The sequence below is a fragment of the Podarcis melisellensis genome (genome assembly GCF_964234715.1).
Source record: "Podarcis melisellensis genome assembly, chromosome: 17".
Taxonomy (NCBI): domain Eukaryota; kingdom Metazoa; phylum Chordata; class Lepidosauria; order Squamata; family Lacertidae; genus Podarcis; species Podarcis melisellensis.
The window spans coordinates 1,174,407-1,459,222 of NC_138534.1; the positions used below are offsets into that span (position 1 = coordinate 1,174,407).

At 46.1% G+C, this 284,816-nt stretch overlaps 8 protein-coding genes across 20 annotated transcripts in view; 3 read left to right on the plus strand and 5 right to left on the minus strand.

The window, feature by feature from the left end:
* The first annotated feature begins 25,180 nt into the window (after window positions 1-25,180).
* CFP (complement factor properdin) lies at window positions 25,181-47,147 on the plus strand. The gene is made up of 10 exons (XM_081895268.1): window positions 25,181-25,312; window positions 30,913-31,063; window positions 32,502-32,674; window positions 34,062-34,232; window positions 35,384-35,581; window positions 36,220-36,393; window positions 41,753-41,947; window positions 45,508-45,619; window positions 46,616-46,755; window positions 46,863-47,147. The coding sequence occupies exons 1-10, from the start codon at window positions 25,240-25,242 to the stop codon at window positions 46,865-46,867; spliced, it is 1,392 nt and encodes a 463-aa protein (XP_081751394.1). The 5' UTR covers window positions 25,181-25,239; the 3' UTR covers window positions 46,868-47,147.
* Window positions 47,148-48,943: 1,796 nt separating this feature from the next.
* Window positions 48,944-60,095, minus strand: LOC309360627 (uncharacterized protein). Its single transcript, XM_081895309.1, has 5 exons — window positions 59,779-60,095; window positions 55,063-55,231; window positions 50,719-50,896; window positions 50,562-50,633; window positions 48,944-49,179 (listed from the first exon to the last, which is right to left on the minus strand). Exons 1-5 carry the CDS (start codon window positions 59,843-59,845, stop codon window positions 49,015-49,017), a joined length of 651 nt encoding a protein of 216 aa, XP_081751435.1. The 5' UTR covers window positions 59,846-60,095; the 3' UTR covers window positions 48,944-49,014.
* Window positions 60,096-76,309: 16,214 nt separating this feature from the next.
* SYN1 (synapsin I) lies at window positions 76,310-185,643 on the plus strand. Of its 3 annotated transcripts, none has more exons than XM_081895222.1 (13): window positions 76,310-77,283; window positions 100,836-100,893; window positions 103,297-103,388; window positions 118,390-118,546; window positions 119,741-119,830; window positions 172,751-172,813; window positions 174,675-174,817; window positions 175,162-175,236; window positions 176,039-176,141; window positions 177,824-177,973; window positions 180,251-180,314; window positions 180,622-181,279; window positions 183,050-185,643. In XM_081895222.1, exons 1-13 carry the CDS (start codon window positions 76,934-76,936, stop codon window positions 183,183-183,185), a joined length of 2,139 nt encoding a protein of 712 aa, XP_081751348.1. In that variant the 5' UTR covers window positions 76,310-76,933; the 3' UTR covers window positions 183,186-185,643. The 3 variants fall into 3 exon arrangements, with proteins under 3 accessions (XP_081751348.1, XP_081751349.1, XP_081751350.1); XM_081895223.1 differs by having other exon boundaries at window positions 76,314-77,283; window positions 183,088-185,643; XM_081895224.1 differs by lacking the exon at window positions 76,310-77,283 and adding an exon at window positions 96,879-96,996.
* TIMP1 (TIMP metallopeptidase inhibitor 1) lies at window positions 122,107-132,651 on the minus strand. The gene is made up of 6 exons (XM_081895308.1): window positions 132,518-132,651; window positions 131,803-131,967; window positions 127,437-127,534; window positions 126,455-126,572; window positions 123,574-123,695; window positions 122,107-122,383 (listed from the first exon to the last, which is right to left on the minus strand). The coding sequence occupies exons 2-6, from the start codon at window positions 131,930-131,932 to the stop codon at window positions 122,177-122,179; spliced, it is 675 nt and encodes a 224-aa protein (XP_081751434.1). The 5' UTR covers window positions 131,933-131,967; window positions 132,518-132,651; the 3' UTR covers window positions 122,107-122,176.
* A 2,299-nt stretch (window positions 185,644-187,942) lies between the features above and the next one.
* Window positions 187,943-204,353, minus strand: ARAF (A-Raf proto-oncogene, serine/threonine kinase). Of its 2 annotated transcripts, XM_081895226.1 has the most exons (16): window positions 204,289-204,353; window positions 200,191-200,426; window positions 198,219-198,325; window positions 196,364-196,466; window positions 195,662-195,816; window positions 195,449-195,553; window positions 194,598-194,748; window positions 193,484-193,511; window positions 192,589-192,743; window positions 191,495-191,697; window positions 191,235-191,411; window positions 190,661-190,707; window positions 190,251-190,369; window positions 189,963-190,094; window positions 189,589-189,723; window positions 187,943-188,522 (listed from the first exon to the last, which is right to left on the minus strand). In XM_081895226.1, exons 2-16 carry the CDS (start codon window positions 200,416-200,418, stop codon window positions 188,382-188,384), a joined length of 1,986 nt encoding a protein of 661 aa, XP_081751352.1. In that variant the 5' UTR covers window positions 200,419-200,426; window positions 204,289-204,353; the 3' UTR covers window positions 187,943-188,381. The 2 variants fall into 2 exon arrangements, with proteins under 2 accessions (XP_081751352.1, XP_081751351.1); XM_081895225.1 differs by lacking the exon at window positions 204,289-204,353 and having other exon boundaries at window positions 200,191-201,453.
* A 3,510-nt stretch (window positions 204,354-207,863) lies between these two features.
* LOC309360619 (uncharacterized protein) lies at window positions 207,864-213,486 on the plus strand. 3 transcript variants are annotated; one of them, XM_081895286.1, is made up of 3 exons: window positions 207,864-208,126; window positions 208,952-209,386; window positions 212,365-213,486. In XM_081895286.1, exons 2-3 carry the CDS (start codon window positions 209,384-209,386, stop codon window positions 213,355-213,357), a joined length of 996 nt encoding a protein of 331 aa, XP_081751412.1. In that variant the 5' UTR covers window positions 207,864-208,126; window positions 208,952-209,383; the 3' UTR covers window positions 213,358-213,486. The 3 variants fall into 3 exon arrangements, with proteins under 3 accessions (XP_081751412.1, XP_081751413.1, XP_081751414.1); XM_081895287.1 differs by lacking the exon at window positions 207,864-208,126 and adding an exon at window positions 208,161-208,217; XM_081895288.1 differs by lacking the exons at window positions 207,864-208,126; window positions 208,952-209,386 and having other exon boundaries at window positions 212,405-212,428; window positions 212,905-213,486.
* Window positions 213,487-221,547: 8,061 nt separating this feature from the next.
* LOC309360634 (lysozyme C-like) lies at window positions 221,548-226,638 on the minus strand. The gene is made up of 4 exons (XM_081895319.1): window positions 226,471-226,638; window positions 223,910-224,071; window positions 223,149-223,230; window positions 221,548-221,736 (listed from the first exon to the last, which is right to left on the minus strand). The coding sequence occupies exons 1-4, from the start codon at window positions 226,607-226,609 to the stop codon at window positions 221,670-221,672; spliced, it is 450 nt and encodes a 149-aa protein (XP_081751445.1). The 5' UTR covers window positions 226,610-226,638; the 3' UTR covers window positions 221,548-221,669.
* A 26,832-nt stretch (window positions 226,639-253,470) lies between these two features.
* KIF17 (kinesin family member 17) overlaps window positions 253,471-284,816 on the minus strand; it is a 50,317-nt gene continuing 18,971 nt past the window's right edge. For 3 of the 8 annotated variants that reach the window (XM_081895212.1, XM_081895211.1, XM_081895210.1), the window contains exons 7-15: window positions 270,567-270,676; window positions 269,653-269,800; window positions 266,424-266,518; window positions 264,300-264,433; window positions 261,966-262,197; window positions 259,317-259,575; window positions 258,214-258,287; window positions 257,110-257,230; window positions 253,471-255,104 (exon numbers count right to left, since the gene is read on the minus strand). In XM_081895212.1, the coding sequence (XP_081751338.1) occupies window positions 254,905-255,104; window positions 257,110-257,230; window positions 258,214-258,287; window positions 259,317-259,575; window positions 261,966-262,197; window positions 264,300-264,433; window positions 266,424-266,518; window positions 269,653-269,800; window positions 270,567-270,676 (1,373 nt within the window). In that variant the 3' untranslated portion in view covers window positions 253,471-254,904. The remainder of the gene's footprint in view (window positions 255,105-257,109; window positions 257,231-258,213; window positions 258,288-259,316; window positions 259,576-261,965; window positions 262,198-264,299; window positions 264,434-266,423; window positions 266,519-269,652; window positions 269,801-270,566; window positions 270,677-284,816) is intronic. The other 5 variants (XM_081895214.1, XM_081895217.1, XM_081895215.1 and 2 more) reach the window with 5 other exon arrangements.

A 284,816-nucleotide genomic window follows, 5' to 3' on the forward strand; every position in this document is an offset into this window, starting at 1 on the left:
TATAAAAATACAATCAGCTCTGATACCTGAGGAATAAGTGGCAGTTGGAGGGCTGGAGGTGATTTCATACAGATGACATCACCAAAGGCTGACATTCCTCTCCCCTCTGTGTACCCTTTTGATAAGGGCATGATGGAAATGCTGGATGGAACAAGCTCTTAGATGGTGAGTCGATATGGCTGGGACCCGGCCACTTTAAAGTGTATTACACAATAACACTTTAATCATAGAATCATAGAATCATAGAGTTGGAAGAGACCACAAGGACCATCGAGTCTGACCCACTGCCAAGCAGGAAACACCATCAGAGCACTCCTGACATATGGTTGTCAAGCCTCTGCTTAAAGACCTCCAAAGAAGGAGACTCCACCACACTCCTTGGCAGCAAATTCCACTGTCAAACAGCTCCTACTGTCAGGAAGTTCTTCCTAATGTTTAGGTGGAATCTTCTTTCTTGTAGTTTGGATCCATTGCTCTGTGTCCGCTTCTCTAGAGCAGCAGAAAACAAGCTTTCTCCCTCCTCTATGTGACATCCTTTTATATATTTGAACATGGCTATCATATCACCCCTTAACCTCCTCTTCTCCAGGCTAAACATGCCCAGCTCCCTTAGCCGTTCCTCATAAGGCGTCGTTTCCAGGCCTTTGACCAGTTTGTCAGTGTCCTTCTTGAACTGTGGTGCCCAGAACTGGACACAGTACTCCAGGTGAGGTCTGACCAGAGCAGAATACAGTGGCACTATTACTTCCCTTGATCTAGATGCTATACTCCTATTGATGCAGCCCAGAATTGCATTGGCTTTTTTAGCTGCCGCGTCACACTGTTGGCTCATTTCAAGTTTGTGGTCAACCAAGACTCCTAGATCCTTTTCACATATACTGTTCTCAAGCCAGGTGTCACCCATCTTGTATTTGTGCCTCTCATTTTTTTTGCCCAAGTGCAATACTTTACATTTCTCCCTGTTAAAATTCATCTTGTTTGTTTTGGCCCAGTTCTCTAATCTGTCAAGGTCGTTTTGAAGTGTGATCCTATCCTCTGGGGTGTTAGCCACCCCTCCCAGTTTGGTGTCATCTGCAAATTTGATCAGGATGCCCTTGAAGGCATGTGTCCTGGTAGTGAAGAACTTTCTTAGAATCATAGAATCATAGAGTTGAAAGAGACCACAAGGGCCATTGAGTCCAACCCCCTGCCAAGCAGGAAACACCATCAGAGCACTCCTGACATATGGCTGTCAAGCCTCTGCTTCAAGACCTCCAAAGAAGGAGACTCCACCACACTCTTGGGAGCAAATTCCACTGTCAAACAGCTCTTACTGTCAGGAAGTTCTTCCTAATGTTTAGGTGGAATCTTCTTTCTTGTAGTTTGGATCCATTGCTCCGTGTCCGCTTCTCTGGAGCAGCAGAAAACAACCTTTCTCCCTCCTCTATGTGACATCCTTTTATATATTTGAACATGGCTATCAAATCACCCCTTAACCTCCTCTTCTCCAGGCTAAACATGCCCAGCTCCCTTAGCTGTTCCTCATAAGGCATCGTTTCCAGGCCTTTGACCATTTTGGTTGCCCTCCTCTGGACACGTTCCAGTTTGTCAGTGTCCTTCTTGGCAACAATAAGGCCAGAAACTATGCAGAACTTGTCAACAACATGCTGACTGCTTTCAGAAACTTGGGCTGCAACATGAGCGTCAACATGACTATTTTCACATATGGACCGGTTTCCTGAGAACCTGGGTTCAATGAGTGACGAGCAGGGGAAGAGATTCCATCAGGACATGAAAGAGATGGAGACCAGGTATCAGGGTCACTGGCACACAGTCATGATGGCTGACTACTGTTGGACTCTGAAGAGAGACCTCCCTGCCGCTGAGCATTCCAGGACTTCCAAGAAATGGAAGTTCAAGCCCTGAAGTTTGAAAAATGGTGAAGCAACATGCAATTTACGTGTACTTACCTTTATCAATGCCCACCATTCAGTTTACAGTAAACCTGACCTGATGGAGAGAAACGGATGCCATTTCCTGATTCAGCAGTGCAAAAATACCCTAAATCAGTTGTAGAAATCTAGACAACATTCAAAAAGTAAAAAAAATTGTTGCCCAGTGCTATTAAAAGTTTGGGAACCCTGTCCACCAACAGAATTTTCCACTTTATTGCTCATGGGGTCAACCTTGGAGATTGGATGGTTAGGATATTGAGGCCTCTAAGACACTCTTCAGCTTAGCTTCTTGGCCCCAGCATCAAATAACTGTGGCTCCCCCTCATTCTGCAATGGAGATGTTGTGCCAGTGGATGATTTCCTAGAGATCATGGCATCAGCTTTGGTGCTAACATCAGAAGAGGGGCCTTAGAAATGTGCCCAGGTTTTTTGAAGGGTAACCTTGCATGATGTTTGAAAAGCACTACATTGCCATGGATTCAGACTATAGGAAGATGTCTTATAGTGATTAAATGGATTACCCAATCTGCTTCACCATTGCCCACCTTGACTGGCAGTAGCTCTCCAGGGTTTCAGACAGGAGACATTCTCAGCATCGCCTGGAAATGTTTAAACCTGGGACCTTCTGCATGCTAAGCATGTGCTCTGAGCCTCTGATATTGAACTATGGCTTCTCAAAGAGACAAGAGATCCTGGTGGAAGAGCTGCTTTGAAATGCTTCTCAGCCACTACAGCTGGGCTTCTGCAGTAATGTGCAGCTGTGGACAAGTGTTGAGTATCTTCTAGATCAGGGATGTCCAACTTCCTGGGGACTGTGATCTACTCACACAATTAAAATCTGGCAGTGACCTACCCCTTGGGGGGTTCAGGTAAAAGTTGTTGAGCTTTTAGGGAGGAATTGTTTGTGAATTTAGGGGCTTAGGTCTATTAAATAAAATAAGGCACTCACAAAGAGATCACTAATGAGACAGTCAGCCTTGCTGCGATAACTCCAACTTCCGCTCTAGCAATCTAGAGGATAGGGCGAGGGGGCGGGGCAGGATGGAGGAGCCAGTGATCTATTGTGATCTACCGAAACCTCCTGGGGATCGACCAGTTGATCCCAATCAACCTGTTGGACATCCCTGTTCTAGATCACATGTGATGATGCCCCAGAAGTTGCTCTGGAAATTTTTGTCTGCTCAGTTTCCAAGGTTGTGAAAACTGCTATCTTAGGCTCTACCCCTCCCAGGCAGATCTGGGAAACCTGAGGTTCTTGGAATGTTTCTGGACTACAGCTCCCATCACCCCTGACCTTTGACCATGGGTGACCTGCTCTTGAAAGAAATGCAATGGTCTTATTCATGGGAGCAAGCAGCCAGGCAGGCAGGCAGGCAGGCAAGTGTCACACCAAGGCAGCATCAGAACCCTGGGATTCTGCCTTCCTGACTCTCACTCCGCGAGATCTCAGAGGAGCACTACCAGAGCAAGCAAAAATTTGTTTCAGCATTCACTGTGGCAGGTGGACATGACTTGCATCCCAGGTGCTTAGAACAGTTCTCTGTCCATTACTGTCCACTATCTAGTTTCCACCTGTGACAGAGATACATGAAAGACTATGGGATGGTGCGTTTTCCCATTTTGCACAGCACAGCATCACAGCAGCATGACTCAAGATGCTGTCATGGGGTGGAAAGCATGTTTAGCCTGAGGCAGGGGTCTCTTCTGGCAGATCCTCCAGTAATGGGAAGGTCCTGCTGTCCTGCTTTCTGATTTGATCCCAAAATATCCCACTTTTCCTTAGGACATCCTTATTTTCACTTGAAAAATGTTGGGGGGTATGGAGTCATGTGACGCCTGAGCCAAAGATTTAAGTAACTATACAACCTTTAGAAGACATATAAAGGCAGCCCTGTATAGGGAAGAGTTTTAATGTTTAATTGTGGTTTTATATATGTTGGAAGCCATCCAGAGTAGCTGGGGCAACCCTGTCAGAAATGCAGGTGTCAGAGCCACCCGAGGTCCCAGCTCACGAGAGACCCAAGTCCAATCCAGTTTATATACAAAAGTCTTTATTGAAGAACATTGTTGGCTTTACATCCGAGCCCCGTGGCTCTACATCTGTTACGCTTAGACCGCTGAAGTACCCTCTGAATCAGTACCGCCCCTGCACCAGTTTAAGAGGCTTGTGCTGGACCACCTCTTCCTCTCCTTCCTTTTCCGCAGGGTCTTTCTGCCCCCCTGGGTTCCCTCCCGCCGGGACTCCCCAGAGGCTGAATCCTCTGACGCCTGTTCCCCCCTCCTTCGCGCTTTGGGACCAGGCTCCTCCCCAGGGCTTCCCTCACTTCCGCGTGCCTCCACATTTGAACTTGGCGCGCGTACGTTGCTTCTGACCTTCCTCTCGACCGCTACACTGCTCCCGGTGCTACTCTCCGCCCCTTCCGGCAGGACGTCTTGCCCCGATCTCCTTCCCCTCTCTGCTTCCTGTTCTGCTCCCTCTGACACACTGGTAACTCCACCCCCTTCACTCCGTTCCGGCGGAGAAGCCGGCCCCGATCTCCAACTCCCACTGGGGGTTCTCCCTTCGCTCCCCTGCTCCTGACTGCTTCCCCCTTTGGCTCCCCTTGGCCTGACCAGGGGGGCTTCCTTTTGGGAATCCTCCGACTCACTGGACAGACTCATGGACGACCTTTGGTCATTGTCATCCTCTTCCTCGTCGTTCTGGGATTCTTCCCCCTCGCTTACTGTCTCCTCCCTCATCTGCTCTTCTCTCCCTGAACCCCTGACAGCAGGGTATAAACATAAACATAAATATAAATGAAGAATAGATGTCCTTATTTTATCAGAGAAATTTTTGAGGGCATGTTATTTGCCTCTGACAGAGATCTATCCCTTCCACTTTTCAATAAAAATTGTTCATGGAAGCTAACAATAAGGTCTGCAACAGAAAATAAACAATTTGCAAACTGTATTATGCAGTAACACAATGTAAACATCAGAGCATATGGGAAAGTTTTTTTTTTTAATGTAAGGCAGTTAAAAACGTATTTAAATTGCAAACATGGCAGCAGAGGCGAACAAGCAGCCTAGAGCAGCCCAGACAGACCTCGGTGGTCAAACACCTGTTTTATTTCAAAGTGTTTGCCTGCCAGCCGGAGTTGCCGAGTTCCCACACTTGGGATATTCCAGATCCCGACTCTGCCATTGCTCTGGAAGGAAGCCCCGCCCTGCGCACCAAACCCCTCGCTGGGAGCCCCCCCCCCAGCATCTCATTGATTGCTGCACATGGTGTGTTGTTGTGGTTTGGTACCTCCCTCGTGTGGCCAGACATGGCTATTACACATCCATCAATTCTTGCTTTTCTTTTTTTGTTTAAGTGAAGCCAACAGAGAGGGAGAACATGGGGGTGGGGACAAGCAAGCTCCTTTAGTAACTATCTTAATAATTAATAATTCATTTTTGGAAAACTATTTTGAAAAGTGCAATATAATAAAACAACAACAAAACAAATGGTTACTGTATGTATGTGATTTGAAAGAGGTGCAAAGCATTAAAAGAGCCCCTCCCTAATACTCTCAAGAGAAGCGTTTATGAAAGGGGAGAATGGAGTTCATACAGAGTCAAATGGATGAGACGCAGTTTGGCCCTTTCTCTTGACTTTCCACATATCTTGCTGATCTTTGAGATCCTTGAGGGGCAAAGAGGGTGGAGAGAAGCAGCTGAGTCAAGGTGTGCCCAGAATGCCCACCTTTGCACTGGCCCTGTTGCTGTGCCCTTTCCAGCAGCCGAGCCCATGTGGTTTAGCAGGTGAAGCCAAGATGGGGCAGCTGCAGGTGGCCCCTCCTTCCTGAGCCCGGCCATGTCTGCGGGAGTGGGGGAGTCAGAGATCAGTCACATTCGGGAGGCCAAGGCATCTCCACTCCTCTGTTAACGGCAGGGGAGCAGGGCCAATGGAACGGTGGCAATGTCAAGAGGGCCAACACCCTGTCAGCACCTTTGGGAGAAAGCAGAAGCTAGGGAAGGGACTATGGCAGAAGGAAGCTGTGTTCTCAAGCTCGCCTGTGTGTTTACGGGCAGAACTTTAATCTGGAGATGAATTGTGTGCCCTGGGGGATATTGAATTCTGCCTTATGTTCTTGGGGGGAAATTGGTGAGAACCATCGAGACCAAATCGGAGTTTGAATAAAACAATTTATTTATGTACCTATAAACATGCCAGTCTGGGGTGTAAAATGGCTTTGTGGCTTGCAGGGCCAAATGTAGTGTGGCCAAATGGCCAAACGGTTCATCACAGCAAGGTCACACACAACTTACCTTCCAAGCCCACATTGCCTGGACCAATAGCATAATTTGCCTATGAAACTGATAGAAGCAGGCAGAAGCAGAGAGCCTCATGGTTGCTGTATGGTAAACTGGGAGGGGTACAAGAAGCTGGTGACTTGAACTGGAGTCCTAGATGCATCAGGGGGCAGGGAAATACTTGAATGCATGATTCACATTTCAGGCACATGGGGAGCAAAAAAGACAGCCCTTTTTTTGGAAATGGAAACGACAGAGAGAAAGGGAAATAATAAATCATGACTTGGAATAAACTGTTCCAAGGAAAGGGGAAGAAGATGAAGCAATTTCCTGAATGTCACTGTGACCTGCGGGCATTGCAGTTGTATACTGGAGTTCTGGCAAGTGCCAGGCAACAAGCCTCATGAATGTATGACAGTCTGCAAATAATAACAAGGAGACTGTGTATTGTTCAGAACATTGGCTGTGATGGAGTGGCTGAACACATAAGGCAGGCTTTCTAGGTTACCCTTAAGCCCTGGTTTCTGCACTGTCCTAGCAAGAAAACTGAGCTCCTTAAAGGTAAAGGTAAAGGGACCCCTGACCATTAGGTCCAGTCGTGACCGACTCTGGGGTTGCAGCGCTCATCTCACTTTATTGGCTGAGGGAGCCAGCGTACAGTTTCCAGGTCATGTGGCCAGCATGACTAAACCGCTTCTGGCGAACCAGAGCAGCACACGGAAACACTGTTTACGTTCCCACTGCAGTGGTACCTATTTATCTACTTGCACTTTGACATGCTTTCGAACTGCTAGGTTGGCAGGAGCAGGGACCGAGCAACGGGAGCTCACCCCATCGTGGGGATTCAAACCACCGGTCTTCTGATAGGCAAGTCCTAGGCTCTGTGGTTTAGACCACAGCGCCACCCATGTCCCTAGCTCCTTAAAGGTAAAGGTAAAGGGACCCCTGACCATTAGGTCCAGTCGTGACCCACTCTGGGGTTGTGGCGCTCATCTCGCTTTATTGGCCAAGGTCATGTGGTCATGTGGTCATGTGGCCAGCATGACTAGAGCTCCTTAGGACCTCCCAATAATAATAATAATAATAAACTATTTAATGGTGAGCATGAGGCTTCTGTTGTGTTCCTTTCAGGGTCCTAATTAGCCCAAAGAAAGCAATAAAAACAGAGAAGTGGCAAGGGAAGTGATCTAGCTAGAGCAGGAGCAGTCTGCTCTCATGAGGTCAACCAAAGCCCAGAGCAGCACAGAGAGATAGAGAGAGATCTAGGATCCCTAAGGCAAAAGATGAGCTCTTTCAATTGCTCATTAAAAAATTGCTTCATGATGCCACAAATCAGCAATATCCTTGCCATATTAGGTTCCATTGGTTTCCAATTTAGCAGTCTCTGCCTTCAAAATCTGCACCTGTCTCTTTAAGAAAGATGTGATTTCCCCATGCTAAGGAACGTAGTTTCAGTTCTGCAGCCAGCGCTCACAGAAAAGACGGAGAGTTAAAAGTAATATAAAATAACGATTCTTAATAACCCGAGCATCCTTACCTATTTATAATCTTTCTTAATGTCAGATAATTACAGTGGTACCTCTGAATGCGAACAGGATCCGTTCTGGAGCCCCGTTCCCATCCTGAGCAGAACGCAACCCGTGTCTGCGCATGCGCATGACATCATTTTGAGCATCTGCGCATGTGCGAGTGCAAAAGCTGGAAGTAACCCATTCCGTTACTTCTGAGTTGCCGTGGAACGCAACCTGAAAACACTCAACCTGAATCAACCTGAGGTATGACTGTGGATGCAATTTTTATATTATTTTTCAGCCTGTTAGTTAATGTTAGTTAATGTATCTTCTTATGCCAGCATACAATTTGTGTTCTAGGTGAAAATTAATTGACAGACAGGTCACCCAAATCATAACCTGATGCCCTGAGGCCTAACCTTCAAGGCTGGACATGATGGTGGTTCCTCACTCCAAGATGCTCCCTTCATCCCAAAACCTATCTTAGCTCTTTGTGATTTCCAATTCATGCTTTCCTTCTGTGTTGATTTCTGAATTTCCCTATTTTGGATTAATGCAGATACACACAGGAAGGTGATAGACAGGAGAGGAGGGGCCTTGCCTGACGGATAGGGCAGAGAGGATCTCCCTGGGTGGGAGGCTGGGGGAAGAGTGGGGAGCTCCCAGGGGTGACCTGGGAGGTGATACGGAAAGGGGGGGCATGCCTTCTTCACCTTCTTCTTTGCTACAATATACCCATTTTTCCCCGAGTCCAATTGTCAATGTCAAAAGGGACTAAAATCTATAAAATTCATAGAAAATCAACGTGCCAATTTGCTCAATTTCTCTAGGACTCCATGACACCTCCCCTGTCCTCCATAATCCCTCAAGCGAGGTGTCACATACTCTCAGGAAGACCCTAATCCTGTCAAATCACTCTGCCAAGCCTTTCCTCCGGGCAATGCCAGGTGGCAGACTATGCATACATGGACCATTGTCTTTTCATCACCGGTACTCAGGATGTGCTTATCTGCGCATATCTCCAGCTCTGCATATTCCCCACCCTCCTCCATATGTTAATCCTGTGTAACCCAACCCCTTCTTAATGTATTCATGATGTAATCGGTGTAACCCAACCTCTTCTTAATGTATTCATGATGTAACTGTGATGTATTTTGCACTGTATTCTGGGACATGGAGGGAAGTTTTAAAAGTTCATGTCACCCCTTTCTTGCTGTTCAATCTCGCCTTGAACCTGTTGCGCAATAAACTTGGATCTGCTGCATCTTGCTCCTGTCTCCAGCTGAGCTCATTTTCAGGAGTGCTCTGATGGTGTTTCCTGCTTGGAAGGGGGTTGGACTCGATGGCCCTTGTGGTCTCTTCCAACTCTATGATTCTATGATTCCTCCGCAGGGACCCGCGGACTTAGTCCGACGAGCTGGGTGGCAGAGCAGCCTCGCACCCAGATTTTACTGTAACAGAGGGTTCACTCTTTTGTGTGTGGAATAAACGCTAATATATAATGATGCTAGAGGGCTTTGTATGTACTTTTACTTTTACTCTTTATTTTCTTCCTTTTCTTTCTTTTTTAAATAAATCGTTTCACATTAGATTAGCTTGGCTTTTATTGCATTTTGTGTGGGAAACTTTCAATAAAAATTGATTTTTTTAAAAACCCTTCAACCTTCTGATTGACAACTGCACAGTAGGCCTCTGACTTACATTGTGTGGATTTGTGCACAAAGGCAAAATCTCAGAAGGTAGAGTCAGGAAGACCCCTAGAACTGCCCCACCTTGTGACTATCCCCACATTGCCAGGCTGCTGTGAGAAAACCAGCACAGAAGGAGCTCCTAAAGCTGACTGGGACAACCCCTTTTGACTGCCCCCCCCTCTCCATTTATCCGTTCCCCTACTACCCGTGCAAAGCTGTGCTATAGAAGAAATTGGGGTGGCTTTTACAGTTTGACTCTCCATCAAGGGACTCTGTGTCCGCTAGAATTCAGTGAAAGCAAAGTAGAGCTTTATTTTTCCATGGCAACAGTTTCCCCACTGCATTGCAAGGAGGTGAAGACCCAGAGCAAAGGTGTAAAAGAACCTTTAAAGACTTTGGAAATTGCCTAGCCCCTTAGCCAAAGACCACCCAAAAAGCATCATACACAGAAAGAGGTGGTCTGCAGCAGAAATTTGAGAGTGTGGCTTGTTTCCTGTCTGTCAAGATAATACTTGCCGGTTGTCTGGCCATTCCTCTGAGATGGCAAATACTTTAGTTCTTGAATCCAGGTCACAGGATTCATACTGTATTCATACGCAAAATATTCCCTTAAGGATTTGTAGGTGAAATAACTATTGGGAAAGGTTTCTCCAAGATATAGTCATACCTCGGGTTGAAGTAGCTTCGGGAGGAATATTTTCGGGTTGCGCCCTGCGGTGACCCAGAAGTAACGGAGCGCGTTACTTCCGGGTTTCGCCGCTCGTGCATGTGCAGATGCTCAAAATGCTTTGTTTGTTTTAAATTAACAATGGGGCAATCCCCTGTGTGTCCTCATGAGTTCAGGGGGCTTAGTTTCATGGAAGTGTGGATAGGATTTGCAGCCCGAATCAACACATTTACAATGCAGGAACAGCACACCAGTATCCCCAGGAGACCTGCATCCCACGTGCAGGAAATGTTGCTGATCAAATTATGGAGCCCTTTATTGTGTGAAAACAACTGAAGTTCCTAGGTTCACCAGGATAACTGTGTGTTTTCTCCAGAACTTATATCAACCCATGTTTCAGGTTCCATTTCAGGGTTTCCGGAGAAATCGTGTCATGTTATTGTCAGGAAATACCGTAAGCTTCATTACGCTATTTCCCATCATGCATATAAGGTCTCTTATTTATTTATGACATTTCCGGCCCACCTTTCCTCCAAGGAGCTGAAGGAGCATCTATGGTTCTTCCCCTCTCCATTGCTGTTCCCACAACAACCCTGTGAGGTGGGTTAGGGTGCAAGATTGTGACTGGCCCAAGGTCACCCAGTGAGCTTCATGGCTGAGTTCAGAGCTGAATGCTGGTCTCCCAGCTCTTAGTGTGACATGCCAGCCACTACAGATAAGCTGAGTGGGGATTTTCACCCTGTTCCCTAGTCCCACACTCTTAACCCCTGCACTGCCATACTTCTTTCTCTCGGAAGAGAACCCTATTTTGAATGATATCTCAGTAGCAGATTTCCACATGTGTGCTAGCAAAGCACTATTATCCACCTGACTTGCTCTTCAGCCTAGTTGTGTCCCTTTTCCTATTTACATTTTCAGAGCCAGTGTTACGTGTTTCTTTTAAAGTTTGTTTTTGTGCTGAATGTAGCACAAGGGATCAAAAATGGGAACAAAAAAGTGGTTGAAATGGTTTCTTTGGTGCCTCCAGTGCAATCCTGAGCTGGTGGGAGAGAAGGGTTGGGGTCTGCAGCTTCGCAAGTTTGTCTGAGTGGAGCTCACACTCCGCTCCAGGTGATTCCCCCTTCGCTTCTCTCAGCTGCAGAAAAGGGATTCATCTAGGGCTGCCAGATGTCCAAATTTCCCAGACATCACTGGGATTTCAAAGGCAAAATTGACTTCAGGGGAGGGGGGCAGGATTTCCACAAGGTGGTGTTTTGTCCTGGATCTTAGGCAAGTCAATCAAAAAAATCGCGTTTTTGGTGTTTTTGTAAAAAACACAACAAAGCTCAACAATTTAACAATTTTTGAGTGACCTGCTTTTTCCTATTTCAAATATGGCAGCCCTAGATTTGCCAGAATTAAAGTGTACTTGCCAGTGGAGTGGAACAATGCACTTGCATAATTTAAGCATAGCCTCAGAGTCATAGTCACTTCCCTAAATACATTTAATGAATGTGTGTGTGTATTTGTTCACTACCTTATACTGAATTCAACCTCTTGCTTCCAGGCTTCCAGAGTGACTGTTTACTGAGCATTCATCCTGATTTGTTTGCAGGGAGATTAGAAAGCAGTTGGCTGTTTAAAGAGCATTCACTCCGATCTGTTTGCAGGGAGATTAGATGACACTTGCGTCAAAGCAACTATTACCCCACTGTTATGTACTGAGCTTGGATCCTAGAACAATAGGCAGGTAGGATCCTAGAATGCAACAACCTGATTGGCCTGCAGGAGCAGACCATCAGGCCTCTGGAGGAAGTTAATCAGTCTATTAGGCTGGTAGGATCCTAGAATGCAACAACTGGAGGCTCCAGGAGGGAAGCAAAATCAGTCAGTCAGACAGGACTCATTGTGTAAATAATGTATATAAAGCCAGAGGTTTTACGAGCTGCAATAAAGAGCATGAAATCACTATGCGACTCCGAGTATATTTCACACACACTTGCAGGTGCCTTTTCCTGGTGCTTTCCTTCTTGTGACAATATCTGCCCTCCCTTCCCCACAGGTGGGCGGGGTTTGCGGACCAAGCGAGGCTCACCTGGGTGGGTGCCACCCACCTGCCTGAGCTGGCCTTTGACCCGCCCCTGGCCAGGGAGGACAATGGACGGCCAGCCGGGGGTGGGCCTAAGGCCAAAGGAAAAGAGGCTGACTCCTGGGCTCAAGCCACTTTTGCTGCTCTTCCTTCTGGGATCTTCCTTTTGGGATTCCTTCTGCCTTTTCCTGGTGCTTTCCTTCTTGCGACAAGTCTGATTACTTTGGTGAAGTGGCTTTCTTGCACCAGAACTGCCAATTAACAACTGCACACCTTGATTTTTTCAGTATGAGATTGGGATCCCCCCCCCCCCAATAATAACAGTCTGGAGGTGCCCCTACAATGGAACTGTGTTCACAAAAAGATCTGCAAACAGATTGGAGTGAATGCTCTTTAAACAGCCAAAGTAACAAAAGCTGACAAGCAGCCTCTTCCTGTCAGGATGAGCACTGCAGGATTTTAATTGGAATATAATGCCCTTCAGAACCACAGCTATGATTCTGCTTCTCAGCAATTGCAGAACAGTAATGATTCAGCACAGGGAAGGGCTGTAGTATAAAACAAAGCAAAACGCACACAGGTTGGGAAAATGGAATGAAACACGGTCCCATTCTTTGAGTGGCTCTGATGTTCTTTATATCTGGGTCACCCTTTTGCCAGACTTCTGCAGCCACAAAAGCCAGGATGACTCATAAAACAGACAGGGTTATGAGATGGTAACTGGACTGTACCATGTCAGGAGGTACAGTAGGTGGGGTAAATCACCTTTTATTAATTATTCCCTTCATCACAAAGCCACATCAACTCTCTGCAAGCCAGCCACCCAGCTTGGCACACCAAGGTGAAAAGCTCTTTCCTGCACTTCTTTTCAACTTGCATGGAGCATTCAAAATATCAGTTAAGACTGAAGCAATATGCTCTACTCTACCATTTCAGAAATCAACTGGCGTCACTTTCAGGTGAACTGGTTATCAAGCATTAATCCTGATTTGTTTGCACAAAAATTTCCTGGAGCTTAGATTACGTGGAGCATTTACTGAGCACTCATTTCCCTATCATGTTCTTTATTACAAAAAGAAAAAAATAATAAAGGGGGGAGGGGGAGCAAGTTTGTTGTGCACGATCTCCAAATCTGCTGTAATTGCACAACCTGAATTAGCTAGTATGTGCTTGAATCCCACCTGAAAATAATGGGAGTCTGGAAACGGCCTGCCTCATTCACAGACTTGCTTCACAGCTGTCTGACTTTACAGAGGACACGGTGTGGAAAAATGGATGGTGGGAAGACTAGAACCCAGAGTTTACCCAATGGAACTGGAATGCTGGTATATTTAAGGCAGGTGTAAGGAAGTGCTTCAAACATAGTGTGTGGATGTGATCATTATCCCAAGGAAGGGGGAAAGGAGCGCACTGGGATTTCATGGTTTGCAGTGGCTCAGGTAGGATCGTCAACTTCTTGTCCTGCCCTTGCTGCTATGTCATTAAACAGCAGCTTGATTTGCAGCAATCAGCAGAATAAGCCTTTCAGGGTCTTCTACGCCATACAGGCCTGTTTTTGCACACACCTGGGAATGCTCACTAATGGCACTGTGCATGCACACCATTTGAATAGCTATGCTCATCAACTCTGTGGGGGCCTGGACCCCTCAAATATTTTATTGCAGGGGACAAAGCACCTGTTGCCCCTAGGAGTGGGCTCCTATGCATGGTGCGATTTACTGCCTGCTTGCTGCTGAAAACCACCATGTCAGGAGCATGCTGCATGGTTTTGAATGCCATCTCCCATCATCCCTGACCAGGCCGGCTGGGGCTGATGAAAGTTGTGAGTCCAACAGCCTGGCCTTAGAAGTGTGCTCTCCAGGTAGGAGCGGCCAACAAATAAATATGTTGTAATTGGTCCCCACATCTTTGGCAGCAGCTTGAGCTGCAGACATTAGCAAGGAACAGCACTCATCTCCTTGGTGTGAAAAGCATCTCTTTGCTGCTGCAGTTCTGTGGGGGTATCAGCCCCCAAAGCTGCTTTTTACCATTCACTGCTTTGTTTGAGCTATGAAGAGGTCCCGTCTATTTCTTTTTGCAGAGCAGAGATTTATCTGCCAAGGAGATTTTTCTCCCCACCCCCCTCTCTTTTGGTCTTTGCTAGCTTCCTCATTCTTCCAATAATGTGTCTTATTTCCTTGACTTGAATAGCTCTTCCAATCCCCTTTCAGTTCTTAAGAAGAAGTTAAATTTCCAGCTGCAGTTTCAGCCTCAGCTCTTGCCTCTTAATTTAGATCATTATCAAGGTTGTTCCCAGAAGCCATTGTGCAAGACAGAAAAGAAAAACCTCTTTTCCAAATGCCGTGTGGTGACATTTTAACCCCTTTTTTGCCCAAATATTAATAAACAGCGCTCGTTGTTATCAGCTCTTAAGAATAAATGAATGAATGAAGACTAATTACTAATACTATTATCAATAAAACAAACAACAGCAATTAAAATATTTGAACATTTCCTCAATGTTCCTGGAGCATCTAACAAACCACAGACCACAAAATGCCCAATAAACTATAACACAGCAATAACAATTAAAAACAACCCATTACACATGCTGTTTAAACTTAAAGACATTTGCTAAAATGTACTAAAATGTAACCACCAGAACAAAGTAGGTACCAGCCATGCCTCCCTGGGGAGAGCATTCAATAAACTGGGCAACACCACTGAGAAAGGTGCCTTTGAGGAAGATCTCAATGTACATGGGCTGGTTATTAGAGAAACCGAGCCTTGAAGACTGGTTTGGCAATATAACAGGCCACATACAATTTTGCTTACAATTTTGAAAATCTCTCAGTGTTGTACACTATTGGAGGGGAAGGGACTCATTAAAATACAGTAATGTAAAAACCTATAAAATCATTACAACAGGGATTTGGGGAATTGAAATGCATAAGATACGATCTGAAATTATGGGTCAAAGCCTGGGCTAAAAGATACCAGTAAGTCTTTACAAGATGTATGAAGCAGCTGATGGTTGCAGCATCATGTAAGGCAGAAACGAGGCCATTCTGTAATACAGGGACAATGGCAGGGAATGGTACAGGGCTCTGTGCCAGGAGTAGAATTTCCCCATATGATTGTTCCATCAGGGCTTGCATTTCGGCTTGCTGGACTGAACAACCCCCTCTCCTAACTTGTGTGCTGACACCCCCCCCCCAAAGAAGCCAAAAGGGGGGGAGGAGATGGGGAAAGTCTCTATGTGCAAGCAAGAAGTCTTTACACAAGGATGGTGTTGGTTAGCTGAGTCCCACCCAATGAAATCTCACAGGTCTGTACAAGGGGAGGTGGTATTTCAGGGAACCTGGTCCTCGTGTTCCCAGAGTTAACAATAAGACTTTGAACCCGGCCTGGTAGCTGATTGGCAGCCCAGGTGATGGAGTGGGGAGGGCCAAGTGGATAAGCTGTCTTCTCCCCATGTTGCTTAAACTGCAGCTTTGCCTTTTCTCTCTGCACTCCCATCTGTGAATAGAAATGACATTTTCTGTCTTTGGACCCTTTGCTTTGTTATCACTTGGCACACAACAGCGGGGATGAGCTGACCTTCAGAGGAAGACCAGGAGGCTTCAAATAAAGAGAAACAGTAACTCAAAGGCAGTATTAAATCAAAGTAGAAGTTCATACCTAGCTGGTATGGACAGTAGACCAAGCTAAAAAATGCAGCTTTGATTGAAGTTGCCTGTTGCCATGGTAATGCTTATGCAGATAGGAGCATGTTTTTATTAACCAATGAAAATGTGCACATGTGCTGATCACACCTCAAGCAGCCAATGTGTATTCATAATAGGTTGTGTTCACATGAAACGTGGTAGAACAATCACATAAATATGAACTTCATGCCTCTTTATGGTGCGCAGAATTTTGGTGTATGCTAGCACATCTGTGCCTTTCTCACATAAACCTGAAATAATCTTTCCATCCCTGGCAGTGATTCTTGGCTCTTGGGTCACCCCAGGAACAGGAGCTTTTGCCCCTTTGGCTGCTTATTCTGCACCTGGTGCTCTCCCACTACGGGTGACAATATTGGCCACAATCCACAGCTATCCTGGTTTCTTTGGAAATACTGCATTTTGATGTATTTCCCCCCTGACAAGCTTCAATCCAATTTGAAAATGTAAGTGATATGGTGAACAGACAATAGGCGACTTGGAAAGTCATTCAATCATACTGATGCGCACAACGATGTGCATTTGCAATTTGAAATGCAACGGGGAAATGACCTCATTGTCTTCAGTCAGGGTACACAGCCGTAGAATGGTCACTGTTCCAAGGGGTCGCTCCACTGCAGCTCTGCATTTACGACCAGCTTGATTTGCAGATATCAGCCGGGATTAATGTTCATGCACATCCTGCAGACAGCCTCACTTGCTGATATTTGCACATGGAGTGGATGTGGAAGGCCCAAGAGCAGGCCAACTCACTTTGTCCTCCTCAGCTGCCAGTGTCCTGAGGCCCAGCTCTTCCACTGCAACAAGAATGTAATAGCAAATTGCAATTGCTTTCCTGGATCAGACAAGCAAGCTGTTTCCAACAGCAGTCGGCCAGTGGCTTTTGGGATGTGTCACAACCAGAGCATAAAGGAACGGGGGTCCCAAAGGTCATCTAGTGCAACCTCTTGCCAGAAATAACTATTTGCTGCATATTTATCCCCAGCACTTGGGGCTGGTTGAGTCTTTGTACTCTGGAGATCATGAATTTGCAAAAAGGAATCATTTATTTCAATTGTAATCTTATCTTCGTTGGTCGAACAATCCCATAGCAAGGAACAGCAGACCAGGCAGAATCAGCAGGGTGGAAGCATAAGGGTGCGATGGCAGAAGCTTCTGCAATAAAGAGAGTCAGCACAAAACCTCCTGGTTAAGTAACAAAGAAGGCAGAAGACTTCCTATAAAGGTTTCCTAATATTTTCAAGAATCTTAGGTGGAGGCACAATGAATATTAATGCTGCCACCTCAGGCCAAGTGCCTTTGAGGACATGCAAAATGCATTTTGCCAAAGTGGGATTTTAAAGAAGAGTTTAAAGACAAAATGTTTCTCAGCATGTACAGTGTGTCTTTCTATTCCAACACAGTCACTTAAAATAATAATAATAATAATAATAATAATAATAATAATAATAATAATAATAATTACCACAGATAGTTTTTGAGAATATAAATAGTGCCTGCCCCACTCCCTGCTAAATACACATAATGATCACTTTTTTTTTGTCCTGGATTTATTTTCTCTTGATCTGGTAACTGGTGCCAGGAGCTTGAAATCTGGTCTGGACTGTTTGGCAAAAGTTTGCCCAAGCTAGATATGCAAATACTCTAATGGCGGTACACGATTTTGCCTTAAAAACAAAACAGCCTTGAGACTGAAGTGCAGTGACCAAGAATGCAGGTTGATTTCATTTCCCCGCTTATACAAACATCAGTGATGTCAGAGTAGGGAAACAGCAACAGAGCCTTGGGGCTATGCACCCCCCCCCCAGTGCTGTGGCACTTATGAGGAGCACCTTCCACAATCCCCTCTTTTACATAGTTATCTGTTCCCCTGAATATTTTACTTCTCAAGGAAAAAGGCAGCTGGAAACAGAGAGGTGATCTTGAGCAAAATGAAACTGGAAAGGAAATAGTTATCGCCACCACTTCAGACTGTGGGCAATTTAACAGCTGCTGTTCTGCAAGCTGAAAGTGAAATAACAACTCTGCTTCCAGACTTCGTAATTCAAATACAGTAACATTCTGTAGCCAAGTGAGCAACACCCCCCTGCACAAAATATGGAGAGAGGTGGTTTTAATTGAGGCTGCTGTGGGGGTCAGAGGGATCTACATTGGGATCTGCTGCCCAAGGTGGTCACCTCACCATGCCTCATGGGTGGGCTGGCTCTGTTTAAAGCATATTCAAAGCATGGTTCCTCCCTCAAAGGATTCTGGGCACTGTAGTTTACCACCCCAAGCTACAATTCCCAGAAACCCTTAACAAACTACAGTGCCCAGACTCCTTTGAGGGGGGAAATGGGCTTCAAATGGGCTTTAGAGGTAGAATGTGGACGCAGCCTCAAAATGGTTAGAAGACTCCCTTGATGGCCACCAGTCATGGTGCCTCTGTCTCCACCCTTGGGGCAGCCGTGCTTCTGGTTTTTTTTTAAAAAAATAATATTTATTGCTTTTAAAGGTTACAAAAAAAGAAGAAGAAAGAAAAAGAAAGAAAGAAAAAAAGAGAAAAAAACCAAAAACAATACAATACAATATATAAACAATACAAAACCCAACCTGAACCCATTAAACTAGACACATAAATAAAGCAAAACAAAAACAATTTAAAAACATCCCTCCTTTTCCATACTCTATCCTTCATTCCCTTGTTTCCTCGACCTCCTCACACCTCCCTTTTTGTATCCCACTTCTACTGATTGTTTCAGCAAATCCTTTCCATCTTTCTCTATTTTCTATCATATTATAAATAACATATTTTTAACCTTATTTCCCATTAAGACAAAATTACTTATATATACTTAACTTCTTATAGCATTTCTGCTAAATCCACAAAATATCATTTCACCATTTTTCTAACAGTCATTACTTTTACAATATTTCTAAATATAAACTTTAAATTTTCCAATCTTCTTCCACCATCTCCTCTCCCTGGTTTAGGATTCTGCCTGTCCTTTCCGTCAGTTCCATATAGTCCATCAACCTGGAGATCTTATGTCCGAGGCTCTTAACTCTTTTCCAAGTCCCTTCTGCAGATCTTCTTCATATTCTTTAATGCTCAGGAGCAAATCTCGGGAAAACTCCAACCTAACAGTACTTTTATTCCTTCTGAACAGTTCAGCCAAATTTCCATGGTTAAAACTAAAGTCCATAAAGTGTTTCAGGACATAATTCGGAATTCCTTCAAGTCTAAGGCCCCCAAAACTTCAGGCTCCTCCAGGGACGCGGACTTATAAAAAATATTGGGGGGGCCCGGGAAAGCTCATGAATAATAAATAAGCTCATGAATATGCAAATAAAGTGGCGCCGCCTCCTCGTGAGCGAATAGGGGAGAGCGTGCTGCGCCTATTAATCAGCTCCAAAGGAAATTGGGTGGAGCTTTTGCTCGGGAGGGAGGGCAGGAGGCATGCAGCCCGCCCCTCCCTGTGCATTTTGGGCTGGGGGAGGGGCGGCGATGGCGCTCTGCTGGAGGGGCGCCGGAGATTATTGGGGGGGCGGAGCCCCCCAAACGAATTTTTGAGGGGGCTCGGGCCCCCTCAAGCCCCATGGAGTCGGCGCCTATGGGCTCCTCCAAACCCAAGCCCATGTCCCCAAAGTCAGTCAATCCCTGGATAGAGGGATCTTTCCAACTTTCCTTCTTTGGTCCAAGCCGTGCTTCTGTGCTGGGGTGAGAACAGGATGCTGGGCTGGAAGGGCCATTGGCCTGGGCCAGCAGGCTCTCCTTGTGTACTTATGTAGCCTTATGAGGCTTTGCCCTCGGGTGGGAAAAGTATTGGACCCGGGAAAGGGAGAATGGGAGTCAACAGACACTCAAGGAAAAGTTTCAGAGAAAAAGCTTTATTTCTACCATCCATGAACTGGTAGAAGGAGCAAGTGTGATAGATTCACAAAACAAGCATGAGTTCACAGCCATTTGCACAGAGCATATATTCCCCTTCTAGTTCCCTCCCCTTTCTCCTCCTCCTCCGGAGTCCTGCCCCATGTTGAGTTTCCTGAGCATGAACAGAAAGCTCCTGTCTTGGGACTCTTTTGGACTCTTCCCAGGAAAGGAAAGAAGCCAAGGGGGTCGAGGAGCCTTGTGGTTCAGCATGTCCAAGATGTTGCAACTGAATGAGATAAAAGTCAGTTCTCAGGCTTGCTCTGACAGAGCCTGTTCATTAGCTTTTTGAAGCCTTCTCATACTGATAAAAGTAACGGTTTGCCTTTGCAACAGCATCTTGTGAGAAAACAGAGGAAAACTAAGCCCAGTCTGTGTGTGTTGGTGACACCAGATGACTTGGGATCTGGCCCATTGTTACTTTTATTTGCTTTTGTGTTTACCTTTGAATGTGAATATATATAGTTTTTGGGCTCCCATCAGCCTCATTAAGCACCACCAATGGTCCAGAATGGTAGTACCTGTAACAGCCTCTGTAGTCCAACCTAAAGACATCTGAAGGCAGCCCTGTTTAGGGAAGCTTTTAATGTTTGTTACGGAAATTACCGGGGGGGGGCACATCTTTAAAGTTAAATATTACAAATATTATGCCTGAATGTATCCTTTCAACTGGACAGCTCAGGGAAGTTACCTAGCTTTAAAAATAATATAAAATCATCTCCTTTCCCAGTTCCCCCCATTCCAAAGCTATTTTCCCCTGGCAAAAGGACTCCAGGAAGTTCCCAGAGGTGACAATTGCTGGGCTCATTGTTAGCCAAAGGAAACCAAATCTCATCACCTGACTTGCCTCAGGCTCCAGACATGCAAAGCAACTTCTATTGTACTTTTGGGTGCTGGGGACTTAAGACATATTTGTCTATGCTCATCTTATACCCGAGTCTTGCCCTCCCATGTCTGCTTAGGCTATTCTTGTACCAAGGACTTGTCTGGACATGTTTGCCAAGGTTAACCCCTCCCCTTTTGTGACATGTCAGTGATGTAGCAATGATGTAGCAATGATGCTGTACAAACTGTATTCTGGGATATGGTGAGAAAGTTTTAAAAGTCTTTGTCACCCCATCCTCGGGGTTCAAATTTGCTCTTTGAACCTATTGCGCAATAAACTTTTAAAAAAATTATTTATAAAATTTTCAAATATAACAATAAAAGAAAAACATTCCATTTGAATTATACATCCAATTCTAATCTTTCCACTTTCAGACTTCCTTCAGTCTACAGTATCTGGGAATTTTCATGTTTTCACAGTTATTCACATTTCTTGCATCTGTATTGGTGTTTTTTTAACCAAATTAATCTTAACAATTATTATAAAACAATATTTCTTTCCATTATTATCACAGAGCTTCTTGAAAACCTACAAACCTTAATTGACCTTCACATATATTTTTAATATACTCTGTAAATTTATTCCAGTCCTCGGTAAATCTCTGGTCTCGCCGGTTCCGAATTCTCCCCGTTAGCTTGTCTAATTCTGCGTATTCCATCAACTTCATTCTCCATTCTTCTTTCGTCAGGATTTCTTCCTGTTTCCATTTTTGTGCCACCAAAATTCTTGCTGCTGTTACTGCATATAGAAACAACTTCTCATCCTTCTTTTTTATGTCATTTTTTAGTATTCCTAACAGAAAAGTTTCTGGTTTTTTTAACAAAGGTATATTTCAACATTTTTTTCAATTCATTATAAATCATTTCCCAGAAACCTTTCATTTTTTTACATTCCCACTACATATGATAGAATGTTCCTTCTTTCTCCTGACATTTCCAACATTTATTACTCATTTTATACATCTTTCCACGTTTTACTGGTGTAACATACCATCTATATAACATTTTCATAACATTTTCTTTTATTGTAGTACATGCAGTAAATTTCATTCCTTCTTTCCACAATCTTATCCAATCATCAAATTGAATATTATAACCAAAGTCTTTGGCCCACTGAATTATTGCAACTTTAACCTCTTCATCCTTAGTATGCCACTCAAGTAATAATTTATACATTTTTGATAAAATTTTAACATCATTATTCACAATTTATTTTTGAAATCTCGATTTTTCATCATGAAAACCTCTTTCCAGCATCTCTTTTTTAAACATCGCATTCAGTTGGAAGTAGTGTAATCAATCAAACACATATTCTTTAACTTCATCATATGGCTTCAGTTTCCATTTATTTCCTTCTTTTATAATTAAATTCTCATATGTAATCCAACTCCCCGTCATATTGATCTTCTTAACACTCATTACCTCCAATGGTGACAGCCAGAATGGAGTTTTAAACTCTAATAAATTTTTGTACCTATTCCATACTTCTATCAGCGGACCTCGGAAAATGTGATTTTCAAAACCTTTATGCACTCTTTTTTTCTCATACCATAAATATGTGTGCCAACCAAATCTATTATCATATCCTTCTAAATCAAAAAGTTCTGAATTTTCCAACTTTATCCATTCTTTCAACCAGCAAAGACATGCAGCCTCGAAATATAACTTTAGGTCTGGCAGGGCAAAGCCTCCTCTATCTTTTGCATCCGTTAAAATCTTAAATTTTATTCTAGGCTTCTTGCCCTGCCAGACATATCTTGATAATGCTCTTTGCCATTCTTTAAATATCGTAACACCTTTAATTAATGGTATTGATTGAAATAAAAACAACATTTTTGGTAGCACATTCATTTTTACCATTGCAATTCTTCCCCAAAATGACAACTTCATTCTTCCCCACACTTCCAGGTCCTTCCTAATCTTGTTCCAGACTGGTACATAATTATTTTGAAAAAGATCAATACACTTGGGAGTTAATATAATCCCAATATATTTAACTTTCTTAACCACTTCCATATATGTTTGTTGCTGAATTCTTTCTATTATCTCTTGGTCCATATTTTTAACCATTATTTTTTGTTTTACTCTTATTTAATTTGAATCCGACAACTTGTCCGAATTGCTCTATCTCTTCTAATACTTCCTTAAGACTTTTAATAGGGTCTTCTATTGTTATAACCAAATCATCAGCAAAGGCTTTTACCTTATATTCCTTACAACCAACTGTCACACCTTTTATCAAATCATTACTTCCAGGACTGATATGAATAACCATGGTGATAAGGGACACCCTTGTCTTGTACCCTTGGTTATAGCAATATCATCTGTCAGTACATTATTAACAATTAATTTTGCTCTTTGTTCAGAATATATTGCCTTTACACCATTCACAAATGAATGACCCATCTCCATAAATTCCAGATTCTTTAACATAAATTCCCAAGAAATATTATCAAATGCCTTTTCCGCATCAACAAATAAATAAACTTTGGTCTACAGCTGTTTGCTCCGGTTGGCTGGACTCCTTCCTTTATTCTGCAGGGACCCGCGGGCTCTGCCCGATGAGCTGGGTGACTGAGCAGCCTCACACCTAGATTTTTTCCTTAACATGTTTAATAGGTTATTGTATTTTAGTGTTTTGTTGGAAGCCGCCCAGAGTGGCTGGGGAAACCCAGCCAGATGGGCGGGGTATAAATTATTATTATTATTATTATTATTATTATTATTATTATTATTATTATTATTACCTGGCAAAGGTTCCCTACTCCTGACTTCGGGTGTTGTGTGACAGGGTGTCTTTAATGTATCGCCAGGTGCACCCCCTTCTCTTCTTGAAACCCTTTCTGCCTAACCTGCACCCCTGCCTTTCAGAGCCCTGGTGCACCCCAATCAAAGAGGGGTGAGAAACTTAGGGGGTGCCTGGGTCTACTCACGGTTTTATATTGTTTTATTTACACACCCTGTATATACAGTCTGAGCACAGGATGGAGGGGCTCAAGGCATTAACATTCTAAGAGATATTGACTCCCCATGAGGTTTCCAGGAAAGCCCCAAGCTCAGCTTTGGGTCCAGCATAGTGCAAGTCATGTCTCTGTCTCCAACTTCCAGCATCAGCCAAAAACTCACAGTAAGTAACTCTGGCTAGTGTTCTTCTACCTTACAAGGTGACTTGCTTCCAGCTAGATGGGTGGTGATGGTGGTAGCTACCCCGTTTGTCTCCATGGCAACAGGGCAACATCTCTCTAATGTAAATGGAAGGCTAAGGCCAACTGGTTTGACTGGTTTCCTCTTATAGAGTCAGACTGCACCTAGACAGGTTTGGAAGGGACCCCCAGATTGACTCTCACCCAAACCTTTAACAATACCCAGCTTTGATGTTACAGACTCCTGCCATCTCCCCAACAGACTATGCTCTACATCAGCAGTGAGGAACCTGTGGCCATTCTTGACCATTCCTCATGTTGGTTTGGGCTTTCGGGGTTTATAGTGGCTTGGGGGCCACAGTTTCCTCCTTCATACTTGAGATTTTGTGCACTGATCCACAGCTCTGCCTACAGATAACAAAGAGTCTTGCAACCCCTTAAAGACTAATGAATTCATTAAGGCATGATGAATCTCAGGGTCCATAATGAATGGACAGATGATGCAGGAAATGGTGTCCTTGGCTAGTCGGTGTACATATGCCTATATCAGAGGTTTCCAACCTTTTTGAGTCCATGGCTCCCTTGACCAACTACACTCTTTCTGTGGCACCCCTGTGGGCCTCAGGAGTTCAGTTATGTCACCCCTTGCCCTCAGAGCCAGCAGCCCCTCATCCCTTTTTGAACACCCTCGCGTGCAGAATGTTCCCTCAGCCTCCTCTCCCCTCTCCTTGGGAGTCCTCTGGGCCACTCCCCCCCCACCCCAAAGAGAGGTGCCTCCTCCCACTGCCCCACAGGGGCCTGGGAAGCACCCCCTGACCAGCCCCAGAGGCACCCTTCGCCTGGGGAGCTTGTAGCCAGGGCTGCTGCAACAAACAGCTGTGCAAGCTTTTGGGAAAAAGAGATGCAAGAGGACATCAGAGGGGAGGAAAGAGGGCCAGTGTTGCCCGCAGCACCCCTGACTATCATTCAAGGCACCCCAGGGAACACTGGTTGAAAACCACTGGTCTATATGTTCTCACCTTACTTATATTGGTGCAAACCTGAGATCTCCGGGGGGGGGGGGGTCTTTGCTTCATGGAATCACAGACTCACAGATTTGAAAGGGACCCCAAGGATCATCTAGCCTAACCCCCTGCAATACAGGAATATGCAGCTCTCTCACATGGGGTTTGAACTTGCCACCTTGGTGTTATCAGCACCACACTCTAACACATGGAGCTATCCAGGCACCTCCTTCTGAGTGCTTTGTTGCTCTCCTTGGACTCCGTCCTCTTCGGCTGCAGGTATCTGATCAGGGTGCTGCCCCACCTATCGGGGCTGAGTCACTCCAAGGGACTATTGCAGGAGGGGCTGACCAGGGACTTCCCCTGCTCCAAACTTCCCCAATAGCTGGCCATGTCATCTTCTCTCTCTCTCTCGGTTCCTTTCACTCTGCTCCAGAGGCAGCCATGGCTGGGGGGAAAGAGTTCCGGCTCCTGGTGGTGGTGTCTTGGTGGTTTGGGGTCCTGGAGGCTCCTGCAGGTAAAGGGGACAGGGATGTTTTGGTAATGAGTATCAGTTGCCGGCGGTGTGTGTGTGTGTGTGTGTGTGTGTGTGTCTTGCTTCACTTTGCATTTAAAGGCTGACCTGCCTAATCTGCACTCTCGAAACAAGATGTGAATTGAAATGTAACTATCCTTTGAAATCTGGGATTCTCCAAATTTTGCAGGGCAGTTCTCCTGCCAAGTTATGTGTACAATGCTGCATATAACAGGGTGAACTGTGCACAAAAATGCATATATTTGTGAAAATAACATGCATCAGTGTATTTGGGGAAATTGTTTTGCAAGAATGTGTACCTTAGGCAAAACTGCATACTGCTTGGAGGTTTTTGAAGTGTTAACTGGTTTATAAATGCTTCAGAATAAAAATAAAATATTAGGAGAAATATGCACCAACATGAAGATTAATTTTCATGAGGAATTAAAAAAAATCATTACAAACTGATGTGGAAATATGGAGAATGGAATTAAAGATTAGAAAACTGAGAAATTAGAGACATTGAAATTGACAAAATCCCCCACCCCTAGTAGTGAGGGAGAGTTCCCCCCATTCTCTGGCAGGGCCTGTGCCTGTGCCTGCAAAGCAAGCAGAAATTAAGCCAATAATGTCCTCATGCGCACAGACTCCTCTGAGCTACATTCTGGGGAAAGCTTGATGTCCTTAACTTTTGTGTACTGGTAGCTAAGTGACAATCCTGGACATAGGTTGTGTTTAGTTGCCACTTTTTATTTCTGCAGCAGCAGTGCCCTGCCTTTTTACCAGCTGCATATTCTGTGCACACAATCCTTTCCCCAGTATATGCGATAGGGAATACTTTGCCTATTGGATTTCTGCCTGTCATGCAGATGCTAAGCCCATGACCCTCACCACGGGAAAAGGGTAGCAGACTTAGGCGGCATCTGGGGTGCTTGGGGACGTGGGTGGCGCTGTGGGTTCAGCCATAGAGCCTAGGACTTGCCGATCAGAAGGTCGGCGGTTTGAATCCCTGCGATGAGGTGAGCTCCTGTTGCTCGGTCCCAGCTCCTGCCAACCTAGCAGTTCGAAAGCACGTCAGGTGAAGCAGATAAATAGGTACTGCTCCAGCGGGAAGGTAAACGGCGTTTCCGTGCGCTGCTCTGGTTCGCCAGAAGCAGCTTAATCATGCTGGCCACATGACCCAGAAGCTGTACACCGGCTCCCTTGGCCAATAAAGCGAGATGAGCGCCGCAACCCCAGAGTCTTCCACGACTGGACCTAATGGTCAGAGGTCCCTTTACCTTTACCTAGGGGTGCTTAGGAAGCTTTCAGGCCCCTTTAAGCCACAGATTTGGCTTAAACATTTCCATGCAACCTGAGATGTGAAAGGTACCGTAAATAGTGCGAAACCTGCCTATTATGTGGCCAAAGTATCCCACGGGTATAGAACTTACTTATCGCTTCTTGCCAAATCTTCCCTTGGAAGGGCTAGGATTCTCATGTGGTTTCAGCAGAGACCTTTTGTTGCCCAGGAGGGCTGATGCAGAACAATCCCTTTATAATTTGAGGCATTTATTTAAATAATAAATATGTTGCTATTCAGCAATATATAAACAGCAGGTCACAAAATTAGAATAAAATACCCAAACCAAAATACAATGCAATGGATCCTTTCCCTCAACCCAACAGTTAGTCTTTAATGGCAATGCAGCTCAGTCTTCATTGGGCGTTTGGGGGCGGGGCTTCCCCAGTTATTTTCCCACTAAAGCTTTTTTCATGCTTTGTCATGCATCCATCTTGTGCATGGGTAGTGCTGTTTTGGCTACATAGGCAGCACCACTCACCTCTGAACACCAATAACAGAGGCGGGTGCAGCAAAACAATATGAACCAAGGAATACTAGAACATAGGGAGCTGCCCTAATACTGAGTCAGATCCATTTAGATCCATTTCTTGATCCATTTAGATCAGCATTGTCAAGAAACAGGCTGGGCTTCAGGCACCTCCTCCTTGCAAATGCCAGGGATCAAAGCAAGGAGCTTTTGCATGCCAAGCAGCTGTTCTGCCAGCCCTTCCTATGCAAAGATTATAGCTGTTGGTTCTCAAGGGCCAATTGAAACAACAAAGGTTTTACCCATACAGTGGTACCTCTGGTTAAGAACTTAATTTGTTCTGGAGGTCCGTTCTTAACCTGAAACTGTTCTTAACCTGAGGTACCACTTTAGCTAATGGGGCCTCCCGCTGCCGCCGCTGCACAATTTCTGTTCTCATCCTGAAGCAAAGTTCTTAACCCGAGGTACTAGTTCTGGCTTAGTGGAGTCTGTAACCTGAAGTGTTTGTAACCCGAGGTACCACTGTAGTTGAAAAATTGCTGCATCCTTCATAGGGTTTCCAGGTTTCTTTCCTGGTAGAGCTTTTTTTTAAAAAAAAAAATTAGTAAGGGTTTTCTTGTTTTACAGTGTAAGTGTAATGCCTCGTATTTTTCCCCCATGTAACATTTTTACAAATCCGTTTCATTTGTTGAGGCATTAGGGGGAGAAGAAAAAAGAAAAAGAAAAAAAAGAAAGGGGGTGGAGAGAGGGAAGATGGATGGGGGTGGGGTCGGGTGGCGGTGTTTCTATTATGTTTAATGTATGTAGATTTTGGTGTCAGCTTTGCTTGTGTTGTTCACTTGTGTTCCTTTGGTGGTGAGAGAGGTTGGGGTTGGGCTAGGGTGTGATTGTTTGCTTGTGATTGGCTGTGGTGATCTTTGTCGTCATGTGTGAGTGGGGTGGGTGGGTGTTTTGGATCAGGTTAGCCATATTGATTTGTATGCTGTTGGTGGATTATTGTCATTGTCCTGTTGGGCTGTGTATGTGATAAAGGGGAGCCATACCAGGGTGAAGGTGTCTTCCTCTGTTTGTCCCCGTGTCAGTTTCAGTTTATTAGTTAATTTTTCTAGTAGGGCTGTTTCCCATACTATTTGTTACCATTGGTCCATGCTTACTCCTGACAGGTCTCTCCAGTGTCTGGTTATGGTGTTTCTGGCTGCTGAAAGTAGGTGGGTTATGAGTTCTTTGTGGTGTAAATGGGCATTGTTGTCTTGGAAGATGTTTAGTAGGGCCAATTCTGGGGTGAAGTCTAATACGTGCTTAGTTATTTTACATATTTCTTGTATGGCTGTTGTCCAGAATAGTTGGATTTTGGGACACTCCCACCACATGTGGAGGTATGTGCCTGTGGAGGTGCACCATCTCCAGCATTTTGGTGAGGTTCCTGGATGTATTAGCGCTAGTTTCCATGGTGTTAGATACCACCTGTAGGTGAGTTTCAGTGTGAGTTCTTTTCTTTTCGTTGATATGGATTTAAAGGGGGGTTTAGACCACATTCTGGTCCATTGAGTGGGGTTAATCTCATAGCCTGTCATTCTCCCATTGTTTTTTGATTGTGTCTAGGGGATTTGCGGGATTTTGGAGTAGTATTTTGTATATTGCGGATACCGTCCCTTTACCGTTTCCCTTTGTTGTTAGGAGGAGGTTTTCAAAGGTTGTCAGGGGCCTAGTTGCTGCTGATTTTACTGTTGGGTTGTTTAAGAGGGCATGTAGTTGGTGTTGTGTTAACCAGGGCATTTGGGTGTCTTCTAGTTTGTCTTGTATTTCTTGTGTTGACAAGGGTTTGTTATTTTTATAAAAGTCTATTAGGCGATATAAGCCTTTGGTTCGCCAGGTTTTTATCTGGAGGTTTTGTGCTGCATGGTGGGATAATGGGTGGTACGCCAGGGGGATTAGTGGCGATGGGGTTGGGGATAGTTTGCCTATTTGTGTTTTCCATGCTTTGAGCAGGTCTGTGTGTACCTGTTAAGTGTTGTGGGAATTTTCTTTAGTTTGTTTGGGAGGAGTGGGTATGTTGTGGTGCAGGTATTTTCAATTGTGTCCCTCTCTAGGTGTACCCATTGTTTTGTCTCATCTTCTAGTATATATGGGATTATATGGTGTATTTGGTTGGCAATGTAATATGCTTCTATGTTGGGGATTCCCCATCCTCCTTCTGAGGTGGGGAGGTGCAGGCATTTGGAGCTTATTCTTGGTTTTTTATGTGAGAAGATGAAAGAGTGTAGTTTTCTCTGCCAACTGCAGAGTTGGGTTGAGGGGATCCAGATTGGGAGGGTTTGGAATAGGTAGGTTAGTTTTGGGAGTGTGATCATTTTGATCATGGCTATTTTGTCTGAGAGAGTGAAATTCGTGTTATTCCATCTCTTTAGGTCTTTGTTTATTTGTTGCCACAGGGGCTTGTAGTTGTGGAGGTACAATTTATTGAGGTTTCTGGTTATTTGTACCCCTAGGTATCTGAACTTGGTGTGGCAGAGTTTTATTCTGGTGACCTTCGTGAGTTCTTTTTGGGTGTAAGGAGGGGTGTTGAAGCACATAGCTTCTGACTTTGTAAAATTTACCTGTAGGCACGACACCATTGCAAATGTGTTGAGTTCTCTGATTAGGGAGGTTCTGGTAGAGCTTTTGTGAAAGTAATAACAGCTTCCCGGCAGGGAGCTGTTGAGTCAGAGAAACTTTTTCTGGCCTGAAGCGATGAGAAATGACAAGTGAGTCCCGTGGCTTCCTGATGTTTACTATGGCACAAGTGGTCATGGGCAATTGGTAGTTTCGCCAGATGCATGCTAGCAAAACAGTTCACCTCATTAGGGTCTGCAGACCCGGCAGCTGCATGAAGCATTAACCTCACTTGGCAGACGTCCATAAGCAGTGTTAGAAACTCAGATTTATAAGCTAGGCACCAAATGGCTCCTTAAAGGAAGGTTACAGTCACCAAAATGCAGTAGCGGAGCTTCATGCTTCGGCACCGGAGGGGGGGAAGAGCAGGTGGGGGCGGGGCTGGTGCACGTCCTGGGGGTGTGGCATGTGTCCTGGGGGCGTAGTGCCCAGTGTGGGAAGGGGGGAGCTGTGATGGCACCCCACCGGGATGGCGCTGCCAGGGGCAGTGCACTCCCCCCGTACTCCTCTGCCAGTGCCAAAATGGAACATCTAGTTGCCATTTTGGGGCAAAACGTTTCTAAAGTCTTGTTTTCCAAATGTTGGACTGACTCTGATCGATTCTCAGTTAAACATCTGGCCAGTTCAGATGACAACCTTGAGCTAAGTTAAGAGCTTTGAGAACTTAAAGAAGAAAAGTCACTTGCTCCAGGGACTGTCCACATATATATTTGCCTGTTCTGACCTATGCCTGTTCTGAGCATGTAGTTGGTGTGTTAGCCAGGGCATTCGGGTGTCACCTCGTTTGTCTTGTATTTCTTGTGTCCATAAGGGTTTGTTATCTGGCTGACCTTTTCAAGCCTCACCTGGGACTACCTCCCAGGGGTGATGGATGGGGCCCAGATGCAGAAACAGGCACAGCACTGGATGCAAACCTTACCTGTTGTAGGGACACCCCAACTGTGTCAAAGCCAGAGATTCCTATGCACACACTTTGGAAGTCCACTCGTCTTCCAGGCAAGTGGGAGGCATCAAGGAGGGTGTGGCCTGAAGAGAGTCCCCAAGGCCACACAGGGAACTCACAGCTCCCCGTTTGTGCTTAGGAGGGGGTTCCTATCCTCATGCTTGCAGCCTGCTCTCAGCTGGGTTTTCTCATTTCAGGAGCGCAAAACGTTTTCTGCTATGGGGCATTTGATGTGACTTCAGGGAAGTGCAACGACCTGCTGGGGGAAGGGGTTGCCCAGGACGACTGCTGCCTAAACCACCAATACGGCTTCCAGCTGGACAGGAATGGGCCTTGCCAGGCCTGCCAGTGAGTGTCACACCAGAATCTTATCACTAACCACTGTACCCATCTTTCACTCAGCACCTTCTCTAGCTCACCCAGTCGCTCTTGCTGGAGATCCCCCAATACCTTCTGTGGCCACGAGCCACAATGGCATACTCTACCTCCAAAGAGCAGTTGCTCGGGATCACAAGTAGGGAGAATGCTGTTGTGCTCAGGACTCATTAACACATAGATTTCCCCCAAGGAATCACAGGAACTATAGTTTGCTAAGGGTGCTGAGAATTGCAGTTGTTGTATGAGGGGGTGAACTATATTTCCCAGGATTGTCTGGAGGAAGCCATGTGCTTTAAATGTGCACCAAATTTGCTGTCAATGGATTGTGTATAAGTGGTTACAGCATGATGCTCACTTTTTTTCTTTCTACCACCCTAGCCGAGGCACCTGGAAAATGCCAAGGCCCCTGGGCTCCGGAGGGCCAAACACTGGCCTCCCTTAAAAGTATGTTTGGATGCTCAGCTGGTTCAGCCACCAACCTCATTATCCCCAATGGGACTCCCCCCCCCCCCGACACTACGCCAGGGGTTGGGCCTTAAAGCACAGGGGATAATTACATACCATAAGTCCCTGGTGTGGCTGTAGCTGCCTTGCCTAGTACCAGGTCAACTACACACAGACAGGGGGGGGGGATCCCTGTAAAGCTATTGTCCTGCTGTTAAATTTGGAATGTTGGTTAATCAACCAGCATGACATCCTCTGCTTTTCGTACAGCTTTTGTGAGACCACACTTTGACTGTGATAGTGTGTGTGTTAAATGCAAATAAGCACTTTTCTATAGGCAAATATTTCCCCCGCAACGATATGGCTTCCTTGTGAACAGAAAATCTAAGTAGGGTGCTGCCCTCATTGCTGTCTAACTAGTGTGTTGGGAATTAGCTCACCATAATACAAATTTGCACCTAGACTTTGTGAGTGCGCAGCTAAAGGAGGAATTTAGTATAGCCTTAGGCAGATTGCTCTGTCAGCACCAGCAATCCTGCTGGCCTGAATCTCCCCTCTTCCTCCTGCTGCATGCTGTTTGGGGAGTTCTCCTGACCCTCCAGAGCCCATTTGGGGTAGCAGTGGTGGTGGGCATGTGGAGGAGAAGCTGGTGGAAGTCCTTCCAGAGTCTTTGGCCCTGGGGCTCTCTGCAGGAAGCAGAGCTTCAACTCCAGTTGCGGATATTTTTGGGTTTGGTTTGAAGAGAGAGCGGGAGAGAGGGCTTCTGAAGGGTGTTTAGAGGGTGCTCCCCACTTAACGCAGTTTCACTGAAGTGCGTGAGGGCCTACATAACCCCCATGCAAGTGGGGAGTCACTGTACTTTAATTCCGCCCTGGGTTATCTGTGGAATTTCCCTGGGGGATTTTTATGACTCCCCCTAGCAGGGAGGACTCGTAACCTCCTCCTCCTCTTTCTTTTTGCACAGGGCAGCCCACTGGAGTGACTGGTCCCCCTGGAGCCCCTGCTCTGTTTCCTGCCGGGAAGGTGTCCAGCGGCGCAACCGGACGTGTCATGGGCGCAACGGCCCGGCCGGCTTTTGTCAGGCCAGCACCCGCCAGTGGGAGATGCAGGCCTGCAGTCTGATGGCCTGTTGCCCCAGTAAGCATCTCGGCTCTGCTATTGTGGCTCTTTTCTCTCTCTCTCTTTTAAAAAAACTTTTTAATTCAACATTATAATTCAAATTTTAAAATTTTAATTCAAAATCAGACCTCACCTTGAGTACTGTGTCCAGTTCTGGGCACCACAGTTCAAGAAGGACACTGACAAACTGGAAAAACCAGGTTTTACACTTGCTGAATAATGTCACTAGAGCTATACCTTCCTTGGTGGCCAAATTTCTTTTTTTAGCTTTTAAGCGTCGCAAGACTATAATTGACTGTATTGATATGGGGCTATCTGTTTAGCCCATTTTAGTGTTGGCTAAGCTCTAAATCTTCCTGGATGTTTAACTGTGTATTGACAAATGTACTTTTTCTGACTGACGGTCGAATAAAAGGTTGATGATGATGACAAACTGGAACGTGTCCAGAGGAGGGCAACCCAAATGGTCAAAGGCCTGGAAATGATGCCTTATGAGGAACGGCTAAGGGAGCAGGGCATGTTTAGCCCGGAGAAGAGGAGGTTAAGTGGTGATATGATAGCCATGTTCAAATATATAAAAGGATGTCACATAGAGGAGGGAGAAAGGTTGTTTTCTGCTGCTCCAGAGAAGCGGACACGGAGCAATGGATCCAAACTACAAGAAAGAAGATTCCACCTAAACATTAGGAAGAACTTCCTGACAGTAAGAGCTGTTTGACAGTGGAATTTGCTGCCAAGGAGTGTGGTGGAGTCTCCTTCTTTGGAGGTCTTTAAGCAGAGGCTTGACAACCATATGTCAGGAGTGCTCTGATGGTGTTTCCTGCTTGGCAGGGGGTTGGACTCGATGGCCCTTGTGGTCTCTTCCAACTCTATGATTCTATGATTTTATGATTAAAACAAAACATATTATCCAGAAACATATCATCCTTATTCCCCCCCCATTTTTCCTCCCAAGATGGCAACCCCCCCCCCCCCGGAGCACGCTGCCGAGGGCGGTGCACTTCCCCCACCCCCATCTTCCTCCGCCAGTGGATATATGGATTGCATCCTGATCACACCTGTAGCTCACGTGTCTGTTTATATGATGATAATTTCCCATTACTGTGGATTCTTGTAGCTGCTGAATACCTCTCCCACCCCACTTTGATTTGATTTAAATATATGAGATGAATCTTCAGCTTTCAGCTTCGCTAATAGCTCCCGCTTTCTGTCTTCTGAATATATCAGCTATCTGGAGAGCGGCTGCCAGTCAGTCTGTGGACAACAGTGGGTCAGATGGGCAGGCTTGCTTGCTTCCTAAGAGCATTTCTGCAGAAAAGACTGAGCTTCATGAAGAGAATTCAGGGCATGTCAAGGAAGCTATTCACCCCACTCTTCATTGATGCCACCCCTTAATTCCTTGCAGGGGTGGGAGGCTGGTCAGCCTGGGCTGCCTGGAGTCCCTGCTCTGTGACTTGCCTCAGAGGGCTGCAGACAAGGAAGCGCACTTGCACCAATCCAGCACCAGACTGTGGAGGCAGTTGCCTAGGAGACGGTGCCGAACAACGGTCCTGTGACACCAACCTGATCTGCCCAAGTAGGTTTTTGACAGAAATATTGGAAAATAAGAACTGGGTCAAAGGATGTCAGGAAGGGAAGGAAAATGGATGCAATGAGAGGTCAGAGAGTTGAAATGGAGGAGGGAGCAATATGGATTAATCAGCTACATATATAGTTGATTATTGCCTTCCCCAGAGAGGTGCACCTGGTGTCTTTTTTGTGGTCTTTCTGGTACCTTTTTATTCACTAAGGTGAATGAAGCTTAAGTTTGTGTTTCAAAACAAACCCTAGGGCTAGGCCTTCACAGTTTTAATATTGTTTTAAATAAAGCTTATGCTCGCCATCTTTCAGGGAGAAATTCTATACACAATAAGCCAGCATAAGTTAAGCTCGTGTACAGAACACCAGATCCAAATTCTGTTCAGGAGCAGGGCTGCTGCCAGCTGAGCTGGCCTAAACCTGGCAGAGGGAAAACAAGCCTTCAAAAGAGTCTTTAGAGTTCAGAGATCCACTGGACCATACCACACTCATCCTGGTGGATATTTCTATAGGATCACTCTCTTAGTGGGGTTTTGAAATGAGCTGCAAATTATTTAATTCTGCTTCTTCTAGGATTTTTTTTGGTGTTGCTGTGTTTATTGACTTTTTGTTTTGTTTCAATTGTTGTATCTTGACTTTTAAAAAATACTGGATGCTTATTTTTATTTTGTAAGCCACACAAAATGATCAAAGAAATGGTTATAGTGGTGTTTTTTTAAAAGGCTGTTTTACTTTTGGGGGAGTTTTTTTTTATTGTGGTACAGTACAAAAAATGAAAATGGTAAAATCAATCTTTCCTTCTGTCCATGAGTGGCAGCAATTATGTATAAGTTCTTACACTTATACATAAAAGTGTAAGTTCTTACACTCCTTTGATCCATTAAAAAGGCGATGGGAATGGATGGAGGAGAGGGAATCAGGGTGGGGGGTTGGGGTGCTGAACGCATTAAAGGAAATATGGCTGGTAGAGCTTTGCTGGGACCGGATGATCTGATGGGGAAGAGAGATGGGACAGTCTGGAGCAAGGATGGAGGGGACACAGGTCTTAGGGAGGTGAGGTTTGCTTTCTTTCTTTCTGCACAGCCCATCCTGACCCACACCGCCTCCCCCTCACACCCCTCATCTTTCTGTGCTTCTCTTTTCACACAGCCCATGGAAACTGGGGCAACTGGGGCAACTGGGAACCTTGCCCTGCCACCTGCATTCCCGAGGGCTCGGGGCCACAGCCCAGGCAGCAGCGCCGGCGTCAGTGTAACAGGCCCCCACCTTCCAGAGACCCCCCTGGAAACCCCTGCCCTGGAGCTGACCAAGACTACCGCTTCTGCAGCGGACTGCCCTTCTGTCCACGTAAGGAAAGAAAGCTGCCTCATTTACCCAGCCCTCCTCCTGCAAGCAGCTTGCAGGTGATTACCCTGTTGCCTCTGAAGAGACAAGCCCCCCCCCTTATGGATTTATTTAGTGTGTACCTATTTGTGCCAGTTCTATATCACAAAGTGTATTTTAAAAATATCTCTTAGCGGTGTACAGATAACTAAAGCAACAACAATGCAAAGAGCAGAAAATATTACAAAAGTACAGCTAACATATGCAAATGTTACATTAATGCATATGTGGATGTCAGATTCTTTGCTGCCTCTGGCCAGCCAGATCATGATCCAGAAAGGAAATGGGTAAAGAGACTGGCCTGTCCCAATGCTTTCCAAAGCGACGGACCTAGTTTATAGGCTGGGGATGGATGTAGCAGTGAAGACCCCTTTAACCCTTGACCATTGTCCATGCTGACGGCTGGGGCTGCTGGGAGTCCAAGAAACTCTCAATGACCACAGTTTTCGTAGCCCTGCGGCTGGGAGTTTCCAAATGAATTTCTGTTGTGTCCTGGACAATGTAGTTCCACACTTGATGGGCCACAGCGATGCCCATTTAGAGCTTGTGCTTGTCTGAGCAAGTCCAGCTGGGGATCCAATGTTCTTTGTGTTGCCCCACAGAGGACGGCAGCTGGGGCAGCTGGAAGCCCACTGGCTCTTGCTCGGTGACCTGCGGGGTTGGCCGAACGGTGGAGAAGCGTCTCTGTGACAGCCCTGCGCCAAAGCATGGAGGGAAGTTCTGCCCTGGTCCAGACACCCACACCAACACCTGTAACACCAGGACGCCCTGCCCAGGTAATGGGGAAGGAAGGAGATATGGCAGGGGCAGCTCTTGTGGGGTGGGGATCTAGAGCCAGACCGCAAAGCCTGCCCCGCTCGCTTGCTTCTGCCTGGTGGCTTCCATTCCCTCCAGCCCCCAGTGCCCACTGCCATCTGCGGCCTTCCTGCTACCACTTTCTGGCTTTCTTCTGCTGGTGAATATTGCCCCTTCTTCAGAAGGCTTGTGTCCCTCATGTTGTGAAATTCAGGAATTGAGAGGTGAAGGGGAGACCCCACTTATTCCCAAACTAGCCAGAAGAACTAAATGGAACCTCCGTGTACAGAGGCCGTATCTCTTTGAATAAGGTGCTTTGGGATTGTTGCCAGATCCCAAAAAAACTCTGGCCACTCTGAGCTGTCACATGTTGAGGAGACTGTGGAGGTCTGTCTGTACATCTCTGGGCTGTGGCCAGGCTTCTTCTGTGAGTTTTTCAGCTTCCCTTTAAAAAGAGATCATGCAAATACTCTGCTTAGTTGCTTGCTAAGAGGTCAGCCTGCTCCTGCCTGCTGACCAATGAGGATGAGGCCTGGCCAGGTTTGAGGGGGTCTCCTTTGGCGGTGGGCCATTTCTATCTCCCTTGCCCTGCCTGTGGCTACGTCTGTAAATTTCCTACCATGCCCTGAAGTGACACTATTTGGGGGTCAGGGCAGCCAACATGGGGGTGCTGCGGATGGATGCTGCATGCTGACTCTGGGCCTGGTATATTTCGCAAACATCTGGATAGCTGGAATTCACATTTTATTTAATTAAAATCTTAATAGAATATAATAACACGGGTGATAATGAAAAGGGTCCAGCTGTTTATTCATGAAAAGTTTCATGCCATGGAATCTTCCTGCTTTGCTGGGTCTGCTTACGGGTTGTGGTCATGTGTTGTTTCTGACTTTAGGCTATATTTTTGTAACTTGATGAAATCTTTTTATAATTTGAACAATCAATGCTTTAAAAGTTAGTTTTAAAGTTCAGTTGGTAATTTGGGGTGGAGGTACACACTTAACAACTACATATATGGATGTGTGCGAAACAGCGTGCAATTTCTTTGATCCATACCTCTAGGAAAGAATTTATATTTGATTATAACCCTGGTCCCAAGGGCTGCTCCAAGTTACAATACCCCCTCAGAGCTTGCAGGGCAGCAGCTGAAGAAGGAGCAAAAAGGGTTTTCTTGTGTGTGTGTTTCTTTGTGGCTGATTAGCTGCTCTCCCTGTGCAAGGGTCAGAGGGGGCAGGGTTTCTGTTGAGGCAGGTGATTAGCTGTAGGAGGAGCTTATCAGAGCTTGCAGGGCAGCGGCAGTTTGATCCATCTTTTAGATTTAGGGGAGCTAGTCTCAAACGTTTGTTGGGGGAGACCTAGGGTTTTTTGGGGGGGAGTTATTTGTCCTGTCTTCACGCTTTTTATGATGAAGGACCGCTGTAGCCCCCCAACGAGACGTTCTCAAGATGGAGGGTGAGGGAACAGCTGCAGTCGCCTGCGGTTCCTGCGCAATGTTTGCCATCTTGCCAAAGGTTGCAGGCAGCTTTACCTGCAGCAATCACATGTTGATTGCCCTCTTAGAAGACAAAGTCCAGCAACTGGAGGAACGTGTAGCTACGCTCCAAAGAATTGGAGAGCTGGAGCTCTTCTTGGAACCAACAGAGCACACTGTCTCCACCAAGGAGGAGACAGGGGACTCCCCTGAGAAGGAGGCTAGTTCACCAACACAGGAGCCAGATAAATGGAGAAACGTGACTCAAAGAAGTAGGAGGCCCAGGGTTCGCTCTGATTGTTTAGAAATACACAGTCGCTTTGAGGTCCTCTCCCCTAGCATGGAAGACGAAGGGCAGACTCCATTTGAGGATCTCTCCCTCATTACAGTCGATCAGGTATATGAAGACGAGCAGCAAAGTCAGTCCTCAGGGAATGTGCAGGCGACCTTGGAACGGACAGCTCACAGAAGAACCCCGACCAGACCTAAGAAGAGGCGTGTAGAGGTGATAGGGGATTCCCTACTGAGGGGAACAGAAGCAGTGATCTGTGGGCCTGACAAGATGTCTCGGGAAGTGTGCTGTCTCCCCGGGGCTAAGATCCAAGATGTAACTGAACGACTGCAAGGAATCATAAAACCCACTGACAAATACCCCTTCCTCTTGGTTCATGTGGGAACCAATGACACTGCAAGCAATAGCCTCCAGAAGATCAAAAGAGACTACGAGGCTCTGGGCAGGAAATTGAAGCAATTAAATGCACAAATTGTCATCTCATCTGTCCTCCCAGTTGAACGACGGGGCCCAGGGACAGAGGGAAAAATAGTGGAAGTGAACAGCTGGCTTCGCAAATGGTGTAAACAGGAACGGTTTGGATTCTTAGATCATGGACTGCAGTTTCTTGAAGATGGACTTCTGGCAAGCGATGGGCTGCACCTCACAACGGTTGGGAGGAATGTTTTTGCCAAAAATCTCAGAAACCTCATCAGGAGGGCTTTAAACTGACTAATGTGGGGGAGGGAGACAGTGCTCCTGAAGGTAGGAGTCTATCAATTGATGAAGATGATCATCCAAATGTCATAGACCAAATGGAGCAAACAGCATGCAGACCTAGTGGTGGGAGGAAATATCCTTAAATAAGAGACATGAGGGAATGATTAATGGACTTCAATGTCTGTACACTAATGCGCAAAGCATGGGAAATAAACAAGATGAGCTTGAGCTCTTGGTACAGCAAACTAAATATGACATAATAGGCATCACTGAAACCTGGTGGGATAAGTCCCACGATTGGAATGTAATAATGGAGGGATACAATCTATTTCAGAGAAACAGACCAGACAAGAAAGGAGGAGGAGTGGCGTTGTATATCAGGGATGTGTATACCTGTGAAGAGATCCAAGATTTAGAACCTCAAAGCCAAAGTGAGAGCATTTGGGTCAAAATTAAGGGAGAGAAGAATAACAGTGACCTCATTGTGGGAGTTTACTATAGATCCCCAAGCCAAACGGAGGACATAGATGATGCCTTCCTGGAACAGATGGCCAAGCATGCAAAAGGAAGGGAGATAGTAGTAATGGGGGACTTCAATTACCCAAATATTTGTTGGATGTCAAACTCAGCCAAGAGCATAAGGTCAAACAGATTCCTCACTGGCCTTGCAGACAACTTCATTGTCCAGAAAGTGGGAGAAGCAACAAGAGGAACAGCCATTTTAGATCTGGTCCTAACCAATGTTGATGACCTGGTTAGTGGGGTAGAAGTGGAAGGATCATTAGGCGCGAGTGATCATGCTCTTCTGAAGTTTACTATATAGCGGAAAGGAGCAGCCAAGCATACTAGGACCCAATTTTTTGACTTTAAGAAAGCCGACTTCATAAAACTTAGGGAAGTGCTGGGTGAGATCCCATGGACAGTAATACTAAATGGAAAGGGAGTTCATGATGGCTGGGAGTTTGTTAAGAGGAAGATAGTAAAAGCACAACTTCAGGCAATACCAATGAGACGGAAACATGGAAGGTGCCTAAAGAAGCCAGGGTGGCTATCTAAAGAACTTTTAACTGAGTTAAGATTAAAAAAGGATGTGTACAAAAAATGGAAAAGGGGGGAAACCACCAAAGAGGAATTCAAACAAATAGCCAGCACATGTAGACACAAAGTCAGAAAAGCTAAAGCACAGAATGAACTCAGGCTTGCTAGAGAGGTTAAAAGCAACAAAAAAGGCTTTTATGGGTATGTTCGTAGCAAAAGGAAGAACAAAGAAACAGTGGGGTCACTCAGAGGAGAAGATGGTGAAATGCAAACAGGGGACACAGAAAGGGCTGAACTCCTCAATGCCTTCTTTGCCTGGAGGAGGGCAAATGTTGTCCCTATTTTCAAAAAGGGGAAAAGAAAGGACCCAAATAATTACCGCCCAGTCAGTCTGACATCAATACCAGGGAAGATTCTGGAGCAGATCATTAAGCAAACAGTCTGTGAGCACCTAGAAAGGAATGCTGTGATCACCAATAGTCAGCATGGATTTCTGAAAAATAAGTCATGTCAGACTAACCTGATCTCGTTTTTTGACAGAATTACAAGCCTGGTAGATGAAGGGAACGCAGTGGATGTAGCCTACCTTGATTTCAGCAAGGCATTTGACAAGGTGCCCCATGATATTCTTGTAAAGAAGCTGGTAAAATGCAGTCTTGACTATGCTACCACTCAGTGGATTTGTAACTGGCTGACTGACCGAACCCAAAGGGTGCTCATCAATGGTTCCTCTTCATCCTGGAGAAGAGTGACTAGTGGGGTGCCAGAGGGTTCTGTCTTGGGCCTGGTCTTATTCAACATCTTTATCAACGACTTGGATGATGGACTCAAGGGCATCCTGATCAAATTTGCAGATGACACCAAACTGGGAGAACTGGACACAGTAATCCAGGTGAGCAATAGGAGTATAGCATCTAGATCAAGGGAAGTAATAGTGCCACTGTATTCTGCTCTGGTCAGACCTCACCTGGAGTACTGTGTCCAGTTCTGGGCACCACAGTTCAAGAAGGACACTGACAAACTGGAACGTGTCCAGAGGAGGGCAACCAAAATGGTCAAAGGCCTGGAAACGATGCCTTATGAGGAACGGCTAAGGGAGCTGAGCATGTTTAAGCCTGGAGAAGAGGAGGTTAAGGGGTGATATGATAGCCATGTTCAAATATATAAAAGGATGTCACATAGAGGAGGGAGAAAGGTTGTTTTCTGCTGCTCTAGAGAAGCGGACACGGAGCAATGGATCCAAACTACAAGAAAGAAGATTCCACCTAAACATTAGGAAGAACTTCCTGACAGTAAGAGCTGTTTGACAGTGGAATTTGCTGCCAAGGAGTGTGGTGGAGTCTCCTTCTTTGGAGGTCTTGAAGCAGAGGCTTGACAACCATATGTCAGGAGTGCTCTGATGGTGTTTCCTGCTTGGCAGGGGGTTGGACCCGATGGCCCTTGTGGTCTCTTCCAACTCTATGATTCTATGGTTCTCCCCCTCCCTGTGAATCTGCTTGACATCAAGGTAGACAGCTTGAGGCCTTGGGCCAAATGTGGCCCCCCAGACTTCTCTATCTGGCCCCTGGAATGCTCCAGCTGCACCCCACATAGCTCCCGCTCTGCCCTGAACATGCCCCTTCTTTTTCTGTTCTCTCCTGTAGTGATTTTTGCCTGGCTGTGTCCTTGAACTGGGATGGTGACTCTCATTTCCCTGGATGGATGGGTGTGTGTGTCTGACTATGGTGGGGGGTGGCCCTCAAGTCCCATCCCCGGACTGTGGGGCTGGCTGCCCTTGCCCACCGTCAAAGCTGGCTGGCATTCTTCTTGACCCTCCTCCTTCTCCCGCAATGCCATACAGTGGACGGGCGCTGGAGGGAGTGGTCCGAATGGAGTGTCTGTGAGAATAAAGCCAGTAATATCAGGATCGCCTGCGATGAGCTGACTGGACTTCAGAGGAGAACCAGGACATGCATTGGACGAGCGCATGAGGGCAAGCGCTGTGTGGGGCCAACCATGGATATCAGAAGCTGCTACAATGTCCAGTTATGCTCTTGTGAGTATTGGGGATAAAAAGAGGTGGAAGGAGCTGCCCATATGAAAGGCTAAGCTTCAGAAATGCCACTTATGGGTGAGCCTGGGGGAAGGGAGGCTGCTGGGAGCCCCAGGTAATCTGAGTTTTCTTTTTGTCTTCCCCACCCACAATGTGATGGCCATTTCTTGGGTGGCTTGTTTAAAAAGAAAGGAAAGAAAGAAAGAAAGAAAGAAAGAAAGAAAGAAAGAAAGAAAGAAAGAAAGAAAGAAAGAAAGAAAGAAGAATTAGGCACTTGTTTTGAGTATAGGTCACTCTGTTAAAAACTAGCCAGGATATTTAAATGGAACCTCCATATTAAAGAAGCCGTATTTCTTTGAAGAAGCTGCCATAGGGGTGTGGCTAGATCCCTCAAAGACACACATATGCTAAAACCAGCATATGCTGATGTATAGATGTGCACAGATGTGAGCACTGAGGGAAAGTGGCCTTATATATATATATAAAGGATTTTCAATTCAGGTAGAAGGGAGGAAAGTGCCAAACCCCTGGGGCTCAGGCCTCCTGGACAATACTCCTGAGGTGCTGGGTGGAGAATAAGAGGCTGTGTCCTGCTTCTGAGAGCCCAACGGCTCCTCCACTGGAAGCAGAATGCTGGGCATAGATGGTGCAGTCTAATAAGGCCATTCATGATTCCTCTATCATGTGGATTTTTAAAAACAACAGCAACAAAGATTCTACTTTCTGATATCTCTTTCCTTTTTTAAAATATTTTTTTTATTGGATTTTACATTTTTATCACATTGCCACATATCAAAATCAACAAAGTACATTCCCTCAATTTCCCCCCTCCCCCCCGACTTCCGTCAACTTCCTTTTCTGGTCGGTCCCCCGTCTCCCCCATTAAACCCTGCCTGCTTTCAGATATTGTACATATTGTCCATATTGATAATTATTATTTCTGTTGTTAATTGTAAATGTTTACAGTACTCAAATCCTGGTAGTGAGTTTAGATCTTTACATTGTTACATTGTTTCTGTAAGTACAACATGAAAAGTTCCCATTCTTTCTTAAATTCTCTCTTGAGTCTCTGAGTCTTTCTGTTTACTTTGCCATTTCAGCATATTCCATTAATTTTTGTAGCCATTCTTCCTTAGTTGGTATTTCTTCGCTTTTCCATCTTTGGGCTAATAACCTCCTAGCTGCAGTTGTAGCATACATAAAGTGTTTCTTCTTTTCTCTTAGTAAATCTTAACCTGTAATACCTAATAAAAAAGCTTCTGGTCAATTTAAATATTTTCTTAATTTCATTACAAATCATATCCCAATACTTATTAATCAGTTTGCAATTCCACCACATGTGGAAAAGTTGCCTTCATTTTCTTTACATTTCCTTTTCTTTACATTTCCAACACTTATTCGAACCTGTTCTATACCTTTTTGCTATTCTTTTCTGGTGTGATACTCTGGTCCATGGGGTCACGAAGAGTCAGACACGACTAAACAACTAAACAACAACATCATTTTCATATAATTTCTCTTGGGAATCTTGAAATATTCAAGCTAAAACCTTTTTTAAATCTTCTTTAAATACCTCATTTAATTGACGATATTGCAGCCAATCATACACATATTCTTTAAGCTCCTCATATTCTTTCAGTATTAACTTCCCTTCCTTTTCTATTAGCAAATCTCTATATGTAGGCCATATTTTCTCCCTATTTATTTTTTTGATTGAAATTACTTCTGTAGGGGAAACCTACCATGGGGTCTTTAGTTCTTTTTTTTTTTAATAAATTTTTATTGAAATTTTCCATTAAGAACGTCAAACATATCCATTTACATATCACATAATTTATCTTATTTGGACCTCCCTCAACTTCTCTGATAATCATTCGTAGTTCAAATCCTATCTTCACATTCCTTTATTTCAATATTTCCATTAAATTTTATATTTCTATTCTTATTTGCCTTTTGGTAATATTTCCTTATATTTTCACAAAGCTTCTTTAAAACACACTAGCGTTGTGCAATCCTCACATATATTTTTCAAGTACTCCGTAAATTTCCCCCAGTCCTCAAAAAATCTTTGGTCTTTTTGGTATCTAATTTTTCCAGTTAATTTGTCCAGTTCTGCATAATCTGTTAGTTTTATCCTCCATTCTTCCAAGGTCGGAACCTCTTCTTGTTTCCATTTTTGGGCCAACAATGTCCTTGCTGCGGTGATTGCATACTGGAACAATTTACAGTCTCTCCTACTTATATCCATTCTTGTTATTCCCAACAGGAAGGTCTCTGGTTTCTTAGCAAAGCTATACTTTAGCATTTTCTTTAGTTCATTATATATCATCTCCCAGAACCCCCTTACTTTCCTACAATCCCACCACATATGCATAAATGTACCTTCTTTCTCCCTGCATCTCCAACACTTGTTACAAATTTTGTACATTTTTGCTAATTTTACTGGTGTCATATACCACCTGTAAACCATCTTCATTGCATTTTCTTTTAATGTAACACATGCAGTAAACTTCAAATTTTCATTCCATATTTTTTGCCAATCATCCATTTCTATATTTGGCCCATTTCTATCTTTGGCCCACTGAATCATAACTACTTTTACCTCCTCATCCATTGTATGCCATTCCAGCAAAATTTTGTACATTTTGTACATGGGGTCTTTAGTTCTAATAGTTCTTTATGTTTTCCCCATGCCCTCAAAAGTGATCTCCTAATTATATGATTATAAAATGCTTTATGTATTTTCCCTTTGTTGTACCACAAATACGCACGCCAACCAAATCTTTTGTCATGCCCTTTCAAATCTAATAAATCTGTGTTTTTTAATTTTATCCAGTCCCGGATCCAAGTTGTGCATCTCCAACATAAAATTTCAGTTCTCATATAGTGCAACCTTACACCTGTCCGCTCACAAGTGAGTTCTCTGTAACAGACTCCCATCTCTTAGGCCTTTTGGTTAAGATCAAGTGTAGTATCTGATATCCCTTTCCAAACAGATACAGCCCTAGTGAGCTGTAGACATGAGGCACGATGGGAGAGGGTAGGTGAGCCAACCGCCTCTCCCTGCCTGATTATTGCCCCTTGCTTTTGAATGCCTGGCCCAAAGCCACCCTGTGGGCTTCAGGTTGAGCAGGGCTGCATCTACACAACTAGAAGAAATGCTCTGAATTTTTTTTAAAAGCTCATAATGGAAAATTGTATAGTTCTGATTCCAGCTCTACAGCACCATTTGGTATCACATGTTATAATGCATTTATAACATTTTATTTTTACCATGCAGCTGAGTCCCATGTCTTTCTGGTCCCATTCTGAGGCTCTCACTGCCATGCCCCACTTGTTCTTCAGATACTCTGCTTATCATATTGACACCATATTGATACTCCTTTAACAGTTGTAATGCTTTCCTCCAGAGCATCCTGGGAGCTGTAGTTTGTTAAGGGTTCTGAGAGCTGTTGGGAGAACCCTCACAGAGCTACAGTTCCCTTCATGGTAGTTGTTGAGTAGGCAGAGGTGGAGTCAAGGGATGCCAAGCCTGTGGGTCTGATTTGTGTGGCTTCTCTCAGTGAAAGGAGCCTGGACAGAATGGAGCCCATGGGGCCTCTGCAACCCGCCCTGTGGGGAGAAGCCCATGAAATCTCGCAAGAGGGAGTGCAAAGCCATCTACCCCAATTACCCGTGAGTATGAAATGAGGGAAGGGCTGTGTGTGTGTGTGTGAGAGAGAGAGAGCGAGAGCGAGAGAGAGAGCACTGAGTTGATGAGGGAGAGAGAAATAGGGAGTTGTTTCATTTTTGAAGGGCAAGCCTGTGAGACCACTTTCTGACTTGCTTAACTGGCCAGCTGCAGCTAGTACAGAATTCATGTATTTATCTGACAAGAGTTAATAGGCAAAAACTACTTGGCAGTTTGCACAAAACAATAAAGAATGTTCACTAATAATACTGATAAAAATCACACATGAAAAACAAATGGGCATGCAATTTATCAAAATAAATAAAATCAGATTGGAAACAGATAGGCTGTTGTGAGTTTGAGCAGGGAGGGGGTAGGCTGTATGATGACGGAGTCCCTTCTAATTCCTGGGGTCCTGGATGCAGCAAGGGTTAAAATCCAATGGAGGATTCCATTGCTGGATTATCCAGGAAAGGGTCCTAGTTACCCCCTAAGTCTGGCCCTGAATATAAAGACACCTGAGCCTTTCACAGTCACATCCAAAACCAGTACAAAAGGTAGCCAGCAACAATATCTGGGGTGCTCTGAGCCCGAATCCTGTGGGGTGAAGTCATGGCTTCCTTAAAAAAAACACAACTCTTGGTAACTGAAGTGTGCTAAGCGTACTGAGAGTTGTTAGGACAGTCAATTGGTCTTCCCGGGGACTCTGGGAATTGCAGCTCTGTGAGGGGAATGGGGTAGGGTCTCCTACAAACGCTCCTTAAAAAACTGCAGCTCCCAGAATTCTTGGGGGAAACCATGACTGTATATAGTGGTGTGGCACAGCCTTAAATGTGCAGCAGTACCACACGCTGTGTTGGGAGGTGGGGGAAGACATATCCTGCTGGAGTTGTCGTGTTGTTATTGTCTCAGAGAAGCCAGTTTGGAGGAACAGGGGAGGGGAGTGTGACCTCCTAAGCCAAGCAGTCCCTTCATTGTGATCCTTTCTCTCTGGCTTGCAGAATGACAGTGGAAGGAGAGAACGGGAAGGTACTGAACGTCAGCTTCTGGGGGCGCCCAAGACCCAACTGCCAGCCGCTGGATGGACAGGGGCTGGTGGTGGAGGAGCAAGCACCATGCCAAAATGTGCCCCCCTGTGAAGGTGAGTTGGTGGCGATCTTCTGGGGGAGGAGAAAACGATGGGGGAGCCCAGCATTTCCCCTGGATTTAACCACGTCTCTCTCTCTTTCTCTCCGCCCTTCACCCCAGACTGATTTTGAAGAAACTGTGGGTTTCAGTGCTGGAGACTACCAGGAGCCAGGCTAATGTCAGCTTCCTTTCATCTTTGCAACCCCCAATAGCTGCTTCCTCTTTTTGAAATGGTGACCTTGAGAACTGAGGAATAATCAGTACAATAAGTTGCCTTATATGTCAACACACTTACATGTCAGCACACTGTGTAATGTGGATATTAATTCATATAAGCTTTCCCCCATTTCATAAGCATTTTTTTCATTTTCACATAGATATAATTCATTGTATGCTTGTTGGTTGTTATTTTTGAAATAAAAAAAATGCTTAGCATATCAGGCCAGTGTGTGTCCTAGGTGGGAGATTTTAATCACATTATGGATTCTACTGTTTTCATTTACTGTAAAAGCAACCACTACTCTGCATCTGGATGTTTTAGGCTGTTTGTTGAGAGCTCTGCTTGCAGACAGATGAATATGGTATAAAAGTATGTACCTCCTAGTTGTGCAGCAATAAAACTGCTTGCACATTTGCAAAGCTAAGCAGGGTCCAGTATGGTTTCAAATGGGATGGGAAACCGCATGTTGAGATTCCTGCATTGCAAGGGGTTGGACTTACAATTCTATTATTCTATGTGGATTTGCTGAAAAATAGTATCTTTGACAATATGCTAAAAAATTAGTAACAATGTCAGGAGCTTTGTAAAAAAGGCAATAACCTCTCTAGCTATTTGCTTGCATGCCCTGCTGTCCTGGAATGCTCTTAAAGGTTCTAAGTGTTCCAGAGTGAAAAGCATTTCCTGGGCTGGGCTGGGTGCTGAGGTTGCAGAGGTAACAGTAGGGCAATACATTCCATTGTAGTGATTAGCTGAGTAGGAAGGGATGTCCTGGTAGACAATCATCTATTTGGGTTGTTGCATCTGGACTCATATAACACACATATCCCTGACACAATAAAGTGGAGACCTCTGGGATTTGCATCAGTCTCTATTAGGCCTCTCAGTATATATAAACTAGAATTCGGGGCTTGCTTTCCCCATGGTAATGGAACAGGCTTAACAGGACTAAAACATTAGGTTTAATTTCGGGCAGAATTGGCAACAATTACTTCTACAAAGTGAATGGAGATCCAACGCTGGTTACCAAACCTGAACACTTTACCCAGAGAGTGCTTTGAGGCCAAAAAACCCAAAAGCACCACAAGCAGAAATCTTACTGCACACATAAGACACAGTTCAACGCTACTTTATTGACACTCATGAATTAGAGAAATATAAAATGATGTGTTTTTTAAAATGGCTCTCCTCCACTTTCAGGGCTGAGTCCCACGCAGGAAAGGATCCATATTTTGTCTTAGTTTGGTTCCTCTGTGAGAGGCTACTTGTGATTCTTGGATCTTCCTATGAGTGCTGGATCGGGCACTATTTCTTCTTTTCTTGTACTTTCTTGGAATTTATCTGCTTGTTTGCACTGGGGAAACCAAGGTGGGAAGTTTCTAGCCATCACCTGCTGGCTACACATCACTTGGACTCCTGGAGTGTATGAGGTTTTCAGACTTTCCGTTCTCAGTTCCAGTTCCAGTCTCTGTGCACAGCACAGAGGCTGGAATTTTAGCCTTTGTACACATCACCATTCTGGAACCCGGGTCACTACAGGGCTCCTGCCTTTGCACCTGCTCCATCTTCACTTCCCAGGAGCACTGGCCTGGCTCCTGCTGAAAGCAAAATGGGACTGGAATAGACCCTCAGTGGTATCTGATCGGGCAAGAGCAATTCTTGTGTTAAAGGAGCATGCTGACTTAGAAGTCAGTTCCATTGGAACCAGCAGGGTTTTCACATAAATGGGTTTGAGTCAGGAAAGGCAGTTCAATTTGTAGGTCTAGAAGGGGAATAAGAACACAAGGTGTAGGGACATGGTGTAGGAATATGGACAGCTACTTGGCCATAAAAAGGGGTGGGGGTTGGGCTTAAGCGTCCAAGGATAGCCAATACAGATGGGCAGAGAACCTGTGGCCCTCCAGATGTTGATGAACTGCAGCTGCCATCGTCTCTCCCTGCTGGCTCCCCTGCCTGAGGCTGATGGGAATCAGGAGTCCAGCAACATCTGGAGGATTCCTCATTGCTGGACAACAGGGACACAGGAGGGACCTGCTAGGTCAAAGCCAAAGAGCTTCAAGCACTGGGGATGGGATTCTTGTCCGCACGCTGGATTCTTTGCTTGGGAGATGCTTCTCTGCTGACTTGTGCTGAAGGCCCCACGGAGCCCGTGGTCCATGCATGGAACCTCTGTGGGGGGGCAGGATCAGAGCTCGTGCTCCTGCGGTCTGATGGGGTGATCTGTTGGGGAAAAACAGGTTTGGTCAGGAAATATGGGCTTCTGATGACACCTGCAAAAAGCCATAACCTGGCCTGCTCTCCTGCCCCTCAGCATCTGGTTCTGTGCTCATAATCCCGTATGTGAATTGAAAACCAGGCGGTGAACAGATGTATGGAAAGCAACCCTCAACCTCTCCCCCCCCCAGCTGTGAGAGCAGAAGGGTGGTTAAAGGGTGCTCTGTGGGGGAGTAACTACTCTGTGACTTCTCCTCTAGGTCCTTCTCTACCATCCCCTCTCTGCCTTCCAAATGCACAGCACACTTATCTGAGCGAATATATATGGGAATTGTGTGTGAATTAGAATCAGGACTGCATGTACTCTGCACAAACAAATATTTGACATTATGCTGTAAAAGGGGGACTCATATACAGATTTTGGGAATTCCCTGGGAAATGCAGTTATGTTGCGGGTCTGGCAAAACTAGGGGTCTCTAACAGATTTCTCAGCAGTGTGACCAAACTACAATTCCCATGATTCTTTGGGAGAAGCCATGACACTTACAGTGACATAAAAGTCACCTGAGGACATTTCCAGGCAGCTCCTGTTTTTGGGTTGGGTTCAATCACATACAGTGGTACCTCGGGTTAAGTACTTAATTCGTTCCGGAGGTCCATACTTAACCTGAAGCTGTTCTTAACCTGAAGCACCACTTTAGCTAATGGGGCCTCCCGCTGCCACTGCGCCACTGGACCACGATTTCTGTTCTCATCCTGAAGCAAAGTTCTTAACCTGAGGTAATATTTCTGGGTTAGCAGAGTCTGTAACCTGAAGTGTATGTAACCTGAGGTACCACTGTATTGACACATTCAGGTCGCACCATTATAATTGATTGGGAGGTCTTGCGCAACAAACCCACTTAAGAGATCAGATTTTTTGCAATAAGGAAAGTAGCAGGTCAGGAATTTGATGGTTTGATGCAACCATCCTCTAATCTTCCCAGAAACAAATGAGAATGGATGCTTACTAAATATCCAACATTGTATGATCTGCCTGCAAACAAATCAGGATGAATGCTCAATAAGCAGGTCATTTGGTGTTATAATTGGCATCTCTGTTTTATATACATTATAACATGAAATAATAATGTAAACCTTTACAAAAATAGAATGAAAATAAATAGAAGCACCCCCTTCTTCCTGCCTAAGAAAAGCTTAGTTCTCTGTGGCTTGGACTACAACTCCCATCAATCCTTAGTCAGCAGGTTGGGGAAGAGACTGTGAGAGAGAGAGAGAGAGAGAGAGAGAGAGAGAGAGAGAGAGAGAGAGAGAGAGAGAGAGAGAGAGAGAGAGAGAGAGGAGAGGAGAGAGAGAGAGGAGAGAGAGAAGGGGAAATGGGGACTCACTGCAGTGCTGGTGCTTTCAGGTTTCTCTGGCCGGCTCCGGCGGGGTGCGCAGGTGATAACTGAAGGCCGCATCTGAAAGATCAGGGAAAGAGGTGTTTTGAGCTGGAGATGAGGAACGACAAGGTGAAGGTGGAAGGAGCGCTTAGCCAGGACTTACCTGCTGCAACTGGGAGACAGTGAGGGCTGGCTCCAGGAGGGGCTTCCGCAGGGGGCATTTATGTGGGCAGGATGGGTGAAGCGCTTGAGAGTCTCTGCAAGGCTCAGGTCTGGATGTGGTGACACAGGGAACAGCAATCGGGATCTGTGCAGCAGGAGGAACCCTCTGTTCCAGGGAGCTGAAGAGAGAGATAGAGAGAGTCACCTATACAGTATATCGGAAGTTTCCAACCTTTCAGAGTCCATGGCTCCCTTAACCAACTACATTCTTTCTGTGGCACCCCTGTGGGGCTCAGGAGCCCAGTTATATCACCCCTTGTCCACAGAACTGGCAGACCCTCACCCTTTTTCAAACACCCTCCCTTGTGGAGTATTCCCTCAGCCTCCTCTTCTCTCCTTGGGAGTCCTCGGGGCAACTACTCCCCCCCCCCGCCCCAAAGAGAGGTGCCTCCTCACACTGCCCCACAGAGGCCTGGGAAGCACCCCCTGGCCACCCCAAGAGGCACCCTTCGCCTGGGGAGCTTGTAGCCAGGGCTGCTGCAACAAACAGCTGTGCAAGCCTTTGGGAGGCAGAGACAAGAGAGGGCCTCAGAGGGGAGGAAAGAGGGACAGAGGCCAGTGTTGCCCACAGCACCCCTGACCATCATTCAAGGCACCCCAGGGTGCCACGGCACACTGGTTGAAAACCACTTTAGTATGGAGGGTGCGTGCGCCGCTCTGTGCACCCAAGCAGCTATCCCACACCTGGGAGGCCCCCTCTGTGCCTCGCCTCCTCAGAAGTGCACCCGCCCTGGGCAGCGCGGGCATATGCTCCGCCGCTGTACAAATGATACTGGATTACAGGGCTAAATTAATCCATATGTGAAATCTGCTCCTGCACGGAGCCACAGCCTATTTGAGGGCCAGTTGCCATGCTGTGATCTATGGATGAAAGATAGCATATTTGTTGTTGTTTAGTCGTTTAGTCTTGTCCGACTCTTCGTGACCCCCTGGACCAGAGCACGCCAGGCACTCCTGTCTTCCACTGCCTCCCGCAGTTTGGTCAGACTCATGTTTGTAGCTTTGAGAACACTGTCCCACCATCTCGTCCCCTTCTCCTTGTGCCCTCCATCTTTCTCAACATCAGGGTCTTTTCCAGGGAGTCTTCTCTTCTCATGAAGTGGCCAAAGTATTGGAGCCTCAGCTTCAGGATCTGTCCTTCCAGTGAGCACTCAGGGCTGATTTCCTTAAGAATGGAGAGGTTTGATCTTCTTGCAGTCCATGGGACCCTCAAGAGTCCAGCACCATAATTCAAAAGCATCCATTCTTCGTACATTTGATTAATTAATTAATAATAATAATCTAGAGAGTCTCTCTTTGGAATCTGGGGTCTTAGCCTCACATCACAGGAAACAGCAGTGAAGAAGTGGTGCAAAGTGCCCTCCCCTCACCCACCAACCCCCCCTCACTTCAGGGATTAGGGATGGAGCCTCATGTTTCTTCCTTAAAATCTTGCACTTTGTCACTTTCCCTGTGGAAGTTAAGCCCTGTCTGCAATGCGGAAGGAGGCATGCCTGACCCCACACTAGATCTCTTGGCAATTCTCTGCCACTTGGATGCCAAGCTAAGCAGCGACCCTGTGCTAGAACTTGCTGGTCAGGAGGTGGCTAGATGAAGCTCTCTGGGAGACGTTGGACCAGTCCCATTTCTCAGCCTGATCACAGGGTTGTTGTGACAATAAACTGGGAGGAGAGCAGAAACCCATGTCCTCTGTTAGTCTTCATGCACTGGCAGAGGAGAAGGAGGCATCTGGAGAGACGAGACTTCAGAATATGGCTCAGAGCATCTTGAAGAGGCCACCCAGTAATGTGGGTGTCAGCCTGTAAGTCATTTTAACTACAGCTTTATACCCACAGACAGAACTACGGCTTGTATTCATCCCTACCCCCAGTTTTGTTTTAAATATAAGCACAACCTATACAATTAATATAAAATAGTCTATACAGCTTATTCATTCTACACTTGAGGGACTGAAGCTGAGAAATTAATGAGTTGCCCAAGGCTCTTCCTTCCCAGTTAAAATGTGCCTGGTCCCCATGGAACTGGGACCATTTTAAAATAGGAAACCATCGTTTCCAGACAATTGGCATGCCTATAAATATGTGCACCTGTAGGCTTAATTACAGAAAATATAATGCCTAATTTACAAAAGAAATTTAGTCTTCTACTCTGAATACATTTGATAAAGTTGTGTGTTTGTACATTTGTATGCCTCTGTTCCTCCAAGAAGCGCACTGTGGCAAACATGACTATCCTTCTGCGCATTTAATCTTCACAACTACTTTGTGAGGTAGGTCAGGCTGAGAGATTGGGACTGGCCTGAGGATGACTAGTTAGTGAGCTTCATGGCTGAGTGAGGATATGAACCTTGGTCTCTCGGGTCCAATACTCTAACCACTGAAGAGTGGAAATATATAAAAAAATTAATTGTCCAGTGGCACCTAAGAGACCAACGAAGTTTGTTCTTGGTATAAGCTTTTGTGCGCATACACACTTCTTCAGAAAGCTTATACCAAGAACAAACTTCGTTGGTCTCTTAGGTGCCTCTGGACAATTTTTTTTATTTTTTTATATATTTTGACTGTGTCAGACTAACACGGCGGCCTAGACTGAAGAGTGGGAATGAGCAGGGCTTTTTTCCAGCCACAACTCAGGTGGTGCCTTTGCCATACTAAGAGAACAAGGTGTGGTGAGTTCTAGCACCTCTTTTTCTAGAAAAATAGCACTGGGGATAAGGAAGGGCTTTTCACTCTCTACACTACATTTATATCTCACCCTTCCCCCAAGGGCCTCCAGACAGTGCACATGGTTTTTACAGAGTACAGTGTCCATTTTATCCTCACAACAATCCTGTGAGGTAGGTTAGTCTGAAAATAGGATGGGCCCAAGGTGACCCAGTGAGCTTCATGGCTGAGGGAGAATTTGAATCCTGGGCTCTCAAGTTCTAGTCCAGCACGCTAACCACTGTGCTGCACTGCTTCTCTCACATTTATCAGTGCATCGGGGATTCTAATGTATGCCAGCAACTGCATAGCTCTAAAAGCAGATGTTAGAGCAAATTAATTCAGAATAAAAACATTTTTTGCAAAAGTACTGGCCTTCGGTGCTTATTGAAAGATGGACTAGGTGAGGGCAAATCATGATCTCTGGACTCAAGACTCATTTTCCCCATCTATGAAATGGGAATAACAGTGAGCCACTCCACAAGAGTAGGAAAAATTGGATAAAACATTAGGAGAAATTGGATAAAACATGGTAAAGTACTTGGTCAATGAACTGAGAGAGCTGTCTTCATAATTATAATAAATTAAATCCTGTATGTTCATATATCTACGCTTTTACACCCATCTTGCTTCCTGCGTTGTCTTCTAACAACGTCTCCACTACACATAGCTCCACCGGGACTGCAGACAGTATTTTCTGGGCGCGGTTCAGAGCTTTAGCTGTTCAACTGTCAAGCTGGAAGTAGCAAGAATCTGTTTGTGACTTGGGCAGCACCCAGCCCAGAGCGCCCAGAAGGCACACAGGAAACCCTGCCCTGGGACAGATGCAGCTGGGCTGTGCAGCGTGGGCTCACTCTTCTTGCACAACGGGGAGCTGGCGGGATTAGAGGAAGTGCCACAGCACCTGTTTTGCATGCAGAGACCCCTAGTTCAGTCCCAGCATCTCCAGGTAGGGCTGGGAGAGAATAATAGCATCACAAAGTGGGGGGGGGGTGTACCCCAAGGGTCATCTAGTCCACCCCCTGCAAGGCAGGGCTCTCAACTAGATCATCATACAAGAAAAGCATCATCCAACCTCTGCTTAGAAAGCTCCAAGGAAGGAGAGTCCACCACCTCCTGAGGGAGACTGTTCCACTCTCAAACAGCTCTTAATGTTAGAAAGTTCTTTCTGGTGTTAAGTCAGAACCTCCTGTCTTACAACTTGAAGCCATTGTTTCTACCCCTACCCTGGCAAAACCAGCAGTTTTCTATGGAGAACCATTTGCTCTCATTCACTGGTAAAACGGGGGTTTTCCTAGGGGAAGTGCCAGGGCAAAAACCCAAACCCTCTTGGACATGGAGCTTTAAAGAGCGAAGCTGTGCCTGGAGATTGTGACGCAACCGGATGTCAGAACCCTATAAATCAGCAAGTCTCGTGTCACCCTTGGCTGGCCATGAGCACCATGGTGAGGGGCAGACTGACACACCTTGCAGGGCTGTTTTAAGGGTTGCCAGAGGCCGGAGCCCAAACATTTCAAAAGTTGCTTCAAAAATGCTGAGCCCTTATGCTACAACGCCCCCTGGTGGTCCTCAAGGTCACTCACGCTGCCACAGGCCCGCAGGTCGATCGCTTGACTTTCGACGCCCTCTGCCCATGCAAGCTCCGTTCAGGGCTTCTCACATCCACACTGGGCTTGCGCTTGATGGCATAAACAGGCAGCCGATGGGCTGGGAAGCGGGGGAACCTCGGCTCATTCTCAAAAGATGACTGACCTGGAAAGAGAGCGCCAATGAAACATCTTGCAGTGCAACTTGACAGCAGGGTGGATGGGAACGCTTGCGTGGGGGTGCCGTCAGGGATGGCTCACCCATGAGGCAAGGCAAGGCAACTGCCTCAGGCAGCAAGGTCCCCGGAGGCAGTGGATCCCAATGTAGATCTTTATCCCCCCCCCCATTGCTCCTGGTGTTGAGCTTCACTCCTCCCTTCTTTCCTGGTGAGAAGGGGGCACCATTTTGTGGTTCACCTCAGGTACCAAAATGTCTGGGGCTGGCCCTGGGTGTTGTGGTTTGGGACTAGGCCAGAGAGCAAAAATGGAGCTGGCACTGGCAGCAAGCAAGTTGGCTGTGTCTGCAAATGTGGATTTCCCATTATGCAATGGTGACTGGGCAGAAGGCATGGAGACCCAGAGAAGGTCAAGGATCCTGCATCAAGAACTCCCTGCCTGAGCTGCTTCAGGTTGTGATGGATGTGCTCCTGGAGACACCTAGTTTGGTTGTCCTAGGGTAAGGTTACCAGATTGTTTTCAATGAATCCGGGGACACTAGTCAACTTCAATGGATTTTGTATGGGGACTGATTTGTAAATCCAGGGACTGTCCCCAGGAAATGGGGATGCCTGGTAACCTTATCCTAGGGGATTTTAACATCCATGCCGACACGACCTTACAAGCGGCCACTCGGGACTTCGTGGAAAGCATGGCCTCCATGGGGATAAGTTTGGCCCAACTCATAGTCACACACATGCCTTAGACCTGGTGTTCACCTCTATAGACGTGGGTGATCTGACACTAAGTAAAAGCGAACCGAAAGAGGTGCCATGGTCTGATCACTTCCTGGTGCAACTGGATTTCTCTGAGACCCTTCCCCTCTACAGGGAGGTGGGACTGATTCGGATGGTCCGCCCCTGCCACTTAATGGATCCAAACGGTTTCCAGAGAGTGGTAGGGGATGCTTTATCCCATGTTGATTGCTCCGAAGCGTCTTCTCCCTCAGTTTCTCCTGGAGCTGAGGGTGATGAAACAATCGCTGAGACGGCTAGAGCGCTGGTGGCGGAAATCGGACCAGACACGGGTTAGAGCTCAATGTTGAGCCTACCAAGTGGTGACAGTGATGGCAAAGAGGACCTTCTTCATTGCCTCTATTGCATCTGCAGAAAACAGCCTTATAGCAGGGCTTCTTAAAAGATTGCTCAGCATGAGACAGCAACAGTCTTTAAGGCTGAACCCCTTTCACAGAGCCTCTAGAGCAAAGAATGCTATTGCACTCCAGCTCCCATCAACTCCCACAGGTATGGCCAACAGTCAGGGGAAATGGGAGTCCAGCAACTGTGCAATCCTACACGTTGTCTCAGCAGTAATCCCCACTGAATTCAATGGGACTTACTCCCAGGTAAGCAGGTTTAGGATTGGAGGGCCTAAGGAGTAGAGGGCTGGATACATCTTGATTCAAGTGCTTGTGCAAGTACATGCATGAGCATGAATACTAAAGTGCTGCTTCACATACTGCACTGGGGGAAGTCAATTTTGAACTGTTGATAACATCCTGTGTAATCTGCTATTTCCATAACCAAAAGGACAAACACCACCGGGGCTTTTGCCCAGAAGAGGCTCTTGTAGAACAAATGAAGGCAGCGGGCAGACTAGAGCATTCAGCAGTGTACAATAATGTCAGGCTTTGTGGCTCTGGCAGGGATCCTTATTACGAAAAGCAGCCGTGTTATAAGCGTGTATCTGTTTTCTTGAGTGTGTGCCTGCCATGATTCCACAGGAGCACAGAAAAGGCGCAGAACATGGCACTGGGCACCACATCTGGAGAATCTCTGCTTTCATCTAAAAACAGGTGTGAGCAACACATTTGGAAATGCCAGAGAAGTGGCTAACCTTGATTTCCTGTGGTTAAAAGTGGTGCCTGACATCGCTCCTTCCCATGACTAGAAACTATGCAGGAAGGGAAACACTGAAGAATAAATTATTCTAAATGAGAGTCTAAAAAAGAGCACAAGCAACATATCAGGCATCAGCATTCATTTTTTAAAATGTAGGATTCAGATTGTCTGGATGCAGAATTTTATTTTATTGTTTAGTGCGGAGGTCACAGAGCCTTGCTCTGGTGTGCATGTCTCTCTCTACATGGTGTGGACTGAATGGTAGCAGCTGTCCAGGAGGGGTCTTTCTAATCTTGCTAGCAAGAATCCTTTAATCAGAGATGGCTGGAATGAAAGCTCTGGACTTCCTTCAAGTTTCCCTTCTGCTTTTCTCCAAGACTGAAGATAAAGGGAAAAGTCCTGTGCTGACTTTGTAGCCATGAAGATTTCAGAAACAAAAGGGAAAGATACCCAGGTGTCAACAAATTCCACAAAATTACTGCCTTTCCAAGTTCTGTTTTCAGATCCTTTCCCCGCTGAGATGCAGATGTTTAACTTTTTAAAAAAACTCCTAAACTGACTTTGTCTGGCACCTGTCAGGGATTATTATTATTATTATTATTTATTAAACTTATATACCACCCTATACCCAGGGCTCTCAGGTGGTTTACAGAATATAAGCTTTACCACCCCACCCACTCCTGTATAATCACACAGGGAACATGATCTACAATTTTATGAGGCTTCTAGACAATGCCACAGGGCCAGTCTGATTTAGCAATGCACTGCTACACTCTCCTGCATGGCCACAGACCCAAAAGACCAGGGGGGTTTTGAGCAGCAGCACTTCTCCACCCCCCCTGTGGGGCTGCCTCCTGTTTGCCATGATGACGAGAGCAGCTGGCTTGTGAGGATCAGTTGCTCTGAATGAGCCTGTTGAGAATGGCAATACTCTAAGTCTTAGGGCAGATGCAGAAAAAGGACTTGTTATCACCCTCCTAGGACTGAACCGCCTCAGGGTGCAGATCCCATTCTGAATGCCCCTCATTCAAAAAAGAAAAAGAAAAAAAGGAATTAAAAACCCTATACCCATAAAAAATGAGCACATTTGGGAAAAGAGCCTAGCTGAGCCATGCTAGGTGTCTATGTGCAGGGAGACTTGGCTTTCGTTCATTCATTCATTGATTCATCCATTTATTTATTTATTTAAAACAGGGATGAGGGATGGGAAACCTGTAGCCCCCCCCCCCGAGGTTGTTGGGACTCAAGCTCCCATCTTCCCCTGCCAGCGTGACCGAAGGTCAGGGGATAATGGGAGCTGTATTCCAAAGGCATCTGGGGGGGCCACAGTTTCCCCATCCCTGATATCCCTTTTAAGGCCAACCATTCAAATACATACGCAGCTCCCTCCATCTGCATTCTATGCCACTTGCCTTTTCTGAGCGCATAAGTCTGGACCTCAAAGAAAATGTCTGGGCTGAATGCGCCTTCCTTTTTTCAAAGTGGGCGGAGCAATGGCATTGACTAATGGTTCCTGTTCAGACAGGTACTGGTGTGGCACCCGACACCACTTCTGTATGCAATGTGCCTCTAGACCTGCGTTCGTAGATTGTGGGATTAGTTAATTAGCAGTGCACCTTGTCCCATATTCATGCCAGTTCTCGCTTGTTTCAGAGCGCTTGCCCAGATTTGTGGTGGGGAAAGCTATTGGGGATGAAAGCCAACTTCACATCATATGCGTGAAACTGAGGACAATACTGCCTGGATCTGCCAAAGTGAGTTCAAGTCCATGAAAGCTACTGATGCAATACATCCGATAGGTGTCAATGTGCCAAGAGACCCTTTGTTGACCCCCTTCCCTAGCTGAACCCCACTGTTCCTGCTCTAGGCAGGTAAGACAGAACACTTCCCCCACCCAAAGGGGATTCTAACACCCCTTATTTTTGTGGGCTGCAGTCAAGATGAGCACATGGTGTCACCATAATCACTGTAAAAGACAGAAGCCTCTGCCCCAGAGAGCATACAATCCAAATTCCAACTGTGAAGACAACAGTGGGGGAAGGAGGATAGACACAGACAAGAGTAATGTGTGCAAATCTAAAAGGAACCACCAGCTGGTGGGGATAAACTGTTTTCCTTTTTCAAAAGGCAGCCTATAAACCTATAAAACAAATAAAAATAAAAGTATGCATATTGAAAAATCAGAAGGAGGTGAATGTGTGAACGAAATACTGCAAGCAGATTCAAATTAAAAATGGAAAATTTTCTCTCCCCCAATATACTTCCACTCTAATATGCACCTCTAAGGGTGAATCAGGGGTGTGGGGGGTGGGGGTGGAGCAAGGCAGTGTTAGAGCGGCCGGCCCTGTGAAGTGGGCCACCGAGGAGAATCCAAGTGGGGACACCTGGAAGAGCCGAGATAGTGGCAGGCAGGGTGCTGACTCTCCCTGGCCGAGCACAGCTGGAGCCTGCAATTGCTTTTCATGCCCTCAGGATATGGCTGATACCTGGTGTAGCAGGAACAGGGATCCGTGTGCAGCATTAGGCTCAGCACTCAGCCAGGTTAAAGGGGTTGTGCGCATTTTAAGCGCTACATCCCTCTGCCTCTGTGGCTGCAAAAGGGAGCACTGGAAGTTGCACACAAACTGCACCTCTGGCAAGGGTTTGTGGGACTCACCTTCCAAGATGTAGACCTTGAATCCACTGCTGATGCCTGTGGTGTAGTGAAGATCAGCCAAGGCCATTTCTGCTAGGAGGTCCTCACAGGGGAGTTGCCGCTTGTTCGAGAGAAATTTGCTGCAGAAATCAGGGCCACCCTGAATATAGATGTTTAATCTGCTCAAGCTGTGGGTATTTCGAGATCTTTCCCTACTCCAGCAAAGGGAGGCTCTGAATGCGCCCCCTTTTCTCCCCAGGGCTGAAGGGGACCACCAGTTCTCTGGACCCAACAGGTTGTTCTTCGAAGAGTGCAACTTTCCGTCACCACCCACAGCATCCCTTCTTGAACTTTTGGATTTCTACCTAGCAGAGGCAGAGAGGTGGGGCTAGAATTGGCCAGTTCTAACAGGCCTGACACCCTCCTCTCCCCTCTCTTGTTAGCCCCTCAGGGCAAGTGTGTGTGTGTCTGTGCACTATGACACACCCTTGTGGGGAGGGGGAAGAGAGTGCAGTGCCCCCCAAAGAGGCAGGTGTGCAGCAGATGGCAGGGGGGGGGATATTCCAAGGGGATGAGCTGTACAGAGCTTCCATTGACAAATGCTGGAAGAGCAAGGAAGCACTTTTGGGGGGGGGGTCAGGGGTTTGAGCATAAATTTGGGGAGATTCTGATCTGCTAATCTCAGTGTCTGTGGGGGTGTTACAGTTTGCATTTTATACTTTGATTGCTGCTTTGTACATCATATGGTTGATCTCAAAACAAGCAATTTACTTGTTTCACACTTTTTAAAGCCTATATCAGTTTTCATTTCTAATTTGGTATTAGTTGATCAGTCAAATACAGTGGTACCTCTGGTTACATACTTAATTCGTTCCGGAGGTCCATTCTTAACCTGAAACTGTTCTTAACCTGAAGCACCACTTTAGCTAATGGGGCCTCCTGCTGCCGCCATGCCACCAGAGCACCAGATTTATGTTCTCATCCTGAAGCAAAGTTCTTAACCCAAGGTACTATTTCTGGGTTAGCGGAGTCTGTAACCTGAAGAGTATGTAACCCAAGGTACCACTGTACATAAAGGGACGGATGGCCGGAAAGGGTCTCAGAGGTCCATCCTTTGAATGCATGAAGAATGGGGAGTGGGCATGGGCGTAGCCAGGACCTCAGTTAGCTATGTATTTTTATTGATTTTTATTGATGGGGGCAGCTGCCCCTCCCTGCCCCCTTTGGCTACCCCCATGGGAGTGGGTATGGCATTGAAGCCTGGGAGAAATGATAGAGATGTGTGCTTCTAAGAATCTAGAGGGGATCAGAGCAGGCACGAGGATTGTGTCAAACCAAATTCAACCCCCCCACTGTAATCTGCTTTGAGCTAAGGCATGTGCTATGCGTCCCCCACCCGCCACTTAGGTAGTGATGAGGTGATAGGAATGTATGTAATGAGGTGAATTCTGGGTGGAAATCTGGGGTGCTACTGCACTGGGAGAATAGTGGTGTGTGTGACAGAAAGAGAAGAGATTGGAGGAGAGAACAGAAGTTGGCTTACGCTCTGTGGGAAGCTTGTGGGGTACCTGTAGTTTGGAAACTGTTTGTTTTTACTGTACTGCAGAATGTTCAAGCGGCTTCACTTGCATTATCTGGTTGCAGCCTAAGGCAAGACTCTGCACCCACAGCAGCTGGAGGGTAGAGGCAGAGAGGGAATTCATGGCAGCGGACAGGGTCCAAGCAGGGGGAGGGGGCTCCCTGGTTCTTAGCTCAGGGAGGTTTGTGGAAACAGCCCAGGAAAGGGTGGCAGGCTCTGGCAACAGAGAGGTTAAAGGGAGGGGGCCCCACCCAGTCCTGGCGTGAGGGAAGCCACGAGCCAAGCGAGCCCAATGACTTGGGGCGCGTGTCAGGGCTGGCTGCCCCACACCCTTGGAAGCAGTCCGGCTGCATTCCATGAGCCTTCTCCACCCTGGCTTGCCTGAGGGAGGGAAGATGGCAGGCCTGTCTCCCCTGGCACGCCCCATCCTGCCCCAGAGGCAGCTGTTTTGTTAGGAAGGAGTGGAGTCTAGTGGGCGAGGGTGAGGAGTCTGGAAGTCTGGACTTCTGAGTGGACTGGGAAGGAGGTGGGGAAGGGAACCAGCAAGTTTAAAGCAGCAGGCTGCGGGGCAGGATTCCTGGGCTTGCCCGGGTTTGCCCCAGAGGCACAGATCCAGAGATTTTCTTCTTCGTCTAGCTTCGCTCCACCTGCATGGCAGTTTCCTTTTCAAGAACAAAATCTCCCTCCAGACATGCATGAGGAGGACTAGCGAAGAAGATCTGCGTGTCTGAATGCACAACCAGGGGAGGCAGAGAAAAATAGCAGTGAAATTCTCCCTCCTGGCCAGCACTTAAATGCGCTTTGTTTCTGCTACTAACCTGGAGACTTACCCTTTAAAAACAAGAAGCAAAAGTGCCCCTACCTCCCAGAGCCTTTAGCAGCAGCAAGATCTCAAGATCTTAGTTGGGGATAAAAGGCTGTCTCAAACAATCTCTCTCCCGATTTGGCCTATGATGTGTGGAGGGGAGTGAGGTTGTGCCTGCTCCACTCTTGATACCCCTGATGGCCACACAAGGATGTAACATTCACGCACAACATGTGTAGGCATATTCCAACATATTTAGGATTTCTCTCTCTTTTTGGTAGAGTGGATTTTCTGAATAAAGTATGGTAATCTAGCAATCATCTGGGCCTATTTGTTTTTGGGTTTTATGTGCATTTTGAAAATCACACACTTACATAGTCAGGAGCACTGGGCACTTTCCGTGCTAAGGCCTGAATCCCAGAAGTTTGTTGTCTGAGCCTGGGGTTCCCCTTCCATTTTGGCAAGTGCAGTGAAATAATGGGCAGGTGAGCTATGGGAAGAACTCCAAAATAAGGGACACTCAGAGAGACCATAAGAAAATGACTTTTAAAATGTGTCAGAAAACTAACAGTACTCAGGGGAAGTCTCAGGGGAAGAGACGACAACTCCCATTTTCCCAATTAACTTGAAATGAATGCTGCATTGTCACAAGGCAACGTCCGGAGAAAGAAAGAGCAACAGATAAGCCTACAAAACTACTTTGAGAGCCTCCAGACTGTCAGTGCATACCAGAACATTACCGGTAGGTTTGGAAGATTAAAGTAGATTGCAGGGCTGTGTCACCCAGGTGCAACAAATCCATTTAAAGCAAACAGATGTTTGGGGGTTGGAAAATGATGAGGAATTGCACAGAAAAGTGTGGGACTAAGGAATTACTAATGAGAACATGTGTAAACATCCTGCAAACAGATCAGGATGAACGCAGGCTGAATGCTCACCGCCATATAACAGCCCAGGAAACAAATCAGAGCAAATGCTCAATGAATATTGGATATAATGATGTAAGAACCACATAAGCTTTGTGTAAGTAAATCAGGATGCATGAATAAACAGGCCATATGTTAAAGCTCTTAGGCACACCTTCACTATTGACCAGGGCTGCCATACACCTGGGATTTCAAAGGTGGGAGGAATTTGCGAAAAAAGCTTAACAATTTTGGGGGTGTCCAGATATGCCAACCCTACTATTGACACAATGGTGCCATTTTACTAGGGCTTTTTCTTCAAGCTTTTAAAACACCTTTTGCCATTTTTTTTAAAATGAAAAATACACAGAATGGTGTTTAGGTGAAAAAGCACTGTGGTACAAATTAAAGTATTGCCCTCTTAAAGCACACTTCCTTTTCTGGTTTTAACAGCCAGTGCTGTTTTGTCACTATGTTTGCCCCTTCTCCATCCATAGAGCTCCACAAGTGTGTAACCGTTTAAGAGGGTGTTACAGTGAAATAACGAGTGAGCGAGCGAGCAGATGAGTGCACACACAGTGTGCTACCCCACGCAAAGTGTGGAAAGTCAGTTGCAAGTACAGATCTTGGAAGTACAGGTCTCGGAAGGCAAAACTGGGCTGCCTTCTGCTTGTCCTCCCCCCTCTTTAAGTGAAACTGCCTCTTCCCTTCCTTCTGCCGGAGTCTCCCTCTCCCAAGAGGAAATCCCCCTCTAACACACCTTCAACAATCCCTGCCCAGAGGCAGCTGCATTTTTGCACTCCAGCTGGTGCTGCCTGGGCCTCTGAAGGATCTGGGAGGCCTGTGGTGCATCTGGGCCAGGAGTTCATGCCGGGCTTGTTGCAACTAGCCGGGAGTGTGCCGCAGTGCTCTGCGTTCAGACCTGTCTTGCTCCTCCCTGGTGGTGCTACAGGTGGAAGCACGAAAAACAGCAAGGCGCTGAGGAGCTGAGCTGCTTTCTTATAGCTCAAGGAAAGGGTTTAGCGTCACAACAGAAGTCACCACACAGAAGGAATGCATTAGGATTGCTTTGGGTGTTCCTGCCTCTGCCAGCATCTGGAATTATGTCCCTTTAAAGACCTTTAAAGAAGGTATCCCACCACAGCACACATTCACAGGGTAGGAAAAGCTTCACTTTCTGAATTTCCACTTGTCACACCTTGCCCTTTAAGGGCTCACGAGCAAAGCCAGAAATCAACCTGGCAATCCTAAATCCTGCATCGCTCCATAACTGCATATGTCCCAGACTGTCTCAGTGTTTGGGTATTTGTTTCAGGACCCACGATGAGTGCCGGCCGGCTTTTTGTCACCCCCCCCCCCACTCAGTGGTGACACCCGGGGCAGACCACCCCTACCACTACCACACACCCTTCCTCCTCCCCTGGCTTTCAGCAGTGGTTGTGGACAAATTAACAAGATTATACCAAAGAAGCCTGAGTGAAGAAAAATGCCTTCAGCATTTGTCAAAAGCACAAATGGTAGGATCCTGGCATATTTCAAGCAGGGAGAGTTCCAAAGATCTGGTCCCACAACTCTGAAGGCCCAATTCTTTGCAGAGGTCAGCTGGGTCTCTTCAGCAACCCGTGACAGAGGGGCCACGTTGTAGCCGGAGTGTTGGTCTCTTGGGCAACCGAGTGCCTTGCATATGCATGGAATCCATGTTAACAAAGTTTGAGTCACTCAGAAAAGGACACAATGAACATGTCGAGGTAGATTTTCTTCATTGCCTTCATAGATACATGGTAGGCAGAATAATGTGCTCCAACACGTGTTTGATCGGGTTTGCAGTGACCCTTGCACCATCTGAGTTTTCATTGCACACAGCTCCATACCCTCCAACAGATGAAAATAGGGACATTTCTCACTCCCCCAACTGACCCTTCTCACCCCCCCATTCCCCCCACCTGCAGAGCATTTCCTATCAGAAGAAGGGCGAGTGCCGCCCCCACTACCCCGACGGGACATAGTATCCCTGCCCTGAGAAAACTCCTTAATCCCAATTTTATTTTATTCTTTGGTAGATTTACAAAAACACACACACACAAATAAATTTTAGAAAGGGGCAATATAGGATGTGGATGCATAAAAGACAAGACTCCTTGCGCTCTGCTCTGCTTCCCCTTTCTCCCTGCCCAAGGTGGCCTAGGGCTGGGCCCTGGCGGCTGCAGCCTCTCCCCCTCCTCACCCACAGCCGCCATGAGCTGCCCAAGCGAGGAGACTGGCAGCAGTGGCCATGGAGAGGCCAGGGGATGCTCCCTCACAACTGCCACTGCCCCCACCATGGCTTGGGCCAAGCGCCAACTCCTCCTCCTCCTCCCTGAGCTCGGTGCTGGAGGAGCTGGTGGGTGAAATAGGGGCATTCTCGGATCAAATCAGAAAGCAGGATGGCTTTCATAATTCCGGGACTATCCCTGGAAAATCGGGGCACTTGGAGCATATGCAGTTCCTAAGGCCTGAATAAAATATTGGGGGGCCAAGTGAGCCCTGCCCTGCACAATGGACCACATGATGCAATGCATGGATACCATTTGAATGGCAATGCTCATCAACTTGGGGGGAGGCCCCCTCAAATATTTTACTAGGGCGCCAAAGACCCTTTGACCCCTGGAGGTGGCTCCTATGGGGTCTATGATAAGCTGCACAGTAACACAGGACCTCAACAGGATCGCCAGTTCTCTCTACTAGAAAATACCTCAGAGCACACAAGGATCCATCATATTCTATTAGGTCACATCAACACCATACGTTTGAAGTACATGGCAGCCCCCCACCCAAGAATCCTGGGAACTTTAGTTTGGTTAAAGTTGCTGGGAATTGTAGCTCTGTGAAGGGCAAGCTACAGTTCCCAGGAATCTTTGCAGAAAATCTCTGTGTTTTAATTGTGCTTTAAATGTAAGGTGTGGAGGTGACTTTAGTCTTCAGGGTGGGATTGCAGCCTTGCTGTACACACGCACACACACAAGTCCTTCTCTTTTCAGGCCACCTTGAAATGAAAATGCATCTTGGTTTTGGTGCACACATTTTCAGAGCATGGCTTCCATTCCTCTAAAACGATGGCATTCTTTCTCTGGAGAGGTCTCTTGAGGTCCCTCTCTTCCTGTGCTTAGGCAGACACTTAAAGCACATTTACTTAATCAGGCTGTGCTGATGCTTAGCAGGTCCTCCCCATGTTTAACCTGGTTGCTTGTTGCTGTGTCTTTGTACATTATATATATATATTTTTAAAAAAAATAATATTTATTAAGGTTTTCCAAATTAAAACAAATTAAATCCAATTTATAAGCTTTTTCCAATAACCAGGACTTCCCCTCCCCACCCCCTCTTGCATTCCAAATCTTCCAAATAAACAATTAAATTCAACAAATTCTTATCCCCAAATTACACTCATCCTCAATAACCCAAATTTTTTTCCAAGTTCCCATCCCCTAAGATCGATCTACTCCCTTCCACGAGGTCCCCCTTTTCAGATATAATGTAGATAAATATAAAATAAAGATAGAAAAAAAAAATAATTTTACAACTTTTGGATTCCAAATTTCCCTCCCCCCTTTCCCTGTTGCGTTCCCCATATCCCTCCATTTCTAGTATCTTTCTGGAGTTCCCACATTTCACTAAGCCCATACCCCTCTGATTCTTTGCCAGTCATTTTTAATTTCGAGTGTCCGATCATAGAAGGAGCCTATCTCCAAAAGGGGCCCATTTCTTCTATCCAGATTTTTGTATCCAGGAGTGAAAACTCCAATTTTATTTCCATAAGCTTATCAAATCTGGATATCCCAAATGTTCCCACTTCCAGTTCGTTCTTGTTTCTTTGTTTATTTCCCTGTTCTCCTGCAGGAATGTTCTTTTTCCAAAAGCTTCTAGTTTCTCTGCAGAGGCTTGTTATTCAGGAACCAAACGTTGCGTCATGTCCCTTTCATTTTCCAACAGATAAATCCATTGTTTCTTATGGTGTGTAGACCTCTGTAGACAAAATAATGTTCCATTTCTGCAGTTTCCCAGGAGATTAAAAACTCTGTTCAACTATTCAAGTTTCCTGTCGAAAACACATGCAATATCCCTCAGCTCCTCTAGATGGACCACAGCAGCTGAGCTCCCTTCCAGATCCCATCCACCAGTCCAAATAGCTTGTTGATCCTTATTTGAAACAATTTATGTCCAATTTATAACAAATGTAACCGGCAAAGTCCTCATAACAAAGACTCCAATTTGTTCTTCCGTTTTGACAGCTCTTTGACAGCTGTCAAAACCTCCGTTGCTCTTCTCCAGGCATTTTCACGAATCGCTCCAGGGATTCCGGGGGGGGGGGTGTTACTTTTTAATACAAATTCCACCTTTCTCCTCCAGCTCAATCTTATATTTTCCCCTCACGAAGTTGCAGATTCATCAAGATAAGGTTACTCTCGATCTTAGTTGTCAAGTCCTTTGTTTTGGCTCTTCTACAATTAAGGGGGGGCTGACTTCCTTTTTCCACCTCCCCCGTTCGCTCCAAATTTTAAAAATTTATCCCTCTTTTTAGTCCATACTCCAATTACTCACGGGTTCTTCTTTTGGGTCCGAATTCTCAATAGAAGAAGCTAGCGCTCTCCACCAAATGGCATGCGGCTTCGCTCGGCAGGGGAAGCGGAGGACTCAAAGCACCACCCCTCCTCCTGGCGCCCGTTCTTTAGCCTTTAAAAAGGCTCTTTCGCGGGCCAGGGAGGGGCGCAAAGGTGCCAGCCGAGTCACCATGTCCATGGGCCCCGTGCCCATGGTTTTTGAGGGTCCCCGCGTCGCCGGCGCGGTAGGACCCAACCCCTGCCGAGCCAGCTCCCTCCGGAGCACGGAGGGAGCCCGCCATTCGGCGATGGCGCCAACCCGGAAGTCCCGTGTCTTTGTACATTATAAACCCTTTCCACTGTATACTTCTATGTTTTCATTGCAGCTTGAATGAGTTGATGTTTATACTTTTATTTTTTAGGTTTTGTAAGCCATTTTGAATATAATTATTTTGTAGAGCAAAACAGGATCTCTATCTTTATTTCTCTCGCTCTCTGTCTATGAAAAACTCCCACCCACAACTGCCATCAACTTGTCACATAACAAATACTTGGAAACTATTCTGAAAGTACAACCAGATCCACTGTGACTTGAAATGGTCTACTATATATTATTCGGCTTCAATCCTATACGCACTTATCTGGGAGGAAGAACCACGGAACTCAATTGGCTTGCTTCTGAGTAGACATATATTGGGATTATGCTTCTCTCTGAAGGGAAGAAAAATATGAGTGATTTATTGAAGCAGCCAGTGCAGAACAGGACTAAAGCAGATTTAATGAATATTAATTTATTTACATGCATTACATACCTCTCTGGGTTTCCAGAGCTGCTAACAATTAACACAATCAGTTTAAAGCAACAAATCATCACATTAAACATGCCCCCTGTGGTGAAGTGCCTTCAGCAACATTTGATGTGGGAGGGTGTCTTTGGTGTGAGTCTAGTGATGTTGCAGGCATGCACAAGTGTCCCTATTTTCATCAGTGAGAAACTGGAGGCTGCGCAACTGTATGCAGGGAGACTACAGTGGTACCTCTGGTTAAGTACCTAATTCATTCCGGAGGTCCATTCTTAACCTGAAACTGTTCTTAACCTGAAGCACCACTTTAGCTAATGAGGCCTCCCGCTGCCGCCGCGCTGCCGGAGCACGATTTCTGTTCTCATCCTGAAGCAAAATTTTTAACCCAAGGTACTATTTCTGGGTTAGCAGAGTCTGTAACCTGAGGTGCCTGTGACCTGAAGTGTCTGTAACCTGAGGTACCACTGTATATCTTTCTTTGGATGATAATCTCTATATTTGAGGAGCATTGCAGTTTGGGTGGGGAGGGAGCAGGAAGCCAGCATGGGGGGGGGAGTGCAGCAGGCTGTTTTGAGAATACCAGCAAAAGCCACAAAGGGTCTCAGCAGCAGTATGAAATATGACAGATATAGATGGCCAGGTCAGGCTTCTTTTTCCTTCCCCACTAACCACGTCAGCGAATCTTTAACCCTGGCACAACAGACTGAAACTCAGGCAGATTATTTCCCATGCTCTGGGCTGGAAATGTTGACATGGGCTTCATTTCTGTCCTTCTGTCCTTCTCTGCACCTCCCCCAACCAGGGAAGAAGGAATGAGTGAAGATCTACATTAGGAACGAGGGGGGAAGAAATATCATCATTGGGAAGAAGGGTGGGAGAAGACTAGCAGACCTCCTATGTGCCCAGAGGCCACTGCACAGGTGGCATGAGGAAGCAGATCTGGCCTCCAAGGAGTGGACCACAGCTGTTCTTGCCACTGTGGCAGCAGCAGGCTCTGCTGCCCCTGTGGATCCTGCCACCTGAGGCAGTCACCGCACCTTGCCTCTCTGGCGGAACAGCCCTACCTCTGAGGCACCTGGGGAAAGATAATAGTAATGATAATAATTTATTACTTATACCCCACCCATCTGGCCGGGGTGGGGAACCTGTGATCTTCTGGGTAGTGTTGGAATCCAGCTTCCATCAGGCCCAGTCAGAGTGGCCAGTGGTCAGGCCTGATGGGAGTCTGGAGATTAGTCTGGAGACATCTTCATGGTTACAGGCTTCCCACCCCTGGGTTAAGGGAAATATCTTGGGATATCTTGCCCCTTTCTGAGTGGAATGAAATCAAGACGGCAGCGACACCTAGTGGCACATCCTAGCTCAATTGGGCCTCAGCTGATGCTCAGGCTAATAAGGGGAAATCTACCCTCTTACCTCCTAGCTTTATCCTAGACATCCCCATAGCGACTGGAGTGGTCAAGAGCTTCTCTTTAGCTGCTGTTCTTTCTCTGTTCCCTCCATCACACACCCCGCCCCCGCTCTCAGCACTGGGAAAGGCCAGGATTGGCCTAGATGAAAGAAAGGGATTTCTAGGGTTCTTTCAGTGTGGTTGTCATGGTGATGCTAGAGCAGAAAATCCTCTAGCCCCTCTCCATCTCTCCCTCCCCCCTGCACTACTGCAGCAGCCGAAGTCCTCACAGTTTCTGAGGCTGCCTCATTTAGTCATAACCCCTCATGTGAAAATGTGAGGGGGGAAGTCAAGGGGCCACAAAAACAAGCGAGCAGGCAAGGACAGGCAGGCCATTTTGCATTGGTGCAAATTGTTGCAGAAATATACTAATATGCAGGAACACATACAGAAATGCACTTTTGATGCTGGCAAATAAGACAACTCCAGCTTTATTTGTTTGTTGAATTTAGGACCTTGTGGAATGCCCAAGGCAGCAAAACCACAAAATATACAAAAACATGCACATTAAATCATTAAAACAGAAACCATCATACCAAGTCATGCATGTTTGCAATTTCTCATATAGCCTGAAACAGGCCTGCCAAATCAAATGCTGGCATGTCCTTGCAGACTTAATACACATGAGCAATGTATATGTCACATTCAGTACTTTATCAGGGATTTCCACAAACTTCTATAGGTTTGCTTTTCCACATGCAGAAGTAGGAATTGGATGGTACACACACTTCCAATAGGTCTTTTCCTGCCCCCTCCTCTTCAAAGCAGTACAATTACGTTCAGCGAGACTGGAGCAGCATGACAAGGTGTAATTTAGAATACAGCCAGGCCCTGCAGATATGCAACCAGGCGAGTGTGTTATTAACACCTAAAGAACCCCTGGCAGGTCTGGAACTGAGACGTGCAATTACAGCACTTAGCAAAGAAAGAGGAGACAATGCCAGAACAAGAGACTATTTCCACCAGGCCTGTGGGAGATGCAGTTGAATTTACCCTCAACACTTACTTTCTTTTAGAATCAAAACCACAGCAAGTTCAGACACTTTTTGGCCTGGCTCCATGCTTCAAGAAAAAGGAAGAAGAAAAGACACACAAAATTCTGTGCCGAGAAATTCACTGCAAAGAACACCATGGGGAAAGTTTATTCTCAGCATGCGTGCACACACACACACACACACACACACGCCAAAAGGGGAGCACACATCAGTGACTATTCAGAATCTGGTGTGAACAGCATGAATTGTCCCAGATACATCCTGAAACACAAGCTAGTGGTATGCCGACACCCTGGGGGCTGAGAGGGTGGAGACCCTTTGTCACAGTTCTAGTTAGGTCTGCAGCCTACTTATTCAATAGCAAAAAGAGAAAATAAGATGTAATCCTCCCTCCCTCCGAATTATTTTGGTAGAGAATGTTTGACACCGAGGGCTTTAATTTATATTTGATGTATTTGAGCTTAGTCCAGTTTCAGCAAATGTTGAAAGGGAGATGTGAGTCATCATGGCTAGATGCACAGGCATCTTTGCTACATATTGCCATCACCAGTGTCACATTAACTGGCCTTTTTTGGGTGGGAGAGGGATGTGTTAAACATCTTCATAAAATTTATATATGGATCCTGGCCATTTCCCTGTACTTCAGATCCAATAATAATTTGAAGTGGGGGCCAAAGCAGTCAATGCCCCCCAATCCTCTCTTCTCTTTCTGTAAAGATTTACAGATCTCAAAGTTGCACAGGTGAACCTGGGATCTGGATGCTGAGAGGAAATAATTGGCTAGAACACTAATCTGCTATCTTGGCAACTCAACATTTAAACCCCCTCTGAACATGCAAAGAGCACCAACCTCACCTTGATTCATTACATTAGTCGTGAGGCTTGTATGGAGAAAAAGGATAGTATTTATTGAGTCAAAGTGTACTGGATCATCTTAGATGTGGGGGAGTTAAAAGTGTCTTTGCAGCTGCTGTTTTGAGAAGGAGCAAGGAAGTCGTTGGCATCTGTCTGTCTTAAGAGACAATGAAGAGGGCCTCCAGGGTGAAGTCAAACTGCTGTGTTAGCAGCATTGAAGTGACCTCCCCGGGGCACAAGCCTTGGCTGCCCGTATGACAAGACTCACTTCTCAGCCTTGCTGATGTGGCTCAAAGGAAAGCAGAGCAATAGGTCTGGCCCCACTCAGCTGCGGGAGTTTCCAAAAGGAGGCATACAAGGTGCCACCCAACCCTCTCAGGGACTCCGCTCTGGATTTGTGTGGCGGTTACTCCATGGAGTTTCCTTCTCTTGAAGATATACCACAAAGCATCCGGGGTTTAGGACCAGAGTTTTCCTTCTTCTAGATGGGCTCCCTTCCCAGATTGAGGAGCCCCATCTGCCCCTCACTTCCCTCCACAGCAGGAGTCAGCAAACTTTTTCAGCAGGGGGCCGGTCCACTGTCCCTCAGACCTTGTGGGGGGCCAGACTATATTTTTTTTGGGGGGAATGAACGAATTCCTATGCCCCACAAATAACCCAGAGATACATTTTAAATAAAAGGACACAGTCTACCCATGTAAAAACACGCTGATTCCCGGACCGTCCGTGGGTGGATTGAGAAGGTGATTGGGCCGGATCCAGCTCCTGGGCCTTAGTTTGCCTAGCCATGCTCCACAGCATATGCAGGGTAGAGCATAACTGTAAGGTTCAATCAGCACCATGGACAAAGGCCCAGCATTTTCAGCACTATGGATAGCACACCCATCGTGATAAATATTGCCTGGTCAAACCTAATGCCATTGTCCTGCCTCCAGTGCTGAGTGGCGGCTGGTGCCCATTGGAATTGCTAAAGTGGAAGGCTGGGAGGCCAACAGCAGGTGGAGCCAGGCTGAGTCAACTAATTCTAGTTTCTCCCCCAACCTCCTCCCTGCTGTGATCTACAAGGGCAAGACTGAGACTAAGGAGGAGGAAGCCAGCGGGAAATGTCAACCCTTAGTGAGTAGGAAGGCAGGCAGGCAGGCAGGCAGGTGGGGCAGGCTGAGGGCAGGCTGAGCTTAGTGGAGCAGTGCTCTAGTTGCCCTCTGCCCGCCCGCACTTAGGGCATTATGAGTTCCAGGGACGTGATGGGCTTGTTTAAGCCCTTTCATTCACCCCCTCCCCATTTCTGGCACTTAGGAGAGAAGGGGCAGCTTTAGTATCAAGTTGTCTCCAGTGGGAATTTTGTATAATGATACAGCCAAGCCACAGGAGAAACTTTATAAAGCATTCACCTTTTCAGCATTCTGTCCTTACAAAGATTCTAGTCATCATAGCATCAAGATGCTTTTTTCTGAAATTTGATCTACCTGGAAAGGGGTAAAATCTGGACACATTTCAGAAGCTGTTGATAAATAATGGCTGTGTTGCAGCTTCAAATATTGTTTTCTGGTGCAGCTGTCCCCTGCTTCCTACCATTTTTGGGGGCCCTCAAACTGTGGCGTCATACCAGACTTTTAAGCAGTATGATACCACTTCAAAAAGTCATGGCTCCCTCCTCCCAGTTATGAGAGCTGTCATTTGTTAAAGGCACTGAAAGTTATTCAGAGACACCTCTTCCCCTCCCAGACCTACAGTCTGCAGAATTCCCTGGAAAGGATTGATTGTTAAATCAGTTTCAGCACTGTAGCTCTGGGAGGGGAATAGGAATCGCCTAACAACTCTCAGCACCCTTAACAAACTACAGAATGCTTTTGAGGAAGGCTTGACTTTTAAAAGTGACATCATAGTGCTTTAAACATTTGGTGTGAATGTGGCCTAAATCTTTATTTTCTCCTTTAGTAGGTTGGAGTTGCCAGGTTCAAGGGTACTGCAAAGGTTCTCTTTGTGTTGGCTTGGTGAACATCTGTGTGTATTCTTAATATTATAAAGTCTCAAAGGTTTCATTTGCAATAGGTTATCTACATAAAGGCACATTTATTTATATTCTTGCTATGGTTGTTCAGCACATGATCACTGCCAGATTAAAGCTTCCCAGATGGAGCCTGATTCCCAAAAGAAAAATGGCCCTTGCCAGAGTGAGCAGGCAGCAGCTGCAGAAGACAGAAGATGTGGGAAGGGAAGTTGTTGCAGATGGATGTGTGTTTGTGAAATGCTGCTTTGTGTGTTTTTCCTGTGAATTGCTGCTGCAGGTATTCATATGTGAAGTGGTTTTGCCAATGTTTGTGTCACCATTTTTTACTTTTTTCATTAAGGCTTTTAAGCTGCAACCCTAATCCTGTTTATTTGGGAGTATACCCCTTAAATTCAATAGGATTTACTTTTGAGTAAATTGCATTATCCTGTAAAGCACTATGTGCACACACAGAGGCAAAGCTTAATGCCCTGGCTGCTACTTTAACAGGCCAGTTCTTGACATGTTTACTTAGAAGTAACCCCATCTATATTCAGTGGGGCTTACTCTCAGGTGAGGTACATAGGAGGCTGCATTTTATTTGTTATCTGCTCAGGATCATTCAGCTTCCTCAAGGAAATCCTCAGACTACAGCTGTGTGCTTGTATAGTTCCATATGAAATGATGCTGCATGTAAAGTGCTTCTGCTTGTGTGTTTTATTTATTGTTTTTTAATTTTTTTAAAATGTATACCCCAGCTCATTTTAAAATAAAAAATAACAACTGTAATAAAATCTATAACAGTTTTCCCATTCCTATCAAAATTCTCAGCAACAAATCTCAAAAGAGACCCCCAAAACTAAAACATTAGATGTAACTCAGCAGAAGCGGGGGGAACCCAGTTAGTCAAAAACCTTTTAAAACGTTTCTACTAACAATGCTGTGATGGGGCCTGAGGCTTCTCCTTCCCCTACAGAAAGAATTCTAGCCCTGTTTACTGTCTGCCATACCTTATGGCTGTGCTATGCATTCATTTTCCTTACACATTTGCTCTTTAATTTTTTTAAAAAATTATTTAAATATATGCAGTTTTAACCCTGCATACTTAACCTCTTCAGTTTGTGTTGGGAAGCCAGGGAGAGAAACCATCTGAATGCCTCATGATCATCTTCTTGCCTGAAGAGTGTGTCTGCCTCTGCTTTTGCAGCATGGGGCCATGCTGGAAAGCCCCTGCTAATCACAGGTCCCTCTTGTTATGTGAGCCTGAGATAAACTAGATACCTGTACAGTCTTTAAGGTTAAAAGCTTAATAGAAGGCACCATTATTTCTTTTTCCTAATGTTGGTCTGCAAAGCACTGATAGAGCCATGTAAGCAACATACAAACAAATAACCAAGGGCCATGAACCTTTTTTCCTTCTACCCCTGTGGACCAGGCAGAGGGCCTTCTTGGTAGTGGCGCCCACTCTGTGGAATGCCCTCCCATCAGATATCAAGGAAATAAACAACTACCTGACTTTTAGAAAACACCTGAAGGTGTTTTTAATGTTTGATGTTTTATTGTGTTTTTAATATTTTATTGGGAGCCACCCAGAGTGGCTGGGGAAACCCAGCCAGATGGGTAGGGTATAAATTATTATTATTATTATTATTATTATTATTATTGGTTTGGTTTTTTCTTTTTGCTTGGTGGTCTGCACCTTTCCCTTCTCTGCTTATTTTCATAGCTCTGTAGGTAAATTGTTATTTATTTATTTTACAGATTGATAAACTGCTTAAGAACACAAGATGAGTCTTCTGGATCAGGCCAATGGCCCAATCAGTCCATGGCATCCTGTTCTCACGGGGTCCACCGGATGCCTGTGGGAAGCCTGCCGGCTGGGCATGGATGCAGCAACAGCGCTTGGCTCACAGATGCTTCCCAGGCACTGATATTCAGGGGCAGAATGCCAGAAGCTGCTGGAGTGGCATTTGATAAGCTAAAATAGGATTAAATGCAAACAATCAAACTACCTCAAGAAACAACCAATGCCATTTCTACAATTCTACAATTAAAAGTCCACATAATGGCCGAGTCACACTTCAAGCAGGTAGGAAACAGACCTCCCATTTCTCTGCTTTCTCAGAGTCCTGGGTGGTGGTTGGCTGTCTGTCTCTGGCCCCTTCATTGAAGGATCAAAATATGGGCAAGAGGGAAGTTCCCGCCTCTCCCTGTGACTGTATCCCATTCCCTGCAGCCCTCAAGGGAGGCTTTCCACTTATTCCATTGATACATCCTACAGTGCAGTGCAACCAGTGGGAATATAAATCAGCTTTGGGATTTCTTTGCCACCAGCTTCGTGACATCATCGACACTGGCACCATGACGTCAACCTCAGCATTAAGGGCAGTGGCACCACCAGCATCAATTCCACCGGAGTGCACAGCATCATCAGCATCCTTCTGCCTCTGTCCCTGCATCTCCGCTGTTGGGTACCGGGCCGTACCATTCACACTCGCCAGGAAGGGGGGCGGAGGAGAGAGCAGCCGAGCTCCTCCCCTTCTCCCGTCGCCTAATGGTCCACCCCGGGATTCGCTTCGCAGAGGCCAGGCGCTACCACTGCAGCCGCAGAGGGGGGAAGGGAAGCATTTGGGCGAGTCCACGCGCAGGAGAGCCGCTTAACTGGGCAGGGCTGGTTGCTGAGGCTCACAGAAGGACTTGGGTGGAGCCGCGCCGGGCTGGCTGCTCCTTTCTCTCGAGCGATCTCCCGCTCCCAAAGCGCAGGGGAACAAGGGCACCCATCTTTCCCTATAGATCCTTTCCCCAGGAGGCAGGCGCGCCGAGAAAGCGCCTTGGAGGACCCTTTCCCGGCTAGAGAGAAAGAGATCATTCCTGCAAATCCCTTCAGAAGCAAAGGATCCCAGAGGGCTAAAAGGAAAAGAGCAGCCTCATCTTCCCTGCAGGAGACAGATCTGCTGCAGGGAGGGAGCCTCTCCCCGTTAGTCGCCCCCCCCCCCTGAGAAATCCCTGGCAGGCTGGTCGTTCTCTGGATCCTCCTTTAGCTGGGCAACCCCCGAGATCTCCGCAGCAGCCGTCCGGGGGTGGGGGTGGTGGGGATCCCACCTGGAAGGCTTAGCAAACCCCACCCCACCCAGAGACGCAGCGCTCGAGGGGGTCCCCTCCCTAGGAGTCCCCCTGCCCCCCCGCCGACCCCCTGCGACCCCCTCCCGGCGCCAACATGAATTACCTGCGCAGGCGTCTCTCGGACAGCAACTTCATGGCCAACCTGCCCAACGGCTACATGACGGACCTGCAGCGCCCGCAGCCCCCTCCGCCGCCCCCCAGCGCCACCTCGCCCTCGCCCGGCAGCGTCTCGCCCGCCGAAAGGCCGCCGTCGGCCCCCAGCCCGGGCGCGGGCAGCAGCGGCGGGGCCGGGGGCTTCTTCTCCTCCCTCTCCAACGCCGTGAAGCAGACGACCGCGGCGGCGGCGGCCACCTTCAGCGAGCAGGTCGGGGGGGTCGCCGGCTCCGGAGGGTCCTCGGGGCGCAGCAAAGTGCTGCTGGTGGTGGATGAGCCAGGGACAGACTGGTAAGGAGCTGGCAAGGGGAGATGGGGAAGCCGCCCCTCCCGCCCCGCTTATCCCTCCATCCATCCATCCATCCACCCTTCCTTCCTCCTTCTGCCTGAAGGAGACAAAGGATTAGCTACTCCCCCCCCCCCATCACCGCTCCCAGTTCTCCAGAGGGGGTCAACCATCTCTATTATTTCTCCCCTCCCCCAGCCTTGGCCACTTCGAGTGTCTGGGCACCAAGATGTGGCAGATGCTTCCTCCAGGCCGGCTCCCCCCCACCCCACTGTCTCCACACTGCGTGGCACCTTTGTGAGAAGCGTAGGGCAAGCTGGCAAGCTGGCAGCTGCTCTTCAGCCCAGTCCTGGCTAACCTGGTGCCCTCCAGGTGTTTCAGGCTGCGGCTTCCATTGGTCCCAGCCAGCGCTGCCCAAACATCTGGAGGGCACCAGGTGGGAAAGCTTCTTAAACCCTGCCGTTCCCCCCTGTTCTTTTGTCACGGCAGGCAGCTCCTTATCATGCATGCACTGCAGTGCCTCTCTTCATTCCCGCCAGTGTTCTCACTTTTGCAGGCTCCCACCTTCCTCTAGAGTTCACCCACCCATCCCTCTTCCACCTCTTCATCCGACCTGTCATTCCATCCCCAAATCCATTCCCCCTCAGCTATTGCATCACCCCTCACTTTCTCTTCTTATTTTCGCTTTGCACTTTTCTGTTGCCGCATGCCCCATCTGTGTCTGTGCTGAGCATGCCCCATCTGTGTCTGTGCTGAGTATCTATTGCCCGTCTGACAGGGCTGTGAGAGGTGACAAAGAAAGGGATAGAGGGACGGAGGTGTCAGACAGCAGGTGGACCTTGATGGCCACCAGGCTATGACCCCTTTGGCCTGCACCAGAGGTGAACTCAGCCCAGGATCATTGTAGACCATGTTTTCATTAAGAGGAGGAAAGGGGAGAGATTTCCAGGTGAAACAGGTTGGTGTGTGTTGAAGTTGTGGGAAAGAAATGGTGCTTAGTTTTCCTAACACAAACGGTTTACCAAAAGAAAAGAAAAGAAAAGAAAAGAAAAGAAAAGAGGGGATGGACAACCAGCATTTGTCTTGCAGCCTCAACCTGTATCAGGCTGAGAAGTCAAAAATGCCAGCTGGGTGACGAGTGCCAATTTGGCTGCCCTCCCAGTCTGCATCTTGGGTTGGCTGGCCTTGCTAAGGTATGGAGGAGGTCTGAATAATTGAACAGGAATTTCAGGGAGTTATCTGTGCAAAATGGAAGATGCTTCTTTCTGTGTCTGCCTTTCCCCCTCCCCAGGCTCATGGAAGATGAAGGGGAAGGGGAACTGTCTGGGTTCATCCTTCAGCTTTTTAGTGAAACAATTTTGCACTTCCCCAAGGAGACTCCCTTAGGGAATGATCACAACCAAAAGCCAGGATTGTTCTTAAGGCTGCATGGTCTAATTTTGTTCCAAGTCTCCAGAGAATGTGTGACTCTCTGGTTTGACACACCAGTCAGACCCAGTCCCTCCAGACTCACCTTCCTGCCCCCACCATGCCTTCACCCAGATTCTCCTCCCTTCAGAGGCTACAGCACAAGCACCAGTTGTCTCCTGGCTCTCCCAGAGCCTACACTTGTCCTCTGCCTTCTTTCCCCCCAAGCTTCCGGCTTCCTTGGCTGGGTGACCTTCTCTACCCACAGCTGTTGGGCCACTCTGTCCAGTTTTCCAGAAGCCAACATGAAGAGAAGGTTCCATTTACCTGTGGTTTCTATACAGGGACTCTGAGACCCACCAGCTAGGGCGCACAAGCCTATGAAGGCATCAGTCCCTTGAGCATTGCTTCCTGTGCCAAAATCCCAGGCTGGACAACAGCTGGGGACAGGCATGTTATATGGCATGGAGCTAAATCATGCCTAGCTTCCTGTGCTAGGCATCCCCCGAGAGCCTTCTCTCACCTGCCCCTGATTTCTCTATCAGAGCAGCATTACAGGGTGAGAATGGACTCTGTGAACTCTCCCAAGGGAATCATGATTTTTAGAGGTTATGATAACCAAGAAGGGCTAGTTGAACAAGACTGATGGGTAAGAAGATGGAGAACTCAATGCTTCCCTTATGAATGGGATCAGTCCTTGTGCATGGAATTGGATCAGATGAAATGAGCACATGCACACATAATGTAAAATAAATAGGGATTTTAAACTAGAAAATACAGCACCACTGCTGAGCTTTGGAATTGAATGCCCCAGAATATGCTAATGGTCAACTGTATAACTGGATTAGAAAATGAGCTAGACAAATTGATGGCAGGCAGGAATATTAGGACAGCACCAGTTTGTAGAATTGTGTTTTGTTTTTGTTTTAATGTGGGGAAATCAACACAAGTGGGCTGAGTCAGGACCTGCAAGCTCAGTCCATTTCAGAGAATTCAGGAGGATTGCCAGTGCGCCATAATCCCCTGGAGGGAGGAAAGGAAAAAGCCAATTCATTGTGACTTCACCATTAGTTAAACAATGGTTTTGTGAATGATGATCTAATTAACCTGTAGAATGGGTGTAAACTGAAGGAGTGTAAGCTGTTTTATATACCTCCTTTATAACACCTGATACTGTCAACTGTCCATAACAGGATACTGGCTAAAATAGATAATTGGTTGTCATGACATACTAAGCCTTAGGATACAGTACATCAGTAACTATGTTATACTAAAGCAGGGGTGCCCAAACTTTTTTCAAAGAGGGCCAGATTTGATGAAGTGAATATGTGTGAGGGCCGACCAAAGTTGCTGAGCTTTTTTTAAGGACATATACTGCCATGGGGGCTGGATTGGGCCCCCAAAACGAGCTGTACCAAAGCAAGGGGCTTGCACTAGATGAGCCAGGCTCCTTTCCACCTCTACACTTCTATGATTCTATGAATTCTACCAGTTTCTCATGCAGCATGTTTATGTCCCAGTGGCCCACAGGAAGCTGCATTTCCCAAGATTGTTCATGGTTTCCCAGCCCTTTCATGCCTTTGAGTTATACATTGGGTGTTATTCATAAACAGAGGAAGACCTTCTGGAAAAGAAATATATATATTTCTGGCAGCTGTGGGGCTACTCTGGTCTGCAACCTCAATGGTTTTCAGTCCTCCATCATCCCTGCAGTTGCCAGACAGAGCAGGTGCCGGCCTTGCTGCCTCTTCCTCATTGTTATGGACTGTTCATGTTTCAAGTGGAATTTGCTGCCAAGGAGTGTGGTGGAGTCTCCTTCTTTGGAGGTCTTTAAGCAGAGGCTTGACAACCATATGTCAGGAGTGCTCTGATGGTATTTCCTGCTTGGCAGGGGGTTGGACTCGATGGCCCTTGTGGTCTCTTCCAACTCTAGGATTCTATGATTCCATGATTCAAGAGCTCTGCCTGTAATTAATAGGCAGAGTTATGGGCAGAGTTTGCTCCTGTTCTCCGTGTGTTTGTGTGAAGGCAGCATTGGATGTGCAGATTAACTCAAAACAGTCCTTCACTTTCAAACACTTGAGGGAAAAGGGGGCATCTGTTTGTAAGCAACAAAGAGTGACTGCAAGCATGCGCCTTACCAGAAAAATAATAATGAACTGAATAAGGAAAGCTGTGTTATCAGTGTTGTTGTTGTTGTTGTTGTTGTTGTTGTTGTTGTTAACACCTCCCACTGCAAAAATAGACTCCTAAGCACTTAAAAAAACTAGCATAAAGTATAAAAAACTAGTTACACGGAAAATTAAAATGTAAAGAACCATAATTTAAAACAGTGCTTTTTTTTGTTAAAAACAAAACAAAATCATAAGGTGCTGGTACTCATATTTTGATAAACCTGCAGTGGGTGCCAACACCCAATGGTTGCCATGAACAGCAAAAGGAAAAAAGGAAAAAAGGAAAGAAAAAGAGGTGGCTGAGTACTATCACACATAAAAATAATTGATTTAAATACAAAACAAAATCTGATCCAAAACACCCACCCACCTCACTCACACACGAAAACAAAGATCACCACAGCCAACCACAAGCAAACAATCACACCCTAGGCCAACCCCAACCTCTCTCACCACCAAAGGAACACAAGTAAACAACACAAGCAACGCTGACACCAAACTCTACATACATTAAACATAATAGAAACACCGCCACCCGACCCCACCCCCATCCATCTTCCCTCTCTCCACCCCCTTTCTTTTTTCTTTCTTTTTTCTTCTCCCCCTAATGCCTCAACAAATGAAACAGATTTGTAAAAACGCTACGTGGAAGAAGAAAAAAAAAATATGAGGCACTACACTCCTGTAAAACAAGAAAATCCTTAATAAAAAATATTTAAAAAAAAAATACAAAACAAAATAATCGTGTTAAAACATCAAGCTATAGATCCATAAATTAAAATAAATTAAAATTAAAGCATACCTGTTAAAACAATTCAGCAATTGAAACAGGAAACTTGGGTTGAGACATCAAAGGAATGCCTGCGTAAACCGGTGTGTCTTCAGAGGCCAACAGAATGCCAATACAGATGGCGGTTAGCTCTAATAACTATTGACCAATGGAGACCTACCTGGGTTCCAGCTTGATCAATCTCTGCCACTTTTTAGTCACCTCACCATCATGGCTATGGCAGAGCCCCATTTCCTTCTGTGTCAGAGAAGGACACTGTGGCTTGGGCACACACACATTCCTAGGTGGTTCAGTAGGCAAGCTCCCAATCTCAGGCCATGTGGTTTCTCTGTTCAAGCTCTACATCCCAGGCACAGGCAAAGGAAGTCTTGTTAGAAAAACATTGGTGACCTTAGGGGAGTCGTGGTGCATCCCTGCAGAGCTGATTGCAGGGGGCTCCTTAATTCACACTTCTTTTTAGTGGATTGGGTTTTACCAGTATGTCTTTCTCTGGTGGGGCACCATGACACAGTCTCTGTTGATAAGATTGCTCTGGGTGCAATTCTGAAGTAACCAGGCTTACTGTTGGTGTACATTTGGTCTATATGCAGGTGCTTCTTTGACTCTTTGAATTTATACCTGCAGGCCCTGGTGGAATGACATTAAAACCATGGTTTATGTGAACCCTGCCCAGTGGCTTAATCATTTGCTGAAGCTATCCTTTTGTTATTCATAACCTTGGCTTGTTTTAACTATGGCTTGGCATTATCTGTGAACCCAACACCAACCCACCCTAGGTCCTTGCCTACAAAGGCATGAAGCAGAAGCAGTTGGAAAAGAAAAGAAATGTTGGAGATACAAGCCAAGGTTTATTTGATCATCTGTGGGACAACTTGTGGTTAAGGCAAGGCTGAAATAAACCAAGGGGAACAATTGGCAAGATTCTGTGCAAACACAATGTACAAACCATTTTAAAATCTTGGCTTCAGTGAGAGAGTTTTTAAGCATATTTTTAACCATTTGACTTCCAAGAAGGAGGATTTAGTATCCTGCTACAAGTCCCTTAAGCAAAACTGCTGATTTATATATTACCAGATCATCCTTTTATTAATAGCCTCTAGTAGCCATTTGATTTCCTGCCTGGCTCTATCTCACTTATGACTGGCCTTCACTCACCTGTGATATATCAGGTTTGGGTATCTGTGTTTTGTGATTGCCTGTGCATGGCAGAATATGCTGCTACACTCAGCTACCCCCTTTGTTCTCATGGTATAGTCTCTCCCACTCGCTCTTTCACTCCACCCCTGCTCCTTCTGTTCCCAATTGGCACAGGCCCCCCAAACCCATCACTCCAGCATTGCATGGTCCATGTGCCAGTTGCCATCCGGAGGTTTTGGGCATGAGGATGCCAGCCCTTGTGTGGTTGCAGTATGTGTGAAGGTGCATGAGATTTGAGGAATCTCACTTAGACAGAGGTCAGGATACTCAATAGGGAAGAATGTAAACATGCATGCCAGTTAAGTTTATTATGTGAATTAGCAAGATGTGATTTCTGCAGCCTGAAAGTATCAAATCCCAGGCTGCCAATGTTGAGGATAGTCACAGTAGGCCAATTGGCCATCTGCTGTGAATTTGCATCTCTCTCCCCCCCCTCCCTCTCTCTCTCTCTCTCCTATCTATATCTATCTATCTATCTATCATCTATCTATCTATCATCTATCTATCTATCTATCTATCTATCTATCTATCTATCTATCTATCTATCTATCATCTATCTATCATCTATCTATCATCTATCATCATCTATCCTGCAAGCAAATAGCATAGAAATTCCAAACTTCTGAGTAGTTAATCAGTTACCTCCTTTATACAAATGTAACCTACAGAATTCAGTGCTGCAAGATGGAGTGGATGATGGCATTTGGCTCAACAAAAGGATGAGACAGATCCATGGGGTTGGGTGGGAATATGTTTATCCACAGCAACTAGCCATGGTCAGGAAATGGAGACCCCATGTACAGAGGCAGTATACCTGTATAATATCAGATAACAGTGATCAAGAATAGGGGAAGGCTATTGCCTTTAACTCCTGCCTATGAGGTTCTCAGATACAGATTGCTGGCTGTTATTGGAAAACAAAATGCTGGCCAAAATGGGATTTTCATCTGATTTGTTCTAATATTCCTAATGACATACATGTCACATTTTCCCCCATTTGACATGATTGAATTTGGTGGACAATTGCGCAAATACTTCTTAAGGTAAGAAGCCCTCAATAAAAGGAAAGAGTCCTTAATAAAAAGCACAGAGTAGCATTCTCTCTTGTTGGAATGACTGGTTCTTGTAGAGCCTCTCTGGGTCTCTGAGGCCGGCTGGTTAACAGGGTGACTCAGAAACACCCCAATGGTATCACCAGGGTTATTATAATAGCACAGCAAGTTAAGTGCCTAGGCTTACATTCAGCTCCCAGCAGAATTGAGGCTGGCTAATGTGGCCGATGTGCATGCTGGGGAAATGAGCTACAAATATATTTCCCTTCTAGGGACCTCTTATGCAAGCAAGGAAGGGGGCTGAAGAGCGACAGTATCTGGCTGAAGCAGGGGCAATGTGGGGTGGTCTGCCCTACTCGCTCCACTTGGCTTCCTCCGCATCGTACCCCCAACCGTAATGCATGCTTTGGGCATCCTGCTTTCTCCTAGAGATTGCAGCTTCAGGATGCGTGCGCCGTAGGGAGCATGGATTGGCGATGTTTGTCGCAGGCGGCTCTGGATCCCTGCTGGGGATGATGTGTCAAGATGCAAAGGCTCTTGTTTCACGGCAGGGCAAGATAGAGGGTGTCAGTGCCTTGAAGGCTGCGGCAGACACACAGCAGCCCGAAGCAGCTGCAGCCAGAGCCCTGCTCCCCACTGGGTGTGCAGCACCATGCTGAACAGAAGATCAAAAGGCTGCCTTGTATATGCTGCCATCTCTTGCACTGAGATGGCAGCTCATTGTCCTAAGCCACAGCCTCTGAGCCTTGCTTGAATCACCCGTGTCCATGTGCTCCTGGCATCACTTTCAATGGAATGAATGGCCTGTTGGTTTGCAAGGATACTTGCCACCCAACTTGACTTTGACTGAACCACTGCATAGTTCTCCTTTCTACTTGCTTTAATTGTTAGCCAAAGAGGCAGCCATGCTAGTCTCTGGCAGCAGCCAACCAACAAACACTTTGTGTCATCTTAATGCAGAGATGGGGAAGCTACCCCCCACCCCCCGGATGCTGTTAAACTCTCATCAGCCCCAGTCAACGTGGCCAGTGCTCAGGGATGAAGGGAACTGTAGACCAGAGACATCTGGAGAGAACAAGATTCCCCAATCTTTGCACTGAAGGTTAACGCATTCATTCTAGCATCACCTATCCTTTGCCAGCATGCTGGCAGGAGCAGAGGGGAGATGTAGTCTGAAACTCCTGGAAGGTACCAGGTTGGCAAAAGTGGTTGCAAAGGGTCACTGTGTTTGCTTGCCAAACCTTTCAGCTTGAATTTTATTGTCACAAAATGCCCTTTTTGGCATTTCTTTCCCTGTAAACCCCAGCCATTATGTTCCCTCCCCACCCACTTTTATACTCACATGGATATATTTGTACCTACTGAGGATTACACTTCATCCATCCATGGACTCAGCGACCACCAAAAGGAGCTGTTAGTCTTTCAGAAGCCACAAGCCATTTCCACGCTTCTGCTACAATTGAAGGCAGGCATGAGCATGTGTGTGCTCTGATTCCACAGTGTTGTGAGTGTGCGCGCCACACATCCTGAGTGGTTGGGAGGAGGGATGGGGTACAAATCCATTTTTATTGTAAGATGCTTAAATGATTTTGAAAATTATATTAAGAGTCTTAAAAAAACATTAAAAATCATATTCCAGTTATTCCTATTTACTAGGGGCAGCTTTTATTTTCTGCTTTCCTGTCCCAGGTAAACCAATGCCCCCTATTTTTGCTTTTTTTGGGGGGGGAAGCCTTTTAATATTTTTTGTTAGTAGAAAATGCAAGAGCTATAGTTCTGCCGCAGTCTTCCCTAAGCTGTGGTGGATCAGTGGGAGTTGTAGTTCAAAAGAGCCGGCAGGCACCCGGCTGGTGTAGCCTGCTCTGCAGTGTTGAGTTCCCTCCCCAGGAGGGAAATCTCTGAGCAGAGCATATATCTTGTCTCTAGTGCACATGCGATGGCATGTGCACGCATGAACACTAAGTCACCATACACCACACAGCCTGCTGTTCCATCCACTGCACCTGCTGAAGTCTATTTTGAACTGCCAATGACTTACTACAGAACAAACATGTTTCTTTCTTTCTTTTTCTACTGTATTTGTAAAACCAAGAGAAGAAGCACCATCTTGGCTTTTAAGTCAGTGCAGAGCAAATGGATACAGCAGGCGGCAGGCAGAGAAAAGCCTTTGGCAGCGTGGAATGATGGGTGCAGGGAGGATAATGATGCATGCCATGAAAAAACAGGATGTGAGGGGAGAGGATTGCAAGCCTGGCCTTGCTTTCTTTTGTGAACTGGCGGAGAGTATACTGGCACCATTTCTGCAGGAGGCATATGGCAAAATGGCAACAGGGAGCATTGTTTCACCAAGGATGTTCAGGTAGCTGAAGGAAGACCCTGAGCTTCTTCCCTCGCAGCCATCTTGGCCACCTGCTGTCTTCTGCCAGGGCGGCTTCACAGGCAGTGCAGCAGTTTGGGTACCAAACTCCCCTGAGAGCAGGATGCCAGGCACCAGATTCCCAGCACACCCAGGCAGTTGCTGGGCAGGCAGCAGGGTATTCTGCTCATGCCAAGAGGGGCGGTGGAAGAAACTCTGTGGGGGTTCAGAAGCACTCACCCCTCCCATATGCTAAAATAGTTATAGGCAAAATGTGACAACTCTACTGCTGAGCACTGAGGCATGGGAGGGGGGCTGCCTTAGAGTAGAAGATGTTTCTGGAGGAATTTGTCTATAATTATTGATCATTCTTCCAAGGAATCCTACAGTTCCGAGAAAGACTGCTTGAAACCCGCAGAGCTAAGAGGCATCAACCTGCAGTCTAAGGGCCTATTCCTGTAACAACCATTTAGTTGTGCCACAGCTGTGTGCAAAAGTTTATTATTCCTAGTGTTTGTTCACATTCCTGCCTTGCAAGAGACATTGTCCCCACCCCCAAGCATTGCACAGGTCTTTCCCCGCTAGTTGTTCACATCAGCATGGCTTCATTAGGGTCAGATTTGCTGCTGCTGCTTGTCTAGGCTCCAGGGCACCAAGGTGTTTACACAAGGTGTTCACACCTTGGCTATCAACAAACTAGGATCAGCTAAGGACCTCAATTAGCATGAAGCTGGTTTGAGAAACAACATGTCAGACAGCAATACAGTGGTGCCCCGCAAGACGAAAGGGTTTTTCGGTTTTTGCGTCGCTTCGCTAGACGAATTTCCCTATGGGCTTGCTTCGCAAGACGTTTCGTCTTGCGAGTTCTTGCGAGTTTTTTTCCTTTTTCTTAATAGCCGCTAAGCCGCTAATAGCCGTGCTTCGCAAGATGAAAAAACTGCAAGACGAAGAGACTCGCGGAACGGATTAATTTCGTCTTGCAAAGCACCACTGTATTTTATAACTGTTTGGGATACAGATGTAGTTTGTTGTGTGAACAGGCTTAAATCTCCAGAACTGGAAGTGTAGTGAGGGCACAGTAAACAGGAGTGTGGACACAACCATGGCCTGTAAACGCACTGGCTGACATGGGCAGAATTTGCTTTCAAGCACTCATTGGGAGGTGCTTGCCTGGGAAATGAATCTTCCCAGCATGTGGTTAAGAAGACAAGTCCTGCATATGTTGGGGGATGCGCATGGGGCTGGTTTTCCATAGGCAGGAAGTCCACACTGCTGAAGTGGTAGTGAGAACTGGCCTTGGCTCTGAAGACTACAATTCCCAGGATGCTCCAGGAGAGGAAGCAGTGATGGGGGTGGGGAGAGAAAATGTAAGGTTATAAAGGCTGTGGAAAGAAAATAATAATTGGGACTAGAGCTTCTCTGTCTGGAAGACATAAAAGGCTTCTATATCCCAGCTCTGTGGTTAAGGCTGCATGCAAACCATATATATAATGTAGATGGCTCCACACTGCAAATAATAATGGGAACTGTAGTTTACCATCACAGAGCTATAAGCACCCGCAACAAACTATGGTTCCCAGGACTCTTTGAGGGAAGCCGAGACATGTAGGCAGCCCATGCTTGCCAAGCTTAGAGTGGCCATTTTTATTTTAAAAATAATGATACTTGGGTGGGGAAGCGGGGAAGCCTCATGCACAAGAGCAGAAGCAGCAAATATATTTAAATAATAATAATAATAAAACAACTCCTTTGTCTGGTGCTGGTAAATAAAGTGGACTAAGCCTCTAGGGACTTAGGAAGCTTCTTTGAACTGTGCCAGACCATTGGTCTGTCTAGCCTGGTACTGTCAGCACTGACTGGCAGCAACAAAGGACATGGGGGTGCTGGGGACTGAGGCTGGGACCCTGGACGTGCAAAGCAGCTGCTCCAGTGCTGCAGCCATTGTTGCGCTCCTGCGTAGAATTTGTTGCAGGGTGAATGAGCTGTGCAAAGAGATGGTGGTTAAAGTAACATAAAGTAAAGTAAAGTAAAGTAAAGATGCTCTGTTGCTCTGTAACCCACTCATCATACCTTGGCCTTAACAGAGCCTGTGGAGGGTTATTATTATAGGATGCTGAGGGACCACACTCATGCACCTCCATCTCTTTGGTGTAGCCAGAGGCGGCTCTACTATGAGGCAGAGTGAGGCTGCCAACTCTGGCAGCAGATGGGGAGGGAAGCAGGCAAGATGTTGACGCCAGAGCCCTGAAGAGTGAGCTTGCTTCCGCTCTAGCACAGAGGAGGATGCTGTCCCCTCGCCAGTGCTGAAGTATAATTCAGCTGCCTTTCCAGTTTAAATGTGCGTGGAGTGAAGGATCTTGTCTTCAGCCTCTGGCAGCAAAATGTCTTGGGCTGCTCTGCATGCAGCCATTTGTGAAATGGGCTGTTGGGGCTGAGCACAACCATGTGGATCAATCTTCTAAGCACACATAAGTTGTGCCTTTACTCTGACTCTGTCTTAATCTGCCCCCCCTTCTTCTTCAAAAAGTCCCATCTTCCCTGACCTTTGGCCATGCTGACTGAGGCTGATGGGATTTGGAGTCCAACAACATATCAGAGGTCACAGGTTCCCCTCTCCCTGATCTAGGCCAAATGGATGTGATGCAAGAGATCCATATTGGATCGCCTGATGTTTTTCTGTTGTTGTTTTTACTTTACTGCAGCCACAGGAGATCTCTAATTTTGATGGTGTCTTAGACTGTTAAATGCTGTACCATTTCCCTCACCAAACTCATGCCCACCTGAAGCCGTGCTATTTCTACCAAGGTGGGGGAAATATAGTGGCAGGGGGGTGGTCATCTAGGACAGGGAAACACCACTGTGGGGATGCAGGGGCTAAACAGCTCTACTCGGTGCTGCTGCACAGATTAAAATGGGAGCTTCTCTGTGGCTATTTTAAAATCCAAGCAAAAAACAATACACTGAGCCTCTGTGTCCCCTTCCCCCTTCTCTTTTGGCCCCCGCTTCTCTTTATCCATCTTGCCCCTCTCCTTTCTTAGGAAACCAATTAAATATTTTTTTAGTTGGCTAATCACCCACCTTTTAAGCAATTGAAGAATTAATTACAAAGTTCAATGTAAATAATTTCAGTGGTAAAAACTGCTATTTAAGGGCCTTTCTGAGCTATCGAGGGAAATGCAAGATCATTGAATGAATGAAGCCTCTGTTTTACTGTTTCCTTTTGGAAGGCAATATTTGTTTTTTGTCAAGCCTGATTACAGAGACATCCCAAAATCAAAACAGCCTCTTAAAAGAAATATGTTCCTTCAGCTCTCAGTCCTAACTAAATTTGAGGGCCCCCCAGTTCATAACTTGGGTATGGGGAGGGGGTGGCAACCTGTGACACTTCATATATATTGCTGGACTGTTGCTCCCATCATCCCTGACCATTGGGCATGCTGGCTGGGACTAGTGGGACTTGGAGTCCAACAGCATCTGGAGGAGACCAGGTCCCCCATTTTTACTTTAGTTGATATGCCTGCTGATTAAATTTGGAGTCCTTCTTTTTGCTTTCTCTTTCCAAAAGATGGCTGTGGTAGCACAGGAGCCTTAGGGCATGCTTTGTGACTCACCAGTAAAAACCAGCGCTCAGCTGGTATTCCAAAGGCACACTCCCATCCTACCGTAATTTTACCTAGCCTAATAATAACTAAAGCATTGCTTTGCTTTGTTTATTGCTTGCCAGTTGCACCTGTTGAATTTCTGTCTGTAAAAGAGGCAGGAAACTTGAGGGGAGGAGGGGAGGGAGCTGCAGCATATACAACAGCAGGATGCATAAGCCTTCATGACCTGATCCCTTGTGTTTGGGGGGCCTAAGATCCCATACATCTGCTTTCCACATGCAGGTAGAACCAAGTGGGGAATAAGCTCGTGGAATCCAATGGACTGTGCCTCTTCAGTCTCTGGATGGACTGAAGGCTCCCCTATGTGAAAGATTCCCTGTAATTAGAAAACTAATGTTGCAGCGGAAGTTTGGGAGTCTTCTCTATGGGTTCAGAAACCTCTCTTCTGATATCTAAAGTTTTCTGAAGGCCCAGTCAAACTTCTTCAGATTCCTCAAGGAAAGCTCTCCTTTTGTGGGGAGGCATTAGCTAGAAGGAACCCACTCCTTGATTCAAAAAATTCCCGTTGCGCAAACTGCACCTTATCTCCATCCAGCCAACTGGAACAGCAGTCTAACTAGATCGCTTCAGCCTTTCCAGAGCACCCTCCTTCCTGCCTACTTGCAGAAACAGAGGTCCTGTCTACACAGAATGCGATGATGGAGGTGATGGAGCAAATTTATGAATGGTTCCTTAACGCTCTGCGTATACAGGGATTGCCACCCTTTAGGTCTGTGGGCGCAGGTGTGTATTTGAGTGAGTGCCTAGGGTGCCACCCCCCTCTAGTTACTGCTCGCTACCCAGTGAGCCCCCCGCAGAGAGACAGAACGTGCATGCATCCTCACGTCACTTTCCCAAGGGATCTCCGTAAAACCTGGATCTAGTAGAACTAATCTGCTTGAAAAGCCCATAGAGTTGAAAGCATAAGTGGGAAAGAGCACCACTCTCCCAACTTCCTTCTTCAAGGGAGAAAAAGGTAACCACCCCACCCCACATGACCAAGGGGACAGTGAATTGGGAGGGCTCAGAGGTTCTAAGGCAGGCATTCCCAAACTCAGCCCTCCAGATGTTTTGGGACTACAATTCCCATCATCCCTGACCACTGGTCCTGTTAGTTAGGGATGATGGGAGTTGTAGTCCCAAAACGTCTGGAGGGCCAAGTTTGGGAATGCCTGTTCTAAGGGGTACTATCTTGGCACCTAAAGTAGCATCTCTGCCTTTCCCTGGAAGGGATAATCTGTCTTTAACAGGTGTGACAGGAAGAAATTCAACAGGCAAAACCTTTTCCAGTAGAGGAAAAGCTGTTCTTGTGGCAACATACCTGTTGCATTTCTGCCTATCACAGAGTTGTTAAAGGCAAATAAGCCCCCTCCCTAACCAATTTTGAAGGATAGGGAGCTTCTTGCAGTGTAATATGGGTGGATATGTGTGCTTTTTCTCAAAAAGTGAAGAGGGCATTTTCACGTTAGAGTCAGGCTTTGAATAATAGTGCATGTGGCAGCCAAACACTGACACAACACTCAATTTCTATTAAGTAAAGTGTCACATCTTACAGCATGGAATATGTTCATTCTAATTCCAAAAACAGACAATTTCGCAGATGGGTGATATTTGGTGTGGAGGGAAATGTACTCTGCACATGCTCAGAGGTACTTTTATTATTGTTCCTTATGTTTCAAGTGTGAGCTGGGGCATTTAAACAGGTGCCAGTTTTGAATCCAGGGTAAAGCTCTGATCAGCAGCACTGCTCTATGCTAGGGTTGCCAGATGCCAGGGAGGACAGAGCTCCTGCATCTTTAACACCTCCTGAAATTTCCTCTTCTGCACAATTATTATAAATTTTGGAAAGCCCTGTCCTCCCTACTGTATCTGCAGGAGAGTCTCTGCTAGTCTCCCTTCTCTGAAGACAGTAAAATGCAGCAAAATGTGGCTGTAGATGTGAACTGAAGATAATGTTACTTGTGAGGCACATTGACATAAGAGGAGGCAGCATGTGCCAATCCAGGAGGTGTTGATGTGCTGTCTTCTCCCTGAGGGTGGTGCCTAATGCTTCCATAATGTGTTAGAAGGTATAAAACTACAGGCAGTGAAGACTCTTTAGAGCAGGAGAGTGGATTGCAATTTGATAATGGAGTCTAGGTTAGAGGGTAGGATTGCCAACTGACCTGACCTGCTTCTCTGCCTTTAAAAGCAGATTGATCTGGAGGAAATGGTAGGCCTTGCAATTCATAACATGGAGCTAAACATCACTGCTGGCTAATGCCTCACGTTAAGCTGCTGTTTGATGGTGTAATTACTGTGGCAGTTTGAAAAGCTGGCAACTCCAGTTGAGATAGCATATTGAAAAAAAAATGTTATAGTGACTGTCTTGACGTCTTTGCTGCAGGGAGAAAATGTAATTAAGATGGACAAGGGTAGGCTACAACATCTTGTTTCATTGCATGGGATTGTTGCTTGCAGTTGTCACACAGATAAAGCATCACAGAACATTGTTATATTTAGAGGTGGGGCTTGGACAATTCAGAGAGGTGGTGCTCTGTATTTCAGGAGAGTTCTTCTTCAAAGGCAACCCATTCAATTAAGCAGAACTACATAATAAAAACTTTTTCTGGACTGTACCACATTACACTGCAGCTGGGTTGTGTGTGTGTATTTTGAATGCACCCCATTAAAAGAAACCTGGCTCTCTGCAGGGGTTAAACTGAACAGTTATAAGAGGGTGGTTTTCCATGTGCAGGGAGGTTCACCCAGGGAGAGATCATTCAGACATTTGACCCCATCTGAAATGCACCACTTGATTCTGCAGGTGTGAAGTGTTGTGTGGTTGGCAGCAGTGTTGCATGGAGGTTGTGCTTTGCCAATGTGTTCCACCTGGAGTCGCCAGGTGTTTTGGGGCTCAGTGGGCAGAGCCTGGAAATGAAAGGGTGGTCCTGGCAGTTCAGTGGGTTGATCCCCACAGGTTGTACCTGGAAGGTGTGGAAACTGATGGGCATAGAGCAAATAAACGAAAGCTCTCCAGCCAAGCAAAAAATGCCACGTCCCCTCAATTCTGGCCCCCCTCTCTCTGCTGCTTGCCTCCTTCCCTTGGAGATCCTGAGAAGATTTGAATCTGCAGGTTCAGATCCACCCCTGAGACCCAGCAGACAGTCACATAGCACTTGGCTTCTTCCCCACAAAATACTGAGAAATGTAATGTGCCAAGGGGAGCTGGGAATTGTAGCTCTGTGAGGGGTAAACTACACTTCCCTGCTTTGTGGGAAGCCATGTGCTCTGACTGCATGGTCTCGATGTGACACTAGTCCTGTTGATGTGGGGGGCAGTTCCTCTGCAAAAAGAAGCTACCTCAGATTTGTAAGTTTGGGTAACAGATGCTTCTCCTCAAGAGGACACCCGTCTATCTATATGTCTAAATGCACCATCTCCTTCCTGGATGGGATGGATTTCTGGCCAGGATGTGGGGAATTAGTGGAGCACCGAGATGTGCTCCTCCGTTGTGTGGGCGGCAGGCACACCAAGGTGCAGCAGAGCAGAGAGGAAATCAGTGCTAGCACGGTGGATTTGAGTACCCGTACAAGACTGCAGGGACAGTGTGGTGCATTGCAGAGGGCAATGGTTTTAGCAAGCACAAGTCAAAGGCAAAAGGCAGCTGTATTATCAGGTTTTGTGCAGTAAAACTCTATCAAGGCAGATGCTGGGGGAGTTGCTTTGCAGTCTTCTTCCTCCTCTGATTTTGCTGCAGAATTGCAAGGAGCAAGATGTGCATCCAATGACTATTTCATGATAAGCAGTGCTGCTTGTTAGCAGTGCAGAATGCAGTGCCCTGCAGTAAGAAATACATTTTCTTATCAGAGAACTAGGAGCTGCTAGCTAAAATGAATTTTACAGGCGCAACCAGAAATTCTTGCTTTGTGAACATTCATTGGAACAGGTGGATAACAAGCCAGGGAGGGAAAGAATAAAGCAGAAGGCTGGAGAAGGTGTGGTGAGCATTTTCACTGTTTTCCTATTTTCATTTGTACTATTGTGATCATCAGCATTGCCTTTTAAACAACCATCTTAAGGTGATATATGAGAAATATTTATTTATTTTTAAACCACCCTTCACCCATAGATCACAACATAAAAATGCAATATAAAGCCACAAATTACATAATAAAAACAAGAACAACCCCCCCAAACCAAAAAAAACCCTTCACCACACCCTCACAAACACATTTTTAAAAGGTATAAGATATTAATCGATGGGACGTGGGTGGCACTGTGGGTTAAACCACAGAGCCTAGGGCTTGCCGATCAGAAGGTCAGCGGTTCAAATCCCCAGGACGGGGTGAGCTCCCATTGCTCGGTCCCTGCTCCTGCCAACCTAGCAGTTCGAAGGCACGTCAAAATGCAAGTAGATAAATAGGTACCACTCCGTCAGGAAGGTAAATGGCGTTTCCGTGCGCTGCTCTGGTTCGCCAGAAGTGGCTTAGTCATGCTGGCCACATGACCCGGAAGCTGTATGCCGGCTCCCTTAGCCAGTAAAATGAGATGAGCGCCGCAACCCCAGAGTCATCCACAACTGGACCTAATGGTCAGGGGTCCCTTTACCTTTAAGATATTAATCAGCCAAAGGCCTGGTTGAAGAGGAATGTTTTCATCTGGCTCCTAAAGATACATAATGAAGACGTCAGCTGAACCTCCCTGGGGAGAACATTCCACAAATGGGGGCCACCGCAGAAAAGGCCCCTTCTCATGTTGCTCCTCTCGTGGAGGAGGCACAGGAAGAAGGGCCTCAGAGGATGATCTCAGGGTCTGGGTCGGTTCATATGGGGAGAGGCGGTCCTTGAGGTATTGCAGTCCTGAGCTGTTTAGGGCTTTATAGGTCAAAACCACCACTTTGAATTGGACCCAGAAACTACTTGGCAGCCAGTGCAGTCAGGCTAGGATTGGTGATGTATATATATGCTCTAACCAACTTCCCCCAGTGGGCAACCTGGCCACCAAATTCTGCACCAGCTGAAGTTTCTTCAAAAGGTTTTTAAAGATTATTAAAAGCAGTTAATTTTAAAGTGCCCTTACATCTTCTTCTTAAAGAAGCACACTTTGTTCCTTTCAGTGATATGTGCATGTGTGGCTACACTCTGCACATGTTCAGACAAAAAAAATTCCTTCCAGTAGCACCTTAAAGACCAACTAAGTCAGTTCTTGGTATGAGCTTTCGTGTGCATGCACACTTCTTCAGATACCTTTTCTGTACCTGTGCAAGTTTCTTGGTGAGGTTGATGGACTTTCATTTCATGCGGCTCAATGTGGTGCCTTCCATAGTTCCAGTTACAGATAGGTAGCCGTGTTGGTCTGCCATAGTCAAAACAAAAAAAATTCCTTCCAGTAGCACCTTAAAGACCAACTAAGTCAGTTCTTGGTATGAGCTTTCGTGTGCATGCACACTTCTTCAGATAACTTCGGGTTACATACGCTTCAGGTTACAGACTTCGCTACCCCAGAAATAGTACCTCGGGTTAAGAACTTTGCTTCAGGATGAGAACAGAAATCACGCAGTGGCGGCAGCAGGAGGCCCCATTAGCTAAAGTGGTGCTTCAGGTTAAGAACAGTTTCAGGTGAAGAACAGACCTCCGGAACGAATTAAGTTCTTAACCTGAGGTACCACTGTACAATCATGGAATTGTAGAATTGTAAGGTTCCCTCTGCAATGCAGGAATCTTTTTGCCCAATGTGGAGCTTGAGCACATGACCCTGAGATTAAGAATCTACCAACTGAGCTGTACACATTTTGGGGGCTTTTGAGGGTTTGAGTTGGATAATACAGAATAGGAGCCTGTAAGAAAATGTTGCAGTCATGCAGCAGAAGCTGTCCATGTTGCAATGCAGATGGTATGTGTGTTTGCAAGGTGACTGCTGCGCCGAAGATGCAGCACTGTGTAACAAAGCAGTCTGCTATGTTCTGTAAGTAAATACGGTAGCATCCTATCCAGCAGGGCGTGCATCCTGCAGCAGAAGAACAGGGTCCTGCCTCCTGGAGGGTAAACCCAAAATTTCAATGCAGGGCTTTGCATAAATCGAAGGCGTCAGCAATGCAGTGCAGGCTACCATAGGATTTTGCAGTTTTCTTGAGGAGTCAGGAAACAGGTGATTTGGAATGGTGCAGGATTTTGCAGCCTACCTGTGAAATGCTTTTTCAGAAAGCTGTTGCCATCTGCCCTCCTGAGAGGCCCATTAACTTTCTAAAAACTGCAGCGAAAACAGCTCACGTCCCCTTGCTAGCTGTTTTCGCTGCAGTTTTTAGCAAGAGACTCTCCGTCGGGCAGATTTCAGTAGCTTTCGGGGGGGGGGAGTGATTCATAAGTAGACTGAAAAATCGTGAAGGGAGACGAGGTCGCGTTTTGTACAGAAAAGTGCATCTACGGAAGAAACACGCATCCGTAGCACCGCAGGCTGCAGTCTCCCGAAGGTTCACACGTTCTCTCTCCCCAAGCGCAGTTTTCCATTGCTGCAGAGAGATCGGGGAAGGGAATGCGGATTTATTTAGCAGAGACAGCTGCACTCTTCGACACGCAGACTTTAGTTGCAATGTGTACGTGTGTGTATGCTTCCGTATGGATGAGTTTGGGGTGGTGGCGGTTGTTTTGTGATGCGGAAAAGTCTGAGTTTTAGGATGCAACCATCTTTGGCCGGGGGAGAGAAAGGGATTTTGGTGCAGAGATCGATGCTAAGAAGGGACCATTGTTGTTCCAAGGCAGTGTGCCTTGCAAATGCCCTGCCAGGCGTTCCTTTCCGCCGATTGCTGGCCTTTAGCTTGGGAGTTCTGCAGCCCTCGGGCTCCAGAATAGCTCGCGAGGGAGATGGTCTCGCACCGCGGGGGGTGGAAGGAATACGCTAGGCTGGATCTTGTGATCCGCAGAGAGGAAGCGCTCAGGCGCTCACGGCTGAAGCATCCTCGTCTCTCTCTCTCTCTCCTCCCTCTCTCATCCGACTGAGTCAGGAGGTTGCGGGGGCGCCGCAGAGATGCTCCAGCTACAGAATGGAGCGGGGGAGAGGAAAACGCTCCGGGATCGGAGACTGGAGGAGGGCACGCCGTAGCATCGCAGCCGGTCGAGAGGGGTGATCTCTCTCTGCCCCTCCAAATAGCCGCTTCATAGGATTTAAACATAATCTTTGCGCCTAGGGGATCCCGGAAGGGGACATAGTTCACTTCGCTGCCCCTCGACTCAGAGAAGCCCAGAGAACAATTGTCAGAGTTCCCTGCAAAGAGGCTGGGAAGGCACCGCGGGAGTTGTAACTCTCTGAGGGGAATAGGGTGGGGTGGTCTCCCCACTCGCGTCGCTTCTAGCACTGCCGTCGCCGGGACACTCGGGCGGAAGCCCAGGCTGCTTAGAAATGGCGGGAGCAGAGCCATATCTGGGCTCCCTTGCGCCCTTGGCGAGGAGATGTGGGGCGCACGGGCCGCTAGCCACTCCGAGCCAGAGTGGAGAGGGTTTTTATGCCCCCCCCCCAAGCCTGTGCCCTTGGTGGGGCCAGCATAGCCAACCCCTAGGTCTGCCCTGTGCGGAAGTTGGGAGTCAGGGGAGAAAGGCGCCAAGGGGGCTGTGGGCGCAGGAGTCGACTCTCTCCCGGAGTAGAGAGAAGGGCCGGGTGTTGCGGGCGGGGCGGGCACTGGAGAGTTGGCTCAGGTAGGTTTTTCCCCCCAGCAGGGCCCTGTGATCCGGAAGGGGGTGGCTCCTGGGTTGTCCCTGGCTCTAATTGCAGAGTAGGGTGTTACTGAGCCAGAAAAAGGGGCATTTATCGGGGCAGAATTCAGCCAGAAAGAGGGAGGTCAAATAGGACTGACTGGAACATGCCTCCCCCTGCAAAAAAAAGGGGGGGAGCCCAATGTGCGCCCTAGAAAGCAGCCCAGAATCATCTGTCGGGTGTCTGAGTCTAGTTGTAAAGGGAGGCAGTTTGAGAATCTCTGGTCTCATGATTGTCAGAAGGGTCATGAGATTCTCAGCCCAATTCTGACAGGAATGATGCCTGGGCGATTTGGTGGGCTACCTGTGCCCAAACTGGGAAGGCAAAGCTCGACTTGGTGAATTGAGGGAGTCAGGGACTCCTAGGTTCTCCTCTAACTGTGCTGGAAATATGGGGTTTAGGGCAGGCTTTGCCAACATGGTGCCCTCCAGCCATTTGGGGCTAAACCCCCCACCTGCCATAGCCATGGGCACGCTGACTGGCGAGCAGCTACAGTGCCAAACCACTACAAGTGGGCAAAGGTTGGTCTGCAGGGCTGGAATGAGCAGGGGGTGGGGAGACCCTTCATTCTGACCCTGCTGGGCACCAGAGCTGCACAACCCTTGCTGAGGATCCCTGGGGATGACAAGTTCCAGTAGCATTGTCAGGGAATGCTTTCAGGTGCGCTTATGCTTGGGCGATGCGCAAGCCCCTCTGCTGGGTCCTGGCCTTCCCCTTCTAAGCTGTGTGTCTGCAGCCGGGCTCCCTCGCTGCTGCTGCTGCTGCTGCTGCGTCGTCTTTCAGTTTGCGCCGTCCTGTCCCTGCTGGGCATTTGGTTGGTGAGAGGAGACTGAGCTGTAAACGGAGGGGAAAGCTTCATATTTTTAGCTGCTGTGTGTCTAGACTCCCTCAGAGCTGGAAGCAAAATTCCAAAGGTCTTGCTACCCTGCCTGCCTACCCTGCCCATTTCCCACGAACCTGAATGTTTGTGTGTGGGCACAAGGGGGCGCCATACTACAAGAACTGGATTTGCTGAAAGGGGATTAGAATGGGCTGCAAAATGGACCGCAAAGCCCTGGCCCTGACCAGCTGTGATTGTGCCTGTGGGTTAACTGCCTTTGCAGCCATTGATGGCCTCAATAGGAGGCCAGGAGAGACAAAAGGAAATATTGCTTCACAGAACATGTACTGGTAACTAGCCTGTGGAATTCATTGCCACTAGGTGTGGTGGATTTCACTACCACAAGCCTCTAGGTTAGGTGGCTGTAAAATAAGATTTAACAGAGTCCTGGTTTTAAAATATGCACACTGCAAAGTCCTGTGGTACCTTAAAGACCAACTCATTATAGCATCGGTTTTTGTGGACTAAAGGACGCCGCCAGTGGATTTAGTTACCCAAGCTGATGAGACCAGAGGAGAGAGTCCAGCACCCTCTTCTCACAGTGGCCAGCCAGTGCCTGTGCGAAGCCAGCCAGCAGGACTTGAGTTCTCTCCTGACATTCAATTCTCAGCAGCTGGTATATAGCGGTGGACTGGCTCTGACTGTGAGGCTAGAAAATAGCCTTTGTGGCTCTTCGTGATTCCATATTAAAGACATTTGTGATGGCTAACTCTGGAAACAGTGGCAATGGAAGGTCCGTCGGTGGCTGTTTGCCTTGATGGTTGCATGGACCTTCCATGTACACAGGCAGTCAATCCTTGAGTCCGGTTAGGGAATGAACCTCCATTTCATGCATTGTTTGTGAAAGTCCAGTGGCATCTCTGACTGCTTTTGGAAACAGAAGGGTTGTGTGGCTCCCGTGCGCTTCTTTGAGGCTTGTGTGAATGTCCTGTTGGATTCATGAGCCCCATGTTAATGAGTGGAAGGCGCACCACCATTTTAAAATTACTATTATTATCATTAGATTTATTATCCACCAGCAGGCCCCAGGTCGCAGCAGTATTAGAACACATTATTAGAACCAGCTTGAAACAAATTATAACCATGACTAGAGTGGGTGCTAAAAATATATGTACCTAGAGTGTCAAATTTTGATTTTCCGCTGCAGGCAACAAAATACCAAGAGTTGTGGGGAGATTGGAGACTGCCATAATTTGAACAACCACACTTAACACAGCAGTTCAATAAATAAATAAATAAATAAATAAATAAGCAAGCAACAGCAATATGGGAAGTGGGAGGAGGAAGGGAGAGTTTCATTTCCCCAGGAACAAATACTGAGCTTTGATGATGTGATGTCCCCATGCCAGGAGTGCTGCTGGGAGAAAATACGCCTGGTTCCTTGGTGACAGATGACTAAGTACTGCACATTTAGTGCACCCAACCATCTTTAGATTCTGGAAGGACTTGATGCGTTTTGGAAGAGATGGAGGCCGTGTTCCATATGTTTCTTTGGGTAGGAACCGATCTCGAAGATAGAGGGATTCTGTTTTAAATGTCAGTAATACAATAAAGCAGCGCAGAGCAGGCAGGAATGATTGTGCTCAGAAAAGATGCTGACCAAGGCTGGAATATTCTTTAACAGCAGATAGCCACACACATTCATGCTCCATCCTTGCTCAAATTCAGTTTCCAGGGTCAGGATTGTACTAAGCCGTCCTGTCAGCACAAGCATTACCACTGGGCAGCAGGATTTCCTCTTCCCTTCCAGCTGTGTGTGCCTTGAGTCCACTCCAGATCTGCTCTAGAGGGCTGGAGGGAACCCCTAGACTAGATTTAGGCTGTGTGAAGGGGGGGCTTCCATTGTGCTGCAGAAATCCTTTTGCTGACAGAACTACTGCACATTGCATATCACCCCAGGACTTCTGTTCCCTCCAGTTCAAGGTAGGGAGAAACCTGTGGTTCTGCAGAGGCTTTTGGTCCCCAGCCTCCGCCATCCCAGACCATTGGGCATGCTGACTGATGGGAGTTGGGGATCTAGCAACATCTGGAGGACCACAGGGGCCCCACCTCTGAGGAAGCGGGTCTTGTGCTTTGAATTGGATCGATACTTTTTGGCTTCATAGGCCTAGCTCGGATCCAGCCCTGTTGTGCTGTGGCTGTGGTGTGGCCATGCAGACAAGATTAGAATTGTAGAATCGTAGAGTTGGAAGGGACCATGAGGATTGTCTAGTCCAACCCGTGGGACTCAAACCCACGACCCCAAGATTAAGAGTCTCCTGCTCTACCAGCTGAGCTAAATGTGGTGTTTTGCTTACTGCCAGAGACATTAACAATGCCTTTCTTCTTCTAGGGCAAAATATTTCAAGGGGAAGAAGCTTCATGGGGAGATGGACATCAAAGTTGAGCAGGTAAGCCAGTGTCCAGTGTGGGGACTAAGAGCCAAAAGCCTTATGGGCTCAGGCTGGAGCCTAGTGAGGACTCTCCACAGTCCACACTCTCCACAGGCTCTGACAAGAATAGGGATGTGCACCATCTTGGCACCTGGGACCGGCAGGCGGAGTGGAGCGGTTGACTTGGCTTTGCTTGCTATCATTGGCCTGGGCTTGGCTAACAGGATGGTGTATTCTGTTTGCTGTGGTTGCAGCTCCTCCATCTTGAGCTGGAAAGTACATTTGTCTAGACCCAGAAGCAGCACCCACCTTTGGGTACCTATGGCAGCCCTCCACCTGCAGCCTGGTCCACTGCTGGCCCCTGCTCCACCAGCCCCACCCCAGCTGGTGCTTCAGTCAGTGATGGGTGGCTTGGTCCAGGAGCTGCCATTTTAAATCTCCACAATGTCCTCAAGGTAGCATCTTTTTGTGGCATTGTGGGAAATATAAATGGCTGCCTCTTGGTGTTGCAGCTGATCCAACGTGCCAACGTGAATAATATATGGGTGGGCCAGCTAAGCCCCACCCTGCACGTGTTCACGTGATGTGCACACACATCGTTTGAATGGCAATGCACATCAAATCTGGGCCTCCCCCAGCTCCCTATGGGGCCAACTGATCTAAGAGCATAACTCCTCAAACCTGTGGTCCTGTTTGTGACCCCTGACTGACACTAGTCACCTGCATGCACATCGCCAAAATTTGTCACTGAGGAAGCTCACATTTTAAACCCTGAAGACACCATGTATGTCTGCAGTTGGCAATAGGTGAGCACACTGCCCATTTATGAAAGAAGCTCCGGCCTCATCCTGACCCTCTCCATCCTCCCTGGGGGAGGCAAAGTTGCCGTTTATTGTTTACTCTCTCCCCCCCCCCCCGGCCTGAGGCTGAGCCCAGGGCAAGGTCCTGAGGCGGCTTTTGTGGCTGAGCCACTGGCGCAAACCTCTGCCTGACTCAGAAATAATGGATGCAACAACCACAGTGAGAGCAGGAAGTGAAACTCAGGGATGATGGTTTAGGTCAGCAGTTTCCAAGAAGTCTTACTTTCTGAGAATCCCTTTAACATCACTTTGTCTCCCCCTTTTTTATTCCAAAGGGGAAACAAACAAGCAGACTCACACATACAAAAACACACAACATGCAACGGAAAGCAGACCTATGTAAACCCCTATAAGAAAAGTGTTCAGCTCGAACAATTGTGCATCATATTCTGAATCTCTTCTGAAGATTGAGAGATGCATTGGCATTTAATTGTTGGTTTGTCGTTGGAGGAACCTCTGCGCATTATGGTGAAGTCTGTTGTGTTTTGGGTGCACACTGAGTTCATGCAGGGCGGTTGCTTCGGTCTTGGTTTACCCATGTGAACTGAGAATGAGCCTTGCAATGGGGGAGGCAGCATTCAGGCTGGTTGGAGCTGCTTTCTTCTTTTACTTGAACCCCAAAGTCTACCGACCTTGTGCAAAATGCACATATACCATTTATTCATTAATTTTATTTATTCTCAAATTTGCACACCACCCTATACCAGCACATTTCAGATCAGTTACAACATAAAATCACAATATAAAAACAATACTTAATAAAAACAAAAACAACACGATTAACCTCCCCCTCCCCAACATATTTTTAAAAGGCGTTGGATGTCAATCAGCTCAAGCCCTGGTTAAAAATGGGCTTCTTTTAACTGCTGCGATGTGAAATTGTGTTTTTCCCCCTTGGACCAGGCATGATTTTTTTTAGCTAATACCCAGGGCCGTCTTTAGCAGATGTGGCACAGGGGTGCAAATATTCCCCCAGCGCCCCCAAATTACCACAGATAGTGGGGGGATGGCGAAGCTGCAAACTGTCAGCCATCGGGAGGGCAACTCTCCCCCATGCCACTGCGGGAGAGCAATATGGCAGCTGGTGGGTGTGCAGGGAAAGCGGAGGCTGGCGGCAAAGCCGGGCAGCTCCCCCACTTGCTGGGGCGCCCCTGAGAGGCTGGTGCCCTGGCGTGACGCACCACTAATCCCTATGGGAAAGATGGCTCTGCTAATACCAGTCCAATGCCCTTGAGTGAGGGGTGTGGTAGCTTTTGGGTTCTATATATTCTGTTGTAGCTGCACTGGATGAGTGTACACAGAAAGGCAGTCTAAAAACATTTATAAATAAATAAAAATCCTGATCTTCTTACTGAAGAGATTCTTGAAAGGACCACGGGGTTTCCTGGGACTTAAGTCAGCACACGAAACCATTCCAGTTGTGTACCTGCGAACTGTCCTGCCTATGTCTTTCAGGCTTTCTGTGTATCCCTGGTCCCTCCATAGAGTCAGGAGGGGGGCCGCTGACTGTACTGTGTGTGCTGCTTGGTCCATAACTAGGTCTTGTGGGTGTCTCCTGCAGGCAGAGTTCTCCGATCTCAACCTGGTGGCTCATGCCAATGGCAACTTCTCCGTTGACATGGAGGTCATACGCAACGGTGTTAAAGTAGTCAGGTAAGTGGCAGTGCCTGTCCTTCGGTGGCTCATTCAGCTTGTTTTGACTCAGGTGCTCAAGTGTTTTCTCTGCTCATGTTTCAAGGCACTTCCACACAGTGGGTATTTTAGAGTGGGATCCAATCCCACACAGCAAATAAAGGTTGGTGGTCCTGCCATCTAATCTCCCTGCAAACAATTCAGGATGAATGCTCCTTAAATATCTAATGTCACCTAATCTCCATGTAAACAAAGCAGGATGAATGCTTAAAAATCAGGTCATCTGGAAGCACCCTTGGAAGCGCTTTCCTTTCTAAGATGAGGCAAACGTGTATCTTGAGCTTTTCTGTGCGCACACCTTGATCTACCCACACGTACTTGTTATCCCTGAGAAACGTAAATAACAGGATATATTTATCCGAAAGTCTTCAAACTTACACGACCCTTTAAAAATTAGCTGATGAAGGTGAATACATCGAAACAGGGCCCTGTCCTGGTTTCTAATCCATAATTGACTTCTGACTTCTGCTCTATGCTTGAAACTGAGTCTCCATCTGCAAGCTGATAAATTATAAGGATCAACATTATTGTCGAGTGAAAAAGAGAAAATCTTTGTAACGAATTATTGTGTTATACATATCTTTATGAGTTTGAGTTTGTAATCTCTGTTAGAGTTTGTAATCTCTATTTGAGTTTGTAATCCTTGTCAGAATACATACTTTTGAATTGATTAGTTTTTGTTACTATTGACTATTGATTGAGGGACCACTCCCACTATTGAAACTTACATTGGCCTGAGTTCTTGGTGTGCTTTTTTCTTGGTACATTTAATAACAAGAACTCCAACTTATTTAAGGTTGGGAGTTCTGCAATGACAACATTCAAAAGGTGTGCGTTCAGCTCCCTTTGTTGGCAATCTGTTCTGGAGATACACTGCAGTGCATGCTGCAGCTGCCCACAACTTATGGGGTAGGGATGCATCCTTTAACATGCACCTTGTCATCTATATGATGGACCTGAACTTTCTCTCATCTATGGAGTTCTGTTGTGGGGTATCAGGAATTGTGGTTACATGCTCAATTCCTTCCTTCGCTAGGAGAGATTGCATGTCATTTGAACAATATTCACCCCTGTTGTCAGTCATTAGCATAGCTGGAGCTCTCTGGAATTTGTTCTTCACCATCGCAAGTTAGTCCTTGAACATTTCCAGCATTTCACTCTTTTCCTTGATGAAATAACACTGCACAATACTTTGAAAAATCATCAAGAAATATTGGTATGTACCTGTTCTTCCCCATTGAGGGAACATTCTTAGGTCCACATAAGTCACTGTAGACTATGCCAAGCACTTTGTTGCTTCTCTGCTCGGTCCAAGGAGGAAATGAAAGTTTAACTTATACATTTTGTTGGTGTTGTGTTGCTCTTTGTTACCTGCAGTCCCCTTGCAAGCTCTTTTCTGTAGATCCAGAATGGTGTTGGTGTCTCTGTGTCCAAGTCTTCTGTGCCACAGCTCCAGGTCCGCCTCATGCTTATGGTTTGAGTGTGCCACCTTAGCAGACTGCTTCTCTGAAAGATCAACCTCATATATGCCATTTATTAGCTTGCCTTGAACAACACTTCACCATTCTTAGTCACATTACATTAACCATTACCAAACGTGATTTGAAAACATTTTCTGTCCAAACTGGACACACTAAGCATATTACAACTCAGTTGTGGAACATATAAAACTCTTTCCACAATAGTCTCCATTGCTTCATTGTTTATATTACATTTCAAAGTTTCAGAACCTGCACCTTGAGGTTTAACAACATTGCCACCTGCAATTTCAGTATGAGATTCAACAATATCATTAATATCAGTAAAATAGTCCTTTTTATATCCAAAATGTGAAGAAGCTCCAGAGTCAACAATCCATTTGTTTGATTTATTTTCACGTCTCTGAACAGTTAAACTCTTTTCTTGCAAAAGGAAGGTGTGTTCACATTTCCCCTTCTTTTCTTTTTCTTGTTTGGATCCTTACAGTTCCTTGCAATGTGGCCCTCTTTGTTATACTTAAAGCACACAACCTTCTTGGGTGTGTCTTTGACCTTTGTAGACTGTCTAGACGCATAATTAGTGTCTTTACTCCTCTCATTTTGGACTGGAGACTGCTCTTGCTTTGCATTCCTGTCTCAAATATGCAGTCAGATCTTTAAAAGTTAAACTTTCTTTATAATCAAGCAAATACATCAAATTTGGATCCTAATGATGCTAGGAAGAAAGAAGTCTTCATATCTTCACTGAGTGGACTTTCCGTGAGTTGAATCTTTTGTACTATAGCAGTAAACTCATTTATATGCTTTGAGAATTCTGCTTTATGGTTCATCCTCAGTTTAAAAAGCTCACGCAACAGCATCCTATGAGAGCATTTCATGGTATCTCCATACTGTGAGAATGTTCAGGGATGCGGGAGAGGATATATTGTCTGATTAGATCCTTATCCAGCTTGTGTTAACAAGTTCCACAATTTCAGCAGAGTAACATTCCCTTCTTTTAAATTTGCAATGGATGCGTTTGCTCAGGCTCGCTAAAGCCTCTATAATAACTGTTCTGGTATTTTCCCATTTCCCCCCTCATAAAATATAAGAGACGACACAGTCTTTTCCAAAAGTATAAAAAGAGTTTACTCACATTCTGCTCACAATCAGATCCCAGAAGGCAGACTTAGCTTAATGAAGTAACATACACTTGGAATCTATCTCATAAGAAGACTGTTCCTTTGTCCTCTCTTCGCTGGGAGCCAAGAGGGCATCTTTGGCTCAGTAGATGTTGTTTCTTCTATGCATGTGGTGAAAGAGAGAGATGGCTGCCCTGCCCTGTGCTTTTGTCATTACCTGCACAGGTGAGGCCACACCCACCTCTAGTCACAAGTCTGTCCCAGCCCAGAAGGAAACAGGAAGTTTACCTGCTGGCTGGACAAACATCCCTCCCCATGTGTAAACATGTTCACTCTAGGAATGTTGTACTTGACTGCTCTTGTGTTTCACATCCCACACATACATGCGCTCTAAATCATTTAAAATTTGAGATGCATCATCTCTGCAGTTAATCTGTGATAGCTGTTCATCTTTAAGTCCATCAAAAATAATAGTCTTGGCTTTGCTATTTTGTAGCTTCCATAATCTAATTTTTGCTAAGTCCTCTTCACTTGAGCCACTAGGCTTAGGACTTTCAATAGCATCCAAAACCTCTTGATTCTAGAAGGGACCAATCGGTTAAAGGTATACAAGTCGGAGCTAAACAGTACAAATTGAAAGCATTTGCTGATGATCTGGTATTGACATTACAGGAGCCAGAATCTGTTGGTTTCTATTTCCCTCACTGAGCAGCAACTGCAGTCACAAGACATTGCTTTGCATTCCACAGTCAGAGTTACCGTTGGATTCCCACGGGAATGGGAGACTGGATGTGACGTACACTGGTTTCCTGTTTTTCACTGTTCTCTCGGTGTTCTTTGTTTCCGAGAGGAGCTGTTTCTCTGCTCTCGCAGAGGCAAGTTGCACGTTGGTATTCTCTCAGCATAGAGTGTAAATAAAGTTAAGAATGTGGCACATACTGCTTATCCTTCCGTTGTGTGTGACGACGCTCTGCTTGGGCTCAAGATAAGACGAGCCTGTACCAGCTTCAGCTTCAGATGGGCCGAAGCTGGTCAAAACCTCACATTTTTGGTTCCGGGCCCAGAAAAACGGAATCAGAATGCCGGCAGAGGAACAGAGAGATGGAACGGTCTTATCTGCTCTGCGCGTCAAGATGATTGATGAGAGGTATGTGCTCATGCTCCAGGCAGCCTGTCAGCTCCTAATTAATGGCTTTATGGCTGGACTTTTGAACTTTTCGAGCCGTTTGCAGTGGCAAAGGCTCAAAGGCTTGAGAGACTTGAAAACTGAAAGTGTTTTTTAAAAGGGCTTTTTGAAGCTGCTGTACACAGACGCAGCCTGCTAGAAAGCAGCTTGATTTAATACAGCGGAGATGGCTAATGCAAGGCTGGCTGATGCTTGTGGGATTCCTAAGCTCAATAAAAAGAATTACGCGAACTGGGTGCTGTACGCAGAGGCTCTTCTGCGAAAAGAGGGTCTGTTTACTGTTATTACAGACGCGCCCCCAGCTCCAATAACAGATGAATGGGCAGCTAAGGATTCCAAAGCAAGGGGAACTCTTACATTGATAGTCTCCCCAGAAGAGTTCTGTCTGTTGCGTGATAAGACCTCAGCCAGAGAGATTTGGGACACTTTGAGGGATGCTCATTTGAGGACAGAAGCTGGTGCTTCTTTGTTCTACTATGCCAAGCTGCATGATATGGCACTTGCTGAAGGTGCAGATGTCCGTACACATCTGATGGAGATGCAGAATCTGAGACATGAGCTGCAACAGAGAGGACTCACCTTTCCAGAGGCTGTGTATTCCTTCATGATACTACATTCTTTGGGTTCAAGTTGGGAGTCCGTTGCCACTCAGATTGCTGTTCAGCCAACTGCTCAGCTCACGGTAGCCCATGTTACTGCTGTTGTTCTGAATGAAGCGGGCAGGCGAGGTGCTAGCTGCACGGGTAAGGGGGAGTCTTCACAGACGTCATCCCAGAATGCAGTGGAACCACCAGATGGTGCCAAAGCTTTGAAGGCAGTGAAATGCTACTCGTGTGGACGTCTAGGCTATATGAAGAGGGAATGCAGATTTCCCAGGGCCAAGACAGAGCAGCGCAGCGAAAGCTCATCGCGTGGAAAAGGCAAAGGCAAAGGTCCGGTGTCCAGGACAACGCAGCACAAGGCAATGGTCTCACACTTCACTCCAAAGGTTGCAAAGGTCCAGAAGACGTCTAGATCTTTCTTCGTGATTGATTCAGGAGCCACAAGACATTTATGCAACGATAAGCGACTGTTCGTGTCTTATACACCCCAGGAAGGTGCGATTCACCAGGCGTATGACCACACGATCCCCAGTCAAGGCTACAGAACTGTTGTTCTTCACAGTTTGGACTTATCGATACAAGATGTTCTCTACGTTCCAGATGCTGCACATAATCTACTCAGTGTTGTGCAGCTGAATGAACGGAACATTGACGTTTCCTACAAGAACAAGAAGTGCACCATCACAAAGAAAAACGATTATGTATTGCATGCTGAATATGTTGATCGTTTGTTTGTTTTGTATTTTGATGATGTTGTGCAGGATGAAACTTGTTGCATTGCAGGTTCTAACAAAAATTTGCATGCAAGATGTATTCATGATTTTCACAGGAAATTTGGTCATTTGCATTTTGAGGCAGTATCTAAAATGCCTGCCTTGGTTGAAGGTATGACATGAAGGTACCACATGAAGGTACCACATGAAGTGTAAGGCATACGCAGCAAATAAAGTGAAAATGGCTGCAAAAGGTAAGGTGTCTAGTAGGCAAGCTACAGAACCATACCAGGTTGTTCATGCTGATTTGGTTGGTCCACTATCTTGGCCTCTTTGGGTGGAAACAGGTACTTCATGGTTATCATTGATGCATTTTCTAGGTATACTTATGTGTACAATCTTGAACAGAAATCAGAGGCTTTTCCAAGGTTCAAGGAATTCTGTGCTTGGTTGGAAAATGTGCATGGTAAGAAGATAAAGACTCTTTTCACTGATCACGGGGGGGAATTCACTTCTCAGCAGTTTGAAGCTTTTCTGACTGAGAAAGGAATTCAACACGATTTGTCTAGTCCTCGCTCGCCATGGCAGAATGGACTTTGTGAGAGGGTAAATCAAACATTGCTTCAAGGGTTAAAAACCTTGCTGCATGATGCCAATCTTCCAGAGAGTTATTGGGCGGAATCTTTGGCCTGTTTTGTTTACAGTTATAATCGCAGGTTATCTTCAGCGATTGGTTTGGCAAGAAACCATACATCAAACACATGAGAATTTTTGGTTCTGACATGTGGGTTCACACACCACAAAGCTCCAAGTTAGGCAAGTGTGGATTGCATGGTATCTTTCTTGGGTATCAGAAAGGTTCTTACAGAATAATGATGACTGACTCTAAGACAATTAGGCTCACAAGAAGTGTTGAGTACAATGCCAAGTGGGGGGGGGAGAATGTGGGAATTTTCCAATGTTATCCTGATGACAGTGATGAGACTGAGGATAGCAACAGCAGCAGCCACAGCAACAGCAGCAGCAACAGCCACAGCTGCCACAACAACCCAAACCCACTGATGATTCTGATTCTGAGTCTGAGACTGAATCAGATGATTCAGAGGATTTCAAGAGTGCGAAAGCCTCTATGCGACCCTCTGAAAGCTCTGATCAAGAATTGGAGGAACCATTGTTCACAATAGGTCATTTTTCTCCTAAGAAGGAAAAGGAGAGTGCTGAAGACCTAAGGCTAATTCGCAGGTCTCAGAGAGCCACAAAAGGCAGACCTCCAAAGAGATTTGCTGATGAGTTTGCTAAGACAGCAGTAGCAGCTGTTAAAAGCTCCAAGAAGGTATTTGAACCTTCAAGTTTCCAAGAAATCCAGGATTTGGATTCAAAGGATGCTGAGCCATGGTTAAATGCCATGAAGGCTGAGCTTGATTCCTTAGCTTGATTCCTTGTAACTTGATTCCTTAGAGAGGAACAAACCATGGGAGCTAGTTCCAGTAGTTCCAGGAATGAAACTGCTTGGAAGCAAATGGGTCTTCAAAGCGAAGACTGATCAAAATGGCAAGATAGACACAAAGCCAGATTGGTAGCCAGAGGTTTTTCACAGGTACCAGGTGAAGACTATCACAAGACCTACTCACCCACCGTGAGGTATGAGAGCATTAGGGTTATGCTCAAGCTTGCTGCAGAAGAGAATTTTCACGTTAGTCACTACGATGTGAATACAGCATTTTTGTATGGATCTCTAGGTGAATCTCTTTATATGCTTCCACCTGATGGCGTACAGGTAAAACAGGGATTTGTTTGTGCTCTGAAGAAATCCCTTTATGGTCTCAAACAAAGTGCACGGTGTTGGCACACAAAACTCACTGAAGTATTGTTTTCTCTAGGTTTTCAGCAAGGGAAAGCTGATCCATGTGTGTTCATTCATATCTCCCATCATAATGACGTTATACTCCATGTAGTCCAACAGTGTCTCATGCAACTTCTTAAAAAAATCAGATTTCCCCTCATTTGGTGCATAAACTCCTACTATTAAAAATTTCTCTCCTTGAATTTGAATTTCAATTGCCACAAATCTTCCTTGGTCATCTTTAAAAATGAATTTCGGTGATAGGCTCTCTTTAGCATAGATTACAACTCCTCTCTTTTTAACCTTATCCGACGAAATAAACTCCTGGCCCAATCTTTTATTAATCAGTACTTTCCTATGTAGCCTTATCACATGGGTTTCCTGTAAGCAAATCAAGTCCAATTGTTCCTTTTTCAATAAATGAAACACTTTTTTCCTTTTCTCCGGGGAATTAAAACCGTGAATATTCCAACTTAATAGTTGCAGAGACATGGTGTGGTTATTTTGCTTTTCCTCCAACTGCTCCAAGTAATTGTTCTTCTTCTGTCAGTGGTGTCACTTTCTCTAGTTTGTCCAGTCCCAAAGGTAGTGATACTAAGTCTAGTGTTCCTGGTTTTAGTGCTCTTGGCTCTTCTTCTTCAGCTTCTTTTTGTAGGTTTTCTCCGTGCTCTCTCAGAAATTTTTCTTTGTCTTCCACTGATCTTATTTTGATTTTTTTCCCTTTAAAGGTAAAAGAAAGGCCTTGGGGAAACTCCCACATGAAAACAATTCTGTTTCCTCTCAGCAGGGCCACCAGCTCTCCGTAGTTAGCCCTAAGATCCAATAAATATTTCGGAATGTCCTTAAAAATCTCTACTCTTGATTCTTGTATCTCCAAAGTCTGCTGGAAATGCAGACTCAATATTTTATCTCTCTCTTCTTTTGTTCAGAGGGTAATCAAACAGTCTCTCACCCTGTTCTTTCTCCCTCCTCTTCCAAGTCTAAAAGCACTTACTATCTTGAAGTCTTGCTTAGCATCCAGGTTCCAGAAGTCTGCAAATTCCTGTGTAAGAAAATCACTTAGGCTGTCTTTTTCAAGTTTGATCCTCAAATTAGTCTGTTTTTCCACCAGTTGAATCATGGACAAAAGCGACAGGTGGTCCTTAAGCTGCTTACATATCGGTGGGATCTTCTCCTCTACAGCCGATGCTTTTTCCTTTGCTTCCTCAGCTGTCTTTCGATTTGAAGTAGATTCTTGCAGCAGTTTTTCAATGGATTCTGTGTTTGAATTCACCTTCTGCCCCAAGTTGTTGATGCTACTAGTATTTTGGGCAATTTTAGTTGTTGCTTCAGTAACTTGTTTGCTTAATTTTTCCAAGGTTTCATAAATTTTACTTAATACTGAAGTAAATCCCTCTTCAGATGCCATTCCTTTTGACCCAGCTTGTGCAGGATCCTCCCCTTGTGGTGCGGAAGGGCCGGATGCAGATGCTCTGTGCTGCTGCAATACTACGCTGGTCTGCTGCAGTCTAACCTTGCCCAATCTTGTTGTTTTTTCCTGAGGCAAGTTTCCCATAACACTTTATCTGAGGATCAAGGTCAGTCCCACGGCCAAAGCTTGTTTTACAGTGGAAATTGCCCTGGCCAGTTAGAAGTGGAAAATTCCCCAACTAGTTGTAGCAATTTCAGTATTCCTCTAGGGGGACACAGTAATAGTCAATGGTATTACAATAAAGTATCTTTTCCAACTTTCCAAAGTCCCCCTTCAACAAAATAAGCAACAGTTTCAAGTCCAAAGAAGGCCTTCAGAGTAAAAGTATCTCACTTGCAGAGTTAACTGTCAAAAAGTTACATTGTCCATAAACAGTGCGACTCTCAATACAGCAATTCTATTGATCCTGGCAGTCCGTTCCCAAGGATTAAGTGGTGGTCTTTATTCCCTTTTCTCTCCTTTTTTCCTTTTTTTTTATTCCCCTCTTCCCTCCCCTCTCCTGAAGTTCAGGGAGGGAGTTCTTTTAATTTGACGTTAGGATTTAAGTCCTTTTAACGCAACTCTCCAGGTCTTAGCTTAGACAGTTTTTGCTTTGATCTGTATACAGAAAACAGAAGGCGGACTTCCTGTTTACGCCTTCCCGCTTCAGTGCCAAATTAATCCTTTTTTTCTTAAATTCCCCGATCTTTAAACTTGACCTACTCACGGGTAGTTGTTTAGTAGCCGAATTGTCACAGGAAAAAGGTCAGCGCTCTCCGGCAACAGCTGTGTGGCTTCACTCCACAGAAGAAGCAATTGACTCTCAGCACTGCGCCAAACTCCCCGTTTCACTCCGGAGCCCCTTCCCTCACAGATTGGGGGGGGCGCTAAGGGTGCCCGCCGAGTCCCACAGTCACAGGCTTCACCCGCCTGTGATTTCGAAGGGGTCCCCGCTTCGCCGTAGCGGCAAGACCCGATTTCCGCGGAGCTACTTCCTCAGAACTAGAGGGAATCCGCCATTGCCATGGCGCCGCCTCCGGAAGTCTCCAGTCAGGGTCTTTTTGATTGGTCATGCAAGAAGCAAACAACAGTTAGCTTAAGTACTTGTGAAGCTGAACTGAATGCACTGTCTTATTCACTTAAAGATTGTGAATGGTTGTTACAATTGTGCAAAGACATGAAAATTCCTGTCAAATGTCCAATCCAGGTTTACCAGGACAACAAAGCATGTTTGGCTTTGCTGAATTCTGAAGGTTATAAGCAAAGCACAAAGCATTTGCAATTGAAACTGCAACATGCTAGGGAATGTGTTCAGAAGGGACTCGTAATGGTGTCCTATATGCCAGGTAATGAAATTCCTGCTGATGTATTGTCCAAGATTGTATCAAGGGATCAACACTGTACCTATGTGCAGAAGTTGGGTTTGTACTGATATTGTACGAACACGCTGCCCAGTGATGTTCACAGAAAGGGGGAGGATGTTGGTTTCTATTTCCCTCACTGAGCAGCAACTGCAGTCACAAGACATTGCTTTGCATTCCACAGTCAGAGTTACCGTTGGATTCCCACGGGAATGGGAGACTGGATGTGACGTACACTGGTTTCCTGTTTTTCACTGTTCTCTCGGTGTTCTTTGTTTCCGAGAGGAGTTGCTTCTCTGCTCTTGCAGAGGCAAGATGCACGTTTGTATTCTCTCAGCATAGAGTGTAAATAAAATTAAGAATGTAGCACATACTGCTTATCCTTCCGCTGTGTGTGACGACGCTCTGCTTGGGCTCAAGATAAGACGAGCCCGTATCAGCTTCAGCTTCAGATGGGCCGAAGCTGGTCAAAACCTCACAGAATCTAGTACTAAAAGAATACTGGAACTGATCCAAGAATTTGGACAAGTAGCGGGATTTAAATTGAATAAGATGAAAAGTAAGGTTTTAGAGAAAAATCTAACAGTGATTGAGAGAGAGAGGTTTCAGAAGGAGACAGGATTAACACTGGTTAAGAAAGTGAAATACCCAGGGGTTAATATGACTGCCAAGAACGTGAATTTATTTAAGTATAATTATGAGAAATGTTGGATAGAAGTGAAAAAGGATTTAGAAATATGGTCAAATCTGAAGCTATCATTGCTAGGCCGAATCGCTGTGAATGTATTGCCAAGGATGCTGTTTTTGTTTCAAACATTGCAATTTGTGGATAAAATGAAGTGTTTCAAGAAGTGGCAGAGAGATATTTCTAGATTTGTCTGGCAGGGCGAGAAGCCTCGAATAAAATTTAAGATATTAACTGATGCTAAAGAAAGAGGTGGATTTGCCCTGCCAGACTTAAAACTTTATTATGAATCAGCCGCTTTTTGCTGGCTGAGAGAATGGCTGCTTCTTGAAAACACTGACGTGCTGGACTTAGAAGGTTTTAACAATGTATTTGGGTGGCATGCGTATTTGTGGTATGATAAGGTCAAAGCACATAAAGCATTTAAAAACCATATTGTCAGAAAAGCACTGTTTAATGTCTGGATAAGATACAAGGACTTGCTTGAAAATAAAACCCCAAGGTGGTTGTCACCAATGGAAGCGAAGGCTCAGAAAAAGCTCAATATGGAGGCCAAATGGGGAGGCCACTAGGTGGCGCATCGGAAGATGGCTGACAGTAACATCTCTCCGATCCACATGAGGTAATTTGGAGGCTATGATGGGGGTAATTAGCCTCCTTAACAACCCCCCCAGGATTGTGGGGGGGACGGCCCTTGCCTGCTGTGCCCTATACCACCCCCGAATTTGTGGGGGTGGGGGCACTAGGCACAAAGCCCTCCTGTGGGATTCCGGCACTCCTGGATGCCGTCCCTGATCCGCGCCGCTAGTTGCAAGAATCTTCAAAAGAAACAATTTGGACGAGATAAATTGCACATACTTCAAGGAAAAAGGGGGAGTAAAGACTGCTGACAGAAGAGATCTCTGATAACAAGACAAGAATAAAATATGAGAAGATACGTCAAGATACAGGTATGACAAATGACTGAGGGGGAGGGGGGGGAAACCTGCCTTTCCTTTTTTTATGTGATTAAACAAGAATCCCCTCCCCTAATGAGTCAGAAATTAAGGACAAACTGTGGATTTAAGGCTGTGTGGAGATAAACTTTCGAACCAAAGCAATGTTTCAAGACGAAGCTGGAAAGCTAAGAGTTTTGGAATGACGCAGTTAAAAATGCCGTCGCCATTTTAAATGCCGTCGCCATTTTGGGAGGCATTGTTGGAGCTCTTGGGTCTGGGAGGAGAAAGAGAGAAATAGAGCTGTTTACATATCGTAGATCAACTCCTCGGTGGGACTTAAGAGTGACAAATGCCTAATTTATGATGGAAAGAGCGATGTTATCTACGAATGAGATATATGGAAACCATCTGGACTTAGATTGGAGGAACGGGAAATTCACACAGGATTATTCTATTTGCTTATCGGCTTAAGGAGACTAACAGAAGAGATCGTAAAGGAAAAAGAGAAATTAAATGAACAAGATATGATGTGGAAACACCAAGATAAGACTGGATAGAATTATGAACTTTGGACTGATTGGGACTGATTTGGACATTAACGCAGTAATAAGAAGATGATCAGAATCCCCCTTCGGATCTTGAAGTATGGGTTCCCCCAACAAAATTTAAAAATTTGGCTTTGTAATTTGGAATTTATGTGATGTGATTTAATTTGATGTGATTGGCCAGTTATTAAAAATTATTAAAACAACAACAACAAATGGCCGAAATATTGGGGAATTTTGGAACAAGAGGGAGACAGATTAAAACTGCAGAGTTTTGAAAAACTAAAAAATAGAATGCGAGATTGGCTTCATTATTACCAGATAATGGAGGCATATAATTTGGACAAAAAAATTGGCTTCCAGGTGGAAAAATCAAAATGGGAAACAGAACTGCTAGATCCCAAAATAAAGAACTTGTCAAGAATGTATAACTTGCTGTTGAAATGGAACACTCAGGATGAAACGGTGAAATCTGCTATGATTAAATGAGCACAAGATGTTGGACATAACATTATGATGGCTGACTGGGAACAGTTATGGACCACAGGTATGAAGTTCACGGCATGTAATGCCTTAAGAGAGAATATTATGAAAATGATCTACAGGTGGTACAAGACACCAGTCAAGCTTGCAAAAATTTATCATTTGCCCGATAATAAATGTTGGAAATGCAAAGAGACTGAAGGTACATTCTTTCACCTTTGGTGGACATGCCCAAGGATTAAGACTTTCTGGGAGATGATCTATAATGAAATGAAAAAGGTATTTAAATATACCTTTCTGAAGAAACCAGAGGTCTTTCTCCTGGGCATGGTCGGCCAATTGGTGCCAAAGAAGGATAGAACTTTCTTTATGTATGCTACAACAGCAGCAAGAATACTTATTGCAAAGTACTGGAAGACACAAGATCTACCCACCCAGGAAGAATGGCAGATGAAGGTGATGGACTACATGGAACTGGCAGAAATGACTGGCAGAATCCGAGACCAGGGAGAAGAGTCGGTGGAGGAAGATTGGAAGAAATTTAAAGACTATTTACAGAAACATTGTAAAATTAATGAATGTTAGAAGGATGTTGGAAGGAAATTATGTGGTTTTAGCAGAAATGTTATAAAGGATTAGGAAAAAACAGACTGTTAATCGGTGAAAGGAGGGAAAGTAAAGTTACATTATATTAAGATAAATAGTTAACCGAACTAGAATACAAAAAAGGGAGGTGTGAGGAGGTCAAGGAAACAAGCAAATGAAAGATAAGTTATGGGAAGATTCGCTGTGTTTTTTTAATGGATTTTATTTTTCTGTTTTCTTCTTTTTCTTTTTCTTTTCTTTTTCTTCCTTATTGCGATATGTTGTTTTGTTTTTGTTTAATATGGTGTTTTTACTTTTTCTTTTTGTAACCTTTAAAACTCTAATAAATATTATTTTTAAAAAATCTCTTGATTCTAGGAGTACTATCAAATGTTGCTTCCAGTGAACAAAATTATGTTCATTCAGCTTAGGCATTCTTGGCCCTGCATCTTCATCAAAAACCACACTAGCCATCTTAAAAATCCAAAATTTCAAAAATTTCCCAAAATTTCAAAATTAAAATCTCAAAAATCTCAAAAGTAAAAACAGCTCCTTACTGTCTTAGGTACTGTGAACTCCAAGGGAAGGAGGTGTGCTTAATTCCCTCACACAATGGAGCAGTAAACCGTGTTCTTACCAGGAAATAAACAAAGAAAAATACTATTCAGCTTAGGATCTCAATCCTTTGCAATCCTTCAAAAATACGCAACACTGGGACCAATAACCCTTTGTGGGAATGTTGTGGGTAACAGGAGAGGATATATTGATTAATATTATCCTTCCTAACTCGCGATAGCAGAGTGCATTCCCCCTTTACACAACAGGTAGCTGGTTGCAGATTCGTTAGAATCTCTTAAGCTCTTTTATTCCTGGTAAGACCCCCTTTATCCCTCCTAAAAGAATAAAGACACCGCAGTCTTTATTCATAAATAACAAAAATAAGTTTACTCAGGATCAGGCAGAGCACAGTGTGATCCTTGAAGGCAGGCTTACGGCTTGAGGTTACAAATAAGTACAAATAGGTTTACCCCATATGGGAGATAACCCAGGGACTGGTGGCTGAGAGCAGCAGTGCAGTCCAGGTGAAGCAGGAAGCAGACAGGACGAAAAAGAGGGGAGGGAGGTAGCTACGTGACTTGGCCTTTTACCAGGTCTGGAAAGGTCACGCCCCCTACTGGTCACATGCAAAGGAAGGATGCTCCAGCCAGGTGGAACAGGAGGTTTGACTGGCTGGACCAACATCCCCTGCATGTGCACTCTAGCAAAACAAGTAATGTTGTACTTGACTGCTCCAGTGGATTACATCCCACAGAAAGGAGATAGGAGGGCTGTAGGATAAAAGAGAATCTGAGCTACCCATTGTACTAGACAACACCAATGTATGGACTCAGCAGTTGCATTCTGGTTGATTTAGCCCTGGAAAAGAATCTGTGGCTCCTTCAGTGGTCAAAGGAAAGCAAGCACATGGTCCAAGAGAACACCTGGTCTCATCTTTGAGATGCAGCAGATTAGAGATTACAGACCTGGGGGCCAGGGACGCGGACTTATAAAAAATATTGGGGGGGGCCCGGGAAAGCTCATGAATAATAAATAAGCTCATGAATATGCAAATAAAGTGGCGCCGCCTCCTCGTGATCAGCTCCAAAGGAAATTGGGTGGAGCTTTTGCTCGGGAGGGAGGGCAGGAGGCATGCAGCCCGCCCCTCCCTGTGCATTTTGGGCTGGGGGAGGGGCGGCGATGGCGCTCTGCTGGAGGGGTGCCGGAGATTATTGGGGGGGCAGAGCCCCCCCAAACGAATTTTTGAGGGGGCTCGGGCCCCCTCAAGCCCCATGGAGTCGGCGCCTATGCTGGGGGCCGAGATTCTGGGATCCTGGTGTCTCTAGGAAGCAGGCCTTATGAGCAAGGATGGGGGGAGAGTGGTTTTCCTGGCCACCCTTGTTCTTCATTATCACGCTTCTTCTTCTTCTTCTAGGAGCCTGAAGCCCGACTTTGTGCTGGTCCGTCAGCATGCCTTCAGCATGGCCCGTGGAGGAGACCATCGTGGCATCGTGATAGGACTGCAGTATGCAGGAGTGCCCAGTGTCAACTCCCTGCATTCTGTGTACAACTTTTGCGACAAGCCCTGGGTGGTGAGTGGAGGGAGCCGATGTTTGGGGCAAGGACTGTGACTGTAGGCTTTGGACTAGGTGGTGACAACGAGTGGAGTGTTTATTGGCATACCCACAAGTTGAAGGACTAGGGGTGTGTACACACTCTATCTTTAAAGCATACTCTTCCCCTCACAGAATTGTGGGCACTGTTGTGCCTTAGAGAATTATAATTATCCAAAACCCTTAATGAATGAAGAAGCCCAGGATTCCTGGAGGGACTGGATGTGTTTTGAATGTACTTTACAGGTATCATGTGTACACAGGGCTCATTTGCTCATTCTCTTCCCATGGAACCATCACTAAATTAAAAATAAATTGACATAAAGCTGAGACACTAAAACTTGAATGGCCAGTGAAAACCAGTTAAAAGCCTTGGATAAACAGGAGAAGTGTTAACTAAATTGTGGGCAACAGGCTTGGCAGGATTCAAGCAGAGAGGCTGTTCTAGAGTATAGATGATACCATTCTTGGAGGATAAGGCTTCCGGGGCTACTAGGCATGAGGGCTATATTGCCTCCAGTATTGGAGGAACTAGGCCTCTAAATCCCAGTGGGTGGAGAACCTGTGAGGAGAGTGCTGTGCTGTTCTGCTCCGCTTATGCTTGCAGGATTCCCATGGGCTTCTGGTTGGTTGCTGTGGGAACTGGATGTTGGACTAGAGGCACCTAATCCTGCAGGGCTCATCTTACATTGCTGTAAGCTCACCAGATCCAGGCAAGGATATGGCAGCCTGCCTCAGGCATGGAGCAGCTGTTGGGATGCCATGGGCGCAATACACAGGCAGTGGCCTGGTTGGCCACTGTGGGAGCAGGATGGGAGAGGACCTCTTGGCCTGACCCAGCAAGCTTCTTCTTATGTTCTCATGTTCTTGCTTCATAAATAGAAGGGAAACAGAGCAGAAGGTCATAAGAAGGAAGGCTAAGGTAATGACCACCACTTTGATTTTGGCCTGCAGCTGATGGGCAGCTGGTGCTGCTATGCCCAAAGGGGACTTCTGGTGGTGGCTGGGCTGCACCAAGTGGAGTTTCGAATGTCTGCCTGTGAAGGCAGCAGCAGCTCCCAGAGGGGAAAGGGGGTTCAAGGAAGCAATAGAGGCAAATGGGAGAGTTAGAACAGAAGCAAGCCGAGAACAGATTTAGAAGGTCTCTTTCTTGTTCTGTCTCTTACCTGACAGTTTGCCCAGATGGTTCGCCTCTTTCGCAAACTTGGACCGGAAGAATTCCCACTCATTGACCAGACCTTCTACCCCAATCACAAGGAGATGGTAAGTTGGGCTGGAGTGTGGTGGGAGGGCTAGAGATACCATATTTCTTCTTCCTTTTTTGTGCTAGATCAGTGATCAGAGAGGCTTGAATAATAGATTTGTAGAGTTGGAAGGGATCCTGAGGGTCATCTAGTCCATCCCCTTGCAATGCCATAATCTCAACTAAAGCATCCATGACAGATGGCCACCCAACTTCTGCTTATAATCTCCAGGGAAGGACAGTCCACAACCCCCAGAGGGAGACCATTCCACTGCCAAACAGCTCTTACTGTTCTTCCTAATGTTTAGTTGGAATCTCATTTCTTGTAACTTGAAGCCATTGGTTCGAGTCCTCCCTCCCAGAGCAGGAGAAAACAAGCTTGCTCCCTCCTCCATGTGACAGCCCTTAAGATATTTGAAGATGTCTATCATATCTCCTCTCAGTCTCCTCTGTTCTAGGCTAAACGTACCCAGCTCCTTCAAGCACTCCTCATAAGGCTTAGTTTCCAGACCCTGGTTCATCCTGGTTGCCCTCCTCTGCACACGTTTCAGCTTGTCAACATCCTTCTTAAATTGTGCCAGAATTGGACACGACTCCAGGTGTGGTCTGACCAAGACAGAAGTGAGTGGTACTATGACTTCCCTTGATCTGGACACTAGACTTCTGTTGATGCAGCCAAGAATAGCATTAGCTTCTTTTGCTGCTGCGTCACCCTATTGACTCATGTTAAGCATGTGGTCTACTAGGACCCTTAGATCCTTTTCACATGTACTGTTAGTAAGCCAGGTATCACCCATCTTATATTTGTGCATCTGGTTCTTCCTGCCTAAGTGCAGAACCTGACATTTGTCCCTATTGACATTCATTTTGATGGTTTTGGCCCATTGCCATTTTCAAATGGGACTGTCATGGGCTTAAATGTTGGCTGGCTCTCATTGTGCACTGGATTTAAATGACATGGGGTGAGATCCCACAGCTTTCATATTCAAAATATGTCACATGCTTCCTTATATGGTATTCCCATGGACACACCTTGCTGGTCAAGAGACTGCGGCTAGGACTTTGAATAAGGGCTTGGACTGGCGTTTCCCAACCCATGGTTTGCATTTGCTGTTACTGGAACTAGGGTCATGACTGCTAGCCACAATGGCTTTGTGCTACTCACACAGTCAGAGGTAGTACACACCTCTGAACACCAAAAGCTTCTCTTCTTTCTTGCTTTGCTTTGCTTCAGTCATTCCTCTTTCCTTAGCATCTGCTATCCTCATCTAGCAACCCTCCCCCTTCCCAATCGCCCTTTCCTTCTGTTTCCTCCTTGCCTTTAAAACAATGAACTGCTGCAGACAGGGAGTTTTTATTTTAAACTCTTCTTTCAACACCTAGTATAATTGTTAGGCACAGTGGTGGTGCTGGGGGGGGGGGCTCCAAACAGTCCATTGCTGTAAGCAGTTGCTCCATTCCTTCCTCTTCAAGCTGAGCCACAATCTGCAGGGAACAGTCCTCCACTGCCCGTGCTTGAGACCCTGCAGAGTGGCCGTATTGCCTTTGTTTCTTCTTCCTCTTCCTCCTCCTCTTCCGAGGTTCTCTTGAGTACACTGCATGGCTGGAGATGGAGGAGGGACAAGGGCAAGCCCCTTAGCTACCTCTCCAGCATTAGGAGCCGCATTTGAACAGCTTGGAAGCTACATGGGGCTAATGATTAATATGGAAAGCAGATGCTTTGGCAGGGGCAGCATTTCAGGTTTATGGGGAAGGGCCAGGAGTCAGAGGGCAGTTCCAGACTGTCGCTATCTTCTAGTGGGATTCAAACACATGATGGCCAATTCAGGTTGTGCAGTTATGGTTGATGGGGAGATCTTGCATGACAAGCCTACTCTCCCCAAATACTGGGCTTTTTGCCTGAAGAAGTGACAGGGAAATGCACTGAAAAGTGGTATAACGTTTGCTTTGGTGCAACATCACCTAACCTCCTCCCAAACAACTCCTTCAATAGCCAGGGTCAGCTCATCTCCCTGCAAACAAATGAGGCTGAAGGCTCAATAAACAGGTCATCTGGAAGGGCCTGCAGAAAATGTCAAGGTGGGAAGGGCTCTACGACTCATTTTGAAGAACATTCTCTCCCTGACCACTGAAGAACAACATATACAACTTCCCCTGGCTCTACGCCTTTTGCAGAAAACGTTTTGGCTCTTCTGGTTTTTCTTCCAGAAAAAGAACTAGAGGCTTGCTCTTAACAGAAACTTCAGATTTTCCAGGCAAAGAACGAACAAGGAAGAACAGGCAGGGGCAGAGAAGGTGGTTTGGAACTGATGTTTATTTTTAAAAGAAACAATCCAGAGATAGGAAGGGAAGGGTCCACAAAGAGATCACTGCCTCAGGAGAACTTTGCGAAGGGAGCCCGGCCCTTGAGTGCTCAGCGACTGCCAAGTGCAGAGGCCGGTGCTTTCGCCCCGGGGCAGGCAAGCCAAGCGTTTGGCCTGGAAGCTGTCCCATATCCTGGACATGATCCCATCTGTCCACAGGCACTGGTTGTCAGAAGTGATGGAGCACGGCATGGAATTGCAAGGCACAACCTTTTTTTGAAGGAAGAGTGACACACAGAAACATGAGTGGACAGGTCCCCTTCACGCATCATAGCAACATCCCATCCCACACCTCTGTTGACCAGTGGAAGCTGGTCCATGAGGACAAGACCGACCCAAGACATTTTGGCACCCGATGTGAGCCAGAAAATGGCACCCCCTCCCCACCAGGAAAGAAGGGGGAGGGGGACAAGTGAGGTGGGATAAGATCCATATCTGGATCTGCTTCCTCTGTGAATCGTCTTGCCTGAGGCAGTGACCTCACCTTGCCTCATGGGTGAGCCGGCCCTGCAGGAGGGCAAATGGGGCAGTGCTCCACCAACCTCATTCTGCCCTCAGCCAGCCCCCACTTGCCTGGCTTCTTACTTACATTTTGGAAAAATGAAGATCTGGATGCTGCCTCCATCCATTCTTCTTTGATTGTTAATGAACTATAAAATTTAGCATCCTATTGGGGGTCTCTGTGCCTGTCATTGGCTCTGGCACCACCTACTGTTGGTCTCCCTGCCTTTTGCCCTACCAGTTCCATTGCACCCCAGCCATCACTGCTGGTGATGTCTTAGCTCTGCCTTGCCCTAATTGCGAGGACCAGCCACCAGCGACCTGAGGACTCACTCTGGCCCCACAGGGCTTTCCCATGGGGAAGCCCATAGTTCCCAATAATTCATCGTCATTTTCTTCCACTCAGGGAGATCAAATGGGGGAGAGTTTTGCCAAAGACTCCCTTGCTCTCCAGACTGGAGAAAAGGGGATGAAGGAGGGAGCCCTGAGTCATGTCAGAGAAGGTGAATGGGTGGAGTCAGTGCTGCTGACCCCCCAACCCTTGCTCAGTTTAAAATATGGTTCCTGTTAAAAAATAAATTAGGGTCCAAATAGGGTTGCCATATTTCAAAAAATAAAAACCAGGTCACCCCAGGACAAAGCGCCACCTTTCGGAAATCCCCCCCCCCCGACATCAATTCTGCCTTTGTAATCCCAGACGTATGGCAGCCCATACGTTTAACAGATAAGGAAGCACGTCTTTCATTAGACCCTTGGCTGCCAATGACATTGGCTTTTGAGCTAGACAGAGCTCTTCAGAGGGTGCATGCTTCTCCTGGAGGGCCTGCCCCATCTGCAAGCATATGCCCACCTGTCCCTGGGGTCCCTCTGAAAGGGTCTGCTGGGGGCCAGGTACTTACTGTGCAGTTGCAGCCCTTGCTGTAGTCTGAACTCAGGCCTCGCTTCTGTGCGAAGGACAGCTGAGACCACGGCTCGATGAAGGAGCAGGCCGTGATCATGGCACGGTCACCTTCCAGCATGCCTGTTGGGAGGTGAAAAAACAGGTAAGAGAGAAAAGTTAAGTGTAAATATGGAGGAAGAGAATATAGAGGACTTGCTGACAAGGCCTTGTCACCCCCAGACCTTGCTTTCATAACTAAAATTGTAACCTGATGAGAGGTTTGAAGGTTTATCAATAACGGCGTGCATCTTTGCAACCATAAGCAGGGTTGTGCATAATCTGCCCTTCGGTGTGTATGTGTGTAATAAAAAAATGCAAATTCCATGCTCCCCAAAAATTGAATTGTGTGACCTGAGTACATAATTCATATGAGACCATTTTGTTTGAGTCAATTTTTTTGCATCATTTGTTTAGTTTTGCCAGATTTATTCTGACTTTGGTAGTCATGGCTCAGCTTAGAAAGCCACGTGAGGTACTGAACCCCTTTGAGCATCTCATTCAGCATCCCCTCTGCTTTTTGAGATTTCCGCTGTCATAACAGATCTTTAAAAACACAAGGGCTAGAAACCTGCTGCCACTGCTTCTTCTTAATTAAATGAAAGCTGATATTCTCAGTCAGTTGAATTTCATGCCCCAAACGACATTATGTGTTTTCTTGTGTTTCTTTGGAATCATGACCCATAGCTAAAGTACCCCTGGGAAGAAAAGAGATTTCACTAGTTTCCTAGGCAATCTACTCTGTTATTAAGCTGCCCTTTCAAAAAGACATGCTGTGTTTATTTTTTTTGGGGGGGGGGGGTTGGCCACTAGAGCAGAAAACATATTGTTCACATTCTTTTCTTACAAGCAGCTTTGAGGCCAGCCTAGGCAAGGCGCTCACTGTGAGATAAAACTATTCCTGGGCGGTGTCATCTTTGACTGGAGGAGTGCTCACATTCTTGATTACTCATCCATTTAAAAGAACAACTCACTGACTGCACATAGAAAAATTGGCTGTTGGCGGGAGGAGGCATTCTGGCCTGCCCTAAAACTATCCATGAGATGCTGGCATCCTTTGTGCAGCAACTATTCCACCTGCCTCCATGGGAGAGCATTCAGTTGACCAATCCCACTCCTGTATTCTGAAGAGGTGCTGTCCACATAGGAGTGCATGTCCAAAGTCTGTTTTGGGGGCCTAATCTAGCCCACCGGTCGATTTAATCCGGGCCCCGTGTCATTGGGGTAAAATCCTTAAAAAAGCTCATCAAGTTTGGGGTTAAATCCTAGCTCAACAACTTCAATCCTAAAAAAAAGCGCAACAACTTTGGTCGGCCCTCACGCCTGTTCACTTCATCAAATCTGGCCATCTTTGGAAAAAGTTTGGGCACCCCTGAATTAAGCTGTTGGTCTAGATCAGGCCTGAGCTCTCTGACAAAAGCTGGGATTAAAATGTTCAAAATCTACAGTATAAGGGCTCCTCTGGATGCCCTTTTTGTTGGGTATTCATGATGGTTTGTGCTCATGATGGTATCAGGGAGGTTACGCAGGATTTCAATATGATTTGCACCTGGAAAGGTTTCAAGACTGCTTTGTTTCTTATTGGTGATTTTTCATAACTTCCTCCTGAAATCTTGTAACTTCATAGCCTTCCATTGAAAAACCTCCCCAAACCCGTTTTTGTGTGCTCATGTCCAGAACCCAGCGCTCCCAAGGAGGTCTTGCATGAGGCTGACTTGTTCTTCCTCTCTTCTAAGAGGGAAGCTTTGTGAGGGACACAGTCCTGGATGTCACGAAGGCCCTGGGCTGGTTGTGGCTGGTCCAGAAAGAGGAGAAGATTCAGATGGGTGTCAAAGCAACCGCAGAACAAAACCATCCAGGGTATCGTCAAACCCTTACAGTGGTTGGCACTTTCTAAGAACATAAGTGGAGCCCTGCAGGATCAGGCCCATCTAGTCTAGCATCCTGTTCTCACAGTGGCCAACCAGATGCAAACCAGGCAGCAGCAGCCGCAGCTGAGCAGAAGAGACTTCTCCCCTCCTGCACTTTCCTGCAACTGTGATTCAGAGGCCTGCCAGTGTGGTGTAGTGGTTAAGAGCGGTAGTCTCGTAATCTGGGGAACCGGGTTTGGGTCTCCGCTCCTCCACATGCAGCTGCTGGGTGACCTTGGGCCAGTCACACTTCCTTGAAGTCTCTCAGCCCCACTCACCTCACAGAGAGTTTGTTGTGGGGAAGGAAGGGAAAGGAGAATGTCAGCCGCTTTGAGACTCCTTAAAGGGAGTGAAAGGCGGGATATCTTCTTCTTCTGCCAGTGGTCTGACCATAGCCATCCTGGTTAGTAGCCACTAATGACTTTATTCTCCATGAGTTTGTATAATTCTCCTTTAAAGCCATCCGACTTGGTGGCCATTACAGCCTCTTCACCCCTGTATTTCCCTATTCTCTCACTCGTGGTGGTTCAAGACATTTAGACACCTGAGAGAGAAAATTCATTGGTGCCTGCTCCAGCAAAACAGCATGCAAGTGACAATTTGCTCCTTCTCAGTGGGAACTTCAAACCTGCTGCCAAAGGCTTTTGTTCCTGTGATGGGGTTGGCCCTGATCCTGGAAGGGCCCTAGAGCTGTCTATCCTTTCTTGTGCAGTTTGGCAGGGAGTGCCTCTGAGCATGTGCAAAGGGCATGTGCAAAGGGTACCATAGCCACTCCCCACATATCTAGGCCTCGGTGACATGGTGCTCCTCTTGACAAATCCATGCTGCCCCCAAATGACTGTGAGCATAGGCATAGGCCTTCTTTCACTCAGGGTTATTTGTGAGTTTCAATTTGCCCCAAGTGCTCCCTGGCAAAAAGACGGTGCACCATACCTGCAATGACATATTCTTCTCCTTTGAGAGGACCCTTGTGTTCATAGCCGCAGAGGCTTTCCATGGCAGGAGTGTGGAGGAAACGGACATCTTGCATCTCCTCAGGGCCCTTGTATACCTGTGCAGGGGGGGGAGGAGGAGGGGGGTCAGTGACCAGGAAGGGGCCAGTAGAGGGACAGGTGCAGGGACAGGACTCTTCCCGGCTCTTACAGAAGTGGGGAAGAGGTTGTAGCTCAGGGGGAGCACATGTCTTGCATTCATGATTGTTCAAGCCCCATAAATTTAACTGATGATGATGATGATGATGATGATCACCTTAATGCTGAAGAAGGGTCTACTGCTGAGAAGGCTCAATCTTTTGCCACCTCATGTGAGCTCAAGGGAGTACCTGTCAGTGTGTTGCGGGGGCCTTGGGGGTGCAGACAACCTTCAGAGGCAGGGAACCTGAGGGCTGCACGCCACTAGTGGTGGGGCCAGAGGCAAGAGCATCCTTAGCAATGTACATTTTGCCTTTGTGCTGCAGGCTGGTTTCCTGCCAGACAAGCATCCTCAGAGCTCAAGGGCACCTTGCAGCCCCCCCTTCCCGTCTAGAGGGTGTTGCAGGGAGTGGGAGGGGAGGATGAAAACAAAGGAAAGGAAAGGGGGGGAACCAGCTGTTCTGAGAATGCGTACTGGGTGGCAGTGCAGAGCCTGGATAGCTGCATCTCTCTGCAAAAACTTGCAAGGAAGAGAGGCAAAGTGTTCACTTTGCATGGGAAGTTTGTAGGCTCAGCAAACGCAGCATCTTCAGGGAAGAGGGAAGGAGCTACTGAGGATGAGGAACACTTGGCTGCTGCATTTTGTTGCTGCGTAGATCCAAGCAGGCTCACTGGCTGAGGATTGGGATCTCCACCAGCTGGTCCTGCCCACCAGCATAAGGGCGGCTTTAGGGGATCCCACTGGCGAGTCTCTGGGTTACATTATAGTAGCGGGAGAAGCTCACCTTGGTGGTTTTGATCTCGTGTCGCATCCACCACACTGGTTCCCCTATGGAGATGTTCACCTGCTGCTTGCTGACTCCCACAAATTTACCCCGGATCACTGCAGAGGAAAAAACGGTATTGCATCACAGCTTTTCTTCCATTCTCCCCAGCTCTCCTGGCTTTTGACCTTGACTTTCATACGCCTGTCTCCCATTATGCTATACCCTAAGGAGGGATGGTGCAGGACGCTTGGGAATCTTGTCACCTCGGCTACGGTTTCTTCTGCGATTTGTCTGCTCTGCAGCCTCAGAGTTACACCCAGACCTGCTCTTCTCACAAGGCCTGCAGCAGGGAACCATGGGCCCTCAGATGTTGCTGCACTACAACTCCCATCTCCCCTAAGTCTTGGCTCTGCTGGCTGAGGTGGATGGGCTTTGGAGCCTGACCACATATGGAGGACACCACAGGCTCCCCTTCCTCACACTCGATTTCCCCGTAAAACTACACCCTCTTTCTCTTGTAAGGGTCAGAGTTTTGAAGTCCAGCTTCTAACAGGGATGCCTCCATACGGACTACCTCCCATCATCTCACCTCTGACTGTGCTGGCCATCTGATATCAAAAGCCCCCTGAATACAAAAAGTGGAGAGCGGGCTGTGACCACCTGGTTGTTTTTTTATGTAGATATTTAGATTCTGCTCTTTCAGTGCAAAATGTGCCACTCTGAGCAGCTTACAACAATAAACTGCATTACAAACAGCAATACAAAGGCTCAATGAAGAAGGGGGCAAATTCAGCCATTAAAACCAAATTATAAAAACAAAACCAAAGCTTGCTGGAACAAGGAAGTCTTGAGTAGTTTTTTGGGGGGGGTCCTGGTGACACTTTTCAGAGTTCCTAAAAAGCCACTGGACAGATTTTCCTGCACTATGTTCATGTACTGGAGTTGTTGAAACACCACTTGCATTTTAACACTCGGCTGTAGATCATTCACATTTTTGTCATAGATCTGCTAGGAAATGCAAAGTGAGATGTAATCCTCTTTGTAGGCTCTCCCATAATCTCCCTCCAAGCAGGCTTTTGGAGGAAACTGAGCAGCAGGAGGGAGGGGTGTGTGTGTGTGTGTGTTTTGATTGGACTGCAAGTGGAAATCCCACTCTGAGCTTCTCCCCCTAGTCCAGCCAGGGAAGCTGCTTTCTCTGTGCTGTGTTGTGAGTCTGCAACCAAAGAGGACTCAAATTACTACCACTTTGTGATGGGCATAGCTAGTGCTCTCCTCTGATTAGGTCCTTGGAAGGACTGTCGCTGGGGGCAGGGCATCTGCTCTGCATGCAGAAGGTTCCCGGTTCAATCCCCAGCATCTCCAGGTAGGGCTGGGAATGTCCCCTGCCTGAAACCCCAGAGAGCTGCTGCCAGTCAGTGTGTAGGCAATGCTGAGCTAGATAGTGCAGTACTCTGACTTGGTATAAGGCAGCTTCCTATGTTTGCATGCAGGAGGTCCCAAAGTCAGTCTCTGGTGCCTCCAGTTTAAAAGGATCAGGGAGCAGGCAATGGGGAAAACCCTCCCTGGAAAATTGCTGCCAATCAGAGTAGACAATACTAGGCAAGGTTGACAAATAGTCTGACCCAGTGCCTTTTTCTAGAAAAATAGGTGCTGGCACTCACCATGAAGTTGTTACAGTAAGTGTCACACTTTTTAACAACAACAAAAGAGGTGCCGGCACTGTGTCCCCTTGAGGACCCCCTGAAAAAAGCACTGGTCTGACTTGATAAAAGACCTATGATTGCAATTTTTGTTACTAGTGGCATAATAATATATTGGTAACAGCTGAGATCAGGGTTTAGAACATGTAAACCAAATAAGTTCCTTTGCATTCAGACACACTGGTGATATTTGTCTGCAGTTGCCCTCCTGCTCCCCACCTCAATGTTATATGAGTCCTGAGCCTCTTTCAATCCCAACCACTTTCTTTCATTCAAGGGAAGAACAGAAATCTTAACGATTCAAAGGGTGAATCACCTAAGGAGCCCCTTCAGAGGAAGCTCTGGGCAAGGACTTCTGCTTGCGCAAAAGAGCTTCCCCCTTCTCCTTGGAACTGGCTGGGGGGGGCGGGGAGGCGGGGAGAACTGCAGAAAAGCAGATGGAAGGGACAAGAGGGGGCGTCATTCCATCTGGCTGAAGTGCTTGTGCAGATGGAAGATTTATAATAGTGGGGCATTGCATCCCACCCCAAATTTAGAATGTGTAATAAAATAAAACAGCCCAGAATCATTTTATGTTAAAAATCTTTTTTAAAAAGAGACAAGAAAAGAAAGAGGCACATTTTGGAAATCAGACTCTAGCCTACCAGCTAAACATGCCCATTTGCCTAATTTATTTCAGTGACAGGGTCAAAGTTTCCTAGTGACAGTTCTGGGGGGCGAAATTAATTGCCGGATTCTATACTGACTGTAGCTGAGGTACACAAGGGAATACGTATCGATTGTATACTGCCAGCAGGGGGCAGTGCAGGGCATATTTACTTATTATCAAGTGCGCACTATTGCAGGACTTAAAAATGCTTCTGAAGCACTTTTAAGGGGGTGTTAGCAAGCACAAGTATTGAAACAGTTCCAGGAGCGTTTAGAGGGGATAAAACCTCAGCATACCATGATATATGACCAAGTTTCCATTTGCGCTGCCAACCTTTGGTTTGTGTGGTGTTTGGGTTCCTGCACTTCTAACAACTGCCTGGTTTGCAGAAATTTCGCATGTGAAGCTTTTTCTGGGATAGAGATGAACTGTTGGGGGAAGGTTCAATTGCCAAACTTATCCAGGTCAGGTAGCTGAAGATGAGGAAGACCCAAGAGCCCTGCTAGAATCCTCATCTTCAACATCCTCATCACCATCTTGGGGCGCTTCCAGATAACCTGTTTATTGACTCTGTGTCCTAATTTGTTTGCAGGGAGTTTAGATGACACTGGCTATTTAATGAGCAATTATTCAGAGGCTTCTGTGAGGATGTTAGATGACAATGCACCAAAGTGAGCTGGTTCTGCGCTTTCCAGGGCATTTCCTCCTCACTTTCCTTACTACAAACTTTCAACTACAACTGTGCAACCAGAATTTGCAAGTCTCCCATCTAAAAAGAATGAGAGTCTGGAAGCCCCCCTCAATCCTGACAGTTAGAGCTATTTGACAGTGGAATTTGCTGCCAAGGAATGTGGTGGAGTCTCCTTCTTTGGAGGTCTTGAAGCAGAGGCTTGACAACCATATGTCAGGAGTGCTCTGATGGTGTTTCCTGCTTGGCAGGGGGTTGGACTCGATGGCCCTTGTGGTCTCTTCCAACTCTATGATTCTATGATTCTATGAATCCAATTGCCCTAGGCATGCTGAGATGATGGGCAGTTCTTCTGGGTATAAGCACTCACCACAGGGAAGTAATCCAGAGTGAAAGCATTGCTAGTGACTTCAAATCACACTCCTGAAGTCTGACTACTCAAGTGGCATTGGCATGCCATCAAACCCTTTAAATGACTGAATTCGAACACACAGGCTGTTGGTACAGGAAGGGGGGAAGGTGTAGATTTGCCAACTTAGTTACTAGCCTGTTTATGCCCCTATATAGTTTGTGGCCTGTCTACAGCCTAATGTAGCCTGAGACATGTTAGAGAACAATTGTCTTCCCTTTTATAAAAATACCTTTGTATTAGGTCTACCAGGCAAGTGGCTATTTGCAACCCTGGGGCATAGTGGTGAATTTCAGTTTATGGGAGTGATGGACAGAATTCACAGAATCATGGAATCATAGAATTATAGAGCTGGAAGGGACCCCGAGGGTCATCTAGTCCAACCCCCCGCAATGCAGGAAACTCAACTAAATCATACATGGCAGATGACCAGCCCACCTCTGCTTAAAAACCTCCCAGGAAGGAGAGTCCACCACCTCTTGTGGGAATCTGTTCCACTGTCAAGCATCTAGGACAGAGGCAGACGACCACATTCCCTCATGGACAACCTTCTTGGGGGCTGCATGACCTAGTGGTAGGAGGGACTAGAGGTAAAAGTGGGCGGGGCTTGCCTTTTTACAGTAGGTTGCATTCCTGCCACATCTACACATTCACACACTTCAAGAGGCATTACGGCTGTTTAAGGACACAGAATAGCCAGGCAAAAACATGCGAGGAATACGTGGAGCAGGACAAATGAGGGGTGTGGTCCTGGGAAGAGTCCAGAGGGCTGACGAGGGCCACATTCAATGCCTGAGCATGAGCCCCCCCCCCACACAATGCAGGGACAGGGAGAGCCTTAGGAGTCAAAGGGGAAGCTGTGCCCCAAAGGGCAGAGGAAGTCAGACAGTGCCCAGAGGAGGGCAGTGCGTGGACTTCAGCAGCGTCCAGAGACTCACCAACATCAGCATAGCAGTACGCGGATTGGGGGTGGCGGGGGGCACAGGAGCAGGCTGCAGTTGGATCCCCCAGCAGAACCAGAAGGAGGAAGCTGGCCGTCAGGAACCCACACACTTTAGAGGTGTCCATTTTTAACCCAAGGAGAGAAGTGACTCAGTCGTGACCTAGAAGGCAGAGAGAGAGAGAGAGAGAGAGAGAGAGAGAGAGAGAGAGAGAGAGAGAGAGAGAGAGAGAGAGAGTTGTTTCAGGAGAGGGACCTTCAGAAAACGGGGTGGGAACATCATCCACAGAGTAGCACCTGCAAGGGAGTTCTCTAACCCTGGCTGAACAAAGCTCTGTGTGTTCCAGTTTTGTGGGTTGGGCAGGATCGAAAATAAGGGATGGGAGGAGAGAAGGATCACTTGGCATGGGGACAGGCGGGAAGGACCCCAGGGGCAGCTCCCTCCACCCTGGGTGGGTGCCACCCAAGCTGTGCAGTGGATTCCTCTCCCTATGGGGACACCCCACCCGGGCTGGGGCAGTGGGTTGAAAGGGGGAAGCCTTAGCAGGAAGGGCAGTCAAGCGCCTGAGATTCCTGTGCCAGCGCAGGAAACTGCTGGGAGGAACCGGGGCCGGCAGAAGAGGGCACTTCGCTGGGTGAAGACGGGCTTCGGCTTCCTTCCTCCACAGGGTCTGGGGGCTGAGGGGTCTTTCTGCCTGGGGCCCTTCGCTCACCTTGCTCTCTGCCGCTGCTCTGTAGGCGTGCAGCTCCTGGGCTTTCGGGCTGGTATTTAAAGCTCACCCCACTTTCCCTCGCCTCTCCTCCCCCTGCTTTTCCTGTCTGGGCTGCCAAATGGGCGTGACAGCAGCAGCAGCAGCAGCCTCCTGTGGTTTTGAGCGAGCCATGCCAGGGTGGAGCGCCTCTTGCCTCAAGAATCTTTCTTAAGGGAGAGACGGGGAAGGCGGGAGGGAGCCGCTGCAGCCCCCACCCCCCAAAAAGGGTGAGCGGGAGTTTGGGATTACTCGGTTAATTGAAAGAAAGTGATGGTGGTTGTTTCAACGGCTGGCTTCTAAGACACGCATCCTTCTGGAGCTCCCAGAGTCTTACTCTTGTACTCTGGACTAGACTCTTTCCTTCTCGGTTTGATCACTGAAATTTCCTCCTTTGTTCTTCCAGTTTACAGTGTGTTGGTAACTACCTTCGTGTCACAGAAATTGGCATACTGAATAAGTGAGATACAATTGTAGAACTGTAGAGTTGAAAGGGACCTGAGGACCATCTAATTCCAGAGTCCAACCCCTTGAATTAGCAGGAATATGCTGCTGTCCCATGCAAGGATCAAACCTGGATTATCAGCACCAGGCTCTAACCAACTGAGCTATCCATGCAGATGGCATTTCTTACTGAACGAATCAGTCTGTGATTTTTAAGTTTAAAAGTTTTTTTTTTTAAGTCTGGGCAAGCTTCTGAGCTTCACAGAACTTCTCTTTTGGTAAAATAAGCATTCCGATGACAGGAGATTGCAGGAAGCAGTTCATAAGGGAGCGAGGCAGCTTTCTGCACCTCTTGGAGACTCTGAAAGCACCGTTTGCTGCCGCCTCCTCCTCCTCCTCCTCCTCTTAATTAACTGCCTTTCGCATATATGTTTCAAGGCGATGTACATAGTATAGCAAAAACAGCAGAGAAAATAACTGCAGCTGCAGGTGGACTGAAACACAATAAAAGGAGACAACCATGGCAGAGACAACCATTCACCCAGTTGGGAAAACTGGTCAGAACAGAAATGGGGCAGTTTGGAAAATAACTTGGCTACAATATGAGCTTTTGCACGGGAACAAGCCAGGAGCTCCAGATGCAAGTTTGGCAACATGCAAATGGGCTTTTTCAAGGTGTTCCTTGCTTGTGGAGTGCTTTCCCCAGGGAGACTTGCCTGCTACAACCTTTATTTTTAGTTGGCAGGCCCTTAAGAATCTCAGGTCCTTGTGGCCTCCTTTAGTGGGGCAGGCTCTCTAAGTTATGTCTTTTAATTGTATAGTTGTGGGGTTCTTTAAGGTTTTCATTGGGTTTTTTGTAATTAGTTTTAGAGTTTATATTGTGTTTGTAAGTTGCTTTAGGTCACTTGTGGGAAGAGTGACTACTAAATATTATTATCAGTAATAATAAGTCTTAAGATGTTTCTGGAAAGTGCAGAAGAGTGTTGAAGAGCCCTGTGAAAATAATTCTATGCAAACACAAAAACTTCCACCTCCTTTGAGCTCCTAGCTTTCTTCAGGACCAAAGGTTACACTGGCAGCTAAGTTCATTTCCAAACCACCCCATGACGTCTCCTCACCTCTGCTACTCCTCTTCTGCTGTCTCTCAGGATGAGCCCAAGACTATCCCTGATCAAGCTGGAATGTGTGTGCAACTTCTGTGCCATTCACAGAACCTCACAAGCATGTCTTTTCAAGCTAGCTAAGGTCACAGCTACACTTACCTTTGAATCCCTCTTATACCACTTTAGCAATCGTGGCTTCCCCCAAAGAATGCTGGGAACTGTAGTTTGTTAAGGGTGCTGGAAATTGTAGCCTCGTGAGGGGTCTCCTAACAACTCTCAGCACCCTTAACAAACTTCAGTTCCCAGCATTCTTTGGGGGAAGCCAGGGCACTCCCCCCCCCCGTGTGTGTGTGTGTGTGTGTGTTTATTGCAGGTATATTCTGCAACACGTAATTGACTCAATATTAGTGCATTAATGATGGATGGCTTCATGACTGCACATCATTCCGCTCTGTTATTTGTCCTATGATGTTCTCCAATGTTACTGTGTTGTTGCTGTTTGGAGGCGCCCTCTTAGTGCAGCAAAAGTGGGACAAAAAATAAACCGGCATTTTTATGGTATAAAAAGGTGACAGGATTTTAGCAGGAAGTGACGGGGCATGCAGCAAATAGAAAGGAAGCGGTGTGATCACCTGAAACATTTGCAGCTGTAAATGATAATGGAAATGTGATTGTGTATTACCTCCCCAATAATGTTTTGATATGTGAAATTAACAGGATTTTGCATTGTTTTGTAAGACGCCTTGGGAATCCTGTTGGAACCTGAAAGTGCAGGATGCTAATTGCTGTAGAAATAATATGAAAAAGTGGTGCTTGCATAGCTATCCCTGACCTTGGTTTGGCCTCAGTGATGGCACAAGACTAAGTTCCTCTCCAGCAAATGTTGCTGCTACTGACTTTCGTCTTCCCCCACTTCTGGTGCTGAGCTCAAGGACCATGCAGAAGGTCACCGGGTGGCTCATACAATTGCATGCTGGTGTATGACTCAGGAAAGGGGATCCTAGGTCTTTTCTTCACCACTGCTCAGAAGTACAACTCAGCAAATAAAGAGCCCTGAATGTTGCTCCATTAGAGTGTGGGGATTTTGGGGTCACGTTTCCTATCTTGGCTCCAAAGTTGGGTGCAAACCTTCCAGTTGTAGTCCAAGACCAGGACTAGAAGATCTGGTTGTAGGAAACTGAACGGGCAGGCCTGGGCAAATGAACTTGGCAAGAGTTCTCCTTCAATATGCAGACATTTCTGCTGCAAACACGGAGGCTCACTATGGATGCTGCCCAGGCTTCTAAGCACAGCTAGGAAAGGGAGATCACCCTGAGGGCATTGGTACTACTCCCGCTTCCAACTCTCCCTTCCATTTTCAGAGCTACCCATGGGTAGCATTGCTGGTTTTTTCCTAACTGTGGTTTGTTCAAAACTACAACATGGAGGTTAAGCGTGGTTCTCAAGCTGCAGTGCAAACCTAGCAATAACCACTGTTTGCACCAAAAATAAAAAAGAGCGTGGAATTAATTTGCAAGAGTGAAGGGTGCATGAGAAGTGTGAAGGTCCCCAATGTTCTAGTTTCATGGTTTTAAGAGATTGGGCAGCAGACACTGAGATCTTGCTCCGAGGGCCTTCTGGCGGTTCCCTCACTGACAGAAGTGAGGTTACAAGGGTTACAAGAACAACCTCTTCATCCATGGACTACACAGATGACACAGCCTAAGGTGCACTCCATCCTGCCTTGAGCTTGGGGTGCTTCCAACTGGGTGAAGTGGGTGATGGCACAGAATGTTCTGCTCAAGGAACAAAGAAAACAGACTGTTTGCAGTCCAGCTTGTGTGAGGGGAGGAAGATCTGTCCTCTTGGCTGGAATTCAAACTCACCGGCCGGTTCTTTGGATTGTAGGTATCTACTAGTCACAAATTTTCCAGCATGTCTGTGGGATCTAATGGGCCAAAGTAGATTGGGTTTGGAAAAAGAGCCACCTGTGTTCTATTTCTATCCTGTGTGTCTCCGTGGTTTGAGGAGAGAAAGGTCAGGAGGAAGGCTGTGGTCAAAGAAACGGCTGAATGAAAAGGGAAAGTGAGATTTTCCATTCATCACCAGCAGGAAATTAGGCAGCGTTTTTGTTTATGTTTGATTTGCAGTGTTTAAGGATGAGTAAAAGTTATTGGGAAAGTGAGATAGGCAGGGAAGGCCCCTGGCGATGGAGCATCATCAGCTCCCTCCTGCTTCCTCACTCCCCATCCCTCCAGGGCGTCTGTCTCCTGCCTGGTTTGCCCCCATTTCTCTCTTGCAAAACCCCCTCAGGGCATCAGGAGTCAGGGAGGAGCTGTGACATAAGGGGAACAGAATGGGAACCAAAAGGTGAAGGTCAGGAACGAGGAGGAGAATGGGCCCACACAGTGACTGTTGAATGGGTGGGGCAGAAGCTGAGTGATGTGTGTCGTGCCTCAGGCCATACTGCATATTTTCGCAATTCTCGTCCTCTCACCCTACTCTGGTCTTACATCATAGTTATCATTAATAATGAGGAGATACTTTGCATCTATACGTTTTGTATAGGAGCCGTTTGTTTAAGGCTGGTAGCTACCATGTTCATGGTGAGCTCATGTCTGTGGTGAGATTTGGGAGCAGTTAAGGACCCCCCCCCCCTGCAACTGAAGACAGGCTCTGGCAGTTTGGGCAAACAGGACTGATCGTGGGTCCACCAGTCAAGAAGGTGGTTTCTGCCCAGGCTGTAGAGGGAAGTGAGGGGCGGGTGGGGCTCATCCACCTGAGAAGGAAGCCCATCTAGGAGAAGAAAAACTCTGATCTTAGACCTCTGCTGCCTTGTGGGATATCTTTGGGGTAATAAAATGCTAAGAAGTAAACCCTGCACAAATCCAGAGTGGAGTCCCTGAGGTGGTTGGATTGTGCTTTGGCTGCCTCCTCTCAGCAACTCCTGCAGCCAAAGCAAGTGCCAAACGTCTTGCTCTGCTTTCCTTTGGCCCACAGCAGCAAGACTGAGGAGGGGGGTCTTGTTGTCTGGCCAGCCCAGAGCCTCCAGACACACGGCCCAGGCTTGCACCCAGGGAAGGTGACTTCGATGCTGCTAATAAAGTGGTTTGACTTCATCCCCAAAGACGCACTCCATTCTCTCTTGAGAAAGACGCATACCAACAATATACTGTATTGGTATAACTATGCAAGTATATACATGTGACATATACAATGTACACAAATGTTCTCTGTAACATGCTCATTGGCCTCTTCTTCCAGACTGTTTTCAAAAATGTCAGTTTGCAGCCAGATGCCTGCCAGTTTGAGGGGCTTTGCCAGTGATTGTCATGACAACCAACAGAGGCCCTGCAGGGAACTGGTTGACTTCCCTCCCCGCATTCCTTCCATGTCCCTGCCTGGAGGGTTGCTGCTGACACCAGGGAGAAGGAGGTTTCTCTCTGGTGGCCCTCAGGCCCACTGAGATGCTGGTCCCTCCAACATTACATGTTTTTAAGTGTGTTTTGAAAAAAGTCATTTATTTGAACTACCTTTTATTAAACAAAGTCTCTCAGTGCCACAGGTTTTTAATGACTGAACTGTTTTGCAAATACTGCTTCCATGCTGCTGCTTTATTTTATTTTTAGGTAAATTGACTTAGATATTCACAAACTGTATGGTGTTTCATTATGTTTTTTAAAATAATAATAATAATTCATTAGTCTCTTGAGTTGCCTTGTGAGGGATATGAATGCTAATGCTAAGAATTCTAATTCATAGGCCACCTGGTGATGGGAGGCACCTGCTAGGCTACTTGGTAGTGCAGAAGTCTAGCGGTTCCAACCTGCTTCCCACATTCAGCCCTAACAGGCTCACTAGTTCCTGCCCTCTGCTGACTTCATCCGTGATAGCTTGGGGTGCCGTCCCTTGAAATCTCAGCTGGAGCAACGGCTGGCTCACGAGTGACCATCAGGGCTTTGGGATGCTTGTTGAGTGAGCTGTCTCCACTCCTCCTTTAGCTACGTCCCATCATGTTATGCTCTGTCTCCATCCATATAATGTGTGGTGTAGTGGTTAGAGTGTTGGACTAGGACCTGGGTTCAAATCCCACTCAGTCATGAAACTGGCTAGGTGACCTTGGGTGAGTTACCAGCCTGCCTCACAGGGTTGTTGTGAAGATAAAACGGGGAGCGGGAAAACCATGTGTACCATCTGAACTCCTTTGTGGAAAGGAGATAGAATCATCATCACCATCATTCATAGTAGTAAAAGAAGACAACAGCAGGTGAAGAGCCCTGCTGGACACTGGACGCCCAAGGCAGGACACGAATGTGAGATACCTCCTCCCTCTGCTGTTTCTTCTCCAGAGACTGGTATCAGTGACGTGCTGCCTTGATCTAGGAGGCAGCCTGAAGCCATCATGACTAGTAGCCTTTTGTAAGAGCAAGTCTCCTTCCTCCATGAGTTGTCTGATCTCCCTTGAAAGCCATCTAAGCTTGTGGCCATCACCACTTCCTCTGGGCACCAAATCCCACAAGCTGGTTAATGCCTTATATGGAGGGGTGATTACATTCATGTCTCCCAAATCTGTTGCCAAATCAGTTTCTAGTATTATGGGAGAGGGACCATTCTATCTCTGCCTGCTTCCTTCCTTCACATATCATGTTTATCATATCTCCCCACCTCATTGCACACAGACCCATAAACTAAAAATCCCCAAACCCTTTCATATGCAGAAAGTTCTCTTCCAACCCTGTGGATTATTTGCCATTTGCCGTACCTTTCACTTCTTTTTGCTATCCTTTCTGAAGCAGGAGAGACAAACAGAATTAAAAATGGAACTGCTCCTTAGATCACTATAAGGGCATTATAATGCTGCCTGTCTTATTTTCAAGTTACACATGTTATGAATGTACATTTCAGGAAATGCAATGCCTTTCCATTCCCCTGCATGGATGCTTTTGCTGACGCAGTGCTGCAACCCACACCCACTGATGGTGCAGGCAGTGACCTTGTGTCTTTACAGCGGTCAGTGCTGCTTCCCTGGACTGTGGTTGAGAGAAAACTGTGCAGTTATCCCTCTATGTCCAGTGGCACCTGTGATTCTTGAGCATCAACCCCACTGCACAGCAACACGCTTTCGAAAATTGGGGGAGGGGTCAAAAGCAGCATGTGATGTGCATGAATGCATCTGTTGTTCAAGGGGTAGGGAGAAGTGGCGTGTCTCACTGACTCTTGACCAAATCTGTTTTCTATTTTATTTTATTTTTTAAAAATTGCTTTATTAGTTTTAAAAAGAAAAAACAGTCAACAAATGAAAAACCAAAAGGTAATACAAATTACTAAAAGTAAATAGATTTCTTACAACACAGCTTCTATTATGACTGCCAGTCACACCATCAAAGGACCAGAGCTGTTTTCTAGAGTCCACAGTGACTCATAGGAGCCTGCCTGATGGCCTCTCCCTGATCCAGGGCCCCGGGAGGGCTGGAAAGGACCCTACATCAGCTTCGATGGAGCACCCTTCCTTTCCACTTCAAGAACTCATGGGCTTCTTTTGTAACTTAAGGCTCTGTTTATTATATTTTTGGTCTGCCTTACAAATGGGCTCCTTGGGGAAGTCAAAGGAAGGGGCCATCTTCCCTCCCCATCTCCATATTTCTGACTTTATGTGATGTGTTTCATTGTTACAGAATAAGAACAACAAAATGTTCTTGGGGCGCTTAAAGGCTTTCACTATTTTTGATGGGATTCGGGGCTCATTCATACTCACTTTTTGCTCTGTGCTTTCTAAGCAGAGGTCCACACTTTCAAGCTCAGTGTCAGAGTGCTTTTTTAGTCTTCGTTGCCCCCCCCATTCTTTCCCCAGGAAATCCTGCTCTTTAGTGCTGAATGAGATCAAACACCTATTTGGGGTTTCAGTGAACTGCCGGTAGTTCCGATTTAGCGATAAAGAGCAGGTTTTTGAGGGGAAAGCACCGGGGTAAAGCAAAAACAGCAAATAAACAAAAACCGCCTGGACATGGAACTTTAAAGCACAGACCTGTGCCTAGAAATGCAGCCCCAAAGCAAGTCTGCCTGAGCCCTTTGTCACCTGCTGGCAAATGCAAGTTGCACAATTAGATTTGATTGAGGGGTCTGGTGTTTGCCCCAAAGATCAGACTTTTTGTAGTAATAAAAGTTACAGGAAAATGTGCTGGGACATGTGGGGTACCATTAGGAACATGAGAAGAGCCCAGCTGGATCAGGCCAATGGCCCATCTAGTCCAGGATTCTGGTCCGCACAGTGGCTGTGGGAAGCCTGCAGGCAGGATCTAAGCGCTTGCTGGATTTGATGCAACATCATCTCACCTCCCTGCAAGCAAATCAGAATGGATGATCACTTTAAATAGCCAACACCTTCCATTCTCCCTGCAAAACAAATTAGTACATATGCTCAGTAAACAAGTGGCCTGGAAGTGTTGTTAAAATATGTTAGTGTGGGGTGGTTGTTGTTTTTCTGCAATTTAAACCCTGGTTTGAGCCATGCTGTGAATCCCCCCTGCTACCAAACTATCCAGACTTCCCCCCCCCCCCCCCGTCCTGCTTTTTTAGCTTTGGGTTGGCAATTGCTTGAATACATGACCTAGATTTTATGGAAAACCTGAGTAGAATGAACTGCATTGATTCCTGTAGAAAACAGCTAATATGGACAGGAAGGATTGGAGGTGCTCAGCTGACAGGGGGCTCATGACTGGAGAATGCTGTCTCAGGACCAGTGATGATGAGTGGCCCTTGCCAGTCTAGGATCCCTGCGCTTGCAAGATGAATGAAGACGAGCAGCAAAGTCAGTCCTCAGGGAATGTGCAGGCGACCTTGGAACGGACAGCTCACGGAAGAACCCCGACCAGACCTAAGAGGAGGCGTGTAGTGGTGATAGGGGATTCCCTACTGAGGGGAACAGAAGCAGTGATCTGTGGGCCTGACAAGATGTCTCGGGAAGTGTGCTGTCTCCCCGGGGCTAAGATCCAAGATGTAACTGAACGACTGCAAGGAATCATAAAACCCACTGACAAATACCCCTTCCTCTTGGTTCATGTGGGAACCAATGACACTGCAAGCAATAGCCTCCAGAAGATCAAAAGAGACTACAAGGCTCTGGGCAGGAAATTGAAGCAATTAAATGCACAAATTGTCATCTCATCTGTCCTCCCAGTTGAACGGTGTGGCCCAGGGAGAGAGGGAAAAATAGTGGAAGTGAACAGCTGGCTTCGCAAATGGTGTAAACAGGAACAGTTTGGATTCTTAGATCACGGACTGCAGTTTCTTGAAGATGGACTTCTGGAAGCGATGGGCTGCACCTCACAACGGTTGGGAAAATATTTTTGCCAAAAAACTCAGAAACCTCATCAGGAGGGCTTTAAACTGACTAATGTGGGAGAGGGAGACAGTGCTCCTGAAGGTAGGAGTCTATCAATTGATGAAGATGATCATCCAAATGTCATAGACCAAATGGAGCAAACAGCACGCAGACCTAGTGGTGGGAGGAAAAAATCCTTAAATAAGAGACACGGGGGAATGATTAATGGACTTCAATGTCTGTACACTAATGCGCAAAGCATGGGAAATAAACAAAATGAGCTTGAGCTCTTGGTACAGCAAACTAAATATGACATAATAGGCATCACTGAAACCTGCTGGGATAAGTCCCACGATTGGAATGTAATAATGGAGGGATACAATCTATTTCAGAGAAACAGACCAGACAAGAAAGGAGGAGGAGTGGCGTTATATGTCAGGGATGTGTATACCTGTGAAGAGATCCAAGATTTAGAACCTCAAAGCCAAAGTGAGAGCATTTGGGTCAAAATTAAGGGAGAGAAGAATAACAGTGACCTCATTGTGGGAGTTTACTATAGATCCCCAAGCCAAAGAGGACATAGATGATGCCTTCCTGGAACAGATGGCCAAGCATGCAAAAGGAAGGGAGATAGTAGTAATGGGGGACTTCAATTACCCAAATATTTGTTGGATGTCAAACTCAGCCAAGAGCATAAGGTCAAACAGATTCCTCACTGGCCTTGCAGACAACTTCATTGTCCAGAAAGTGGGAGAAGCAACAAGAGGAACAGCCATTTTAGATCTGGTCCTAACCAATGTTGATGACCTGGTTAGTGGGGTAGAAGTGGAAGGCCCATTAGGCGCAAGTGATCATGCTCTTCTGAAGTTTACTATACAGCGGAAAGGAGCAGCCAAGCATACTAGGACTAAATTTCTTGACTTTAAGAAAGCCGACTTCGTAAAACTTAGGGAAGTGCTGGGTGAGATCCCATGGACAGTAATACTAAATGGAAAGGGAGTTCATGATGGCTGGGAGTTTGTTAAGAGGGAGATAGTAAAAGCACAACTTCAGGCAATACCAATGAGACGGAAACATGGAAGGTGCCTAAAGAAGCCAGGGTGGCTATCTAAAGAACTTTTAACTGAGTTAAGATTAAAAAAGGATGTGTACAAAAAATGGAAAAGGGGGGAAACCACCAAAGAGGAATTCAAACAAATAGCCAGCACATGTAGACACAAAGTCAGAAAAGCTAAAGCACAGAATGAACTCAGGCTTGCTAGAGAGGTTAAAAGCAACAAAAAAGGCTTTTATGGGTATGTTCGTAGCAAAAGGAAGAACAAAGAAACAGTGGGGTCACTCAGAGGAGAAGATGGTGAAATGCGGTGTTTTATTGGAAACCGGGGTCCAAGATGGCGCCGAGGTAAGACGCTCTTATCGGAGCTCAAAGAGATCTTTTAACTAAATGTTGCTGGCTCTCCTCCTTCCTTTGGATTTTATTGGATTTTATTTCCTTTCACTATTTCGCTGTGCTTTTGAACATCTTATCTTATCCTCCTCGGTGCCGGGACTTAATGAAGTTAATGAAGTTTTAACAAAGGCTCTCAGACATTCCCTCCCGGGCATTAAGGCACTCCCTCCTAGTTTCTCGTTGACTCCTCGTGACAAACTTATTCCAAGGATCTTTAAGGACTTCCAATGGGCTTTTAACTACAAATTCATAAAACCACAAATTTCTCCCACCACCTCTAACTTCGTGGACCCCCAAACATCTCAGTTGTTTTAACAAACAGAGAAGAAGGGGGGGGGTACTCCAAAGGAGTGCTATAATTGGACTCAGTTTTAAACTCCTCGCAGCAGCCCAGCCAGGACTGAATGAGAATTAAACGAGATTGCGACCTGAGAACTTTAGCGCTTTATCACTCTATTTAGAAGTCTGATTTCATTGATTTAAGAAGAATCTAGCAATGAGAAGAGCCAAAAGACTCAGGTGTCTTGATACAGAAACTGACACAGAGCCCTCTGGTTTCAAACAGAGTAATCTAGATAATTACCTGCTACCTCAAAAACAGCACGCATCTCCTCCTAAAACCTTCCTCAACTCTTTACATGGAAAGACAACTGAAGAGATATCCCTAGGAATAAATGAGGACAAGGCTACTACTCCCATAACCGAGGCACAAGCACTAATTGATAGAAAGGTGGAGCTGCTGGAGGAATGCTGCCTATTGACTGCTCAAACAGTTCAAAAAATCTTTGAACAACTACAAAACATCTCCAAGAAGCTGGATAACCCAGATGAAAGGAGGCAACTCACTCCCTTCTTGCCATCCTTAACAAGCCCTGGAGATAAATAGAACAAATACAAATTTATACCTCTAAACCAGCCAAAAACCAGAGGAAGCCCCCCTCACTCAATCAACCTGATACTGAGACCATGTGAGATTGTTCTCCACATTTTTCCATATAGAGGGCCCCTACCTTACTGGGAGTCATCTTTCTGGGCCAGACATCATCTAAATCTGCTCCTAGGCCTTGAGGGTGGAAGCATTGACTTAAAAGCAGTCAAGAGGCTCACTAACGATGGATATTCCAAAAAAGTACTACTAAGATTTGGTAGTCATAGAATTCCAACTAAAATCTTAAGGGAAAAGACTCATTTAGCCCAGAAAGGAATTATTCCGCGTCGACACTTTGAAGATATATCACCCAGACCATTGATTGCATCTAAAAGACAGAACAAGATGAACAAGGCCATTCCACCAGAAGCCGACATCTGCCCTACTCCCGTGGAAGAACCCAGTAGATGGGAGAAACCGCAGCCAGCTATCCGGGAAATCACGCAAGAAAAATCCAAGCTCCCAAACCATGCGACTGTAGCATCAAATAACAACCTCGCCCTTGACACAATAGACTGGACAGTCCCAGAAGAAGAAGATCTGCTGAGTAACTTTACCAAGTTACCAGATAAAGAACAAATAAACATACTCAGTAAATTGACGAAACTACAGGCCAGATTGACCGAAATTCACCAACAAGGTCAACAAAATGCAGTAGAAACAATACACAATCAAATTTTACATTTACCAGCCTTTTCCCCAAAATGCATAGTCAAAAAGAGAGCTACTAATGGAACTTTCAAATGTATAGATGCAGAGTTTCAAATCCAGCCGCCTTTAGAATATGAAATGGCAAGGAAAAACTCCAGTAATGAGACCACAAATTCCTGGCTGAGATATCAAATACTAGCTCCAAACGAAATAGGTACCCCTTATTTAAGCACTACAAAGGACTCTAACATTGCCGAACAAAAGATGACCTCCAACAGACCTGACACACTGAGCTCAACACCAAATGAGGCCAAAGAAATGGAAGTAGAGACTGAAAACAGTCCTACTGTCCATAATAGTCCACCAACCACAGAAATTTCTCAGGAACAAGGAACAGTTAAGGAAGAAAATCAAGAAAGGGAGGAAATTTTAATTCCCCGCACTTTAAAAAAGAATCTAAAAGATCCATCATTATGTTCCCCACCGAAAGCAGCGACAAATGGCTGTATCTGCACAAGACAAAATCCCTCGCTGGACTCAATGACAGAACTAGAATGACTAAATGCTGTCAACCAGCCACCAACTCAAAAACGGATCCTACGCTTGCTGTCCTGGAATATCGCAGGGTGGGGAAACAAAGACGGAGACCCAGACCTAATGAACTTCTTTAAAGATTTTGAATTAATACTTCTACAAGAAACATGGTCAACTAGAGATATTAAAATCAATGGATTCACCTCCTATACGAAACCCGCATTGAAAACAAACGCGAAGGGTCGGCCGAAAGCAGGGTTCTGTTGTATGATCAAAGACAACTTAGGGTTTGAAATCAAGCAACCAGAAAAATGCTTACCACTTGCACAAGCTCTACTTTTAACCCAAAAAAACCATACTTTGCTACTTGTAAATGTCTATATCCCCCCAACCAAAAACAACAGCAGCAGTGAAAATTGGTCGCAACTAACCTTTTATATAGAAAATTTGACCGATAAATACCCAAATGCCTCACTGATAATAGCAGGTGATTTTAATGCCAGAGTGGGAACCAACAATGAACAACTATGTAGCAAACTAAATTGGAATACTGATAATGATATCGCACATGCCCTGAAAATAGGACGATTCTCCAGAGACAGGGTTGTAAACAACGAAGGCTTACGCCTACTTGAATTATGTAACAACTTTAATTTACAGATTGTGAATGGTTCAACAAAAGGCGATAGAAGTGGGGAGTTTACATACTTCTCCCCCCGAGGATGCAGTGTCATCGACTATATTCTTGTCCCTTATAATATCATAAATTCGATCATGGACCTCAAAATTGGAACGCGCACCGAAAGCGATCATCAGCCATTATCGTTGTCTATTAACTTAAAGGACGAAACCAAAATAACTAAGCATAATATCATAGAACCTTCTCAATACAAACAAATGACCCAATTAAAATGGTCCCAGGAAATGAGTGCAGCAGTGGGGCAAAAACTTACAGCCAACCTGAGAAAACAAGTACTATCCAACTTAAAGACCACTAATTTCTACAGTGATATACCGAAAATTTATAATGAAATCTTCCAAATGTTCGTAGAGCTTAGTACTCCACCTAAAGTTTGGGTACTTAAACATAGCGCTAGCCCTTGGTTTGATGATGAATGTTTCCAGCTAAAAAGAAAACTGCACCAAACATTTAAAAATAATCGCACTAAACTAGAGCCCTCTTATCTTGATGAAAAAAGAAAATATCATTACATTCTGGCCGAAAAGAAACAGAAATACGCAACCCAAAAATGGCTACAATTATTCGACTCAATTCAGAGTAAAAACAACAAAGCGTTCTGGAACTTAGTGTACGGAGGATTGAAAGCCGAAAATCAACTAACTCTACCATCAATTGAAGAATCCAAATGGTCCCAATACTTTACATCTGTATTTAACAATCTACACAGTGAACTTAAAGGAAATGAAACCACTAAAAATAAAATTAATAAACTCCAGGAGTGGCCAAGGGTAGAGGAAGAGGAAATTAGAGAGATAGTTAAAAATTTCAAATCGGGGAAATCTCCTGGGCCAGACGGTCTACCAATAGAACTATTTAAGACCTATATAGATTGGTGGGCAGAACCCTTAGCTCAACTGTTTACTCTCATAGATAAATATGGGATCATACCTGAGATATGGTTAAGATCAATAATTATTCCAATCTTTAAAAATGGCGACCCAAAAGAACCAAGGAATTATAGACCGATTAGCCTATTATCAGTGATAGGGAAAATCTACGCCAAGCACCTCTTATCTAAACTCCTTACCTGGATGAAAAATCTAAATTTACCAGGGAAAGAACAAATAGGTTTCTCCAAAGGTTGCTCTACACTAGACCACTGTCTTATACTTATGCACTTGGTTGAAAAATACAGATTCCAAAGGCAATCTAAGATATATGCTGCTTTTGTAGATTTTCGTGGTGCATTCGACTCAATTGACCGCCCAAAGTTGTGGAGGAAACTCGCAGAATTAAAAATTGATCAGCGCTTATTGATTCTAATGCAAAATCTACACTCTTCCAATACCTGTCAAGTCAAACTTAACACCAAAGGTCACCTTTCATCAGACATCCCTAACTCGAAAGGGGTAAAACAAGGGTGTATCCTTGCCCCCTTTCTATTTAATTTATTTCTATCAGACTTGCCAGATTACCTTCAAAAAATAGAATCACATGCCCCTAAACTTAATCAGAAACCAGTTCCTCTCTTATTATACGCAGACGATGCTGTCCTACTATCATTAACGAGCTTGGGTCTGAAACGTCTTATATCTTCACTGATCCTTTACTGCGAATGCAACAAACTCTCTATAAATTATGAGAAGACAAAAATTTTGGTCTTCTCGAATGGTTGGAAATTAGAGAAATGGAAAATAAGAGGGCAAGAAATCCAACAAGTGAAAATCTATAGGTATCTGGGAATCTTATTCCAGAGCAATTTAGGGTGGGCAACCCATCGCACAAACGCCATAAAACAGGCAAAGTGCACCTCATCAGCAGTTGCCCGTTTTTACTATCAGAAAGGTAATCAATTTATTCCTGCGGCCAATCAGATATTTCAAACAAAAGTGCAATCCCAGACATTCTATGGAATCCCGCTATGGGTCCAAGCATATAACAGTGACTTAAAAAAGATTCACTCCAGCTTTCTGAGACGTATTCTTGGACTCCCAGCTATGATCAAATATGAAACAATGTGTGCAGAAATAGGCATACACACAATGGAATATTGGGCATGGTCCACCTCAATAAAGTACTGGTTACGCTGCCATTTTCGCTGCCCTCCATCAAGTCTGCTCGCTGATTTGCTCAATGACTCCTATAAATCAAGATGGTATCAGCACCTCGAAAAAAAGATTGAATCTTTAGGCATCGAGCTGGAGCCCCTGTACAATTCTAATGAGCAATACATTTTCCATAATATCCTAACTAGACTAAAGGATGTCGAGAGACAAAATATTATGGCAGCTGTAAACAAAATTTGCTCCCCCATATTCTATGATTTAAATATCTTAGATAGCAGAGCCAATTACGTCACTAAATTAATAATCCCAGCCCAACGTAGGGCTTTTATGCTGGCCCGTTTGAATGTTTTTCCCTCAGCATTTGCCAGGGGAAGATATCAAAACATTCCTAGAAACAAGAGATTCTGCAGATGTTCTATGAATGTCCCGGACACTGTAGAGCATATTCTCTTTCATTGCCCATTGTACAGTACGCTCCGTCAACGCGTGCTGTCCCCTCTCTCGGGTGGTCTGGAACCCCAGCAAGGTGAATGTGTGGGACTCTACCTATCCGACGTTGATCAAAGGGTAACGGCGGGGGTAGCCGAGTTTTTGGTAGCAGTCCTCCAAGGAGCAGGTTAACAAAGAAAACCATTGACTTTATATGTATATATATATATATGTATGTAGCCAACTGCTGCCCTTTTATATATATTTCAAGGCCTTTATATGTTATTTTCTCTTTTATGGTTTTATTCGCATAATGCCTAATAAAGGTTTGATAAGTAAGCATTCTTAAATCACCACAATTAGCTATCCCTGAAGCCTGGGAAACCCCCTGCCTCCAGCTCGACCTCCAGGTCCAGGGGAGGCATTGCTGCTGCCCTGCACCTGACCTGCCAGCCAGCGCCATTACACAACGAAGAATTTTGGAGCAAATGATTCAGCAGAGGAAACACAGCCCAGAATAACTAAGGAGATAGTACAAGAATACTTGGCTAGTCTAGATGTATTCAAGTCTCCAGGGCCAGATGAACTGCATCCAAGAGTATTAAAAGAACTGGCAGATGTGATCTCAGAACCACTGGCAGTCATCTTTGAGAATTCCTGGAGAACAGGTGAAGTCCCGGCAGACTGGAGGAGGGCAAATGTTGTCCCTATTTTCAAAAAGGGGAAAAGAGAGGACCCAAATAATTACCACCCAGGCAGTCTGACATCAGTACCAGGGAAGATTCTGGAGCAGATCATTAAGCAAACAGTCTGTGAGCACCTAGAAAGGAATGCTGTGATCACCAATAGTCAGCATGGATTTCTGAAAAATAAGTCATGTCAGACTAAGCTGATCTCGTTTTTTGACAGAATTACAAGCCTGGTAGATGAAGGGAACGCAGTGGATGTAGCCTACCTTGATTTCAGCAAGGCATTTGACAAGGTGCCCCATGATATTCTTGTAAAGAAGCTGGTAAAATGCGGTCTTGACTATGCTACCACTCAGTGGATTTGTAACTGGCTGACTGACCGAACCCAAAGGGTGCTCATCAATGGTTCCTCTTCATCCTGGAGAAGAGTGACTAGTGGGGTGCCACAGGGTTCTGTCTTGGGCCCAGTCTTATTCAACATCTTTATCAACGACTTGGATGATGGACTCAAGGGCATCCTGATCAAATTTGCAGATGACACCAAACTGGGAGAACTGGACACAGTAATCCAGGTGAGCAATAGGAGTATATCATCTAGATCAAGGGAAGTAATAGTGCCACTGTATTCTGCTCTGGTCAGACCTCACCTGGAGTACTGTGTCCAGTTCTGGGCACCACAGTTCAAGAAGGACACTGACAAACTGGAACGTGTCCAGAGGAGGGCAACCAAAATGGTCAAAGGCCTGGAAACAAATGCCTTATGAGGAATGGCTAAGGGAGCTGGACATGTTTAGCCTGGAAAAGAGGAGGTTAAGGGGTGATATGATAGCCATGTTCAAATATATAAAAGGATGTCACATAGAGGAGGGAGAAAGGTTGTTTTCTGCTGCTCTAGAGAAGCGGAAACGGAGCAATGGATCCAAACTACAAGAAAGAAGATTCCACCTAAACATTAGGAAGAACTTCCTGACAGTAAGAGCTGTTCGACAGTGGAATTTGCTGCCAAGGAGTGTGGTGGAGTCTCCTTCTTTGGAGGTCTTGAAGCAGAGGCTTGACAACCATATGTCAGGAGTGCTCTGATGGTGTTTCCTGCTTGGCAGGGGGTTGGACTCGATGGCCCTTGTGGTCTCTTCCAACTCTATGATTCTATGATTCTATGATTCTATGAATGGATTGCCTCCTGGGGTCATTTATTTATTTAGGCATGAGCACCTGCTCATTTTTATATGGCAAAAGTGAAATAATTATAGTTTTACTTCCAGTGTGATGTAGTGGTTAGTGTGCTGGACTAGGATACTGGTGGGAGGTGCAAGTAAACAACAGTAATAGCGGCAGCAGTAAGCAAATTAAACTACTACCGTACTGCTCTAGTAGTAGTAGTTTACCATACTTTAAAAAGATATTTTAGCATTTCAATTACTGTTATTGCTACTAATCCTATTTAATAGCTGTTGTACAGAGTTACACCTTATCACTGGATGAGCCATCGCTGTGTGGTGCATTTTTGTGTGGGTGTTCTACGGCTCCACCCTAGAGCTGGCTGCAGGTTTTGCTCTGGGCAAAAAAAGATTTGGCCTTTAGTCATTTCTGGACTGTGTCATTTCCGATGCAGCTCTAGGACTTTGAGCAGGAAGCTGCCTGCCCCTGGTTCTTCAGGCTCTGAGATGTAAACCTTGCTTTGGCCTTCATGATCTTGTTAATTAAGGCGCATAAACTCTTTCTAAGAAGTTGTAAAAGCCAAAGCTTGGCCTGCTATCCAGTTGCAACAGTACATCACGAAACTTATATAAATGACTCAGAGTACCCAGGGAATACCATTTTGGATTGCGCCAGGTGTGGTGTTGTGCTGACATAAAAGTGTAATGGAGAGCTTTGTTTCTGCAAGTGTCATTTGACATCTAGGGCCTGGTTTCTTTTTCCCCCAGTTCATATTTATTGGTTTTTAACAACAGAAATGCTTTCTTAATGTAAAATCACAGTATAAAGTTTCAGTTTCTTGTTGATGTACATGTGTTTCTAAATCACAATAAAGAAAAACAAATATATATTCTTAATCATTTGAGTCATTAATATTCTAATTACTTCTGAATTCCCACCCCTTCTTTTGGATCCTTTATTGGTAACCAATTTTTCACTACTTTTTGATGTTTCTCATTACAAGAGCTAATCTAAACCAGTCAAAAAAATTTATCCTCCACGGTAGTCATTCAGGTATTGTTTGAATATATTCCAGTCTTTTCTAAATTTTTGTTTCACTTGATCCCTTCTCTGTCCTGTCAGTTTATCCATCTCAGCGTATTCCATCGGTCTAATCAGCCAATCTTTTTTTGATGGTATCATCTCACTTTTCCAATTCTGTGCAATCTAAACTCTTGCTGCCATGGTAGCGTACATAAATAATTTATTTAAATTTCTTGGAATTTCCCTCCCGATAATCCCTAAAAGAAACGCCTCGGGGTTTTTGGGAAATGAAATTTTGAGTATCTTTTTCAACTTGTTATAGACTGAATCCCAAAATTCCCTCATTCTTGTACAGGTCCACTAGACATGGTACATCCCACCACCTCCTTACATTTCCAATACCGGTTTGAATTATTTTTGTACATTATCTCTAATTTCCTCGGTGTTGTAGGCCAGCGATAGAAGACCTTCATGTAGTTTTCCTTAATAAAATAACATGCCGTGAACTTAAGATGTTCCCTCCACAATTTTTGCCATTCTGAGAGTTGTATATTACGACCTAAATCTCTTGCCCACTTTATCATGGCTGATTTTACTTCCTCATCCTTCACTGACCATTCTAATAAGATTTTATACATTTTGGACAATATTTTCTCATCGTTATATATCAAATCTCTTTTGAACATTGGAAGTTCTTTGCTAAAACCCTTTTTGTCTTGTTTTTGATGGTACTGGAACCAATTGTTGATTCTACTTTTTATTTCTTCAATTTTTTTGAGTTTTAATTGGTTGCATTCTTCTCAAAGAATGTCTTTATATGTAACCCAATCATTCATCATGTTGACCTTTTTTACTGTCATGGCTTCCATTGGTGATAACCACCAGGGTGTCTTTTGTTCCAGGATACCCTTGTTTTTTCTCCAGACAGCATACAGAGATCTTCTTATTACATAATTCATAAAATCTCTGTTGGCTCTCGCCTTGTCATAGCATAGGTAAGTGTGCCAGCCAAAATGATTATTAAAGCCCTCTAGATCTAATATGTCAGTGTTTTTCAATACTAGCCATTCCTTGGTCCAAGATAGGCATGCAGCTTCATAATGCAACTCAAGATTTGGCAGTGCAAAGCCTCCTCTTTCTCTACTGTCTGTCAAAAGTTTATAACTTATTCTCGGCCTTTTGCCCTGCCAAATGAATCTTGTTAAATATTTCTGCCAGGTCTTAAAATGTCTTGCACTGTCCACTACTAGGATGACTTGGAATAAGAAAAGTATTTTAGGCAACACATTCATTTTTATTGTGGAGATCCTACCCCAAAATGATAATCTTAACCTGTCCCACATTTCCAAATTTCTTTTTATCTCCTTCCAAGTTGGTATATAGTTGTCTTTATATAGATTAATGTTCTTTGCCGAAATCCAAATTCTTAAATATTTTATTCTCTTACTAGTTGTCAGTCCTGTAAGGTGTTGTAGTTCTCATCTATCCTCTTCTCTCATATTTTTGACTAACATTTTGGTTTTTTTCTTTATTAAGTTTAAAGCCTGCAACTAGCCCAAATTCTGTAATCTTTTCTATCACTATTGGCACACTTTCTTTTGGGTCTTCCATAGTTATAGTCAGGTCGTTGGCAAAGCTTTTACTTTGAAAGTCTTATTTCTGACAACTATACCCTTTTTGTTCTTTTCTAATGTTCATATTCAAAACTACCAACACCAGTATGAATAACAGAGGGGATGAAGGACACCCCTGTCGTGTACCTCTCTTAATATTACAGTTTTCTGTTAGGCTATTATTTATAACTAATTTAGCTCTTTGTTGCGAATATATTGCATTTATACCTTTATAGAAATTTTCTCCTGCTCCTATCATCTCTAATGTGTTTTTTCCCCATAAACTTCCAGGAGACATTGTCAAATGCCTTCTCTGCATCAATAAACAGCAATGCTGCCTGTTTTTCATTTCTGACTTCCAGATACTCTAGAGTATCTGTTACATATCTTATATTATTTTTCATATGATGTCCTGGAAGAAATCCTGCTTGGTCCTCATGAATGTAGTCTTTGAGTATGCATTTCAATCTATTTGCTAGAATATCTGCAAATATTTTATAGTCGTTATTAAGAAGAGATATAGGGTGGTGGTTCTTCACTGATGTTGGATCTGTTCCCTTAGGAATCAGGGTTATGTAGGCCTCCTCCCATGATTCTGGTAGTTTGCCTTTATTTAGAATGTTATTCGCTACCTCTTGGGTGTTTGGGGGTCACATAGCTTTCAGGTCACCCCCTCTCAAAGCCTGTTGATGCTCGAGTCTCTCACTGGAGCTCAGACTCGCGCCACGATCCTTCCCGTGGCAAACCAGAAGTCCCGCTGATCGAGATTCAGGGCCTGTTTTTGAGATGCTTTGTTTTGGAAAGTTTATGCATTGCAATGGTTCATACACAGCCAGTCTAATGGAAAAAGGGGGTGTAGGCATACTGCATGTGAAGGATCCGGCTTCCTTGCACCCCAGGCCACCTGGGAAGCCCCAAACCTCTCAAATTCTGCAGCTGATAATTTTACCAGGAGTGGGAGAAATGTTTTCCTAACCCCCATATATATACATCTAGGTAAAGGTGAAAGGTAAAGGACCCCTGGACAGTTAAGTCCAGTCAAAGGCGACTATGGGGTTGTGGTGCTCATCTCACTTTTCAGGCCAAGGAAGCCAGCATTTGTCTGCCGATAGCTTTCCAGGTCATGTGGCCAGCAGAACTAAACTGCTTCTGGCACACCGTGATGAGTGCCAGAGCACACGGAAACACTGTTTATCTTCCTGCCACGGCAGTACCTATTTATCTACTTGTACAGTGGTACCTCTGGTTGTGAATGGGATCCGTTCCAGAGCCCCATTCACAACCTGAAAGGAACGCAACCCGCATCTGTGCGTCTGCACATGCGCAGGTCGAGATTCGCCGTTTCTGTGCATGCACGTGACGTCATTTTGCGCGTATGCATGGGCAACGAAACCCAGAAATAACCCTTTCTGGTACTTCCGGGTCGCCACAGGACACAACCTGAAAAGATGTAACCTGAACTGAATGTAACAAGAGGTATGACTGTACTGGCATGCTTTCAAACTGCTAGGTTGGAAGGAGCTGGGGCAGAGCAACGGGAGCTTACCCTGTTGTGCATATTTGAACTGCCAACTTTCCGATCAGCAAACCCAAGAGGCTCAGTGGTTTGGACCACAGTACAACCTGCATCCCATCTACAGGGGTGCCAGCAGGATCGTCTGCGTAATAATTTTTATTAGTTTTCAGTTACAATAACCCAATAAAAGCTGCATTGTCAATACCAAATTATAATACAATTAATAATATCAACTGATATCAAATGATATTATTTTGTTGGCCTCCTGTGTCCTAGAATTGATGATTTAATAATTTACTTTAATTCTGCATTCTAAAAACTTATAAATTCCAATTACACACCAGTCAGAATAACAAACCTTTATACTGCAGCTGCAATTTAAATGACTTCCATTTGCATTAACACATCAAATAATTTACAGTCCTACAGGCAAAGCCTTCAGACTCTCTCTTTGTTCCTTCTTGGGTGTGGCTATTTTTCTGTCCGTGCTGTTTCTTCCCGTCCTTGTACTGTATTTTCTCTATCTTTTGTCACTTGTTGCTGTTCTCCATCATACTTTGGGCGGAGCTAGTATTCCATTGTTGTTTCATAAGTTCTCCATTGCACGTTCCAAGCCTCATTGTTTTGCAACTCAAGCATCAGCTGCAAAAATATACTGTTTTCTCTCAGCCTGGGGAGGAGAGGAGAGCCAGTTATCAAATTTCAAGTAACTCAGTAATGAACCTTCTTTGGCAAGCTCACAGCCCCCTCTTATCTCTCCGTTCAGCTGACAAGCAGTTACAGATCCAATTAAATTCAATTCCAAAACATTTTAGCATTATTCAGTTCAGTCCGAGGATGATAAAAAGTAGGGAAACCTTTGAAAAATAAAGCTTCTCTCCCTTCCCCCTTTTTTTCTTTACACACACAGTTCCATTTGATTTTATATTTCATATCGGCAATCAATTTTTCACCATTGCCACCTGTACTTCCATAATTTCAACTTCAAACTTAGCAAAGTAAATGTACATCCATGTATTTCAAGAGAGGCTGCCGAATCATAAATATAAAAAAATCAAAATGTAAAGAAGCCAAAAGCCCCCCTCCCCGCCAACTGTCTTTTACACCAAATGAAATCATTTTTCCAAGTTCAAAACTTAACAACCTTGCAGCTGTTTTGATTGTGCAGTTTTTGGTCTCATCTTTTCCAGCACACGTCTGTACATTAGTCCAAATTAAAATCTAATGAATAGAAGAACCTCTGCTTCTTAATGGCGGCGTAGGAGGGTTATCAACAGGTGAAGTGCTTTTGCACTCAGTGCCTCCCTGCCTCTTGCATTCCATGCTGGAGCAAGAGCCAGGTACTGAGAGGTTCTGCAAGTGAAGCCCGTTCCCCCTGGAGGAAAATTTTCAAGGATGATTACCCTCAATCATCTTTGTTTTTTCTTCACCCACAATCTCCCACTGTTGTGGGTGGTGCCTCCATTAAGACAGACAGGAACCAGAAGCCCTGGTATAGTGGTGAGCACTGGATCCAGTAAGCTGTAGATAGATTGAGCCTTCTGACTCACTTGCGAAAGAGGACTCAGATTTGCATAAAATCAGTGTATGCTTTGGGTCATATGCAAATATATGCTGTCTTTTTCTGCCTGCTGCACAGCTGTTAAAGGCACAAGAATCCTGTTTTTCCCCAATGATAACCATAAACCAGTCTAGGCTGAAATGCAGTGTTCACTTATCTGGGAGTAAGCCCCATTAAGACAATGAGACTTACAGCTGTGTACAGACACATATACCATTGTCTTGTCAGTTAATGGGTGCCTGGTCTTTAGCTCCTACACAGCAAGAGACACGCTTAAGCTTCTTTGCAAAGTTTTCATGCTTTTTATTTGCATTATTTTTTTTTGCAGGGTGGATTCTCTAGTAGTATTTGCATAAAATAACTTCTAGGGAATCCCTGAGCTCAAATGAACCTGCCACAGGAAAAATGCATCATGGTTGCTAGTAAATTATTTTATTTATTTGTTTGTTTGTTTGTTTGTTTGTTTGTTTATTCATTCATTCATTCATTCATTCATTCTCCGCCCATCGGGCTGGGTTTCCCCAGCCATTCTGTAGAAGGTTAAGCTGTGTGGATACCAAGGATTAGAAAATGAGACCAAAGCAGTAAACGTGCACCTAGGGGGAGGGGAATACAGCAGCTCTTTAGGACCCAGGGCTTCCTATTCCCTGGTGTTGAAACAACTCACTTATCACTTGTTAGCTAAAAACACTGGTAGGTGGGAGCAGCCAGGCAGTCTTATCTCACAGAAATCACTTAGAAAGTTGCCTGCACATTTTGCTTCATAACTTTCATTCTCGGTGGACTAGAGTCTCCCCCTCCCCATGAAAGTTCAGGGTAGGGACCCTTGTTATTTGTCAGCCTGGCGTACCAGTGCCTCCTGTACCGCCCTCTCAAGTGGACCTGTGCATCAGTCACATCCTGAGTATCGGTGAAAAACACCTTCAGAGGGTTAGCATGTACATTTGATAGGATTAAGTGGGAAAGCCTTTCTGGGATTGTATCACCTCAGGAAAAAGGTGGGTGGGGGTTGAATATTGGAACACTTCTCCCACCCCAATCAACTTCCCAATCTTAGCATGCTAGCAAGAAAGCATTGCTCATTTCCCTGAAGTAGTTCTTTTCTTCATGGAGGAAACTTCCTTCCTCCCCTAGGGAAGTTTCAAACATGCAGTCCTCTGCCCCCCCCCTCAGCTTGATGTGATCCAGTCCCAGCATATGATTGATTCTACTGACAGCAGAGACTCGATTCCGCTGGCAGTATAAACTAGCTCTCTGTGTCTTTTGCTAGACTGGCAACCTGCATCTTGAGGGGGGGTTGCCTTCTGGGGAGGTGCATCCATCCAAAACCACGTGTAGTCAAGCTGCCATTGGAACTGCCCCATGCAAGCAATCTGACCTTCTGGAGCTGGTGTGCTGAATGGGTCTTAGCTCTCCCTACCAAGCAAAGCAGAGAGCTTTTAAACTCTCCACCTTGTATACTGAGCTCTAGGAGACCCTTGCATGGGCTTTGGTGAGATCTCAAGGAACTCAGATGGCTTTGTGAGATCTTGCGAGAGCCTCCCAGAGCCTAGTAAGCGCAGGGTCCATACGGAGACACCACAGGACTCCTTCAGCCCTGATGTGCCTAGGATGCATGAGAGGATGCGTGGTTTTGGGGGAACCCACCCTGGCTGAATCCTGTGGCTCCTCTATTCTCTTGCCTCTGGAAGCACCCCTGGATCAGAACCTCCCCCAAGTGCAACCTGAGCCTGGTCTGGAAACGCGGGTCTCCTGGCTGCTTCAGCAACCCTGAGAGAGTGGGAGGAGGAAGCAGCGACTGGAGCTGCGCCCGCTCCAACCACGAGGCTGCCTCTTCCACACTGCCCCAAATCCGGCGCTGAGCTGTACTATTCAGTTTCTGTGTTAAAATGTCTGCTCTGCTATCCTGAGTGGTGGGGAGAGATCCCAGCAAATGCAATGTGAAGGCTTTGCTCTTAAGCCCTATCCTTTGAATAACTAAATAATTGCAATGGCTCATAGAGTCAGGCCATTAACCATTGCCTGCACATTTCCAGACATTTCTCAATGACTAATGAGAGCTAGAAACTTGATTTAAAAATAAATGTCAGGACACAATAAGTTTCTCAAACTTGCTTGTCTATGGAATAGACTTAGCTCTTATTTTGACGGTTCAGGGTGGATGTTGGCTTAAGTCTCCAATCCGGCATGTGCTTAAGCAAGGCATTTCCACTGAACTCATCAGGGTCTACTACTGAGTAAGTGTGTGATACAGTAAGTTCAATCAGTACATGGTGGTGCTGGGAACCAAGGTTAGAGTCTTCTCCTCCAGCTCTGTGAGTGAAAAGCAGATAGAGCAGACTGTTAGTTATCAGTGCCACCTCTGATGAAAGGGGCTGTCAGGCACAGAAAGGGTCTTTCCCATCACCGGCTTCCTAATATTTATAACTTGGGCCCCACCTGCATTATAAGCAGGATCATACCACTTCTAACAGTCATGATTTCCACCAAAGAATCCTGAGAAATGTAGTTTGTTAAGGGTGCTGAGAGTTGTTATGAGACCCCATTGTTGTTGTTGTTGTTGTTGTTTTATTTATACCCAGCCTTTTTCTCCTGGCAGGGACTCCAAGTGGCTGACAGATAAAATAACAGCTAAACCATAGAAAAAATAATACTTAACAAACACACACACACACACACACACACACACACACGTTGGCATCCGTCTATCTCAAAAGACAATGGGAGTGAAATCAAACTAGAGTGTTAGCAAAACCACAGTGATCTCCCCGGGGTCCAAGCTCTGGCAGTGTGTATGGAGGTTCTGGGCTGCTCAGAGGATAATACTCCCCTCTTGGCCTCACTGATGTGGTCCAAAGGAAAGCAGAGTAAGATGTTGGGCACCAGCTTGGCTGCAGGGGTTGCCAGAAGGAGGAGTACAAGATGCCAACAAACAAAGTTTGAAACAAACAAAGTTTGAATCAAAGATCTGCTCTCTGAAGCCCGCATTCCCAGCATGTTTGCAATGTCTACACTGGCTTGCTCATGCTCACAGAATGGAAGGTGGCAGGATCCCAAAGGATGTGCTTTTTGGGGCGCTGGCTTCAGGCACCAGGTCTACTGGCAGACCAACTCTGTGTTATAAAGATGTCTGCAAATGTGACACGAAGGCTGGCAACATTAATCCTGCGATATGGGAATTCCTTGCAGATGACCAGAGTGTCTGGAAACAGTCAGGTTGTGCATCCACAGCAGTGACCAGAGGAAAAATGACCGCTGCGAGGAGTGCTGAGAGATGAAATGTCATGGTGCATCTGTAACAGCACGATAGGTGTCTCCTAACACTTCTTAGCACCCTTAATAGACTACAGTTCCCAGAATTCTTTGGGGAAAGCCATGACTGTTTAAAGTGGTGTGATACTACTTTAAGCATAGTTTGAGGATGGGGCCTCAGAGGGCCAGGGATTGAATCCAATACCTTTTGCACACAGAGCATGCCATTCTAATGCTGAGCCTTCCCCTTGTGAGTAGGGACAGGGTTAAAAAGCAGGATAGAAATCCCAAATCCATAGAGTAAGTCACAGGGTCCCCTTGACTTCTATTCTTGCCTTCTGCGTGGGCTGGCCCTGGCTGGGTTCAAACCCAGGAATCCCAGGTCCTAATCTTGGCTACCGGTGGGCAGTGAGGTTAGAGAGAAGAAAGCAGAGGTGGCTGTTTGCAGCCCTGTGGAGTGTTAAATAAACTCATTCCACTTTGATGGAGGGATGGGAGAGCAGCTGTCCTTGGGGAAACAGAGTGAAACAGTCTGTGAGTGTGTTTATTGTATGGGGGCGATCCACTTTCCCTTTTCCTGAATGCTCCATTATTCCTGGAAACTGTTGCCCAGGATTGATGGGGGAGTGAAGAGCCAGAGCTTTGGCTAAGTGGGGAAACCAGGCTGGGCTGAGAGCCAGGCCTTAGTTGGAACCACATGCCTCTCTCACCCTCAGAGAGAGGGAGAGGGAGAGCCAGAGAGCCTGCCTAGGCTCCTGTGTGTGTGTGTGTGTGTGTGTGTGTGCGTGCGTGGGCATATTTGGGTGGGAAGGTCAGAGTTGCAACAGAGAGGCTGAGACAAGGGAAGTACGGGCTGGGCTGGGATTTTGAGATGGGGTGATGCACCAGAGGATGGCGTCACTTTGGGAATGGGGCCAGGGATGCCAAATATGGGATAATGGCACAGAAGGGAAGATAATCAGTGGGGCTTTTGTGTATATATTTCTGCTTGTGTGGGCTCCTCTCTGGTCTGCTTGCTTGGGTCAGATGGGATGTTGTGACGCAGCAAGCCAAGTTTTGTCGAAGCAGATTCATTCCCTCACCACCTTTTCTCTGGAATCCTGGCTGCCCCAGCTGTGAACCTTCTGTCTGCTGGAAGGCTGCCCATCTCCCCCCTCCCCACCCCAAATTCCTTCCCCAGCCAATACTGCACTTGAGCGCAGAGGCCAACAGGCACCACCAACAGACTGGCACCGAGCATCACCACCCTGAAGGGAGCAGGGATGATGGAAGGAGGCATGACAGAGAGCATGGCAGGAGCCAGGGGCCTCTCGCAATACCCGGCACTGCACTGTTTTAAGCAGATTTATTGCACTTTAACAGTCATGGCTCCCCCTCCCCCCGCCCCTCACCAAATAATCCTGGGAAGCGTAGTTTACCCCTCACTCAGCTACAATTCCCAGCACCCTTAGCAAACTACTGTTCCCATGAGTCTTTGTGGGAAAGCCACATGCACTAAATGCGGGGTGTGGGTGGCTCTCCAAACAGGCCTCTGAGCTCCTGCCCCTTTGGCTCCCATCCCCATTGGCCTTTTATCTGCAGCTCTCCTGCCTTTCCTCTGCTCTTACCTGGCAGGATCCGTGCTTTAAAGCTCCGTGTCCAAGTGCTTTTCCTTTTCTCTAGAGCTTTTCCCACAAATACCTTCTCATTCCAGCTCAATTGGAGCAAACAGCAATCAGCTTAAAAATCCAAATTGGCATCTGCTCCAATTAAGTGGGTTTTTGTGGCGAAAGCTCCAGGACCAAAACAAAACGAAACAAAAAACCAACCATATTTGGATACAGAGCTTGTAAGTGGGCAAAAGGTAAGTTTGATAAGCCCTCTGTGGCTCTCATTGGGCATCGACATAGCAGACAGAGCTGAGACAGGGAGCAGCAGGGCAGGACTGAGTGGCAGAGCATCTGCCTTGTGAGCAGAAGGGCTGGGTTCAACCCACAGCATCCCCAGGCAGGGCTGGGAATGTCTGGAAGCCTTGAGGTCTGCTGCCAGTCAGTGTAGGCAGTACTGAGCTAAATGACTTTATTCATTGCCTGCATGTGTCCACTGAGCACATGAATGAGATCCTGCTTGCGCTCCTCTGGGTGCTGTGTGTGGTGCCACAAATCTAACCATGTGCAGAGAGGCTGCATCCTGCCCAGCTGTGCACAAATTTGATGGTATGACAAAAAGAGTAACCCTCTCTGCTTTCTAGAGATGCCACCATACTTCATGAGCAGGATTGGAGCTGTGAGTAACAGAAATAATTAGATTATAATATAATGGCTCTGATTTAATAGATAGAAGATAAGGTGCAGCAGAAGGGAAGAAACGGGGTGGTGAATTCTCAGCCCTTGAACACAAAGGAGGTCCATTCCTCTTGGTTCAGGTGGGGGAAAGTTGTTGGAGAAATGAGTAGCAGTCAGGAATCCTTGCAGATCTACTGCAACAGCAAACCTAGAGAATATTCCCTGAACAATCAATAGATACAAAGAAGGGGGGGAGGCCAGGAGGCAATGGCAGCTTCTTTCTTGATGCAAATAGCTGCTTGGGGAGTGGAGTACCCAGGACCCCTGGAGAGCGAAGGGCCATACAGCTCAGTGGTGGAGCATCTGTTCTACATGTGGAAGGTTCCAGGTTCAATTCCTGGCATCTCCAGGTAGGGCTGGGGAAAGGCTGCTGCCTCCAACCCTGGAAAGCCATTGCCAGTTGGATTAGACAGTGCTGAGCTGGAAGGACTGGTTGTCTGACATGATCCCAGGCAGAACCCTATATTCCCTAGTCACAGGGGCAAAGGTCCATAAGAAGCTTCCCTTCTCTCTACAGCCCCAGTCTTGACCCATCACACAGATATTGGAGGCGCTCCTCAGACCATCACTATGTTCAGGTAGGACTCTTTCCCCACAAACTGAAGGTTGCACAATTAAAGCTGGCTTGGACTTCCTGCACAACAAACCAGCTTCTCCAAAAGATCAGACCTTACTTCTTCTGTTCTTTTGCCATAAGGAAAACTAATGGAAAATGCACCAGAAAGTGTGGCGAAACCCTTGCTTGCCGCAACAACCCTCCAAACTCCCTGCAAACAAATCAGGAAACAATTCAAGAAACAGGTTGCCTGGAAGCGCCTTGGGGGTGCTATTTACAAAAAACCAAACCAAACCAACAAAGAAAAAACAGGCACAGCCAAACTACGCATTTAATGCGAAGCTTCGCCTGAGCTTGAGTTTCACAAGCTCTCTGCTGCATCAGAGCTGAATTCCCCAAGTGCTTGAAAATTCCCATGCTGGTTCCCACTGGCCATTCATAGCTGGACAGGAAGCCCTCCAAGACCCCAATGTAGTCCCATTGCATATATAATCCATTTCTTGTGGTAATTGCTTGAGGCAACTCTAGTGGCTGGAAGCACCATGGGAAGTGAGATGAGAGAGAGAGGACGTGATCTCAGCCAGCAGAGCCTACCAGCAGCCCCTTCTGCCAAAGCTTCCCTTCTCCCAGGCTGGGGCCCCACCTCGCTTGGCTCATTCCCATTCAGAGCAGTGGTGCCCACGGCTCTCCCTTCTGCCGTCCTACTGAGTGCCTCTTCCAGTGGGCCCACTGGAATATAATAATAATAATAGAATGGCAGTTCATAATAGCAGCATCACTACCTGACACCAACAGCGTAACTCTAATGTTGCCATAAGATTCCTTTGACACTTGCATATATTTTTTTTGTTTTATTGTTCTCTTGGAAATAAATCTGTAATTTCATTTATCTAGCTATTAAAGGTGGTGCTGACACTTTCAGGCGCCAGAGCTGCAGAGTTGCTGGTGCTAGAGAGGCTCAAGGGGGCTTTCATTATTTTACTCTCAAGCCAGGGGTGTTGCCAAACAAGAAAACTACCACCAGTGTGTCACTGCCCCTGGTGGTCAGAACAGGGAACAGTCAAATTGCAGCCTGTGTTGCTTCACTGTCAGCTGATCTGGATCACATCTGACTCCACCACATAGAGCATCATAGGTCCAGCTGTTTTATAGTCTGAGCACTTTGTCAAATACCTTGATTGCTTTCCAAAACTGCTAATTAACTACCTATTGTTGGATCAGTTTTCTGGACCCACTGATGACAGGGATCATTAGTATTATGTTAGCATGTGGGTTTCAAAATTGCTGCCCTCAAAAGAATGTCTGGTCTTGATGGGAAATTCCTTGTTTCTCTGAGCAGCCTGTGATTAATCCCTTTCCGTTTTTAAGAGCTGGCAACTTATCTCCACTTGGAATGTGTCCTACTTTAACCCCCAGGATAGGACTCACTTACTTCCCTTTTGCTGAAAAAAAAAGGGGTGGACAAATTGATATGCTTGATAGGAAGACAACCTCTGAAACAGAAAGTAAATGAAGGGATTCTGAACAGACAGGACATGAAACCTGCCCATAAGAGTGGCCCTCTGTGAATTTGGATGATGAATATCCTCCAAATGTGTGGGCACCCAGCTATTATTTTGTATTCAATATTAGGATTTGACATTGATCAGCAATCTGGTTTATCACCAGAGCCAGGCAGTGGTGATCACTATTTACCAGTATGAGACAGCTGACATGGGGCCCGTCCACACTCTGCTTTTCCTGTGTTTTCTAGGCACAGGGTCTGAGCAGGTTCCCCCTTGCCCCACTCCTTCCCCAGGGAAAGACCATTCTTTAGTGCTAAATGGGAACAAACATCAATCTGGAGAAAACCCAAATTGCCATTTGTTCCAACTGAGTGCTAAGAATGGTTTTCCCCAGGAGAAACAGCAGGACCAGAGGAAGGGTGAATGAGCCCTTACAGTTGCTTTCAGTGCATTTTGTACAAACCTCATCCATCCTTTTTTCAGTCCTTCATTCATGCATCCAAACAGGAAAACATTATCTTGAACTGGTTGTTGTTTGTTGTTGTTTAGTCGTTTAGTCGTGTCCGACTCTTCATGACCCTATGAACCAGAGCACGGTAGGCACTTCTGTCTTCCACTGCCTCCCGCAGTTTGGTCAAACTCATGCTGGTAGCTTCGAGAACACTGTCCCATCATCTCGTCCTCTGTCGTCCCCTTCTCCTTGTGCCCTCCATCTTTCCCAACATCAGGGTCTTTTCCAGGGAGTCTTCTCTTCTCATGAGGTGGCCAAAGTATTGGAGCCTCAGCTTCAGGATCTGTCCTTCCAGTGAGCACTCAGGGCTGATTTCCTTCAGAATGGAGAGGTTTGATCTTGCAGTCCATGGGACTCTCAAGAGTCTCCTCCAGCACCATAATTCAAAAGCATCAATTCTTCAGCGATCAGCCTTCTTTATGGTCCAGCTCTCACTTCCATACATCACTACTGGGAAAACCATAGCTTTTACTATACGGACCTTTGTTGGCAAGGTGATGTCTCTGCTTTTTAAGATGCTGTCTAGGTTTGTCATTGCTTTTCTCCCAAGAAGCAGGCGTCTCTTAATTTCGTGGCTGCTGTCACCATCTGCAGTGATCATGGAGCCCAAGAAAGTAAAATCTCTCACTGCCTCCATTTCTTCCCCTTCTATTTGCCAGAAGGTGATGGGACCAGTGGCCATGATCTTCGTTTTTTTGATGTTGAGCTTCAGACCATATTTTGTGCTCCCCTATTTCACCCTCATTAAGATGTTCTTTAATTCCTCCTCACTTTCTGCCATCAAAGTTGTGTCATCTGTATATCTGAGGTTGTTGATATTTCTTCCGGCAATCTTAATTCTGGCTTGGTAAAAATCCTCAAATAGTTGACTGCTGTATTTTTTACGAGAGCCATTTATTTTGAAACATGACTGTTAAATTTTGATACCAAATCTTGAAACCAAAACCTCCATTTTAAGATCTGAATAATTCATCAAATTTCAAACAATGTTAGCATTTTGTTTCTGTTCTGGATCTGAGCTACGCTTGTTGTTTCTGGCAGGCAATGATTTGTGCACCATGTGTGACATACCAAATGCCAAGGCTTAGGATCTAGCCAGCATTTATGGGGGTGAAATAGACCATTTATGACATGTGATAGGGGAGATACAGGTTTCAGGAATCATGCTCATCATAGGTCTTGAACTGATTACAAAGCAACCATTTTCGGAATGACGGTGTTCCCAATTAACATTCACACCCACTTCCCCCCTAGTTACTCCCATCACTTCCACCCCTTGCAACTTGATCTCTCTGCCACCTGGCCTTCTGTTCAGCCACCTTATCTAAAGAACAGCTCCTTGCCCTTGGACTAAGAGGCTGGATGCTTTCCAGAGAGCATCCACTTCTTCTTCCTCTTCTAGCTGTCTCCCCCCACCCCAGTTCTTCCCAACTGTTGTCTTCCGAACTGCTGGCCCATTCTCATGTGTTTCCAGGTTGGCTTGTGGCACCAGCTCAATCTCATTACCGTAATAAACATTGTGAAGCCAATATTTGGGTAATAATGCAGAGGTCGTCCGACATCTCTAATCACTCAGGGAGAGATACCATTAATGCCCCCATTTTACAAATGGAGGACTGACACCAAGTGCTTTGTTGAAGCCCCACCCCCACCCCCACCCCCGGTGCAATCCACTACCACACCCTACTGCACCCTAGTTGGGGGTGTCACATTGGGGACTGTGCCTGCATTTTAATTGCTTGCTTGCAGAAGCACCATGTTTTTAGGTCTGAGCTGAGCAGGATTCATCTAATGACCCCTGTCAGTGGAAGCTCTGAGCAAGGACTTAGAATCATAGAATCATAGAGTTGGAAGAGACCACAAGGGCCATCGAGTCCAACCCCCTGCCAAGCAGGAAACACCATCAGAGCACTCCTGACATATGGTTGTCAAGCCTCTGCTTAAAGACCTCCAAAGAAGGAGACTCCACCACACTCCTTGGGAGCAAATTCCACTGTCAAACAGCTCTTACTGCCAGGAAGTTCTTCCTAATGCTTAGTTGGAATCTTCTTTCTTGTAGTTTGGATCCATTGCTCCGTGTCCACTTCTCTGGAGCAGCAGAAAACAACCTTTCTCCCTCCTCTATGTGACATCCTTTTATATATTTGAACATGGCTATCATATCACCCCTTAACCTCCTCTTCTCCGGGCTAAACATGCCCTGCTCCCTTAGCCGTTCCTCATAAGGCATCATTTCCAGGCCTTTGACCATTTGGGTTGCCCTCCTCTGGACACGTTCCAGTTTGTCAGTGTCCTTCTTGAACTGTGGTGCCCAGAACTGGACACAGTACTCCAGGTGAGGTCTGACCAGAGCAGAATACAGTGGCACTATTACTTCTCTTGATCCAGATGCTATACTCCTATTGATGCAGCCCAGAATTGCATTGGCTTTTTTAGCTGCCTTGTCACACTGTTGGCTCATGTCAAGTTTGTGGTCAACCAAGACTCCTAGATCCTTTTCACATGTACTGCTCTCAAGCCAGGTGACTTCCACTTGCGCAATGGGGATTCCCCCCCTCTTCCCCCCTGAAATTGGTTTGTGGGGGTTGGGAGAACCCCCAGAACAGGGCAGGGAAGGAAGAAAGAAAGAAAGAAAGAAAGAAAGAAAGAAAGAAAGAAAGAAAGAAAGAAAGAAAGAGGGGCTCTTTCATCTGGCATACAGAAATGCTTGCACAGATGAAATGTTCACCATAATGCAATGCTGAATTCCATCTATTGGGTGGTTTTCACTGCTAGTCCTACTCAGAGTAGATGCTTTGAAGTTAATGGACATGACTAACTTAGAGGCTCATTAATTTCAATGGTGCTGTGCTGGGTAGGACTAGCACTGAATAGAACCTACGATTTTGCTCTAACTAGCAGGCTCAGAACAACAACTCATCTTTTACTTTCATGTTTTATTGACCTGTCAGCTCAGTACCAGTGTTGAAATCAGTTTAAAATGGTTAGACATAGTTCACTTTCACTCTTAACTATCAGTTATCTGGCTTTGCCATCAGCAAGTGAAAGTGACCTCATGTTGATGAGCTGCTCAGTTGAAATGAGCATTGGGGTAGTTCACACAAGGGGTTTTAGGTGCACAGCCATTTCCAGGTATGGAGTATGAGAAATGCATTTGGAAGCTAGGCAGGGAAGCTTTGTCTGTGAGCCAGGCTTTGCTGCACCTCCCTGGGACTTCTCACACATTACTCAACAAACTGAGGTTTGCTACTGAGTGTTAGGGATGCATATATTAGGGTAAAACCTGCATATAAACACATATAATGAAATGATTTTTTTTAATGAAATGATAATACAATACAGTTTGTGTAAATGCATATAATATTAGGAAAATTCCCTCGCAAAAAATTGTGTAAATTTGTGCAGAATTCAATATATATATAAATATATACATTAAGGGAAATTCGCATTAAGATGCTGATGAATTTTTATGAGAACATCAGAGAGAGAGAGAGAGAGAGAGAGAGAGAAGGCACCGGTTCTGACCATGAAGTTGTTACAGTGCCCTTGAGTACCCCCAGAAGAAAGCACTGTAATATATATGACACCGGTGTGGAAGTGTGGGGAGCTGAACTGCAGCCTGGAAAGATAAGAAGGTGGGGGAAACTGAAATGGATAGATTCACCCAACCCTACTGAAGGGCCACTGGCGCGTCACTCAGGCCTTCTATTTCAGCAGGGCTTGTTCTGGGACTGCATGTGAGACAACATCCAGATACAAGAGAGCTCCATCTGATAGGATCTCACCTTTTCCCCCATTCCAGTATTTATTTTAAACAGACCGTAGAAAGTTGCAGCTGATCCTGCCTTTCTGCTACATGTTTTGCAGTAAAAATAAAAAATAAAAATGTAAGTCATGGAAATGTGCAAACGGGTTTCATGCTGATGACCCTTCTGCTTCAAAATTTGATGATAGTGCAGCCTTTAGGCCAGGGTATTCCTGAAGTCAGAATTAATAAAATTCAGAGGCCTTGTTACCTATAAATTTGATACTGTCCTAGGGAGCTGATGGAGAGTTGGGAATAAGAGGCTGTGCTGCAGAGCAGGTCTGAAAATCACCTAAGCCATGAACGTCTTAGAAGGCCTCAAGCAACTGGGCCTCTCATTCTCCCCTCCCCAAAGCTTCAGTATGGGCGGGGCTGTTAATACTGATCTACCTTAGGTAAAGGTAAAGGACCCCTGGATGGTAAGTCCAGTCAAAGGCAACTATGGGATGCAGCACTCATCTCACTTTCAGGCCAAGGGAGCCAGTGTTTGTCCAGAGACAGCTTTCCAGGTCATGTGGCCAGCATGATTAAACCGCTTCTGGCACAACGGGTCACAGTGACAGAAGCCAAAGCGCACGGAAACATCATTTACCTTCCTGCCGCAGTGGTACCTATTTATCTACTTGCACTGCTAGGTTGGCAGGAACTGGGACAGAGTAACAGGAGCTCACCCCTTTTCAGGGATTCAAACCACCAAGAAAGCTCAGTGGTTTAGACCATAACACCACCTGTGTCCCTGATCTGCCTTAAAGAGTTGTTCTGATAATCCTTGTACACATAGACAGGCAAAGTTGGGGCACTCTTGCCTGCAAAATGTAGCATGAAAGTGTAGAACTTTTCTCTTTACGTCCTGTAATTTTAGTTTTTTCACTCCCGATGGGTGAAGCTTTGGGGAAACTTCCCTCCACACCATGGATAAGGCTCCAATCCCATTCACACTAACCTGGGCACCTCACTTTGCCCCCCACCCCCATGGCACTCCAAGAGAATAGTGATGCTGCCATCTTTGCAAATCCCTTGACAGGAGACCAAGAGTACTTTTTAATATGCATTTGTGATTATTTGTGCTCTTGGTGGAGTTCAGGGGGGAGGATACAGGATCCCACTTTCAGTACTGTTTGTGCTTGCATTAGTTTCAGGGCAGAGATAATACTTCCAAGTCAGTGCATGTTCCATAATTTCCTGTGGAATCCTGTAACTTTTTATTCTGCAATGTTCTGCTTTATTTTATTTTGTGTGTGTGCGCGCTATAGCACTAGTAGCACCCCTCCAGAGAGCAGTAAACCAATCATGTTTGGGAAGCATCACAGAACAATTGATAAAGCAGAAGGATGTGCGGACAGTCCAGTGTAAATCCACTGCTAGTCCACTATTGTTGAACCAGCACCAGGTTGCAGAAGGCACTGCCTGCCTGCCCCCAAACCCACCCCAGTCTGAAGGGTCCTTAAGAGAAGTGCAGAAGAAAAATAAAGGGGCCTGTTGGGGGCTTAGACACAAAGGTCTGTTGGGCAACCAACACATTGCCCCTCTTTGTCCTTAACTACAGAGTTTGGCATCTAAGCATTACGTCCGACCCTCCTGAATCACAGGCCAGCTCCTTCCTGTTTTGTGCCCTCCAGATTCTTACAACCTGCTTTTTATGCACAAGCTGTTGTCAGCCTGCGCTGGGGGGGTTGTCCTAGGAAGCACAGTGTCATTTGGTTTTCGTCACCCTTGCTTTAAAATGCTTTGGGTGTCAATGTGATGATTGTGAAGTATGGTTGCACTGCCTTAAAAAAAAGAAAACTTCAGAGTTTTTTCATTATTAGTATTACTCATGATGAGTGATGGGGCTGAATTTGTACAAAGAAAGGGTGACACAGTTGTCTGGCACTTCCCACTTCCTCAAATGGTGAGAGGTTTTACGGCACAGCCTTTTTCAGCGTCCGTTTCCTGCACGGAAGACTTGTGGCATTTTCATAATATCTATTTATTTACAAATGCGCAGGTTTTCTTTATGTGCATCTGTGTTTGAGTGGGAAGGGTGCCAAGAGGCAAGCAGGCATCCAGACAGCCCATTGTAACAGCCAAATTATCAAAACAAAAAAATTCCTTCCAGTAGCACCTTAAAGACCAACTAAGTTAGTTCTTGGTATGAGTGTGCATGCACACGAAAGCTCATACCAAGAACTAACTTAGTTGGTCTTTAAGGTGCTACTGGAAGGAATTTTTTTGTTTTGACTATGGCAGACCAACACGGCTACCTATCTGTAGCCAAATTATCAGTTCCTCAAAAGCAACAGCTTCCTTTTTTCAGCCACCTGCAAACCTCCAATTTTCTCTCTCTGTCGCAGCTGAACCCCTTCTGTCTCTGCTTGGGGCCTCTCCAGACATCCTTGTTATTGCACCTTTGTGATGATTTGTGCTCATGATGCTTTGGGGGCAGCCACATGCCATCACATGTTTCCATGCCATTTCCAATGCTGTTTGTGTCTGCAAATGTATTGGGGAGGTCACATGGCTTCAGTCCAAATGTCAGGGAGTGGGCAGAGGAGGAATGGTGAAGACCACCTCCCCAGCCTAACCCTTCCAGAGAAGAGGAAGACAGTTCAGAATTACAACAGGGGGTTGAGAGAGAGGCAGATGAGGGGAAAAGCTGGGAAATAATGGCAGAGGAGGAGGAAGAAGCACCAGGGGGCTGACAGCTGATGGACTCCGTGTCTTTAGAAAGCATTCCAGCCCCCCCCCCGAAGAGCTCAAAGACAGAGGGCACTTAGCGACACCCGTAGAGGAGGTGATGAGGATGACGAATGAGGAAGTGGAGAGTCACTTGGGACAACGCCACTATCCAAGAGGCTGTGTTCTAAAGCCTCTCTCTGTAAATACTGAATAAAAAGCGGAAGGTGAGAACATTCCTAGTCTTTGTATGTTCCTGGGCCATGGGAGTTGCTGGCAGCCGCCTGACACCAAACCAGTGTATATCCCATAACTTCTCAAGAAATTGCCATATCTTTTTATACCACAAATGTTCTGGTTTATTCCCCCACAGACATTTGTTGCACCACATCTCCTCTGGACAGCAATAATATGGTAGCCTTGGGGGAGCATTGCAGAACCCTCACTAAAGTGGAATGAATCCACCACTCATGCACTATGACTGTTTCAAGGGCATGGTGCAGAAGACATTCGCAATGAAGCACCCATCTGGAGGGGCCCTTAGGCAGGTGGAGTAGCTACCAGCCCCTAAAACACCTTCAGTTATCAGGCTATGCAGAAACTACAGAGAGAAGATTGCCTCTGTGCTTGGCAAGTCAAAAGTCCTTCTCCCATAATTAATACAGAAGCACACAAAGCAAAATAATCCATCCTCTTTTGGAGCAAAGGATGAGTATCTGGTGGTGAGATCTCAGTCTCCATGGATTTTTGCAATGCTGCCTCCTAAATTTTGGGAGACGTCAGGCAAGGCATCCTCAGTGGGCCCTCTTCACTTGCAAAAGATGGGACACGTTACATCGCAATGTTCTTATACACTGTCTGCCCTTATTTGGGTACAAGACAGGGCCAGGTCTTGCCCAACCTAGGCACCCTTTGGAGCCAGGCTTGCATATTCAGGGCCTGATAAGATAGGGAGACTCCCACACACACACCACTTCAAATGCATGGAGTGCTGTAAACACCTACGCCAGAGCCAGTACAAGAAAGACGTCAAGAAGTACAGATAACTCCCTCATTCTTGTATGCATTCCTTAGGACCTCTATGATCTTTTACTTGGTCATCTTCCTCCTTCCTTCCTTTTGCAATGGAGAACAGCTCTTACTCTCATCTCCAGCCTTTCTCTCCAATGACTCCTTTCCTCTCTGTCAGCCTCTTTCCTGAACCACAAGGTCCCCGGACTGGAACACACCGCTCTGAGTGAGGCCTTAAAGTTGTGCTGCGATTATTAAAGCAGCTCCACACCATATTCAGGAATAGCTTTGGGGGTGTCCCAAAGGGTGGGGAAGGACCCATGGACCTCCAGAGAAGTTGGTAGGCTATAGCTCCCATTGTCCCTGCCCACTGGCCATTCTGGCTTGGACTGATAGGGGTTGTCCCACAACACCTGGGGGGCCACAGGTTCCCTGCTGTTCCTAAAACAGCAATGCAGTGGGGTGGGGACCTCTTTAGGCAGCCACTTCTGAAGCATGGCATCAAGATTTCTCTTTGCTGGACTGCCATTCCATACTTTGCATCCTTACAATTGCCAGGAACAAAAGCCACCAAGATCTGCACCAGCTGCAATAAAACATGTCTCTTCTGTATCGGTCTCCCATTGGAGAATGGCTTGACTTTTCCTGCAATGGTGCACTCTTCCACTGTCTCCTGAGACAGACAGATGCCAGCAATAACAAAAGTGGCTTCCTAGACAGACAGACAGACAGACAGACAGAGGCTGTAAATCTGGTGTGGGGAACCTCTAGTCCTCTGAATATTGCTGAACTGCAACTCCCATCAGCCCAGCAAGCAAGAATTATGGGAGCTGTAGTTCAGCAACCTTTGGAGGCCAAAAGGTTCCCCTCATCTGCTGTAAATCTTCCTTGGGCAGACTGTTACCTAAAGTTGTTGTCCCTAACTTGGAGCTGATTTTTGCATGTGTGTTCATCACTAGACAACCACCACATCAAGTGATAACTCATATGGGTAAAAAAATCCAACCTGGGAGAAGTTTTGTATCACCTGACTCTGTATTTTCCAGTGGAATTACCGTAGCTCACACATTCAGGCTCCAAATCCTATACCCACGTACCTGGGAGTAAGACCTACTGAACTTCTGAACAGATTGCGCTGTCAGCTTGCCAATTGTCAATGTTCAGAAATCAAACAACATGTACTGATGCATAGACTGGACCTTACATTTGTGCATTTGGTTCTGCTGTTTTTTGTGAGGCATCCTTACTAAACTGCATTTTGTTGTAATCTTTGAATGACATTTTCACCACCTTCTCTGTAACGTTTGCAGTCCCTTGTTTCGTGTCAGCCTGTGAATTCACATTTATCATTGAGCAGTACTCACCCCTGCAAACTGCTGTCCTGTGGCTAAATGTGCTGATCACCACCCCTTTTCTGACTTGTCTTTCCAGCTCACAACCTCCAAGTACCCAGTGGTGGTGAAGATGGGACATGCTCATTCCGGAATGGGCAAGGTGAGTGGTATAACTTCTCTCCCAAGAGGCGCGAGAATGCAGCCCAGCTCAGTGCCCTTTGGCGGGACGCCTCAAGTGGGCTGATTTATCAGCTGCCCCATTCTGGAAGGAGAGTTGTGTTTTCTTTCGTTTTCCAAGGCGTTATGTGTATTGCGCACTTAGGGCCACTTGCACTTTGGATGCTATCAGGACAATCACATGTGAATCCACTTTCAGTTTGTGCCTGCCTAAGTTGAGGGTCCAGTCACTCTGCATCATTTCCAATCTGTGCCCAACCTGTAACTTCCTGCTGAAACTACACAACTTTTTATACCACAAATGTTCTGGTTTATTTTTGTCCTGCTTTCATTCAGCACACAGCAATAATGTGTTAGTGTTGTGGAAGCATTTCAGAACGCGTGAAAAAAATCCACCACAAATGTGCTATTACTGTGTCAAGAACATGTTAGAGAATACACCCCAAGCTGAACTCCTGTCTGGTGGGCCACCTTGACGAAGTAGCTTCTCTCCCCTCTTGCTTCCCTCTTGAATTTTGATGCTCCAGGCAGCTCTTTGTACTGCCGACTAGACTGGGCCAGCCTTGCTTGGAATGCAAAGGCCACCATCACCCAGACAAGAGAGCTGTTTAGCTCCTCCTTTGCACTTCCTTCCAAAAGTGCTTTCTCTCCAAAGCATTGCATGGCCGAAGCAGACACCCCTGAAACGATGGCACCTCGTATAATTCCCTAGTTTGCCTCTGGCGTCCCCAAGGGCTCTCTTTCCCAGGTCAGTAGGAGAAGGGAGTGCAGCTGAGCAGGAATCCACTCTCTTTCCCTGAACCCCTCCCAGTATGAGTCTGTCCTCTTAGCAACATTTTGTAGTTGCTGCCTCTTTCAACATCACTGCCCTGCAACTCACAGGGAACTCTGCTTTTTAAAGGCTGGAAGCAGAGGTTGCTCCTAGATGACCTGCTTATTCGTCCTGATTTGCTCGCAGGGAGATTGGACAACATGTATTTGCTCTAGAATTACTAGTACGATCCAAGGAATGCTGGGAGCAACCAAAGGAACCTTAACCAATTTGATGAGCCATTTGCAGTTGCACTGTAACACTTGTATGCACTGGGCATGTGTGCTTGATCTTTTAATCAGCATTTGTTTGCAGGGAGGTTTTCCTTCATTCTGATTTGTTTTGCTACACTTTCCAGTGTGTTTCTCAGCCATTTGCCTTATTGCAAAAAGTCTGATCTTTTGGGGAAGCAAGTTTGTTGCGCTCAGTCAGCTACATTTCTGTAACCCAAATTTGCTGGAATTCAGTTGAATCCCACTTGGAAATACTGTAGCAACAGCCTGGAAGTGCCTGGATGAACAGTCTAAAAAAGAGTTGAATCTCGTTTGAGATTCAGGCTTTGCTTCACATGGGGTCCATCTGCACACCCATTGCCACTCTTTTGTCCATGGCCACTTCTGGTCAAGCAGTTAAAAAAATATTGCTGTATTGCAGGGGTTGAATGAGATGACCCTTGGGGTCCCTTCCGACTCTACCATTCTATGAAATCCTGTTGGCCTGAGGGCAAAAGTGGGATGAGCATGAAGACAGGCCTAGTGATCCCTCTTTCAAACCACCTCCAACTTAAAATAATAAAACAAAATTTGCCTCTGGCGCTTGGGAGAATGGGCCACGCCCACCTTTTGATTTCCTCTAATTCTTTGGATGAATGAAGCTTGTGGAAAAGTGACCGCAAGTGGCTGTTGTGTGTGTGCAAGTCAAGGACAGGTTTTTAAAGGGCAGAACCCCAGGAGTCGCTCACTGTTTGGGGAGTGGGCTTTGCTTGCGTGGGGCGCAATGAGGCAAGGGGAAGCTTCTGTGTGTTTGCTTACAGGTCAAGGTGGAGAACCAGTATGACTTCCAAGACATTGCCAGTGTGGTGGCCCTCACCAAAACCTACGCCACTTCAGAGCCCTTTATTGATGCCAAATATGACGTCCGCATCCAGAAGATTGGCAACAACTACAAGGCCTACATGTGAGCTTGGGGCTGGGGCTGCTGCTTGCCCTTCTCTGCACCCTTGGAGATGCTGCCCCGTGATTCCCGCTCCCCCCCCCCCACCGCTTGCCTTCTCAGTGCCGGAGTATAGAGAGGGTGTGATGCACTCCATCAACCAGGACAGACAGGTGCCCACAGTGATCCCTCTGTGGCATGTCACAAGTCAGTGGAGGTGCTGCTGGGCATTCTTCCGTATTCCTGTGGGTGGAGAAACAAAACCATTTCTCCCTACAGTCATTGCCTTGTCCCTTTGCCTCCCTGCTGCTATCAAGTCTTTCTCTGCAACCTTCCTGACGCTAAGAGCGCCTTCTCTCCCACGGCAGGAGAACCTCCGTCTCGGGGAACTGGAAAACCAACACAGGCTCTGCTATGCTGGAGCAAATAGCCATGTCAGACAGGTAAGTGGCAAAGCATCGGAGATGGGTGGAAATGACTGGGAACAATTTTTGCCCAAAGATGGAAACTTACTGGAAGAATGAGAAACCAAGACAGTAAACTTTTTAATACAGAGTGGAAATCATTTATTGAATATTTGCAAAATTATTGTAAACAGATTAAATCATGAGCAGGATTGATGTAAAAACGTGCAGTGGTATAAAATACATATTGATTACAGTGGTACCTCGGGTTAAGAACTTAATTCATTCTGGAGGTCTGTTCTTAACCTGAAACTGTTCTTAACCTGAAGTACCACTTTAGCTAATGGGGCCTCCTGCTGCTGCTGTTGCGCCGCCGAAACACGATTTCTGTTCTCATCCTGAAGCAAAGTTCTTAACCCGAGGTAATATTTCTGGGTTAGCGGAGTCTGTAACCTGAAGCGTCTGTAACCCGAGTTACCACTGTATATGGGATAAAGAAGAATTTGGTTCAATTTGGAAATGCAGCATAAGTATTATAACCATAGGGAACCGCAGAAAGAGGGGGAGGGAAGTCAAAACATGCTATATATAATAATTTGTATTTTTGTCTTTATTTGTTCTTTGCAAAATGAAAATCATAAATAAAATTATATTAAAAACGAAAATGACTGGGAACTGAAGGGGAGTGGATTACATCCAGGGTCTGGCAAAGAGGAGGGCTTCCTGTCTAAAAATTGCCAGAGCTAAAGGTAATGAGACAGAGGCTCTCACTTGCTCCCCCTCATGGGCTCAGAGTCACCGCTGCTCTCTTCCCCTCCCCGACCCCCGGATTCACCAACAGGTACAAGCTGTGGGTGGACACTTGCTCAGAAATCTTTGGTGGTTTGGACATCTGTGCTGTGGAGGCTCTGCATGGGAAGGATGGACGGGACCATATCATCGAGGTGAGGCGCTGGGCACATGGGCACCTGCACCTGCCTGTGCATGGTTCTCGCCCCCACTTGCCCTAAATATGAATCAGCTTGCAAATTGCTTTTTAAAGGAAGCCTGTTGATTAGTTGAAAACTTTTGAGTGAGCATTCTACCTTTTGTCTGTTATTTGTAACCAACGCAAATGAACTTCAGACCTTTAGTGTGTAGGCCTTACCAGAGATCCAGGGTGGCATTGTGGATAGGCTGCCACAGACCATAGAATCGTAGAATTGTAGAGCTGGGAGGGACCCTGAGGGTCATCTAGTCCAACCCCCTGCAATGCCGGATTTGTTTGGCCAACATGGGGCTCAAACCCATGACCCTGAGATGAAGAGCCTTGTGCTCTGCCGGCTGAAAGGCCCTGCTCCAAATCCCTGCGAAGCTGCGAAGCTCGGCTGTGGCCTCAGGCCTATTCCTGCCTTTACCAGACCACATAAGGTTGTTGTGAGGGTGGCTCCACACAGCCTGGCCTGAGCTCCACAGATGTTGCCTGGGATAAAATTGCAACCCCTAAAATGCATGTTTTGGAGATATTAAGTACTCACAGTTTGAAACTACCATTCATTCTTAGAATGAAAGACCTTTTTTGTTCTTCATTTGCTATTGCATAAACACACAAGAACCAAAATAACACGCCATAGACTAAGATGTCCTTAATTTGCTGCCTGCCCCCAAAATTTTGTTTTATGTTAAAAATGCATTCATTGAATAAAATGGGACCACACAAATGAAAGCTTGAGCTGTTTAATCTGCTGATTAAATCTATTGAAGGTAGCAGGTCTTGTTTTTTACCCCATGTGGTTAAACCTGTGCTTAATGTGCTGTCCTGCTTTGGAGAGCTCTGCTGCACATTGAGAAAATCCATTCAGCTGCCCAGTCCATTGGATGCCATTGCAGCCGCATCCATCCTTGAGAACGACAAGAGGTGGTGTGTCCCTCACTCTGCCCCACACTGCCTTTCCCATGTGCCTTCGGGGTGGGGGGGGGCACTTGTGCCCTCTAAAGGCGACAAAGTGCTAAAAGTCAGCCGGGCCAGCCAGCGACTTCTTGGCTTCCTGGATCAGGCTGCATTTTTGAGTCACCACCCGTTGCCTCATGCGGTTCTGTTAATACTACTGCTTAGCGCTTTTATACATATTTTCTCAGTAATCCTTTCCTCAAATATCCTGTAATGTGGCTTATCATCACGATCTCCAGACTTGGAGGGAGGGATAGTGTGTGTGTGGCAAGGCCCCCTCAGATGCGTGATTTGAACTGGGAACCTTTTGTTTTCAACACAGCCTCTTTGCTACTGTGCCATGCTAAGCCTGGCTGTATTTGACATGCTAAGCCTGGCTGTATTTCTTATTTCCTGATTGTCTCCATCTACATGTTTGGCTTTGAGCCTTAGGAAACCCCATTGTCTGTGTGCTGGGTGTATCTTACATAACTAATTTAAAACAAGGGTGGGGAGCCTGTACTATTGGACTCCAGATCCCATCAGCTCCAACTCAACATGGCCCATGGTGAGGAATGATGGGAGTTGTAGTCCAGCAATGCCTGGAGGGATGCAGGTTCCCCACCCCTGACCTTTTGCAGAAGACCCTCCTGCTTCCCCACTCAGCCTGATTTGGGAAAGGAGATCACCACCTGCTCTTTCTCCTTCTTATCTCAGGTTGTGGGATCCTCCATGCCGTTAATTGGAGACCACCAGGATGAAGACAAGCACCTGATAGTGGAGCTGGTGCTGACACGCATGGCACAGGCCATCCCTCGCACACCTGTGCCCTCGCCTGTGCGCTCGGCCTCAGGACAACATGCCCAGGTATTGCCCCTCCTTTCTCTTCCCCTTTACGCTCCCCGAGATGAGGCTTTCACTGCACAATCCCCAGGCATCTCTTACCAGAAGTAACTTTCATGAACTTCTGCAGAGTTGCTTTTAGGTGAAGTGGGGATAGGATTGCAGCTTTCACCTCATCACCACAACTGTGTGTGCCCATATATGTAATGATTATTCATCACTTCCTCAAAAGCAAAGGAGAAGGGACCATAGGCAGAGAGATGGCAGAGCAGGGGAAGTGTGTGTTCACTCATGGCTGTGGTTACCTTGGGGCTCTGGCCTGGGGTCTCTGTGTTGTAGCTCCATGGAACAGCCCAGTGCATGTGCCACTGCCTGCAAGGCCCCTGACATCTTCCCAAGTCAAAAGGTTGCTGGGTCAAGATGACGTGGCGCTCAGGATATGGAGACCCCAGAGACGCGTTGCCAGTCAGAGCTGACATTCACAAACTGTCCTGCTGGATCTGACCAAGAGTCCACCTGGCTCAGTGTCCTGATTCCAGCCTTGGACAGCCAGAGGCCTCGGGGAAGCTTACAAGTGGAGTCAGAAGCAGCACCCCCAGCACCTGGCATCCAGAGCTCATAGCTACCTCCAGAGGTTCTGTCAATGCACGGTGGCTCCTTGCTACTGGCAAACCTGTTTGCCTCTTCAAGTCCTCTCAGCTAGTCATTGGGTGTCTGCACACACACAGCATGAGCATGTGCATTTGGCACTCAATGCAGGTGCCTTTTGGGGGTGCTGTACACATCATCCCTTCGTCACCCCATTCCCCCGCTATTTTGCTTTGCGCCAAGAATGCACTTCTCAAGCGCTTCCCAGAGACCCAGAGATAGCGCTTTCTCAGGGCAGCTCCAGCTGGGACAGAACTACTGATGCTGGAGGGCTGCGCAGCTCCCTGCACCATGTTTAACTTGTCTATGAATGAAATAGGCAAAGCAGGAAGTGGTAAACTTATCTGCCTCTGTATACTGAAAAATATCCTCCTCGGTGCATCAGGCAAGCAACTCTTTCAAAAGACTGGGAGTTTGTTTGTTTTTGTTTTAAAAAACAAGGTGTGTGGAAACACTAAACAAGAGGAGGGGAATAGAGCGCACTGTTGCACACTAGTTGGAAATATGCCCACCTTGGACAACATGGAAGTCACTGTTGCTTTAGATAACGTTATCGCACACAGGAGTGCACAACTGCAAACTGCTGTGTTCAAAAGTGCTATGTGAAGAAACAAAAGTCCTGTGCTTTTCAAAGGTTAGGTGTGTACACAACCTTTGTCACCCTATTGAGTGAGGGGGACTCAAGTAGCTGAGAAGCACTGCTTGGCTGCAGGATGGGGGCGCTGGCGTGGAGACCACCAGATGCTGATGGACTCTAGCTCTTCTCGGCCCCAGTCTTCATGCCCAATGGTTGGGGACGAGGCAGTTGTGGTCTTCACAACTGGAGAGCACCTGGTTCCTCCATTCCTGCTGTAAACCCTTCCCTGGCTGAGCCATGTGGCCCCTCAGGCTCAGTGGAGTGCCTTAAGTTCTGCTATTAGGAGAAGTGGGGAAAACCACGTCTTCCTCTCTGACTCTCCTCCACACTTTCTGACCCACAAGTAGATGGTTGCTCCACCTCAGTATTTCCCAACTTGGTGCTCTCCAGATGTTGCCCAGCATCAGTCAGCGTGGCCAGGGTTCAAGGGCACTGGGAGGTGTAGTCCCAACAACGTTGGGCAGGCAAAGGGCAGTGCTGTGGCACCATTCTGGGGAGAGGCTGTTCTGACTCCATAGAAGAGCAGCTTCTTCGTATTTTACAAAAACAAGAGAGAGGGGAAAGGTGTCTCCCTTGGCTCTTTCCCTGATTATGGGATGTTCTTTGTTCTGCTCCACTTGCTGATGGGGGCCTACCCAGGAGATCCAATGGAGCAGAAGTCCCATGGGACCCACCTGCCCATGTCTCTTCTCTTGGTGTGCTTGGTCAGGTGGGCATCCCCAGACGGTGCTGGGCGTGAGCAGCCCCATGGGCATGCTAGGGAAGGAACAAGACTAAGACCACAGTGGCAGTGGTGGGACCTGTCATCTTCACAATGCTGGGAGGCCATCAGGCTCCTCCAGCCCTGCTTGAGAAGCTTGCCTCTGTTGGGCAGGTGATGATTGGCGAAATACACATGGAGAATGGCACCAGCTGGGCCAGAAGGTATGGAAATGTCCAGCCTCTGAGAGAAGAAGATGGGAGTGTGGTTCTGACCGTTCCCTGCCATTAATCTTTCATTTTGGTTCTGTCCTCAGGCTCAGCCAGCTCCAGCTGGGCAGCGACAAGGCCCTCCAGCCCAGCAGAGACCCCCGCCACAGGGTAAGGACCCAACATCAAGAAGGCCAGGGAACTGGGGCTCACACAAGGGTGCAGAAGGGCTCATACGTCTGGAGCTGGGGGGAGAGGCTTAGAATCCTAGAATCGTAGAGCTGGAGGGACCCCGGGGGTCGTCTCATCCAACCCCCTGCACGAACCCACCACCTCCCCAGGGAGTCTGCTTCACTTGGGAAGTTGTGGGCTCTCCTTACCAGAAGCCTTCTGTGTGTGCGTAATCACTGGGTTGGGATTTCTGAGGACCCATTTCAGTCGTAACAGGTTTCTTCTCTCTCCTTCTCTCTCCTGCCAGGAGGCCCGCAGCACCCGCCTCCGGGCTCCCAGCGCCCTCCTTCTCAGCAGCGCCCTCCCCCGCAAGGCCAGCAGCTCTCGGGCCTCTCCCCTCAGCCAGGGGGCCAGCGCCTGCCCAGCCCCACCACCCACCACCCTCCGCCGCAGGCACAGCAGCGCCCGGCGGGGCAACGCCAGCCCGGCCCGGGGGCCCAGCAGCCTCGCCAGCAGGGCCCGCCGTCCGCACCACAGTCCCCCCAGCCTCAGAGGGGTCCGAGCCCCAGCGGAGGCGGGCAGCAGCCGTGGCAACAAGGGTCCCCTCAGCAGCAGCAGCAGCAGCGGCCTGGGGGAGCAGGCCCACCCAAGGCAACCTCTGGGGGGCCCCCAGGGCCACAGCAGCAGCCGCCGCCACAACAGCGTCCCCCAGCGGCTGGAGGTCAACCACGGCAACATCCACGGCAGGGCAGCCAGGGGGGGCCACCTCAGCAGCGCCCTCCGGGGGCAGGAGCACAGCAGCAGCGCCCAGCACCTCCCACAACCCAGCAGCCAAGGCCTAGCACTCAGGGGCAGGGCCCCGGGGGCCCCGGGCAACAAGGCGGCCGCCCTCCACCAAGCCAAGGCAAACCACAAGTGGCCCAGAAACCCAGCCAGGACCTGCCTCCCCCCCAGCCCCAGCTGAAGTAAGCGGTGGCCTCCGGGGCTCCTTGGGGAGGGCGGGAGGGGCAGCTGGAAGCAGTCATGGCTCCTTGCCTGTGTTGCCGGCTTAGCTGGGGGGCAGCTGGGTGTGGTGGCTTGGCAGGATGCTGGGGAGGGGACAGTGGGGGCCAGCTTCTCAGGTGCTATGGGGCCTCAACAGAGCTGTGTACACCTTGATGCCACCTTAATGCCGTGCAGAATGAGCTATGCAAAGTAAGTGCATTTGCATATAGCTGCAGAATAGTTTCTGCTTTTGCCCTCTTACCAATGAATCTGAAATTCCTGGGTGGAGGGAGGGAATTGCACAAAGATGAGAGAGAATGGAGTGGCGGGGGGGGGGGCTGGGAATGAAAGCTCACTTGCCCACAGGAAGCCCTTCCCAGCTACCCTCTCACAAGCCTCCGGGGCTCCTGGGTCCAGCATTTCTTCAAGCTTTCCTTTGCTATCAGTGAGAGCAAGGAAGCTCCAGATGGAAAGCCATCGCACCCCTGAAACAGAACTGAGTTACTAGGTTCCCCTGTTCATGTAATCACCCTGCTAAAGAGCAACACTGCTTTCAAATAATGATTTGTTCAAAATGTGACATTTCAGAATTAACATTGTCCATGTTGAATTTCAGATTTTGCTTCTGAAAATCAACTTTAGAAAGCCAAGGGCGTAGCTCAGGCCTGATGGAGTTTTAAGCTGTGGTGTTTGCATTAGGTTAAGTTAAAACCAGGGTAGGTGGGTGCTTTTCATGAACACTTGAGCTGCGTGTGAAAAGGACGCCTCCAGCCCTCCACCTGAACTCAGGTGAAAGTGTTTGCCTGTTCAGAGTGAGGGAAGGACTGCCCTGGCTTTGTAATGACAATAGCTAAATTTGATTGGCTGTGTGGTGCCATCCATGGGCCTAGCTGGGGGGGCAGCTGTCCCCCCTAAATCAAGCAAATAAATAAAAATACTTAACTGACCAATTGTGTCACAGATAACTCAGTTCTGCCCCCGCCCCAATAAATCCTGGGGGGTATGCCCGTGGTGTCATCACATAATCCGACTGTGACTTGACCCTAGGGATCACAAAAGATAAAAGAGGGTGAAGAGGCTGCTGGGACCAGGGCAGCAGACAAACCCAGAGAGCTGAGCACTTGGGGTTTCAGGGGACACCCCACCTCTCCACCCCCTCCAGCCTGACTTCCTGCCAAAAATGTTTCCTTGCACATCTAGTGCATCTCTTAACAAAGCCCGCGGGCCTGGGGGCTTCCTCTCACGTTTCTGAAGGCAACAGGTTCTACTTGAAATTGGAAAAGCTGCAAAAAGACACACACCTTGACCTGGAGAAACCTTGCATCCGAATTAGAGGGATGCGCCTGAGAATTCACCTCCCTGGAAGGACTGCTCCGTTTCGCGGAGCCCGAGGCCATTCCCTGCTCTCTGCTGCCCCCTGCTGGACATGCCGTCCTTGGCCCTTGTAGTTTCGAGGGGGCGGGAGGGGCGGGGGGCGCAGAGGACTGCATTCCCCCCCCCACGTGCCTCCTTCAGCGCGCGGTGCTTGTTTCCTTCACTCTCCCAGGAAGGAGGGGGGTGCTTCCCAAACGCAACCCCCCCCCCGCTCTGTCTCTCTCCCTGCCCCTCAGCCCCCACCCTGCATTTCTTGAAGACGCCGGTTTCTCTTGCCTGGCCTGATATTAATAGTGTGTTTCTCATCTCTCCGCCTCTCCTCCCCCTTCCCCCCTCCCCTCTTTCCTGCCCCCCACCCCTCCCTCGCTGCCCCCTAGCAAATCCCAGTCTCTGACCAATACCTTCCCCCTTGCAGAGGCGCCGGTGCCGCGGGGGAGCCTTAGTCAGGACGAAGTGCGAGCTGAGAGCATCCGCAGCCTCCGACAGAGCTTCGCCAGCCTCTTCTCCGACTGAGAGACTCCCCCCTCCACGCTGGGACCCCGGACCCCCCCCCCGCCCCCGCCCCCGCCCCTCTCTCCCCTTCCTCGCTCCTGCAGCCCCCCCACCCTCCCCCGCAGGAGCCGCAAGGGACGCACAAGCCCCTGCCATTTGTCCGTCTTGGGCCAGGGAGAATCGGGGGGGGGGGCTGGGGGGAGCCAGCGAGGGAGCCCTTGTCAAGAGAGGGGCGCCTGGCTCCCTGGCGCAGGTGAGGGGGAGCTCCTGGCCGCTCCGATGTAGCGCCCAGGGCAGGAGCCAAACTGGCAGACCCCTGGGTACGTCTCTGGCTGGAAAGCCAGCCTGAAAGGTCACCATACCTGCCAGAATGGATCGGGGCCAAATGAAGGGCAGGACTTTGTGTGTCCAGTGATGCTTCAGACTGTGGAGTCATTTTTGAAAATAATTCTATACATCTCACAAGTCTATCGTCTGCAAAGCTGGATTCTGAAATATTTTCCCACCCCACCCTAAATCAATTTCAAGAGCTCCACTTTCCTGCAGAGGGAGCCTCCGATAAAAAAAATGGCCAATGAATCCCCCACCCAAACCCAATTTGTCCCAGCTCCCTGTTTCATCAAACCAATTCTCCGTATGCTTTGCTGCCTCTTCCCCACGAAGAGGAGCCCACCCCACCCCACCCCACAATTAATGCTTCCCAGCACACCCCCTGGCAGGGCGCATCTCCCTGCCTGCATTCCCTGGAGTCCTCCTTGAACCCAAGGCTGGAGATTTCTCAAGTCCACGTCTCTTCTAACATGAATATGCAAACTCTGCCCGGCTCTCTTCTCCTGGCCCCGATGCTGGTGGGGGGCGGGGGCGTCCCCAGAGCGGGGTCCATGGGAGAGGAGAGGGGTCTCCGGGGATCTCTGTACATAGCACGAGGGAGGGGACCCCTCCTGGGCCATGTCTGTGTTTGTGGCCACAAAGGTGTTTGTGTTGCTGTTTGTGAATAAGCCAACCTAGCGCCAATGCGCTCCCCTCCAACCCACCCAGTGTCCCTCTTGGTAGCTTCCCCAGCTGCCAACCACCACCACCTCGGCTACAGGTCCCCCCCCCTTTCACACAGACCCCTTAGCGATTGGCAGCCTCTCCCCCACCTTCCTTCCCTTGGGAACAGTATACTTGGCAAGCCTTAAACCCAGTTTACCTACCTACCCCTCTCTACCCCTAATTGCAGTGTTCCCATGACTGTTGTGGTTTGAGGTCCACTTGTTGCCAGGGAGCTTCCAGGCAGTGGGCAGGACCAGCCGTGCTCTCCCTTCTGGTCTGAGCTGGATGCTGGCCTATGCTCTGATCCACTGCCCCTGTGGATTGGAGGGCCAGCCACCACCGATGGGGAGAGAGCGTCAAATCACAGCATGGTAGAGCTGGGCAGGCGCCAAGGGTCCTCTAGTCCAATTCCCTGCAGTGCAGGAATCTCAGCTAGATCGTCCCTGACAGGTGGCCTTCCAAGGAAGGAGAGCCGCCACTTCTCATGGGAGTCCAGATGTTTAGTAGGTTTCTCCTCACTTCTAACTCGAACCCAGATTTGTTAACCCCACTCCCTCCCTGGCCGTAGTCCCTCATCCCCACTCATGGATCCGACCTTCTCAGAGAACAGCCATACTACTGCCGCTGTAGCCAAGGGATGCTTTCGCCATCTTGGGTCAGTGGCTGAAAGACGAGCACCCATTGGACATTTGAGGGGGCATTTTTTATTCAATGTTCAAAACCCAGAACTTGATTCCTCCCACTCCCTATTTGTACATAAACTCAAGAGAGAAACTCCCCACTATATTTTTGTGATTCCCTTTTCCTCTAAAGCTGTGTCGCCTGCCCCCTGCCCCCCTTTGAAAAAAACACAACGAAACACTGGGGCGGGGAGAGGGAATGCCACTCAACGCGTGATGGTCTGGTAGCTGCAAAGTCGCGTGTCGTAGACGTGTTGTGACATGACGCTTTGAGCTGTGTTTGCAACCTATTGCCAGGGTTGGGGAGGGAGAAGACTAAAGGGGTGTCCAGGCAGCCCCTGTGTAATGCACCCCTTTTCTCTCCCTCAACCTCTTCTCCCCAGGCAGATGCTCCTTCTTCCCCACTCAAGGAATCTGGGGAGGGCAATTTAAAGTGCTAACTTGTTATATCTTTGTTATTTATTCTTGTCTGGAAAGTGCGTCTCCTTTCCCACACTCTTCCCATGGGGATAGAGGCCTTTCCTATTGCTGTGATTCTGTCTCTGTGTGGATCAAAGTTTCAATGGATCAGTGGTGTAAAAGACAAAAATAAATATATTATATAAGTATAAAAAACAAACACCCTCAAACCTGCTGAAAAAATGCACACATTTTGTGGCTGGAAAGAAACCAATAGAAAGATATATATAAATATATATATATATATATTATGCAGAGAAAGAGAGTTATATATGTACCAAGATATTAAACTGGAGAAATGATAAGTAGAAATTTGTGTATTATTGGAGATGTGGGACAAAGGGGCGAAAAGTACCTCTGGAATAAGAGATTCTGCCCTGTTTCCAGGGATGGCCCAAGGTGTTTTCAGTGACTGCAAATGGCACCCTCTGGTCGAAACCACCCCCCCCCATACTACTATCCCACCTACCTGCAGGGATGCCTGTCCACAGTTGTGTTCCCACGCCATGAGCCAGAGCTTTTGGCTTGCCATGGTTTACTGGGAGCAAGCCGTGTGCTGCTGCCCCCTGGCCAATGGCTCCCGCTCTGCTCCTTTCCTGGTGAACGCAGGATAAGCAGGATGCCTTGAACTCCAGTTGCCTCCAAAACGGGGGCTGCAGCCGGTTTCTCCCCAACAAGCCACACTCGCTACTCAATCTAAAGCTACGTTTTGTTATGTGTGAATGGGGCCTGTGTATCTGTTCTGATAGTTAAAAAATGTTTTTTGAAAAAAAATCCAAAACAGATTGGGTGTGGGGGTTTTAAAAAAATCAGTTATTGTGTCTCTGAAAAAACATAACCAGGCTTAAAATGAAATCTTGAGTTTAATACAAACATGTTAAAACCTTCACTTACAATCTTTTAAATCTGAATCATAAGCATTCATTAAACACATTAAGTTAAAGTCTATCTATCTATTAAAAAGATCATCGGGGGCAGGGAGAGATGTTCACAATTTGAGATATGAACATATTCTAGAGCTCAGGTAGCTGGGGTTCTAAAGCAAAAGTACAGTTTCACCCACGCGATAAAGAGGATGGCTTTTCCTGTTGATTTTAGTCCCTGGCTCCAGGAAGAGGCCCACAATAAAACACAGGGCTTACTGTGCCATTTCTCGTTCTTAACCTCCAAAGTCAGGTATTTGTAAGTCTCCTAACCCCAACAGCCCAGATGCTGACTTTCCACCCCATGGAGAGGTGCTTTTTAGAAGTTCTGGGCAATGCTGGTGATTTGCAGCAATGGCCTGGATTAAAAACCTAAGAGTGAATCTGGTCCGCTGACTATCTACCCATCTGACTTCTCCTCTGCAACTGGTTTGCTGGCCCAGAGGGGAAAGAGATGCTCCAAAGCGGATCAAGGGGAGCCTCCCAGTCAGACCACTGGTCCAGCTATCTCCAGATTTCCCCCACTGACCTCTCCAGGGTTCTCTCCAGGGTTTCAGGCAGCCCCACTTGGAAATGCTGGGGTTGAGCCTGTGACCTGGATATGCTCTGTCCCTGAGTTGCGGCCCCTTCCCCAAAGCAACCATTTGCTGAAAAGCAACCCCCCCTCCGTACAGCACCAGGCCGCATCAACCCCCTTCCCTGCTTGAGGGGTCCCTCAGTTCCTTTGGGGCATCCGTATCCACCTACGCTGTTTCCTGGCACCCCAGACTTTGAGCTGACCTCACAGCCACACGCCGAGGAGAGTCAGGAAGCCTGGGAGGAAAATGCTTCATCTCGAATGTGGGCACACAGAGGCAAACCACCATGGGCACAGCTATGGTATTCAATTCCCCCACTGCTTGGGGGTCGCTTTACAAAAGCACTTGGGCACCCTTTGGCACTGAGGGGGGGACCAGTGGCGTTCTGGAATTTGTGACTGTGGGCCATGCTGGCTGGGACAGATTGGGAGCCCAAGAGCACCTGGGAGGACCAAGGTACCCCCCCCCCCCACACACACTTTAGAACCATAGAGTTAGAAGGCGGGACTCAAACCCTCAACCTTGAGATTCAGTCTCATGCTGTACCAGCTGAGCTATCCCCAAATCTGCCCCCACTCCCTACATAGTTTCCTCTCATGACTTTCAGTACCCAGGCAATTTGTTTGCAAGTCAAAGGCAGAGAGAGATCGTTCTCAGGGAGGGGCTCCTCTGAAAATATGGCACTCCTGGCTGCCAAAGCTGCAGCGTACCAGAGCTCTAGCCCTGCGCATGCCTGGGAAGCACAAGGCTCCCCTGCATTTATGGGGCTGATGCACAGCTTTATGGGTAGATTGACATGCAGAACAACCATCGCAACCCCATGTCCTTTGCTGCATGTACATGGGGGTGTGCACACAGGTGCGACAACTGGAAACCAGAGGGATGATGTGAGGAAGAGTGTGTCCACCTGAACTGTCAGAAGGGCTGCCATCCCACCTTCCTCTGAGTTCCAGGAGTCCTTGAGGTCTAGATACATGCCCCCTTTTGTGTAAAGGAAACTGACTCTCCACAAGCCAGCAGAACAGCAAGCCTCCTGTGATGCAGCTCAGATAGGTAGGTTGTGGTTTGGCAGCCTGGACAGAGGGAGGAGGACATCATTCAGATAGGGAGTAGCCTTTTTTATTACACCAGCTCCAGCTCCTTTTCCACAGACCACCGTCCTTCTTTCACCCCTCCCATGCTTTTCCTCTCCCACTGAAGTTCCCAAGCAAACAAACAAATGAAACCTACAACATCCTGGAAACAGGATAAGCCCCATAAAAGAATACACCTGGGGACAATGAAGCCAAAGTCACTGCAGAGCAGGGATGTTTCAATGTGTTTCCTGCTTTGGCGACCCCCTAGTAGGACTGCAGGCTTTGGAGTGAGAGTGAAATCCAGGTGGCCCCCCCCCAGCCCCAGCGTCTCTCTGCACACAGACCTGGGCGATACACCCGGATGCCAGGGATGCAGCTGCCCTCTGGGCACTGACGGCTCCTCTGTCCCCCCAGGGAGGGCCTCGAGGGGGACGTGACCTTTGGTAGCAGTTCCAGTCTCGCCACGTTAGCTGTGGAGCCGCAAGGCAGCGGGGAAAGCGAAGGGAGTCAGCTCTTCGTTGTGACCCACCCGATGGAGGGTGGGCTCAGAGGCACTGCGCTCGATCTTGGGCAAAGAACGTTGGAGCGACTCAATGGAGGCCAAAATCTGGAAGAATGGGAAATGGAGATCAGACCAGAACTGTGCCCCTCCCCACCAGACACTACCTTAGCAAGCCCAGGTTCTGGACTGTGGAGATTTAGGCCTAAATCAGCAGTGTGGGGAACTGCAGAGTGTCTCAAGGCCCATGCAGGTACTCGGCTTTGGCATTTTGTTTTGTTGCAAGCACGTCTCTGGCCCTTATTGCTGCAACGGTGGTCTTCAAAGCAATGGGGTGTGAGCTGCATCCCTCTGAATGTTTCGGGACTGACTCCCATCAGCCCCAGTGAACCCGGCTGGTGGTCAGGGATGATGGGGTTGTAGTTCAGCAGCTGCACAGCCAGAGACTTACCAGCCCTGCTTTAAAATTGTAGGCAACCTCAGATGACACCAACATGGCCACCTCAGGATTTGCTGTGTGTGCTTGTGCTTCAATGCGTAGCTCCTTCCCACTTTTCATAACTAGCCAAAGCAGAATGACATTTGCAAACGAAAGTAGTACACGCAGATCTTGATTTGCCCAATTTGTATAGGAAACATGCCTGCGTTTTGCAGGATTATTATTAAATGCAAACAAGCGGAGGCTCTCCAAACTAAAAGCTAAAGGAAGGAAGGAAGGAAGGAAGGAAGGAAGGAAGGAAGGAAGGAAGGAAGGAAGGAAGGAAGGAAGGAAGGAAGGAAGGAAGGAAGGAAGGAAGGAAGGAAGGAAGGAAGGAAGGGGTATGTGTGTCAGGAGCAGGTAAGGGTGCATCTGAGTACGTGCAAAGTTCCTTGCCATTTTCCTGGAGGATCCTTACCAGTACCTATATTTTCCGACTTGTGGTTCTAAAGCAGTTTGAACCTTAGGACTCTCTCTTTAAAACCACTATGTGTACTTCGTTGTTAAACAGATGTGCTGAGCGCACGCAGCAATTCTACGGGAGCCATAAAACATGGTGACGTTGGCTGAAGAATTAGTTCCTCGGGTTTAATACTTTTAAGTAAAGTTCCTTGAGGTTCTCAGAAGGTGGGATACAAATGTGACGATCTGTCAGTCAGCACGCATGTCCATGCCTGTTTCTGCCTACAGACTCACCTGAGGAAAGAGGGGTCTCTCTTCACGCTTGAATTTAAGGCAGTCGCCCATCAGCCTGCGCATGGCCTTGGGGCAATTGCTGGGCACCTTGCTTAGGTCAGGGGACAGGTACCCCCGGCCAACCATGAATATAATCTGGAAGGAGGGAAATAAACCACCCATTACAAAAAGAAAGGACCCTCTTGGGATACAAGGCCCCCCTTTCCCCCCCCCCCCCTCTTTAAGCCCAGTCAGAACCACCACCAGCTCTGGATAAACCTCTTCCCTTTGGGCGCGTTTGATTGGCCATCCTGAATAAGGAGTGAGACAAACCCGGGGAGTGTGTTGGGAGGGTTTCTTGGCCAGCCCCCCCCAAAGACCTCTTCTGTCCTTACCTGGTCCCGGTTGTTGATGTGGCTGTAGGGGAGGGTCCCGGAGAGCAGCTCGTAGAGAACCACTCCATAGGAGTAGACGTCTGACTGAAAGCTGTAGGGGTTGGGGTCTTGCATTCGGATCACCTCAGGGGCCTGTGGGAGGCCCAGAGAGGGCAGGCATTAAGGTCTGCTGGGACAGGGTGGGGGGATACTGCTGCTTCGCCCCAACCCCTTTTCTCCTCTGGCTTCACAACTTCCCCCTGCCCCAATTCCAGCCAGAAGCAGCCCCCGCCCTTGGCAAAAGCTCACCATCCAAAGTATGGAGCCACTGGGCTGCTCCACCTGCTGCGAGCTGCTCCAGCGCGTCTTCACGGTGGCAAGGCCAAAGTCGCCGATCTTCACGGTCAAGCCTTCGTGCAGGAAGATGTCTGAGGGCAGTCGGGTGAAGGAGCGTCGCGTGGGATTCTGCCTGGCGGGACCTGCCGCTCCATTTGCCCCAGAGCAGGGAGGGCTGAGCTACAGAACTATCCTACCCCCAAGCTCCTTGCTGAAAACCTCCCTTTTACTAGTGGGGCACCTGCCATTTTGGAAACACCCTCCAGCCATGCAGGTCAAACCAGCACAACCCCTGCTCCCCTGTCCACTGCAACACCCATCAGGGAGCCCCGTGGGGCAGCCAAACTCCCTGCCACAAAAGGCGAGGTGGAAGGGAAGGATACTGTTGGATTTGAGGTCCCGGTGGATTATGTTCTTAGCATGCAGGTAACTGGGAGAACGAGAGAGAGATGGAGTGAGATAGTTTATCAGCATCCTTGGCTTGCAAGCTCATTCGCAAGGGCACCACACCTGCCTCTCACCTGCCAGCATGCTCAGAGGGTGGGAGAACTGGAGCCATCGAGGGCTGTTCCCAAACAATGTATATTTTCCGTTTCCCGTATCTGGCTGCCCTAGTTCAGAATTCCTAATACCTCTCACTTGCCCGGGGGAGGATGCAGAGCACCGAGTGAGCGAGCAGAGAAATCTGCCTCTGGTACAAGGGTAGAGCCGGCACCCCTTGCTCTGCCAGCTTCTGCCTCTGGCTCCACTCACTGCTGGCATTGCCCCAGAGGTTGCCCAGAGGGGCTGGCAAAAGTTCCCTGGCTGTAGACCCCTCTTGCAGCACAAACCCCGCATCAGGGCAAGGGTGCCTCTAGCCCGGATACCATCCAGGGCAGGAAGGCAGCAGCCCTCTCTGCTGTACTCCAGAAGCCACCCTGCCTCTGACTCGGGAGCTTCCCCGGCCTGCACACTCACGCCATGCCCTGGGCCGTCTGCCGGGCCACGTCAATGCGCTGCACCATCTCCAGGGGGGTTTCTTGCACATGCAGGTGCTGGTACAGGCTGCTGCCTTCACACCACTGGGTGATGATGGCAAAGCTGGGGCGGGTCATGAAGCCCATGAAGAGCAGGATGTTCACGTGGCGCGTCTTCCTGCAAGGAGAGGCCGGCGTCAGAGGCCTCCTGGCCAGCATCACAACCAGGCTGCCTTCCCCTCCCCACAGGTCCCTGCTTACCTGAGCACCTGCATCTCGTTCTTGAAGGCCTGCACCTGCTCGCTGGTGGGGTTGGTGACCTTCAGGATCTTGACCGCCACATCCCCGTACCAGCGGCCCCGGAAGACAGTGCCAAATGACCCAGCGCCTATGCGCTTCAGCATTGTCACCTCGGTATGGCAGACTTCCCAGTAATAGCTGGAGTCCCGGTAGCCCAGGGATTTCTGCAGGGAGGCAAAGGCAGGCCAGAGACAGGGAGAAAGAGGGTCAAGCTCTTCCACAAGGAGGCCCTGCCCCCCCCTGAGCCCCCTGACACACCAAAACCTCTCTGCCCCCGCAGCTTAGCCACACGTTTCCTGACAGCAGTGGTTCCCAAACTGTTTTCCCTCGGGCACACTTTCAGAATAAACATTTGCTCACCCCACACTGAATATTTTTTTATTGATTAGAAATACACAGGGAAACAAAAAGAAGCAACTCCTTGCACTGCTTGATTTATAACACAGAATTATAACTTGGGGCATCCAGGAAGTATAAAGCAGTGCCAGTTGCAGAAGAACGCGAATCCTTCCCAAAATATAGTTGTAAATATGCCTCTCCTTAAGTATATACACATATTCAGTGAGAGCTGTGAGCTTACTTTTGGCAGGGAGTCTCATTTATAGTAGGTCTAATTTAAAAGAAACTAACCCTCATCTCCTCATCAACCCAAGGAAGCCCTTCTCTGTTTTCATCTCTCATATTTGTCAGAGTTGAAAATCCCTGTTCACAACAATATGTTATGGAGCACTGCGGAAGACGAGCCAATGCTCTTGAAGAGAGGCGGGGGTGCTGTTTCTGGCTGTAAAGCCCCCAAAATATATTTTGATACCATGTACTACACTGAAATGTTCAAATGCTTCTTTGAGTGTCCTTGAATCTTCCCTCCACCCTCGGCCCCCTCTCCTGCCACACCAGGGGGCGCACCAGACCCTCTGAGAGCCACTCATCTGGGGTCACCTTCCCCCATGGCAACCAAGTTCATTCTCCTGCCCCACAATAAGAACATTTGGTGGCCCTTTCAAGTGCCCACGGCACATCCATCAGCCCCACATCAAAGTGCCCCCCCCACTCACAGGTTTCTTCTTGTCTTCGGCAGGGGCCTTGCGCTCCCTGGGGGACTCGCCAGGGGACTTGGGGTGGGGGGAGCGTCGGCCAGACGAAACAGCAGCCATGCTGGAAACGGGGGGAGCCGGCGGGGTGCAAGGAGGCGGCTCAAGCGCACCTGGGCCTGTGGCGAGAAGGAGGGTGGGCTTACTGCAGGGTGGTCCCTCACAAGCAGGCGGACAGGAGACCATTTCCTTACCAAGCGCTTGGGGGCTTCCATATGCAGAGTTCTGATAAAGGTGGGTAAAACAAAATGCGGTGTGTGGAGAGAGGGAGGGCAGATTGGAGGGTCACCAAGGAAACGGACTGACTGGCGCTTCAGGACTGACAAAAGGAAGAGGCCTCTTCTTCTTCACGAGGTGCACAGGCAACTTATATAGAATCTGCTGCCACCGGACGTGGCGGTGGCCACGGGCTTCGCCTTTCCCAGCAGGGTGACTCACCTTCCCTATGTGGCAGGACTACAATTCCCATCAGCTGCAGCCAGAACACCCGGCAGTCAGGGATGGTGGGAGTCCAGCAACATCTGAGGGAGCCCCGGTTCCCCCGCCCATGGATCTATGGAGCGGGAACTGAGCATGGCACCCGTGCTGAGGGAACAGTGGGGGCCCAACCTCTCTGGAACCGTCAGGCCAGTCAGTCATCTTGGCCAGGCCTGCCTCCTCTGACGGGCAGCATCTCTGGCAGGAGGGGGCCTTTCCTGTCCCCCACTCAGGATCCTCTAGCACTGGTCCATCCCCCCATGGCGCCCCCAATCAGCGCTGCCCTGGGAGATCTCTGTCCTGGCTCCCTCTCCTCCTCCTCCTCCTCCGGGCTGCCCCTGCCCACTCCCACCAACCTTCCCCATTCCCAGCAGACACTCACCCTCCGTGTTGTGATTCCTGCTTAGGAGCTGGAAGAGAAAAGGCAGAAGATGAACAGCTCTGCAGGCAGGCATCTCTGGAGAAGAAAGCGTTGGGGCAGAGAGAGGGGTCTGCCAGCCCCTTCCCTTTCTCCGGGGGGATTTGGGGGCAGCTCTCAACTTTTTCAGAGTGCTCACATAACTGAACGCTTTTCCACACAACTCCTTCTGCCGCCCCATCCATTCACAGATAAAACCAGCACCTCAGAGAGCTGTTCTAGCCTGGCTTCCCCCCGGCACACTAGTTTTCTCTGTGCAGAGATTCATTCGTTTGTTTGTTTGTTTGTTTGTTTGTTTGTTTGTTTGCATGGAGAAGCATTCCATCAGACCTGGTGTCTGAAATGGTACACGGAATCATAGAACTGTAGAGTTGGAAGGGACCCCGAGGGTCATCTAGTCCAACCCACAGCAATACAGATTTAGCACCTCTGTAAGAACTAGCCCACCATCAACGACCAACCCATCAGTATTATTCCAGGCTGGGACAGAATCTTCCCCTAGGTTACATTTGCTCCTGACCTGGGGGACTCTCTCTCTCTCACACACAAACCCTCAGATCACTTATGGCATTTCTCCTCTGTGTATTTAAAGACTGCTCTAAATCCAGTCTAAGGGCCACCTGGGAAGTGTAGCTCTGTCGCTTCGTGGGCACTGCTGTGCATACGGCCGGGGCGACATCTCTGAATGCCAGTGGGGAGAGTCCTGGTTATTATTTATTAAATTCCTATACTGCCCTCCGTCTGAGGGTCACAGGGTGGCTTACAACATAAAAGCACTAAAACGCCTCACATGGTAACAAACAAAAGCAGGAGAATGGAAGAGCTGGAAGGGGAGGAGGCCCATCCAGTCCAACCCTCTGCAATGCAGGAATCTTTTGCCCAAGGTGGGGCTCAAACCCACCACCCTGACATTTAGAGTCTCCCGCTTACTGCCTGAGCCGCCCCAGGTGCAAAAGTGGAGCAAAAGGCCAACACCTGGAGTGTGACAGGTCCCGCCCCCCAAGGTCAAATATGTGCTCTACCAATGAGCCAGGACAGAAACTTCAGAAACTCCTCCCCCCACAACAAAGTGCCTCACCTCAAGCAGGCCGCTGTCCACGGGGCTGGTGGTACTGACCATGTGGACATTTGGGGTGGAGGTTGAGCGGTGCCGTTGGAGCTGCTGCCCACCCCCATGGAGGCTGAGGAAGCCGAAGGCATCTGGGCTGAAGGGGGGCGGCTTTCTTGGGCTGCAAGAGAAGAGGAGGAGGAGGAAGGGATGACATGGCATCCAAGCTGGGGGGGGCACATTAACCCTCCAGCAGTTCAGGCGCACAGAGGATAATCAGGTCTAATAGCAGATTTATACTTAAAAAGAAGAGGCAAAGTGACTTTTGCTTCAGTTTATCAAGCACAAGTCATTGCTTGATAGTTATGCCCTGGACATAGTGGCTACAGCTGCTCTCCTCTCAGAGTGCGGGTATGCTTTTCTATATTTAAGGACTAGTCCCCCATACTTAAGGACTAGAAACTTATCTCCCCTGCTTTTTAAAACAAAAATCAAGCTTTCCTTGAAGAGCAAAGAAAACTGCCTTATATAGTCAGACCACAGAGTCCATCTAGCCAACAAAGACTACCCAGGTTTTCTGAAGGCTCTCTTTTCTAGTCCTTCCTGGGGATGCCTGGAATTTAATCTAGAACCTTTGACATGCAGAACATGAACTACAGCACTGGGAGGACACAACAACCTAGGTGTGTGATAGCTTCATGCTTCCAGTTCAAATGTCTCCTGCACAATAATGCAACAGGGATGGTCTTGCATCATATGCGCTGTGAGTGGCAGATTTAGCCTGGTGCCCGACTCTGCTCCTCCGTGGGTCCATGTTGCTGCTGGCGGCTATTTCTAGATCACGATCCCTTGCACAGGTGGGGAGCGAGCAAGGCTCTTACCCAACATCTTGAGGGGTCTCTGGTTCGTGACTCGGCTGCACTGGGGTAGTCGGGACACTGTCCTGCCAGAATGGAGGGTGCTGCCCCGGATCATGGCTGTAAACACTCCATGAAAAGGAGAAACAGGTTGTTAAGACTGGATACAAGGGGAACAGGGACTGAAGCAGGGGCTCCAACCAGGGGGAGGGGGTTGTGGGGAAAGGGGATACTCACGGCTTATGCGAAGTGGCCAGGTCCAAGCAGACCGTAGGCACTCGGCTGCTGCAGTGCTCGTGGAACTTGTAGCCACAAGTCTGGCAGCGGAAGCCATGGAAGAGGAACTTAAGGCAGAAATCGCAGAAGACCAAATTGAAGTAGGTCTTCCGCACCTGCCCAGAAGAAAGAAGGTCCAGGTCAGAGGAAGGGGGGGGAGCGCAAGGGGAGTTGGGGACGGAGCGTTCCCAATATGCCTGTGTGTGTGTCTGTCAACACGCTACGTGGACACCCAGCAAGGCTGGGCAAAGGAGCCCAAGTCGCCCACATGCAGAAAACATGCCCCTTTGGTGTAACAAGTGTGGCCTGTATTTCCAAGCCTTTGCTCCAGGGGGGACAGTTCTACTGTGCGATTCCACTGCACAGGCAGGGCAGCCTCTGGGTCTAGTGCATTCCTGTAGGGCAACGTTCCCCATTCGGGTGCCCACCGGGGTGTTTTAGACTACAACTCCCAGCGTCCCTCACCGGTGAGCATGCTGGCTGAGGGCTGGGGGGGGGGTGTTGCAGCCCAGAACATCTTTGAGGGCACCAGGCTGGGGGAAGCGGCCGCGTGATGCTCTGGAGTGGGGAAGGGGCAGCTGGGTGTCCACAGGGCTTGGGGTGTGTCTGTGTTTGTGTGTGCTGGCAAGGAAACGTGCTGCTGGAGGGCCTCCTGTGACTCACAAAGTTGTGCATAGTAAGCGGCAGGTCCTCCAAGACTTCCACAGAGAGCTCGGCCCCCTCCAGGTTGACCAGGTCCGTCTCCCAATCTGTGATGGTCTTTCGCCTACAGAGAGAATCAACGCATATGCAGCTGTGACCCAAAGCCCGCCACCTACTGCAGCTCCTCCCTAGAGACAGCCACAATGCTGCTGTAGCTGCACCGGGGGGGGGGGGGGACAAACCCCATGAAATTTCTCCCCACTCTGGTGAGTTCCAAGTCAACTGGTAATGCTAACCACCACACGCACACCAGGTTAATATACTGCAACACCTAACATAATGCAACGCTGTAAGAAGCAGGAAATCAGCCATTTTCCATAGTGGGGAAGATGGACACACAGGTGATGGTCTCGGACCATCCCCTTCCCTCGTTCCTGAGGGAGTCCTTGCGCTAAGACAGCAATCTCTCCACCTCGCTCTGCACTGGGCTTGGGGCAATGAAGCATCCACCACTGGTGGGCAGAGCAGGGAAGAAACATTTTAAAATATTCCAACAGCTCAGGCAACAAAACCTTCAGCATGTTTAGAGCCAGATTCTGTGTAGAAAGGGGAAGCTGTCAAATCAGCTGGGATTGAAACTTTGCATGGACCCGTAGAAGACCCTGGTGTAGCTTTTTGGGGCAGGCTGAGGAAGGGGAGTGTGCAGAAGGGTACGGGAATTGGCATTCCTCTGGGCTTGAAAAGCCACAGTCCATTTCAAATTGGATTCCAACCCACAGGAAATGGTGCTCACCTTCTGCCCCACCTGAGAGCTCTCCTTTGCCAGTCCACCCACTCCCTTCACAGGTGAAAAAGGCAACCCACAAACCTGTAGCACTGCTAAGGGTGGGAATGAGTCTGGCATGCTACCACTAAGGCAGCAGGCTGTCCCACCTGAGCTCTGCAGGCATCCTGTGCAGGAACTCGCAGAACCCCTTTTGGTCTAAAGCCTTTTCTTTTCCGGAAAGGGTTGCTTGCTCATCTTTTCAGAGCAGATGGAGAGAGAAGACAGGAATTGGGGAGGGAGCTTTGGAGGAGACAAGGGCCTGCGAGCTCTGGCTGGGTGGGCGTGGCCTATCCCAGCCCTGCCACCACTTCCTTTGGGGCTGCAGCCCCACCAGTGCGTCTGTCTGCGGAAAGCCTTTGCAAGTTCATGTGTAAACTCCAACTGTGTAAAACATTTCGATTGGAAAAAAGATCAAAAGGTACAGCACATCATTAAAAAACAAAACAAAGCTAAGTAACTGCGTCCAGACCCCTGTCCAGCTGGATGGGCTTCCTGGCAGGTTTGCAGGAGATGCACACGACAGAACTCCTAATGCTGCCTTCCTCAACCTGGGACGCTCTTCCATACGCTTTGGACAACAACGCCCACCAGCCACAGCCATTATAGCTGGGTTGATCATAGCTGGGGCTGATGGGACTTGTAGTCCAAAGCATCAGGAAGGGGGGCACGCCAGGTTGGGGAAGACTAGACTTCCGGGTTCGTCTAGTCCAGCCTCTTGTTTTCAAAAAGGGCCAGGGTGATGCTTCTGAGATTCTGCCACAAGGGCGTGAAGGCAACAGCCTTCCCTGCTGCTGACCTCGATCTACACTGGCCTCCAGAGATGGACTGCTTTGGATGACGGACTAGATGCATGTAAAACTTCAGATCTGGACACCCATACTGCAGAATTTCTGCGTGTGGATAGGGCAGGCCTTGGGTACAGTGTGCTACATTCCGTTTGCTCTTTCCTATACCCAGTCAGGTTGAGGACCCTCAGCTCCCTGCCTGCCTTCCCCTGCTTCCCCGGCCAACCTCAGCAGCCACCTTCTCTCCCTGACGGGAGCCACTCACCCATCACTCTTTTTCCTGTAGACCACACAGCAGTCCTGGTTGAGCCCACGGACCTTCAGGGCCTTGTCTAGGGAGCTGTAGACAGTTGTACCCGGCCGGACAGTCACCTGAGAGGAAGGAGGGAAGCAATCGGTGTGTGCAAGACAGGATATAGACAGTTGTGTGAAGAGGGAGATGGTGCTGAACTGACCTTACAGACACTGTTCTCAACATGCAGCTTTGAACTCCACTGTGTCTCTGCCTTCCTCCCCTTAGTCTGAAGAAGGCCCAATATGGACAGGTATAGAATAGAATAGATTGCCAGGACTTAGAGCAATCTGGTTGGTATCGGGGCAAGAAGCAGGATCCTTTGGTTCTGGGTGCCACTGGCCCCATGTGGCAAGCTGTAAGATGCAGCTTTGAGCATCTTCCTGGGGCAAGAACTCTGAGGCCCTGGACTGGCCACTGGGCTCTCCTGGAAAGAGGGCCTGGCATTAGGCTTCCTGGGGTCTTGGCTGAGCAACACAATTTTTCTGGCTCTGATCCTTGGTTTGGCGCCTGCCTGCTTGCTTTGAGACCTACTACATGGCAACAGGTCAATTAGGATCCGTGATAACTGGTTTCAACAAATCCTCTGCCCCTGAACCAACTCTAAATCCTCCTCTGCGGCTTTTATTATCAAACATGAGCCATATCTGATGCGCTGCTATATATCATCTCAGCGTTTGTTTTCAATTTTCTGTACCGTTTGACAGCTGACACAGAATGATATTCTTTTGAAAGATGACAAGAAATAGTTTTTTAGAATGCAAGAACACTTGTTGGAATTTCTGATAGTCTTTGACAGATGTTCCATCTTTGGTTAAAATCCAGTCATGGCGGCCTCTGAGGCCTACACCCAAAAAGTTTTGGGCTGTACCACCTGACAGAATTACAACTCTTAGCAACTTTCAGCAAACTAAAGTACCCATAATTCTTGGGGGGTGGGATGTGCTTTAAAAATATAGTGTGCACACATATTCAGCAAAGTCCTACTCCAAGGAACCCCACTGAAATTAGTGAACTTAGAGCAGTCATGTCCATTAACTTCAGTGGGTCTGCTTTGAGTAAGATTAGTGTTGAATACCCTTCTATGATATGATAGTCCAGTTAGGAACTCTTCAGGATATCTGAGCTCACTACATGGTCAGTCCCAGCCTCAGTTCTCCCACCTATAAAATGGGAATAAAAAAACTCAACTTGGAGATTTATTAAAGAATCCTAATTACATCTATTTTAAATAAATAAATAAATAAAATCCCACTTTTCAATACAGATGTTCCAAGGCAGTAGTCCTCAACCTTTCCAAACCCAGGATTATGTATTTAGTATGAATATTTATACTCTGTGTTTATAGTTCAAAACTGAACTCCTCAAGCACATTAAAAACCAACCAACACCAGAATGCAATGAAAATACAGCAAAAGCAGATGATTAAACAAACAAAATCACAACAAACCAGCAAAATTTACCTGGAAACCCAACTTGCAAACAACGGGACCTACTTTTATTTATCTTTTTTTTTTTACCATGCATGTCTTCCTTCCTCACTTTCATGCCTTCTCTTTGTTTTTCTGTTCCTCCCCCTTTCTGCTCTTTTCCTGCTCTCTCTCTCTCTCTCTCTCTCTCTCTCTCTCTCTCTCTCTCTCTCTCTACCTCCATCTCTTTCCTTCTCTTAAAAAAAGGAAGCAAACTTGAAAAGAATGGTGATTCTGTTGCCCTAAACTGTGGCGCACTTTAGGTCAGTGCTTGACCCAGCAATGGAAGACGGCTGCCCTAAAGCAAGAATGGGGCCTGAGAAACCTGTGCTCCTCTTGCTGGACTCATCCTCATCCCTGCCGGGGGTCCAACAACACCTGCAGGACCACAGGTTCGCCTACCCGCTGCCTCGCCAGACGCTGTCTGAATAGCTATGATCACACACAGCCTCTCATGGCCAGAAAGTCTCGCTCACCACTGTGCGCTGTTGATTGGGGAGGTCCACCTTGATGGTGCTCCGAGCCTCGGCCATGGCTCTGCCTCCGAGCCTTTTCCTGCGAGAGGCAAGCATCGTAGTCATGCTGCGGGAGAGAGGCAGGAGGTCTCCCCTCCCCCCCTCACCTGAAGGGCCGGGGTCTGGAGAGGAGGAGGAGGAGAAGCCATTCGTGAGTGTGCCGCAGGAGGAGTTCTGACTGCGCGTCATCCAGGGGCCTGCAAGGAGGAAGATACCAGAGGCAAACGAAAGGGGTGACCTCCAGGTCCCTGTCACAGTATGCATGCTTTTTAGCAACAAATATAAAAGAACAGACAGAAGTGCACACCCACAGAATTTTCATATGGAGCACAATCTGCTACCCAGCACATGAAGCTGGCGCCCACAGGATCCCAGATTTAGCTTTCAAACAAACAGCAGTTTCCTAACCCCTCATGATTGTCTGACGCAATCTCTGGAAAAGCATATCGCTGGCAGCAGGTAACAAGCTCACTGTGATCACTTTATATGTTAACTTGTTTTGAAACAAGACTTCTTTTATGTGAAAGAGCCTCCCCCCCCTGCTTTTGGGGGTCATCCCTCGCATGGCTGTTGTTGTGGAGTGTGTGTTCACACAGTGCTGAGCTAGTCAGGAAGACAACACTTCGTTTGCACCCCGATGAGTCATGTTAACAGAGGACATTTTCTTATTGTGTTCCCAGCTTAAGAGAAGCACATTCTCTTTTGATATAGAGGAAAGTAACTGCATTCTGAATTAAAGTGTAAGCAGCTCCAGGGTGGCTGAGTATTAGCAAATACCTGGTCTTCTCACAGCACCAAGTTTCACCAAAGAAATGTGTTGGACATAAATGTTTTCGTGCTTGAAAACACACATATAAATGTTGTTCCTATAATGCATTTTCTGCTCCTGTGCTGCATAGTACATTTTGCTGAACATGCCAGTGCCATTTACCACAGAGAGGTAGACTCATGCAAACCCCACAACAGCCAATTTTGTTTTGCTAAAAAAGCATTCGAAGATTGCAACTTTGGGAACGGCAGGGGTCTGAGAAGGCTCAGCCTCCGTTATCCTGAAATTTCACTATCTAATTTCACAATCCCCATCTGCTATGCATTTGGCTTCACCACAAAAGACTTCCCTCATCTTTGCAGCATAGGCCAATCCTGTGAGTTTCTAAGCATCCTTAACCCTGCCTTGGTTCTAAAGCCAAACAGCCATATCTACTTCCAAGCCACGCCAACCTCCCAGCTAAGCAAAACTTTCCCATGAGCCCACTACCTCCACCCTCCCAAGGTAGGTGTCAGGGAAAACGGGAAGGGCCAAAATTCCCCACTCCTGTTCTAAAGAGAAGTTTCTGTCACATAAAATCACCTAACCATTATTTCATTACATGATGCTCTTTTGCTCAGAGGCCTGTGGGGGCCATAGAATTGTAGAGTTGGAAGGGACCCTGAGGGTCATCTAGTCCAACCCCCTGCAAGGCAGGAATCTCAGCTAAAGCATCCATGACAGATGGCCATCCCACCACTGCTTAAAAACCTCAAAGGAAGGAGAGTCCCCACCCTCCCAAGGGAGACCATTCCAGTGTCAAACAGCCCTTACAGCCAGAAAGTTCTTCCTGAGGTTGAGTCGGAATCTGCTTTCTTGCAACTTGAAGCCATTCGAGTTCTACGCTCCAGAGCAGGAGAAAACAAGCTTGCTCCCTCCTCCATGTGACAGCCCTTAAGATATTTGAAGATGGCTATCATATCTCCTCTCAGTCTCCTCTTCTCCAGGCTAAACATACCCAGCTCCTTCAACCATTCCTCATAAGGCTTGGTTTTTTATCCTTGATCATCTTGGTTGTCCTCCTCTGCACATTGTTTCAGCTTGTCAACAACCTTCTTAAATTGTGGTGCCCAGAATTGGACGTAGTATTCCAGGTGTGGTCTGACGAAGGCAGATTAGAGTGGTACTATTACTTCCCTTGATCTGGACACTAGACTTCTGTTGATGCAGCCTAAAATAGTATTAGCCTTTTCTGCTGCTGCATCACCCTGTTGACTCATGTTAAGCATGTGGTCTACTAGGACCTCCAGATCCTTTTCGCATGTACTGCTAGTAAGCCAGATATCCCCCGTCTTATATTTGTGCATCTGGTTCGTCCTGCCTAACTGCAGCAGCTTATATTTGTCCCTATTGAAATTCATTTTGTTAGCTTGCGCCCAGTTCTCCCATCTGTTAAGGTCATTTTGAATTCCAATTCTGTCTTCTGCGGCATTAGCTGCCCCTCGCAAGCTTACCCTTCCTTTGCCCAAGTCATTTGCAGCTTTTCATGAACCCCATGCACACAGCCAATCACCATGAAGGGCCTGAAGATGCTGAATGCTACCAGCAAAGTGAGGAGAAAAACCAAAGGCAAGAGACAGCAAACAAGCTTTTCCTCCTCCTTTTTGTGCAATAATGTTTGAGCAGGAATAGTACCCTGGAGCAGCGAGAACTTGACATTTGAGCAGCTGCACCCTGGATAATGTCATCTGCTCAGTTCCAGGTTTTTTTTGGGGGGGGGGGTGGAGAGAGAATAAACATTGGGGCTTCCTGGAGTTGCCAGTATCAGCTTGCTTCAGGTCCACCCTCAGGGAGTCTTGGGGGCTGCAAGCTCCACTCTGCAGCTACAATGTCATTACAGCTCCGGCAACAGCAGGCTACCTTCCATCAGAATAAAGGGGTGTCCCCGACCCTCCCCACTTGGCTGTCAAACTGTTCTCTGATAGACCTCAGAGGCTAGCGTGGGAGGCTTGTTCACAAGGAGTGTGTTCTTTTGAAAGAAATAAATTAGCACTTCCGTCACTCAGGCGCCAATTAATCACAGGCTTTAGGCGCATCATGCTGCTACTGTCCCAATATTGAAACAGAAAACACGCGGCACAGGTTTGCAGCTGGGATTATTACAAGACTTGTGAAGTGAGGATGTAGCAGCTAAAATGAAGCTGGCTCTGGGATCCCTTGACCTTGAAATACAACTTCTTTCAGAGTAGGCTAGAGGACACCTGCAGATCTTGAATTTATCTGAACAAATTTATTTATTATCGAACCTCAATTTATTTATCATGAAATTCTGCAAAAGCTTGCAGGAATAACACTATCACTGCCTGACTAAAAGTGAAACTGGTAAGAGGCTGCTTACTTCTATAACTTGCTTTTGAAGTTTTATCGAAACCTTGGAAGCCACTGCTCAAAAAGCTGCATCTCATGAATGCACCTGCTGCATTGCTGACAACCCCCCCCCACACACACACACACCAACACAACTGCTTAGTGTGTCTAAGATGCAACTGCCTCTTTATAGAGGGGTCTCTTGTCTAACACCAAAAATGCCACTGCTTTTGGAACAAGGGCAATTGCTATATTGGGATCTCTAATTTGGAGAGGAAACGCCAGTTGATTTTAGGGCAAGGACTGGGAAGAAAGAAAATATCTCTTGCTGGTAACTGACAGTCTTGATCCCGTAGTCCACGGGCAGCCAATATGTTGCCTCCAGAGAGGTGGACTACAGCTGCCAATTGTCCTGACCACTGGCTATGCTGGTTGGGGCTGATGGGAGTTGGTGTCTGACCATATCTGGAAAGCATCACATCCCCCCCCCCCCGCACACTTTCTGCATGAAATGCAGCTGCGTCCACATGCAGAGTGGGCGGCAGCCTGGGGGTGAGAGGGACCCCGCATGCCAGGAAGCCCAGCCCCGCAGCATTCATCCCAGCCGAGGCAGAGGTCGACGTGGGCCCCAGCCCAGCCCGGGAAAGGGGGCCGGATCCACGGGCTGCCGATCTCCGCTCAGCCCTTCCTCCCTTGGCCATTTTGCGGCTGCCTCCGGGGCTGCCCCTGGCGGAGAGGCGGCTCCGGCCCCGCCAAGCCCCAGGCCAGCCGGGCAGCATTCCGGCCACGGGCCCCCCTTCACCTGCCCCGACGCCGCCCTCCGCAGGGGAAAGGGGCCCGCGCGCCTCCCGCGGATGCCCACGACTCCCCGGAACACGGGTGTGCGCCTGGCCTGGCAAGCGAGGCCCCGCCCCGCCGCCCGAGCGAGGAAGGGAACGTCCGACCTGCCGCCGCCAAGCCGCCGCCGCCGCCGCCGCCGCCATCTTGTCCGAGCCTCCCGGGTGGGCGGGGCCCGGGCGCTGACGTCGCAGGCAGAGGAGGGAACTCCCTGGGGGCGGGGCGCTTAACTCCTCCTTCGCCGGAAGGGTGGGGGTGGAAGGGACCCCCAGGGTCATCCAGACCCTCCGCAGCCTCCTCTTCTCCCAAAGGAGGCAGCGGAGTTTTAGGATCAGAGTCTTCCTTCTCGGAGATGGGCTCCCTTCCCGGGCAGACGAGCCCCATCTAAGACTACGCACCAAGCCTCCCCCGTTTGGCCTGCGCGGCCAGGCTGGCCAAGCCCTGGGGGGGGGGCAACTGAATCAGTAAAATTCAATACAAATCAATACAAATCTTAGGTTGTGTGTCCACCTAACAAAAGTCAGCCCCCCATGGGGTCAGGACTTTGTTGGGGGGGAGGGGTTCTGTTGCGGGGGGGGGCAGAACCGACGTGATTGGTCAGTAAGTTACGTATTTCTATTGTTTTGCTTAATGGGGGGCAGCTTCCCACTCTGCCCCCCCTTGGTGCACCCCTAAGAAAAGCCTGCCCCCTCCGCAAATATCCTGGCTACGCCCGTGGCAAAGCCACACCCATCTAACATCAGGTGTGGGGTGCATGAAGATGCAGCTGTGCCAAAAGGGGTTTGCAGGACCTGCAAAGCTTCGTGCAAGACCCGAGAGTCGCCCTGGCATGGGGCTAGGATGGCGTGGGTGGGCCCCAGTAATTCAGCACATAATGGCTGCTGAGCCACCTGGGCATTGCAAAACCAGACCACCAGGACCACGACGATGATGATAAATAGCTTACCACGCTGCCAAATGGCAGAACCATGCATCTATATATACGCAACCGAAGCCAACACACTGTTAGTAAACGCAGCTGGTAGCAGAGCAAATCGCTTCAGCTCACCCACTGACCATGTTACGGACTAACAAAGAATGTAAAAAGATATCCTACCATCAACCTCTGTACAATGGCGCTACCAGGCACGATACATAGACCAGGAAGAAAAAATCACAATGAGTTGCAAGCTAGTTCAGTTCCGGTGCTGAAACGACAGCATTGGCGGATCAAGGGCCAAAGAAGAGGCCAAAGAAAATGTCCATCTAAGCCCCGCGTTACGTTTCTGACAAAGAGCTGCCAGAAACCTGTGGAAAAGATGCAAGCAGCTCATAAAAGGGATGCCTATTCCATTTTAGTTGTCCTCGCACCCAGTCAGAGGCAGACTTGGGGGCGGAGGTCATTTGGAGCAGAGAAGCACCCCTGGGAGTGTGTCCCTTCCCACCACCCACAGTCTTTCAATTGCAAATCTCTCCCTCCCACCTGCCTCCCCCCTTCCAATATTTGCATTTATAACCTTGCATTGCAGGAGTCCAAGCGGGAGATAACCAGAGCATGCACTATTCTGGCGAGACAGACAGCGAGCAGGGAGGGTCTCCGCCTGCGTACCAGATGGAGCTGGTAGACAGCTGCCCTGGACACAGAATTGACCTTCACCTCCATGGACAGCCGTGAGTCCCAAATGACTCCCAGGCCGCGCACCTGGTCCTTCAGGGGCACAGTTACCCCATTCAGACCAGGGAGTCCCCCACACCCACCCGCCCCCTGTCCCCCCAAAACAGTACTTCTGTCTTGTCAGGATTCAACCTCAGTCTGTTAGCCACCATCATCCTCCAACCACCTCCAGGCACTCACACAGGACCTTCACCGCCTTCCTTCATTGGTTATTACTATTATCTCACAACATGTTCAAACCTGTGCTGGGTGGGAGGCGACATGGTCAATGAAAGCCCTAACGCCAGGGATGTTCTGAGAAAACAGAAGCACACCCAAACTGCAACTCCCAATTATTATTGGATCTTCCTGCCAAGCATAAAGGGTAGACCATTACTGAAAGAATGTCTCTCCCAGAGAGCTAGAATGACATAAGTAATCTAATGAGACAATGTGATATATGTCATTTTTACTGTACATTATATCCCGTGTCAACCTACGGGTATGGCTTCACTTGCAAATGGCCTTAACAGGCGTGACATGTGAGTCCCTTTCAGGTTTACATGAAACCACACATCTGGGAAGGTGGATACCAGGCTATTATTTATTGAATATCTATATAACTTATGGGACCAAAGGGGGGTGGGAAATATCTATAGTGGTATCTTGGTTCTCAAACTTAATCCATTCTGGAAGTCCGTTCCAAAACCAAAGCCTTCCAAAACCAAGGTGTGCTTTCCCATAGAAAGTAATGCAAAATGGATTAATCCATTCCAGACATTTTAAAACAACCCCTAAAACAGCAATTTAAGATGAATTTTACTAACAAGACCATTGATCCATAAAATGAAAGCAATAATAAATGTACTGTACTATAGAATAAATAAGACAGTATTGCAGATGATAAAAAATAAATAAAAAATCTTACCTACAATGATGATAGTCATTCTTTGGAGGGGGGGCCTTTATCCATTTCCACAGTCACACAATCAATCAATAGCCGAACTGGGTTCCACATAGTCACAAAACAAAATAAGCAAAAAATCTTCAAAAACAAAAAGGCCAAACTTAATGCATTCCAGAAGTCTGTTTGACCTGAAATATTCAAAAAATAAGGCACAGCTTCTGATTGGTGCAGGCGGCCCGGAAACAATACCTGACGGCCACATTGGATGTTTGACTTCTGAAAAGCATTTGAAAGCCAGAACTTACTTTCGGGTTTTCGGCATTTGGGAACAAAGGAGTTCGAGTACCAAGGTTCCAATGTAGTATCTATGTCTGAACTGTAGTTAAATGCAGATAAAACATTTGTGGTTCCTGCAGAACCTAAGCAAATTTCTCTCCAAAGGAGGGAACCGTTAAAACCAGGGATGGGGGAGGGCAGTTAAACAACTCCCCCAAAATTCCAGGTCCCCACCACAGCCTTGAACTAAGGTCAGAACAATGAGCCTGAAGAGGCTCAGAAAAGCCGTCTATAAAATTGAAGTGGATACCGTGTATCCTCTGTTTCCTCGGACTATCCAATATAGAAACAAAATAAAAAAATTCCTTCCAGCAGCACCTTAGAGACCAGCTAAATTTGTTATTGTTATGAGCCTTCGTGTGCATGTACACTTCTTCAGATCCAATATAGAAAACTGTAAAAACTTCATATAATCGCCAAAATTCAATGGTTTGATGGATTTCCTTGGCTCCAAGGGCTAATGACTCCTCCAGAAGAGGGGGGGAATCCAGGTCTCCCCTTCCTCAGGAGGCGATCAAAGGCAGCACATACCCTGGCAGAAACCCATCGGGATGGTGGGTCGAATCCTGATACTTTTAAAGGAGAAGCACAGGAAAGCCTTGCAGCTAGGGGGCTTGAGTAAAGACTTCTATTGTTCTTTGAGCAAGAGGGTAGTTAAAAGGTGTGGGAAACTGGGGTTACTAACAGGGGTGGGTGACAGTTTCATGTTTCTTGATGCCAACCACTCCTCTTCTGTGTCATATCTGTGATGTATTGATGCTGCTATTGGAAATGTATTATGGGAAAGTGGGAGGGAGTCTTAAAAGTCCACGCAACCCCACACTCGGGGTTCCTACTCTTTGTGTATTTGAACCTTGTTGCGACAAATAAAAATCAGGTTTACTGACTGTTGTTTTGCTTCTTTAATCTAACTGAAGACTCCGTCTTTTGCTGACCAGAGGGACTCACCGGGAGTGGCACCCCAACAAGCTGGGCAACGGAGTAATCCCGCGCCCCAATATTTTTTCCTTATCAGCCTTTTCCAATGACACTGACTAGAAGCTGAAGGAGGAGGAGCCAGCAATGGAAGGTGACTCAGTTGTGGAGAGAATGGCTGCTTAAGCCCAAAAAAGAGCAACATCCTTGCCAAAAGGTTTCAGTAGGCTGCAGTCCACTATGCAGTAAGGATGAATGAAGCTGTTAATTTTGGTTTCTCTCATTTTTTTCATTTTCCCAATTTTAAGTTCTCCATATTTCCACAGCAGTTTGCATTTAAAAAATATATTAAAGATTTTCTTGGGTAACAAAAGTATGTGCATTGTCTCTTTTTTCAGATCTTGCATTTTAAAAAAATGTCTTCAGCAATTTAATGCAATTTTCTCCTAATATATGCATTTTTGCAAAGCAATTTCCCCTAATGCAATGCATTTTGGTATATTATATTCAATAATATATGCATTTTTATGCACACTTTCCCCTAGTATGTGCATTTTTGTACACATTATTTATGACCAAATTTGGAGAAGTGGAGAAGTGTGAATTTCAAAGCACAGCTGCGTTTTGGTTTGCAAATTAGGTAAGTTTACCTTTAAATGTGTAACTTTCTCCCTCAGTCCTACTTGTAAGTGAATCCTATGGAATATAGTAGGACTTACTTCTTAGTAAACTTGCATTAGAACAGTTTTCATACAAAATTACTCATTCTTAAAGGAAACACAAACCCCTGGAACCTAGTACCACTTGGAGATTGGGGCAGGTGCAACAATACTTTAGATCTCAGTGTTAAAGCCATTTATGTTGCCTGTGGATGTCACAACTTAAACCTAATTATATTATATAGTTATATGTTATATATTGCTTAGACTGTCTTGTTTTTTAAGATAATGTTAAATTGTTCCTTCCATTCTTCTCCCAGGCCTAAGAAAGCAATCAGTTACATGCAGAAGCCTCATGCTCTAATGATTTCATGTAGAGCAGTTTCCCTTTTGACAAGACTTTGAATAATATATAAATTGAAACTGAATCCTGGCAAGACAGAGAGGCATTATATGTTCCAAGTACTTGAGTTTAGGAGGTGCACTCCCTTGCAAGGAGCGGGGCCAAAGCTTTAGGGTACTTCTGGACCTGGACCAAACATTGTAATTGGAGGCTCAAGTTAGAGCAGGAACCCCTGCCCTCAGCCACAAGCCCAGGGACCCCAAGGTGCATCTAGTCCAACCCCCTGCAATGCAGGAATCTCAACTAAAGCATCCATGACAGGTGGCCATCTCACCTCTGTTTAAGAATGTCAAAGGAAGGAGAGTCCACCACCCTCTGAGGGAGAATGTTCCATTGCTGAACAGCTCTTATGGTCAGAAAGTTTTTCCTAATGTTTCGTTGGAATCTCCTTTGTTGCTACTTGAAGCCATTGGTTTGAGTCCTACCTTCCAGAACAGGAGAAAACAAGCTTGCTCCCTCTTCCATGTGACAGCCCTTGAGATATTTGAAGATGGCTATCATATCTCCTCTCAGTCTCTTCTGTTCCAGGCTAAACGTACCCAGCTCCTTCAAGCACTCCTCATAAGGCTTAGTTTCCAGACCCTGGTTCATCCTGGTCGCCCTCCTTCAAGCACTCCTCATAAGGCTTAGTTTCCAGACCCTGGTTCATCCTGGTCGCCCTCCTCTGCACATGTTCCAGCCTGTCCTTCTTAAACTGTGGTGCCCAGAACTGGACACTTGGCTCCATATGTGATCTGACCAATGCAGAAGGAATTACTTCCCTTGATCTGAACACTAGACTTATGTTGATGCAGCTAAGAATAGCATTACCTTTTTTTGTTGCTGTATCACACAGCTGACTCGTGTTAAGCATGTGGTCTACTAGGACCCTAGAACCTTTTCACATGAACTGCTAGCAAGCCAGGTGCCCCCTAGCCTATATTTGTGCATCTGGTTCTTCCTGCCTAAGTGTAGAACCTGACATTGGTCCCTATTGTGCCCAGTTACTGTTACACTGCAACATTTTGTTGCAACGTCCAAGTCCCAACTAATGCCAGGATGCCTAAGCTAGGTCAGATTTGCCAACATTTGTGTCCTTGCACAAAGACACAAAAGTACATTTTGTCAAACCTTAAAATATAATATGATGCATCCATTTGGGACCTCCCTCTCATTCTCATCCCATCAGAGGTAGAGAGTGTGGTTTCAATTGCAATCAGCTGTGTCCCTTTGCATCTCTTTGGAATTGGTCTTGAGGGGTATAAAAGGCCCTTGATAAGGAAGCTTGGTTTCCCCACCTCTCCACCCAGTGTCTTCTGCCAGGAAGGATTTGTAGGTGGGCCTTGTGGCAGCTTGTTCATGGTAAGTATCTCCCCCCCCCCCCCATTATGCCTTTGCAATCTCTAATCCTTTGAAGCCATGTAGGAGTTTTATAGTACTATTTTGGGTATCTTCTGCTTTGTAAATTTCTCTGCCTGGTTTTACCACCACCACCATTTTCTGGCATCAAATCTTTGGGTGCAATCCCTTTCAGACTGGGATGCTAGCATGGTCCTGCTCTTGCAAGTCATGGCAGAAGCCCAGACTTGCAGCTCTGTGGAGCTTGCCTTGCTGCACAGGATGGGGCTGCAACTCATTATGGTTCTCAACAGTGTTGTGGATGAACCTGACACACCTTTCTTGTCTAGCTTACCAGGGACTCCCTGAGAGGGACCATTAAAGCTTCTAAATTGGTAACAACATTTAAAAAAACTTTGATTTTAAGGTGAACTGAGGGCTGAATTCAGTGCCGGATTTATGTATATGCTAAACAAGGCATAGCTTAGGCCCCCACTAATATAAATTACCATATAGCATATTCAATACAAAAAAAAGCAACAATTTGTTGTTGACAAAGGACAGCTGGACATCTAAACGGCCCCATTACCTTCAGGAGCTTAGGGCTTAGGGCCTCATCAAACCTAAATCCGGCCCTGGCTAAATTGGTGGAACTGTGAGACCAAACACTTGCCTTTCTACTGATGGCCGTTTGGAGAATGGTTTCTGGTGCAAGAGAGACAGTGTCTAGGATGTGGTTTGGCCCTGGATGTTGAAAGCTTCTGAGAGCCGATGTTTTCTCTGTCTTCAGGCTCATCCAGACTTGCTTTTGTGCCACATTTCTAGGCACAGGTCTGGGCTTCCAAGTGCTTTCTGGTTTTTTACCCTGGCACATTCCCCACGAGTGTGATTCTGAGGAAATGGCAATCTTTGAAAAACCTGAATTGTCATGTGTTCTGATTCAACATTAAAGAGCAGGTCTTCCTGGGGAAAGTGCCAGGTGTGTGTGTGTGTGCGTGTGCGTGTGCGTGTGTGTGTGTGTGTGTGTAGCGCTTGGACATAGAACTTTAATGCACAGACCTGTCGTCTAGAAAGCACGGTACAAAAGGCAAGTGTAGTGGAGCCCAGAATACCAAAGAAAAGAATTGTGACCCGAATAAGCATGTCTTTGGTGACACCCATGTTGTAGTTATGCCACTGCTCCTCTTCCTATCTGCAGTGATTATCTATACAATTTCAGGGTGTTGGCAAACTTTTTTCTTTTTCTTTTTTTGCCTCTTAGCAGATCAAATTGCTTAATTAGAGGCAGATTGAAAATGGGCTATTAAAGACTGCAGACCTAAGCAGGTCTGATTGCACTTCACTGAGGTTTAATTTCAAGTAAGCATGTTTGGGATCATGGAGTGTCCCCACTTGATGGGTGTGGAGCATGTGCAGAGTGCTCCATTTTTGGGACTCACCAACTTGTGTCCTACATGCATGCTTGAACTAGGGTCAGGGGTCTCAGGGTAAGTTTCAAAACTTCTGAGAAGGTTAACCTAATAGCTTCTAATGGTCCTGTCCCACTGGTTCATCCAGCCGAACAGGCGTGCCTGACACAGGAGGGAGCTGCCCCACTGGCACTAGAGCAGTGGACTCATTCTGGTGGATGCTTGGAGCCCCACAACAACTGGAGGGACAGGGCTCCCATCCCGAGGGGGAGCACCCAGATTTACATCCTCCTTCGGCCATGGAGCTCAATGAACTCCATGGCGGTAAGACAACCTGTTACTGAATGTTTGTTGGACCTTGTCCAACCTGCTGCATTGCAGATGTTTTCAAGTTATAACTCTAAAAAGACCCAACCAGCATGACAGGGAGGATGGGAGTTGCAGTCCTGCAACATATGGAGGGCACCAGATGTTTTTGTCCAAAATCTGATTTGAAGATCAGGACCAGAGATGGCAGACGCTGGATTGGGAGCCTATTGGGAATAACCAATCCACAAGCTTGCACTACACCCCTGAAATGAGTTTGCATCTATTATTGTTTCAGCTTTGCTTGCGGAAAGTCTCCAAAGGCCTGGGCCAACTTGAAGCCTACATCGATGCAGAAGAAGGTGTGGCTTTCCAGATGGATAACAACCTGATCTGGGACTCATTGGATGGCCAATACACATGGGCCATACAGGGTCTAACTGAAAAGTTGGCATCTAGCAAATTCTGGGTCACTTGTCTGCCTATGGGAAAGGTTATGCTGAGAAACTGGGCAGGGAAGTATCTCGCTGCAGTGGCTATAGGAGAAAACCCAGTAAACTTCCCCATCCAGCCTGTTCAGTACTCAGAAGATCCATCTTTGCAGTTTGAGGTCTTTTACAAGGGCAATAGGGTAGCTTTCCAGGCCTACAATGGGCTGTTCTTGACCAGGACATATAGAGGGTTCACTTCAGTTGAAGCAGCCAAGTTGGTCGCTGATGATTCCTGTTATTTCCGCCCCCTGATTGGAGACCTCCTCCCCCCAAAGTTCAAAATACTGAGGGTGATCACAAGCGATCTCTCTCACATGATATACCACCACTCTGTCTTCGATAAGCAGGTCTACGCCAACCGGGGGGAAGCAGCAGTGAGGCACACTTTCGACATGACTTGGGAGACTACCGTTGCAGACACCGTTTTCTGGAACAGTCTGTGGGGGCTTGGTGTGGAAACTTCCTGCCACTTCACTGTTGAAGATGCAATGCCTCGTTTGGAGTACACGGAGAACAATGACCGGACCGTCCTTGTGCAGAGGAATATTTCTCAGAGGCTCACCCAGGAGGTGCTGGTGCCCCCCCACACTGAAGTCTTGGCCAAGCTTGTTGTCCACAGAAATTCTACGGCTACTGTGTCATTCACAGCTGTCATCCAAAAGGTGAAATCAAATGGGGATGTGGTGATGCTGAACAAAGGTGGGCTCTGGAAGGGTCTTGTCTACCACGGGGTCCGTCTGGAGATCACCAAGCGGAAGCTGAGTGAGCGCAGACTTCTTGAGGAATGCCCCCTCCTGTGATGTTATGGGGAGTGGTGTCCTTCCAAGGGGGCCATGTGGACTGGATGGCAGGTGGCTCACCCCTGAAGAAACATAGCTATGGCTGCTCAGATTCTGGACCATCCTGGTCCGTTGTCCCTTTGAAGACTATTCCTGCTTATCAAGGCAGGCAAGGACTGCTTCCTGGCTGTCTTCTGGCAGATCCTTTCTACCTCCCAGGTGCCTGAAAATGATGGCTACCTTTTTTACGACAAAGAGGAAGAGAGCTCCTTGCCTTTTTAGCATAATTAACGCAACTTAAATAAAATGGTGAATTATTTTTTTGTCTCTAAAAAATGCCTTCTGCCTCTTTGTGTGTGTGGATAGGTTTAGAGTAGGGACACTTGTGGGGGAAAGAGTCACTGCTGCTGTTGCTGGAAAACATCCCAATTTCAATGGGAAAGCTGTATGGAGAATATTTTGGCTGCAGACAAACCATAAATTTCAAGGCTTCCCCCAAATAATCCTGGGAACTGTCATTTACTCCTAAAGGTAATGGGACCCCTGACCATTAGGTCCAGTCGTGGCCGACTCTGGGGTTGCGGCGCTCATCTCACTTTATTGGCAGAGGGAGCCGGCATATAGCTTCCGGCTCATGTGGCCAGCAGGACTAAGCCGCTTCTCTCCCCCCCCCCTTTTTTATAATCATAAATAATCATTAAATTTATTCCAATCTTCCTGATACTCCTCCTCCTTCTGGTTGCGGACTCTTCCGGTTAGGTCAGCTAGCTCCGAAAAATCCATCATCTTCATCTGCTATTCTTCTATTCTTGATAATTCTTGGGTTTTCCACTTTTTAGCTAACAAAATACGAGCAGCAGTTGTGGCATACAAAAATAATTTAACATCTTTCTTGGGCAATTCCAAACCTGTTATTCCAAGAAGAAAGGCCTCTGGTTTCTTTATAAATGTATATTTCAACATTTTTTTCAATTCATTATAAATCTTTTCCCAGAAGTCTTTCACCTTGGGACAGGCCCACCACATATGATAAAAGGTTCCTTCCTTTTCTTTACATTTCCAACATATATTGTCACAATTATGATATATCTTTGCTAATTTTGCAGGAGTCAAATACCATCTATACATCATTTTCATTATATTTTCCTTTAACAAAGTACATGCAGTGAACTTGACCCCTTTCTTCCACAATCTTTCCCAATCCTCAAACATTATATTATGTCCTACATCTCTTGCCCAATCTATCATCACAGATTTAACTTGTTAATCTTTTGTATGCCACTCCAACAATAGCTTGTACATTTTAGATAAATTTTTACCTTTAGTATCCAACAATTCCATTTCCAACTTAGATTTTTCAAAAGCAAAACCATTTTTCTTATCCAATTTATCCAATTCATTGATCTGGTGGCAATGTAACCAATTTAGCTTACCTTTAACTTGATCAAATGGTTTTAATTTGTAACCTTCCTCTTCTTCTATTAATAAATCATAATATCTCAACCATTTCGTGTCCATATTTAATTTTTTCTGGGCCTTTGCCTCCATTGGTGAGAGCCATCTGAGCGTCTTTCTTTCTAAGAGATCTTTGTATTTTATCCAAACATTATACCACGATTTCCTAATTACATGGTTTTTAAATGCTTTATGGGCTTTTACCTTGTCATACCATAAATATGCATGCCAACCGAACACGTTATCAAATCCCTCCAAATCTAATAGATTTGTATCTTCTAATTACATCCATTCTTTAATCCAACAAAGTGCAGCAGCTTCAAAATAGATATTTAAATCTGGCAGGGAGAATCCCCCTCTTTCTTTAGAATCCGTAAGTAATTTGTATTTAATTCTGGGTTTCCTCCCCTGCCAGATAAATCTAGAGAGTGCTTTCTGCCATTCTTTAAAGCATTTTGCATTCTCTATAACTGGGAGGGCTTGAAACAAGAAGATCATCTTTGGCAGCACATTCATCTTAATCACAGAAATCCAGCCCATTAATGACAATTTTTAGCTTTGACCATACCTCTAATTCTCTTTTAATTTCATTCCATAATTTCTCATAGTTATCTTTATATAAATTCAAATTTTTTCCAGACAGGTTCACCCCCCAATATTTAACCTTTTTCACAAAGTCTAGGCCCGTTTTTTCTTGTAGTACCGGTAGTTTCCTTTCTTCATTATCCAGATTTTTCTCAATTACTTTGGTCTTGCTCTTGTTTAATTTAAATCCTGCTACCTGACCAAACTCTTATATCAGCTCCAGTGCTTTGACTGCACTGGAGTCTGGATCTTGTAATGTCAGAACTAGATCATCAGCAAAGGCTTTTAATTTATATTGTTTCAAACCTACTGTAATACCTTTGACTGGTTCATCTTTTCTAATCATAGACCTCCAGGACTGAAATAAACAGCAGAGGGGAAAGTGGGCAACCTTGCCTGCTTCCCTTCTCAATTCTAATTTCCTCTGAAACCACATTATTTACAATAATTTTAGCTTTTTGTTCTAGATAGATCGCTTTAATACCATTTAAAAAATCCTGACCTATCCCCATATTCTCTAAATTATGTAACATAAAACTCCAGGAAACATTGTCAAAGGCTTTCTCTGCATCAATAAACATTAACATTGCTTTACAGCTCTTTCTTGCTTCTAATGTTGTATTTCATATGTCTTCCAGGCAGAAATCCTGCCTGGTCTTTATGAATATAGTCAGATAAAACCTTCTTTAGCCTGTTGGCCAGTATATTTTCAAAAATTTTATAATCCACATTGAGTAGGGAGATTGGTCTGTAGTTTTTAACGTTGGATCTATCTTGACCCTTCTGGCAAACCAGAGCAGTGCACGGAAATGCTGTTAACCTTCCCGCCGGAGCGGTACCTATTTATCTACTTGCACTTTTTTGGGGCATGCTTTCAAACTGCTAGGTTGGCAAGAGCAGGGACCGAGCAACGGGAGCTCACCCCATCGCAGGAATTCGAACCGCTGACCTTCTGATTGGCAAGCTCTAGGCTCTGTGGTTTAACCCACAGCGCCACCCACATCCCTGAGAGCTACAATTTCCAGCACCCTTAAAAAACTACAGTTCTCAGGATTCTTTGAGGAACATAATTTGTCTTATATCCATGCAGCTGAAATGTTTTCAGAATTAAATCCTTTAGTTAGCCTGGTTTTGCTATCTGCAGCAGCTCTGTGGAGGAAGAGCCTGCCCCTTTTTAAAAATGTCTTGCTTTTTTTTTTATTTCTTGCCCTCCTGCTGCTCAGAGCAATTCTGTTCCCGCTGTATCTTTCCTATTCCAATGGAGCAGGGGGAGCCATCATGGCAGGGCAGTGAGCATGTCCAGCAATGCAGTCAATTCCCCCAAGTTCCAGTTACGTCACTACCACCATTTGGCAGCCTAGAAACAAAACAATGCAACTTTATATGACACCTTTGGCCTGTGCGTGCAGGGCAAAATAGTATGGAGTAGCTGGAACAGGAGGTCAGAGGGAAAGATACCAGGTCATTTCCTACTGCACCCTGTGAATCTATTCTGAGATGACTCAAGGGATGGAGGTGAGAGATGTTCATAGAAGTTAATAGAGTCATCTCAAGGGGCAAAAGAAGGCAAGACTCCTGTCCCTTTAATAGCTATGTAGAAGTTCAATAGGTGGTACTTTGTGTATACTTTGTGTTTTTATTGTAAACAGCCCTGAAATCTAAAGAGCAGTATAGAAATCATCACCATCATCATCATCTAATATTCCTGCTGCTACATATGCATTAAAGGGACTGAGCCCCCATCCTTTGTATAAGAAAAGGCTGGTGATCCAAAGCAAATGCAGTTCATACTGTAGGTCGGATGTGGTTGGGAAAGAGTGACTTATTAATTAATTAATATTAATATTCCATCATGCCATCCCTGCAGGGCAGTGAAAGTAGTTATACAGTTGCACCCTCCCTGATTTTCCCCCAGACCAAAGCAAGTACCGTATTTTTCGCACCATAGGGCGCACCGGACCATAGGACGCACCTAGTTTTTAGACGGGGAAATCAATAAAAAAATCTCCCCCCCCCCCAGCCCCAAAGAGCAGCGTACAGGCTGCGCACAACCTCTCCCTGCCGGAGGGGTTGCATGCGGCTATGGCACAAGCCAATGCAGCGAGCGGGATGGATCGCGCTGGCTGTTTTGGCTTCCTCTTTAGCCCCACACAACCTCTCCCTGCCGAGAGAGGCTGCATGGAGCTAAAGAAGCCATAGCCCCGTGCAGCCTCTCCCTGCCAGTGGCACAAGCCTGCATTCGCTCCATAGGACGCACACACATTTTCCCTCAATTTTTGGAGGGGGGAAACTGTGTCCAATAGAGCGAAAAATACAGTAATCAGTTCCATTCGGAAGCCTCATGCTCTGTTGAGTTCATGTAGAGTGGGTACCCTTGTAATAAGACTTTGAATAATAGGCAAATACTTTAAATGCAAAATAGTAACAGTACTAAGAATAGATCCAAATTGAGCAAAAACTCCTTTCTTTGGTTCTAACTTTTATTTGCCAGGGCCCCCAGCCACAGGCCCAGCTAACATATGCACATCAGGGACACACTGCTACATTTTGTTGCAGCACCCTACGTCCAAATAAATGGCAAGGATACCCAAGTTGGATTGGACATGCAGTGAGACAAGGACACAGAAGTATATATCTTTTGTCAGGCCTAAAGTACCACTGATCCATTGGGGAGCTCCCTTTCATTCACCTCCCATCAGAGACAAGGTGTGGGCTTTTTAATTGCCATCAGCTGCAAATTGATGCTTTTGAATTCTGGTGCTGGAGGAGACTCTTGAGAGTCCCATGGACTGCAAGAAGATCAAACACATCCATTCTGAAGGAAATCAGCCCTGAGTGCTCACTGGAAGGACAGATCCTGAAGCTGAGGCTCCAAGACTTTGGCCACCTCATGAGAAGAGAAGACTCCCTGGAAAAGACCCTGATGTTGGGAAAGATGGAAGGCACAAGGAGAAGGGGACGAAAGAGGACGAGATGGTGGGACGGTGTTCTCGAAGCTATTAACATGAGTTTGACCAAGCTGTGGGAGGCCGTGAAAGACAGGAGTGCCTGGCGTGCTCTGGTCCATGGGGTCATGAAGAGGCGGACATGACTAAACGACTAAACAACAAGTGTCTATTTGACTTTGATGGACATCTGAGGAGGGAGATATAGAGGTCATTAATGAATAAGCTTGGTTCTTCCCCCAACCCCTCTGTCTTCTACCTCTAAGGGTTGTGGGAAAGCAGCTGATGTACCTGTTGATATACAGTGGTACCTCGGGTTACAGACGCTTCAGGTTACAGACTCCGTTAACCCAGAAATATTACCTCAGATTAAGAATTTTGCTTCAGGATGAGAACAGAAATCGCGCAGTGGCAGCAGGAGGCCCCATTAGCTAAAGTGGTGCTTCAGGTTAAGAACAGTTTCAGGTTAAGAATGGACCTCCGGAACGAATTAAGTTCTTAACCCGAGGTACCACTGTATTGCTAATGGTGATAATTTTTTTTAATTGAATAATGATGCTTCTGGAATCTCTAATAATTTGAAGCCTTGAATAAGTCTCATTCCCTCTATAGTGGGGCTGTGGTTTTTTATGGTAAGTTTATGCCTTTCTTAGCCAGGTTTTCATAATCTCTAGCATGCACTCCTCAGGCACAATCTGTTTCTGATGACTGCAAGTACTGTGTGTTTATTCAGAAAGCTATGCTTTCAAATTTAAAAGCAGGCTTCTGGGAATGCAATGGAGATCTTTACCTTGACTTAAATGCTTGCTCATCTGCTGTCCAGATGTTGCCAGCTGTTGAACAACTTCAAGGCCCTCTCCTTCCTTATAGTTCTTCTAGTGGATCGGGACTGGGCAGTGCTTCCAATGAATGACTGTTGAAGGTGAAGTGGGACACCTTTCTTTATTTGTGAAGAATTTTAAGCTGCCCTTCATTAATTAAATGTTTGATATCAAGGTGGTGCAGAAAAAATTATGATTAAGATGGTTCACCCACCGCTGATACAAACACAAAATATAAAATGATAAAAACATGATCCAACAGCATTTCTATTAAAACTAAAAAAAAGGAATAGAATCTAGTAAGTCAGATTTAAACAGTAAAATGCATGGAGAAGTGTGACCGCTGTACACGTATATTGGGAAACAAAAGCATGTTCCAGAATCCTGTGGGCTGCCCCTGCCTCTCAGTATCTCACTCCCCTCTTTCCTGAGTCAGATGTGAGGCTTCCACGGAGCTCACTCCAAATGGAGGCTGAACTTGCTTAAGGACGGGGGGGGGGGGCATTGGTGCTTGTTCCTGCATTGTGGAGGGGACCCAAATGTGGTGTCAACCAGGTGCTGCTTATGATTACTATCAGTGGCTCTCCGAGGTGTGTTGGGCAATGGTCTTTCTCAGTATCAGCTCGTGATCCCTTCTTAGACTGGATCTACATTGTTAAAAAACGCTGTAGGAAAAAAATGCTATAAAAGCTCTCAATGCAAAATCCCCCTGGTGACAGATCACAGCTCTACAACGCCATCTGGTGTCACATGTTTATAATGGAGTTATAATGATATAATTGATGAGTGTAAAAAGGTAAAGGGCAAAGGGACCCCTGACCATTAGGTCCAGTCATGGCTGACTCTGGGGTTGCGGCGCTCTGAGTCCTAAGTGTAGATTTGAAGCTGGGACCTTCTGCTTGTACAGCATGTGCTCTGTCACACAGTGAGGGCCCCCAAGAAAGGCACCCTGGATGCACACCCCACCTCTCCCAGGTCGAGGTGGCCCAAGGGTGCATCCTTCACCCCCACGTCGCCTCTGTTCTCAGATGCCCCATGCAAAGGCTGAGAGGGCATCCTGTGCATTTGCCTGCTCTGCAAGACGGGACTGCAGCTGGCCTCCCAGGTTGTTCCACCTGCGCCTAAATTTCTGAATAATGTCATGGATAAACTTGATAGGCCTTTTCCTTTTTTAGCTTGCCCATGGCTGGCTGTGGTCCACATGAGCTTTTAGAATGGTACACACCAGTGCCAGGTTTATGTATAAGCTAAACAAGCTATAGCTTAGGGCCCCACCCCCCAAAAGACTTTAAGGCGGGGGAGGACTGTATGTACATTTCCAAAATACAAGATAAAAAGCAAACAAAATAAAACCTACATACAGCAACAGTGTTTTAGTTTGTAGGCTCCTATGATGTTAGTAATGGGCCCCGCCTGCTATATAAAGAGCCCCATTACCTTCAGTAGCCTAGGGCCTCATCAAACCTAAATCTGGCTCTGGCAAGCACACACATTGTTTGAGCCAAAGGGGACTGGAGGTGGAACTGTGGGACCAACCTATCCATGAATGGCCCTTTTTGTTTAGATTGGAGAGTGGCTGAAGACAGAGCCCTGACAGGCAGTGGGAGGGGCGCCTAAACCCTTCCCTCTCTTCCATCCTTACACCCCCCTCACCAAGTTGTCCTTACAAGAAGTTTCAAATGTTTCAAACTTGGAGCAAGGAAATGGGTATACATTGGTACCTCACGTTAAGAACTTAATTCGTTCTGGAGGTCCGTTCTTAACCTGAAACTGTTCTTAACCTGAAGCACCACTTTAGCTAATGGGGCCTCCCGCTGCTGCCGCACCGCTGAAGCACGATTTCTGTTCTCATCCTGAAGCAAAGTTCTTAACCCGAGGTACTGTTTCTGGGTTAGCGGAGTCTGTAACCTGAAGCGCCTGAACCCGAGGTACCACTGTACTATACTTCGGTTGATGCAGCCTAGAATAGCATTAGCTTTTTCTCTTTTTTTTGCTGCTGCTGCATCACACTGTTGACTCATGCTAAACTTGTGGTCCACCAAGACCCCAAATCCTTTTCACATGTACTGCTAGTAAGCCAGGTGTCCCCTATCCTATATTTATATATATATTCAGTGAGTGCTGAAGACACACACTTCTCTACCCTGACCTTTAGCACTGGGATGTGTGTTCTCGCCCCCCCCCCCATTCCTGTGACTGAGTTTGAAATTGCTGTAAGCTGCTGTGGGACTTGCTGGTGGAAGGCAAGCAATAAATGTAAACAAGAACAGCAACAATAACAATGGCTCAATAAGCAGGTCATCGTCTAATCTTCTAGGTAGTTCCTACCCCCTTTTTGCAACCTGAGTTCACCTGCCCAGGGCATCCTTGGAGCAACTCCTCCCAGTGTAAAGACAGGTCTCAACTGTGTTTTAATGCATTTATTTCTGGAACTCAGCAGAGCTGTTTCTTGCCAGATAATAACCCTAATAATGAGTGTGGACTTGGTTTATTAGCATCCCTGCTGACACCAGGGGGCAGTGTTTCTCTACACCTTGCACCCTGCAACATATTGAGACAGGTCCCGACCTTGGCAATATAATCTCCATGCCACCCTGGAAATGAAAATAAAACAGATTAGGACACATCCAACAACATGCTGTGTACATGTTACCAACTTAAAACATGGCTAGTTGTTCTTTTTTTCTCAATTTGGCTTGAAGCTGGCCATGACCTGAAGCTGGAGGAATGTGTTGAACTCAGCCTTTGCTTTATCTGCTTTCACCCCTCTCTAATTATTATTATTATTATTAAAATGTTTATGATGGTTTAAAATACGCGCACACACAAGCTGCCCTGAACATTGTCACTAATACAAAGAGTCAGATATAAATATAAATAGACTTAACAAAAAATGGCAGCAGCCTCCGCAGAGGGAGGGTGATTCTGCTGGGGATGTTAATGATCTGGTCAGACCCCGCACGGGTATAAGACAGAAATCCCCTAATACAGGGCAGGCTTTGCATAAGGAACCAAGACCAGTGAATCAGACAGAGGTATAGCAGGCAGGCCTCTCTTGCAGATGTGGACTCAGAGAAGCCCTTAGGTGACACAGTCACTTGTTTCTTGTGGCAGAGTAAGGTAAAGGTAAAGGGACCCCTGACCATTAGGTCCAGTCGTGGCCGACTCTGGGGTTGCGGTGCTCATCTCGCTTTATTGGCCAAGGAAGCCGGAGTACAGCTTCCGGGTCATGTGGCCAGCATGACTAAGCCGCTTCTGGCGAAACCAGAGCAGCGCACGGAAATGCCGTTTGCTTTCCCACCAGAGTGGTACCTATTTATCTACTTGCACTTTGAAGTGCTTTTGAGCTGCTAGGTTGGCAGGAGCAGGGACCGAGCAACGGGAGCTCACCCCGTCGCAGGGATTCAAACAGCCAACCTTCTGTTTGTCAAGTCCTAGGCTCTGTGGTTTAACCCACAGCGCCACCCACATCCCTATTGTGTCAGAGTAACAGTTCTCTAATGCTAAGGCTGGTAGTGTGACCAGTTCAACCACACAGGGCACCAAAACAATGATGTAGAATGGAGTGCCAAAGGTATCCCCCTCCCAAATGTTAGCGTAGCACAAGACACTGCTGAAAATTGAGAGCCCAAAGGCCACCACTGTCCAGTGGCGAGCACTGAAAGTTTTCATAGGGGAACAGTTAGGGCCAGAAGCAACAGCTTGTGAGGGAGATGGGGGGGGCAATGTCATGCATGTGAAACTGTGATGTCCTGACGCTGCACATGTGAGCGTCACACCAGGCAGAAGCTTCCCGGGCACCAGGGGAACATTTAGTGGACTAGCCTAGACCCATCTAATGGCCTCACAGTATTCCCCAGCTCACACTTTGGGAACAACCATGTTACGGGCCATTTCCCATTTCCAGCGTGACCTTCTGCTTCTGCAGTGACTGGGTGTCTGGGCAGACGCCTCCACCTCTTGCAAGGAAGCGCCACTAAGAGTTTTCTCCCAAGAGACTTCTTACCAGGCACCCATTCCATCCTCTGAGTTGTCAACCACAATCTTAGCACAAGCCACATCTGGAGCAACGTTGTCTGTCAGCAGTTCTGCAAGGAAAGAAGGTGGAATACAGACATGAAAGGTCCCTGCTGGATGCTATAGGTCTGGATAAGTTTTGCGGTGGCAGGCGTGGGTTCAGGTAGGTAAAAAAAGGATTAAAAAGGTAAAAAGGGAGGGTGTAAAGTAGGCCAAACAATATCGCTTGACCCATCCATGGTTGTCACTGACCCACTGCCCATTAGCATGCAATTTGAAATGCCCTGTTGCATCAAGAAGGATGCAATATTTCTATACCTTATGAATTCCAAGTCAAATAAATGCATTTGCTGAGGTCTCACTCCTACAATGTTCAGTTATATGTGTAACTTGAAATCCCCTGGTCGGGGGGGGGGGGCATTTCAGGGAGGAAGCCCCAGCCAGCAGATACATCAATGTACAAATACGGTCAGGCTAGACTGCTGACCCACGGCTATCCTACTTTCTACCTTTGGGGTTGTGGACTCCACACCTGCAAAGAGCAGAAGGTGAGGAAGGACAACTGGTCCTTTCTGTCTCCCAAAAGTGTTTGATGTGGCTTACATCACAATTTAGATCAGGGTGGGGAACATGTGGCCCTCCAGATGTCGTTAGAGTCTAGCTTCCATCAGCCCCAGCCAACATCTGGTGGGCCAAGGTTCTCCATCTCTGAATGAGGCAAAACTCTCTCCAGGGGAAGCCGATTCTCACCAGAGCATTGAATTCTGCACATGTTGGAACTCGGCTGACTGCCATCCTGGCACCAGTAACGACTGTTGATCTGGAAGATACCAAAGTCAGTGCTGCCATCGTAGTCATTGTAGTGCGTGGCAGCAGTATTATAGCTGCTCTCGTGGCATGCCGTGCAGACCCCTGAGGCAGACACATAACCAGGTCAGAGCTAAGTGCACACAGTCTGGGAAGCATGCCCCATTCTTCACCTCCTCCCCGCAGGTGTTTCAAAACTCTGCCTTATCAGGAGCTGTTCAGAGAGTCAGTGATCCCGAGGCGGAGGGGGGCAGGGGAGCTGCCCAGCAAGGAGTCACAGAGCCCTGCTGCCCCTCCCTTCTCCGCCTGCTCCAGGACAGTTGAGGAGCCTGGCCGCCTCCTCACAAGCAGGAAGGGCAATAGCTGACCTCATGCTACCAGATGGGCAATGCATGTCTGGATCTGGGATTCTGCTGAGCTGCATCCCCCCTCTGCCCCTGGGATCATGCTCGGTTTGGAGCAGGTCTGTGTGTGAAGCCACTCAGGGTGTTTTGGTTTTTCCACAACTGCAGCTGCCTTGAGGGAGATATCTTGGGGGGGGGGATGGTCTCCAGAGAGTATCCACTAATTCTCCTTTAACAAAAGCCGGGTGCAAAAGAAGACAGAACCCCTGCACCTTTCCATAGTTGCCTAAAAAGGGGGGTGGGATTTCATAAAATGCAGCTTGTTGTGTCAGCTACCTGCCCCACACCTGACACAGCATCTGGGGCGGGGGAAGGACACAGAAAACAAACCAGAATGGAAATCATGCTGTTAGAGTTCAGACTACTACAGTAGTCATTTCAATTTTGTTCCACCTCTGAACAATTCCATCTCCAAGAAATGCCCCTGGCTTCATCCTATCCACCTCTACGCTGCATCCTTCCACTTCTCCCTAGATGGAGGCACAAACCATCCTCTTCACCCCAGTTCACTCATTCACACCATCATTTAAACCCCACTCCTGCAACCCTATAGCACAGGGGTCCTCAGACTATGGCCAGCGGGCCAGATCCAGCCTGCCAGGGTCCTGAACCTGGCCCGCCTGCAAGGCCTGAGGCTCGGAAACGGCTGGGCAGAAAGAGCCCCAAGGTAAAACACGTAAATGTAACAAAGTCCTGGTAACGCGGTTGATACTGCCAGCACCAGCTGCTTGATAACGGCGCACGGCCCCTTTAAGCCACCGGGGGGGGGGGACGGCTGCAAAGGACCCCCTTCCACGCCAGCCCTTGCCCTCCTCGCTTCCCCTCCGGCCGGCTCCAGGCTCGCCAGAGCAGCGCCTCACCGACCGGTTGCACACACAAGTCCCATGCGGCAACCTGGGCAACCTTAAGAGTTAGGGAAGCACCAAAAACAGGGGCAACATATGCAATAGAATTAGCAAGAAGAGACGTCTGAATCACAACAGTTTATTGTACAAGGGAATCTCCATGTAAATAGTGGTGGGAAGCTATGAACTATGCCGAGCAGGGCACCCAAGATGAACAGGTCATAGTGGAGAGTTTTGACCAAATGTGATCCACCAGGAGGAGGAACCGGCAAGCCACTCCAGTATCCCTGCCAAGAAAACTCCATGGACAAAGACAACAGGCATATAAAAGTTATGATGCTGGATGGTGCTGGAGGAGACTCTGGAGAGTCCCAGGGACTGCAAGAAGATCAATCCTCTCCATTCTGAAGGAAATCAGCCCTGAGTGCTCACTGGAAGGACAGATCCTGAAGCTGAGGCTCCAATACATTGGCCACCTCAGGAGAAGAGAAGACTCCCTGGAGAAGACCCTGATGTTGGGAAAGACGGAGGGCACAAGGAGAAGGGGACAACAGAGGACGAGATGGTTGGATAGTGTTCTCGAAGCTACCAGCATGAGTTTGACCAAACTGTGGGAGGCAGTGGAAGACAGGAGTGCCTGGTGTGCTCTGGTCCATGGGGTCACGAAGAGTCAGACACGACTAAACGACTAAACAACAACAACAACAATCTTTAAAATAAAGCTCTCCACCCAAACTTCCCCAAGTTTGAAAATAAACTTCAATGTAGAGAAAGTCACATGCATGAGGAAGAACAACATCAAAAGAAGAAATGAAGTATAAAGGTGAGGTATAGGTAATTTATATTATTACTGATAGCGCCTGTTGTGTGTCTGTTCTGGCTATTATTTTGAAACAAGGTTTTTTAAAAAAAACACACAACAACAACATGAAAAAGAGCATGTTTCTGGCACCTCTTTAGTCCGGCCCCCAACAGTGTCTGAGGGACAGTGAACTGGCCCCCTGTTTAAAAAGTTTGAGGACCCCTGCTGTAGCGGGATGCAGCGGAGCATGTTGCAGATTAGCTATAGAAATGTGGAGGGAGGCCACCTTCCCCTCATAATGACAGCCAGACGCATGGTCAGGGAGACCCAGAAGATCAAATACTCACCCCAAATGGAGTGTGTGTGTGTGTGTGTGCACGCACACACACACACACACACACACCCCCCGCATGCCTACCTAGTCAAGACCCAGATGTCCCCCAGTAGACTCACAGTTGGCCAGGCTGTAGCCAGCATAACCATCTAAGCCCAGCTGCTGGAGCCTCTGAGCCAGCTCACAGCGCCCATAGACCAGGCCTTCTCCTGTGGCGAGGAGACCGGTGAGCAAGGGCAGCAGCCAAAGAGCCTTCATCGTCGCACTTGAGGAGGGCAAGGAGCAAGGTGGGGGTGTCACGCCTACTTTTATAGAGGCTCTTTGGCACTCCTCTGGAAAGCAGCCAAGTCGGTAGGACTTCAAGAGACCTTTGAGGACGTTGGCCCTGACCTTGCTTAGCTAATCAGCATGTGTGTGTCAACAAGAAGCAGGAGTCATGACTCCCTGGGTCCCCCTCCCTGTGGCAGAGGGCTGAGAGCTGTAGCTCCAGCTTCCAAGTTGTATTACTAGATTGTAATTAATTCATTTTTTTAAAAAAAGTATTGCCATACTATATTTGATAAATTCACAATATAATCAATTTTATTCCTGTATTAGAATTTCAATTTTAATGCACAAATAAGGCAGATTATGGGAACTTTCTATGGGTGGTATTCAACCAAGTCTTACTCAGAATAGACCCACTGAAATTAATGGACCTCATTTTGTCATGTTCATTAATTTCAACGGGCTATATTCAATGAAATCGTTGCACTAGCACAGGGGTATGGAAACCTTTTGACTCCGTGGGTCAGATCCTGACCAGAATCAGCCTTGTGAGCCAATGTTGACAAATGGGTGGGGCCTCTCACCTGACAATCACATGGCCGCCGCCTCCTCCTATTCCTATAGTGATTGGTTACCTCTCTATGAGCCTGCAGAGTTATCCTTGACAACTTTCATGACCTAGTCAAAAGGACTTTCCTAGGATTGCCTCCTGACTTTTATCTTCCCACCTTCTGAACCCAGAGCAAACAGTGAGGTGGTTTGATTCTTGCTTCTTATTCTGTGTCCAGTGGAAAATCTGGCACCTGGCTGTTTGCAAAGGAGTCGTCTGGCTCCAGCGGCACAGACTGTTCCTTCACCGCTGGGAAGGGTGCCAAGCGGCTTCATACTTGCACATTAGTTCTCCATAAACAGAAAGCAGCCCTATACTATGTGGCATGACCCTGCCTTTAAAGCATCTTCAGAGCACATCTTTTCCTTCAAAGAATGCTGGGCATGGTGGTTTGACAGGAATTGTAACTCCCTGAGGGGTAAACTCCAGTGCCCAGAATTCTTTGAGGGAAGCATCCTCATGGATGCAGAACATTATATGGCAAGTGTGAACGTGCAACTTCTGCAGACTGAAATGGCCAGTTATGGTGCAAATAAACTGGCTTCAATAAGGGATTTTCATACAAATGTTAAAACCTTGAACTTGGTAGCAGATTGGCAGCCAGTGCAAATCAAGACTTAGAGGCGTAACGTGCAGGCAGGATCTCAGGCCTGAAAGAAGTTAAGCAGCAGCTTTCTGTAGTAAATGGATTTTCCAGACCAGGTACAAGGGAAGCCCTGCATAGCCATGGACCATTAGGTGGAAGACTGCCTGCACTTTTGCTTTTTGTCTACAGAGAAAAAGTACTGGCTGAATGATTTTTGGGGTGGGAGAGGGTGTGTAAAATGAAAGCTAGAAAGAGAAGGAGTCCGGAATCAGTAGAATCTTTATTTGCATCAGCCACTAGCCACAGCGATAAAATAAAATACAATGTACTGAAGATAGAGGTAAAAAGGTAACTGTACAAAATACGTTCTAGAGGCTTACAGATATGTGATGGGATAATGAGCTGCTTGTGCGTAAAAGCTTGATCCCTCCTGGCTTTGGCTGGTCAGCCAGCCTGAGTCACTAACGGAGCTCCCAAAGCATGACTCCGTTAGTCGCTGGTAGAATCCGACAGTGGGCGTCTACAGAACTTACTCCAACATAAAAGCTGTTTGACGGACATGCGCCTCCTGGACTCTCTGCGTGACAGTTTCCGGCGAAGGGTGGGAACTCCTAAAGGGGCCCTTGTTACCTCCTCACTGTTCTCACTGGAAGTATCCCATAGCCTCCCCTCCGACTCCCTTCCCGTTGGAACTCCTGCTCTCCCCCTGCTGGTTCCCTCTTCTGCTGCAGAGTCTCTCCTATTCTCCTGGAGCCTTTCCACCACCGGTCCTTCCGATGGCAGTTCCCTGACATCCACCTCCCCCCTAGGGCCCCCTTCACCCCCTCCCGCCTCCTCTCCCACTGGCGGTGAGGGCGGAAAGCCCCTGAAGGAACTCTCCTCGTCGTCCGAGGATTCAAACACTTCTAGCCACAGCTTACCGTCTCTTTCTCCGTCTTCCTCTTCTTCGTCGGAGTCGGTTTCTTCACCCATCCCTGACTCTGGGAATCCTTCAAACTCCCCTTCCTCATCGGTGGTCCCAAAGTGTTCCCTTCTAAATTGAGCCACGGGTTGCGGTTTTTTTGGGAAACGCTGATGAAATGTTTCTATTAAAACCTCGTCATTGACTACCTCTGCTGGTACCCAAGTATTTTCCGACTCCACTTCCCCCTCCCATTCTACCAGATATTCCACCTGATTCCCCTTCCACCTGGAATCAATGATTCCTGCCACGTTCATGTCGCGTTCCCTCTCTTCTATTACGGGCGTTTGGGTGACCTCTTTCTCACGCTCCCCCCACTCACGTCCCTCTCGGTGCGGCGACAGTAATGACCTGTGAAATACTGGGTGCAACTTCATATGACTGGGCAGTCTGAGTTTGAATGCTACTGGGTTGACCTGCTGTATGACCTCAAAGGGTCCCAATCTTTTGGGTCTCAATTTCTTACTCCCTCCCTTGAACGGTAGTCCTTGGGTGGATAGCCACACCCGGTCTCCCACCCTTATAGTTTCACCTTCCCTCCTATTTCTGTCTGCTTGCTTCTTATATTCTTCCTTGGCTTTCTCTAAGTTAAGTTGAAGCTGACGGTGTATTGCTTCCATCTCTTCAACAAAATGTTCCGCCGCCAGCACGCTCCACTTCTCCCCTCCTTCTCCTGGAAATGCCCGGGGATGACACCCATAATTTGCCAGAAAGGGACTCATCCCTGTGGACACGTTCTCCGCATTGTTGTAGGCAAATTCTGCCAGAGGTAACTTATCTACCCAATCATTTTCTCTGTCTTTTACATAACACCTCAGGTATTGTTGTAAAATCCCGTTTGCCCTTTCCGTTTGCCCATTCGTTTCTGGGTGCCGGGCAGTTGAAAAATTGATTTCTACGTGCAGTAAGCTCATAGGTTTCCTCCAGAACCTGGAAGTAAACTGCTTCCCTCTGTCACTGACCACCCTCAAGGGGGCGCCATGCAACCTGAAAATATGCTCTACAAACAACTTGGCGGTTTCCTCCGCTGTGACCGCATGTGAACAGGCTATAAAATGACACATCTTAGTTAATAGATCTACCACCACCATGACAGCTGTTTTGCCCTCGGATTTTGGCAGGTCCGTCATAAAATCTATGGATACTGCCTCCCATGGCCTTTCTGGTGTGGGTAAGGGTTGTAATAGCCCCGCTGGCGCCACCCTCTCCCCTTTTGCTCGCTGGCACCTGTCGCAACCCCTGACATATTCCCGTACATCCTCCCTCACCTTAGGCCACCAAAACTCCCTGGTAACCAACCACATGGTTTTGTGCTGTCCAAAATGCCCCGTGGTGGGGCTGTCATGCAACTGCTTGAGTACTCTGCCCCTCAGTTCCCCATCGGGTATGTACAGTGCCCCTTTGTAATACAACGCCCCGTTCTTTTCTTCAAACCCCCCTGTGTTCTCCTCTGTCCTCCTGAGTTCTCTGAGTTTCTCTTGGGCGTAATCATCGTTCTCCGTACCCTCTAACAGTTCTCTCTGCCCCACCAATGCCGCCCCACACACCCAGCGGTCTTCAGGGATTACATGCCTTGCCTCAGGCGCTCCCTCCCCTTATGTTCTCGGAGCCTGGCACGTAACGAATCTCAAAGTGGAATTTGGAGAACTCCTGGGCCCATCTTACTTGTCTCTGGTTCAGCACTCGGGCTGTTCTCCAGTATTCCAGATTTTTGTGGTCAGTTCGGACTTGAATCTTGTGCTGCGCCCCAATCAGCAAGTGCCGCCATCTCCGGAATGCTTCATGAATGGCGAGCAGTTCTCGGTCGTATACTGTGTAGTTCCTCTCGGATTTGTTCAACTTCCGCGAGAAGAAAGCACACGGTCTCCATTCAGACATATCTTTTCCCGGCTGGAGAAGCACGGCTCCCACCGCTCGGTCTGACGCGTCAGTCTCCACTCTCATTGGTTGCTGTAGATCTACATGCAAAAGTTGCTCTTCCGACGCAAACGCCTGCTTTAAGTGTTCGAACGCCCGCTGCGCTTCTTCCGTCCAAACAATTTTTTTCTTGCTGCTAAGACAATCCGTGATGGGCGCTGTTAAATGGGCAAAGTTTTTGATGAACTTCCTATAGAAGTTTCCAAAGCCCAGGAATCTTTGCACGTCCTTCTTGGTCTTTGGTGTTTTCCACTCCAGTACCGCTTGAACCTTGCTGGGATCCATGGCCAATCCCTTGTCAGACAACCGGTACCCCAGGAATTCCACCTCCCTGGTATGAAACTGACACTTCTCCAGTTTCACCCACAGCCGATTTTCTCGCAGTTTGCTCAGTACTTCTCTTACATCTCGCACATGCTGCTCCTCATTCTCTGAATACACCAGGACATCATCTAAGAACGCTGCGCAGTTCTTGTAGAGCAATGGCCCCAGGACGTGATTCATGAATGATTGAAAGCAGGCCGAGCCCGCTTGTAATCCGAAAGGCATAACCAAGTACTCAAAAGCCCCCAAGGGGGTGAACATAGTGGTCTTCCACTCATCCCCCTTTCTCACACGTATCAAGTTATATGCCCCCCTAAGGTCCAGTTTGGTAAAAATTTTCCCTTTTCTCACCCGTGTCAGAATGTCATCAATTCTAGGCATAGGGAAAGTCACTGGTTCTGACACTGCATTTAGGGCTCTGAAATCACATACAAGCCTGGGTTTACCCATGTTTTTTTTGTCCACAAAGAACACTGGGCTGCCCCCCACCGCGCATGACTCTCTTATGAAACCTCGCTTAAGGTTCTTGTCAATAAACTCCCTTAACTCCTGCATCTCACTGTCTGACATTGCATACAGCTTGCCCACTGGCAATTGTGCTCCTGGGAGTAAGTTAATTTGACAGTCAAAGGGTCTGTGCGGGGGCAGTTTATCTGCTTCCTTTTCGCTAAAGACGTCAATCAAGTCAGCGTATTGTGGTGGCACCTTCCCCTTGTCCATCACTTTCATCCCTGCTAGAGTGGCCCTGGCCCCTGCCTGAGCCTCTCCCTCCTTGCAGTGTTCTAGGCAATGTGCTGATCCAAAGGAAACCACTCTCTGATGCCAGCCTACTAGCGGATCGTGTAGTGCCAGCCAGCTCATTCCCAAAATAATAGGAGCTCCTCCCAAGGTGGCTACGTTAAACGCTATCAGTTCTGTGTGTCTTGCCACCCTCATTATCATTGGTACAGTCTGTTGGCTCACTTCTCCTCCCAACAGTTCCCTCCCATCAATCGTGGTAACCTGCAAAGGCTTACTTAATGGGATAGTCTGTATCTGGTGTTCGGCTGCAAACTCCTTACTCATGAAATTACAGGAGCTGCCTGAATCCAATAGCGCTTTTATCTTTAGTGGGTGTCCGTTTGACAGTTCCAGCAACACCTCTATCACAAGCGCTGGCCTTGGAGGTTCCGGCGTGGGCACATTCACTACTCCCTGGCCTGGCTGCTGTGCCCTGATGTTGGCAGCCAGGCGTTGGCTTTTACTTGCTCCTGAATTTCTTCTTCCTCCTTCCCCCCAACAGTTCCCGCCATCCCTTGCCATTCCTTCCTTTGCGGACAGACTCTGGCAAAGTGACCTGGCTGTTGGCAGAGATAACATCTCTTGGCACTCTTTCCCTCCTTCTTCCGCCCTTCACTGTTGTTTGAAACTGCGCGCGTGCGCGCTGTTCCAAGTTCCATCGGCTCTGCTGGCGGGAAAGGCTGCTCCGGAATCTCTGGAATGCGGAAGTCCTTCCAACGTTCCCCCTTTCCTTCCCACTTTTCCAAAGCTCTTGCCTCCTGGCGTGCTCCTATGGACAGCGCAGATTTAGTCAGCTGGTCCATAGACTCCGCCCTAGGCGCCCGGGAAAGTTCATCTTTCACTGCCGGAGAGAGCCCTTCTTCAAACAGCATTTGAATGGGTTCACTCGCTAGATTCCACCTCAGTCTATGTATCAGCATGGTGAACTCAGTCCAGTACTCACGTACAGATTGGCTCCCCTGTTTACACGCCATTAACTGCCTGCGCACCACTCCCTGCTCAATCTGCTGGAAAACATCAGGTCCATGGCGCGAAAAAACTTCATCGTATCCTTTAAGATTTCATTGTTGGCTGCCATCAGGGGTCTAACCCAGTCCTTCGCCCCTCCCTCTAGATGGCCAATAACGTACGCCACTCTAGAGTTCTCATCGGGGAAGTCATCAAACAGTAGATTGAGAGCATATTGCATCTCTGTTCTAAAGGCTTGATAGTTCCTGGGATCCCCCCCAAATTTCTGCACCAATCCAGGCACCTTTCTGGCAAGTGGGGTGGTTTTCCCCTTATCCGCATCTTGAGCCCTCCTCTCCTCAAGCCTCGCCGTTTGCAACGCGAGCTGGACCTCCAACGCCCTGTACCTTTCTTCCAGGCTTGGACCCGCTCCAGCTCCAGCTCCTCCGGTTCCGGCTGGTTCGCTCATGATGCCCTCTGCTTGCACAAGCTGCTTTCAAAGACTGTCGGATTGCTGTGATGGGATAATGAGCTGCTTGTGCGTAAAAGCTTGATCCCTCCTGGCTTTGGCTGGTCAGCCAGCCTGAGTCACTAACGGAGCTCCCAAAGCATGACTCCATTAGTCGCTGGTAGAATCCGACAGTGGGCGTCTACGGAACTTACTCCAACATAAAAGCTGTTTGACGGACATGCGCCTCCTGGACTCTCTGCGTGACAGTTTCCGGCGAAGGGTGGGAACTCCTAAAGGGGCCCTTGTTACCTCCTCACTGTTCTCACTGGAAGTATCCCATAGCCTCCCCTCCGACTCCCTTCCCGTTGGAACTCCTGCTCTCCCCCTGCTGGTTCCCTCTTCTGCTGCAGAGTCTCTCCTATTCTCCTGGAGCCTTTCCACCACCGGTCCTTCCGATGGCAGTTCCCTGACAAGATATAATCAAATAATAGCTCTTATTCTAATTGCCCCTGCTAAAAACCTTGCAGTTTTTGCTGTCACCTGCTCATCTTGATCTGCCAAGAGAAAGGACACTGTGGCAGCGGCTGGGCGACCTGGCATGGACAATAATAGAGGGGTCATAACCTCACGCCTCAAATCATTATAAAGAGTGCAAGCCAGACGCACATGAGCCACTGACTCAATACTGCCATCTCCACATGGACATGACTGTTTTTCCAGCAGGATTTTTTGAAACTGACCCTCAAGTACAGCCAAAGATGAAAATGCAAAAGTGCAAAAGTGAAAGCGCATCTGTATTTTGGAATTGTTACATTTTGCAAATAGGGTGCCAAAGTGTCAAAATGACTAGGTGGAAAATAATCATACCATGGACAAAATTTCCTTATTGTGACCAAAGTGTTCTGTCACTCAGTATCATATAGGTACTGTCTAATTAAATTATTTGCTTTACAGAAGCCCAGTGTTAATAACTGTTGTGGTAATAAACCAGAAAAGTAAAGCTTTTAGTTGACAATTTTAGTCCAAGTGCTCTCATGCAATACTAAAGGTAATAGACCGGTGGGGTTTAAATTTAGGCAAAGCCAATAATTAAATGCCCTACACCAAATCTGTAATTCAACAGAGGGGAAATTAGCCTGTAAGCACAATGAAGCACTTGGAACACAGGATGGAGCAGGAAAAAACTGCCTTAGGAACTTAGATTGAACAGCTTCTGTAGATCCAAGGTGAACGCCTGTCCAAATCTGAGCCCCACATAATAACTGTGCTGGAGGTTTAGCTTTAAACACTTCAAGCGCTGATGGTATGTGATTGCCACCCTTTGTATGGAAAAAGCGTGTCAGAATTTTGGCACCTTGAGATGCTTTTTCCTTTGCATATTTCTGATGTGCTCCCCATGACCCTGTTGACTGAAAAATAAGTCCAAGGTGTTTAAAGACTTTAACTTGTTTGATCAACTGATTCTCCATATACCATCTATGGGCCCTGTAGTTCTTGAAAACACCATGACTTTAGATTTCTTGTTATTCATAGCCAGCTGTCCTGAGAATGCCCAGAAGGAGTCTGGAACATTCCACCTACAGGCTACAGTCTTACATATCTTGTATTTTACTGTTGGGTTGAATATATTATTTAGACTGTAATCTGCCTTGAGCAGATTGGAAAGACAGGATAAAAATATTTGTAATATATCCATCTACTATATATTTTGGAAAATTGTTTGCTTGCTATGCATTTGGACTCCCACAACCAAATTTTCTGTGATGATTCCTGACATCAAGGAGCAGTTCTTCATCTATGCTCTCACGCAGATCAATGCCATTTTGAATCAAGGTGGCAGATTGCAAAACTGCACTGATTTTATTATTACTATTATTTCTTAGAAATCCCAAGGAATGGCAAGTACAAGGCTGCTGGGTTCTAATGCATTGTGAATCCAATACCAATATTATGGATGCAATTATTACAGTTCCAAGGTGGCACTCATCCTCCAACTACCCAGTACAAATTGCTACAGCAGGGCAGTTTCCAGATGGCAAAAGCCGGCTACTGTGCTGAACTCATCCGAGTCCCATTCGGGCATCCATGTCCCCCCATTGAGTTCATGGTTTGCAAGAAGAGGATGAGATTCTGGGAAACAGGGCATCCTCCTTCACAAGTTGAAAAGCAGAGGTAGAAAGGTCTCAGGAGGACACAGTGGCTTTTGCATGGAAGCTGCTGACATGGGGTTCTGACTCCTCCTGTTATTCCCCTTAAAATTCCCTGGATTCGGAAAACCTTACTAACTAATGGACAGTTGCTAATCTCCCTTTCCTGAGCAAGATTTTGGAGTGAGTGGTTACAGACCAGATCCATGCGCTTTTGGAAGAAACTGATCTTCTGGATCCATTTCAAATGGGGTTTAGGCCTGGTTTTGGCACAGAAACTGCTTTGGTCACCCTATATGATGACGTCTGTCGAGAGAGAGACAAGGGAAACATGTCCCTGTTAATTCTCCTCGACCTCTCAGCGGCTTTTGATACCATCGACCATGGGATCCTTCTAGAGCGGCTGTCTGAACGAGGGGGGGGGGGTGGCACGGCTTTGCAGTGGTTCCAGCTCCTACTTGGATGGTCATTCCCAGGGGGTGTTGCTTGGAGAATGCTTTTCAGCCCCATGGAAATTTCAGTGTGGGTTTAGGGCTATGGGCTATGGTTAGGTTTAGGATTTGGTTCTAATTCACCAGCATCAGCCTCCAAACAGCAAACTAAAAAAACTAAGCAGAACAACCAAAAACAAACAAAACGTCCAGCAATGAAAAAAACGAGTGGAAAAGAAACTAGCTGAATGCAAAAAAGATGCAACCCCTAGCAGAAAGGACCAGAACCTGCCCAAAGTATGTAAATTCACCAGTAACACGTATATTAAGCAAAACCACCACGAACAAAGAAAGAAGCACCAAAGATGAAAAGAAGTATTGAAAAGAATAAAAAACCAGCTGAAACGCAACAAACAAATGACCAGAAACCTTCCTCTAGAGAAGCAAATTCACTAGACAGACAAAAACCTGGAATACCACCAAATGCACGAGAAACTCAAAAAGCAAACAAAAAGAAGCAGAATCACCAGATATAGACCTATACCTTGTATATTTACCAGATATACAATAACTAAGCAAAATCACCCAAAATAAAGCCAAACCACCGAAATGAAAAGTCAAAATGAAAAGTAGAAGCAACCCACCGAAAACAATGCAAAACCACAAGAAATTCAAAAACGAATCAAAGCAGCATAACGAAGATAAGCAAATTCACCTGAAACACAAAAGCTATGGAAGACCTCGAAACACATGGCTAAAGCACCAGAAACTAAAAAAGCAAATGAAAGGGCAAATGAAAAGAAGCAGAATCCCCAGAACCTCCCAGCCCCCCAAAAGCAGCCAATTCAACAGAAGCAAAAAATGAAAGCTCTTTTTCTTTTCTTTCTGCATTAGGCTGTTTTTCCTTTGGTGGTTTTTCTTGTTTCATGTTAATTTTTATTCACTTTTTGGTTTCTGGTGAATTTGTTTCTTTGCCAGTGGTTTTGCTAGTTTAAAATAGTTGTTATTGGTTTTTGAATTTCTGGTGAATTTGCTTTTTTTGCATTTTATAGTTGTTTTATGGTTTGGTTTTTTGGCTTGTTTTAGTTGTCATTGGTTTTTGTATTTGTGGTTGTTTGGCCTCTTTTTGGGTGGTTTGGCTCCATTTCTGGATTTCTAGTGAAACTCTTGGCCAGAGAGGCCTCTGGTTTATTGCGGTCATAAAAAGGCTGGGAACAAAAGGTCCATACAAATTACGGAATGCTGCAAAAATGGAAACAGCATCTGGCTAGCAAGAGAGAGAGTAAAGAGCCGTTTTTAAGCTGTTCCTTGAGACTTTTTACTCTGAAAAGATTTCTTTCCCTTTAAGAAGTTTTTTAACTTATGTTAATGTATTAAATATATTGGCTTAAATGTAATTATGCAAAGGATTTAGAAAGAAAGAAATGTTAAATTCTTATTTCATAGAGTCATATTGCTGTAGGAGACCAGAGGGGCAAACGAGCCCAGCCCCCTGCCAGACAGGAAACGCCATCGAGCACTCCTGACATATGGTTGTCGGGCCTTTGTTTAAAGACCTCAAAAAAAAAGAGAGATCTTTCATTGATGATGCGTGAGAATGTGAACATAAGATCCCTGACATCTGTTTAAAAATAAAATTAGACACCATCTGTTTTAGCCATCTGCTCTATTTTAGAATTAAGGGGGCAAAGGTGATCTGGTAATTAAGGTGCCTTGTCGAGGTTAATGGCTACTTGTTTGCCATTTATAAATAGAAGAACATATAACTCTCTGTCTCCCATAAAAGGTAATATGAAATGGGTGTATCTTTTATGATTGGTTCTAGCAAGCAGCCAATGGGAATTTCAACCAGGCTGATTGGACAGAGGCAGCCAAAGGAGGAGCAAGGAGGCTGGGCTGAGGGAATATAAGTGCTGGCCATAATGGCAGGAGCCCAGGCCAGAGCTTGGTAACCATATACCACTATTGCTGCGTTGAATATTTCATTCCAGCTAAGCGTTAACCACAAGCAGGGTGCTACATTTTATGGTGCCTCTGTGACTCGGATAAGTGGTCTGCTGGAACGCAGCCCCTTCGCACTACTGGGCAGGGTACAAGAGGGAGGACCACAAACTGCTTACCCAGCGCGCACTGGAACATTTTTTCCAGGGGAACGCAGAAGTCTCGTCTGTCTGATACCCTGCCCACCAACGGCGACGGACCGGGGGGAACCAGAGAAATAAACAGGCAACCAGCTAAGGGTAAGTGCACTAAGGGGTTTTGGCCCTCCAATTAATTGGGAGGAAGAGAAGTCCTGATCAAACTTCTGCGTCTCAGTAAGGGGGAACTGAGTACGCTAGGTGGTTGGGTACATCAGATGGTGATCTGGTGTAGGGAAAGGTAAAGATTGGGAGGTAGAGTGTGGTGAAGTATCTAGCGCATTGTATGTGTGAGAAAGTACAATCTGTAACTGACCTGAGTGTGGAGTGGGTAGTACTTCAGTTCCCAGTAAGGCGACTTCACCTGGGCAAGGATCCCCACAAAGCGAGTGTGTGAGTGACTGAGTGGATACTTCACAGGGCCATACAATGGGAGTTGGGGGTTCAAAGGAGGAAAATACACCTCTTGAATGTATGTTAAATAATTTTAAGAAAGCCTTCTCAGGGGCATATGGAGTCAAAATGATGCCAGAGCGCTTGAGAACGTTATGTGAATTAGAGTGGCCGAAACAAAATACTGAATGGCCATCTCAGGGAACCTTTGATATAAATTTAGTAAGCAAACTTTGGTCTAACATCGCCAAAGAAACTGGAGGGTGCCCAGAACAATTTCATATATAGATTCTTGGCTGAGCACATTAAATAAGGGATAAGGGAATACAAAGTCCAACGATGCAAATTGGCTGAGCACATTAAATAAGGGATAAGGGAATACAAAGTCCAACGATGCAAATTATTGGCTGTAAAAGCCGAAGCTAGGAAAGGAATCTTGCCAAATAAACTCAAACCCATTTTGAGGGACCAGAGGAAGGGGTGCTTCCACCTCCACCCTATGCTCCACATCGAAGGGAGCCTAATCCAAACACTCCACCAGTTGTAACCCCAAGGCAAGAAAGTGGAACGAATAATGGGGGTGGAGTCACAGAACTTGATTCCTTGATAGATTATGATAAATATCTTCAGGAGGCATTGGAGTCTTATAATAAAGCCCAAGCAGAAGTGGTTATTCCACCTGTGAGTCCCAGTAGACCTCCATGTACAGTCTCCGTTAGTGGAACAACTGATTGCCCACCCCAAACCCCTGTACATCCTAGTCCTAGAGAACTATTACAAAAGTTACAGGGAGACCTTGATCGGTCAGCAAGCAATACAGCCAGGCGTATAAAGCTGCTAAAAGAACGCCTTGAGACAGATACCATCCCCTATGATTTGAGGCCCCTAGAGCAAAGCGAAAAGAAAGGTCACGTAGTAGCCCCTCTTAGAAGAGTATTTGATGCACTTGAAGAGCCTGTGCTGGTTAACGGGCAACCCGGACCAAGGCCACCTCGAACTTCGACCCTCCAGTACATTCCATTCACAACTACGGATCTGATGAATTGGAAAACACACACCCCATCTTTCGCAGAAAAACCTCAGGCTATGATGGACTTGGTGACTTCAATAGTAAATACTCATAGTCCTACTTGGACAGATTGCCGCCAACTCCTGAATACTCTGTTCACCACTGAGGAAAGAAGAGACATAATTGAAAAGGCACAGATATATTTGCGTGAGCAGGCCAGAGTGGGAAATATTTTTAATATTGACCGTCATCTCCAAGACAACTTTCCCTTGGAAGATCCTGACTGGGATCCAAACAATGCAATTCACCTGGCCAGGCTTACCACCTACCGCCAGACGCTTGTGCAAGGTATCCGCAGAGCATGCCAGAAGCCCACTAATATGTCTAAAGTCTCAGAAGTAGAACAGAAACCAAATGAGAGTCCAGGAGACTTTTTAGAGAGGCTGCAGGAAGCCTATCGTATATGGACTCCTTTTGACCCGAAGCCCCTGAAAACAGCAGAATGATTACTGCTACTTTTGTGGCCCAGTGCGCTTCTGACATTCGTAAGAAAATTCAGAAATCAGAAGGATGGGAAGGGATGCTGATGAGCCAAATTATGGCCATTGCACGCCGAGTTTATCGGAATAGGGATGAGGCTGAGAAGCAAGAGAAGAAGAAGTGGCAGAAGGAAAAGATGGTGATGCTAGCCACAGCAGTAAAGCAAGACTACCGCCCCTTAAATGGAGGGAGAGGGCGGGGAAGGAATCCACCACTGGGAAGGAATCAATGTGCAAATTGCAAGAAGGAGGGTAATTGGAAGCGGGAGTGTCCTGAACCCCTGAGGTTGGAAGAAGTACGCCCAGGCCCAGGCCCAGGCTCCGGCCCAAGAAACCAGGGACGGGGACGGGGAATGATCCGAGATGGAAGATATCAGAGACCTGGACAAGGACGGAGTAGAGACAATTTCATTGGACTGGCAGAGGAGGATTTTACCCAAGACTAGGAACGACCGGACTCCATAAAGTTAGGCTTCCAGGAGCCCACGGTCACGATTCAATTAGGGAGCCATTTACAGTAATAGACTTTATGATTGATACTGGGGCTGAATACTCAGTACTCCCGGAACTATTGCAGAAAAAGGCATCCAAAAGTGTAGTCATTAAAAGTGCCACTGGTCAGTCAGCTAAGAGGTCTTTCCTCCAACCTTTGGAATGCCAGATTGGGGGACATCGTTTAACCCATCAGTTTTTGTATATACCTGAGTGTCCAATACCTCTCTTAGGTAGAGATATGCTGTCCAAATTGCAGGCCCAAATCACCTTCACTCCTCAAGGTCCAGAAATGAAACTGCCATCAAAGGCAGCAGGAATAATTACTCTCTCAGTACCTAAGGAACAATCATGGCGCCTAATGTCAGCCCTGCAAGTCCAACCCACATTGGATACAGAGTTAAACAAGCTCCTCCGAACCCTACAGGTGCCACCAGGAGTATGGGCCGAAAATAGCCCACCAGGAATGGCTAAGAATATAGCTCCAATTGTAGTAACCCTAAAACCTATGGCTACCCCTGTATCTGTAAAGCAATATCCTTTACCCTGGCGAGCAGCAGAGGGCATCCAGAAACATTTGGACCGCCTATTAAAATATGGTCTGCTTAAGCCCTGCCAATCAGAATGGAACACACCCCTTTTGCCTGTTCGGAAACCTGGGACAGATGAATACAGGCCAGTACAGGACTTGAGGCTCGTAAACCAGGCTATCGAGACCTTGCACCCAAATGTACCAAACCCATATACCCTGCTGAGTTTGATCCCACCAGAAGCAACATTTTTTACTGTATTGGACTTGAAAGATGCATTCTTCTGTTGCCGGCTGGCACCACAGAGCCAACCTATATTTGCCTTCCAGTGGGAAGACCCTTTGACAGGAACAAAAGGCCAGCTAACCTGGACAAGATTGCCCCAGGGATTCAAAAATTCCCCAACTTTATTTGGCACTGCCTTGGCGAAGGATCTAACAAGTTACCCCTCAATACCTGGAGAAAAGGTGGTTCTGCAATATGTAGATGACCTTATACTAGCGGCAAAGAATTTTGATACCTGTAAAGAAGGGACAGAGGAACTGCTCCACTTGCTCTGGCAAGCTGGCTACCGAGTTTCCCAGAAAAAGGCACAGTTATGTTTAGAAAAGGTCAAATATTTGGGCTTTGACATCTCACACCAACAACGAGCATTGAGACCAGAGAGGAAAGAAGCTATTTGCCTTATCAAGGAACCTACCACAAGGAAACAACTCAGAGGATTCCTGGGAACAGCAGGGTTTTGTAGACTATGGATACCTGATTTCAGCAGTCTGGCCAAACCTCACATGAAAGCACTCGAGGTGCAGAAAAGGACCCATTTGTATGGGGACCTGAGCAGCAACAAGCCTTTTTAGTTATCAAACAACGATGTATGGAGGCCCCAGCCCTCTGGCTGCCTAATTCGGAAAAACCCTTTCAGCTGTATGTACATGAACAGAATGGAATTGCAGCAGCAGTCCTGACTCATAGATTAGGAAGTTGGAACCGCCCAGTAGCTTATTTGTCTAAACAATTGGACTCAGTAGCAAAAGGATGGCCTCCATGCCTAAGGGCAGTAGCGGCCACTGCAAGCCTTGTCAAAGAAGCTGATAAATTTACCTTCGGCCAAACGATGTATGTGAATGTACCTCATGCTGTTCTGACACTCATGGAATATAAGGGTAGTTATTGGCTAACGAACCCAAGGATGGCTAGATACCAAGGCCTATTGTGTGAAAATCCCAGGATTCATCTACGAGTAGTGAATATGCTCAATCCAGCAACTTTGCTGCCCCTACCAGAGGTAGATGATGAAGAATCACATGATTGTCTCCAAATAATGGATGAAGTTTATTCCAGTAGACCCGATCTGAAAGATGAACCATTGAAAAATCCAGATGTTGTATATTATACTGATGGTAGCAGTTACCTGCATGAAGGTGCCAGACGAGCAGGATATGCTGTGGTCACCAATGAGGAAGTTGTGGAAGCTGAAGCTTTGCCTGCTGGCACCTCAGCACAAAAAGCTGAACTTATAGGTTTAACTAGAGCTCTGCAATTGGCAGCCGGATGTAAGGCAAACATCTATACTGATTCTAAATATGCCTTCTTAACCCTGCATGCACATGGTGCTCTATGGAAAGAAAGAGGTCTAATCGGAGCCCACGGGAAGGCCTTGAAATATGGACCTGAAGTAGAAATCCTGTTGGAGGCAGTATGGGCTCCAGAACAGATTGCTGTAATGCACTGCAAAGGTCATGGACGAGGAAGGGATCCAATAACCAGAGGAAATCATGCTGCTGACAAAGCAGCCCGAGAGGCAGCCCAAAAGCCTGTGAGAGGATTTATAGCAGCCCTCATACCAGAGGTAGTTCCAGAAGAAGTTAAACCTCAATATACCCCAGAAGAGAGGAAGTGGGCTGAACAGGAAGGAGCGGTTGTGAAGGACGGTTGGATGATCCTGCCAGACAATAGGATTTATGTACCTCATCACCTAGCAGGCACAATTGTAAGAAATTATCATGAATCTACTCACCTTGGCGGTACTGCAACCAGAGAGAGTCTCAGTCGGAAGTTGTATATTATTAATCTATCACAATTAGCAACTTGCATTTCCCAGAAATGTGTTCTTTGTGCTAAAAACAATCCCAGGCAGGGACCGGTACAACCTCCTGGAATCCAACATGTGGGATATGTCCCCATGGAAAGCCTAATTGTGGACTTCACAGAGCTGGTCCCTTCTAAGGGATTCAAGTATCTCCTTGTGTTTGTAGATACTCTTACCGGATGGGTTGAAGCTTTTCCCACCCGAACTGAAAAGGCACGAGAGGTAACTAAGAGACTCCTCACTGAATTGATCCCGAGGTTTGGATTACCTAGATGCATTGGAAGTGATAATGGGCCAGCGTTCATTGATCAAGTAGTACAAGAAGTATGTCGAGTCCTACAAGTGAAATGGAGACTGCATGCAGCATATAGGCCTCAGAGTTCGGGGAAAACTGAAAGAATGAATCGGACTCTGAAAACCCAATTGGCAAAATTAACCCAGGAAACGGGATTGGGATGGGTAGATGTGTTACCCATAACACTGTTTCGTGTTCGGTGTGCACCCACAAAAAGACTTAAGTTGTCACCTTTTGAGCTCCTGTATGGGAGGCCGCCCTCCTTTGTTCAGGATATTCCAGCTGACCTTAAACAAATAGGAGACCATGTGACACAGGGACAAGTGCAATCTCTCTCCCGTGTTTTTGTTTCTCTTAACAGGTGGGCCCTTGAGCGCACGCCGTGCAGCATTGCCGAGCCGATTCATCAGTTCCAGGCTGGCAATAGCGTATGGGTGAAAGAGTGGAAACGCGATCCACTTGCACCTAAGTGGTGTGGACCTTACACCGTCTTGCTCTCTACTCCAACAGCGGTGAAGGTAGCTGAGGTGACCCCCTGGATTCATCACTCCCGTTTGAAGAAGTCCGAAGGCAGTTGGACGTGTAAAGGTGACCCCTCTAATCCTTTAAAACTGACTCTCTCCAAAAACCCCTGTAGCTAGCCCTACCAGGAACGGGCTAGATCACGGGCAACATTAGACGACCGGCCTGCTGCAGCCACAACCTGGAAGCTGGCTGACCTGCGCACGCCTGAAGCTTGAGGAGCATATGAACCAGCGACTGTGAACAGGAAGATTCTCTTATACAATTGATTGACTGCCCCCCTCCTTGTGGAACAATTACCAGGGATATTACTCATTGGGGATCCTCGGGATATATGTTTTAGTCTTGGTGGTTCCCCATTTCTGTCACTGGGGGAATTATATTGGGGCTAATATTTTTTTGCTATCACAATAAGGTAATCTTTTGTGGAAGGAATGCATATACTAGACATCAACATGATTTTATTATTAATCCTGATCCCTTGGGAAGGGGAAGGGTCCTTGAATCTGACCAAATTTGCTAAATATGGTGTCAGGGAACTGCCATCAGAGAGAGAGATGGGGGAAAGGCTCCAGGAGAATAGGAGAGACTCTACAGCAGAAGCAGGAACCAGCAGGGGGAGCGCAGGCGTTCCAGCGGAAGGGGAATCGGAGGGAAGGCTCTGGGATACTTCTAGTGAGAATAGTGCAGAGGTATCAAGACCCCCGTTAGCAACTCCCACCCCTCGCCGGAAACTGTCACGCAGAGAGTCACGAAGGCGCATGTCCGTCAAACAGCTTTTATGTTGGAGTAAATTCCTTAGACGCCCACTGTCAGATTCTACCAGCGACTGATGGAGCCATGCTTTGGGGGCTCCGTTAGTGCCTGGGTTTGGTTGAGCAGCCAAACCCCAGAGGGATTAAGCTTTTACGCACAAGCAGCTCATTATCCCATCACATATGGATTCCACCATGACCACAATATGTGGGTAGGCTTAGCTGAGATGGTAGCCAAGGTTACAAATAGGACTAATTGCCTTGTTTGCTCTCTTGGGCCAGATGATTCAGAGGGAGGTATGCCCTTATTACCGATACCATTAAATGCCATTGGTATGGTAAGCGAAATGCCACACCAAACAGAAGTACAGAATTTCCCCGGATGGAACTCAACTAAACCAATACGAGTTATACCTGTGCAAGGGGAATTCTGTGTACATAAATCATCAGATGCAGCTGATTCTACCATGGTAGGCTCTTCCCATTGCCAATATACTTGGGATTATATTAAGAATAGTCAAACCTGGGCAAACGGTACTACCTATCGAACTCTGAATACCTTGCCCTGTGCACCTCCTTTTATTCATGCATGGAAAATGGTGTGGAACATAACTGTGACAGAAAAAGGCAATCTAACATACTGCACTGTGAACTCTGTACCCCTTTTGATATTTCGTCTTATGCACTCTACATACCAAAAACCTCAGCCCCGATGGTTGTGGTGGATATGTGGAGAATGGGCATACAAGAAACTCCCTTCCAAATGGAGTGGGACTTGTTTCTTGGGATGGGTATTACCACCAATGTGGATTATGCCCACTAGTTCAGCCAAGCGTACACAAAGAAACGCTGATATTTCTCATATAGCAGGAGGAAGTACCCAAAGTTGGAGCGATACTGATGATTGGCCACCAGAGCGCATTATAGCCTATTATGATCCTGCCTCCTGGAATCCTGATGAGCTCATACAAGGGGCACGGGATCCTATTTATAATCTAAACAGAATAATTCGATTGCAAGCAGTAGTGGAACTTGTAACCAATGCAACGGCCCAGAGTTTGAGACTTATTGCACAACAGTTGGATGAAAGTAGAGCCGCCATTTTGCAGCTGAAAATGGGAATGGACTATGTACTTGCCAGGCAGGGAGGCCTATGTGAAGTCTTGAACTTGACAGGGAATGCCTGTTGCTTTAACATTTCTGATAATGGTGAGGCAATCCGTGTGGAGAGTATAGCACATGTCCCAGTACAAACATGGGAAGGATGGGATATGGGATGGCTCACCAATTGGTTACCTAATGTTGCGGGACTCAAAGGGATACTATTGTCTTGTTTTTCTTGACAGTAGTAGTAATGGTTTTATGTATGGTGCCATGTATCATCTCATGTTTTAGAAGTACAATTAGCAAGATGATTTCAAATGAAACTTTACCTCATATCATGGCCCTATATAGAGCTTTACCTCAGGAATATGATGAAGATCAAGCTATCAAGGACACGGGATGAAGGTCCTTGAGCTTGAAAGGGGGGGGGAATGAGGCATTTGATCATAGCCTGTATCTTAATCAAGGCTTATATTTTGTTTTTGTTTTTTTTATAAAATTTTTATTGATTTTTCAAACACATAATAAAAAACAAACACATCACAAAACAAAAACATACACAACATTAAACATATATCGACTTCCCCATACCTCCCTTTCGCTGCATCCTTATTCCAAAATTCTTTAGCAACCCTTTAATCAACTTATCTAATTAACTTCCTTTTCATTAAATTTCCTTAAATTTATTAGTTACAGCTGTAATTCTCTGCTTCTTACCCCTTGACATCCTAGCACTCCTCAATTTTACAACAATTTTTAAGATATATTTTTAATTTCTTCCAGTCCTCTTCCACCGTCTCTTTCTCCTGGTCGCGGATTCTGCCGGTCATCTCTGCCAATCCCATGAAGTCTGTCACCTTTGTCTGCCATTCTTCCAGAGTAGGTAGTTCTTGCATCTTCCAATACTTTGCCAAAAGAATTCTTGCTGCTGTGGTTGCATACATAAAAAAAGTCCTATCCTTTTTTGACACCATTTGGCCAACCATGCCCAGGAGAAAAGCCTCAGGTTTCTTAGGAAAGGTCCATTTAAGGACTTTCTTAATTTCATTATAGATCATTTCCCAAAAGGCTTTAATCTTTGGGCAGGTCCACCAAAGGTGGTAAAAAGTACCTTCAGTCTCATTACATTTCCAACATTTGTTATTGGGCAAATGGTAAATTTTTGCAAGCTTGACTGGGGTCATGTACCACCTGTAGATCATTTTCATTATGTTTTCTTTTAGGGCATTACATGCCGTGAACTTAACACCAGTGGTCCATAACTGTTCCCAGTCAGCAAACATAATATCATGACCGATATCCTGTGCCCATTTAATCATAACTGATTTCACCGCTTCATCCTGTGTATTCCATTTCAACAGCAAGTTATACATCCTAGACAAATTTTTGGTATTGGGTTCTAACAGTTCTGTTTCTAACTTTGACCTCTCCTTCTGAAATCCTATTTTCCTATCCTGCTTAAATGTCTCATTTATCTGGCGGTAATGTAACCAATCTCGAACTTTGGACTTTAGTTTCTCATAACTCTGAAGTTTAAACTTCTCACCATCTTGTTCTAGGATTTAACAATATTTTGGCCAATTAGAGTCCATATTAAGTTTTTTCACCGCCTTAGCTTCCATTGGTGACAACCACCTGGGGGTTTTACTTTCCAACAAGTCTTTGTATCGAATCCAAACATTATATAATGCTTTCCTGACAATATGGTTTTTGAAACTTTTATACACCTTTACCTTGTCATACCATAAATATGCATGCCAACCGAAGTTATTACCATACCCTTCCAAATCCAAAATGTCTGTATCTTCAAGAAGCAGCCATTGTTTCAACCAGCAAAAAGCTGCTGATTCATAGTAGAGTCTTAAGTCCGGCAGGGCAAAGCCCCCTCTGTCTTTTGCATCCGTTAAAATCTTAAATTTTTTTCTGGGTTTTTTGCCCTGCCAGACAAATTTGGATATGTCTTTCTGCCACTTCTTGAAGCAGTCCATCTTGTCTAAAATCTGTAACGTCTGAAACAAAAATAACATTCTAGGCAGTACATTCATTTTAATGACAGCAATTCGGCCTAACAAGGAAAGTCTCAATCTAGACCATATTTCTAAATCTTTTTTTACTTCCGTCCAGCACTTTTCGTAATTGTCTTTAAATAAATTCACATTCTTAGATGTTAAGTTCACCCCCAGATATTTCACTTTTTTTGTTATTTCCAACCCCGTTTCACTCTGAAATCTCTCCCTTTCTTCCATTGTTAATTTTTTTCCCAACACTTTCGTTTTCTGTTTGTTCAGTTTAAATCCTGCTACTTGACCAAAAGTCTCAATTAATTCTAATACTCTTTTGGTACTAGTGTCTGGCTGTTGCAAAGTTAACACCAGGTCATCTGCAAATGCCCTTAACTTGTAATTTTTGACTCCGACCTGAATACCTTTAACCAACTGGTCCCTTCTAATCATATTTAACAAAACCTCCAGGACTGATATAAAAAGCAAAGGGGATATTGGGCATCCCTGTCGTGTACCTTTTTCTATTGGTATTTCCTCCGTTACCACATTGTTTACAATTAACTTAGCTTTTTGTTTAAAATATATTGCACCTATACCGTTTTCAAAACCTTGGCCTATCCCCATCCCTTGGAGATTCTTCTTCATAAAGCTCCAGCAAATGTTGTCAAAGGCTTTCTCCGCGTCCACAAAAATCAAAACAGCTTTCCTGTTAATATCCACCTCTAATAACTCCAAAATGTCTATAATGTTCCTCACATTGTCTGACATCTGTCTCCCTGGGAGAAAGCCTGTCTGGTCCTTGTGAATCTCCCCTAACAGCACTCTTTTAAGTCTTTTTGCCAGAATGTCTGCATAAATTTTATAATCCACATTCAGTAAAGATATAGGGCGGTAGTTCCTGACCTGGTTCTTTTCAGTCTCTGTTTTCGGTATAAGTGAGATAAATGCCTCTTCCCACAATTCGGGAGCCTTTTTCCCCTCCAAAATGTCATTGCATACATCCTTCAGTGGTTGTATTAACCATTCCTTCAACGCTTTGTAGTATCTAGCAGTCAAGCCATCTGGTCCTGGTGATTTCCCCAGTTGCATATTCTGAATGGCACCCTCTATTTCTTGTGCTGTAATTTTCTCGTTCAGGATCATTTTGCTTTGTTCTGAAATTTTTGGTAGTCCATATTTTTTAATAAATTCTTCTATTTCTTGTTCATTTACTGGCCCTTGTGCGTACAATTTCTTAAAGAAACTTTGAAAACAATTACTTATCTCATTCGGCTTGTGGATAATTTTCCCATCCACTTCAAGACATGTCACAGTGTTCAATTTTTGCCTCTTTTTCAATTGCCATGACAGAAGCTTCCCACATTTGTCTGCCGATTCAAAAGTCTTTTGTCTCATTTGCTTTATTTTCCATTCTATCTCTTGATTCATCAGTTCCATATATTGCATCTGATAGCATTTTATTTCTCTCAAAATCTCTTGGGACTTTGGTTTAGATCTCTGTTTCTTTTCTCCTTCTTTCATTTTCTCCAAAAAATTTTCTTTCTTCTCATTTTGTTTTTTCCTCTTTATGGAGTTCTGCTGAATTAGGAAGCCACGCATCACGGCCTTGCTAGCGTCCCAAATTGTTCTTTTCTCCACATCTGTTCTCAAATTTATCTCAAAATAATCTTTCAATGTTTTTTGGGCCTTCTTATAGATCTCTTCATCTCTGAATAGGGTGTCATTCATTCTCCATCTGAAGGATCCAGTTGTTGTCAGTTTCATCTCCATCTTTACCGCGTTATGGTCGGAGCAGGTTTTTGGGCAGATTTCTGTTTTTTTAACTCTTGGCGCCAGGCTACTAGTAACCCAAATTTGGTCAATTCTTGTCCATGTCATTTTTGCTTCAGAGAAAAAAGTTCCCTCTCTCTCAAGAGGGTTCCTTGTTCTCCAAATATCAATAAGGTCCATAGTTTCAGTCATTTCAAAAAAGGTCTTTGGTAATCTTCCTTCCTTAGAGATCACTTGTCTCTGTGCTTTGTCCATGTTTGTGGAGACAACTCCGTTCATATCTCCCATCATTACGATTTTATAGTCTAAAAAATCCATTAAAGTCTCATGCAACTTTTTAAAGAATTCGGCCTTCCCTTCATTTGGGGCATAAACTCCTACTATCAAAACTTTTTCTCCTTGAATTTCAATTGCCAGGTATCTTCCTTGTTCATCTTTAAAGATCATTTTGGGAACCAATTTTTCTTTTGCATAAATCACCACTCCTCTTTTCTTAACTTTATCTGATGAAATAAATTCCCGTCCCAGTCTCTTATTTATCAATAATTTCCTGTGTATCCTGGCAATGTGGGTTTCTTGCAGACATATTATGTCTAATTGCTCTTTCTTCAAAATGTGAAAAACTTGGCGTCTTTTTCGGGGAAGGTTCAAACCATTGCAGTTCGAGCTCAGAAGTTGCAGAGACATTTTGTTGTTAGGTACCTTTTCCTCCAACTGCTCCGAGTTTTTGTTCTTCCTCCGATGGTACTGAGGTGAGTCCAAATGATAGGTTTGCAATGTCAGTTATTTCTTTTTCTCCTACAGTTCCTTTCTGCAGGTCCTCTGAATATTTCTCCAAGAACTGTTCTTTATCTTGAATGGTTCTTATTTTGATCTTTTTTCCTTTAAAGTTGAAGGACAGTCCTTGTGGAAACTCCCACCTGAATGGGATAGAATTTTTCTTAAGCAAGTCAACCAGATCTTTATAGAGGGTTCTCACCTCCAAAATGTATTTAGGAATATCCTTGAAGATCTGTGTCTGAGAATTTGGATCACCAGTGCCTTTTGGTAGTGTAGGTTCAATATTCTATCTCTTTCTTCCTTAGATCTCAATGTGATTAAACAATCCCTTGGTTTCTTGCCTTGTCTCCTGCCCAGCCGAAAGGCTGTGGTTATTACAATCTCTTCATCTACTTCCAGTTCCTCCTGCCAGAATTCCACGAAGTTCTCTGTAAGGAATTCCACAAGGTTGTCCCCCTCACTTTCAGGAACTAATCTCAATTTCAAATTTTTCTCCTTCCTCTGCAGTTCCATTAAAGCCAGAGTTGCATCATGTTCATTCACTTTTTTTGCAATTGGAATAAATTTTTGCCTTGTCTCCTCAGCAGTACTTTTGGCACTTTCCGCAATTCTTCTTGTTTTTGTGCTTTCTTATAGAGTCTGTATTAGATGTCACAGTTGCTGTATTCAAATCCAATCTTGCTGTCAATTCTGTCAGTTTTTTAGAATTATCTGCAGACTGCTTTGTCAGTTCTGCAGACTGCTTTGTCAGTACTTCCAAAGACTGGTTTATTTTAAGCAGTGCCTGTGTCATAGAATCCATTGACGCTGTAGTTGTCTTTTCCTGTGCAGCTGGTGTTGCTCCTGATAATGAGCCCCTTTTTTGTTGTTGTGCAAGCTTTGCTTTGGATCTGGTTGATATCTCATCCACTGGGGCGCTCATGTCCTCAAGGTCATTCTCACAGGAAAAGTTTACAAGTGGAAAATCCCACTGTTTCTTCTTCAGTGAAACTGTTTCCCTTTAAACCCTCTAGAGGGAGCATTGAATTATGTCCAAATGGAAATAGGAAACAAAGAAACAAGGAAACACAGAGCGATGAAAAAAGTTCAAGAGTCAAACTGTAAAACCTTACTTTGTTTCAACCAAAAGTTCAACAAAGTAATTCCTCTAAAGTCCCGTAGTTTTGTTTCAAATAAAGTCCACTTTGTATCCCAAATTATTCTGACAGCTCACTTTCCCGGTGCCTTATTTAGGCAGCCCGATCCAGGGGGGTTTGGCAGTGAAAGACTTTTTTCCTTCCGCTTATTTTAAATGCAGGTTAACAATGTCCAATTTCCTCCCCCCTTCTCCTGCCTGATGGGGGGGAGTTTAAGTTCAATGTCAGGTTAAGACAGGTTAAGAACAAAATTTCCTTTTAAGTGCAGCTTATTCTTTCGTTGCTTTATTTGTCATGCAGTTCGGGGAGGCAGACTTCCTTAATTTAAGCCGTTCCCGTTTTCAGCCAAATGTCAAGATTTAATGTCCCGTCCGATCTTTCAGATCAGTCTTACTCACGGGTATTATAGTTGGTCCGTAGTTTCAGGAAGGAATCGGCGCTCTCCGTTGATGGCGATGCGGCTTCACTCCACGGGCTGGGTAGCGACTCTCAGCACCGCGCTCACTCCCGATGCCGCTCCGGAGCCTTTAAAAAGGCTCTTTCGCAGTACCGGGGGGCGCAAAGGTGCCCACCGAGTCTCCTTGTTCACAGGCTTCAGCGCCTGTGATTTTAGGGGTCCCCCGCTCGCCGTAGCGGGTCAGACCCGAACTCGTGGAGCAGTCCTGCTTCGGAGCTCGAAGCAAGGACCGCCATTAACGCTGGCGCCGACCGGAAGTCAAGGCTTATATTTTGATCAAGGTTGTATCTTAAAAATTAGCTTAAAATCCACAAACGTTTCTTTGAGGCAGGAAACAAGCAGGCAGCTGGCAAACTCTTGGCCAGAGAGGCCTCTGGTTTATTGCGGTCATAAAAAGGCTGGGAACAAAAGGTCCATACAAATTACGGAATGCTGCAAAAATGGAAACAGCATCTGGCTAGCAAGAGAGAGAGTAAAGAGCCGTTTTTAAGCTGTTCCTTGAGACTTTTTACTCTGAAAAGATTTCTTTCCCTTTAAGAAGTTTTTTAACTTATGTTAATGTATTAAATATATTGGCTTAAATGTAATTATGCAAAGGATTTAGAAAGAAAGAAATGTTAAATTCTTATTTCATAGAGTCATATTGCTGTAGGAGACCAGAGGGGCAAACGAGCCCAGCCCCCTGCCAGACAGGAAACGCCATCGAGCACTCCTGACATATGGTTGTCGGGCCTTTGTTTAAAGACCTCAAAAAAAAAAGAGAGATCTTTCATTGATGATGCGTGAGAATGTGAACATAAGATCCCTGACATCTGTTTAAAAATAAAATTAGACACCATCTGTTTTAGCCATCTGCTCTATTTTAGAATTAAGGGGGCAAAGGTGATCTGGTAATTAAGGTGCCTTGTCGAGGTTAATGGCTACTTGTTTGCCATTTATAAATAGAAGAACATATAACTCTCTGTCTCCCATAAAAGGTAATATGAAATGGGTGTATCTTTTATGATTGGTTCTAGCAAGCAGCCAATGGGAATTTCAACCAGGCTGATTGGACAGAGGCAGCCAAAGGAGGAGCAAGGAGGCTGGGCTGAGGGAATATAAGTGTTGGCCATAATGGCAGGAGCCCAGGCCAGAGCTTGGTAACCATAAAGCACTGTGCCTCTCATTTATTTGTCTGACAAATAAATTATTATTTTAATTTCTCTATTGCTGCGTTGAATATTTCATTCCAGCTAAGCGTTAACCACAAGCAGGGTTCTACAATATGGCATCTACGTTTGGCCCGATGGAGACCACAGCCCAGCAGCTCTTGACATGCAGCAGTCTGGCGCTGGTATGCAACAGTCTCCCACTGTACTTGAAGCTCCTTGATTGGGCTGAGGCACAGACCAGCAGAATATCCGCTCCGCTCTGCGCCCCCCCCCCCGCCTCAGGGCCCCTGCCAGGAATCCGTGGTATGAGGGAAGCGCAGATATTGCATGCTAATCCCAGATAAGGGACTGGGAGGGAGAAGGCAGGAAGTCATTCAGAACCCCCAGCGTTTGGGGTCCAAGCTTGCAGAGATTCTTGGCAGAGATTCTCTTCTTCCCTGTCCTCTGTTTATGGCACATTTCCTTCCAGGGTTACAATTAAATTGAGAATGGATAGTGGAGAACAACATGGGCTATAGAGCAACCAAGCTAAAGTTTCATTAACAGGCAGTTTATTGTGCTCACATAAAAGGTGAAAACAAAGAAATCAACTAACACATGGACAGAGAGCAGTACCTTAAATTAACATCTGACTCTCACATGAATGTGCTACTCTTACTCCCACTCCCGTTTTCAACTGTTCTCATCTAGTGCACAAAGCTGGTGAATTATTGTGCAGCATCAAAAGCCCACGTTCTGTGGTGAGGCATCCATCTTGAAATGGGCTTGAAGAAAGCAGTGGCTAAGACGTGGCAGTGAAACTGTTGTAAGAGTGTATTCTCTTGCTATGGTGGAGGAGGAGGGAAGTGCCTGCTGGACTGAGGTCATCTCAGGCTGCAGAAGTGACAAGAAATTGCTCTAGCTAAAAATGTAAAACTGAAGAGCTTTGGAAGGTGACATTAATTAATTTAATGATGTCCCCAAGAACAATGGGGTGTAGAAAAACCGTACTGTGCCTTCTGAGCAGAAGAGAAATGATCTGGGAAATCTGTCTATCTCCCCCCCCCCCGCAATCCTCCCCTCCAACACCCTATATGGGGATGCAACTGAGCTGCAATGAAATGCTGGGCTGCTGAGTGAAGAGCAGGAGAGAAGCTTCTGGAGTCCAGCTTCTGGGGAAGCCCAGGCATTGTGAGCTGGGCAGACATACCCTCCCTGACCCCCTGCCTAGATTGACAGTGGAGCTTCCCAGCCCTACTCAGCCCTCTCAGCTCCCCTTGAACGCTGCTTGACAGGCGGGCAGCTCCCAGAAGGCATTTCCCACCCAGCACAGCATAAATTTAAACTGTGCCGGTTCTGCTTTGAGCACTGTTCTTCTCAACTACTCAAAATTCAACCCCCTTCAGCCACTATTCTGCTCTTAAGTGTAGAATGGATCTCCCTTCTCCTCTTGTCTGTCTGCTTCAGAATCCCTCAAAATCCAAAATGAGAGCAGAGTCAGGATCTAACCTGAGCTAAACAGGCAGGGCAGTGATGTTACAGGCTATTAAATGGGCTTTGGGATTTTCTGCCAGATTATGCCCACTAGTGTCCTTTCCTACAACAAATTAGGGAGGCAAAAGGCAACACTTGGATAATCTTAAGGTCCACCACCAAGAATTCTTAATCCATCTGTTCTGGGTTTGAGTTCGCCTCCTGCTGCCCGTGCATTTTGATGATTGGGAGAGGGAGAGCAGACTGAAAGGCAAGGTCTCTACAAAACAGCAAAGGAATAGGCAACTGTGAGAGAGGTATCAGCCTCGCCTTGAACATGGAGGGCTGACCACACTATCGTCTGTGGGAAGCAGCATTTAATTGCTTTCACTCTCCCCAAAAGGGAAAGAAAAGCCATGGATCCCTTTGAAAAGCAGCTATGGTCCCCAAAATGGGGGTCAAGGAAGGGTGTCCAGATGTTGACTAGCCTGGCAAGCAGACCAACAACCACAGCAGTCAGAGAGGGTCGCCGCCACTCAAGTTGTTCCGGCTTTTCTTGCGCTTTGTCTTGGCTGACGGAGAGGAGAAATCCAGAGATTCGAGACGAAAGGGACGTGGCTGGGGCATCTCCACCGTTTGGGCAGGGGGAATAGGAGCCAGGCTAGAAGTCAGGATGGAGGTATTGTTGTTCAGCAAAGGGGGAGAATTATGGGAAGCTGCAAAGGACAAAAATACACACACACACAGAGAGAGAGAGAGAGAGAGAGAGAGAGAGAGAGAGAGAGGGAGAGAAACATTGAGATACTTGGTCTTATTTCAACATGAAACACTACATCTCCCTGGAGAAACCTATACATCACTTAGCATAAATATTTTTTAATACTGCAGTCCCACCTCGCTCCACTCACCAACCCATTTGCCAATCCTGCAACTTCCCTCTCTTCACCTCACCCCCCCTTGCCCATCCCCTCCTTCTCACAGCTCACCTGAACCCCCTTCAGAGGGTGGTTTTCTGACACACCTCCTCTTCCCCTCCATTAAACCTCGATGCAGCCACGTTTAATGGATGGGGGAAGGTGCTTCACAGAGCGGTTTGGCAAACAGGTTAAACAGATCGCCAAGTCCACCTGCCTCACCTCCTGACAGCCACATGAACTACATCATCAACAGCCTTACATTGTTATGTATATAGGGAGATTTAGAGGCTATGCTTTTTAAAGATTTTGAGACATGCTTTAAAAAACAAAACCCTGTACATTGCCTATTGTGTATGTGTGCATATTAGATACCTGTATAATAACAGAGGATGTTGATGATATGGAATAGGTACAGTGACATACTAACACCACAGTCCTAACCATGTTTACTCAGAAGCAAGTCCTATTAACTTCAGTTAAATGACTGTAGGACTGCAGCATAAGGCCTGACCTTGTGTAGTACAGTGCCATCCAGGAAACTATTAAGCAGTAAGTCCCTAGTTTCAGTCTTGTCACTCGGCCCTTACAGACTGTTGTTTGGGTGGGATTCAATCACATGATGCCAAATTCACATTGAAACTAATGCCAATTTGGTACTTTTGCACAACAGAACTACTGCAAAATCAGATTATAACAATAAGGAAAGTGATGGGGAAACAGCAATTATTTGATGCAAGGTCATCTCTTTGCAACCTCTTTGCAAACAGATCAGGATGAATGCTCAATAAACAAGTTGTTTGGAAGTGAGGATTGTCATGGACTTACTGGTAGGTGCGTCAGTCCCTCCAACACAGCTCGTCATTTGCAAAACAGAGATAATAATACTTCCTGGCCTATCATCCTGGGCTGTTGTAGAGCAGGGATGGGGAGAAACCTCTTTGGCCAGATCCTTATCATGATTGGTCTCATGGGACAAATTTGACAAGTGGGTACAGCCTGTCAATTATATGGCACCACAGCAATGCCATCTGCAAGGTGCTACTGAATTGGAGAGGGAAAATCCCTTTTAGCAAGAGCAGAAGATTCCATCAACAGGAGGGGGGAGAAGAGAGAGACTGAGATTTTAGCATTTTGAAGGTACTTCCTTTTTTTACAGTGGGCATTTGCAGAGCAGGCTCTCAACATTATCCGCATAAATAGGAAGCAGAGGGTAGAGAGTGGAGGGGGGGGGGCAAAGGCTACTGAGAAAGGAGTCTGCTGATTGTGTGCTGCTGCAAAGTATTTTGCAGCCTTGGGGGGGCTGAACTGCATGGACACTCTGCTGCACAGGGCTAATCCTTCCAAAGGTTTGCCTGCTCAGCTGCTACAACCTTGAACTTTAGAAGTCTAGTAGAGGGGGGAAGCAGCAGCTGGGACTCCTCCTGCCCACTGCCAATGCTTCCAAAAGGCACCTTTCTTTCTCCCTTCCCTGTCACTTGATGGGGAGGAGGGGAAGAAATTATGTTTTGGCTTGCAAGCTCATGTTCCCTGTTGGGAATAGGCAGTTGCAGCCAAGGCAGAACTGAACTCTGCCCTTGCACTCTTGTGTTGACAGGTGGTTCTGGTGCAGACAAAACTGGACCCCCTGGTGAGCCAAGATCCTCCCACAAGTGGGAGTGTTCCTGCCTCTGTTGTAAGGAATACTGAAATAATATTTCAGAAACCTTTTGGACACCTTAAGAGTACTGTACAAATGTTGGGTATTATGTAGAAGTCAGGCAAACCTTTTGGGGAAAAAAAGGAAAGAACACATGAAGGGGTTTACCTAGACTCTTCATGGGGTCAGCACTGAGAATCTGGCTTGCTCGTTTTGAGCGAAAATAGTTACTGGCAATATTCTCACTATCACTCTTGCTCAGCATCACTTTATAGCGGTCTTCTTCCTGCTGGGAACATAACCAAGCAGTCACCAGTTTGTCATCATTTAACCTAAAGAGGTCACTACTGTTCACATTTTACGCATGAGGGAAACTGAGGCTGAAACCTGACATGTCAGCCCCACTTTTAACCTGCTGAACTACACTTACTTCTCTGTCTAGTTTCCACACTGGTGTCCAAAAACTAGGTTACAAAGCCATGGAAAAAATAATCTAATCCAGACCAAGTTATCCATGGGGTATAAATGAGAGGGTTGAGAGCTTACTTAAATGTATCCTATGAAAAGCCATTGTGTGTAGAAGAGCTTAACTTCTCATTCAATTTCTGGGGGAGTAACAGCACTGTGGAATGTATGCACTCTGGTTAAACATGAAAAATTGGAAAATATTGTTGCATGCCACCCCACTCTGAGCAGTGTGAGATTCCAGAGATTCAAGGAGTTTACCTAGAATTTGTGTTTCTTTTGGAATGAGGTGCAGCACAGACTGTAGTGTCCTATTTACACATATCTACAACCTGAGCCTACAATGGAGGAGTTCACAGCTTTAACACCGCAAGAGGGTCTTGCTTCACCATGACCACGATTGCTCCCAGTTGGTCGGTCTGAGCTTTCCACACTGACTTGGGGACTGATTTATATATTGTACTATTAAAGAATGCAGGAGATAGGGCCAATTCCTTGCTGCTGCTGCTGCCGCTACTGCACCTTTGCCTTGGCTGCTGGAAGAAGGCAGGAGCTAAACCCTGCCTGCACTCAAGCCCCCACCCCTAATATCTTCCTCCAGTGACCAAGCAGTAGGGTGTTAGTTTCACTCTTTCCCCTCATTATGAAGGCAATGTGTGAACCAGCTTGGAGATCAACAGAATCCCCTGAAGTTTTACCTTCAGCGCAGACTCCCAGCTGTCATGCCAGTGAAGAACGCTGGATCATTTATTATGTGTACATTGTGTAACATTCTCAGTATTGCCCAAGTGGCCTTCCTTCGCTTACCATTGCTGCTGCATCCCCATTCTCCGATGATGAGCTCTTCCTGCCTGCTTTGGTCTGTGACAACGATGAAACTGCTGTGGAAAAGAAGAGTAATGGTGGCTCTCGGCCTCCGTGGTGGCTCATTTCTCTGCTGGTTTCATGTCACCTGGGGCCAGGATCCAATATGTGCATAGACTTACAAAGGCCCATTTAACAGCTTGCTTTCTAAACGTTTTTAAAGCGGGGATGCAATAAATTCCATCCGTTCATTAGTCAACAACAGTTGCTGTTGCTTAATTGGTGGAAGCCAATCAGAGGGCAAATGTCGATTGGTTGGTCAGGACTCATATTTTGACCTGAGGCTTGAGCAGTTTAGTCTCTTTCTCACAAACCCTCTATTGATCATCATCATCATCATCCACCCTTTCTCCCAAAGGAGCCCTGGACAGCAAGGAGCATTTAAGGCAAACATTAATTGTGGGTGGGTGTGATTATTGGGATCACAGCAGGCAGACAGGCAGGCAGGACTCTCCAGGACTCCTGAGGAAAATCCTTCATTTGAAGCTGCTATTTGCATTGGGAGGAAATCTCCATTAGCACCAATAGGGATTTTCTGATATATAGCTGTAGTCATGTACACACTTACCTGTGAGCAAAAGAATGAGGCTTAATTCTGAGTAGGAGGCACGTGTGGGGTTTTTCAACTGGACAAGCAACACCTCACTGCATCCTGCAATTCTTAAGTTGTTCTCTCTCCAGCTGGTTTCCATACCAGAACTGAGCTGGGCAGAGAGAAAAACTCTTAAAGGAACAAAGCGTAGTGGTGGAAGGGGTCACATTTTGCTCCCCTACTCTGAGAACTCCATTTTGAACGCAGTAAGTAGATCCACACTCACCCCACACACATCTTGCTTAGCTCCAAGTCCATGAGCCTGAAGCCTGTTCCCGATTTCACTGTGCATGAAGGTGAGATGTGAAAAGTATTTTAAATAGTCCCAGAGTGACCATGAAGGAAATAAGATACCCAAGAAGTCCTTAAGAAGTGAGTGAAACCCACATGAAAATCCTGTATGAATGGGCAACCAGAGCAATGTAAGATGGTAATTCCGAGTTGTTCTTCTTACCTGCAGGGAGACTGGTCTTTTGAGTGACAGGCTCTGGGATTTTCCAGCAGCCTGATTCTTCATCCCACGTGGACTCCCGTTTGATTTTATCAAAGTTGCTGTAATTACAGTCCCGCCGTATGAGGGGTTGCACCTGGTCCAGTAGCTGTTGATAAAGGAGGAGCTCCCGCTCTTGGCGGCGGATGGTGGCCAAATAATCAATCTTCTCCATTTCAAATTCGGACTGAAGGTCTTTGATTTCAGTCTCAGCAACCCTCAGCTGGGAAGAAAGCAGCCAGTTATGGGAATAAGAACTAAGTAAAATGTTGGGATCCAGAGTACACAAGCTCACTGAGTCCTTACCTAAGCCTATCATAGGGCTGGCTCACACCTGCATGAGCATCACCTGAGGAGCTTGCACTTGATGATGGGCATGGAACTAGCTCAGTTGAAAATCATAATATAACTACAGAACTTTTTTTTAAAAAAATCCAACTTTTTATTTATTGTTAACAAAACAAAAAGTGAAAACATAACAAAAAGAAATACGACAAAGAATCAACAATATCAGTCATAAAGCTCATCTCGCTCTCAGGCCAAGGGAGCCGGCGTTTGTCTACAGACAGCTTTCCGGGTAATGTGGTCAGCATAAACCGCTTCTGGCGTGATGGAAGCCAGATGGAAATGCCGTTTCCGTGACAGATGGCCATCCAACCTCTACTTAAAAACCTCCAAGGAAGGAGAGTCCACCACCTCCCAAGGAAGACTCTTCCACTGTCAAACAGCTCTTACTGTCAGAAAGTTCTTCCTGGTGTTTAGTTGGAATCTCCTTTACTGTAACTTGAAGCCATTGGTTTGGGTCCTCCCCTCCAGAGCAGGAGAAAACAAGCTTGTTCCATCTTCCATGTGACAGCCCTTTAGATAATGGAAGATAGCTATCATCTCTCCTCTGAGACTCCTCTTCTTCAGGCTAAATATCCCCACTCCGTCAGCCATTCCTCATAAGGCTTCGTTTCCAGGCCCTTGATCAACTTGGTTGCCCTTCTCTGCACACGTTTCAGCTTGTCAACGTCCTTCTTAAATTGTGACACCCAGAACTGGACACACTATTCCAGGTGGGGTCTGACCAAGGCAGAATAGAGTGGGACTGTGACTTCCCTTGGCGCATAAAGGTGTATAAGTGCACAGTGTAGTTAACACTGTGATGTATACTGATACTATTTTATCAACAGAAGTGCCCTACTTCCCTTGACTAGAACACTATACATTATTTTTATTATTATGTCACCCTTCATCTGTAGATCTCAGGAAGGTTCACAACAAAAAATGCAAGATAAAAAACACAAAATACATAATAAATACAAGAACTAAACCAATAATCCCCCCCCCACTCCTACAACACATTTAAAGGGCTATGGGATATTAATTAGCCAAAGCGCTAGTTGAAGAGGAACGTTTTTGCCTGTGCGTAAAGGTGTATAATGAAGGGGGCAACCAAACCTCCTTACGGAGAGCATTCCACAAATGGGGAGCCACTGCAGAAAAGGAACATTCTTACCGAAACTCTCATGGAGGAGGCACATGAAGAAGGGCCTCAGGTGATGATCTCAGAGTCCAGGTAGGGCACTTCTGTTGATACAGTCTAAAACAGTATTAGTATATATACACAGTGTTAACTCATGTTAAGCTTGTGGTCTACCAAGACCCTGAGATCCTTCTCACAGGTTGAGCATTGCTTTTCTTTTTGGTGAAGACAGAGGCAAAGTAGATGCTGAGCAGTTCTGCCTTCTCTCTGTCACCCAATAGCATTCTCCATCTTCTACATGCAAGGGACATACCACTTGGTCAAATATGGAGGTAGTCTTGGCTCCTTTAAACTTGAATGGTTGCAGCTTGTTCTGCAGGGTGGGGAAAGCTAAACCTGTTGCAAATTCCCTTTTCTATACAACTATTTTAGGTAAAGGAGCTCTGCCCTCATTTCCATAAGGCCTCTCTGGTTTCCTCCTCTCTCCCCACCACCCTTTCTCCTCTTAAAAAATCAAACTAAATGTAGATACAAAATAAAATGGTGGTGATACTACTAACACTACTTATATTAGTATGAAAAGCAATGCTTTAAAGCAATGCTTCTCAAGCTAGAAAATTGCTGAAGGTCTTGGTGGACAACTTAATCATTTTTCTGCCTGTTACAACAATTGTAATGCGCTGTGTGAGATGCTGTATGCTTTTTGAATTTTATGGAATTTAAGTTGTAAAACAATACAATGTAAGAAGCACTGCTGGATTACCAAACAGGCAGAATTGGCACTGGCCTAGGAGTCCACACCTTTTAGGGATCCCACAACAACGGATCAAAATAATATTGATTTGATCTTGAAAGAATTTGAATTTGGAAGAGAAACCTGCATTGACTCAGAAACCGAGCCCACCGTCTGCAAGATTTCAACTGCCTAGGGGCCTCCAGAGGGTTTAATCTGGCACTGGTAAGAACTTAAAGAAACAATAAATATACCATTAAAATCAATGATTACTGAACATGGACAGGGCACAGACCACCTGAATGAAGCTTGTAGACAACTGGTGGTCCATGCACCAAAATGCATCTAAATGTGGTGTGGAAAGCTGTCCTTACCCACCACTGTACAAGACTTCAGAGGGGAAAGGAATCACCTTTTCCTTCATCTTCTCCAACAATTTGCTTTTGGCTCGCACTTCTTCCTGGATGGAATCATAGACGTTGAGCAGGACCCAGTCACTGCTGTCCTCATCTGATTTCTGCAACGCTGCCAGCAGCTGCTTCTTCCGCTCATCGGCAATTTTCTTTCGCCGTTTATGCTTTTCCTTCAGGTCTTTGTTCTTGGCCTGTTCACCTCCCACCACCTGCTGCTCCAGCATCTGCAATCTAAGAGGGTCGGAGGCAATGTCTTAGCTCTAAGCACAGCTTGTCCAACTTTCTATATTCAGTCTCTCCCACCTCCATTTTGCCACTAACTTGTCTGCTGAGGATCCCTGAAACTTGGAACCCCTGAACTTGGCAAAATATTATTGGGTGCTGGCCAGTCCTGTTCAGCTTCCCAGTTGCTCCCCTTAGGCTGTGCAGATATGAAGCACATTCTTCCCCTCAAGCAACTCTGGGCACCATATTTTCCTCCTCACAGAGTTACAATTCCCAGCAACCTTTAAAAAACACAATGCCCAGAATTCTTTGAAGAAAAGAATGCTTTGTATGTGCCTTATATTCCCTATAGTGTGGGAATATATGAAGACAAACTGTAAGCAATTAAAAATGTTAGTAAGAAATAACGGGAGTAAAAATGATAAATTTGTAAATAGGTTTGAATTGGTTAGGCAGTATGATTATGATATAAAATAAGGAACCGCAAGGGGGAGGGGAGGGAAGTCAAATAAATGTAGGTTAAATTTGTTTAGATTTAATTATTGTTGTTGAAACATTGTAAAATGGAAAAATTAAAAGGGGGAAAATAAAGCTATAGTGTGCAAGTCTAAACTGAGACTGTGCCAAAGATGGGTGGGGTAGAAATAATAATAATAAATTATTATTATTATTATTATTATTATTATTATTATTATTATTATTATTATTATTATTTCCAACACATTGTAGGAGAATACTGGTGATAATGGACAGGCTATTTTGCAGTTTTAGGGAAACTTCTCACTATTTCTGATTTTGTGACTGAGAAACCTCAATAAATCTGTCAAAAAAAACAACCCAAAACAGAGTTTGAGAACCAATGTTCTAGTGCACTGAAGAAAATAAATACCTCCAAAAAGGAAAATAATTTTTCATGCCCAGCAGAGCCTGCACATTCAAAGGTTGTTGGAACTGAAGCAGGAAGTGGGGTCAGCAGGGAGACAGACTTCAACGGCTGGCCGGAGAGGCAGCTGAAACAAGATCCTCTGGACCACAGCTGGTTGCTAAGAAGCTGAGCCAAGGGAGGCTGAGAAGGAAAGCATGGTGGAAAAGCCAGTGGGGACAAAGGAGGAGGAGCTGAGTATCCACTGTCATGAGGGAGGAAGAAGTTGCCATTCAGGTCACAGACCTTCTACCTTCTGAACAAGAGAATCCTCCACAGACATTGCCCTGGCATGCCGAGTCAAGGTGTGGGGAGAGAAACTGTGTTGGCCACCAGGCAATGGCTTTTCCCACCTGCCTTGCCTCCCCACCCCACCCGGCCAAGGAGCCTGTCCCAGACCATGACTTGTAAGACAAGCAGAAGCAGAGGCAAAGAGAGGAGTTCAGGGCTTTTCTTTTTTTAATAATTTTATAAGTTGTGCATCTTTGTTTCTCAGTTTGATCCTTTTACATGGTTTTGTATGTATTGTGTTATTTTATGCATTGTGGCTTGCTGTTATTATTATTGATTATAGTTTAGCAATTATTTATTGTAAAGGTAAAGGTAAAGGTACCCCTGCCCGTACGGGCCAGTCTTGACAGACTCTGGGGTTGTGCGCCCATCTCACTTAAGAGGCCAGGGGCCAGCGCTGTCCGGAGACACTTCCGGGTCACATGGCCAGTGTGACATCGCTGCTCTGGCGAGCCAGAGCTGCACACGGAAACGCCGTTTACCTTCCCGCTGGTAAGCGGTCCCTATTTATTGTAATTGTTAATAATTAAACAGAAATTCACTCTTATTTACTGACATTTAATTTTATTGTGCACTATTATATTCTAATGGATTACTTTATATGATGTAAGTTGTTTATTTTAAAGTTAGGTTTTTATTATGACTTTTTTGTATTGGATGAGGTGCATGATCTTTTGTTCTTTCTTCAGCTTGTAAATTGGCTTGTGCATAGATATAGAAAGGGGGCATACACATGGTGCATGCGGGGACTCCAATCGCCCAACACTGAAGGAAAATGGAACAGTGTCTGCTTCAGGCCTCAAGGGCCCACACGGGAGCCTCTCTGGATCGAAGCAAATGAGCAAGTCCAGCAAACATTGCACCCCTTGATGGTCTGTCTATTCCTCACACCGACCTGGCAAGTACTTGCTGCTGGTTCACTGCCACTGGGAGTTCCTCAGCCACATCAGTCCCAGGTGTCCCCGGTCTGACAGCTTTCTCCAAATTCTGGGCCACAGAAGGAACAGGCGGCTCAGTTGTGTTGGACTCCTGAGTGTAAGGGAAAATGGGAGGCAGCCATTTTGAATATGCATGATATCCACATTGAGGGATGGACTGAAGCTGATTGACATACAAGTTTCCAAAATTCAACATCCTATATTTTGCCTGTCTCCCAGAAGGGATTGGGAGAAAGGAAACAAAGACTGGCCCATCCACTGGACACACAGTCTAAGGTCTAAGGTCAAGGTCTAAAGGCTAAGGTCAAGGCTTGCTGGAGCATTGTGCACCCAGCGCTTGGTTACTACTGCTGTTGGTTTTGCTGCTGCCATACTTCAGTCCCAGCCAACCCAGCTGTTGTGCAAGGTTCTGGGAGAGGAAAGGGAGAGGAAACAGTTTGCTCCCTGGACATGCCCTGAAGTTGCTGGGCAACAATGAAATGCTTCTATCATCAACCAGCAGAGAAACTGAGCTGCTGACTTCACAATGCACACTGCAGTGTAGGAATCTCAACAAAAGCATGTTTACCCAGAATTAGTCTCACTTATTTCAGTGGGATTTATTCCTGAGCAAAGCCTGGGTGTAATCCTATACCACTTACTGGAGACCTTAGTGGGACTCACTTCTAAATAAACACACATGTGCTTGAAGGATCAATTCATCAATTCATCCACACTTCCATTTGTCCTATGATTTCTAGGTATGGGGCACAGAGGTCCTTTTTTGTCCCACCACTTTCTCCAGGAAAACCCGCTGCTTACTGTAGAATTGGAACAAACAATTGGTTTTTCTGAGGATTGATGTTTGTTCCGATTCAGCAGTAAACAACGGGTTTTCCTGGGGAAAACCTCTGAGACCCATGCCTAGAAATCGTGGGAGAAGCAGACATCTGGATGAGCCCTTAGTCTGGTTTTCAAAACTGTTTTAATCCAGGAGAATACCTATTAACTTCAAGTCTAATTCCTTACTCGAAGTTATCTCATGGAACTAAATATATAAAAGTTCATTAAATTCACTTGAATCCCATAATTAAGCACCACGAAGGGTGCTTAAGCATCAGCGAAAGGGGGCATTCTGGTGGCAGCGGGGGGGGGGGGGGCAGACGCACATTTCTGTTTCACTTCACAGGATGGGCCACCACTGGGTCCCTCTAATAACTTGGAGTTGGTATAATGGATTAGAGTAGTCCTTGAAAACTTATATTAAAATAAATTGGTTTGTCTTTAAGATGCCACTGCTGTGTCTGAGTACACCACAACACAGCATATATTCAAGCAGGGCTAACCTGTAAGATAGAATGGTTGAGAAGTGGTTTGTGACTAAAAGACTACTCTGCTGTGAACCTGCTAAAAAGCTTTCGGGAAGTCAGCCCTTGCTGACCTAATTTACCTGGCTCTTGTAAGAATTACACCAAGGGCTATGTTTCAATGTCATGATAATCCACAGTTTATTGTGACAGTAATCAGAATAGGCAGGCCTTGGGCTTGGAGGCTCCCCTCCCCTCTCTTCTCCCACCTATGCTGTAGCTGCAAAGAGAAATTTAGAAGCATTCACATCTGGGGGTTTTATTTATTAAGCACAGCTTATTGCATAAAAAGCATAATAAATATTAACAAACCTACTTAAAAATTTGGTTTAAGAAGTTGGCTTGTTTCACAAGCCCATAGCTAAGAATAACCATGGTTTAGGGTTGGGCATAATGCTAAACTGCAGTCAGTCCAAGACAGAAGCAGAAGTGGCCAGTCTCTTTGCAGCTGCTCCTAAAGAGGGGGAAAGGAAGGGGAGGAGGGTGTATCTAATTCGACAAAAAGTCATGGTTTCTATCATGATACCTAAATGCAGTGATATAAATGGTATATTATTAAATGGCTATTATTATTAAATCCAAATCGCCTCCAACTGAAACACACTCCAGTCTCCTGTGACAGAGCTACTCTGCATGGCCATCGGTGGTTCATGTTACAGAGACCCTGTGTCATTTTAGAAGTATTTTTAAAGGGTTTCTGCATGGCCATCATTTCATCTGTTGAGGTAAGTTCACCTTCCTGGGTACCTTGGCTGACACTTCAGTTTCTTTAGCAAGGCCTGGAGGCAAAGAAGCTTGGTCAGCAATGGCTTCAACTGTCTGGGTGGTTTCTAGAGAAAATAAAGGAAATGCAGAGAAAAAATGAGTTTTATCCTGAAGCTCTGTTCAGCTTGAGAGAGGCAGTAGTTTTTAACTGAGAGTGATGCAATTTTATACATTTATATATTGACTTCTAAAATATCTACTACTTTGCCTTCCATACAATACTGTGGGCACTTTCAATACTAAGACAACAGAATAATAAATAGAACAATAATAATAACAAAGCCTTAAAACAACAACAGCAATCACAATTTCTTCAAAGAAAAACAGTCAACAATTAATCATATTCTAATTTTACAGCATCTTGCCTGGAAATATTCCACCCCAAAGGGTGGCCAACTCTGTGTGGCATTCATTGACCTAAGGGCAGCATTCGATAGTATCCCCAGGAGCATCCTCTGGGAAAAACTCACCCGCTGGGGCATCGACAGAAGGCTTCTCTGGCTAATAATCAAACTCCATGAGAACTCAGCGGCTAGAGTGAGATTCACCCCGGAGGGTGATCTCACCAATTCAATTCCCATTAACAGAGGTGTCCGACAGGGTTGTATATTGGCTCCATTCCTGTTCAATTTGTTCATAAGCGACATGAGGACTCCCCTAATAGAGGCTCAAGAAAGGATTCATGCACCCCGCCTAGCACTTTATCGCTGCCCTTTGTTACTATATGCGGATGACGCAGTCATCCTTTCCTTTTCTAGAGTAGGTCTCAGGAGGGCCTTGAAAATTTTTGGATCATATTGTAACGCAAATTCCCTTACAATTAATTATGGAAAATCTAAGATACTAGTTTTCTCAAAGAGCCGAAAATTCCATAATTGGAAAATTGATGGGAGAGCCATCGAACAGGTCTATAAATTCCAATATTTGGGAGTTTGGTTACAACATAACCTTAGATGGAAGGCCCATGTAGCCTATGTTACAAATAGAGCCAAAGCTATCTCCTTGGCGATCTTGCAATTCTTCTTCACCGATGGGGCCCTTCATATCCCATCGGCGTTGAAAGTCTTCAAGGCCAAGGTGATTCCGACAATTGCTTATGCCATCTCAATTTGGGGGACTTTTGTCAATCTATCTCACCTAGAGGTTATTCAAAATCAGTTTTTAAGAGGGATATTGAAACTGCCCAACTGTGTAAGTAATACAGCGTTACGCATGGAACTTAACACTGTATCCCTGGAAAACGCTCTGTGGAAGCACATACTTTGTCACTGGTTATCTCTATGGCACAATCTCCCAAACTTGTACTTGATACAATGTATGTGGAGAGATGATTTCCAGAGCCCATGGGTAAAAAATTTACAGCTGAAAATTACGGCAATGGGAATCTCCCCATCCAAATTACTAGAGCAGGACATAGTTCCAGCTAAAAGAACAGTAACCTGTAAACTAGAGGAGATGGACTTGCAGCAGAAAATGGTCTTGGGCAATGGTACCTGCTCACCTCTAAACCTTGGTTTATTACCCCTCTTAGGGCTCCCAAACTATTTGAATTCCTTAACTTCTTCGGCTCATAGATATGCCTTTGTAAAGGCAAGATTCAACACCTTCCCATCGAACGCGCTGAGAAATAGATTCTCCAATGGACAGATATCGCTCTTATGTGATTGTAATTGTGGGGCACCGGAATCGTTGCATCACATAATTCTTGATTGTGCTTTTCACTTATCGGCCAGGAGCAAGTTTCTTGCTCAATATCTTAAGGGAATTGCCGATGATACGACTGAAGCCAAACTGAGATATCTATTAAATGATGATGACCCCCTAAGATCACTCATGGTTGCCAGATTCTTGATCAGCGTCCTATCCCTAAAGAAGAGAAACGGACTCTTGTGTGGCTCGGATAATCCCTTTAAACCATGATCTATGTTTTAGGATGTAATTAGGTGATATCACCATTGATGTCTTCTATTAATTTATGAGCAGAGGGCGATGTTTATGTTACAAATTTATTGTAATGTATGATGTTGGCCTTTTGTTTTTGTTTTGCTTTGGTTCTTGTCTGTTTTTTTTCTAAGTTTTGGTGGTTTTAAATTTGGAGGTTCAAGTACATTATGGTGGTATGGGAAACTGTGGTGTGACGGGCCAATGGCCGTAATAAAGATCAATCCAATCTTTAAAGAACCAGTCTCTTCCTAGTCATGTTGCACAGAAGCTGCCTCAAAAGAGGGTCCTCAGGTTAAAAGGTATAAATGAATACCATCAGCTGTCGATTTCCAACTGGCGGGTAGGAAACAGACACACCTTATTGGTAGATTCTCCTGCAGATTGACTATTGACCATTAAAGAATTAGCCCAGCCCCTAAAACTTTTATCTTGAATATTGCAGGCTGGAGGAACAAATTAGCTGACTCAGATTTTAAAAGGTACCGACACACATTTGACATAGTCTGTCTGCAGGAGACTTGGCTCCTGGAGACAAACTCTCTAAAGCTCCAGGGCTTTAGGACATGGGAGCAACCTGCCTGGAAAATTTCCTTGCTCAGGCGTGGAAGTGGCAGTTGAGCTATTCAGAAATCTGTCACTGTAGATGCAGAGATCGCAGAGATAGAGGACACTTCCTCTAATTATTGCCAGGTGCTAACCATCCAGGCTCACAAGCTGCGTACGTTGATTTGTATCAACCTCAGACATGACAGCAGAGATTTGGCAAAGGATAGGAGAGTGTTGGACCGAGTCTCTACTGGATATCCTAACTACCTTCTTATTGTATGTGGTGACTTTAACACCAGGATGGGGAATGACCTTACTCATAAGTAAGGCCCTGGGCTCAAACAAGAGAATGTCTTGAGCATTTCCTGTTCCTCAAATGATAAGACTGTCAACAAATCAGGCCAGGAGCTTTTTCCTTTAATTTAAAAATATCAGCTGGTGGAGCTGCTGGCTCTGAGCACCATCTCTGGGACCAAAGAAGCATCAAAATAGTACATCCTAATCCTATTCAAGAGTGCAGCCTGCAGTCTCCTAGTTTGCATCATTTGTTCTTTTAATTTTACTACTTTGCATAATTTAACCTGAAACTTAATAACCTGAAATTATTAAACATAATTTAACTGCTGGTCATAGAGATGTGCAAGGACATCCCACCCCTTCCAACTCAAAGGAACATTATTCAGCCGCTCTTCTGGCTTCATGGCTATACCTGCTTCCTTTTGGAGGTTCTCATCTAAAGTATGGAACTTCATGTCATAAGCATTCCTCAAGGCGCTGATATCCTCCTCCAGCCGGACACGAGATTCTTGTTCAGCTTCATAGTCAGCCTTCAGCCGCGCCAGCCTCTCCTCATACTCCTGAAAAGGTCAAGGAAAACAGCTGAGGGATCCTGATGTGGCACATTCCAACTCTAGAGAATATTTGTTGAGGGAGGACACACAGTCGTTTTGCTCATTTATATTTTCAAGAGAAATGAAAACTTTAGATTTTTAAGAAACTTAGCCTTAAAGTAAACTTTGCTAAGCATATTTAACTAGAAGGAAATACCATGGATATCATTAGAGGTTTGTTCATTTTTTTTTTCCAAATGGCTGTGCTTAGGACCACAGCTAAAATCAGAAGGTCAAACTCTGGCAATCAAGTAGTCAGGAGAAGAGATCTTTTCAGTTGTGATGACCTATCTGTGGACTGCTCTCCCAAAGAGGTCCATCTGGCATTGTCACTAGTTTCTCGGGTGTTTTCTCAATGATGCTGATACACACACATACGCATATAGGTTGGTTAGTTAGTAAGTTATTAAAATAATGATAAACCCTTCATTATCCAATTCCAGGGTGGTTTATAAAATACACTAAAGCAGCATATACTAAAACAACAGTATCTCAAAACATTGGTACAATAACCACAGTAGAAAAATATAAAGGCATATTACCAAAAGCTAGGTATTAAACTCAGCAAATTCTTGACAAAAGATAAATATTTAATAGATGATGGAACATAATTTAAACCATAATATGTGTGGTTCAGCTAATTAGAAAAGTTACCTGGCAAGTTTGTGCAAGGAAGACTGTACTGGAATCCCACCCGTCCCTAGTGCCAGAAGATATGGTTGCACCAACTTACTTCTCGAATGAGCTGCTTCTCTTTCTCAATATCTGCCAGGGATTCAAGAGAGGGCTCTGGCTTCGCCTCAGGCTGAGCAGCCTCAGGAGGCAGCATGTGAGACAGCTCCACTAAGGAAGGAGAAAGGACATAACTGAGAAGATGGCACACCTAGAAAGCTTGGAAATTGGGCCTGGAGCAAAGCTCACTTTTTCCTGACGACCCAAAGGAATTCATTTCCAAATAGTTTGATATAGTTTATATTGACCACAAATATATGAAGAGCCTTTCAAAACCCTGGAATGTTCTGTTTCTTTTGTTATTTAACAATGGGAAATATACACTGGTGAGTCTGTTGTTGCGGCCAATCTTGATTTCATACCCTTTATTTGTCTACCCAGCTGTGGGTCATCTAGCCTGGTGAGAGGACCACTCCCCTCTGAACTGTATTTTGGCCAGGATGCTGAGGTGTCTCTGAAGTGCAACAAGACCTGTACCAGCAATTGGCACTTCCAAGAGGCGAGGGAACAGACTGACCATCAGAGTGACCATCATTGCTCTCTCTGACATTTCTCTTTTACTGTTATCAACCTCCTCAGGAGGAGAGCCAGCGGTGTGTCATCTCCCCCTCTCTGAAGAACACTTGGAGTGCAGCAAGACCAGCACTAGAAATGTTATTGTCAGTTAACTCTCATTTTTGTTTTGTATTTATGCATTTATGTATGTCGAGATTAGTTTTTTCTTTGTAATACTGAATTTATTCTGTGTTTGCTAAATTGTTGGATATTTGTTATTTTTAATTTACTGACTTGTTTTGTATTACATATTTGTATTTCCATGTACTCTATCGATGTCCTGAATGTTTGCCATAGGCCGCTTTGGGTACAGCTCATTGTGGGAAAGCGGCATATAGGTAAGTAAAACCAATCAATCACTGTGGGAAATCACAATTTTCCCAGCACTTAAACCAGGGGCAAAACTAGGCTTTCTTTCATCTGGATCAAAGACTCAGTCTAGCACCCCCTTGTGCATATATTATAATAGAAACTGTGATAATGATCAGACACATACCAGAGAGTAAGTCCTGTTGAACTCAGTGGGACTTACTTCTGAGTAAAAATGCTTAAGATTGCAGTATAAGACCGTACAATCTTTACACAGTGCCCTCTTTACATACAAGTAAGTTGTCCTCTAGATACAGACACATTCAACACACACCCAGAGAGAGAAAACATATTACAAGCAAACAATACTTCAAAGTGCTTATCTTGTGAATTTGCCATTTATATTGTCTAATCATGACAAAAGCTCCTGTTTCCGAAAGGTACAGGAGGTGGTGTTCTGATCTCTTTACCACTTTTAATTGATCTCTGAGACGCTGAGGGGAGCCAAAGAAGAAGGAAGGATAGTTCAGGGGGTTGGCTGGGTGCCTTCCAATCTGCAATTATTTCCTTTAACAGCAGAACAAGAAACAAAACTTCCCTTTTCAACTTTGCTCGGAGGGCAGCCTTCTCCACCCTTTCCTTTGCCAGGATTTCTGTCTCACACAATTGCAAAAACAGATCCTTACTTTTGCCTCCCAAGGTTTTCCTGCTTCCCCTTGCAAATAAGCATCCTCGGAAAGATGAGGATGAGAGCTGTCTAGGTAGGATGCTTTTAGACTCCAGAGCCAAGGAGGCCAAAATCTTCAAAGTGGGCAGAATTGAACTTCCATAACAACTTCACAAGCTCATTGAAAAAATCTGGGAAAGAGAAGAGATCCCAGCAGACTTTGGGGATGCCAAAATTATCAATCTCTTAAAAAAAAAGGTGACAGAACTGATTGTGGAAACTATCGAGGCATCTCTCTATTAGCTGCGTCCGGCAAAATTATTGCAAGGCTCTTAGCAAACTGTCTCGTAACAATATTCGAGGTGACCCTTCCTGAATCCCAAAATGGTTTTCAACCTTCTAGGGCGACAGTGAACATGATTCTCGACAGCTTCAAGAAATATGCAGAGAGCAAAACCAACCCCTGTATATGGTGTTTATTGACCTGAGTAAGGCTTTCGACACTATAAATCGTAATGCCCTGTGAACTGTCCTGAAAATTGGCTGCCCAGTCATTTGGCTCCTCCGTGATAATATGACAGCAACAATCGCAGAAAACAATGGCTCTCAAAGTGAACCATTCGCAGTGGGATCAGGTGTTAAACAGGATTGTGTTATTGCCCCCAACTCTATTCATTATTTTCTTTTTTATATATATATAATATTTATTAAATTTTCCATTATACATATACAAATACAAAACAAAACAAAAACAAACAAACAAAAAACAACAAGTATAATTTCCATTCTTATTTTCTCAACCTATTTTTCCCGACTTCCTCATACCTCCCCGTTCTGTTTTCTAATTTAATTATCCTGTCAGCAAATCCATTCCCATATTTCCGCAAATTTTTCAATAAATCCATTCCTTTCCTTAATCAAGGTCTCTGAAAAAGCCACAATATTTTTAAGACCCCTGTCTATCTAACATTCATCAATCTTATAATATTTATTAAGATAGATTTTGAATTTCTTCCAATCTTCTTCCACTGTCTCCTTCTCCTGGTCGCGGATTCTGCTCGTCATCTCCGCCAGTCCCATATAGTCTGTCATTTTCATCTGCCATTCTTCCAAGGTAGGTAGATCTGGTGTCTTCCAATACTTTGCAATAAGAATCCTTGCTGCTGTTGTAGCATACAGAAACAAAGTTCTATCCTTCTTTAACACCACATGGCTAACCATACCCAGGAGAAAGGCCTCTGGTTTCTTCAAGAAGGTATACTTAAATACCTTTTTCATTTCATTATATATCATTTCCCAGAAAGCCTTAATCCTCGGGCATGTCCACCAGAGGTGAAAGAATGTACCTTCACTTTCTTTACATTTCCATCATTTGTTATCTGATAAGTGGTAAATTTTTGCAAGCTTGACTGGGGTCATGTACCACCTATAAATCATTTTCATAATATTCTCTCTCAAGGCATTACATGCCGTGAATTTCATACCGGTGGTCCACAACCTTTCCCAGTCCACAAACATAATGTTATGACCAATATCTTGTGCCCACTTAATCATAGCTGATTTGACCTCTTCATCTTGCGTATTCCATTTCAACAGCAAGTTATACATTTTTGACAAATTCTTAGTATTGGGTTCTAACAGTTCTGTTTCCAATTTTGACTTCTCCACCTGGAAACCAATTTTCCTATCCAGCTTGTAAACCTCCATTATTTGATAATAATGGAGCCAATCTCGCACTTTATCTTTTAGATTCTCAAAACTCTGTAACTTCCACTTGTCACCCTCCTGTTCTAGAATTTCAGAATATTTTGGCCATTTAGGCTCCATGTTTAGTTTTTTCAATGCCTTTGCCTCCATTGGTGACAGCCACCTTGGAGTTTTGTTCTCCAACAAATCTTTGTATTTAATCCAAACATTAAACAATGCTTTCCTGACAATATGATTTTTAAAGCCTTTATGAACCTTGACCTTGTCATACCACAAATATGCATGCCACCCATAAAGATGATTAAAGCCTTCCAAATCTAGAATATCTGTGTTCTCGAGAAGCAACCAGTCTTTCAACCAGCAGAAGGCTGCTGATTCATAATAAAGTTTCAAGTCTGGCAGGGCAAATCCCCCCCCTTCTTTTGCATCAGTTAAAATCTTAAATTTTATCCTGGGTTTTTTGCCCTGCCAGATAAATTTAGAAATATCTTGTTGCCATCTCTTAAAACACTCCGTCTTGTCAACGATTTGCAATGTTTGGAACAAAAATAACATTCTAGGCAATACATTCATTTTGACAGTTGCGATTCGACCCAACAAGGAAAGCTTCAAATTTGACCAGATTTCTAAATCCTTTTTCACTTGATTCCAACATTTCTCATAATTGTCTTTAAATAAGTTCATATTCTTAGCTGTCATATTAATCCCCAAATATTTTACACTCTTAACCACAGTCAAACCTGTTTCATTCTGAAACCTCTCCTTCTCCTCTACTGTTAGATTTTTCTCTAATACCTTAGTCTTAAATTTGTTTAATTTAAAGCCTGCCACTTGAACAAAATCTTGAATTAATTCCAAAACCCTTTTGGTACTAGATTCTGGCTCTTGTAATGTAAGTACCAAGTCATCTGCAAATGCTCTCAGCTTATATTGTTTTGCTCCGACCTGCACCCCTTTAACCTGCTGGTCCTCTCTTATCATGTTCAGCAAAACCTCCAGGACCGAAATAAAAAGAAGTGGGGAAATTGGGCACCCCTGACGTGTCCCTTTTTCTATCTTAAATTCTTCTGTTACTACATTATTCACAATTAACTTTGCTTTTTGTTCGGAATATATTGCGCCTATACCATTTTCAAAACCTTGGCCTACCCCCATCCCATGGAGATTCTTCTTCAAAAAGGTCCAACAAATATTGTCAAAGGCTTTCTCCGCATCCACAAATATCAGAACAGCTTTTGTATTTATATTTACTTCTAGCATTTCCAAAATGTCTATTATATTCCTTACATTATCTGATAGATGCCTTCTCGGGAGAAAGCCCGATTGATCCTTATGAATCTCCTCCATCAAAACTTTTTTCAGTCTCTTAGCTAAAATGTCAGCAAATATTTTGTAATCCACATTTAATAGGGAAATTGGGCGGTAGTTTTTAAGTTGAGTCTTTTCAGTCTCTGTCTTTGGTATAAGCGTGATAAAGGCCTCTTTCCACGTTTCAGGTGCTTCTTTCCCCTCCAAAATTTCATTACAGACTTCCTCCAAAGGTTGTATTAACCAGTCTTTTAAAGTCTTATAATATTTGGAAGTCAGCCCATCGGGCCCCGGAGATTTGCCCAGTTTCTATTCATTATTTTCATTGCCATGATCCTACACTTTGTCAAAGGGAAACTCCCCACCGGAGTAGAAATCATATACCGAACAGATGGAAAGCTCTTCAGTCTGAGTAGGCTGAAAGCAAAGAGTAAGGTTTCCGTAACTTCCGTCATAGAGCTTCAGTATGCTGATGACAACGTAGTGTGCGCACGCTCAGAGGATGACCTACAAACTATCCTAAATATCTTTACAGAAGCTTACGAAAAGCTTGGCCTATCACTCAACATCCAAAAAACCAAAGTGCTACACCAACAAGTACAAAATAACCCCTCTGCAGCGCCACAAATCCAACTCAATGGTGTAACGATGGAAAATGTCAATCACTTCTCCTACCTAGACAGTTATCTTTCCACAAGGGCCAACACTGATGCCGAAATCCAGCATCACCTGAGCTCTGCAAGTGCAGCTTTCTCCTGATTGAAGTGCAGAGCTATTGTACTACCAACCTTACTATATGATTGTGAAACATGGACCACTTATAAATGCCATCTCTAACTCCTCGAAAGATTCCATCAACGGTGTCTCCGAAAACTTTTACACGTCACTTGGGAAGACAGGCGAACTAATATCAGTGTACTGGAAGAAGCAAAGATCACCAGTGTTGAAGCAACGATTCTTCAACATCAACTTTGTTGGACTGGTCATGTTGTGCGGATGCCTGATTATCGTCTTTCAAAGCAACTACTCTATCCCAAACTTAAAAATGGAAAGCATAAGGCTGGTGGTCAACAAAAGAGGTTTAAAGACTGTGTCAAGGCAAATCTTAAAAAATGTAGTATAAACACTGACAACTGGGAAACACTGGCCTGCGAGCACTCCAGTTGGAGAACAGCCTTGATCAAAGGTCTCATGGGCTTTGAAGACACTCGAACTCAGGACGCAAGGGAGAAACGTGCTAAGAGGAAGGCACGCATGGCAAATCCACACTGTGATCAACTTCCGCCCAGAAACCAATGTCCCCACTGTAGAAGGACGTGTGGATCCAGAATTGTTTTTTAAAAAAGTTATTTATTAAAGTTTCAGAAAAAAGGTTACAAAAATAATAGGGTAAAAATGAGAAACAAAAAAAATACAAACAATTAAAAGTAATCCATCTTTCTATGCTTATCCTTCATTCGCTTATTTCCCTGACCTCCTCACACCTCCCTTTTTTGTATTCCAGTTCGGTTGGTTAATTCAGCAAATCCTTTCCCTCTTTGTTTTTATCTTAATCCTTCATCTTAATATATTATAACTTTACTTTCTCACCTGTTTACAATCCATTTTCACATACTCCTTAATAGCATTACTGCTAAAAACCACTTAATTTCATTCCAGCATCATTCTAACATTCATTAATTTTACAATATTTCTGCAGATAGTCTTTAAATTTCTTCCAATCTTCTTCCACCAACTCTTCTCCCAGGTCTCGGATTCTGCCAGTCATTTCCGCCAGTTCCATATAGTCCATCACCTTCATCTGCCATTCTTCCAAGGTGGGTAGATCTTGTGTCTTCCAATACTTTGCAATAAGTATTCTTGCTGCTGTTGTTGCATACATAAAGAAAGTTCTATCCTTCTTTACCACCAATTGGCCGACCACGCCCAGGAGAAAGGCCTCTGGTTTCTTCAGAAAGGTATATTTAAATACCTTTTTCATTTCATTATAGATCATTTCCCAGAAAGCCTTAATCCTTTGGCACGTCCACCAAAGATGGAAAAATGTAACTTCATTTTCTTTACATTTCCAACATTTATTATCGGGCAAATGATAGATTTTTGCAAGCTTGACTGGTGTCATGTACCACCTGTATATCATTTTCATAATATTCTCTCGTAAGGCATTACTTGCCGTAAATTTCATACCTGTGGTCCACAACTGTTCCCAGTCAGCAAACATATCATAGCAGATTTCACCGTTTCATCCTGAGTGTTCCATTTCAGCAGCAAGTTATACATTCTTGATAATATCTTAGTTTTGGGATCTAGCAATTCTGTTTCCAATTTTGATGTGTGGATCCAGAATTGGCCTCCACAGTCACTTACGGACTCACTGTTAAGACCATGTTCATGGAAGACAATCTTACTCAGCTAGGAGGGATCACCAAAGAGCAGTCGGAGGAATCTCACACAGCCTGGGAGTCTCCAAGGTGCCCTTCTGGAGGTTTCATCCAGGGTAAAACCTGGTTAGCTCCCCCCCTTACGAACCTGCTTAAACTGCAGTATGGGAGTTTCGGAGGAAATGCCATTCTTCCTAATGATAGCAAATGCCATCGCAATTACGAGTACAAGAGATTACAGCTGTGCCACCATCAAGGACACCTTTTTAAAGAAATTGTTTTCATTAAAGTTTTTTGGGTTACAGAAGTACATACATCATCTCTATTTTCAGATCATAAAGTCCTTTTTACAGATCAGTTATATCTGATGTGAGACTTTGAAGGTGTAAGGTTGGGGGAGAAGATAGGTGTGGGGGAGAGCAGGGGAAGAGAGAGGCGGCGTAGTAAATATTTATTATTTTACAAGGTGTATGTGTGAGGTTTTTGTGACAAGGTCACATGAGTAGGTTCTTTTCCTGTCCACTTACTAGTTTTCATCAAGGACACCTTTGGGTTAGTGCCCATTTTAAATATTATTTTTGAAGTGGGAAACTCTTATAGCAATGCTCTGTCATTCTATGACACTTTTGTTCCTTTTTGCACCTAGACTTATTAATTAAAAAATTATATTAAAATGCAACATTTTTTGAACAAAAAACAAAAACATGCTCCTATTACATAATGACAGATGGAGTCTATTTGCCTGGCCAGGCACTTCCGGAGGCGGCGCAAAACGGCAATGGCGGTCCTCTTTACCGTGTGAAGAGGGGCTCCGCGAAAAAGGGTCGTCCGCTGCGGCAAAGCGGAGACCCATTAAGACAAACCGTAGGCAGAGCGAGCCTGCGGCCGTGGGACTCGGCGGGTGCCAGAAGCCCCCCCAGAAACGAGGAAGGGACCTCGTAAGAGGCTCCGGAACGTGAAAGGGGGAGCGGCGCTGTGAGTTCATCGCTCTTTTCGCGGAAGTGAAGCCGCGCTGCTGTTGCTGATGAGCGTCGACCTTTCTTCTTGAAAATCATCGGAATTGGCTGCAATTTACCCGTGAGTAAGGGGTACTAAAGATTGACTTAAATTCATTTAATTCGGCTGAAAACGGGAGGCGAGTAACAGGAAGTCCGTCTCCCGGTCCTGCTAATCAGAGCAAAGCAAAGAACCCGATGTGGGCTGAAGCGTTCAAAAGAGACTTTGAAATTAGTATGAAGGGGCATTAATAGACTGTGTTCTTCTAGAAATTAAAAAGATTGAAGGATTAAATCTTTTGGTTTATTGCGCTAAGGAATCTTCCCCTTATTGTGAAGTGACGTGGAATTGAAGGAGATAACCGAGCTATCGGACTGCCAGTGTTGCAAAGGAGTACTGTCAGGCTGCTGAAACTTTTTCTTAAGTACAAATTGTTGCATTGATGGATACACTATCGCTTTAATACTGATATTGGAACCTTTCTGCTACCTTGTGGCACTATTTTGAAACAGAACTATCTGAAAGCCTCCTTTTCGAACTTGGGGACTATAAAAGTTGAAATAGGAACTTTGATGGTGGAAAAGAAACTTTCTTTCTTATGAAAACCCCCCCTAGTGGATTTGCGGAGACATAGAGGTCTGGGAACTGTACCTTATTGGGATTTTTTGTGGTTTAATTGTTTACATTCTGGACTTGCCTTTCTCATGGATTGAAAGACTATTTGACCTTGAACAGAGGCAGCTGGGGAATGAGTGGCCCAGGGAAAACAAGAGCATCTAAAGCTAAGGAAGCTTTAGCTGAGGAAGCTAAAGAAAAGAAAAAAGATAAGAGAGCTGGGCAGCTTGTTCAAACAACGTTGACTCATCAACGCAGATCTTCGGTACCAACTGTGCTGACGGCGCAGGAGGAAGAAGTTGAAACGCTTGCAACAGAAGATATGGCAACTGGAGGAACTGATCTAGTCTTGAAACAAATTTTGGAACAACTGGCACTTTTGAATAAGAAGGTGGACGATCAGTCATCTAAAATTGACAGAGCTACATCTACTATCAGCAAGTTAACAGATCAGGTTTCCCAGCATACTCAGGCTATTGAGAAATTGCAAGGAGCTACGGCGGAGAACTACAAATTAGCTGCGGAAGCCAATCAAAAAGCTGAGCAAGCGTGCAAAAAGGTGGAGGAGATCAAAGGGGAAGTAAGACCTCTGAAAAGACAGGTAGGAGAACAGCAAGCCTACCTGTCAATGGTGGAACTGAAAAGTAAGGAATGTAATCTTAGGCTGAGGGCCGTCCCAGAGCTGGAGCAGGGCAACCTAGAGGAATTTTTGACGCAGTTGTTTTCTAAATTTTGGGGGGTTGAGGAAGATAAAGACTTCAAAATTGTGACGGCCTTCAGATTGGGAAGATCGGTTAAGAAAGACAAGTCCAGAGACTGTTTGGTTTGTTTGAGAACAAGAGAGGAAAGAGACAAGATATTAGGCCAACATTTTAAAAAATCTCTGGAAGTTGAAGGCAAAAGGGCAGAAATTTATAGAGATATTCCTAAATATCTGCTGGACCTTAGAGCCTCATATACAGACTTGGCTAAATTGTTAAGGTACAACGCAATCCCTTACAGGTGGGAATTTCCTCAAGGTCTATCATTCACTTATAAAGGAAAGAAGGTAAGAATTAAAACACCAGAGGACCACCAGAAGTTCCTACACGACAACGAGGAGGACCTCCAAAAGAGAGCTGTAGATTCCTGGCCTCCACCACCGGGATCACCACCAAGACCTGTACCATCTGGAGGCGGACCGGCACCACAGCCTTCGGGAACGGAGGACAAATTGGATACCCAACTGTGATATTCAAGAAGTAGACCAGGATGTCTCTACAGCTTCTTAGTTGGAACATAAATGGCGGGAATTCTCCAGAAAAACAGAGAAAAGTATTTTATATTTTGAAAAAAGAACAATTAGACATTATTTGCCTGCAAGAAACACATGTGACAAGACTCCACAGAAAAGTGTTAATTAACAAAAGGCTAGGCCAAGAATTTATCTCATCGGACAAAGTTAAGAAAAGAGGAGTGGTGATATATGCAAAGGAGAACTTGTCACCAAAATTTGTATTCAAAGATGAACAGGGTAGAATTTTGGCAATTGAAATTCAGACACAAGGAGAAAAGTTTTTAATTCTAGGAATATACGCCCCAAATGATGGAAAATCGGAATTTTTTAAGAAGCTGCATGAGACTATGCTGGACTATTTGGATTACAACAACATTATCATGTTGGGAGATATGAACGGAGTCGCCTCAGTGAATATGGATAAGTCGCAAAGTGCTAATATAACGAAAGACGGCAGACTACCAAAAACCTTTTTCGAAATGACTGACAATTTGGATTTGATTGACATATGGAGGATCAAGAACCCTCTAGGGAAAGAAGGAACTTTCTTTTCTGAGGCCCACATGACATGGACGCGAATCGACCAAATATGGATTACTAGAGGGCTGGCACCTAAGACTAGAAAAGTGGAAATCTGCCCAAAAACCTGCTCCGACCACAACGCTTTGAGAATGGAATTGAGATTAAATACAACCGGATCTTTCAGATGGAGAATGAATGACGCTTTGTTAAGAGATCAGGAGATTGTTAAGAAGGCCCAAAAAGTTTTAAAGGATTATTTTGAATTAAACTTAAAGACAAACGTGGAAAAAAGAACAATCTGGGACGCAAGTAAAGCAGTTATGAGAGGGTTTCTAATACAGCAGAACACGATTAAAAAAAGGCTCTGGAATGAAAAGAAGGAGAAGATTTTGGAGAAAATAAGAGAAGGAGAGAAAAAACTGAGATCCAGGCCTAAATCAAAGGAAGTATTGAGAGAAGTGAAGTTTTTCCAGGCACAATATTCGAAACTGATAAATCAAGAGGTGGAATGGAAAATTAAACAAATGAAACAAAGATCCTTTGAATCTGCTAACAAGTGCGGGAAGTTGTTGGCTTGGCAGTTGAAAAAGAGACAAAAGCTTAACACAGTTACAAATCTAGAGATTGAAGGGAGAATGGTTCAGAAACCCGAGGAAATTAGAAAGTGTTTCCAGAGATATTTCAAAGAACTTTATTCACAAAGGCCACAAAAAGGCTCGGAGGTGGACCAATTTGTCACAACTAATGGATTACAAAAAATACCCCAGGAAATGAGAGCAACCCTGAACTGTAATATTACAATCCAAGAAATTGAATGCGCCATTCAGAACCTCCAACTGGGCAAGTCTCCGGGACCTGATGGACTTACTTCCAAATATTACAAGGCATTGAAGGATTCATTGATACAACCATTGTTGGAAGTTTGTAACCAGATTATGGAGGGGAGGAAGGCACCGGAAACGTGGAAAGAAGCTTTCATCACGTTGATATTAAAATCAGAAACTGAAAAAACTCAACTTAAAAACTACCGTCCTATCTCACTCCTAAATGTGGATTACAAAATTTTTGCTGACATTTTGGCAAGTAGGTTTAAGAAAGTATTAAATGAAGTGATTCATAAGGACCAAGCAGGCTTTCTCCCTGGCAGACATTTATTTGATAACACAAGAAACATCATTGACATTTTGGAATTTTTACAGATTAACTCAAATACAAGAGCGGTGTTGATCTTTATTGATGCGGAGAAAGCCTTTGACAACATTTCTTGGATGTTTATGAAGAAAAATTTGGAAAGGATGGGAGTAGGGCGGGGGTTTGAAAACGGAATAGAAGCAATTTATTCAGAACAAAAAGCTAAATTGATAGTAAACAACGTGGTGACAGAGGAGTTCAAAATTGAAAAAGGGACACGACAGGGGTGCCCTCTATCTCCTCTGTTGTTTATTTCAGTCCTGGAGGTGCTATTGAATATGATTAGAAATGACCGGTTGGCACAGGGAATTGTGGTCGGAGAGAAACAATATAAATTGAAAGCATTTGCAGATGACTTGGTATTAACATTACAGGAGCCAGCCTCTAGTACTAAAAGAGCGTTAGAATTAATTTCTGACTTTGGTCGGTTGGCGGGATTCAAGTTGAATAAACAAAAAACTAAAGTTTTAGCAAAAAACTTGACAACTACTGAAATAGAGGAGTTCAGAAAAGAAACAGAACTAAATGTGGTTAAAAAAGTAAAGTACTTAGGGGTGTACCTGACCTCCAAAAATTTGAATTTGTTTAAGGACAATTATGAGAAATGTTGGTCAGAGATCAAAAGAGACTTGGAAACATGGTCAAGACTGAAACTTTCCTTGTTGGGTAGAATAGCTGCTATAAAGATGAATGTATTGCCGAAAATGCTATTTTTGTTTCAGGCCCTCCAGATCGTGGATAAGGTGGAATGTTTTGGAAAATGGCAGAGGGATATGTCTAAATTTGTCTGGCAGGGCAAAAAGCCCCGAATAAAGTTTAAAATACTAACAGATGCGAAAGAAAGAGGGGGGTTTGCCCTGCCGGACTTGAAGTTATATTATGAATCTGCAGCCCTCTGCTGGTTGAAGGATTGGATTTTGTTGGAGAACACCGATGTCCTCGATCTGGAGGGATTTGATAATGCTTTTGGGTGGCATGCATATTTGTGGTACGACAAGGTTAAAGTTCATAAATCGTTTAAAAACCATATCGTCAGAAGGGCAATTTTTATGGTCTGGTCAAAATATAAAGACTTATTGGAGAGTAAAACTCCGAGGTGGCTCTCACCGATGGAGGCCAAAGCACGTAAAAGACTCAATATGGAGGCCCACTGGCCTAAATATTGGGAAATAATTGAAAAAAATGGAGATAAATGGAGGTTGCAGAGTATGGAAAAGTTAAAAAACAAGGTGCGAGATTGGTTGCATTATGCTCAAATCCAGGAAGTTTTTAAAGCGGATAAAAAAGTGGGTTTCCAGGAGGAAAAATCGAAACTAGAGACAGAGTTGCTTGAGCCAAAATCTAAGTTAATTTCGAGAATGTACAACTTGCTGCTTAAATGGAATACACAGGATGAGATTGTTAAATCCTCCATGATAAAGTGGGCGCAGGACTTGGGGCACAACATTATGTTTGAAGACTGGGAAAGGTTATGGAACACCGGAATGAAATTCACGGCATGTAGTGCCTTGAAGGAAAATATTATGAAAATGACATACCGGTGGTACATGACCCCAGTCAAGCTTGCAAAGATATATCACCTGTCTGATAATAAATGTTGGAAATGTAAAGAGGAGGAAGGGACATTTCTACACCTCTGGTGGACCTGCCCCAAGGTGAAGGCCTTCTGGGAGATGATACATAATGAACTAAAAAAGGTGCTTAGACTTACCTTACCCAAGAAACCGGAGGCCTTCCTCCTGGGCATGGTAGACCAGAGGGTGGCTAAGAAAGATAGAACTTTTTTATGTACGCTACTACAGCAGCAAGGATCTTGATGGCAAAGCACTGGAAGACACAAAATCTACCCACACTGGAAGAATGGCAGACGCAGCTGATGGATTATATGGAACTGGCTGAAATGACTGGCAGAATTCGAGACTCGGGAGAAGAAGAAACGGAGGAAGTTTGGGAAAAATTTAAGGACTATTTGAAAAAGCATTATAAATTGTATGAATGCTAAAAAATGCTTCTTTCTAGGAAATTATAGCTTCAGTATCGGTAAATCTTTGAATTGGTAAATAAGGCACAACAAGACAGAAGTGGTGTAATGAAATAATTTTATTGTGTTGAAACTAAAAATTAATGGGTTCGGATTGAAATGTCTAGAGACCAGATAACACGATAAAATGGAAGATATATATTATGTTTAAAATAAGTCAACAAATTGCTGAGGTTTTGGTTTTACAGAGAATGCAGAGTCCGGAAGAGGGGGGAGTCCACTAGATTTATGGAAACATGTATTTGGAATTTGAATTTTGTATATTATAAACTTAATAAAAATTATATTAAAAAAAAAACAAAAAAAAAAAACCTCAACCTCAGTCAACCTCTGTGAGCAGAGTCTGTGGTCAGGGGTAACAATAACAGGAAGGCTGCATGGCTCCTGCTCCCAGGTGTTCACTTTCCATTTTCTGTAGTGATACAGTTCCAGGAGGCCACGCTTTATCTAAATGTGTGGATTGCTCAGGGCTGGTGTAGCACCTTGGGATGCTTCTTGTCCTGGCTATTGTTCCACTCTTCCTTCCTATCAGAGTCCCCCCCCCCTTTATATTTAAAATAATACTGCATATCCACACTTCCACTTCTTTGTACATCTCTGGTGAGAATCATGCCAACACCAAGTTAGTCACTTGGTCCATTCTAACCCACTACTGCCTCCCTCCAACTGAGCTCTCTGGCTTC

Bases quoted from the DNA above. Each gene is read 5' to 3' on its own strand.
- CFP (XM_081895268.1), top strand. From the start codon at position 25,240: ATGGCTGGGGGGAAAGAGTTCCGGCTCCTGGTGGTGGTGTCTTGGTGG. The intron at 32,675-34,061 runs GTAAGCATCTCG...AATTCCTTGCAG, and splicing joins TCTGATGGCCTGTTGCCCCA to GGGTGGGAGGCTGGTCAGCC. The intron at 45,620-46,615 runs GTGAGTATGAAA...TCTGGCTTGCAG, and splicing joins GCCATCTACCCCAATTACCC to AATGACAGTGGAAGGAGAGA.
- LOC309360634 (XM_081895319.1), bottom strand. From the start codon at position 226,609: ATGAAGGCTCTTTGGCTGCTGCCCTTGCTCACCGGTCTCCTCGCCACA. The intron at 224,072-226,470 runs GTGAGTCTACTG...TGTCTGCCTCAG, and splicing joins TGGCTACAGCCTGGCCAACT to GGGTCTGCACGGCATGCCAC. The intron at 223,231-223,909 runs GTGAGAATCGGC...CTTTCCTTGCAG, and splicing joins GTGCAGAATTCAATGCTCTG to AACTGCTGACAGACAACGTT.
- LOC309360627 (XM_081895309.1), bottom strand. From the start codon at position 59,845: ATGGCCTTGGCTGATCTTCACTACACCACAGGCATCAGCAGTGGATTC. The intron at 50,897-55,062 runs GTGAGTGACCTT...CTCTCTCTTCAG, and splicing joins ACCTGCGGGCCTGTGGCAGC to CTCCCTGGAACAGAGGGTTC. The intron at 50,634-50,718 runs GTAAGTCCTGGC...CTGATCTTTCAG, and splicing joins CTGTCTCCCAGTTGCAGCAG to ATGCGGCCTTCAGTTATCAC.
- ARAF (XM_081895225.1), bottom strand. From the start codon at position 200,493: ATGCATACTGTGACAGGGACCTGGAGGTCACCCCTTTCGTTTGCCTCT. The intron at 196,467-198,218 runs GTGAGTGGCTCC...TTCTCTCTGTAG, and splicing joins TACAGGAAAAAGAGTGATGG to GCGAAAGACCATCACAGATT. The intron at 191,412-191,494 runs GTAAGCAGGGAC...CTCTCCTTGCAG, and splicing joins AACGAGATGCAGGTGCTCAG to GAAGACGCGCCACGTGAACA.
- TIMP1 (XM_081895308.1), bottom strand. From the start codon at position 131,932: ATGGACACCTCTAAAGTGTGTGGGTTCCTGACGGCCAGCTTCCTCCTT. The intron at 127,535-131,802 runs GTGAGTCTCTGG...TTTCCTCTGCAG, and splicing joins GTACTGCTATGCTGATGTTG to TGATCCGGGGTAAATTTGTG. The intron at 126,573-127,436 runs GTGAGCTTCTCC...CCCCCTGCACAG, and splicing joins ACGAGATCAAAACCACCAAG to GTATACAAGGGCCCTGAGGA.
- SYN1 (XM_081895222.1), top strand. From the start codon at position 76,934: ATGAATTACCTGCGCAGGCGTCTCTCGGACAGCAACTTCATGGCCAAC. The intron at 175,237-176,038 runs GTAAGTGGCAAA...ATTCACCAACAG, and splicing joins CAAATAGCCATGTCAGACAG to GTACAAGCTGTGGGTGGACA. The intron at 180,315-180,621 runs GTAAGGACCCAA...CTCTCCTGCCAG, and splicing joins GCAGAGACCCCCGCCACAGG to GAGGCCCGCAGCACCCGCCT.